A 288,358-nucleotide genomic window follows, 5' to 3' on the forward strand; every position below is an offset into this window, starting at 1 on the left:
AAAAGATGGCTGAGGAAGGGAATCACCATTTATTGAGGACCAACCACATGTTCAGCTTTACAAAGGGTCTCATTTGTTTCCTATCTTAGCTTTATAATAATAGTTAATATTCATTGAGTACTTACTCTGTGTTAGGTACTTTACTTGGATTAACTCAATAATTCCTCACACCAACTCAAGGAGGTAAGTATTTTGTCACCTCCAATTGACAGTAGAGGACATTCAGGCACAGAAAAGTTATATATTCTTAGTCACACAATTTGTAAGTGGTGGAGCCAGTATTCAAACCCAAGTGGTGTGGATTCCAGTGTCCATTTTTAAAAACTTCCTCCCTAGAGGAAAATTATTACCTTTATTATTACAGAGGAGCTACAGCTTTATAAATGAAGTGACTTCCCAAGGTCATATTAACAGAGCTGTCTGACTCCAAAGCTGAGGGCACTTTTCTTTTCCTTGTATTGTTTTTGCTTTAATCTCACCTCGGTAAAAATAATAAATCTAGCATCTCACCTTTATTGAATACTTACTGTATGGCAGGCACTATCTTCAGTGTTTCACATGGACTATCTCATTGAATCTTCATAATAACACTTTAGATGGTACTTTTACTAGCCCCGTTTTACAGCAAAAGTTGAGAGGGTCAAGTAATTCATAAAGGTGACATAGTAAGTTGATGGAATCAGGATTTAAAACCTGGTTTATTTGCCTAAAGACATGAAGTTTTTAACCACTCTACCTGCCTAGAAAGATTGTTTCTCTTTTCCAGTAGGGCCTATCCATCTTATTCTTGCTAAAGTCATGAGACAGAGCTAAGATTACTCTTACTCTTTGTCTTGCTTGGTCTGCCGGGCCTGAAAGGGAAGGATATGATGAAAAATTCCCTCCCAAAATTCAAATGGTGTGAATATTGTACCCTTTGGGCTCAGGCATGAACTACATACTTACCATCAATTCAGACTTTGTCAAGAAGAATGAGACTGAAAAATAAGCAAAAGTTATTTTTAACACCTTTATTGAGAAATCATATATCATACAGCTCACCCATTTAAAGTATACAGTTCAGTGGTTTATGGTACAATTACAGAGTTGGGCAACGATGATTACAATCTAATTTTAGAATATGTCTATCACTCCAAAAAGAAACCCCATGCCCATTAGCAACCACTGCTCATTCTCCCCTGCTCTCAAGCCCTTGGCAAGCATTAATCTGCTTTCTGTTTTTATAGATTTGTTTATACTAGGCTTTACCTATCAATGGAATCAAGAATATGTGGTCTTTTGTGACTTATTTCACTCAGCATAATGTTTTCAAGGTTTCATGCAACCATGTTGCAGTATATATCAGTACTTCATCCCTTTTTATGGCTGAATAATAATCTGTTGTATGGCTAGACCAAAGTTAATCCATTCTTCATTGATGGACATTTAGGTTGTTTTCACTTTTTGGCTATTATAAGTAATGACTCTTCGAACATTTGTGTACATGTGGTTTTTTTTTTCATGCTATGCTTTATCTTTTTTTAAGTTTTTATTATAATTCCAGTTAGTTAACATACAGTGTTATATTAGTCTCTGGTGTACAATACAGTGATTCAACATTTCGGTACAATACCCAGTGCTCATCCCAGCAAGTGCATTCCTTAATTCCCATCACCTATTTTACCCAAAACCCCACCCACTTCCCCTCTGGTAACCATCTGTTCTCTATAGTTAAGAGTCTGTTTTTTGGTTTCCCCTCCCTCTCTCTTGTCCCACCCTTTTCTCATTTGTTTTGTTTCTTAAATTCTACATATGAGTGAAATCACATGGCATTTGTCTTTCTCTGACTTATTCACTTAGCATTATACTCTCTGGTTCTAGCAATGTCATTGCAAATGGCAAAATTTCATTCTTTTTATGGCAGAGTAATATTCCATTGTATATAGTAAGCACCACTTTACCCATTCATCGATCAAGGGACACCTGGGACATTTCCGTATCTTGGCTATTATAAATAATGCTGCTATAAACATCAGGGGGCATGTATACCTTTGAATTAATGTTTTTGTATTCTTTGGATAAATACCTAGTAGTTCAATTCCCAGATGGTAGGGTAGTTCTATTTTTAACTTTTTGAGGAATCTCCATATGATTTTCCACAGTGGCTGCACCAGTTTTCCTTCCCACCAACAGTGCAAGAGGGTTCCCCTTTCTCCACATCCTTGCCAGCATCTGCTGTTTCTTGTGTTGTTGATTTTAGCCATTCTGACAGGGGTGAGGTGATGTCTCATTGTAGCTTTGATTTGTATTTCCCTGATGATCAGTGACGTAGAACATCTTTTCATGTGTCTGTTGGCCATCTGTATGTCTTCTTTGGAGAAATGTCTATTCATGCCATTTTTAAATTGGATTATTTGTTTTTTGGGTGTTGAGTTCTATCAAGTCCTTATACATTTTGGATTTTAACTCTTTATCAGATATGTCATGTGCAAATATCTCCTCTCATTCTGTAGGTTGCCTTTTAGTTTTTTGATTGTTTCCTTTGATGAGCAGAAGCTTTTCATTTTGATGTAGTCCCAATAGTTTATTTTTGCTTTTGTTTCCCTTGTTTGAGGAGATATATCTAAAAAAAAGTTGCTATGGCTGGTATCAAAGAGGTTACTGCCTGTGTTGAATGTCTGTTTTTCAATGTGACCACACCATTTTACATTTCACCAGCAATGTATGAGTATTTCAATTTCTCTGTATTCTCACCAACACTTGTTATTGTCTTTTTGATCATTACCCATCATAGTGTATGAAGTCGTATCTCACTGTTGTTTTATATTTCTTTAATATTGAGTATCTTTGCCTGTAATATTATCCATTGCATATATTCTTTGGAGAAATGTCTATTCTGATCTTTTGCCTATTTTTTACTTCTTTTTGTTATTGAGTTGTACCAGTTCTTTATATATTATGGATAAAAGACTAATATTAAATATGTGATATGTGAATAGTTTTCTGATTATGCAGATTATTTTTTCACTTTCTTGGTGATATTGTTTGCAGCACAGAAGTTTTTAACTTTGATAGACTTCAATTTATTCATATTTTCTTTTGCCACTTGTGCTTTTGGAGTTCTGAGTAATCTTGCCTAACACAATTTCAAGATGATTTACTCCTATGCTTTCTTTTAAGCATTCTGTAAGTTTTTTTGTAAATGTAATTCTTACATTTAGGTTTATAGTCCTTTAGTTAACTTTTGTGTGTGGTGAAGGGAAGTAGTCCAACTTCATTTTTTTCTGTGTGGATACCCACTTGTCCCCACATCATTAGTTGAAAAACTATTCTTTTTCTATTTTTTATTGTCTTGGCACCTTTACTGAAAATTATCAGATCCTAAATATGAGGGCCTCTTTCTTTTTTTCTTCCCAATATTTAATTTATTTATTTGACAGAGAGAGAAAGGGCACAAGCAAGGGGAACAGCAGGTAGAGGGTAATGCAGGCTCCCTGTCAAGCAAGGAGCCTGATATGGGACTCAGTCCTGGGACCCTGGTATCACGACCTGAGCTAAAGACAGACGCTTAAAAACCTGAGCCACCCAGGTGCCCCTGAGGTCTTTTTTCTGTACTTTAAATAGTAATCTGTTTATTTACATGTCTGTCTTTGTATGTGTACCACACTGTCTTGATTACTGTAGCTTTGTAATAAGTTTCAAAATTGAGAAGTGTGAACTGTCCATCTTTTTTCTTTTTAAAGACTGTTATGACTATTTTGTGTTCCTTGCAATTTCATATGAATTTTAAGTTTGACTTTTCAATTTCTGCAGAAAAGACAGCCAGTATTCTTATAAAGATTGGGTTGAATGTGTAGATCAATTTGGGGAATACTGTCATCTAACTACTAGATTTAGATTTTAGACTAAATAATCTTTTAGATTTTATTTAATTTCTTTCAACATTTTGTAGTTTCAGTATAAAATTATTATATTTCTTTTGTTAAATGTATTCCTAAGTATTATGTTCTTATTGATGCTATTGTAAATGGAATTGTTTTCTTAATTTTGTTTCCAGATAGTTGATTATTAGTGTGTAGAGATACAAATGATTTTATGTATCAACCTTATATCAGGCAGTTTTGTTGAACGCATTTAGGCAGGTAGTTGTGAGCAATATGAGAAGATCAGTAATATGCCTGGGATTACAAAAGAAATAATTAGATAAATCAGGACTAGAATAATAGGTTACTATGTACTGAGCATGTTTATGATAGGTTAATGCTTCTCAAACTTTAATATGCATATAAATTTTCTGGGAATCTAGTTAAAATGCAGACTGTTGTTAGTGGGTTTGGGGTAGAAGCAGGATCCTGCCTTTCTAACAACTTCTCAGTAGATAGCTGGTAGCTTTCATTTATTAAGCCAAAACTATGCAAGATATACATTATTATTCCCATTTTATACATAAGAAAATAAACTCTAAAATTGAGCATATAACATAGGTTCATAGAGTAAGTGGCAAAACCAGGACTTGCAAACTCTTCATGTTAATGCCAAAGCTGGACACTTCCCATTCTATCACACTGGCAATCTGGAATAGGAAGAGATCACTTGGGATAAAAATGATGTATATACTGAGGGAAAGAGTTCAGGGTCAGAGGTGCTGCCTGGAGTGCATTTGGGTCTAAACCTTGAGGTTATCTTGGAGAGTGGATCAGTGAGAACTGTGCTCTTCAGGTTGCTGAGAGGCGAAGTGTGAGACTGGACTATAAGGTAGAAGATGATGCTAGTAGACAGAACACATAGCTGGAGGTGATCTAGAAAGTGTCCCACCTCTCTGTTCAGGCTAGACTCCAGAACTGGACTCTGTACTGCTGAGGTCTACCTTAAGATTACACCTATCGTTGACTCTTCCTGAATTCTAAATTATTTTACTGGGGTTAATGAATAGTATAGCATCAGTGTTATCCCTCAGGGACCAGGGTAAGAGTAGGGATGTGGGTAATGCTCTGGTCAGATGGTTACATATGAAGGATTATAGATAGGTAACCAAATTCCTTTCCAATATTTTTCAGTAGAATATTAGAGAATTTCCATCACCTCAGTCAAAACACTTGAGATAATCTTATTTTTTTTGTCCTTAGCACCCTTTATTGAAGTATAACCCTTGATGACAATCTGGCAGGCATATCAATGTCAGCCAAGACAGGAGTGGTGGAGGACACAATCGCAGAAACAATTAGATTCAGAAAAATAATAGCTTCACATGGCATAGATGACCCCCAACAGCTGTACAACAAACACTGGTTCTTAATCTATAGAAATTGCCCCCTGCCCCACCCCCCTCTAAAGATCTACTAATCTTCAAAGACTATAATACACTGTTACAGAACTGTTACTGGCATAGACAGCTCCTTTGGCAAAGACAGTGGAGTCACCAAGCTCCAAACAGGAGGAAGTGGCCAGAAATGTGCTCAGCTTCCTCCATCTGGGACTTGCTATGGGCAGAGCAGCACTTTCAGGGAGACTGGGGTTCAGGTTGTGGTTCTGGTGCCCCCAGGGAAGCTTTCTGACACAGGAGGTTAAATGGAAAACAGAGCCTGAACCTGGACTTGAAAAAGTCTTTTTCATCTTTCATCCTCTTAGCTCCTCTGCATCCAGTCTCTTCCTTTCTGGGTTTTGTTTTTAGTGTGTCTGTCTCTCTTGGGTTCCCCTTGAGCATTTACCACTAAGCCTTGGCTGAGTCTGTAGCTGGTGGGACTCAAGGAGACTCAACTACCCAGACAGAGCCTGGGGTTGGGGTAGAGGGGTAAGAAGGGACAAGTGATAGTAACCCTTGCATGGATTCCTCTCTATCAACCTATTACCCACTGGGGCCTGTGTGAGTATTTGAAGAGAGAGGACAGAAGTCAGAACCAATAACTCTCTTTGGGGAAATCCTCTGGCCCACCTTCCACACTGCTACCCACCTCAGACCTTGTGAGAGGGTTGAGCCCAGAAAATGAGAACGGGGGAGAGGCACTGCTTCTCAAATAATACTGGCAGCTCTGAAGCACCATCATTCACATCTGTAGCTTGGGGCATTAGTTCCTGTTTAGTAGCAGACTTTTGTCTGCCAAGCTTTACTGCTCAGTATAGTTTTGGGGTTATTTTATTAAGTGCTTTAGAAACCATCCTTCTGGTGAAAATGAGCATCCTTTTGTTCTGATTCCAACTCTAATCTCAGGTGGGATGAGGGACAAAAATAACATAGTCAATAGTACTTCTAGAGTGATAAATTTAATATACAACCAATCTAATGCTGACTAGGAAAACCCGGAATGTGGTCTTTGTGTCCAGGTACTCTTTTCCCTGTGCCTGTGTTCCCTAAAAGCTGTTTTAGCACCACCCCAAATCTTAGAATGATGGATTATGTTGGCCTCAACCACCCCCCCCCCATACAGGACATCTCAATTTACTCCTTATTTATCCTAGAGCCTGTTTAAGAAAAAAAAAAAAAAGGATGACAACAGCAGCCTCTATTCATAGCACTCCCCCACCTTTCTCAACCTTGGCTTGGGTAAACCTAGCCCTTTACAAGCCATCAGCCTTCCTGAATAGCGTAGACTCCTCCACTTAAGGGAGAATGGCAGGTTGACATTTTAACAGTGGTTCTGATAGCAGCAGTTCACTAAGAGCATACCCAGGGACCCCCTCAGGACACACAGCTGGCCAAGATTCTTCCATTGTTTCCAAATACAATGAAGAGGAAACGGAAGCTAGAGAGCAGTATTTGTAGCAGCAGCAAAGTTCTTTGGCAAATTCTTTGGCTGAATGAGGCATCCCTGCTGCTATAGTTCACCTCCAAGGACCCTGGGGAACTCAGCAGTAACTAGAAGAGATGTCAGGGCTTAACTGGGCAGGGCTGTGCAACAGGAACCAGGGGCTCCAGTGAGCGAGGAAGAGGGTATGGAGCTGGATAATGGGCTGGAGTTTGGTCACAGCTCCTTTCCTGCTGTCGCCCACCTGAGGGATTTTCCAATTTTCTAGGACAGGACCTTGGCAACAATAGCAGCGTTCATTGTGTGTGTGCCTAAGATCCTGGCTGGGTCGTACATTGCTCTGGACAGGGGTGGAGGGGTGGGGTTGTGGGTTGGGGGGTTGTTGGTGAAGGGGTGGCCCTGACTGGAGCTTCTAGCTACCATGAATTTCAGTTCCCTGGGTCAGGCCACAGGCTGGAAAAAGGAAATGTGAGATGGAAGATCTCTTCCTGAGCTCTCTGCTACCCAATTTCTTAGGTGGGAGGTGGTAGAGAAATGGGTAAACCTTTAAAACTTAAACCTGTTGGGGAATGCTAAGCTTATGGTTATCCTGATGTCAAGGAAAGTATAGGGCCAGGCCAAAGTAAGCTGAGTTCAAGGTGAAAACTCCTTTCATAGACCCTTGTAAACTTCAGGCGAAGAATTCAAGACTTTGGCTCTTGTGGGGTTGGCAGGGGCGAAGAATTTGAGGCTTTGGCTTTCGCTCATCTAACCTTGGTGAAATTCAGGCTGATCTATAGAAAACACCTTCCTTCTGGGATTACTTTTCCCTCTCCGATTCCCCTCTTCTCACCTTTTTAGTTAAAAAAAAATGAAAAAAAAAATCAAAACATAAAAATAAATAAAATCAAAAGGTCATTTAAAATACAACAAAGAACCCCTTCCCCAATAATGAAATGTGTATGCAGAAGTCAGCTTTAGTGGAGCTCTTAATGGCCCATAGTGTGAAGACCTTAGGGTAGGCACCTATAACCCCCAGCAATGAAAGGCAGGAAGGGACAGGATGTGGTAGGCCAAAAATCTCAGGACAGGAGGAAGGCCACACTGGCCAGGGCTGAGAGTAGGCCTCTTTCCCCCCTCAATCAGCTGCTGGGGAAGGTGGGGATGGAGCTGATTCGTGTAAGCCTAGCTTCTGCAGGGGCACCTAGGGATGCCCAGTCTTTGCTTACATTCTGTTTCGTGTAATTTCTTCTTCTGTGCTTCCCACTGCAAAGCTTACATGAGGCCCTTAAATTGCTGGTGAGTGATACCTTCGAGATATTCAGATCTCTGTGGGAAATGGCTAGGCAACGAACTTTGGGCAGGATGGAGCTACATAGGCAGATTCTCTCTGAGCCTCGAGAGGCTGATTGTGGTGTGGATGGGTGGTGAGTGCATGATGTCTTTGGAGTCCTGGTACCAAGAAGAATGAAGACATTTTTTGGTTCTGTGTGCAGTGAGTGCTTGCCTATGCAAACCGTGGGAAGGAGAGTGTGGTTGTATAATCACACCTTGCTGCAGGCACCTCCTGCTTCTTGCTTCTCCCTAGGGTAGAAGTTTGGGGCCTCCTCAGGGACTCCTAGCTGGTTGGGGCATTGCTAGGTGAGGGGCAGTGACAGATATCCAAGGTAGAGGCTATGGAACAAACTGCTAACTAACTGCTATCTATTTGCTAACAAACTGCTAACAAAGGTTGAAAGCACTTCCCATTTGTCTGGGCAGGGACAGCATGTCAGTCTACTGGTGGATTAGAAATTGCTGGGCCCCAGGAGTAGGCTCTCCCTGAGACATTTGAGCTGCTCTTCCCCAAGCTTGATCTTCTCCTCCAGCTCTCGCTGTTCGATGATGAGAGCAGATTTCATCTTCACAAAGTGCTGGTAGTCTTGGAGCTGGTCCTGAGGCAGGTAGCGGGAGACCATGCCAAACACCAGCTTCTCCCGGCGGTCCACATGCTCCTTCAGCTCCTTGGCGTCTGCCAACTGCCCTGTCAGCTGCTGCTTCTTCTCTATCAGCACCAACTGAGGAATCAGATAGACCAGTTAAGAGCCATCCCAGTTCCCAGTCGGCTGCCTAACCCATGGCTCCACCAGGAACGCTGCTGCCAACAGCTCTCCACTCTGCGCTAATTAATCATCCCTAGACTTGCTGCCATGAAGTCCACCTTCATGCAAAAGCCCTTCTTTCCTAGAGCAGGGGGGAGGATGAACACAACAGTGATTCTGGACGGGGCGATGTGCATTCACCCCTTTCCATCCCTAAATGGTCTTTCATCCATGGACCACCACCGGGGTTTGGGTGGGGGAAGGCTCTGACAAAGCCAGCTCATGCCCCTTCCATCCGGAGAACAAAGATCACTGTGATGGTGCTTTCAAAATGGTGTGTGTCTCTGTGTTGGTGTACAGGTGTGAGTGTACATATCTGTGTGTGTACACATGTGCATATGTGCCTCTTATTGTGGATTCCAATTGGTATCCCAAACCACTTCTGTGTGGAAAGGTAATGCACTTTTGGGTCAGGGATATATGCAGAGTGGCCCAACCTGTGAAACTGATAGACTCCCAATCTCAGCTACTTGGTGAGACCTTGTCCTCCAACTCAGAGAGAAAACGAGGTAAACTTGCCACTGCTGCTGCTACTACTACTATTACCACCAGCACCACCAATACCACCACAACTATTCCTACTACTACTCTTACTACCACCATCAGTACCAATACTACTATTACTACTGTTATTACCACTAACGCCAATAATACCACCACCACCACCACAACCACTACTACTATTACTACCACTATCACTATCGATACCACTACCACTACTTCTACTACTACTACTACTACTACTACTACTACTACTGCTACTACTATTACTGGCAGGTAGCACTCATTCAGCTTTTACCCTGTTCCAGGCCCTGTTTTAAGTAATTAATATGTATTATGTTATATATTTATTTAAGATTTTATTTCTTTGAGAGAGGGAGAGCACTGAGGGAGAGTGAGAGGGAAAAGCAGACTCCCCACAGAGCAGGGAGCCCAATGCAGGACTCGATCCCAGGACCCTGGGATCATGACTTGGGCCAAAGGCAGATGCTTAAATGATTGAGCCACCCACATACTCTGGATTATCTAATTTAATTTTTAGAACCCCATGAGGTATAGGTAGTGTGTTTTTGAAGAGACTGAGACAGAATACAGTTAAGTTGCCCACAGTCACACAGTTAATTGTTGGTAGAGCCAGAATTTCCAAGCACTTAAAAGCCAGTGCCCATACTATGCTTTATTGTGTCCCAGATAAGCCAAACTTGAAAGAGGGAGCCCCGAGGAGGAACAGATAGCATATCCCCCATCTAACCCCCCAGAGACCCCAACTCTACCTTCTCCTGGTTGGCCTCTGAATCGATGCTGTTGAGAGCATTCTCCACCCGGGCCAGTCGTCCAGAGAGGGACAGCAACAGGTTGACCACTTTGTCCAGGTCCCCAATAAACAAACGGTATTTTTCAAACTCATTGGATTTACAGACTGCTTTTAGGTTGGCTTCCACCTCCTCCCCAAGGGCAGAATTGGCACCAATGTCCTCTAGCAGTCCTCGCTGGGCCTCCCGCAGGACAGAAAGCTTTCTACTGATGCTCTCAATAAGCTGTATCTAGGAGAAATCAATAGGAGAAGGCAAAGGATGAGAATGGGGACTCACAGAAACTGATCTGTGCCTGTAACCTCTGTTTTGGGATCCCTGAAAAAGATGGTAGACTCTATGCGTCCTCAGAAACAAAGGAAACCCGAGCAAGTCATGAGAAATTCCAGTTTTCTGGACAGGTGTCCTCTCTCCCACCTATTTCTTCAGATCTTGTAGGACTCTGCCACCACCAAATTTCTTGGCATCAGGTAAGTGGTACCCATGGACTAATTCTCATTTGCCAAATGTAACTTAATAAATACTTGCTGAGACCACTTAATAAATAGGAATTGGAATGCTTGTGAGAGCATGGGTTGGAAAAGCATTGTCATCAAGTGTTTGCCTTTGGCTTCATGGATTGTCCTTCAATCCACTCAAGTACCCCTTCTGTGCATGGCACTGTGCTGGCTCTTTACCCCCTCTCCGTTTGGCTTTTGAGGCCTTTTGGATAAGACTGTGGGTTCTGAAGTCCCCATAACTAGGTCTGACTTCTAGTTCTGCCCCTTCCTGGCTGTGTGACCTTGGGCAAATTTCTTCATGGACTTTTACACTCTTGATTGGCAGAATGGGCATAACTGCAGTACCCACCTCGTTGAATGAGATAATATGTGCAACGGGCTTAGCAGGGACTAAGTGTTTAATAAAGGCTGGCTGCTATTGCTGTCATTCAGCCTGGCCCCACCCTACCATTCCAATCTCAAGATTCAAACTTTCAGGATTTGCCCCTTTCCATCTGCATTTACAACACTCATCCATGCGTTCTTGATTTGTTTTATGCAGTTTTACCTGCTCTCCATCTCTTCCTTCACTTTGACTAATCCCCTTCTTTCTTCAGAGCCCAGCTTTGCTCCCACCCTCCCTACAGGAAGCTTCTGCCTCCATAGCCCTTCCTTTCAATGATCTCTTTTTCTGAACTCTCCTGTCTTTCAGAAATAGAACACTAGAGTGTAATTTGAAGTTGTTCATTCCCTGTTTTACGTGGGTGCATCTGATCCCTCTTCTACTGATGATAAGTTTCTTTTTTTTAAAGATATTATTTATTCATTTGAGAGAGAGGAAGAGCATGCATGAGTGCACGACAGCACAAGCACGGGTAGCAGAAGGCAGAGGCAGAGGGAGAGAGAGAAGCAGGCTCCCCACTGAGCAGGGAACCTGATGCTGGGCTCAATCCCAGGACCCTGGGATCATGACCTGAGCCGAAGGCAGACCCTTAAACCGACTGAGCCATCCAGGTGCCCTGATGGTAAGTTTCTTAAGAGAAGCACTTCCTGTGTCTTCTGATCTGTCTTGCCTCTGGGTGTAACCAGTTCTGGAACTCCACTAACAGGAAGGTAGTGTAGTAGAGCAGCCATTTGGAGTCAGAGATGCCTAGATTCCAATTCCACCCCCTCCAAAGTGTGTGACCTTGGGCAAGATACCCAATCTCATGGAGTCCTCCGTTTCCTCATCTGTAAACTGGGGAAGCTTCTCTTCTCCTACCCCTCCCCACCACCATTGTGAGGGTTAAATAAGATCATAGAAGTAAAATGCTTCATATTTTGCCTGGCACCGTAAGTGCTCAATACCTGTTTAGTATTGCTGCTGCTGCTGCTGCTGCTGTTGTTGTTATTATTATTATTTATTATTATTATTATCAATCACACACTCTGAGCTAGTAGATACTTTCCTGGTGCACAGTCCTAACAAGAACTGAGCTGCCCCAGGTTGCTCACAGTCTCTGCTCAGCATCGCACTATGGTTAAGGGCATGGACGCTAGTGCCAAACTACTTGGGTTTGAACCCCAGTTCTGCCACAAAGCACCAGTGTAACCTTGAGCAAATCACTCAACCTTTCTGTGCTTCAATTTTCCCATCTAAAAAATGGGATAACAATAGTACTTACCTCATAGTACTGTTCTGAGAATAAAATGAGTTAATACAGGTTACACACTTAGAACAGTATCTTGTATCTTGTGTATATATATTGAAGTACTCTTCAGTGTTTGTTTGTTCTTTTCATATATATATATATTTTTTTATTTTATTTTTTTTTAGGAAGAGCGAGGGAGAGAGAGTGCACACGAGCAGGTGGGGAGGGGCAGAGAGAGAATCTTAAGCAGACTCCACACCCAGCATGTAGCCCAACACAGGGCTCTACCTTATTATGACTCTGAGCTCATGACCTGAGCTGAAATCAACAGCTGAATGCTTGACTGACTGAGCCACCCACACACCCTGCTTCAGGGTTTGTTTTATTATTACTCACACCCGGGCACTGTGGGACCACAGGCTTGTTGTTTTCTAGCATGTGTTCCTTTCTAGTAGTTTATTTAGAAATGTCCAAGGAGAAGTGTCCAGGAAATGTCCCAAGAGAGTCTGCTCTGGGTCCAGGGCCTGGTATCTATTTCAGAACTGGTCAGAAGTCAGGAGATCACCATGATCTTAAGACTGAAGCATCATAGGTTTACATGTAGGGAAAATTCTAAAACCCACTGGGAATTAGGAATCAATGCTACAAATGACACGACACAATTAATTAGATGCCAAGAGGGTCCCAGTTATACCTCTCCCCTTTGCTTTCCCAAACAAAACTCAATGCCAGGGACAAGGGAGGGCTGGGGGCCAAACGATTAACTTGGAAAATCACCTACCCACCATAGCTCTTGGGTTCCATCGTTCCATAGATCTGGAAGGATGCAAATGAAGACAGCCCTTTGTTCTTGGCACCTACCTTTGCAACCTGAACTTCAGTCCTGGGGAAAGTGTACTGGATAGAGCTGAGGAATCATCACAGACCCAGCTACAGCAGGAGTTGCTTTTCTAGGATATTGCAAATTGGTGACCTTCTTCACCTGTCTTCCTCAGACAAAAGCTGTCCTAGCTTCCCCACAATCACTTCAAATCACTACCTGCTATTCCGTGCTTTGCCATTTCTGGTAATTTTTCTCTTTTCCTGGTCAGACTCTTATTAGCTTTGCTCCTAATAAAGAGGTCCCGAGTAAGCGGGAAGCAGCCTTGCCATGCTCAGGGAACACAGAAGCCAAGGAGGCAGGCATCTGAATCAATACAACTCTGATACCACCATGCTTCCAACTCTTTCCCTGACATTTTGCTTCAGATTTGAAAGTGGTGGGGGGTCTCCTGCAAATGGCGTTGAGCTTTCCTACAGGTCATGTCCTGAATGAGAAGCATGGGCAGAGGAGCAATTTACATTGAGTTCAGATGTTCACAAACTGGTAAATTAGGCCTTTGTGGTTACCATGGAAACCCTATTTGCTTACGAAATAAAATGGGTAAGTGCAGGGAGGGCAAAGTGATTCCAGGAATTTGATTAGAAAACTAGCCTAGTGATGCTTACAGGAAGAACAGGGAGGCTTTGCAGCAAAAAGATCATTTCTATCACTTGTTCTACTATTTTTGAGAGATTATGGATTATTCTTGCAAATAAATACTAACATTTACCAGCCTCTATTTTCTCCTTTTTTTTTTTTTTTTGGCTTAGTCAGTCTATTCCCTCTCCCAGAAAGTGATACAGAGAATACAATCAATGCCTGCTATTGGTTTGAGCTTGCTGGCAAAACCTGATGTGCCATGGGCAGCAAGTTACTTACAAGGCTGGCTAATTTCAGAGGGACTGCGTGGTAAAGTAGAAAGTGTGACAGTCTTGACTTCAAGTCCTGGATATACCAGTAGGTCTATAACCCTGGGCAACCTAGTCTTCTTAACTGGAAAAAAGGGGATCACTGTCTAGTTGTTTTAGGGACTCGAGAGACACAGTGACGATGATGATGATGACTTCTATTACTATCATTACTCTTATTGGCTGGATCAAAAAGAGACCGGAGTTGCATTTGTGAGGAACCCAAAGAGGCTAATTTGATGTCCATAGTGAATGGGGACAACTTGGTACGGGGATGTACCAAGTTGTTCTGGAGAGTGTAGAGGGCAGGTCAACCTCCAACCACACAAATTAAATGCTAAAAATCTAAGACATATTGGAAAACTTCACCTTTTTTTGAGCCAGTTCATGGTCAACTTCTTCCTCTCCCAGGCCAATCTCTGCCATTTCGGGTTGGTCTTTCAACTTGTTCAACAGTTCTGCCTTGGCCACAGAAATATTGTAATAGGCTGAGTAAGAGGTAGGCATGCCTGGGGCCCCCAGAGGAGGTGGGAAGTGCTGAAATTCTTGTCTGTGGAAACAAAGAATGACCATTTGAACACCTCTGTTGAGAGGCTCCTAAACTTTCTGCTTCTTAATTTCCCCATTTGTGAAAACAGGACCCTGCTTCACCAAGGAGCTATGGAATAAGGAAATGATGGACCAGGAATCACTGTTGAAATGTCAACCAGCCACATGAAGATTACCCAAAAGCCAAGGCAAGGCCAACTTTGAGAACTTAGAAGGCTATTTCTATGCCCCTGACTTCAATAGGTAGGGGAAATTCTTTAGGGATGATTTGGTTTGGTCAGCGCCCCACTAAGATCCAGAAAGACTAGGAGGCTACACAGTTCTGAGCTTCTGATTTTCCATGATTCCCTTCAGTTCATGGCCCCGGCATATAAATCCCCAGGGAGGGAGGAGGTAGCAGGGATATATCTGAGACCTTAGCTATTCATCCTCCAAGACTGTTGGCTTCCCTCCTGCCCAGGCTGCATTGCTGCTCTCTCCAGCTCTATCTAGTCTACTTGCTTACAGAGGCACCCCACAGCTTTCCTGGACACTCTCATAATTTATTCTTTCCCAGTGGTGCCACTCCTGATTGACGTGGCCCGTCCGCAGCAGATCACCCATAGCAAAGAGGACACCCGTGACTTCAGCAGTGGTCACCATGCCGGAGGCTGGGGTTAACACCCCTGCCAGGGACTGGTCACAGCCTACCACATGTCTCATGAGCTCTTCTGAGACTGCCTGTGAGGCAGGCCTTCAGTCTGGGAAGGGATAGCATCTCTCCACTTTGGGCATATCCCCAATGGCCCCAGCCTCCTCCCTGGTTGCAGAATGAAATGGGGAAAAATTGTAACCCGTGGCACCCAGGGGCTTGACAAGTGTAGCGGCAGACCCTGTTGTCTTGGGTTCACTGAAGCCCGTGGGGCTGAGGTGCTGCTTCTCAGAGCCCCAGCCCACGAAAGAGAACTGCTCCTCAGGGAAGAAGTAGCTCTGGCTCCACGCTGGCTTGGGTTTGGACTCTTCTGCCATCGATGCTTCTGGTCTGGTGTGAGGAAGGAAATAAAGAGAAATGCTTTAATGTCAGGTTTCAGTGACAGAAGGGCAAATAATTCTACCCATGGCTTATGCAACAGGGAGGCCCACCCCCACTATATTCTTGGAGCTTACCAGCCACCCCAACCCTCCACCTGTCTGTGTCACTGACCCTTTGCTAACCTCTAGCTATTTGAAAGGAAAAATAGGAGAAACTCATTAGTCATTTTTGCAGCTACTTGCAGCTCTTAGATAAAGGTCAAAAATAATGGTTAAAAGGCTCCACAGCTATTTACTGATTCATGCTATGCTGCCTCCTAATTCATCACACAAAAGAAACTTGGGCATGCCAATATTCCTCATCCAAGGTATTCATTTTACCTGTGGGTTTTTAAGATAATAACACTAATAAACGAACAACACTAGCTAATATTCAGACATGGCTTACTATGTCTTAGAAGCTGTCCTATGATGTGTTTTTCTGTATGTGAGGGGTGTATGTGTGTGTGTGTATACATAGAGATTAAAAATGTAATGCTCACGACAACCATTTTACAGATAAGGAACATGAGGCACTGAGAAAGTGGAAGAGGAAAAGTGACTTCCTCAAGGTCACCAAATAGTAAATGACAGACCCAAGATTTAGACCGAGGCACCTAACTCCACTATGTCACTATGCCATCCTGCCAAAGTGACAACCTGACATCATATAAAACCTTGCATGTAAGGAATTTTCTGGCTGGACTAGATCTTTGTTAGCAGACAAGAGAGAATATTCTGGAAGGAATATGAATATATGAACTTAGGGAATTCTTACCTATAAGAAAAAATATATAGGACATGTGTGAGAGAGTTCAGAGTCAGAAAATGCTGAGAGAAAGTACAGAATTAAGGGGAAAAAAGGGATATGGCTGCATGTCACTTATATTTCAATAAAACTGGAAATATTTTTTAAGGGATATGCTAATTATAGACTCAGATCACAGCAGACACAGCCCTGTACCATGTCACAGTGTATCATATTAGGCATTATGTCTTAGTGCTACTGTCCTCATAACCTCCACGGACAAGGCAGAAGTTACAGGAAATCTAAGAAACATAATCTGCATTTGATAAGGAACACTGAAGCAAAAATCAGATTCCTTCTGCAGAGCACTGAGAGGAAATGTATAGAGCTCAGAGAGTAAACTATACCTGTACTCAAGCCAGAGTTAGGAGACTTAACACTTGAAAATTCCACTAACCTGCTTTCCTATGTATCCTAGCATTTTGTAACTGAATAGTATGTGGGTTATGGAGATGCTCTGGTTTGACCTGGCTGAAATTAGCATGTCTTTTTTTTTTGCATTTTAGATTCAAAATACAATACATCTACCTATCCCTAAGACTCATCCCTTAAAAAATCTTAAAGCAACTTCCTTCCGGTTAGAACCCTATGCTCTCCCAGGGTCTGGAATATGATCTGGAGGAGTCCAGAGATCCTGGGAGGATGTAATGGGCACAGTGAGCCACACGACCTGGGTTCCGACACCCTGTGATCTTTAGTTCCCCTGTGCCACACATTTCTCACCTACAAGATGTAGGACACTAATGGTATCTATTTCATAGGCTGGTTGTGAAGATTAAATCCATCAACACACAAAAGTGCTTAGAACAATGCTTGGCACATAGGAAGTAGGCAAAAAAATATATTATAACAAGACAGGAAACAACGTGTTGTTGGAGAGGATGTGGAGAAAGGGGAACCCTCTTCCATTGTTGGGGAATGCAAGTTGGTGCAGCCACTTTGGAAAACAGTGTGGAGATTCCTTAAGAAATTAAAAATAGACCTTCCCTATGACCCTGCAATTGCACTACTGGGTATTTACCCCAAAGATACAGATGTAGTGAAAAGAAGGGCCATCTGTACCCCAATGTTCATAGCAGCAATGGCCACAGTCGCCAAACTGTGGAAAGAACCAAGATGCCCTTCAATGGACGAATGCATAAGGAAGATGTGCTCCATATACACTATGGAGTATTATGCCTCCATCAGAAAGGATGAATACCCAACTTTTGTAGCAACATGGACGGGACTGGAAGAGATTATGCTGAGTGAAATAAGTCAAGCAGAGAGAGTCAAGTATCATATGGTTTTGCTTATTTGTGGAGCATAAGAAATAACACGGAGGACATGGGGAGATGGAGAGGAGAAGGGAATTGAGGGAAATTGGAGGGGGAGATGAACCATGAGAGACTATGGACTCTGAAAAACAATCTGAGGGTTTTGAAGAGGTGGGGGGTGGGAAGTTGGGCCAGCCTGGTGGTGGGTATTGTGGAGGGCACGTATTGCATGGAGCACTGGGTGTGGTGCATAAACAATGAATTCTAGTACACTGAAAAAAAAATAAAAAAATTTTAAAAATATTAGCTTTGTTGGGAATAATGCTGCTCCTTAAATCCACACCATTCAAAGAGGCATCTATAACTGATTCTCTGCAACCACAGCTAGCTAGGGCTGTGTGCAAACAGATGTTTCCCCTTGCATCCTATAGTCATTAAACAAAATAAATCTCTGGAACGGATTACAAGATCTCTAGTAATAGCAATTTCCTTCTCTCTGGCCAAGGCACCAAGGTGAATGGAGGTACATAAAAGGAGGAAGGAGTAGGAGGCTGAAAGGGGCAAGTCTGGGGCCTGTAACTATGACCACTGGGACCCTCTGCCCTACAGGGGCCCAAAGGCCTCGTAAAGGCCCGGCTGGTTGCAAGAACAGGATCTTTCTGAGAGAGGCTGCCTAGGATGGCAAATGAAGCATAGGTTTTAGAGCACGCAGGTCTAGCTTTGGGATCGGAGTCTGTTAGTCCCTTATTTTCCTCAGCTGTAATTTCTTCATCTGTCAAATGGGAATCATCTGTCAAATGGCCCGCAAGGCTATTGGGGGTTAAAGGAAATCAGGGGGATAAAACGACTAGCGGTGTGTGGCCCACAACAAATGCTTAATACCCGTTCAGCTATTCGTTTATCTGTTCTGTCTTCTTAAATGTTAAGTGTCTACTCTCTACTAGGTCACCTTCCCTTCTCCCTGCCGGGACAGGAAGCGACCACAGTCACTTTCCACTAAGCATGTTCTCATCACAGTAAGAACACTCTCCAGCTAGATGGACAGCTCGAGAAGCAGCCATGAGGGCTCCAATGAGAGATTCTCATGGTGTCTAGGAGCTAGCTGGGCCCTGTTGCGCTGTGCTTGTTGACCTGGTGCTGGAAAACTCAACTAGGTCCAGGCTGCCGGGTAAAGGAGCTGTGGGTGGGTAAGAGACAGGAAAACAAGGTACTTCTAATAGCAACAGTGTCTCAGGCCTGTTCCATCTGTAAGGGGATTTGAAGAAAGCACTTACAGTATAGACACTTGCCCCCCAGCCGCTCCCCCAGCAGAGTGTGGGCTGAGCTCTCTGCAGGACGCCCGGCAGAGCTGAAGCCAGAGCTCTTCTGCTTTGGAGCTAAGACGACAACCACCAGGCACTGTATGCCATGCTGATGAGCACAGGCACAGGGAGACAAACAGATACCAGCAGCCCCATGGCCAGACTACCCTCCTGCTTGGCCTCCCTGTCCACCCCATCAACTGCTGTCTATGGCCCACCAAAGCAAATGCAAAGAGGCAGGGTAACAGGGCTGGGGGTGTTGGAGAAAGTGGAAGAGGCAGCTAAGAGTGACCTTAACTGTTGTAAGGAATGGTGAGGGCATAAAGCGCCCAGCCCCAGGAACAACTGCGGGAGGAGTTTCAAAGCCCAGACAGGTCCTGGAGCAGAGGCTGGTCAGGCTGTGAGAAGGCCTTTCCTTCTAGAGAGTGAACAAAAGAAAAGGCAGGAAAGAGCCTGAGCCAGGCTTTGGGGAAATGCCAGGAGGCAACGACGGGTTTAATGTGTTCTGGCTCAGGGGCCTGACACTGATGCATATCTTAAAGGCAAACTGAGAAATAAGATAGTATTTGGATAGTGATATTTAAGAACCTCAACAACTACCATTTACCAAGCACCTACTATGAGCTACACACAGGGCTCTCTACTTTATAGAGCTTGTCTTCATCTTAATGACAACCATGTGGAATGGGTATCATCATGCTCGTTTTCCTGGTGAGAAAAATGTGAGGCTGGAACAGTTTAATTACTCGGTTAATCCAATGTCACACAGGTGGTAAACGGTGGAGGTGAAGTTCAAACTCATGCTGCAGCCGTGTTGGGGACCTGTTTTTCATAAGCACTTACTTGGGGGAGTTGGCGATTTCCTTCTCTGATGTCCTCCAAAGCCCACCCGTACTGTAACAGCAAGGGGGCTGAGTCTTCTCAGGTTGAGATCCCAAGTGGCCCCTCACTGGAGGCAGGAAATCGCTGGGTTGGAGACCAGAGGACTCTTGTTCTCCTGGGTGGCTCTGTGAGCTCTGCTTCGAAGCCTCCGAGTGGCCAAAGCCCAGGGGTTGTGGCTGCTCCAGGACCTCTTCAGGATGGAGGGCACTGCTACCAGTGGTTTCTGAACTGAAATACTGGGGGGGCAGCTCCTCCTCCTCCCCTTCCTCCTCTCCCCCTTCCTCCTCTTCCTCCTCTTCTCCCTCTTCTTCCTCCTCTTCCTCCTCCTCTTGTTGCTGCTTCTGTTGCTGCTGCTGCTGTTGCTGGGTTGCCCGGAAAAGCCTGTACTTCTCCCAGTTGGGAGGAGGAGGGCGAGGAGGAGGAAAGGCCTTCTTTCGGGCTCCCAGAGGATCCCGTTGGGTCTCATCAACTTTGGTAAAGAGCTCCCTCCTATGCTGCCCCCAGGCCCCAGAGCTCTGTGGCTCCAAGCTGATGTGACTCTCTGAGAAGGCACGACTCCGCAGCGGGCGGGGCATGGAGGCCATGGAGCTACCCTCCTCATAAGTGGAAGTTTCCTCTGTTTCTTTCGAGGAGTGCTTGAAGTCTCCGAGAAGGTCAAGGGAAGAGATCGCTCGGTAGCTTGACAAGTCCAGTGCTGGGTTCTCAAGGCAAGGATGGAACGGTGTTGCCCAAGACAAGCTAGCCTTGGAATGAGCCATTTCCCTGCAAAACAGTAAGATGGAGAGTGTGTAAAACAAGCAAGATTCAGATGGCCCAATGTTTTGGATAACATCATTTCTGCAAACTTCAAGATGGCCATAGAACAATGCAAATATACATAGTAAATGCAATCATAAGAGTAGTAATACTAGCACTCAGTATTGATAGCTAACACTTAATCAAGTATGTACTAAATGCCAGGCACTATTTTAAGTGCTTTGTGTCCTAGTAAATATTCACAAATGACCCCAGAAGCTAGCTATTATTAGCATCTCAATTTTATAGCCAGGAAAACTGAGGCACGGACAGGTTAAGTAACTTGCTCCGGGTCATAAAGCTGGTAAGTGGTAGAGCTAGGATTTGAACCTGGACAGTCTAGCTCTAAAGACTGGAAACACACAGTACCCCATGCTGTAGCACTCCGATTGAATGTGCTGTTAACTGGGGCTTACAAGTCTGGTTATTCTGTTATATTGTTTTTGTTTGCTTTGGTTTTAATCATGAAAAATGTTAAATATTTAGAAACATACAGAGATTGCTATAATAAATATTCATGTTCCCACCTACTGCCCAGGATTAGCACATTTTAATACTCTGCCATCTATACTTGGTGTTTTTTTTTTAAACAAATACATAATACCCTTTGTTTTCACTCCCCACTTCTATTCACCTGCTAGTTCTCCTGATGCACGCTGTATTGTGAATTTGACATGCTTTCTGTCCATGTTTTTATACTTGTACCAAAAAATATCAAGTAGGCAATTCACAAATATCTACAATTTTGGGTTTAAAATAGCTCCTTCTAATGCAATTCTAGTCAGAATTCTCAACAGCAATTTTTAACGATAACCTTTATTAACTTGAAACTTAAAGTAAGATATAATATTGAGAAGTATTTTGCTACAGAAGAAGTGGGGGTGAGGGATTAGGCATATTATAAAGCAATTATAATTAAAACAGTGTGTTACTGATTAATAGAACAGAATGAAAACCCCAGAAACACATCGATCTATAAAAACATCGTATTTAATTCACCTTCTATAAGAAGGAGATAAAGAATGATTTTTTAAGAAAATATTTTTGGAGGGGTGCTTGTGTGGCTCAGTCAGTTGAGCATCTACCTTCGGGTCAGGTCATGATCTCAGAGTCCGAGGATCGAGCCCTGCATCGAACTCCCTGCTCAGTGGAGAGCCTGCTTCTCCCTCTGCCTGCTGTTCCGCCTGCTTGTGCTCTCTCTCTCACTCTTGCTCTATCTTAAATAAATAAATAAAACCTTTAAAAGAAATACTGTCTTAAAAATTTTTTTTGAGATAACTGCAGAACAGCAATATTTGCAGCTGCACCCTCTATTATGTACCCAAATAAATTCCAGATTCAAGAATTAAGGGTGTGTGTGTGTGTGTGTGTGTGTGTGTGTATTTTAATGTATGTGTTATATGTGTATATATGTATATATATTCTATGTTTATAAGAAAAAAAAAGTATAAACAGATTAAAAGGACTGTCACTTGTGAGGCAAAATGAGATTCTCATAAGCAATTGAAAAAATATCCAAAGAAAGAAGTCCAGGCTAATTTAAATAAGTGTAAAAATGTGCATAAAAAGTCAAGTTTCTGTATAATAAAGAGTGACCAAAGTCAAAGGAAAGCTCTTTAGTCTCAGAGTATAAAGAGTTAAGCCTCTAAACCAGAAGATCTGGTTTCCTGCTGTAGCCTGTGAGCAATCAGCATCATGCTAAGTACTGCCTAGTGACAGGAAATTCCAGAAGTTCAATTAAATCATCAGACAGAATACCCATTCAATAGTCATACTGAAGACTGAGAATATTTCTTTTAAAAATAATCATATACATAATGGTAGCCAAGCTCAGAGAGAATGAAGAACCAAATCTCCTTCAGTGAACTCATCTCCAGTCCCCATCATGGCTAGCTCATCACTCACATGGATCAGAAATTCACCTTCACACGTCCATCCACTATCCCTTCTTATTTGGGTCTTTGCCCACCTATAGTTCCTTAAGAGTTTAAGTTCCTCCTTGTGTGCAAAGTGTTCCACCTGGCATTTTCTCCAGCAGGGAACAAACAAGGTGGTGAGTAGAGAGTAAAAGGTTGACAAATGCTATCAGGCAGAGGACTTTCCTGACCTCCTTATCTAAAATAGAGATGGCTTATCCTTCTTTCTTTTGTGTTCTATCCTTTTTCTTTTGTGTTCTTTCTCAGAACACACATCCCCTCTTAACATTATATCACATACCTACTTTTACCTGTTTATTTCATGCTCCACTCTCTAACTAAAATGTAAGCCCCATGAAGGCAAGGATCTTATGTGTCTCATTTATTTAGTACCTAGTGCCTAGCAACACAGTAGGCATTTAATAAATTTTAATAAATGAATTAATGAATAGAAATATCGTACGATCCATAAATTCCATTGGGTACTTACCCAAAGAAAACAAAGACACTAATTTGAAAAGATATCTGCATCCCCATGTTCACTGCAGCTTTATTTAAAATAGCCAAGATATGGAAGCAACCCAAGTGTTGTCAACAGATGAATGGATAAAGAAGATGGTATACACACACACACACACACACACACACACACAGGGATATTACTCATCCATAAAAGAGGGTGAGATCTTGTCATTTGCAACAATACAGATGGACCTAGAGGGTATTATGCTAAGTGAAATAAGTCAGATAGAGAAAGATAAATACCTTATAATCTCACTCATATGTGGAATCTAAAAAACAAAATGAACAAATAAATAAAAAAGCGGGTATGGACCCATAAGTGCAGAAAACAGTCTGATGGTAGCCAGATAGGTACATGTTGGGAGAGAGGGGATGGGCAAAATGGGCGAAGGGGAGTGGGAGATACAAGGCTCCAGTTACACTTGTGAGCACAGCATAATGTATAGACTTCTCAAATCACTATGTTGTATACCTGAAGCTAATGTAACTGTGTATCAAGTGTACTTCCATAAAATAAATGGATTCATGCCAAAAATGAAAAAAACCCAACAACCATGATATTCATATCATAACAGAGTAGAATTATTTTTTTAAAGATTTTGTCAGAGAGAGAGAGAGCACAAGTAGGGTGGAGGGAGAGGATCCCCACTGAGCAAGAGGCTGGATGTGCGATTCGATCCCAAGACCCCAAGATTATGACCTGAGCTGAAGGCAGACACTTAACCAACTGAGCCACCTACAAAGTAGAATTAAAGGCAAAAATCAAATAAGAAGACAAAGAGGGGCACTATAAATTAATGGTTAGAACACATGATTAAGATCTAACTACCCTAAATCTTTATGTGTCAAATAACATAGCATCAAAATTCATAAAGCAAAGCCATAGGAAATGCAAAGGTAGAAAAAGGGAGCAATGAACTATGAGGCTGTTTCAGCTGATGACAGATATGACAGTAAAAACTAAGATAATGGGAACACTTAAATTTCTCTCTTCTCAAGGGTCCATTGAACTGTTCATTCTTAAATTGACTCCATATTAAGCCAAAAATGAAAGAAGTACAAATAATGATACCTAATAACAACATAACAACACAAGAAATTAATAACAAAAATGAAAGACAAAAGCTTCTAGTACATAGAAAATAAAAGGGAAGAAAATATCCCCCAATATAGTCAAAAGAAGGGATCTGATCTGAAATTGAAGAATACCTAAAAAATAACAATGAAATATCAGAAGCTAGAAAATTTGACTGAATAAAGCAGTGGTCACAGGAAAATCTGTAGCCTTCAATGCTTACATTAATACATAAGAACAAATTAAGATCAATGAATTAAGCATTGAACAAAAGATGTCAAGAAAAGAGCCACAAAAATAGACCTAAGCAAAGCAGAAAGAAAACTAATGGCAGAAATTACTACACTGGAAAACAAATGATAGAATTAATAATTAAATCCAAAAGCTACTACTTTAAAAGAAAATATAAAACAATAAAAAAGATAAACCACTTGCTAATCTAATTAAAAACCCCAAATGCACAAAATTAGAAATGGAGAAATAACCACAGTTGCAGAGTAAGTGAAAAGAGTAAGAGAATACTTTGTTCTACTCTATGAAAACAAGTTAGAAAGCTTAGGATGTTTTTCTAGGAAAATAAAAGTTACCAAAACCGATTGCAGAAGAGTGGAAATATTTAAATGCACCTGTTATCATAGGAAACAATGTTGATAAATTTGACAAAAAAAAAAAAAGATAGCACACTCACATGATCTTGTGTTAATTCTACCAACCTTTAAGGAACAGACAACCTCAATGCTATTTACACTTCCTAGACTCTGGAATCTATTGAGGGAAAAGAAAAGAATCCTGCATAATGTCAATACCAAAACCCAACAACTAGAATATACATAAAGACAAACGAGAAACCAGTCTCATCTAAGAACACTATTGCAAAAATGTCACCATTTTTGTTTTGCATTTAAAAATATAAATATTGGGAAATTAGTACATATAAGGGATTTATTAATAAACTACCAGCATATACTGAAAGTGCATGCTCCAAATTCTTTCTGAAGAGGGTGCATGATCCAAAAGAGTTGGAAAACACTGGTCTGGGACAGTTGTTTCTAATCAAAATGGCTCTTGAGTGAAATTACCCAGAGTGGTTGTTGAAAATGCAAATTGGTGAGCCTCCCCCACCCCAGAAATTGGGATTTAGTACCTCTGTGGTGATGCCTGGGAATCTGCATTTTTAACAACTGCCCCCAAGGGATTCTAATACAAGTGGTTCTGAGACCCTACTATGGAAACAAGCGTCCAGGGTGAAAACGATGGGAGGGCTACAATTTGGGATGGAGACTGGGGGACAGAGTTCTTTGTTCCAGTTAGGTTTGCTTTCCCATCTATTTAGCCTGTCTTTCCCCCATCACCACACAGCTTCCCACCTTCTTTCCCTGCCTCTCTCCCTTCTCTGCCTTCATCTCCAGTCTAGCTGCATTACGAAATGCAGGTGGTGACAGCAAGGTCTCCAGAGGCCCTCACTGGGCTGATGTCCTGCAACTGGGGTGACAAGAGTACTCAAATTTACCACCCTTTCCTCTTCCCTCACCAGAGCACAGGAAAGGCAAGGCAAGAGAGTAGAGTGGAAAGAACCCAGTGTCAGAAAGACTTGAGTCTCCATTCGAGTAAAAATGTAAAATCAGGCTCCAAAACCCAAAAGCTGCATGACCTTGCAGGCAGCATTTAATTTATCTCAGTTTCAGGAAAATATTTATCTTTCAACACTGTTGTGAGGATTACCTGTATAAAAAGGACCTAGCAGCAATGCTGGGTACATGGAAAGGTGATTAATAATGACAGATGACAGAATTATGTTTATTGTTAGAACAGAGTCCCTTACTCAGAGCCACTGCGTATGGTTGTGCCAGTTGTGCAGTGTACAACCTTCACTGCTGTATGCTTCGGCCTTGCTCCTTGTTCTTACCAAAGGAGTTGGACTGTACTGTCCCCTAGTTAATATTCAGCTCTGCTCAACAACCAAGAAACCGGGAGATCTCGGGTCTCAGCTCAGCCACATGGGTACCTAGCTAGGAAGCCCAAGCTAACCAAGGATTTTAACTCTGGGCTCATTTACTCACTCTGCTCATCTCCTTAAAGGGACAGATAATTAAAAAAAAAAACACAAAAAACAAACCAAGTTGAGGTTTTAGAGCAGTGTGAAAATCAAAAGGATTCGATATTCTAAGTTGTCTTGTTCAGGTACTAACCACTTATGCCAGCCTTACAGGATTTACCTATAGGTGGACAACTCCAGAATCAGTTGGAAGAAACAAACATGCCCTTCTAGATATTTGATGTCCTAATTCATGGCACTGTAACCTTACCTGAGGGCATTGGGCTCTGACAAGGCAACCTGGAAATTGCTATTCTCTGCAACACTCCTAATTTTATTTTAGTTTTTATGATTTTTTAAAGAAACATTCTTTTTTTTTTAGATTTTATTTATTTGACAGAGAGAAAAAGCACGAGCAGGGGGAGAGGCAGGCAGAGGGAGAAGAAGCTGGCTCCCCGCTGAGCAAGGAGTTTGATGTGGGGTTCGATCCCAGGACCCTGGGATCATGACCTGAGCCTAAGGCAGATGCTTAACTGACTGAGCCACTCAGGCCCCCCATCAATCCCAATTTTAAAGTACTACCCCTCCCCACTTACATGGCCTGTGTAGGCAGAATCATTTGTATCAGGGGAGAAGAAGTGGGCATGACCCCGCAAAGAGAAAGGAGAAACTTCAATGGGATCAGCTGGGTCAGTGCGTGTACAAGTCCTTCCACACGGCAATTGAATATTCTACTGTGCAAGGTGGCCAGATCAAAGGGGGAGCAAAACTGACATAGTCCCTTCCTTGAGGCACTACAGCTGAAGCAACCTGAGGAATGGAAGGCTTCCACTGAAGTGTGTCAGGCTCAAATGAAGGTTACTGGCTTCCTAACAGTCCTGTTTTCCAAGGGCTCAAGCTGTCTATATGCACAGAAATCTACAACTCTACTTTGGGACAAGGATAAGGAGTTTCATTAAGGGAAATGAGCTATGATTTCTTACTTCCTAGTGTGTATTAGGCACTGCTTTATGCACTTTCGCGTATGTATTTCTATTAATCTTCACATCAACCCATCAAAGTTGGTGCCATCATTGCCAGTGGACATGTAAGAATCCTGAAACTTAAAAGGGGTAATTCAGGGGCGCCTGGGTGGCTCAGTCGGTAAAGTGTCTGCCTTCAGTTCAGGTCATGATTCTGGAGTCCTGGGAATCCAGCCCCATGTCATTGGGCTCCCTGCTGAGCGAGAAGTCTGCTTCTCTCTCCCTCTGCTCCTCCCCACCGCTTGCTCTCTCTCTCTCTCTCTCTCAAATAAATAAATAACATCTTTTAGAAAGGTGGGGGTGGTAAATCATTTTCCCAGCTAGTAAGAAGCCCTTGTATGTAGGCTGGAACTTGCCTTATCTGACCCCAATGGGCAATCCCACTAGAGCAAGGGCTCCTAGGGTGAGGCAAAAGGTATTCACACTGCAGTCATCCCCAGGTGTCCATGGAGACATTAGCTCTTTGCATGGAAGCATGAAAGCTAAGTGTAAGAAAGGGCTTTGTTGACACCAGTAAGAAGACTACATCTCAAAAACAAAAGCGAATTGCCTGCCAAGTCCTGGGCTGTTCTTCTCTTTTCCTCTTGGCACAGGTTACATTTTCTTCTGATGAATAGATTTTCCCCTTTTGTTAAAATATATATATTTTTGGTCTAATAGTGATTGAAAATGAAAACTAATATTTGCAGAGAATGGAAAAAAAATCTTCTCCTGCCTCTTCCTCCACTCTTCTGAAGTTTTCTTCTTTGGAAATTTTACTTTTAAACTCACCACAATAGCTTAGTATTCCAGGATCTCAGCAGCAAGGGTGCACATGTCCAGCCCCTCTCCCCTTTCCCTTTTCTCGGCAGCCAAAAGATAAGACTGCTCCAAGAGAAACAGCCACTCCCAAGTTATTGCTGAAGGAAATATTTGCAAGATCCAGGAAGTGAGACACAAGGAGGCTTACATTGGGAGGGGACAAGGGCCGAGAAGGATTGTTGTTGCCACCCTTCCCTGCCTCTGGGTCTACAGAACTTCAAGTAAGGAACAATTAGTCTGGCAATGAAAAATGCAAGTGGCAGGACTTGCCCCAGCAGGCTGGTGCCAAGTGTCCTTTGAAGAGATCAGAGAAATCCTTGCTTTATTGGGGCTGTCCTGGGTAAAGCCTTGCTTCCCCTCTCCAAAGGCCCCAACTTGGAATTTCCAAGAAGCTCTTCCCATTACTCCTCTGGATTTTACATAGTGTCATGGACATGGCAGTAAGGGATGGTAACAATCGGTCCTATGTTTACTCAGAGTCCATCAGGCACAGGGCTGGACAGTTGACAGACCTGCTTTAACTCTTGAGAGAATGTTCTGGAGTGGGTATTCTCTCAGCTGTATTAGAAATGAGGCTCAGGGAGGTTAAACAACTGGAGAACACAAAGGGAATAGTGGCCAGAAGTTCCATCTGACTCCAACGCCCACACTTTTGCCCGTGCAACATGCTGCCTCTTCAGTGTTTGAATACCCTTCTCAAGAGGCTTAATAGAAGACATTTTAGGAGTAAATAACACACTGTTGGGGGACCTGGAGGGTCTGACACAAGAATAATTCAGCTGAGAATCGGGCTGGCCAAGGTTATTAAGGCTCTACTTGCAGCTATCCAGAGGTAATGAAACCTGGGCATGCATCAGAACCATATGGAGGGCTTATTAATACACAGGTTGCTGAGTCCTGTCCTCAGAATTTCTGATTTAGTAGGTCTGGAACAGGGTGGAGAATTTTTATTTCTAACAATTTCCCAGATGATGATGGTACTACTCGTCCAGGATCACACTTTGGGCTCTACTGCTCTAATCAGTTGTTACCTACCAGATTCCCAACTTATCAGGGTGTCTTAAGAGGTATAAAGCCATTAAAAAAATTCTCAAAACAAAATTCATTTAATTAACTATATACATACCATCCATGTGACAACTGGGATGAAGATTTACAAAATAAAATTATGGGAATACTGGAGTTCCAAAAATTTCTGGGAATCCTGATGTTATTCAAGTTATTAACCCACCATGGTTAAGCAATGGACGGGTCAGGGAAAGAGAGGACGTGTTGTCTATTTGAGTCCTCATGTATACCAGATATTAATGTACTGACTTTCAAAGACCTAGCATACAATGGAAAGACTTAATACCAAAGTTATAAAGAACATGATTCTGTCTCAGATGGTTTAAAAGTCATTCTTGTTGCTCAATTATCATTGTAGAGTAGTTCTCCTGGCCGAATGTATTTAACATTTAAGCTTTTAAACTTTTGAGAGTAACTCTAAAGATCCACGAAGTGTAGTAACTGGTCGTTTTGCAAGGGGTATGTATTTGACTTCCAAAGCATCACAATACTGGCTGATAGGACGAGGCGCCCAGCAAAGGAGGAAGCCTCGTGAAATGCTTGGTACTGCCTGCCATCTCTCAACATGGTTTGACAGGTCTCTGGTTGCTGACAAGGTACACAGATGCAGTCACCATGGCAGAGAGAAAATATGCTTCTTTATGAATAATGGCATCAAAGCGCCAACTATCTATAAGCTAGTGTTGGTGATCGAAGTGATGGAACCGTCTTAAGAAAGTGATGATTCTGAGCTAGGTAATACAGTGTTTATTGGTGGGGGTGGGGAGGTGCTATGTTGCAGTGGTAGCGACAGATTTGGAAATTTGAAAAGGTCTAGTGATGTACACCCCTAGGAATGTCAAAGTTCTCACAGACTTAAATATGTAGATGTGCTGGTTGACTGAGAGTTCTAGCAAATAAATTCTAGTTAACAGTGAGATCAAGCATGCCTGGTAAGTAACACTGTCTTACCGGTATGTAGATTTTTCCAAAGTCCTTGATCTCTAACTTCCTGGGCCTAAATCAAACCAATCAATCCTCTTCCCTAGATTGTCTTTTTTTTTATTATCAATTCCTGCAACTTGACATGTGCCCCCAAAACACCTTGTGTATTCAACTCCAGCTATTTACAGCTTACTAGCTGCCTTTCTGAGTTTTCTTTGTATATGGCTACTATCAGATTCAACATTCAACATGTGATTTAGGATTTAGCCTTTCTGGGGTTAATATTATTACAAATACTCGTTTCTGTGCAAGACCCAATATTTTAATACCTGTCATTGTTAATAGCTGTGTTCTGTTTCCATTATGATGATCTATCTATTTGATGGGTAAATCTTTTCCATGATCATAAATAGCACTACTAAGAACATCTTTAAACAAATCATTTTTTTTCCTTTTGTAGGTTATTTCCTTCGGGGTCTTCTGGGTCAAAGGGTATGAACAGTTTTATAACTCTTGTCACGTATTTCTAGGTTGTCCTCCAAGAAAACTGAGCCAATTTTATGTTGCTCCCAGGAACAGCTTCCTCACAGCCTTGTCAAGATAGGGTTTTATAATTTGTTGATCATTTCCATTAATTGTTGATAGTTTAAAAAGCAGGTCATGATATGTGGGAGTTGTTTCTGCTTACATTTCTTTAATTGCTAGTGAGACTGTACTTTTCCATGCAGTGATTTTACCACCTTGAGTTTCTCACCTGTACATTGCCTGCTCAGTTTCCTTGCCTTTTTTGAAGCCAAATCTGAAAGCTGACCTTCTATATCTATATCCATTCTTTATATCTTTTGGACAGTCAACTGTTACCAGTGATGCTGAGCCCAAACATTTGCCTCATTCTGTTGTTTAGCTTTTTATTATATTTTGTTGTACAAAGGTTTTCCTCCCAACTTTTATATATTTAAAACCATCCATCTTGTCTCTGATGATATCTTCCATTTAACAGACACAAATTTATCTTCTATTTGTAGTTGGAACAAATCTGCTATTCCACTATCTGCTTTCTGGAATTTACTACAGAGTATTCAATGTGCTATGGATCTAAGTTAATTATTCTCCATATTGATACCTAAGATTCCAACATTTATTAAAGAAAGAATGATTGCTTTCCCCAGTTCAGAGATGTTTCCAGTATACTCTATATTCTTAGAATAGCTTAAATCTATTCCTAGAATCTCTTTAAAAAAAAAAATTCACTGTTTGCCTTTTTTCAACCCCCTATCATACGGTTTTGATAATTGTCACCTTATAACAGGCTTTAAATCTGATAGGGTAAGTCTGCCACCATTGCCTTTTTAAACAAATGTATTATTTGGTATTCTTGCCCACTTATTCTTCCAGATAAATTTCACTAGGATTTTTACAAGTTCTATAAAGCATCCCACCATGACTCTAACCAGTAGTACATTACATCTATACATTAACTTAGGGAGTACTGTAATCATTGTTATACTTAGTCTCTCCAAGTTGAAGCAGAGTAGAGCTATGCATTTATTCAGGCCTTTATTTCTCCCATTAGAGTTTCATAATTTTCCGGGAATAAGTTTTGTGAGCCCAGGATTACATTAATACCTAAGTATTTGAATTCACTTTGTCACACTTTTGAAAAATCCTTCCATGCCTCAGAAGACTGCATTCTTCTTGGGTGGCAAAGCCTTCCTGAAAAGTGTACTCTTCCTAATACAATGAAATTCAATTCTGAATTATCTATTTTCTTTCACTCAGTCAGTAAATAAGAAATGTGTACTGGATATTCCACACTCTGCTCATGGTGTGGTTTGATAAAAGGAAACAAGAAAGCCCGAGACAGAGATCTGAAAAACCTGGGTAGTAGTCTAGTTTTGTCACATACTTGCTTTATAATCCCAGAAGCAAAGGGCTCTGGAATCCAGGGCCTCTCGGACCTTGGGCAAATGACTTTCATCTATCTGTAGGTTCCCTCATCTGTAAAATTGGGTCAATAAATGATAACTGTTTTGTGGGGTCATGATAAATCATAAATAATTCATCTGAAATGCTTATAGCAGTGCCTGACACATAATAAACACTTCATAAATGTTGGGTATTATACCTTTTGTTGTTGTTGTTAATAATAGTACAGCACTGCCTCTCCTGAGTCTCATCTTCCTTATCAGTGAAATGGGAAAAATAAAGCTCAACTGCATAGGGTTGTTGTGAGGATTAACTGTAGCCATGTATATAAAAGTACTCTACACATTCTAAAGCTCTGTGCCAAGTAGAGAAATGGAAAGGATCACAGGACGCAATCACAGGTACAGAAAACCAAAAGAGATAATCTAGAAAATACTTTCTTTCGGCTTTTAAATACATCACTTATGCATATAGATTTTCCTCCTGGCAGATCTACTCACCACTTTTTTTCCCTCCTGTTAATATTATAATGCATTTTGCATTCTCTGCACACAAACCAAATAACAGTGGAGGAGACAACCAAGAGTGTAACTACCTGAAATTAAAATTCATTGCAGGCTTCCAGGCAAAAAGAGTGGCTCAAGAATGTACATTTGATTCTCCCACCTACACCCATCATTCCAGCTGTGACAGAAATGACATAAGAAATGTTAAAAATGTGGGGGAGGATTGGAGGAGAAGGTGAGCAGAAACTCGTCAAGATTTCTCCTTTTAGGGACACCTCGGTGGCTTGGTGGGTTAAGCCTCAGCCTTCAGCTCAGGTCATGATCTCAGGGTCCTGGGATTGAGCCCCACATAGGGCGCTCTACTCAGTGGGGGGCCTGCTTCCCCCTCTCTCTCTGCCTGCCTCTCTGTTCACTTCTGATCTCTCCATCAAATAAATAAAACCTTAAAAAAAAGATTTCTCCTCTTAAATGTAATCTCTGCCCTTGACCTTTTCATCTTCCCTGAGGTCATAAAACTGTCATCCATCTTAAGCATCAACACTCTTTTTCTTTCCATTGACCTCTCTTTTCCGGTTTTATTTTTAATTTTATTTATTTATTTGACAGAGATCCCAAGTAGGCAGAGAGGCAGGCAGAGAGAGAGAGAGGAAGGGAAGCAGGCTCCTTGCCAAGTAGAGAGCCCGATGCGGGGCTCGATCCCAGGACCCTGGGATCATGAACTGAGCTGAAAGCAGAGGCTTTAACTCACTGAGCCACCCAGGCGCCCCTCTTTTCTGTTTTTAAATTTAAACTGGTTTCCCGAATCCTGACCAAACCTGCACTTAAACCCGTGGTTCTCAAAATTAGTTTGCATCGGAATCACTTGGAGGGCTTGTTAAAAACACAGATTGTGAGCCCCATCCCAGGTTTCTGATTCAGTAGGTCTGAGTGGGGCCTGAGGATTTGCATCCCCAACAAGTTCAGGGGTGATACTGAGGTTGCAGGTCCTGGGACCACATTTGGAGAACCATCAACTTAAACATTACTGCTCCCTCTAATTACCACTCCATTTCTCTCCCTCTTGCCAGCCAATTTCTTCTTTTAAGATATTTTTTAAATGTTCAACTATGTTTTTAAAGTTCTTCTTTTAAAATATTTTCCTAATGACACAGTAACACTAACACATAATCATTGTATTAAAATTAATGAAAGGAGGAATGCCTGGGTGGCTCAGTTGGTTAAGTGTCTGCCTTTGGCTCAGGTCATGACCACAGGATCCTGAATCCAAGCCCCACATTGGGTTCCTCACTCGGTGGGGAGCCCATTTCTCCCTCTCCCTCTGCTTGCTCCCCCTGCTTGTGCTCTCTCCCTCTCCCAACTCTCTCTCTCTCTCTCACAAATAAATAAATAAATCTTAAAAAATAAAATTAAACTAATAAAAGGAAACTGAAACCTTCCTATGTTGCTTGTGGAAATGTGAAATGGTACAGCCACTTTGAGAAACAGGCTGTTCCTCAGAAAGTTAATAGAATTTCCATATGTCCCCCAAATTCCACCTTTTAAGTATATACCCGAGAGAACTGAAAACATATCCACACAGAAACTGTATACAAATGGTCAAAACAGCATTATTCACAATAGTTAAAAAGTGAAAACAACCCAAATGTCCGCCAATAGATGAATGGATAAATAGAAAGTGGTATATCCATACAGTAGAATATTATTTGGCAAAGAAAAGACATGAAGTACTGATACATGCTACAACACAATGGACCACTAAAGCATGAGAAATGAAAGAGGCCAGACACAAAAGCCTTCATATTGTCTCATTCTACTTGTAGGAAATGTACCAAATGGGCAAATCCACAGGAACCAAAATATGGTTGGGTTGCTTGAGGTTGTGGGTGGGAATGGGGAGTGACTGCAAATGGGCACAAGGGATCTTTGTAGGGAGATGGATAGGTCTTAAGATTGGATTATGGTGATGATTGTACAGCGCTGTAAATTTACCAAAACTTGTTGAATTCCACACTTTAAAACAGGTGAATTCATGATGTGTAAAGCTCTGTGTATTTCTTTTCTAGGAATCCCCCTTACAGACCATCATGCTATCTACTTTCCAGGCCCACCATTTTACTACATTTGTTTTCCCGAGGGTCACTTGCAATTCTAAATTGTCAAAGCCAATAGCGGTCTTTTCCTTATCCTCTGTCATGGTGTACTGGCCACATTGGCTGCTTGCCCCTTCATTTTCCTTTGCTAGGTTTTCTTGCTCATCCTACCCCCTGACTGGCTGATCGACAAACCTCCTCCAAAGAATCCACTTGTCTTCCTCACTAACTTCAAATTCAGCATGTCCCAACTCAAATTTATCATCTGCACCAAGCTAGCTACCCTTTCTCACCTGCCCCAGCTCTGTCAACAATTTTCTCTGGGTCATCTGGAGCTCAGAATTATTTTTGACTTATTTCCTTTCTGTCCCAAATTCCAGTCATCAGTTCTCTGTACTTTTCCCTCAGAAGGTGTCACTTACTTGTAAGCAAATCATTTGAACAGACAATTCATGTGAGAAGCAATGCAAATATTAAACACATGAAGACATTTCAAACTAGAATAATCAAAGGAAGCCAGTGAAAATTATCCTAGGTGCCATTTGTACCTATTGCATTAGAAATATTTTCCACAGATGGAAAGATTTTGGGGAAACTAGTACCCTAGTACCCTTAGATATTGTTAATGTTGGTGTAAAACGGGTCCTGGGAAAACAGTTTGGTGAAATCTATCACGAACAAAAAGAATGCTCATATTGTTTCAACTAGTAATCCCAACTCTGGATAATTGTTTTTAATGAGATAATTCAAAATGAGAAAAAGATTATAACTACTCAAAATTTTTCTGCAGCATTACTTTATAATAGCAAGAAATTGGAAACAACCTAATTATCCAACAATTTGAGAATGATTAAGTAAATTACAGCACATTAAGCTGGTGAAATATGCAGCCATTAAAATTTATAACTATTGAACAAGACTGTATATCAACATGAAAAATTGTTTACCAAGTGATGCTTAGTGGTGGAAAAAAAGAAGCAGGACACATAATCACATCTACATAGTTATTATAACTCTGCCAGGAAAAGTCTCTATACCTATAGATAAAAGCTAGTAGGGAAATGAAAACAATCAGGGTGTTAGGGTGGTAGGACTAAGGCTACTTTTTCTTCTGTCTTTAATTTCCTGTAATATAGTTCTCATAATAAACATTTTCTCCCCAAAATATCACACATATTTATCTAGCTCTTCTGCTTTGTTCCTGTTGCACCTCCACCTTCCCAGTCCAGAGCCATACTCATTCATGCCTGGATCACTGACCCTAGCTGTTCTTCTTCAACCTATCTAGGCTGCAAAGGCAGCCCAGTTGCCTCAAGTGCCACATTTATCACATCACTTACCTGGTTGATAACCTTCAATAGTTTCTGTATTTGTGATACTATATAGTTTTCGAGGCCTACCTATCCTGGTCCAAACCTCACTCTTCACTCCTTTTCTCTGCTGTTGCTCCTGCTGCTGCTCCCCCTTCTTCATCTATATTGTCACAACTACCATTTACTGAAGGTTTACTGCACTGGGTTTTATTCCAAATGCTTTATGCATATTTGTCATTTAATTCTAGCAACAATCAGAGGAGGTAGGTACTCTAACCCCATTTTACAAATAAGGAAACTGGGGTGCCTGGGTTGCTCAGTCAGTTAAGCATCTGTCTTCAGCTCAGGTCATGATCCCGGGGTCCTAGGATTGAGCCCGGCATCAGGCCCCTTGCTCGGTGGAGAGCCTTCTCCCTCTCCCTCTGCCTGCCACTCCCCCTCCTGTGCTCTCTCTCTCGTTATCTATGTCAAATAAATAAATAAAAATTAAAAAAAAAATAAGGAAGCTGATGGGGCAGAGACAGAGCACATATGTGTGAGAGACAGGGAGAGTAAAGGAGGACCAGCCACTTGCCAAGTTCGTACAGCTAGAGAAAATAAGAATCTGGATTTGAACCCAGGCAGACTAATTCCAAGGCAAGAACTCTTAAGTGTATTTCTTCAACATACTCTGCTTAGCCCCTCTGGGCCTTTCCTCCCATAGGTCCCAGTCTTCAGTTTTCTTACCCTCCAAAAAACTTAGAGAACAATTTATCATGTATTGGCCCCATACCACGTGCCGGATGCTTCTTGTTTGAACCATGTATTTGACATTTTTCATCTTATGGCAACTCATCTGAGTTAAGCAAGAGCTGGGTTTCAATCCTGGTTTGTCCCTTTAGTAGCTGTGAGACCTTCACTAAATTACTATAACTTCTCCTAACCTCATGTCCTTTATCCGAGTCAGTGGTTCTCAGGGTGTGACCCCAGGACCAGCAGTCAGCATCACCTGGTGGAGCTTGTTAGAAATGTAATTTTTTTTTTTTGGTTCCTTTCAGAGTTTGGCCATGTGGACATTGCTGCTATGAACACTGGGGTGCATGTGCCCCCCGCCTTTTTTTTTTTACTTCATCTCTATCATTGGGGTGGGGAGCTGAGATGCCCTTCAACAGATGAATGGATAAAGATGTGGTTCCTATATACAAAGCAGTATTACTCAGCCATCAGAAAGGATGAATACCCACCATTTACATCAACATGGATGGAACTGGAGGGATTATGCTAAGTGAAATAAGCCAAGCAGAGAAAGGCAATTATCATATGGTTTCACTCATATGTGGAAAGTAAGGAATAGCATGGAGGACATTAGGAGACGGAAGCGAAAAATGAAAGGGGTGATATCAGAGGGGGAGATGAACCATGAGAGACTACGGACTCCGGGAATCAAACTGAGGGTTTTAGAGGGGAGGGGGTTGGGGGGATGGGTGAGCCTGGTGGTGGGTATTAAGGATGGCATGTACTGCATGGAGCACTGGGTGTTATATGCAAACAATGAATCACAGAACAGTACCTCCAAAACTAATGATGTACTGTGTGGTGACTAACATAACAGAGTAAAATGTAAAAATGAAAATGAAAATGAAAAATGAAAAAAAAAAAAGCAAATTTTGAGCTTTACTCCATACCTACTGGCAGGGGTTGGGAGGGTAGGGGTGGAATCTACCTGTCTGTGTTTTAACAAGCCCTCCAGGTGTTTCCAAAGCACATTCAAGTTTGAAAACCACTGCTGTAGTTAGAATAATACCAACCTGACAGAGTTGGGGGGGCATATAAAACATAACATAATATGTATAACTTAGCTGGCAGCACATAGGTCGTTTTGTAAGTGGTAATTTATTATTACTGCTACTTAACTTTGTGTGGGTTAGTCTTCCTTTGCTCAAGCTGTAGGTGGACAGGCATTGTGCTTCCTGATGCTCTTTCTCTAACATTCCCCCTGCTTTCCTAGAAAAAGGCAGTACATACACTAGATTTTGAATAAAGTCCTCTTCCATCACCGGCTGATTGGTAAGAGAACCAGTCTGGAGAGGCACTGTAGGTTAGTCTAGCATCTCTATAAGTAGGCTACCTGGGTCTAGTCAACTTACCAGACATGTGGAAATTCAGGCAAATGAATTTACCTGTGTATGCTTCAGTCTCTTCTCTCCGTCAAACAGAGAGTCTAATAATAACTATACCTTAGGGTTATGATGATAGATACAGTTGACTTTTGAACAATGGGGGGCGGGGTAGGGACACCACCCCTCCTCTCCTATGCAGTTGAAAATCCATGGGTAAATTTTGACTTGGCAAAAACTTAACTGTTAATAGCTTACTGTGGATTGGAAGCCTTACTGATAACATGGTTTATTAGCCCATATTTTGTATGCTCTAGGTATTATATGCTATATTCTTATGATAACATAAGCTAGGGAAAAGAAGATGTTATTAAGAAAATCATAACAAAAATATATTCATAGTACCGTATTGTATTCATTGAAAAAAAAACCCATGATAATTGGCCTCTTGGGATTCAAACCTGTGTCATTCAAGGGTCAGCTGTAAATATTTGTGAAGTGCTTTGAATGGTGCCTACAACAGAGCACTGTGCTCAAGAAATGCTAGTTAGCATTATCATTTTTGTGTCATTTCACCCATTCAGTGGTGGAGGAGGCTGTTTCTTCAGTTGGTAAGCCAATGACAAATACCTCTTGACCAAATTCTCTGGGTCAGGCACTATATTAAGCACAGAGGAGAAGTCTGAGGAGAAGTCTACAGCCAAGACCAGCTCTCCTCTCTCGAAGGTTTCAGTCTAATATGGGAAACTCAGCAGACCTACCAGACTGAAATGGTCTCTCCAAGGATATGTTACAAGTCAGATCAGATCAGGGGATCTGATCAGCCACAGATCTCATAATGTCCCCGCACAGGCCTCAGACTTCTGAGACATGATGCTGAGGGATCCCTTTGAAAAGTTTCCTTAGGGCTCCTACTTGATGTAGATTTAAGGGGAAAAGCATAAACTTTGGGGCCAGACAAACCTGGGTCCCAATCCTGGCTCCATTGCTAACTAGATGTGGGACATCAGCTAAATTACATAATCTCTCTGGACCTCATCTATGAAATAGGTAATACAATGAATTGTTGTGGAGAATAAATGAGACTGTGAGTTAAAAAGGGTCCAGCCCAGTGACCGACACATTATTCATAAATGTTGGGTTCTTCCCTTTTTTTTTTATCGCCAGCCAGAAAACTGACAGGTTTCTCAGTCTTTGGAGTCAACAGAGAGCCCAAATTATTCCTGAATATTCCACCAAATCACAGGGGATAATGCAGACCCCCTCAGAAAGAACCCTGGGCTCTTCAGGGGTCAAGAGACCCATATTCTAGTCCTCTCCCTTAGTGCCCCCACATAGACACAGCTAAGGGCCTTCTTCCCTATTCCCCCTTCATTTCTAGAGTTTCACTTAAAGAATCAATATTATTTAGGGGTGTCTCGAATAATTTGGCCTGGAGAAGAACTGGCTAAATGAATATATTAAGGAGTTTCACAAAAAAGAGGGTCCTGCCAGGCTGATGGGGAGCAGCCCAGAGAAAATAACTGTCCACTCCTTATAGCCACCTATGGCAGGCAGGCTCATCTCTGGGGAACATGAGTTTCAGGTGCCAGGTTCCCCACATTATAGGAGCAGACTCTACTCTGGGCATTTTTTTTTTATCTTAAAGGCTTTGCCCAAGAAACTCTTTTCCTTCTAGTCCAAGCCATATGTGCCGTTTGCAAAAATGTCCCTACCTTCTTCCAGGAATTTTAATCTATCATTAGCACTACCTGCCCCTGGACTCTCAGGAGCAGATCTTAATTAAGTTCCCAGCGAGTACTAGAAAAAGATGATAGCTGAGCCCAAGAAATAAGCGCCTCCCACAACTGAGGCAAAGGCACAGTGGTAGCTGGACAGTCTTACCTTCTCTCTGTTCTCTCCAATTGCCCAATGGCTGCTGGGAAGGTGGGCATCGTTTATGCCTTCTTATCTATATTTCAGCATGATCTGCTCCCACACGTCCTTGTGCCTGGGCAGGCCTGCCGCAGGCCTCTGTGCTTGTGGGCCCAATGTCCTACAATAATGCCTGACTACTCCATGTTCCAAAGTGTCCTAGTGGTCCGTAGCCCAGCTGCCTGGGGGGCAGGCTAGATTACATCTATGGTACCAAGTTCTTGGTATGGACACCAGGCCGGGTTCCTCAAAGGAAACTAAGCAAACACAAGATCTTAGCAATTTCTACAGAAGCCTCAGAGACACCAACTCCCTGAGTGATCACTTACCTCCCTAACTGGCTGGTCTTCCTGTTTCCTGTTATTGGTTTCCATTTGTCCCCAGGAAATTCCTGCAAGGCAAAATTCCGGTAAATGAGGGAGCTCTGAGCAGACAGGTATCCAGATGGCCTCAAAAATGTGAAGAGGGCAGGAGCCCGTCCCTGGACATGCCCCACACCCAACTGGTTTCTTCTACTCTGGCACAGGGGCTAGAGAAACATGTACCTGGAGGGCTGCCTTTCTTGTAAGGAGACCCAGTGAAGTGCTGGGGGCATGCAGAGACTAAAGAGAGCACTCGGGGACCTGGACCGTGTGCTCTAGAAACTCTGCATTTCCCTCTCTTTCTCCACTCCCCTCCCAAACCACCTTATAAACCAGTTTAGCACGTTTGCTGTTTGTTCTGGCCCTTGTGAAGGAGGTCTTTTTGTTTGTTCTGCCGGGTGAACCTGCTCACTCCTCTTGCCTCTTCTAACATAGAAAGCATCTTCTTGGAAGCCCTGGCCCTTGAGGGAGCTTTGAGGCCCAAGGCTCCTGCTGCAACCTTCTCCCAGGGTGAGGCAGATGGAGAGGACACACGTACCCCCTGCATTGCACGGGCCCTTCCTCCCCCTCCTCCTCCTCCCAGCACCGCTGGCAGGGGCTTAGGCGGGTTCATCTCTGGGGAGCATAATTGCCACGTGCCACATTCTCCACATTATGGGAGTACACACTCTACCCTGGGCATTCTATCCTTAAGGGCTTTGCCAAAGCAATCCTTTACCCTGTAGCCAACCTACGGGTGCCATTTGTAAAAATGTCCTTTCCTTCCTACTCTAGCTCCAAACCTGATGCAAATTTGCCTCTGACATTCTCCCCAATTTTGCATTCAGCATCCCTCTATCTAGCAACTCAGAGCTTAGCTCATCAGGAATGCACAATCCTTCCTAAACCTCACTGATCTTCCAAATTCCCTCTTTTTCCAATGCTGTTACCGGTCCTGTTCAAAGTTGTATTACCTTTGCCCCAGTAAAACAATAACAAAAATAAAAATTTACTCCCTTTTTGGGGTAAGATAATTGGTGTCAGTCATACTGGCCGAGACACTTACTAGCTGTGTTATATGAGGGAAGTTATGTCACTTCTCTGAATCTCAGCTTTCTATCTGGCAAAGACTGTGCTATCAAGCTTTGCCAGCTTCCCAGGAGTGAGAACAAAGTGGGATGTGCACAGAGGATGCTTAACAGCACTCAGCACATAGGAGGCTGTAGATGTTAGAAGCCATGGAAAAGATGAGGTTTACAGCTTTCCCAAGACCAGAGTGGTCCCTGCCTGTACCTGTCATGTTAGAGCAGCTCTGACAACTTGTTAGACTTCAGGCTCTGCCTCGATGCCCTTCTGAGATGTCCCTGCCCTCAAAGACACTATTACTCATTCAGTCACAGTGGGAGCCAGGATTTCCTGTCCATGCCCTGTGGAAAATGCTCAGTAAATAGCAGTGGCCAAACCAAACAAAGTCCTGTCCCAATTCACAGCCTCCTTCTCAGCTCCTCAGCATATCACCTTCCTTTTTTTCCCTTGAGCCACTTAGGTTGCCATAAATTGCCTGCCCTCTTTGAACCAACAAGGGAGTTATCCCCGTGGCTTGTTGCAGATGGGGATGGCCTGCCGCCCCGTTTGGAAGCCATACGGCCTGAAGGCATCCCGCCATGCTGGAGAAGGCCTGGGCTTTTTCCGTCAGCTTATGGAGAGGCAGTATAGCCCAACGAGGAGCTTGGTTTCTGAAGCTAGAGGACGTGGATTCAAATCCCACACCTGCCCTTCACCAGCTGGGTGACGCCAAGTACCCAGCTGCTCTTTAGCCGACTTCCCCCAGCTGTTTCACAGACAGATCATCATAATAACAGGACCTATTTCCTGACTGCTTTGAGGACCAACTTAGTACCTGGTGCACTGTGGCTACTCAAATGTTAGTTACTATGATGCTGTCCAAGTTTGGGCTTTGCCACTTGCTAGATGGGTGACCTCTCTGAGCCTCAGCTTCCCTGGCTATCAAGTAGGGATCCTATTATAGCTTATCTCATACAACTGGTCATTTGAACTGGGGTGTCCTATCCCATACTGTCAGTTTTCCCTCTGTCTGGGGTTTGTATGTATTTGTGGTCAGGTGGCAGGGGTAGAAATGGGCAGGAAGTGGCTCCATGCATCTGAAAGCCTAGTGTCTAAGCAGACCTGCTGAGCTGGTCTAACCGGCACTGGGAGCCCAACGTGTCCCCCCTCCTTCAGAGTACAGAATGAGAGGCATGGTGTGGGCACACCTGCTGCTGCCAACCGCTGTAACCTGCAGCTTTCACCTCCTTCCCTTATGGAGTTACTAGCTCTGGGCTGCCACTTCCGCAAGCCATCTCTCCTCTCTCCCAGCTTCAGCCCCCTTTCTCCACTGTCTACCTGCAGAACCTTCTTTCAGCAAGCATTTCAAGCTAAGCAAAAATCTCCCTTGATTTTAGGAGAAAATAACTCACACTTCAAAGATGATTATTATCCAGTAGTCATTGTTCTAAGGGTTTTACACATGTTTCATCATTTAATCCTCATAACCAACTTATGAAGTAGGTATTGTTACCTGTGTTTTTTTTTTTTTTCAGATGGAAAGCTGGGGGATTTGAACACAGGCAGTCTGATTCCCGCATCAGTGCCCTTTAACCATTATTTTATATTTCCTCTCCTCTTTGCTTCAACATTTCATTATAAATATTTTCAGGCATACAAAAAAGTTGATCAAGTTTATACAATTACCCATAAATCTACCACTTAGATTTAACAATTAATACTTCACTAAAACTACCTCATCCCATCCCTATTCACTCCTCTATGAATCCACCAATCCATCTTACCTTCTTGATGTATTTTAAAGAAAGTGACAACTTTATCCCTGAAAATTTGAAAACATGAAGGAAATAGAAAGATTTCTTGATGAATTAGCAATGCTCACTCAAGAAGAAACAGGTGACCGAAATGACCTCTATCTAGTAAAGAAATGGAATTTGTAGTTTAAAATCTTTCCACAAAGAAAACTCCAGGTCCTGATGGCTTTGATGATACATTCTATTAAACACTTAAGGGAGAAATAATACCAATTGTATGCAAACTCTTCTTGAAGATGGAAGAGGAGGGGCCACCTCCCAATGTATTTGGTAAGGCTGGCATATTGACATGAAAACCAGACAAGGGCAATATAAGAAAACTCCAGACTAAAATCTCTGATTAACATAAACACGAAAATCCTTAACAAAATATTTGCAAATCAAATCTAGTAACATATAAAAAAGGATACTATGTCATGACCAAGTAGGATTTAATCTGGCAATGCTATCTGGTTCTTAGTTCAAAAATCAATCAATTATCATTTACCATATCAGTTGAGTAAAACAGAAAACTATAGGAACATTTCAGTAGATATAGACAAAGTTTTTTTTTTAAAGATTTTATTTATTTATTTGACAGAGAGAGAGATCACAAGTAGGCAGAGAGGCAGGCAGAGAGAGAAAGGAAAGTAGTGGGGCTCAATCCCAGGACCCTGGGATCATGACCTGAGCCGAAGGCAGAGGCTTTAAACCACTGAGCCACCCAGGCGCCCTAGATGAAGTGTTTAAAAAAAATGCAGGATCCACTCCTGATAAAGGTTCTCAGCAAACTATATATGAAAAGGAACTTCCTCAACCTGCCAAAGGGCATCTACGAAAAATGTATAGCTCACATCAAACTTAATAGAGCAAGATTAGGAACAAAGCAACACTAGCCACACTTACCACTTCTACGAAACAGTGTATTGGAGGTCCTAGATGGTGCAGTAAGGCCCCCCTCCCCTAGAAAAGGCATACACAATGGAAATGAAGGTAAAAACCACCTTCATTTGCAGATGACATGATTGTCTATGTAGAAAATCTTTTAAAACCTACCACAAAGCTACCAGAACTAATAAGTGAGTTTTGCAAGGTTGCAGGGTATAAGGCCAACATACAGAATTAAATTGTATTTCCATATAGTATTAACAGTAAATTTGAACTTGCTATTAAGAAAACAATACTATTTGCAATAGCATCAAAAACATGAAGTCCTAAGGATAAATAACAAAATACGTGCAACATTTGTATGCTGAACACTGTAAGTTGTGTACATCAATATAGCTCAAAAATGTCAGCATACGTGTCATTAAATAAAGTTTGCTATTTGTTTATAATATTTTTAGGCAAAATTTACCTCCAGTGAAATGCACAAGAATGCATACACCTGTGTAACTCAAACGCTTACCAAAATACAGAACGTAATCACCATGTGACAAAGTTCCCTCAGGCCTTTTCCCACTCAGTCTCTGTGGCACTTTCTGTAGGCAGCCACTGTTTTGAACTTGTTTCCCACCGAAGAGTTGTTGTAGAATGTTACATAAAAGGAATAGTATATGCTCTTTTGGTAAGGCTTCTTTCACCCCTAAGGTTCCCTTTTTCAATTAACATGTCTATAGAAATTTCATACACTGAGTTATTCATAAGTGTCTGCCTATGCAATAGCAGTTCAACACAGGGAAGCCACAGGGCAGGAATGTGGTAGGGAGTCAGCAAGGACATAGGGGATCCTCTCAGAAATACCCTGGGGGATGGTGGTGGCCTGTGTTGGGGTGGTAGGCTGTAACCAGGGTATAGCAACAACTAGTCTAGCCCTGGGTTTCTGACAAAGATAGGCTGAAGAAGGGAATAAGATTTATTCTTTAGGAAACCAGAGCGATCAAATCTCTAAAAGCAGAACCCGGGGGACATGTGCAAAGTTTGCAGCTCCAAGGAGTTTGTGAGCAGGAAATGGAAGGGAGTAAGTGCTACTTTCTGTCAGGCACTGGGCCTGTTTTGATCCTTACAACTGATCTATGAGGCAGCCATTATGTCTCCCCTCTTTAGAGATGAGGTAATAAGACTTTTCTCGGGATTGGCCATTTTGTGAGGCAAAAATTCCCCTTTATGCCCTTTCAAAATCATGCGATTGCAAGTTTGGGTGGTTGCACAACTTGCTCAAGGTCATTCAGATAGCCATTTTTACAGTCCGGATATAAATCCCGGTTTTGTCCATTTTGTAAAGGAAAAAAAGTTTATTTTCACCTAACTCTCAAGATGGGTTCACTGCAGTTGTGGTGGCTGAGTGGCTTGCCCAGGGTTATGAAGCCACTCTCTGGCAAAGCCAGGGTCTGTACGGTTTCCAGGGATAGTAAGTGTGGTATTTTCCAAAGGTCTCCCTCGCTTTCTCCTCACCAAGAGAGTAAGGAAGCAAACCCATCCAAGAACCAAGGCCTCACCTGCACTGTGGGCTTCCTGGGTTTCCAGGTGGTGCCAGGCGCCAGGCTGCTGTCCTCAGGGCCACCATGCTGGGGGTTATGATAGCATGCTGTACACCGGATGCACTGGTGGTGGTGGCATCGACAGCTGTAGCAGTTGGGCATCATGTTTCTCTTCCTCAGAGCCGGGCAGAGCTCTCCAGGACAATAAATGCAAGGGTCATGGACTACGGCGCCCTGGATGCCACAGGAGTAAGAGCAGGTCCTGCGGTACTCAAAATCACTGCAGTGCAGTGGCTTGCAGCACATGGATTGTTCTAGACCTTTGCTTGCAAAACATTCGGAGTAGGTGGGAGTTTCTGACTGAAGGGGTGACAGGGAATGATACGATTGGTCTGGAGCATGATATGGCTGGTCTGTGGAGTGGTAGGACTGGTCCCTCGGATGGCGCCTCAGTTCCCTGTAGCTGGAGCTCATTGGCTGGAAGTTTTGGTCTATAGGTTTTGGTCTCTGGGTAAAAGTCTTACTGCTGTGAGTGGTTAAACCTGGCAAATGAGATGCAGAGAAGGATTTGCTGCTCTCTTCAAAGAACTTTCTTCTGTCTGCAAAGGGCAAGAGGATGGCTTCCTCCCCAGCTTGGGTAGCAGAAGCCTTCAATTCCTTGCTGTCACCTGGGTTAGGAGGGCCTTCCATGGCTAGTGCCACATGTGGCTGCAGGTTGTGCTCTGGAGACCACCGCCAGTGACCTCCACGGACTCTGTGGTGAACACTAGTTTTCTCAGAGTCTGATGAGGAGGGCTCAGATGCTTTCCACCAGGTGTTCAGGCCCACAGAGGGATGGCCAGGCCTCTGGGCAGGGCTTATTTTTCCCTCCAAGCCTGTCGATTCATGGCTCTCCGGGGCTTGGCTGAGGCACTCTGAAGACTGAGCCCTGAGGATCATGCTCTTGTTGAACAGCTTATCTCTGGGGCTAGGTGGTTTTTTACATGAGGACAGAAGAGATGAGTTAGAGGCAGGAAGTGGAGTACTTTCTAGGGGCTCCTCAGTCTCCTCTACAGGCTCCTTAGTGTCAAACAACTGCGACAAGGGGTTCTTGCTTTTCTGGAGCTGGGCCTTCCTCCTCTGGATTTCATTACGCAGATTGGTAGCAAAACGCTCACTCTTCCGCCGGTTTTGGATTGAGCGGCCCCGGGGCCCTCCATTCCGTCTACCACCCACCCGGCCACACTCCCCTTCTTCAGTGGCCTCTGTGCTGCCAGCTCCTTTAGTGGTTGAAGAACAGTCCCTGGCTTGTTGAACAAGGGAGCCAGAGGCAGAGGGCTGCTGGCTGGCTAGGTCAATGTCTGCTCGGCACGCTCTGTTTGGGTCCTGGAAACCTTTCTCTGGAGGATGTCCATCAGCCTCTCTCTGTGGTGAACTGCTTGGGCTCTGATGCCCTGAACCCAAGGGCCTATCATCCAGTTGTCTGGCCTTTCTTTCTTTGCTGGGCTGGTCCTGGGCTCCTCCGGGAGGGGGACATGGACTTATCTTCCCTGTGTGGCTGCTATGCAAAGGTGACAGAGTCCACTCATGGCCATCTTGCCCAGCTGGGAGCTCTGTGCCCTTGCTGCCCCTGGCATCAAGGTGCACGTGCTGTAAGTGGGATGCCAGCAGCTGTTCTGGGGCACTGTGGCGATGCCTGGTGAGTCCTGTGAGGTGTGGGGGACTGCCAAAAGATGAAGTCTTAGCTAGCTCTGCCGAAGGCTTGTTGAGCTGTCTGGAATCTACGCTGGAAGCTTTATCATACACTTTTGGGAATCCGACAGCTTTGGCTGAGGCCTCCATCAGTAGATGCTCAGAGTCCTGCTGGCTGGATTCAGAAACTTGGCTGAGTTCACAGTTCTGCTGGCCCTCATTTGCCACTTGGTCTTGCCCACTGAAGCAGCAGAACCTGCTCGGGTTCCTTGGGGATAGCATGGTGTCTAAGCTCACTTTCTCCTTCTGCTGCGAGGAGTCCCCAGGCTCAGATGCCCTGTGCTGCTCTCCATTGAGGAGCTGGGCTCTGGAGGCCTGCAGACTATCTCGCCTCACTGGAGGCTGTGGTGGGCCTCTGGTAGCCTTGGCAGGCCCTGAGTGATGGGCCTCCTGCGGGCGGGATGACAGCTGGGAGCTGGGAGTCAGGGGGCCCCCGGTGGTACGCCGGCTACCTCCTGAGGTCTCGGCCATGCTGGGCCGGCCATTAGGGGCTTTTGTTGGCCCGGGGCCTTGCGTGAGGCAATCTGCAGAGCCCGGCTCCTCTGGCCTGAGGGAAAGGGCGCAGTCAGAGGCATTCGAGCTGGCCGAGAAGGAGCTATAAGCTGAGTCGCGCTGGTTGGGGTACATGTTCTGATCTATGGGCAAGAGTTGGCCCTCGTAGGTAGCTTGGCCTGGTTGCTCCAGGCTCTCCATGCTGCCGATGGAGCTACTTTTCTCAGTGCTGCAGTGGCGGGAGAGTGGGCACCACTGCACACACACGTCACTGCAAGACACAGGGCACACTAGTTAGTCAGGCAAATGACCAGATCCCTTTTCCACCTTGGCCAGCCCTGCCAGGGGAAAAGGCAGAACAACCCAGAGGCACCAGGCCACAAATAAGAAGAGGATCAGGCCGGAAAGGAAGGAAGGGAAACAGTGAAAGATATGAACACGGGAGCACCACAGAGATGTGGTAGAAATGGGAGAAAAGACAGCATAAGGGAGCAAGAGAGGGCAAGATCCCGAAGACTAAAAGTGTAAGAACTCCACTGGGGCTTATGTTCCGTTTCCCTGCCGCCAGTGAGTCTAGAATTGCTTTTGGCCTCTCACTATCCTTAGGGAGTCAGCACGTGGCTCTCTGCCAGGACAGACAATCATAGAATATTAGTATCAGAGAGCGGGCTCTAAAGGGTTGATTCAATTTCAGCCAGCCCATTTTGTAAATCAGTGGCTGCTGAGTTTGGGTGCATGTCAGGGAGTACAGGGAGGGCTTGTCCAAACACAGGTTCCTAGGCCCCATCCCCCCCGCCCAGTGCTACAACTGGGTGCATCCTGAGAATTTGTCCTTCTAACAAGTTCCCAGGTGAGGCTGGTACTCTTTGCTGGTCCAGAGACTATACTACTGAGAACCGCTGGAGTGAAGCAAGCCCCGCAAAAGGAAGTGATTTCGAGGAGATGATTTTTCTCATGATCACCCAGCTGTGGCTCATGACCCAGACAGGGCCAGAATTTTGGCAACCCCCTGTTCTCTGCTCGATACTAATAATAAGTCTGACCATTTACCAAGGGCCTACATTGTGCCAGGCACTTTACAATGTCTCATATCAAAATGAAGGTGAGACATTATCATCCCCACCTTACAGTCAAGAAAATAAGCTTAGTGAGGTAAACTGACTGGCTCATGAAAGTGCTAAAGAGGCAGAGCTGGAATCTGAACCCAAGCCTCTGTGAGTCCAATGTCTTAGCTCTTCTGCTATACTATTTGTTAAATGGGACAAACAAGGGGCGCCTGGGTGGCTTAGTTAAGCGTCTGCCTTTGGCCCAGGTCATGATCGCAGGGTCCTGGGATCAAGCCCTGTTTTGGGTTCCCTGCTCAGTGGGGAGTCTGCTTCTCCCTCTGCCCTTCTCCCTGCTCGTGTTCTCTCTCTTTCTCTCAAATAAATAAAGTCTTAAAAAATGGGACTAATAATAATGTCTGTATCAGAAGATTGTTTTGTGGGTGAAATCAGTTAATAAATGTAAAGCTCTTGTCACAGCCCGGGCACCTAGAAAAGGTTCAGTACGAGGTAGCTGCTGTTCTTTTGCTTTTTGTTTTAACTGCTATTGTTATCAGTGCCCTCTTCACCACTAGTGTTAACATGAGATTTGCCACCTACCCATCCCTTCCTCATCCCCACAGCAAAGCCAAACCAGGGAGACCTAGGAAGGGACTGGGAGCAGACACAATCTTGAATTTTAAGTACCATTTCCCATAAACAAAGCCAAAGTGAGCCAAGTCATGCCAGTAACTCCCTATGACTAGAACCCCAGAGGTCACAGACTGTTCTCAGAAAGGCCACAGCTCAGAAAGCAAGAACTGAGCAGTGGCAGGGGCCCACAAGACCCTCAGATCAGCCTTCCTTAATCCTTGCTCCCTGCTCACCCCCTTAGCCACTCTGCTCACTTGACCTCTGGGCTAAGAATCCATCGATTCCTTGTTGGCAAGGGAACCTGCCACCCACCCTATCGCCTTTCCTGCTGCAAATAACCACACCCCTACTCAAACAGGAGTCAAGCTCAGAATATGCTTCAGTGTATTCTTCCAGAACAAAACTGCCTCCACCTCTAAACGGAGCCCTTGTCTTCTGATGCCAAATAAAGTCATTGACTGGGGGCAAACTCGGTGCATGGCTTCTCTGAGCCTCAACACCAGAAATTCCTCCTGAGAGGGAAGATCTTGCTGTGGAAGGGAAAGGTCAGCTTTGCTTGCTCTGAGTTTTTGCAGAAAGAGTACTCTGTCTCTTCTGGGCCGTTGTTTTCACAACAGGCAATACCAGGCCACTAAATTGAGAGATCCTCATGGCAAGTAGACCCTGTCATTCAGGGAGGTGCCCAGTCTGAAGGCTTTGGCTCTGTGACAGAGCTGATGAACTCTGGATGAGATCACCAGTGAGTCATTGTAGCTAGAGAAGAGGACCAGAACTGAGCTCCGGTTCCCTCCTGCATTAAGAGACTGGGGTGGGGGTGGGCGGAATGTGGAAAAATCAAGGGAAAATACATCAAAGGAGCAGCCACTGAAGTAGGATGAGAAGCAGGAGAGTGTGGTGTTTTGCAAGCCACATGAAGTAAGTATTTCAAGGAAATATTTTCTAGAAGGAAAGGGACTGTCCCAAAGTCAAAGAGATTTAGCAGTAAGTAGCCAAGGCCTAGAACCCGGGGGACTACAGAATGCCACTCCATTTTCCATTATAGCGCTCTGGACTCTGCAACATCCAACAGGCGCTAGAGCAGAAAAGGGGGCATGGCCAGGTTGTCTACCCTCCAGCCCATCTTGAGGGGTAGGGTTCTAGACTCACCTCGTGTTGCAGCCGGAATGCCAGGACAAGCTGAAGGCTTCAGAAGGGAAATGCATGGTGGTGGCCGCTTCAGGGCATCCCTCCAGCAGCTTGGCCACATGCCATGAGTGCGGCCTACTGACAGGGGCGTTTCTCCTACAGCAAGAAAGGGACAGGAAGTCAGCTTAGGGAACCAGAGCTGAAATCACTTCCCATGCAGCTTCCGCCCCCACCCCCTCTTTCCCTTAAATGAAGTAGAACATCTTGCAAGGAGCTGATATAGGAATCTTAGTGGCCCTCCTCAGCTCCCAGCTTTCAAATTCCCTTCATCCTCAGGGCGAGGTGTGGCTATACAGAATGTTGGCTTCCCTGGGCTGTTTTGCTTGTGGGTGTATCCCAAGCACAAACAACAGTGCTAGACACCACAGTAGATGCTCAGTAAGTGTCTGTGGAGGAAATGAGTATTGCTGCCCAGTAAACACTGAGCTACCCCAAGTTTTCTTGGGGAAAAAATCAGTCTGGTCAGTCTTCCCATTTTTCTCTAAGAAAAGAAGAGGCAAGTGATTAGGAAGTTCAAACAAGTCAACAAGAGGCTGCAAATCCTCCAATTTTCCCTTGTTCATTTGATAAGCATTTGTTGTATGTACCAACTGTGCACAGCTCTGGGGACACCAAGATGAATGATACATGGTCTCTGCCCTTGAGAGCTTACAGATGAGTGAGAGTGAGAGAGCTAATACAAATAAAACCTGACGAAGGCCCTGAAAGAGAAGGATAAGATGGGGACAGAGGTGAAATGCCTGCATTTGTAGGCAAAGGGGGGGGGGCAAGGAACCCCAACTCCTGCCAGGGAATATAGCACAGAGTGGTGAAGGTGCAATGCGAGGCTGACAGAGGAGACTGGCCGCTCAGCCCAGCAAGGTACCTAAAGTGAAACAGGTTTGAGGCCAAGGCCCTGGATGTAATCACAGGGTCTGTCTGGTGCTGGAGGCTGCTGCCATACTCTTGCACTGACCATCTTAGACAAGACCCATTCCTCTCCTCTGGTATATTCCCCATGAAGAGACGTCGCCCTTGCAAGTGGGGGCAGAATGACATGGGGGAAGAGCAGAGCACATGCAGGACATGGGTCGTGCCAGAAGATGAGGAGAAGACTGATGAGGTGGAGGAGGGAGGGGCAGAAAGCAAGGAAGCAAGCAAGCAAGAGACAGATGTCAGAAGGACCAGGTGGATGGATGATAGAGATAAGAGTGAGAGAGGATTGGGGCGCCTGGCTGTCTCACTCGGTTAAGAGTCTGCCTTTGGCTCAGGTCATGATTCTAGGGTCCTGGGATCGAGTGCCACATAGGGCTCCCTGATCAGCAGTGAGTCTGTCTCTCCCTCTTCATTTGCCCTTCTGCCTGCTTGTGCTCTCTCTCTCGAAAAAATAAATAAAAATCTAATAAAAAAAAAAGAGTGAGAGAGGATACCAAGAAAAACAAATGACAGAAAGGGAGAAAACTGAGATTATAGAGAAATCTGAGATTATAGAGAAATACATACTACAGGGAAATGGGTGATAGATGAATGACAGAGTAAGAGGAAAGAATGACAAATAAGGAGATGAGAGAGGAGGAGAGAGAGCAGATAGCTTCTTTACTGATTTATGCAGCCATTTACTGTGGCTCCATACTAGACACTGAGGGTATAGAGTTGACTAGGATAAGGGGCCCTGTTTTGAACAATCTTGTTATCTAGTGAGATAAATCAGTTCTCTACCTCCCAGGAGCAGTAGTGGATAGACTTAAACTAGATTCCATCCTAGCTGGGAATGCCCCTCCCCGCTGTGGAACCACAGAAAATCCCAGCAGTGAAAGGCTTTAGAGGCCCAAGGCCTAAAAAAGTAGTCCTGAGGAGAACGGCCTTGCTGGGGAAAATGTGGGTTGAGTGGTAACAGGCCAGACACAGACAAGGAGGTGTGAGAGGAAGGGCAAAGGAAGCTGCTTGTCAAAGGTCAGGAACCAGAGCCACAGGTCAGCAGCACTGGCTAAGATTTATGGGCAGGAAAGTCAAGCAAGGCCTCCACTATTAACTATAGTGTTCTATTATGGGTTTCAGAGTACTCAGCAGGGAGGATCGAGGCACAAGAAGACCTTGGCGGAGGAGGAGGTGGGGTGCCTGTTCCAGAGTCTCATGCACAAAGCCATGACACTATCAGTCTTTCCAGCTACTATCACCTGGTAGTCACTCATTAACAACTGTGTATAAAGCAGATCATAGAAGTAATATGAGCCATGTGTGTGAGTACTATGTACTATGCTTCTAGGCACCGAGGGAGGATACAGTAGAGAACAGGGTACCTTTCCTATTCGGGGCCCTTCTTCTACATCCAGGATTCCTAAAGTTTTTCTGAGTCCAGGGTTTAACATTTGGGTGGTTAGCCTTGATACCACCTTCTCCCCAACCATCCAATCCCTCCCTGAGTTCTACTGAGTTTTCTTTTATATCTTTCTGGCTTCTCTCTCTCTCTCTCTCTCTCTCTCTTTCTCTCTCTCATTTTCACTGAGACTATTTCACATAATCACACTTCTCCTCCACAGAACCTGCCACCAACCCCTTCTGGTCTAGTCCAGGCCCTTAACACTTTATATCCATAATAGTGTGTCAGTCTGCCAGCCAGTCTCCCCTTATTCCACCTCCAGTCATTGCTTTTACTTTTTAAAGATTTTATTTATTTATTTGAGAGGGAGAAAGAGAGAAAGCATGAGTGGGGGGGGCAGAGGGAAGGGGGACAGATTCCCAGCTGAGCAGGGAGCCCAGTGTAGATCTCAATCCCAGGACCCCGGGATCATGACCTGAGCTGAAGGCAGACACTTAACCGACTGAGCCACCCAGGTGCCCCTCCAGTAATTGCTTTTAAGATTACACTGTGTCAAACACCAATTGAATTGTGGCATTCATCTATTCAAGAATCTTTACTGGCTCCCTATTTCTTACCCTGATCCACAGCAAATAGAAACTGGATCTGACTTTCAAGGTCATCTATAAGATAGCTTTACCCATCCAGCCCACTCTCCCATGGCTGTGCTCCAATCATGGCCTGCAACCAATTTTGTGTCTTTGCTGTTGGTTTCCCAACAGAATCTAGCACAGGCTCTGGAGATGGAGCACCTTGGTTTGAATTCCAGCTCCGCCATTTGGGAGCTCTGTTGGTTACATAGGTGACTTCAGTTCTCAAAAGCTCTAGTTTCTATTGCAGTTAAATGGGGGATAAAATACCTAATTTGTGCAGTTGTAAAGAACAAATGAGACAATGCATGTCAGTTGCTTAGAACACAGTCTGGTAAGCCCTCAACCAATTGTAGATATTATTCTAACTGTCTCCTTTTCCTGGGATCCCCCTCTCATTTTGTCAGTCTGAATCCCACCTGTTCTTCCAGGTGCTGCTCAAGTACTGTGTCCTCCCGGGTGCTTGTCCTTAGTAATTGAGTCCTCACAATTATGATGCTTTTATATTGCTTATCATCATTTCATCCCACCAACTGTATTATGTCAGTAAGCAAGAAGACAGACACAAGTAGACAGATCTTTGTTCATACCCTAACTCTATCACTTTGGATGTGTGATTCTACACAAGTCACTTAAGCCATTTGAGCTTCGATCTTCTTATCTGAGAAAGGGAACAATAGTCCTTACCTGGCTAGGTTATTGTGAGGATTAAGGATAATATTCTCAAAGCATCTGAGACACAACCTGATGCATAACAAGCAGTCAACAAATAATACATAGTCTCTAACTAGGGTTATCAGCTCAGACTTGTCCTTCTCGATGGTTCAAGAGTACTCCCACTGGGTTTGTCTACCCAATGTCAAGGTTCTGCTACACCACTCCCTTGCCACACTTTGAAACATAGCTTGCAAAGGTCCCTACTCTCTAGAGTTTCTCCAAGAGTAGGAAACAATCCAAAAGGAGACAGAAGCAAGGCAGTAGGGACTTTGGGACCATGGGAAGAAAACCCCAAACAGGGGGAAGAAAAATCCTAGCAGAGGAACTACAGCTGGAGCTGGGGCCTTTTAGTGCTAGTTTGGGAAAGGAGAGGAAACTATCTACAGGGTCTGATACTTGGTCTAGTATTATTCCTAAACATCCCTATACTTGGAGACAGTCCGTACTTACATTCCACTGCTAGCCGTGTGACCTTGGGCAAGTCACTTCCCTGAGCTGTAGATTCTTTATCTGTAAAATGAGGAAGATAACTATTCTTTACTCATGAGTTGTAGCCTGGGTTAAATGTGATCACATGTGTGAAATCACTTGGCAGAGTGCCTGACATACCATGAACTAAAAAACAAAACAAAACAAAACAAAAAACAAAAAAACAATGGGTACCATTTATTGAATACTTAAGCTATGTCAGGCACTAAGCACTTTGTATCCATTAGTTGATTCTGTCCTCACTCCAACCTTATCAGTAAGAGCTATAATTATCCCCACTTTGCAGATGAGGAAACAGAGACACAGAAAGCTGAACTGCTTTGCCAGCTTCAGAAAACTGAAATTGCTTTGGCATGAGGATGAGGCTTAGAACCTCCAGTCCTTTCTAGGATACACATGACTCCTCCTCCCCAAAGAGGGTCCTGTCTCAACAAGCTGGTATATCTGAGGCTCCTCTTGGCTCTTTCCACAAGAAGCAGTCAGAAAAGGAAAGTCCCAGTGGTCCTAGATTTAAACCATACCCCCTTTAGGCAGTGGGGAAGATTGATGAAGAGAAATAAGCAGAGAGGCAAGAAAATGCCAACCACCAACCATGCAGCTCCAGGCCAGGCATGGAAGGAATGACACCAGTGGCCTGCCCTTTCTCCCATGCTTGGCTCAGACACTGTCATTAGTACATACCCGACCATTCATTGTCCCAAAGTTCCTTCCTTAGGAAACAAAGAAAGGGATATTGAAGAAAGAAAGCTGAAGGGGGGAGAGGGGCAGCAGCCATGACTACCCGCAGTACCTACCATGGAACTTGTCCCTCGTGGGGAGATGGATTAGGAGAAAGCTGGGTATCCAATCAGCTCAGGTGCCCACGGACCCCTCCAGCCAGACCCCAGGGTTCCTTCCTGCAGGCTGGATCTTCCCTTAGCTGGGACCCATCTGCCTTCCTTTTAAGACCTCCTGAGATCATGGGCCATCAGCCCCAGCTCCTGAGTGTGATCCAAGGGCCTCAGGCACAGTCAGGTCCCAGTTCCAAGAACAGAGAGGAGTAGCATTGAAGGCAAGGTATGGTCACTAACCGTTGGACCTAGATGTGGCCACAGCTGTAGGGACTGAAAGCCAGTGTCAGAGAGCAGGACTGAAGGAGTGAAGACGCTGCTCCAGAAACCAGCCAGCACCCTGGTGGCAAAGGGAAGGATGAAAGGCAGTTCCAGCAGCATAAACAGCCCCCCTGTTCCCTACTCCAGCCTCCTCTGGGCCCTGACCCACCCCCTTCCACAGCTCAGGGGCCAATAAGGAAGCTGGGCCCCCAGCCACTGCTAGAACTCAGGAAAGGAGCAAGGAAATGATGTTTGGGAAAGATAAAGCGAGTGTCTAAAAAGAATTTTTAAAAATACACGTAAGTGAGAGAGAAAAATACCCCAGACACATACACTTAAAAGAATTCCTGTGCTTCCTGAACCAAGCTGACCCCACCCAGCCATCTCCGTAGGTCTGCTGGGCCCCAGAAAAGGGAAGCCCAGATCAGCCAAGGCTAGCAGCCTCCAGGTCCACAAGAGCAAGTAGGAAGGACTACCGCTTATTTTACATAGCTGGGAGCAAGTGACCTAGAGATTTTCCAAGGGTAAGGTTCTGTTGAGGCAGAAAGACTTATAAACCAGTCTGGGTCATATTTTACAGGGTCTGCACTTCCTATGGGCACCTGAGCCAATCCAGGGAAAACCTCATTTTGCAGCAGAGACCCCAACTCCAGAATAGTGGTGTTTGGAGTCAGCATCTCTTGCTCTGCTGTGAATTTGCTTGGACTTCTGACAACTTACTCCTCCTCTCTGAGCTTCTGTTTCCTCTCTGCAAAATAAAATGTTGACTCCATTGCCTTCCAGCTAAACATGCTCTGATGTAATAGTCCTGGGCCCCAGGCTGGGGCTTCAGATGACGTCCTCACAGACATGTGTGATAGCCAGAAACCAGAGCAGCCCCACGTGAGTTTCTTGTATATCCCAAGCCCCAAATCAGGCATCAGAGTTTAATTTCTCTCAGGGATTTAGAATTGGGGGTTGCCTTTTGTAATATTCCTGATCCCCATTCCAGTTTCCCTTGGCCTCTGGTCCAAAGTCCAGCAATTTCTGGCCCAAGAGGGCTTATATGGGTTCCCTCAGGACAAGAAGCATGCCCAGGCTATTCCTCTCTGGGGAAATCATTCCTGGAGCCTCTTCCCCTCTCTTCCGTCTGTACCATCTGGGGAAGTCTGGGTTGACTTTTGTCTACTCCCCAAAAGGCTGGTGCCGTCCAAAGAAGCCCACAGGCCACCCTTTGGTAGTTAGTACTGTATAGGGAAAGGCTGGGGATTTTATGGGCATATCAATCTGGCTTGGAGTCTCAGCTTCACCCCTCACTCCTGGTTTGGCCTTGGGCATGTCACAGGGCTTCAATTTTCTTACCCACCGGCATTCAATAATTGGCACCTGCTGTTAATGTTATCTTCTATCCCAAATAATAACGGGCAAAAGTACTGTTAATAGCAAGAAAAATAACTTTTTCAATCCAAAGGAAGATGAAAGAGAAAGGACTAGTTAAAAGAAGGTCCAAAACCAATGGTTACCAGAGGGGAGGTGGGTGAAATAGGAGATCGGGATTCAGGAGTGCACTTGTTGGGATGAGCATCAGGAGTTATATGGAAGCACTGAATGGCTATATAGTACACCTGCAACTAATTTAACACTGTATCTACATTGGAATACAAAACTTAATAAAAAAATTTTGAAAACAAAAAAGATTAAAAAGCCAAACCTTGTACTTGGGTACTCAGAGCTTCTCAAACTTTAGTGGGCATACTAATAGCCTAGCCATCCTGTTAAAATGCAGATTCTGAGTCTAGGTCTAGAGTAGGCTCCAGATTTGATTTTCTCACAAGCTCTACAGTAATGCTGCTGCCAGTGGTGTGATCACCATTCTTTGACAATGCACAATATGGTACCATTAACGGTACACTACAGGATAACCTCTGGTCTGAAAAAGCAGCAGGATAAACAGTCTCTTCTCCTGTCATTACTCAGGCCTCAGTGCCAGGCCTCCCCAATCTTCTGGTCATCAAGTGCCTTCCTCCTTCCACTCAGCAACCCAGCACAAAACAGTGTGATTCCCTGATGAGGCCTGCCGATCCTCACTTCCTAACAAAATAAAGAAGAGTTTGATGGCAGTCTGGCCTTTTCAGTACCGAGGTGAGGTTGAGGAAATTATAACGAGAGGTGCAATCATGTTTGTGGGACTTCCTGAGGTAGGGGAGGTGGGGAGGGCAGATGAGCTAGGGAGTGACCAGATGAGGTGAGAGGATGGGCAGGTAGGCACAGATAGCTTATACTTGAAAAATCCATAGGCAAAGGAAGATAAAAGAGGAACACAAGCCATTTGGCCAATTTGGGATTTGGGAAAGAAGCTGGGGGAGGGGTTGGGGGTGAAAGGGGATCCTCTCCCTTAGCAGGGCTGAGTTCCAGATTACATGACCAAGTATAACCTCCTACGTTTGGGGGAAGGTAAAGATGACTGCTTCCTTCTTTTTTTTTTTAAGATTTCATTTATTTATGTGTCAGAGAGAGAGAGAAACAGAGAGAGAGGCAGAGGAAGAGGCAGACTCCCTGCTGAGCAAGGAACCTGATGTGGGACTTGATCCCAGGACTCTGGGATCATGACCTGAGCTGAAGGCGGATGCTTAACCAACTGAGCCACTGAGCCATCCCAAGATGACTGCTTCTTTTCCAAGCACTCAGAAAATAAGAACTTGGCATGGCTGCAAGAGGAGGATGGGCACATGAAGGTGAAAGTGGCAGATAAGCCAGAAGCTAGCTCCCAGAAGAGCCCTCTGATAAAAACTTCTGAGAGATGAGGAGATGGAGGCAGAAGAATTCTGGAATGAGTGCCCTAGTGGGCTGTCACCCAAGTATCTTCTGACAGCACTACCTGTCTCAGAGCCTGGCTTCCAGCAGACCTGTCAAGCAATATGTAGAGGCAAACAGAGAAAGAGAACAATGGCTCTGCCCCAACCCAGGGCAAGAAGGAAAATATGGTCTGTGTTGCTGGGGATTATGCTTAATCCAAGGTCTGGGCCATAACCTGTTGCAGGCTCTTTCCTCTTTTGAAAGTATTTAGATAAGGAGAAGTACAGAAGAGAGTCCTTGATTAGCTCTGTTTACTTTCTGCGGTTCTTCCAGCGTCCCCCTGAATATCACATTCCACCTGCCCCACACGAAGGAGGCCAAACCCATTCTGGCCAGCTCAGCAGGAAGGGAAGCCTGTACATGGACCGGCGGACAGAACAATGCACAGCTTGTTTATCTGACAAAATAGGGGAAAAGCTGCTTGATTGTCATGGAGGGATACAGAGCTATGAAGGTCCACTCACATCCCACTGTTAGTGGCAGGGGGTGGGGGCTTGCAGCCTGGTGATCCAGAGACTCTTTCTTATTCCAGACCAAACCAACAGGAAACATGTATACGTGTGTGTGTATAATTGTAATGACAACTTTGACAACAGTGGCTTTCTTGTCAGTCTGGGGAAGTTATAATTTGGATCACCTGAAATGTGGGTATTTTATGTAGAAGGGGCTTTGGTATTGGTCTGCCTCCCCACCTTCCCCCACCTCCTCCAACTTCCCCTCACTTCTCTGAATATTCAGGTCAAGTTCTTTCATATAAATCCACTGGATCCCCCTCTCCACCCTTCATGCTGGTGTCCATCCATAGGTAAAAGGAAACCCAGGGTAGTGAATAAGAAAGGGGATGTTGTGGTGGAGAGACTCCCTCAAATGCTGTGGTGTGTGTCAGGGGGTGCCTTTTGGCTCTTCATGTAGACAGTGATATTTCATCTGATTTGACCTTTTGTCTTCATGTATCCATTTTTCACATTGAAATCTTTAAAACATGGGGACACCTCTTTTTCTAAAGGCTGGAAAGAGGCAAACTGTGAATGATGCAGGAGAGCCTTCCAAATAATAAGGGGCTAAAAAATGCTTAGTACTTTAGAAACATAGTACTTAGAATTCTCTTTCAGAGTGGGCTGGAGAGCATATTTTAGTTTTTCTATGTATAGTCTAATAAGACATACCCATCATAGACTGCTTATTGTCAGTGATCCTAAAGGCAAGGTGGTTAACAGTGCATATTACACAGCTTCTAAAAGCAAGGGAAGCAAGTCAAGAATCTGAATAATGAAAGAGAGTTTTTCTCACTTTCCTGTTACAAAAGCTAAGAGTGCCCCACCAGAGACCTGAAGGAGACTTCTGGAGAGCACACAGAGAAAATGACAACAGGTTCATAGAGCACCATCTTCTGAGTCAGCTTCTGCTATGATGCCCAATTTCCTAAACCAACACCCACAGTGATAAAGAAGGTAGAGGATGTTTGTCCTTCAGCTCTGGTTTCTATTAGTAGTATTTGTAGTATCCCATGGGAAGGAGGTTATGGGAATAATACAAAATTTCCTTTCTTCTCCCTTTAAGCCAAATATCTTCTTCCACTCAAACTCAGTATTAGAGATACCACTTTTCAGGGAGATGGTGGAACCCACAGAGGTTTCCCCCAAAGTCAAGTCTCAAAGCCCTCAGAATTACTTCTGGCCACTCTTCAACTCACCCCCACTAGTAAGGCCATGAAGCCTTAGGACGATAGCCAACAATAGTGAATACCCCAGTAGAACAAAGAACACCCACTCACTCTGCTTTGAGCAAACATGACAATGAGGAAGGGTCAATGTGCAGTGGACCCAGACTACAGTGAGCTAGGTGGACAGTAGTGGGAGATAAGGTTGCAAAAGTGCCAAGGCCAGGTCATTTCCAAAGGCCAAGGTAAGAAGCATACATTTAAATCTCAGTGCAGTGGGAAGCGAGTGGACATTGCTAATGTCCAAATGATCAAAGTTTTATAAAGATCTCACCTGGCTGATGGATTTAGGTAGGACAAGAGTAGAAGCCAGGGAACCAGTTAAAAAGGCTCTTGTAGGTAAGAGATCATGGTGGTTTTTTCTGGGGAGGAAGCAGTAGGGTAGAGAAAAGAAGCTTGATTAGAGATGTCTCAAAGAGGTAGAGCTGGCAGGATTTGTTGATGGATTGAATGCGGAGAGTGAGGGAAAAGGAAGCCATGACATTCGGGTCATCTGGCATCTGTACCTTCTTAGCACAGAATTCATTCCCGAAACTAAGTCATTAGTAGTGCTAAAAAAAAAAAAAAAGTTGGCAGTCCTCACCATTCTTTTATTCAAACATTGATGGAGTTTCCATCTACATTTAAGGTGCATGGAAGGGTACTATGGCACATGCCAAAATGAAGACTCAGTTTAAACTGGAGGAGACTGGAGAAGTCGTGCCAAGTTTTGCATAAACAAGAGGGGAGAAAGCAGGAATATGCTGAATGAAGAACGTACAGTTTCTATAAGGTGCATGGGAAGTAAAATTAAAATGACGGTGGGAATATGGCAGCCCATAAGTGTTAGGGTAAAGCATTTACTTTATATAACCCAAGAGGCAAGAGAGAGGCTTTGGAGGCTCCAGGATAGGACGGCAACATGGTAAAAATCAGTGTGTGGGGAGGGTTATTCTGGTAGCCACGTGTAGGACAAATTATGTGGATAAATAGTGAAAGCATAGAGAAGTAAGCAGGCTGGCACCACACATACGATAAAAGGTAGAACTAGAGCAGGACAGTGGGGGGGCAACGGAAGGGAAGGCTGGGAGGGAGGACATGAGAATCAGAATCAACAAGGTTGGACTACTGATTAAATATGAAGGAGAGAACGGGGTTAATGTGACCATGAAACATGTGGGAGAGCAGTGGTATTGTTCATCTAAATAGGGAAGTTGGAGCAGGAGCTGGCTTTGGGAGAAATGTTTGATTTTTGACAGCAGTTTGTTACATAGGCTGTCAAAATATGTAGACAGGCATGCCCAGCAAGAAGCTTAATGTCTGGGCTGCAGGGCTAGAAAGAGATTAGGGCAGGCTATGGACATGCGGTCATTATCCCGAGAGGAGGCAGCTGATGCTGCTGCATTGGATGTAACTGTCCGTGGTAAATGTGTGCAAAGAGTGTAGGGTGACAGGTCTCTACAGAACAGCTAGAGTTCAGGTGGGAGAAGAAAAGCTGATCAAAGAGACACAACAATAAAGTCATTTTCCAATGATATTAGCAATATGTATTTTTAAACTAAGTGTCCACCAAGTGGCAGGACACAGGCGTTCTTATGCATTGCTAGGTAGGAAGGGATATGGGTACACGCTTGCTGGAGGGAAATGTAGTGTAGCAAGAGACATCAAAATGTTCCCCGTGTGCTTGCTTCAGCCAACATACACTAAAATTGGAATGATATGGAGATTAGCATGGCCCCTGCAAAGGATGACATGTAAATTTATGAAGTACTTCATTTTTCTCCCCTGGAATTAGAGAACATTGCTGGTTGCATAACTCTGTGAATACACTGACAATCACTGAATGACACACTTGAAAGTAATGAATTTTATGGTATGTGAATTACATCTGTTTTAAAATGTTCCTACCCTTTGATCCAGTCTTTCCACTCCTGGGATTCTATCCTAAGAGAGCAATTAGAGATGCACACATTGATTTATGTACATTAAGTGTCATCTACTGCAGGGATATTTATGATGCTAAAAACAGGAATATTCTAAGTGTCTGACATTTAGGAAGAGTTAAGTGAAGTATCGTACATCTACACGAAGGAAAAATAATCTACCATTAAAAACCATGTTTCTCCAGACTACTTTATGATCCTGGAAAAGGCTCACAATATAATTGTAAGCCAAAGAAAAAGTATATAAACCTGTATGTAGTACCAGCCCAATTCAAAAAATATATATGCATGTACCTATATATTCATGTACAATCATACACATATTAAAAGTCTGAAAACAAATACACTAATATCTTCCCAGTAGGCATTTATCTCTATGTGGTGGAATTAAGGGTCATTCTTAATATTTCTTACACCTTCACAAAATTGCAAAGTTGTCTCTACACATGCATTATAGCTGAATGAGAAAGGTTTTCAAAGAAAAAAGACACCATTCTACATGGAGATATCATTTACCCTGACAGTTGTCTGATATAACTGTCTGATACATTTAAGTTAGGAATCTGCAATTATACTTGTCATTTCACTTAACTATTTCAAACATCTAGATTTCGCCCTCAGGTAAATCAGCCTAGAGCCCACCAACTAGCAAAATACTTCCCCAACAAATGCTTTGCTGCTTGGTAGTGCATTCCTCTGTTTATTTTACTACTAAAACAAAAACAAAAACAAAACCCAACCCTCCCCCAAACTAAAACGCCCCCAAACTAAAAAAATCCCCAAACCCCTATATTTGACAGTTTTTTACCCCAATATTAACACTGGAAACTGTTCTTTGCTGTGAGAGGTGGCCAGGGCTGGAAAAATAAGGAGCAAGTTGAAGGGAGACCAGGCAAAGGAAAGGGGTCAAGTCAAGGTCAGCATCATGGCTGTGCCCAGTGGGTTGAAAAATATTACTACTCAAGGTCTTCTTCTTTTTTTTTTAAAGATTTTATTTATTCTTTTCATGAGAGATGGAGAGAGAAAGAGAAGGAGGCAGAGGCTGAGGGAGAAGCAGACTCCCTGTGAAGCAGGGAGCCCAATGTGGGACTTGATCCCAGGACTCTGGGATCATGACCTGAACTGAAGGCAGATGCTTAACTGACTGAGCCACCCAGGAGCCCTACTCAAGGCCTCCTTGGCTATAGTTTCTTCCCAGGTGCCTGATGAACTTGGTTGGACAAAATTTCATGGAGAGGGAACAAGGCACAGGGAAATCTGGTGTGGGGTGCGGCAGCAAGTACCATTTGTGAAGACATCTAATTTCTAATATTTGTATACAGTTCACAAGGAAATTTCATACACACCATTCCATTTAATCCTTTCAACCACCTTATAAACTCTACTGCAGGAAAGATGAAACTCAGGTTCAGAAGCGAAATAAATCACACAAGGCTTGAACCCAAGTTCTTCACTTTCAAATTCCTTCGCTTTTTCCCTAAACAGTGGTTCTCAAAGTTTTTCTATAGATCAGCATCAGCATCACTGAGAACTTGTTTAGAAATGAAATTCTGGGGTCCCACTCTAGACCTTCTGGATTCGAAACTCTGGGAATCGGGCCCAGAAATCTGAATTTTAACAACCTCTCCAAGTGATTCTACCGCACACCCACATTTGAGAGCCATCACTCTAAAGAATGCTACCATGCATTTTAAAACAGATTTTCGAAGGAGGGCATGTATTGCATGGAACACTGGGTGTTATACGTAAACAACGAATCTTGGAACACTACATTAAAAACTAATGATGTATTGTATGGTGATTAACATAACGCAATTAAAAAAAACAGATTTTCAAGCAGCTTCTTTTATATACTGTCTGCTGGGCACCTGGGTGGCTCAGTCATTTAAGCATCTGCCGTCAGCTCAGGTCATGATTCCAGGGTTTAGGGACTGAGTTCCACATTGGGCTCCCAGATCAGCAGGGAGTCTGCTTCTCCCTCTATCCTTCCCCACTCCCTGTGATCTCTCTTTCTCTCAGTCAAATAAATAAATAAATAAATAAAATCTTTAAAAATAAACAAACAAACAAATAAAATACTGGCTGCTGGTGCTTTGACTTATGTGGGGTCTTGTCTTCCAAGGAAGCCTGGGAGCCTTTCTTCAACTGCCAGTGGCTGTGTATATAGTCGAGAGGGTTGCCTGAATAGAATTTGGGCTCCAGGGGCAGGAGGGAACACATTACTTCATGGTGAGGAAGGTCTCAGAACCAAGAGGGCAATTCCCTGCTCACATCATCTCTGTTTGAAGGAGATATGAGCTGGTGAGCCACTGCTATATATCTACCTCCCTTTCTGAAATTTCTCTCCGTGAAGGCTTTCCTATGGTTCCACAATGTCCTGCATGAGCCCCTGGGAAATTTTGTGATCTGATGTATTTACATTTATAAACCTCTAGTTGCTCAAGATTTTCATTTCTTTGGTTTTCATTTTTTTAATAGAGGCTTTTCCAAACAGCAATTTAGAAAAAAATGCAAGAATTGAAATAAAATTATTTTCCTTCTGGGGAATATGAATTCCCCTACTCATGCCTCTCAACTTACTCCCTACCCAGTTTCCTCACTGCAGGTAACTGCTTGCTCTCTCTCTCTCATGCATGCACTCCTGCACTCAATCATACACATTCCTTCCTCTTGGGATGGAGAATGAACAAATCAGTTATTTTTTTAAAAATTGGACTTGACTTAAATTGGATTTTAAATTTTGTCAAGGTAATGTTTGTAAAATTGAAACAAAACTCATACATAAATATAGATTTAATTCGAAAATACTAAAGCTAAAAGACAGAATCACAGAATGAAAATTTTAAAGTATTGTTCTTTGTTCTTTGTCCCCAGCATCTTGAATAGTGCTTGCTTGGCTCTCAATAATTGAATGAGTGAATGAATTCGATGCTAGTACCAATGTAAACAGGAAATATGAAAATACAAAAAAAATATTTCCCTTCCCACCTAGGCATTGAAAAATGTTGGGAGTCCACATGTTGGAATCCATGTTGGGAGTCCACAAGGATTATGAATTCAGAGCATTCAAGCAAGAAGGCTTTGACACTGGAGATATATCCTGTGGAACACTGAGAGACAACAGAACTTTAGGGAATCTTGACCTGCCTAGTACAGAATACATAATGTCTACTAACCTGCAGGTAAAAAATATGCATAAAGGAGGTCATGCTTGAGGTCTGATCTTGAAAGAAGGGTAGGGATTGACTGAGATGAAATGTACTCCTATGGAAGGAATAGCATGTGAAAATCATGGAAATGGGAGTTAAAAATGGTGTCCTGAGAGTAGGATGTAAGAGGAGGGGTGGTGAGAGGTAAGGCTAGAGAAGCAGGCTGGGCCAGAATATGGAAGAACTAAGTCGCCATGTTAATGAGTTTGGATGTTCCCACAGGCACTTGGTAGTAAGTGCAAGATTTTAAGTATGACAGTGGCAGAACCAGATTTTCATTTTGGAAAGATGTTTCAGTTGACATTTTGTAGGGAAAAAAGAGGCAGGTGGACCACTTGGAAATAAAAGTTATAGTCCAAGTGATCTCTGATTCAGGGACAGAGTGGAGAGGTATATTTGAGAATTATCTTGTCTGGGAGGTAGGACCAATAAATCTTGGTGTCTGAATGGACAGATGTGAGGAGTAAAGAAGAGGAGGGAGTCCAGAATATCTGCCAGATTTCTCACTTCAGCAAATGATTCAGCCTGTCACCAATACAAGCAAAAGAATAGGGAGGAAATCAATCCAATTTTGGACAAGTTGATTTTTAAGTATTTTTTTAAAGCAACACTTGCAGAAGGCAAACCATTCAAAGAGTACAAACAGTACAAAAAAAAATGAGTCCCCCACACTACTAGGGAAACCACTGTTAACATTTTCTTATTTATCCCCCAGTAGCAGTACGGTATAGTATTAAAAGCATAAGCTCTAGAACCAGACTGGATCTGAATTCATCACTGCTAGCTGTATGGCCTTGAGCTAGTTATTTAACATCTCTGCCTCACTTATATCATCCGTAAAATGGAAATATAAAAATAGAACACCAAAAAAGCATACAAGAATACTGTTCAGAAACTTGATGTTTGTGCTTAAACAGATAATTTCATATCTGTGTGTACTTTTTCACAACTTTTTAAGAACTGGATAGTATTACACCATGCAAATTTTGTTCAGTTTATTTAACCTTTATCCAGTTAATGAATACTGAGGTTGTGTCTATTTTTCTGTTATTACAAATAATGATGCAGTGAATATCTCTGTAATCTTTACATACAGATGATTATATCTATTAGATAAAGTGGAATTGTGGTTCACAGGATATGTAAATGTTTGTAATAAAGTCTCCTGAAATCCAAAGAGGTTATGGTAATTTGCACTTCCACCAACAATGTATTACAGCAATGCTTTTCAAACTTTAATGTGCAAACAAATCACCCGGGGATCTCATTAAAATGCAGGTTCTGATTTAGTAGTTCTGGGTTGGAACTGCATTTCTGACAATCTCTGGGTTGATACAGATACTGCTGGCCCAAGTATCACATTTTGAGTAGAAGGTATATAGCAAGGTGTAAGAGTGCGTTTCTCTGCATTCTTGACAAAAAATAACAAATACTGAATCCTCTGATTTTTGCCATTCTCATAGGTTCATTCATAAGTTGTATCTTAAGGTATGAGTTGTTGCTTGAATAAATCTGTATTTCTTTAATTATGAGTTTTGGTGAGCATCTTGTCATTTGTTTTTATAGACCAACTTTTTTTTTTTTTTCTCAGTTGCCTCTTTAGGTCCTTTTTTCTCTTTTACAATGATTTGTTGGTATTTTCTTTAGTGATTCTCAGTCTCAAGAGCTCTTTATATATAAAGAGAACAAACTACCATATCAGATGCAAAATCTCCTTCCCAGGCTTCTATCTTTAGATTTTGTTTATACACTTATGTTCTGCTGTACATTTTAACTTTGGTGTAGTTGAACTTAACAGTTTTCTCCTTGATGGCTTCCTTTGTGTCTTGTTTAGAAAGACCTTTAATATTTCATGAAAAAATCATATATTAAAGATCATATACTAAACTATGTCTTTGGATCAATTTCTAGACCTAATTATGGTCCATTGATCTGGCACATGAATATGTGCCAGTTTTAATTAAGCTGTTTTATTTATTGTAGTTTTATAATGTGTTAGAAAGCGACTGGTCCCTTTCTCCCTTATTACTCTTCTTTTTCAGACATTTCCTGACTAATCTTACAGATTTATATTTCCATATGTACTTTAGAATCACCTTGGGCACGCTAGTGTAATATGCAGTTGAATCCAGAATCTTGGAGTGTGGTCTTCCCTTCATACAGAAATCTGGGAGTTATCAGCAGTACCTGAAGCCTCTCAAGAAAAGTTCATAGAATGAGAAAGAGGGTCTGAGACCAAACTTTAGATTAGTAGTTCTCAAAGTTCAGTACTTAGACCAGCAGCACCAGCACTATCTGAGAACTCCTTGGCCCCTGATTAGATCAGAAACTGTGGGGAGGAGGAGCCAATATGTTCCTTAACAAATCCTCCAGAGAATTCTAGTGCACACTCAAGTTTGAGGACCACTGTTTTAGGGTATACCAGTAGTTAGGAGACAAATTACAGAAAAAGAACTGGAAATAAACAGTAGGAAGAAAACTAGGAGAAAGAGATGTTTAATAATCAAAGAAATTTCTAGAAAGAAGTATTCAACAGGGCTAGTATTTATTAAGCAACACTACTTCTAAAGCGCTTTATACATATCATCTCACTTACTCATGTGACTCCATAAGGTTATAGAAATATGTGTACAGATCAGGAAATTGTGATTAAGTAACTTGCTAAAGGTTGGCCAGTTGGTAAATGGTTTAACACCAATGTTATTATATGTCAGTGGCTACCTTCCTTCCTCTGTAGTATACTGCTGAAAAACTCTATTAAAATTGCTCATTGGAAAAGGAGAAGGAAGATGCTCCTTCCCTGTTTTTTCAACCTGGAGGATACTAATGCACATTGGAACTATACAGAGAAGAGTATTGTGACAGTGGAAGAAGACAGACTGCAGGGGAAATGGGAAGGAAGAAAGGGAGACAAGGAATATAAGAATACTTTTCAAGAGCCTGAGGAGCTGGGCTGTGAAGGGAAAGAGAATCATTGTTAGAGGAGGATGATGGTCAAAGGCAGATGATGTTTTTAGGAGAAAGTGACTACCTAAAGATACTTATGTGTAATTGAGACTAGTTTATTTTTTTAAAGATTTTGTTTATTTATTTGACACAGAGAGAAAGAGAGCACAAGCGAGGGAAGCAGCAGGCAAAGGGAGAAGCAGACTCCCCATTAAGCAAGGAGTCCGATGTGGGACTCCATCCCAGGACCCCAGGATCATGACCTTAACCAAAGACAAGACACTTAACTGACTGAGCCACCCAGGCATCCCTTGAGACTAGTTTAGATTAGGAATAGCATTCTATGGGTCTAGAGCAATCTTTGGTACTGATCTCTCCCCTAAGCACCACACCAGTTCTTCCTACGCCCTACAACTGCAGTTGAATCTCTACATATCTTATCAGTCAACTCAAACTGAAGAGAAAACCAAGGAAAAGCCAAACAAACATTAACATCAAGCCTAACTCTTCCTACTTTAGGTTTAAAAAAATCTTATTTGTTTGCTTTACATCTTTAAAAGTTTGACTGGCTCAAACCTTGTAACTACCATTTACTTCTCCTTTTCTTTAGCCTGTGTACTGAATCAGTCACAAAGTTCTGGCTTTGATATATCTCTCCCATTAACTCTTCCAGTCTACTCTACATAAACAATCACACCACGTGGCCACCTTACATTCAGTCCAACCCACACCAATTTCCCACAAACACTAATTTCATCCTTATTCACCTACTCACAATCCTGCAGCAGCTCCCCACTGCCTACTGGATAAAGTTTGCTTTTTCTGGACTTTCCATAGATTATTCAAATTTTCCTCTTACTGATTAAGTTGGATGGGCTTCCTTAATAGTCTCCAAACCTATGTTTCTCTCCATCCTCTTTTTATGCCTTCCCGCATATCATTCAGGAATTCAACCAACCTCCTCCTCTTTTTATTTCTTATTTTATTAAATTTTGTTTTATTTTTTTTTCAGTGTTCCAAAATTCATTGTTTATGCACCACACCCAGTGCTCCGTGCAATACGTGCCCTCCTTAACACCCACCACCAGGCTCACCTAACCCCCAACCCCTCCCCTCCAAAACCCTCAGTTTGTTTCTCAGAGTCCACAGTCACTCCTGGTTTGTCTCCCCCTCCGATTTCCCCCTACTCACTTTTCCTCTCCATCTCCCAATGTCTTCCGTGTTATTCCTTATGCTCCACAAGTAAGTGAGACCATATGATAATTGACTCTCTCTGCTTGACTTATTTCACTCAGCATAATCTCCTCCAGTCACGTCCATTTTGATACTAAAGAAGGGCCATCTGTACCCCAATGTTCATAGCAGTAATGGCCACAGTTGCCAAACTGTGGAAAGAACCAAGATGCCCTTCAATGGATGAATGGATAAAGAAGATATGGTCCATATATACAATGGAGTATTATGCCTCCATCAGAAAGGATAAATACCCTCCCCTTCTTTTTAAAATTTTTTGGCAAGCTTTTTGTGTTATTCTTCCAATTTTCATAATCACTTGCTCCTGGTGTCACTCATTTTGACAATCATATATTTCCTTGATCAACCATTTTACCTATGTATGTCTCATCTCCCTTCACTAGAGTTCAGAGCTAGAGCATACATCTGCTATGACTGCCACCACATTGTTTGACATATTGCTACGTACATGCTAAGCACTCACACTCAAAAATATTTATTAAATCAATGACATTGTATTATAGGAACTTGCTATTTAGAGATATTTGGTGAATTAATGTTTAGAAAATGCCTATTACTTTTTAAATTTTCAAATGTCATATTAAAAACTGTACATTCACTGGTGATATACCTGGTATCACGTATTGTTCTAGGCATGTTCTCATGAGGTATCTATTTAATCTTTACCAGATCCCTGTCAGGTGGGAAGTACAGCCCTGAATCACCCATAATGAGATGGTTAGAGCCTTACCTAGTATTTCCACAATTTCCACTGACTACTGAGTTTACACTTAAAACCCCCAATACCATTGCTCTATTCTTCATAACAGATTCCTTTCTTTCCATTTTTATTTTTAAAACAGGGTCCCATCGTTCTTAATTGAATTATAAACACTATTCTTCTAGAGTCTTGGTGTAAGAAAAATTCTAATTAAGAAAATAGGTAAATAATGAGTATATTTATATCTTACATTTATATCTCAAGTTTAGTGTCTAATTACAGTTACTATGAATAATAAGAGAAAGTACCATTGTGTCTCTAAAGTAAATCCATGCCATAATGCAAAGGGGGATGAGAAGCAGCAGGGTGCTGTATTAACATTCATAATTATGCATCTTATGTACCAAAAATGAATTGTTGTTTGACAGCAAGGGAAAATTACAATCATAAGAATTATGACAAAAACACATAAGGTTAATCAACATATAATTGACTCACAAATATGGACATTTTAGATGTTTTCTTTTATTGGTGTTTATGATTTATTATTTAGAAACACTGCAAACTAATCTACCAGAATATATTTCCCTATTAAAGATGCCTGAAATGAAAACACGCACACATAAAGTGAATTAATTTTTTATGACACACAGTAGCTATATCACTTAAGGGAGATTTTGTTCCACAAATGCAATAACCTACACATAATGAGGTGTTGACTTCTTCAGTGATATTTAGTCTAAAACACACATATACACATACAAACACACATTTTGGGGGCAACTTAAACCTATTGGGAGAAAAACACTAGATTAAAAACTCTTTTCTTAGTATCTCCTAATGCATGTTTTATTAAACATAGCACATCCCAAAGAAACAGGAGGAATGCGGAATACAAATGACAGTATTTTCCCAGTGACTGAGACTGACCCAGCTTCAGGTCAGAAAAGAAGATGCCTTCACCCACCAGATAGGTATTGGATGACATAATGTAAGAAGCCAACAATCATCAGTTCAGTTGCACAGACCCACACCTAGAAACTTAAGTCTCACCCTAAGAGCTGATTAACTCACTTTATTCTTCCATTGAGACTAGCAAGCATCCCAGGTCAAGGCAAAGCTAAACCCCGGGTGACTAAGACTCAATTATCCTCTTAGACCAATTTACACTTGATTTTGCTCTGGGCTCTATTGGGATGCAAGGTTACAACTGAGGATACTACAGGGTGAGGAAAGGGAGAAAGCATGCATGGCCTAAAGGTTTTTCAAGTAATACAAGGATTTCTTGATGATCTCAATAGATATACTCAGTTTAAAGCCTCTGAAGATAGTACTGAGACAGAAGCAAAGAAAGTAGGTAGGCAGGAACCAACTGAGGTTTTTAGAGAGCAAACAATATACAGTCAGACAGACCTCGTTATAAGATGGTAGATGTGCCAGTTACCTCATTTCTTTGTACTTCAATCTCTTCATCTGGAATATGGGGATATATTCATGCCAATACCTTATAAGAGAGCTGTCATGATTAGATAACATGATGTACTTGAGAGCTGCTAGCACTGCATCTGACCCATAGTAAGTGCTGAGATAGAGGGACAGAACTGACATTTACAGAGTGTCTATTACATCTGAAAGGAATCATGGTTCTGACTGAACCTCTTCAAATTTAGGTGCGAAGGTACTTTGGTGGAGCCTTTTCACCTGACTCCAAATTCCTAAGGAGAACTCAGTTCATTCCTTACTGGTATTAATATTTTCAAACTAACTATTGGGTAGAGGACTGATATAGCACTATCTCAGTAAACTATTGAACCATGCAAGTCCCAGTGAGTGGAATTCACCAAAACTCAGCAAAAATGTTGATACCGGGATAATGGGTGGGTTCTGGAGTCACACACAGAGACAGGATTTGAGTTCCAGCTCTGATGTTTGTTAGCTATTTGGCTTTAGACAACTGGCATGTTCATTCTAAGCCTTGGTTTCTTCAAATGATATCTACTTTATAGAACTGTGGTGAGAATGTAAGGTGTTTTCACCATTATATTCTCATGATCACATAAGATCTCAGGCCAAGAAAGCTGTTCAGATCCTGAGATAGAATACACAAGCAACACAGAGCAAATTTCCCTGTCCAGCTGTGGCAAACCAATGGCCACTGCAAGTGATTACATTGATAAGAAATTGGGAGGGGAGAAGAAATTCTTTTTACTGTGTCATGAAAAGGACTTTCTAGCAATTCTTCCTTTTTTTGGGTATTCATCATAATAGTGACCCTGAATCACATATAAGAGATCAGCCATACTCTCCACTCATCTTTAAATTTCCTTTATTAAACACCATGCTTCTCCGAAGAAGTACAGAGTAGGAAAGAATCACACACACACACACACACACACACACACACACACAGAGAGAGAGAGAGAGAGAGAGAGAGAGAGAGGAGGAAGGATACCATAAGAGAAAAGTTTCCTAATCTCATATAAAACTCATGCACCAAAACTAGTTTTTAATTTTTACTCAAAATGTTCCATTCTGTTGGAAGGGCCATGGGTACTTTAAGAAATCAATTCCTGAAGTGCAAAGAGGGACAACTTCAGGTAAGTAACTTCAACTGTGTGTAAATTTAAGTCAAACAAACTTTATGACTGGGAAAAGGAGAACAACAGGTGATGTTCTGTTCTTCCCTTAGGGAGAAAACCAGCACTGTATAACTTCTCAAAGACTATTCAAAGGCATACATTAACTTTATACTTAACAAAATTGAAGGATATTCTGCACCCTCATTACAGGGGAAAAAAAGGAAGAATATATCTTTGCATGAGCCAAAGACATAATCATTTTTAGCTGAACAAGGATGCTAGAATGGCCAACCAATGCTTTCCCTTTGATTAGTTGGAAAGAAATCAATGCACTCTTGCTAGATTGGAACTTTCACTCAAAATAGAAACTGGCCTGAAGTCCAGAAAGCTGGCAGTTCAGAGACAAATCCCCAGAAGGGATCCTGATACTTGCACTAAGATCCAGGTTTGGCATACTCATCAGGACCTAAGTTTAAGACTAGATCTTGAAGAAGCTGTTAAGAAATAAGAACTGGTAAAACATACTGACCATCTTTAGGATTCATACGTTTCTTTCATCAGCTAAAAGAAACACCTTTGGTGCTTAAGGTTTACTTAGTTTAGCTGTTTTTAATAAAGACATTAGATTTTTAAGAATATTCTGGCAAGGCACAGTTTTAGGTTTTCAGCAAAATTAGAAGGAAATTACAGAGATTTCCCATATATCCCCTGACCCCACACATACATAAGCCCCCATTATCTACATCCCCCACCAGAGTACATTATTTACAACTGATGAACTTACATAGATACATCATAATCAACCAAAGCCCACAGTTTACATTAGAGTTCACTCTTGGTCTTGTACTTCCTATGGGTTTGGACAAATGTGTAATGCCATTTATCCACCATCAGAGTATCATACAGAATAGTTTCTCTTCCCTAAAAATCCTCCGTGCTCTGCCTTTTCATCCCTCCCTCCTTCCTCCCTAATGCCTGGCAACCATTGCTCTTTTCACTATCTCCATAGTTTTGCCTTTTCCAGAAAGTCAATATAGTTGAAATCATTGAGTATGTAGACTTTTAAGATCAGCTTCTTTCATTTAGTAATACACGTTTACGGTTCATGGCTTGATAGCTCATTTCTATTTAACGCTGAATAATATTCTATTATCAGGATGCACCATGGTTTATATACTCATTTACTTACTGAAGAACATCTTGGTTGCTTCCAAGTTTGGGAAAATACAAATAAAGCTGCTATAAACATCTCTGTGCATGTTTTTGTATGGAAACAAGTTTTTACCTCCTTTGGGTAAATACCAAGGAGTGCAATTGCTGGATCACATAGCAAGAGTATATTTAATTTTATAAGAAACCACCAAACTGTCTTGCAAAATGGCTGTACTGTTTTGAATTCCCACCAGCAATGTATGAGTTCCTGTTGCTCCACATCTTTGCCAGCATTTGGTATTGTCAGTGTTCCAGATTTTGGCTGTTCTAATAAGTGTGTAGCTATATCTCATTGTTTTAATTTGCATTTCCCTGATGACATATGACATGAAGTAACTTTTTTATTTTTAATTTCTAGATCTTTTCTTTTAAAAATTTTATTTATTTATTTGACAGAAAGAGATCACAAGTAGGCAGAAAGGCAGGCAGAGAGGAGGAAGCAGGCTCCCTGCTGAGCAGAGAGCCTGATGAGGGGCTCGATCCCAGGACCCTGAGATCATGACCTGAGTCAAAGGCAGAGGCTTAACCCACTGAGCCACCCAGGTGCCCCTGAAGTATCTTTTCATATGCTTATTTGTCATCTGTATATTTTCTTTGGTGAGTTGTCTGTTCAGGTCTTTGGCTCATTTTTTTACTCAGGTTTTTTTTTAATTGTTGTGCTTTAAGAATTCTTTGTATATATAGTTTTAAATTCTTTATTTAAATTCAATTTAGTTAACACATAGTGTATTATTAGTTTCAGGGGCAGAATTCAGTGATTTATTGCTTACATATAACATCCAGTATATTTTGAATCACAGTCCCTTATCAGACATATCTTTCAGAAATATTTTCTTCTAGTCTGTGTCTTGTCTTCTCATTGTTCTGACAATGTCTTTTACAGAGCAGAAGTTTTTCATTTAAATTAAGTCTAGCTTATCAATAATTTCTTTCGTGGATCATGACTTTAGTCCTGTATCTCAAAAATTATCACCATACCCAAGGTCATCTAAGATTACTCTTATGTTATCTTTTAGGAGTTATATAGTTTCACATTTTACATTTAGGTCTGCAATCCATTCTGAGTTAATTTTTATGTAAGTGTAAGTTTTGTGTCTAGATTCATTTTTTGCAAGACATTTGATTTTTAGTAAAGATATTTGTTTAAGTTAAGCATTTAATTTTGAATTTATTAAATATATAAGGAGGTAAGGCTTATGAATCTCAAGATGAGGGATTATAACATAATTGAGACTTATGCTTCTGTGGAAATGAAGTAGATAAACTTTTCCTTATTCCTTTCACTAAGTACAACTAAAAACCTTGGATATTACCTGTAAAACAAGCATAAGAAGACTTTCATATGGTTGCCTTTAATACCACTCATTAGGAGAAAATATCTGCAAAACACATGTATGACAAAGGACTAATATCTAGAATATAAAGAAGATTTAAAACTCAAGAGTGAAAAATGAACAATCCAATTAGAAGAGTCTTAATGTAGTAAAGAAGATTTCTATTACATTAAGAAGGTAGAATTGCTAGGGATACAGTGATAAGGTCCTCCCCTCACTGTTTTTTTTTTCTTTTTGCTTACATAGCACAGGTTTGGAGTTGAGAAGCAACAACCTGGAAATGCTAATGTACACAGACAAAATAAGTCCCAATGGAAGCTTTCTCTCTCTATCCCAAGAACCAGGAAAGGGGTGGCCTAGCAAGACAGAAAAATTTTAGGCAATAACTGCTTCACTCCAGTCAAACACCATAGAGGAACTATGAACCCATCTCCATTCATGTCAACAAAGGCTGAGGGGAGAGCCTAGACTTCTACCCTGGCCAGGCTACAATGAGGTCTTTTCTGACATCACCATGGCCAAGATGATGGCAGAAAAGGCTGAATATGGAGACAAGACTTTCATCCATGATGGGTGGTAACAAGACCTCCCCTATTAACAATGTCGATAGAGGCCATGTGGGGAGCATGGTCAAATACCCCCACCTCGTGGTAACAAAGAACCACTCCCTCTCCATACTGAGGTGTTGCCAGAGAAAGCCTATGGAGAGTCAGAACTTTCACCACTGCCCAGAAATAGAGGCACAGGGTGTACAGCAAGGAGGCATCCTACCTCTCCCAGCAAGGGAAGTATCAGTGGTGATTGACAGGACAAAGGAGTCTCCCTCCTCAGATATTAATAAATGCCAAATAGGGAACCTGGACTTCTACCTCCATGTGGCAGTACTGAGGCAATAACCCCTTTCCCCTGCCAGAGTGGTGTTAGAGGAAGGTGGAAAATAGAAATTTTTAATATGATTCCAAGTTTCATAACACAATACTCAAAATTTCTATATTTCAATTGAAAATGACTTGTCATATTAAGAAAAAGGAAGATCTCAAACTATAAGGAAAATAGATAATGAATGGAGACCAATATCAAGATGATAGAAATGTTAGAATTAGATGACAAATGAGTCATCATAAAAAAACATTTCAATGAGCAAGAGCAGACATATATGAAACAAATGAAAAAATACAAATTCTAAGAAAAGAAATAGCAAGCCTTGACAAAGAAATAGAAGATATAAAGAAGAATAAAATGGAATTTTAGAACTTAAAAATGCAATATAAAAAACCTAAATGAATAATATCAACAGCAAAATGGAAGGGACATAAGAATCAGTGAACTTAAAGGTAGAACAATAAAAATACTTACAGTTACCACTAAAAAATCAATATGAAGAGATATACCTAAAAACTATAGATAAATAAAAATTGAATTCTAATCAATATTTAACTCAAGGCACACAAAAAAGAAAACAGAGAAATGAAACATAAAAAAGTACATAGAGAGGGGCGCCTGGGTGGCTCAGTGGGTTAAAGCCTCTGCCTTCGGCTCAGGTCATGATCTCAGCATCCTGGGATCGAGCCCCGCATCAGGCTCTCTGCTAGGCAGGGAGCCTGCTTCCCTTCCTCTCTCTCTGCCTGCCTCTCTGCCTACTTGTGATCTCTTTCTGTCAAATAAATAAATAAACTCTTTAAAAAAAAGTACATAGAGAAAACAAAATAAAATGTTAGATTTAAGTCCTACCATATCTATAATTACATTAAATATAAATGGTCTAGATACATCAATTGAAAGAGACTGGCAAAATGCATAAAAACATATGACCCAACTATATACTGTGGAAAGAAATTCACTTCAAATAAAACAATAAAGGCAAGTTGAAAGTAAAAGGATGGGAAAACATACTATGTAAATACTAATCAAAACAAGGAAGGAATGGCTATTTAATAGCAGATAATGCTGGTTCCAGAATGAGGAAAACTACTGGAGAAAGAGAGCAACACTGCAAAAATGACAAAAGGGTCAATCCACCAACATGATATAACAATCCTAAATTTGTAAGTATCAAGCAACAGAATTGCAAAATACATGAACAAAATCTGATAGAACTGGAAGGAGAAATACATACATCCACAATTATACTTGGAGACTTCAGCACTCCTCTCTTAACAGTTAATAGAATAACTAGACAGAAAATAAACACAGATATAGAAGAATTCAACATTACCATCAACCACAAGATCTAATCTACAATTACAGAATACCTCCCCAACTACAGTAAGATACATATTATTTTCAAGTTCTCATGGAACATATACCATGATAGACTGTATCCTGGTCCATAAAAAAACCTGAACAGATTCTAAAAGAACTGAAATCATGCAAAGTATATTCTCTGAACACAATGAAATCAAACTAGAATAATAGAAAACAAATGGAAACTAAACAACATAGTTCTAATTAATCTATGGATCAAAGAGGCACTCTAGAGAAATTACAAACTACATTAATTAAATGAAAATGGAAACACAACATATCAAAATCTGTCAGACAGAACTAAAATGGTGTTGAGGAAAATTTATAGCACTAAGTGCTTCTATTTGAAAAGAAGAAAAGGCTCAAATCAATAACCTAAGTTCCCATGGCAAAAAGCAAGAAAAAGAAGTATGAAAGAAACCCAAAGCAAGAATGTGGCAGGATACAGTAAAAATAAAAGCAAAAATTGTAAAATTGAAAAAAAAATAGAAAACACCAATGGGAAAAAAGCTGATTCTTAGAAAAAGCTAATAAAATTGAAAAACCTCTAGCAAGATGGACAAAGGAAAAAAGAGAGAAGGTATAAATTACCAACACCGGGAATGAAACAGGGGCTATCACTATAGAATTTTTGGATATCAAAAAGACAATAAAGGAATCTTATGAATGATTTTATATACATAAATTTGACAATTTAGATGATTTGGACCTACTCCTTGAAAACTACAAACTACCACGGCTTACTCAATATAAAATAGATCATTTGAATACTCCTGGAATTATTAGGGAAATTTAATTCATAAATTGAAAATTATCACAAAAGAAACCCCAAGGCCAGATGGTTTTGCTGGAGAAATCTACCAAATACTTAAAGAATTAGCACCCATTCTACACAATATCCCCCAGAAAATAAAAAAGGAACACTTCTCAATTAATTTTATGAAGCTAGTGTTACCTTGATGTAGAAACCAGACAAAGAGGGTATAAACTACAGACCTCATTAATAATGATACTTTTTTTTAAATTTATTTATTTATTTATTTGTCAGAGAGAGAGAGAGAGACCACAAGTAGGCCGAGAGGCAGGCAGAGGCAGAGGGAGAAGCAGGTTCCCTGCCTAGCAAGGAGCCCGATGTGGGACTTGATCCCAGGACGCTGGGATCATGACCTGAGCCGAAGGCAGCCGCTTAAACAACTGAGCCACCCAGGCGTCCCATAATGATACTTTCAATTTAAAAATCTTTAACAAAATATTAGAAAATAGAATTCGGCAATATATAAAAAGGGTTATATAACGTGGCCAAGTGAGGTTTATTCCTGTGATGCAAAGCTGGTTCCTTCAAAAATTAGTCAATGTAATATCATATCAACAGGCTAAAGAAGAAAACTCATACAATCATACAGTGATACAGGAAAAGAATTTAATAAGATCCAACATCTGTCATGATAACAACTCTCAGCATACATGGAATAAAGGGGAATTCCATCAACTTGATAAAGAGCATCTACAAAAATCCTACTACTAACATCATACTTAATGAAAAACTGAATGCTTTTCCCCTAAGATCAGAAACAAGTAAATGGTATCTCCTCTCATGCTCTTATTCAACATAGCACTGGAATTTATAGCCAGCATTATAAGTAAGTAAGAGCAATAAAAACCATTCAGATTGGAAAGGAAGATATAAAATTGTCCCTATTTGCAGATGACATATGTAGAAAATCCGAAGGAATCTAAAACCAAAAACAAACAAAAGAAACTCCAGGAGCTCATAAATTCAGCAAATTTGAAGCATGCAAGATCAAGACACAAAAAGCAATCACATTTCTATACACTAACAATGAACATATGGAAACAAATTTTTAAAAAAATAACATTTACAATTGTTACAAAGTAGATTAAGTACTTAGGTGTAAATCTTACAGAACATGTATTGTATGTGTATGCCGAAAACTACAAAACTGATGAAATAAATCAAAGATCTAAATAGAGAGACACACAGTGTTCACGGATTGGAAAACTCAACATAATAAAGATGTCAATTCTCCCCAAATTCATATTCAGATTTAATGCAATTCCTATTAAAATCTCATCAAGATTTTTTTGCATGTATTGACACAATTATTCTAGAAAGGTGGAGGAGGAACTAGGAACAAAATAGAAAGTCCATAAATAGACCCAAACAGATATGCTCAATTTACTTCTGATAAAGGTGCAAAACCAATTCAATGGAGGAAAGATAGCCTTTTCAACAAATGGTGCTATAACAATTGGATAACTACTGGCCTAAAATTGAACCTCAATGAAGGTCTCATACACAAAAAAACTCAAAATGTATCATAGATCTATGTAAACATAAAACTACACGTCTTAGAAAAAAAATAGGAGAAAATCTTTAGATTCTAGGATTAGGCAAATAACTCTTAAACTTGGTGCCAGAACATGATCCATTAAAAGAAAGATTGATAAATTGGATTTAGGGTATATCATTCATTCTTTATTAACTGTTACCACAGACTATTACATACTAGGTGCTGTAACTTTTAAGATGATTACAATGCTGTCCCAGCCTTCAACAAGTTCAAAGTTTAGCAGGAAAATAAAAGATACCTAAACTGATAGTTATGATGAAATATGGTAAGTTCACAGAGGAGAGACCCATGAGCTGTCATAGGGGAATGAAGAATTGCTTGTAATATATAGTAAGACTCTTTATCACTGAGTAGGGGCTTACCAGGTAAAGGAGAAGAGGGAAACAATTCAAACAAACAAGTATAGAGATTGGTGTGTGTAAGGCAAAGAATTGTGAAAGGATACTGTGTGTTCAGGAAATGGTTAAGATGTTCAAGGAGGCTAAAAGTTCAAGGAAGCTAAAAGAAGACATATATTGAAGTAGATTCAAAAGGATTTGCTAACTGCTTAGATAAAAATGAAATGGGTAGCTAAGATAAAGGAGGGATCAGGTGCTTCTCTAAGTTCTACTTTAGGGAACTAGGACTACTCAGTGAGATTGGGAACAAGAAAGAAAGGGAATTCTAATTTTTGGAATGAGGGGACATATCAAGACATGCTGAGGTTGAGAAGTTGTGTTTCTAGACAAAGATGTCCTTCAAAAAACTGGAAATATGAGGTTGGTATTCAGAAAATAGCTCTGGGCTAGAGATTAATTGTGAGAGGCATCAATATTCAGGTAGTTGAAGCCATGGCAATAAATTATGTTGCATATTGAAAGGACAGACTGAGAAGCTGGATGTGTGTGTACGTGTAAGGGACAAAAAGAAATTGATGGAGCAAAGTCCAATGTTCCTTTTTTTGACTGCTTGCCATTCAGCCTTCACAAAAGTAGTTTAGATTCCCCTCAATGCATTAACATTTAGAGAACTCTGGCTTGAATAAAATAAAGGGATGAAAAGGTTGTAGGTTCATCCATTTCTCAGTGATTGTTGCCAACTCACTTCTCCTCTTCAGTCTCAGCATGGCACCTCTGGGGAGGTAAGGATCTGCTGAGGTCAGTAAAGAAAATTCCGTAGCATTCTTTGGTAAATTATCACTGACTACAGAAAGTGATTTGGAGGTCTCTAGAAGACCTCACTAAAATACCCCCTGCTACAAGTGATGCCATTTCTTTTTGTGCTGTCCTTAATGGGGAGGGGGGGGAACAACAGACATCCTGAATGTGTTTAATACCACAGAATGTGTTTTTTGGTATGGACAACATAGGAATATAGATTTTTCAAAAAAATTAAAAATGAAGTAGCTGATAAGAAGTCTTAGGGTTGACAGTGAAAAAGGGATGGATAGGGATGACCATAGGACTCAATTATGGTACTGCAGAAAAGCAAATCTTTTTTTCTAGAAAATTATTTCAGTACTTAAAAGCAGTTATTAAGTCATTACTTCCTGTCTTATAAAACAAATATATGAAGAATCCAACACACAGCTTATTTACTTTGCAAGACGAAATTCCTCCATGAACATTACATTTATTGTTAAATAAATTAAGTTGGCATTTTTGTTTTTATTTTTTAAACTATCCAGGGCAAGTGGCTATTTCTAAGGGGCTGAAAACTTTCTTCTCTGATTGAATAATCTTGATTCTTTTGAAAAACCTTCACTTGGATGACTTTTCTATCCATTAATCATTTTATAACACTTTCTGGATTGCTCACCAAACTCTCTGTACCCATCTTTAGCCGTTATGATACGATCACTTCAACTCTCTGATAAAAAACTGTGTTTAAATATTGTTTTAAAAAAGCCCTTGAAGAAAACATTTCAGAGAAAAAAAGTGTCAGACAGTGTTGCTAAAGGAGGTAAACCACCTTGGGATATTAATTAAGTCCAGTTATTGTGTTCAAATTAAACTGGTGTCTCCTAACTAGAGTTTAAAAAGCAGCAAAGTGGAAGGAAGAAAAGAAATACAAAAAAGAGAAAAATAGAAACTATCTCCTGCTTAAAGAAAGAGAGAAAAGAGATTTTTATTTCTTTAATGAATCTAATCTTTTCCCTGTAAATTCTGTCTGGTGTGGAGGGACAAAAAAATGATAGAAGGAAATCTGGAAGCAAGGAGGTTGAAAAAGTAAATTTGGAGTTTCTCACTGGTTAGCTCCAATGGCTGAGGCTGGGGAAACAGCTTATCTGTAGCCAACATAGTGTGAATTACAGTTAATCTCTTAGAGAGGCAGACTGGGTGTTTTGGAAACTGAGTGAATCCCCAGGATGAGAACATGTTGCCAAAGAGCTTTTTTATTTTGTTTGCATTAAGATTTGGGGTGAGTTGATAAAAAGCCAAGTGAAAGTGTATCATACCTGGTAACATCTTAGCTGTTTGTTGTTTTTTAAAAATTGCTCTAAAATTGGCCTGCGGTGTTAGTTACTGTTAACCTCAGCTGTTTTAACATTAATAGGTATTGGTATTTTAAGAGAAAAGGCATAATTTTTCTCTTCTCCCAATGTTGTTAAACATAAACAGAAAGTCTGACTTGTCTGTAGAGATTAAGTCTAGAAAAATAAAGGGGAAAGACAGGTAATACTTCTTAAAATGTTAAATTTCAAGTATCTTATCTATATTCTCTCATTTCATCCCCAGAAGAACCTATGGAAAAGGTGAGAAAACTGACTCAGAGGTATTAAGGAACATGTTTAATCTGTCAGTCCACTGCTTGGCTTATATTGGTATTCTAAGTTTTCTTCCCAAGGTGTCATTCGTTCATTAATCAGCTGTTTGTTCATCAAGTGCTATATTCCAGGCTCTTGAGTCATGTCCTGAAATCAGTGGTGAACCACACAAGGTCCTATCTATAGGGAGCTTTACTTGTTTCTGACCAATCCTTCAACTTTCAGGTTAGTTTGAGTCTTCTCCAATCTGTTGGATTCCCAGTCCACATTCTGCCATCTGCCTAATCAATGGCATTCTGAAATTTATATCCTTGTGGTCAATGTAAGTATGATTCACCCAACAGGAGGAAAACAAAATGTTCAACCAGACTTTTCTCTGACATAATCAACCAAATTAGTGTAGGAAAAAGCTATTAGGTCATATCCAGTCCAACCCTTTGGGAACTGAGCAAAACTGCCCCTTGTGTAATGCCACATTATTTCTCAACTACATTGTCCTGCCTAATTGTAAATAATTATAAATGACTCAGTGTCAGGGTTTCCACTATTTCCTCTCAAAGTTTAGCCCACACTTCAGTAATTTTCAGTGTCAAGATGGTTTCTCTGATAGTCAGCCTTAAAAGCCCTTGTCTTGATTTCTTCTAATTATGTTCTCATCTACCTTAATTCCCAGTCTAGGAAATCTTCATTTGTTGTTGTATTTATACCCTTCTAATATAGCTACATGGGCATCATACCCAATTCCCTTCTATCTCTAAGAGTCAGTTGGGTGACTCAAGATAAATTTGGCAGAGGAAACTGCAACCCCACCACAACATGAAGCCACCTCAGTGTTTCCTTCTCTATGCAGAGAATGCCATCTACAGATGGTTCCCAACTTACAATGGTTCAACTTATGATTTTTTGAATTTATGATGGCATGAACACAATACATACTCTGTATACTTTGAATTTTGAGTTCTCATCTTTTCCTGGGTTCGCGATATACAGTACGATACTCTTCATGATTCTGGGCAATGACAGTGAACAGCAGTTCCCAGTCAGCCATGAAATTATGATGGTATCAAACCAATACACTTACAACCATTCTGTACCCATACAACTATTTTGTTTTTTCCACTTTTAGTACAGTATTCAATAAATTGTAAGCCATTCAATACTTTATTGTAAAATGGGCTTTGTGTTAGAAAATTTTGCCCACCTGTAGGCTAATGCAAGTGTTCTGAGCATGTTTAAGGTAGGCTGGGCTAAACTATGATGTTTGGTAGGTTAGGTTTATTAAATGCATTTTCAACTTAGAATACTTTCAAGTTATGATGGGTTTATCAAGACATAGCTCCATCATAGGCTGAGGAAGGTCAGTAATTTCTTACAGTTCTGGGGTCAGATCTTCCAGGTTTCTACCTATGCACTGGGCAGTGGTGTGAGTGTCCACAGACCACAGATTACATTTGAACTACCTTCCTTGTCATTTCCATTCTTTTATTCCTCTAGGGTACAGAAGAACCTCTTCAACTATTTTTTTCTCCAACTATATGTTTTGAGGATAGAACAGATCCAATTTCTCAAAAGAACATCTTGTTGACTCTGAGTGAAGAATTCATTTATTTACTCATATACCCAACTTTTATTAAAAACTAGCAGTGTCATACCCTGGACAAGTCGCTAGGTAAACCATGTGAATCCGACATGTTCTTTCTCAAGGAATTTGCAGTCTAATAAAGGAGACGAATAAATCCTCTTCAACTTATACCCCACCTCCTTTTCTAAAGATTATTGTGTTCATATGCAGTTCCTTACCTCCCATTTAACTTTCACTGAAAGTGTTTTAATGAAGCCTCTCTGCCAACAGCAACCAAAAACGTAATTAGCAAACTGAATAGACTCTTTTCAATATTCATACAACTTGAATGCAGGAACATTTAACAGTATTGATCAATGTCCTGCTCCTTCTTGACATCTTGCCCCTGCCCTTGGTTTTCATGACACCACTCTCTCATATGGCCCCTCCTACATCTCTTACTGTCTTTTTTCCCCTCTTTTATACCCTCTTTCTCCTCTCACTCTCGGCTAATGGCTTCCCTTACATTTGGTTAAAAAAGATAAGCACTGAGAACACCCTCATCTTTCCATTGTACATCATAAAAATACTTTGTCTTACCTCTTCTTAATATATATAAAATATCCTTTTTAAAAAAAAATCAAAGTTCAATCTCCCACATTTGCTCTAACCTCCCCAAGGAAAGTGCTGGTAAAATTATCCCTTCTTTTCTAAACCATCAATTTCTCCCTCACTACTGGGTTATCCTATTAGCATTCAGATAATTAATATATATTATTTAAAAGAAAATATCCCTTTCTTGATCCCAATTACCTTCCAGCTAATACTCCACTTTTCTTTATCCATTCACAGCTAAATGCCTAAAAAGATTTACTATCTTCACTTCTTCACTTCCCATTCTTTCACGAAACAATCCATTCAGGCTTTTGTCTCCAACATTTTATTGTCAGTTACCAATGACTTCTATGTTGATAAAATCAATAGTCAATTCTCAGAATTACTGTCTCATCAACATTTGACACTGTTGACTACTCCCTTTTTCTTGAATCAGTTTCTTCACTTGGGCTATGGGACACCACTCTCTTTTCATTTTCCTCCTGCTACACTGGTTACATCTCAGTTTATTTTTCTGGCTGCTCTTTATCTGAGTATATACACTGAGTATGGCCCTAGTAAATATTTGTAGAAGGAAGGAAGGGAGGAAGGGAGGGAGGAAGGAAGGAAGGAAGGAAGGAAGGAAGGAAGATTTCTTCTCCCTGTGCTTAGCTCTTAAATATATGTTCCCCAGGATCTTGTTTTTGTCCTCTTTCCTTTCTTCTATACTAACCTTTTTGAAAGATCCTCCCCCAGACTCTGCTTCATGGCTGCAATTACCATCTATCCAAATAACTCCAAGTCTAATTATTTAGTTCTTGTTTCTTCCTTGTACCCAAGAATTACAGTTAAAATTGCCTGTGGACATTTCTATTCAGAGGTCTTACAGACATGTAAAACTCCACATGTCTAAAATGAAACTCATTATTTTCCTTCCTTCTGATATAACATATATAAAATACTGAGTCAAATGCTCAGTACCTAGTAGGCACTCAGTAAGTGATAGTTCTTATAACTCCATCTAGTCTATTAAGCAAGAAATTTTGGACTCATCTTTGACTCATACTTATTTCCTTTATTGAAACCAATACCCCCGGTATTCTCAGCTTTTAATCCTCACTACAGTAACACTGATTGCCCTTGCCTGGCACACATTCATTCAATTCAATTAGCTATTCAATGAGTTTTGAGCTTGTAACCCTGTTAGGCACAATGATGGCTATGCAAGAGATATAAGGATAAATAACACATGGACACTGACCAAAATTTACAGGGGGAAACAGACAGATAACAGGCTGTTACAATAGCATAGTCAGTTCTAGATAGAAGAAATTAGATGATGTTGTTTAGGAGAGGAAAATTTAATGCAGTCCAAGGATGAAAGAACTAAAGAAAAGTCTTTGAAGTGGTAAATTCTTGGTCAACTCTTGAGTGTTGAGTAAGAGCTAAATAAAGAAGAGGGAGCAGTAGTCATTCCAGGAATAAGGAGTGGAATGTGAAAAGACACAGAGATATGAAAGATGATGTTACTGTTGGTGGGAAAGCAAGCTGGTGTAGCCATTCTGGAAAGCAGTATGGAGGTTTCTCAAAAAGTTAAAAATAGAACTACCCTATGGCCCAGCAATTGTGCTACTAAGTATTTATCCAAAAGATACAAAAATAACTATTTGAAGGGGCACACACATCCCAATGTTCAATACAGCAAGGTTCACAATAGCCAAAATAGGGAAAGAGCCCAGATGTCCATGAATGGATAAAGAAGATGTGATATGTATATGTATATGTACATATACACATACATACATATAATTATATATAATATTCCTATGTATACATAGGAATATTAGTAAGCCATCAAAAAGAATGAAATCTTGCCATTTGCAACAACATGGATGGACCTAAAGAATATTAGGCTAAACGAAATAAGTCACTTAGAGAAAAACAAATAGCATATGATTTCACTCATATGTGGAATTTAAGAAATGAATAGATGAACATAAGGGAAAGGCAGGAAAAATAAAATAAGATAAAAACAGAGAGAGCGGCAAACCATAAGAGACTATAGTTAAGAGAAGAAACTGAGGGTTGCTGGAGGTGGATGGGAGAATGGGGAAATTTGGTGAGGCAACTGATGAATCACTAAATTCTACCTCTGATAATACAGTGTGTGTTACCCAAATTGAGTTTAAATTAAAAAAAAATTTAAAAAGAAACATGATGTTATAGTTAGGAAAGTACATGGAGTTGAATATGACTGTAGTGTACAGTGGGAGCTTGTGTGGTGATAAATAAGAATTATATTCTAAAGGGCCTTTTGTTCAACCAAATTAAAGAGTTTGGATTTTTATCCTGAACCCAATAGGGAAACTTGAAGGTTTTGGTGAGTAAGGGTTTCATGACCAGATTTACATTTAAAAAAAGGACTCCAGGGGCGCTTGGGTGGCTCAATGGGTTAAAGCCTCTGGGGGCACCTGGGTGGCTCAGTGGGTTAAGCATCTGCCTTCAGCTTAGGTCATGGTCTCAGGGACCTGGGATTGAGCCCCGCATCAGGCTCTCTGCTCAGTGGGGAGCCTGCTTTCCCCTCTTTCTCTCTCTGCCTGCCTCTCTGCCTACTAGTGAACTCTGTCTGTCAAATAAATAAGTAAATCTTTTTAAAAAATTCTTAAAAGCCTCTGCCTTCGGCTCAGGTCATGATCCCAGGGTCCAAGGATCAAGCCCCACATCAGGCTCTCTGCTCAACAGGGAGACTGCTTCCCCCTCTATCTCTACCTGCCTCTCTGCCTACTTGTGATCTCTGTCTGTCAAATAAATAAACAAAATCTTTAAAAAAAATAAAAAAAAATTAAAAGGATTCTGTTTGCAGAGTGGAGAAAAAATTCAAGAAGTAGGGAACATGGCAAGACTGGAGGTAGATAAACTAGTTGGGAGGCTACTCTAGTGAACAAACAAGAGAGAAGAAATTTGAGAAATGGTCAGTAGGTAAAAATTGCTAAGACTTGATCAATAGAGACAGAAGTGAGTAGTTTAAAAAACTGAGTTCATTGTGAACTATTTACTTATACAGATGTACCCAGGAGGAGAATCAGGTGTTGGAGGTAGAGGTTAATGAATTTAATATATATGTGTGGAGATCGTGAGATAACTATAGGGGCATTTAAATGGGGAAGTTCAAACAGAAGTGGGATATATGGGAAAATAGTGTGGGATGACATGAGATTTAGAAATCTTACTTGCTAAATAAAATCATGATAATAAAATTACTCAGACTGTGTAGTGTGAAAAGAGTAGAGAACATTCTGCTGAACTTTGGGACATCTAATGAAGAGATAAACTCTTTTAATAGATAACACCTCAGGGGGCGCCTGGGTGGCTCAGTGGGTTAAGCCTCTGCCTTCGGCCCAGGTCATGATCTCAGGGTCCTGAGATGGAGCCCCACATCAGGCTCTCTGCTTGGCAGGGAGCCTGCTTCTCCCTCTCTCTCTGCCTGCCTCTCTGCCTACTTGTGATCTCTCTCTGTCAAATAAATAAATAAAATCTTTTAAAATAAAAGATAACACCTCACTTTTCAGAAAGATAAGGATTTAAAAAAAGTCATTTAGACCCATCTATACAGGGTCTTCAATGTTGGAATGAAGTTTTTGGACTTAATTCTAGAGGCCATTGGGCCTTTTTTTTTTTTTTTTAAATAAAGGGAATGATATGACCCAGGCTAAGTACAATCAAGATCTCGTAACTCATGAAGTTTACCCAGAGCACAATTACTGCTGATTGAAATGAATACAGAGATGTGCTTTAAGGAGATTCATTTGGCAGAATTGCAGAGAATGGAGTGGAGGGCTTCCAGACAAGAGGTAATGAGTCCCTGGCAATAGCAGGAAGAAGGCAAAGGAGCCAGATGAGATGGATAATAGAAACACTGCAGAAGGAGCTCAGAATGGTTTTGAAGACTGGGATATAAGAGGGAATTGAAGAGGATTCTACATTTGTGAACTTGACTTATAGGGATGGGAAATATACCATGGGAAGAAACAGAGATATCAGGGAGGGCGTTTGGTTGAGGGGTGATGCGCAGTTTGGAATGAAAGTTCGCTGCTTAGGAAGAAAATAAAGCTAGACAGAGCGATCTTGCATTCTCCGGTATACAGGAGAGGTGAAACCCTTGGAAGTGGATCAATTCATAAAGGAAGAGTTGGCAGAAGAAAAAGATAAGGTAAAGGATAGAATCATGAATGTACTTTGGGGTATAAGAAGAAGAAATTTCCCTAAAGTGCAGGAAGGCTTCCTAGAGGAGGTAGCAAATGTGAGACACCCCAGAAACAGAGGAAAGAATCCTTGACTGGTAAACAGAAGCTGCTGGTTTAGTCCTACCTCTATCACTTCCAAGCTGTGTGGGCTTAGAAAAGTCCATTTTTGTCCTGGCCCTGAAGATTTTTCCACCTATAAAGTGGGGTCTCTGAGTACAATGATTATAGAGACCCCTTTAGTTTTGACATTACATTTTCTTTTGCAACTTGACTTCAATGTATGGCCAGTCTTTGGTTTGGCAGAGAGTGATGGAAAACTTTCTACACCAAGGAAAACATAGAAAAGGCAAAGAGGCACATTTAAGAAATGAGAAGTAAACTAATTTGGAACTAGTTGTTTTTCACACCTTGAGATATCCAACCTAACAATTATTCTGATTACAATTATTAAGGTGCTAAATGATTGATAATAATATCTAATCTATGTTGTCAAAAGTACTAGCCATTAAAAGGAAATTTGTGTAATTAAGTTTTAGCCAGTATTGTACTCCCTGATAAACTAAGTACTGAAGAGTAAGTATTGCCTTTCTTTTATTTATTCAGGAAAATAAAAAGAAGAGTTACCAAATGCCTACTTTTTATTTTGGGTACTTTCATATATTGGACTAAAAAGCAATTTCCATGAAGGCAAGATCTTCTTTTTTAAATCTGTTGTATTAACTGCTGTATCACCAATACCTGGAATAGTGCTTAACACGTAGTTGGAACTCGAATATTCTTTATATGACTTGGAAAAAATATATAAAATCTTACTTAATTCTTACAACAATCTTACAAAAGGGCATTAGTATTCTCATTATAAAGTTGGGAAATTCTGCCTAGATGGAAAAGAATGTCTAAAAGAGTTTCTATAAACTCAAAGTCTCATAGCTAGTAGGGTAGTACCGGGTTAAATAAAATACACTATAAGCTTTATATGGGCAGGGAATAGGCCAGTCTTATTCTCCACGGTATTCCCAGCAGCCAGTTAATTCAGTTATATAGTTTACAGTAGCACTCAACAAATATCTTTTAATGGAAAGAAGCAAGTAAGCAAGCAAGCAAGGACATACTGATGTGAACACAACTACCACTCATTTTGCCTATACAAACCACACTGTCACCTGAATTCAAAAGAAAAGTACAGCATAGGGAATATAGTCAATAATATTGTAATAACATTGTATGGTGGCAGATGGTAACTACATTTATTGTAATGATAAGCATATTCTATACGAGATAATGTACAGAAGTGTTAATTCACTGTGTTGTACACTCCAAACTACCATTGTATGTCAATTACATTTCAATAAAGAAAACAATACTACAATCTCAAAAATTCACCAGTCTTCCTTGTGTGTTTGTTGGTTTAAACATTCTGTGATTTTTTATTCTTTCTCACTTATAGATTGTGATGGTTTTCTTTCAGTCTTTTTAGACTTTATATACAGTCTCAAGGTCTTCTTTTTGGAGGATGTTTATATCAGGAGCCAGCAAACTTTCTGTAAAGGGCCAGGTAGTAAATATTTTAAGGTTTGAGGGCCATATTGTCTGTGTTGCAACAACTCAACCTTGTTATAGTGGTATAAAAGCAGAAACAGACAACATGTACAAGGATGAGCATGCCTGTGTTTCAATAAAACTTTATTTACAAAAACAGATAGAAGGCTGGATCTTGCTTTAGAATATTACTTTGATTCCTCCATCTCTTGCTTTTCCAGGACTTCTCTAAAACTTCAACTAAATCACACACACACACACACACACACACACAAGAATATGTCTCTCTCACAATGAACACAGAAATTAATTTTTTATAGAACATAAAACTGTGTCAACTATGAAACTCCTCCTATCCCTGAAATATACATATATTTTTAAATTTTTAATTTAATTTTTTTATTATTTCAGTATTTTAATGATTTTAAATTTATAATAATTTCACTTGCACCACACATTTTTATTTGAACACAGAGAATTGATCATCACAATAACTCTAGTTACCATTTATCACCATACAAATTTACAAAGGTTTTTTCTTCTTGTGATGAGAACATTTAAGATTTATTCTCTTAGCAACTTTCAAATATGCAACACAATATTATTGACTGTGGTCACCATGCAAAACATTATATCCTCATGACTTAGTGATTTTATAACTAGAATATTGTACCTCTTGACCCTCTTTACTTATTTTGCCCAACCCCCAGGCACCACGATTTTGTTCTCTGTACCTATTAGTTGTTGTTTATTCATTTATTTTGTTTTTTAGATTCCACATATAAGTAAAATCATACGGTATTTGTCTTTCTCTAACTTATTTAACTTAGCAAAATACCCTCAGGGTCTCTCCATGTTGTTGCAGAAGGCAAGATTTCATTATTTTTTATGGATGAGTAGTATTCTATTATATATGCAGGTTATATATGTATATAAACATGCCATATATATATATATATACATATATATATATAAAACATCTTCTTTTCCACTCATTCATTGATGGACACTTAAGTTGTTTCTGTATGTTGACTATTATAAATAGTGCTGCAATAAGCAAAGGGGTGAATGTATATTTTCAAATTAGTGTTTTTGTTTTCCTTAGGTAAGTACCCAGAAGTAGAATTCCTGAAACATATGGTAGTTATATTTTAAATTTTTTGAGAACCTCTATGCTGTTTTCCATAGTGACTGTACCAATTTACATTTTCATTAAAAGTGAACTGGAGTTCCTTTTCTCCACATCCTCACCAACACTTGCTATTTCTTGCCTCTTGATAATAGTCATTCTAACAGGTGTGAGGTGATACCTATTTGTGGCTTTCATTTGTATTTTCCTAATGATTAGTGACGTTGAGCAAATTGTCATATGCCTGTCAGCCATCTGTATGTCTTCTTTGGAAAAATGTCTATTCAGATCCTCAGTCCATTTTTTAAAAATCAGAATCGTTTTTTGCTATTTAGTTGTATGAGTTATTTGTAGGTGTTAGATATAAATCCCTTATCGGATATATAACTTGCAAATATTTTCTCCCATTCGGTAAGTTACCTTTTCATTTTGTTGATGGTTTCCTTTGCTGTGCAAAATAGTTTTAGTTTGATGTTATCACACTTATTTATATTTGCTTTTGGATTTAAACCTAAAAGATCAAGGCAAAGACTGATGTCAAGGAGATTACCCCCTATATTTTCTTCTAGGACTTTTATGGTTTACATTTGAGTCTTTAATCCATTTTGAGTTAATTTTTGCATATGGTGCAAGATAGTAGTCTAGTTTCATTCTTTTGCGTGTGGCTGTCCAATTTTCCCAGCATCATTTATTAAAGAGACTGTCTTTTCCCCATTGTATATTCTTGGCTCCTTTGTCAAAAGTTGATTTACCATATATATGTGGGTTTATTTCTGGGCTCTCTGTTCTATTCTATTGATCCATGTCTCTGTTTCTATGGTAGGACCATACTGTTTTGATTACTATAGCTTTGTAATATATTTTAAAATTGAGGCCTGTGATGCCTTCAGCTATGTTCTTGTTTCTCACTATTGTTTTGGCTATTCAGGGTCTTTTGTGTTTCCATGGACTTTTAGGATTTTTTTTTTTTCTATTCATGGGAAAAATCATTGGAATTTTGATAGGATTACACTGCATTTATATACTTCCTTGGGTAAAGGACATCTTAACAATGTTAATTATTCCAATCTACAAACATGGAATTTCTTTCCATTCATTTGGGTCTTCTTAGATTTCTTTCATCAATGTATTATCATTTTTAGTATATAGTTCATTCACCTTCTAGGTAAACTTTATTCCTAGGTATTTTTTTCTTTCTGGTGCAATTGTAAATGAGATGTTTTCTTTCTTCTTCTGATAGTTCAATGTCAGTGTATAGAAATGCAACCACTTTTTAAAAAGATTTTTATTTATTTATTTGACAGACAGAGATCACAAGTAGACAGAGAAGCAGGCAGACAGAGAGCCCCCCCGATGTGGGGCTCGATCCCAGGACCCTGGGATCATGACCTGAGCTGAAGGCAGAGGCTTTAATTCACTGAGCCATCCAGGTGCCCTGCAACCAATTTTTTATATGTTGGTTTTGTACCCTGTAACTTTATTGAATTCATTTATTAGTTACAACAGTTTTTTGGTGTGTCTTTAGGGCTTTCTATATATTATTTTATGTTTTCCACAAATAGTGGCAGTTTTACTTTTTCCTTCCCAATTTAGATGCCTTTTATTTCCTTTTCTTGCCATATTGTTCTAGTTAAGACTTCCAAAACAGGCATGTCTCATTTTATTGTCCTTTGCTTTATTATGCTTCATGGATATTGTTTTTTTGTTTTGTTTTGTTTTTTGTTTATTTATTTTTTTTTTTTACAAATTGAAGGTTTATGGTAACTGTGTTGAGCTGGATTATTGGTGTCATTTTTCCAGTAACACTTGCTCACTTCATGTTTCTGGGTCACAATTTGGTAATTCTTACAATATTTCAAACATTTTTATTATTATTATATTTATTATAGTAATTGTGATCAGTGATCTTTAATGTTACTATTATAATTGTTTTGAGATACCATGAACTGTGCCCATATAAGAGGCAAACTTAATCAGTAAATGTGTGTTCTAATTGCTTCATCAACCAGCTATTCCCCTCTCTCCTTCTCGTTGGAACTCCCTATTCCTTGACACACAACTATATTGAAATGAGGTCAATTAATAACCATACAATGATTTCTAAGTGTTCAAGTGAAAGGAAGAATCATATGTCTCTCACTTTAAATCAAAAGCTAGAAATGGTTAAGCTTAATGAGAAAGCCATATCAAAAGCTGAGATAGGCCAAAATTTAGACCAAGTTTTGAATGCCAAGGAAGTTCTTATAGGAAGTTAAAAATGTTATTTCAGTGAACACACAAATGATAAGAAAGCAAAAGTCTTATTGTTAATATGGAGAAAGTTTTAGTGGTCTAGATAGAAGATCAAACCAGCCACAACATCCTCTCAAGACAAAGCCTAATCTAGAACAAGACCCTTACTCTCTTCAGTTCTGTGAAGGCTGATAAAGGTGAGGAAGCTGAAGAAGAAAAGTTTGAAGCTAACAGAGGTTGGTTCATGAGGTTTAAGGAAAGAAGCCATCTCTATAACATTAAAGTTCAAGGTCAAGCAGCAAATGCTAGTGTAGAAGCTACACCAAACTATCCAGAAGATCTAGCTAATTAATGAAAGTGGCCACAATAAAAAACAGATTTTTGATGTAGATGTAGAGGCCTTATTTTGGAAGAAGATGCCATCTAAGGTTGAGGAGGAGTTAAGATGCAAGAGTAGCAGAGGAGCCCTGAGCTTGTCTCATTTCTCAAACATAGCTAGATCAACATCAAATCACCTTGAACAACTAGGAAATTGATCTGAGGATTGAGAAATCTATCTGCACAATTAGAGGAAGATAACATGGCAGATATGAGGTTTGGAGATACAAATTAGTAGAGAGAAAAGCCATGGTGCCACCAGAGGAAGGGAGTCCTTTCCACAGAGAAGTCAGGGAGAGAAAGAGAGAGTGGGAGAGAGAGCAGTGCATATGGTTTTCAGAAGACACTGTGGTGTGGGATCCCCTGGGTCATACTGGGAGAAAATAGTCCCCTTCCTGGGGTACCTTTGGAAGAGGGTATTTTGTCTTTCCAAGGACACAAGGCCTGCTGGGCACAATTGAGTGGCCAATCAACAACAGGGGACAGAGTGCAGATAACCTGGTTGCAGCTTTTTGCTGTGCTTCATCATAGACTCCAGGCATCTACAAAGGCATGCAACTGCTTTTCTGGGACATAAAAGTACAGCGAGTAGTGCTGTAAGGCCCTCCTCCAGGAAAGGGGAATGGGTAAATGCCTTGCTGGGTCCTTTAAAATTTGCAGTTTTGATTCCAAACTACCAGCCAGAGACAAAACACAGGAGAACTGTGGTGCCAGGTGTGCCAACAGCCTGTGCATAGACAGGTTAAGGGCAGTGATGTGATGAAAGCCCAGGACACAGGAAGAGAGAAAGTTCAGTTTTCTGTGAGGTCCTCCTGAACAGTGGCAGCCAAGAATTCCCCTCCCTGGGGATGAGAGAGTGGGGTAATGCCATTTTCTACCACTGCTACCACCACCACCCCCTCCCATCCACACACCAACACTACCACCACCACCCCACACCACCACTAGCACCACCACCCCACACTCCCATCCACACACCAACAGAGAGAAACTGAGCACCTCTAGTGGAAGCTGGAGTCGCTTTTACCAAACCCAGCCCCCCTGCACCAGTCAGGGGCAACTTTACCATGGCAGGACTGACTGTGAGCCAGTGCAATGGGCCTCGCCCTCAGAAGACCAACACAGGTCCCCTGCATGTATTAACTCTATTGATCATAGAGTGTTCCAAAGCATCAGCTTCAGTTCTGGTGGAAATAGGACCAGGCTCTTTTAATATTTTTTAATTTTATATTTTTAAAATTATTTTTTATTTTATTTTATTTTATTTTATTTTATTTTTTTTTTTTTGTGAAGGGAGAGGAAGAAAGATAATATTAATCTCAAGCAGGCTCCATACACAGCATGGAGCCTGACATGGAGCTTGTTCTCACAACCCTGAGATCATAACCTAAGCCAAAATCAAGAATCAGATGCTTAATTGACTGAACCATCCAGGCACCCCTTTTGTTTTATGTGTGTGTGTGTGTGTGTGTGTGTGTGTGTGTGTGTGTATCTGAATCAGGCATATAGTTTTTTGTTGGTTTGTTGGTTTGTTTCCTTTTCTCATTTTTTGGATGAGCTTTCTTTCCTTCTTTTCTCTTTTATTCTTTGGAATCAGGCTTTTATTTTTTTGTCAGTTTATTTGCTTTTTTTGCTCTTTTTCCTTTTTTTATTTCTTGGATCAGACATTTTTTTGATCTGGTTTATCTTAAAAAATGAATTAAAACACATCTAGTTAAAGGTCCAAACACCCCACTGCAAGCAAGGAGGAACTCTGCAGAGGACTGACCTGTGGGAAAAAACAGCCAGAACACAACAGCAGAGTGCACACAACACACACCAGAAACACTACCTGATGTGCCAGGCCCTGGACAGTTTATGGCCCTTTCTTAATATAGTACTACTCTCAGGAGCAGAAAACATAATAAACTTTTATAATACACAAAAGACAGAAATGTAGACATAATGACAAGCTGGAGGAATTCTCAACAAAAGAAAGCTCAAGAAGAAATTACAGCCAGGTATTTTCTCAAAACAGATAAACAATATATCTGAACCACAGTTTAGAACAGCATTCATAAGAATATAAGCTGGGCTTGAAAGAACCATAAAAAACACCAGAGAAACCCAGGCTGCAGAGATAAAAGACCCCAAAACTAATCAGACCAAAATAAAAAATGTTGTAACTCAGATGTAAAACCTGTTGGATGTAATCACAACAAGGATGGAAGAAACAGAGGATCAAATAAATGATACAGAAGATTAAATTATGGAAAATGATGAAGCTGAAAAGAAGAGGGAAAGAAAATTATTAGATCATGAATATAGACTTAGGGAACTCAGCAATTTCCCAAAGTGCAATAATATCCATACCACAGGAGTCCCAGAAGAAGAGATGGAAAAAGGGGTAGATGGTTTATTTGAACAAATTAGAGCTGAGAACTTCTCTAATCTGGGGAGGAAACAGGCATTCAAGTCCAAGAGACACAGGGAACTCCCTTCAAAATCAACAGAAACAGGTCAACACCAAGACATATCATAGTGAAACTTGCAAAATACAAAGTCAGGAGAGAATTCTGAAAGCAGCTACAGACAAAATATCCTTAACCTACAAGGATAGACACTTATGGTTAGCAGCAGACCTGTCCACAGAGACTTATCAGGCCAGAAAGCTGTGGCATGACATATTCAACATGCTGAACAGGAAAAATATGCATCCAAGAATACTTTATCCATCTACTCTGTCATTCAGAGTAGAAGAGGAGATAAAGTTTCCAAGACAAGCAAAAACTAAAGGAGCTCGTGAAAACTAAACCATATCTGTAAGAAATATTAAGGAGGACACTAGAGCAGGAAGAGCCCAAAAAAGCAACAGGCTAGAAAGGAACAGAAGCAATCCATAGGAACAGCAACTTTACAGGTAATACAATGGCACTAAATTCATATCTACAAATAATTACTCTGAATGTAAATGGACTCAATGCTCCAGTCAAAATACATAGGGTATCAGAATGAATTAAAAAACAAACAAGAACCATTGATATGCTACTTACAGGAGAATCATTGTAGACCCAAACATACCACCAGATTGAAAGTGAGGGCATGAAGAACCATCTAACATATTAATTGACATCAAAAGACAGCTGGAGTAGCCATACTTACATCAGGCAAACTGATTTTAAACCAAAAACTGTAATAAGAGTTGAAGATAGACACCATATCATAATAAAGGGGTCTATCCAACAAGAAGACCTAGCGATTGTAAATATTTATGTTCCCAGCTTGGGAGCAGCCAAATATATAAACCAATTAATAACAATCTTAAAGAAGCTCATTGATATTCATCTAAGAATAGTAGGGGACTATAATACCCTGCTCACAGCAATGGACAGATCATCAAAGCAGAAGATCAGCAAGGAAAGAAGAGCTTTGAATGACATACTGGACCAGAAAGACTTAACAGATCTATTCAGAGTATTTTATTCTAAAGCAGCAGAATACACATTTTTTTGAATACATATGGAAAACTCACATAGTTTGTTTAGAATACATCACATACTGGGTCACAAATCAGCCCTCGAAGTACAAAAAGATTGAGATCATACCATGCATATTTTCAGACCAGAAGGCTATGAAACCTGAAGTCAACCACAAGGAAAAATTTGGAAATACCACAAATATAAGAAGGTAAAAGAACATCCTACTAAAGAATGAATGGGTTAACCAGGAGATTAAAGAAGAAATTTAAAAAATACATGGAAGGAAATGAAAATGAAAGCACAACAGTCTAAAACCTTTGGGATGCAGCAAAGGTGGTTATAAGAGGGAAGTATATAGCAATACAGGCTTTTCTCAAGAAACAAGGAAAGTCTCAAAAATACAAACTAACCATACACCTAAAGGAGTGGAAAAAGAACCATAAATAAGGCATAAAGCCAGAAAAGAAGGGAAATAATAAAGATTAGAGCAGAAATAAATGACACATAAATTTAAAAAACCCAGTAGAATGAAATTAGGAGCTCGTTCTTCAAAAGAATTAACAAAATTGATAAATGCCTAGCCAGACTTATCAAAAAGAAAAGAAAAAGGACCCAAATAAATATAAATCATGAATGAAAGAGAAGAGATCACAACCAATACCAAGGAAATACATTTATAAGAGAATATTATGAGCAATCTTGCGCCCACAGATTCGTCAATCTGGAAGAAATTGGTAAATTCCTAGAAACACATAAACTATCAAAACTGAAACAGGAAGAAAGAGAGAGTGTGAACAGAACATGGTTGCAAAAATTCTCAACAAGATACTAGTTAATTGTATCCAACAGTACATTAAAAAGATTTTTCATCATGATCAAGTGGGATTTATTCCTGGGCTGCAGGTGTGGTTCAATATCCACAAATCAACCAATGTGATACACCACATTAATAAAAAAAGGATAAGAACCATATAATCCTCTGAACGGCTGTAGAAAAAGCATATGACAAAATACAGCATCCTTTCTTTATAAAGACCCTCAAGAACAAAGGGATAGAAGGAACATACCTCAACATCATAAAGGCCACATATGAAAGACATATAGCAAGTATCATCCTCAATGGGGAAAACTGAGAGCATTTCCCCTAAGGTTAGGAACACAACAGTGATGTCCACTTTCACCACTATTGTTCACCATAGTACTGGAAGTCCTTGCCTCAGCAATCAGACAACAAAAAGCAATAAAAGGCATCCAAATCGGCAAGGAAGAAGTCAAACTTTCACTCTTTGCAGACAACATTTCTACGTAGAAAACCCGGAAAAGTCCACCAAAAAGTTGCTGGAAATGATACATGAATTCAGCAAAGTGACAGGATATAAAATCAATGTATAGAAATCTGTTGCATTTCCATACACTAATAATGAAGCACCAGAAAAAGAAATCAAGGTATCAGTCCCATTTATAATTGAACCCTCCTAAAAAAGATACATAGGAATAAACCTAACAAAAGAGGTAAAAGATCTGTATGCTGAAAAATATAGAACACTTATGAAAGAAATAGAAGACACAAAAGATTGGAAAAACATTCCATGCTCATAGATTAGAAGAACAAACATTGTTCAAATGTCTATACTAACCAAAGCACATTCAATGCAATCCCTATCAAAATACCACCAACATTTTTCACAGAGCTAGAAAAAACAATCTTAAAATTTGTATGGAACTAGAAAAGACTTCAAATAGCCAAAGTAATATTGAAAAAGAAAAGCAAAGTGGGAGACATCACAATTCCAGATTCCAAGCTTTATTAACAAAGCTGTAGTAATCAAGACAGTATGGTATTGGCACAAAAATAGACACATAGATCAATGGAACAGAATAGAGAACCCAGAAATAGACCTACAACTATATGGTCAACTAATCTTAAAACAGGAAACAATATCCAAAGGAAAACAGTCTTTTCAACAAATGATGTTGGGAAAACTGGACAGTAACATGCACAAAAATGAAACTGGACTGCTTTCTTACACCATACACAAAAGTAAATTCAAATTGGGTGAAAGAACTAAATGTGAGACACGAAACCATCAAAATCCTAGAGGAGAAAACAGGCAACAAACTCTTTGTCCTTGGCTGCAGCAACTTCTTACTAGACACATCTCTGGAGGCAAGGGAAAGAAAAGCAAAAATGAAATATTAGGGTTTCATCAAGATAAAAAGTTCTGCACAGTGAAGGAATTAATCAATAAAACTAAAAGGCAACTGATGGAATGAAAGATGATATTTGCAAATGACACATCAGATAAAGGGCTAGTATCCAGAATCCATAAAGAACTCAACAAAATCAACACCCCAAAAATAAATAATCCAGTTAAGAATTGAGCAGAAGACATGGATAGACACTTTTCCAAAGAAGACATCCAAATGGCTAACAGACACATGAAAAGATGCTCAATGTCACTCATCATCAGGGAAATACCAATTAAAACCATAATGAGATACCACCTCATAGCTCAGAATAACTAAAATTAACAACTCAGAAAACAGCAGATGTTGGTGAGGATGCGTAGAAAGGGGAGAACTCCTGCACTGATGGTGGGAATGCAAACTTGTGCAGATACTCTGGAAAACAGTATGGAGTTTCCTCCAAAAGTTAAAAATTGAATTACCCTATGACCCAGCAATTGCACTACTAGTATTTACCCAAAGTATACATAAATGCTGATTTGAAGGGGCATATGTACCCCGATGTTTGTAGCAGCAGTAACAACAATACCAAATTATGAAAAGAGACCAAATGTCCAGCAATGGATGAATGGATAAAGAGGATGTGGTGTACATATAAAAGGGAATATTACTCAGCCATCAAAAATGAAATTTTGCCATTTGCAGTGATGTAGATGGAACTAGTATATTAGGTTAAATGAAATAAGTCAGTCAGAGAAAGATAAATACCATATGATTTCACTCATATGTGGAATTTAAGAAACAAAACAGATGAACATAGGTGAAGGAATAGAAAAATAAAATAAGATAAAAACAGAGAGGGAAGCAAACCATAAGAGACTCTTAGTTACAGAGAACAAAGTAGGGGTTGCTAGAGGAGAGAAGGGTGGAAGGATATGCTAAATGGGTGGTGGCCATTAAGGAGGGCACTTGTTGGGATGAACACTTGGGTGTTATATGTAAGTGATGAACTACTAAATTTTATTTCTGAAACCAATACTTCACTGTATGTTAACTAGCTTGAATTTAAACAACAACAAAAAGAAAGATGACATCTAGGACTTTCATGGCTAGATAGATGTCACTGTCTGGCTTCACAGGTTCAAAGGACAGGCTAACTCTCTTGCTAGGCATTGCTGGCGACTTTATGTTAAAGCCAATGTTCATTTACCTTTCTGAAAATCCTAGGGCCCCTAAGAATTATGTTATATCTAGGCTGCCTGTGATCTATAAATGGAAAAATAAAGCCTGGATGACAGTACATCTGTTTACAACATGACTTAATGAATATTTTAAGCCCACTGTTTAGATGAGATGAGAAAAAAGAAGAAAAGATTCCTTTTAAAAATATTACTGCTTATTGACAATGCACCTGGTCACCAAAGAGCTCTGATAAACATGCACGATGAGACTGTTATCTTCATGCTTGCTCAAACAATATCCGTTTTATAGCCCATGAATTAAGGAGTGATTTCAACTTTCAAGTTTTACTATTTAAGAGATACATTTTGTAAGACTATAGCTGTCATAGATAGTGATTCCTCTAATGGATATGGGCAAATAAATTGAAAGCTCTCTGGAAAATATTCACCATTTTAGATATTATTAAGGACATTCATGATTGATGGGAAGAGGTCAGAATGTCAACATGAACAGGAGTTTGGAAAGTGTTGATTCCAACCCTCATGGATGACTTTGAGGGGGTCAAGACTTACGTGGAGGAAGTAACAGCAGATGTGGTACAAATAACAAAAGAGCTAGAATTTGAAGTGGAGCTTGGAGATGTTGAGTGAATTGGTATGATCTCATGATAAAACTTGAATGGATAAGGATTTGCTTTTTATGGATGAACAAATAAAGTGGTTTCTTGAGATGAAATCTACTCCTGGTGAAGATACTATGAAGATTGTTGAAAGGACAAAAAATGTTTAGAATATTACATAAATCTAATTGATAATGCAGCAGCAGTTTGAGAGGATTGGTTCCAATTCTGAAAGAAATTTTGTGGGTAAAATGTCATCAAACCCAATTCGTGCTACATATAGATCATTTCTGAGAAGAAGAGTCAATAGATATGGTATACTTCACTGTTATTTTATTTTAAAAAACTGTCACAGCCACCCCAGCCTTCAGCAACCAACACCCTAATCAGTCAGCAGGCATCAACATTGAGGCAAGACTCTACCAGCAAAAATATTTCAACTCATTGAAAGCTCAGATGATAATTAGCATTTTTAGCAATAATGTATTTTTAATTAAGGTATGTACATCATTTTAGATATAATGCTGTTGTACACCCCAGATAGACTATAGTTTAGCATAAACATAATTTTTATATGCACTGGAAAACCAAAAAAAAAATTCATTTGACTTGACTTATTTGCATTGTTGTAGTGTCCTCAAAACTGCAATATTTCTGAGGGATACCTGTATTATGTTGAATATACTTTTCACCATTAAGTATGATGTTAGCTGTGGGCTTGTAGGATATAGTTTTCATTATGTTGAGGTATGTTCCCTTTAAACCCACTTTGTTGAGAGTTTTGATTATAAATGGATGTCAAATCTTATCAAATGCTTTTTCCGCATCTATTGAGATGATCATATAATTTTTACCCTTCACTTTGTTAATGTGGTTTATTACATTGATTGATTTTCAGATTTGCTGAACTATCCTTGCATCCCTAGAATAAATCCCACTTGATCATGGTGTATGATCATTTTAATGTATTGTTGAATTTGGTTTGCTAATATTTTGTTGTGAATTGAGGCATTGATCTTTATCAGGAATATTAGCCTGTAATCTTTATGTGTGTGTGTGTGCTGTCCTTGTCTGGTTTGGGTATCAGGGTAATGCTGCCTCTTAAAATGAGTTTGAATGCATTCCCTCTTTTTAAAATTTTTGGAAGAGTCTGAGTAAGATAGGTATTAAATCTTCTTTAAATGTTTGGTATAATTCACCACCGAAGCCATCTGGTCCTGGAGTTTGTTTGTTGGGAGGATTTTTATAACTGTTTCAATCTCCTTAACCAGTCTCTTCAGATTTTGTATTTCTTCATGATTCAATCTTGGTAGATTGTGTTTCTAGGGACTTACCCATTTCTTCTAGTTTGTTCAATTTGTTGATGTTCATTGTAGTCTCTCATGAACCTTTGTATTTCTGTGGTATAAATTATAACTTAACCCTTTTTATTTCTGATTTTATTTATGTGAATCCTCCTTTTTTTCTTAGTCTAGCTAAAGGTTTGTCAATTTTGTTTGCCTTTTAAAGAATGAACTCTGTTTCATTGATCTTCCTTAGTGTATTTTTAGTCTTTATTTCCCCTCTGATCTTTATTATTCCCTTCCTTCTCCTAACTTTAGCTTTTATTGTTCTTCTTTTTTCTAGTTGCTTTATGTGTAATATTAGATTATCTGAGATTTTTCTTGTTTCTTGAGGTAGGCCTATATCTCTATGAATTTCCCTTATAACTGCTTTTGTTGCATCCCATAGATTTTTCTATGTTGCATTTCCATTTCATTTGTCTCAAGATTTTTTTTTTTAATTTCTCCTTTGATTCTTTCGTTGACCCATTGGTTGTTCAATAACACATTAATATACATATGCTTATGATTTTTCTAGTTTTCTTCTTGTAATTGATTTCTGGTTTCATACCATTGTTATTAGAAGAGATGCTTGATAGGATTTCAATCTTAAATTTATTGAGACTTTTTAAAAAAGGTTTATTTATTTATTTTAGAGAGAGAGAGCACACAAATGGGGGAGGGGCAGAGGGAAAGAGAGAATCTCAAGCAGCACCCCTGATCCAGCCCAGAGCCTGACGTGGGTTTTAAACTTACAACCCTAAGATCATGACCTGAGCCAAAATCAAGGACTGGACACTTAACTGACTGAGCCACCCAGGTACCCCAGACTTATCTTGTTTAATGATTTTAGTTATTTATTTATTTTGAGAGAGAGAGAGAACAAATGTGCAAGCTAGGGGGGAGGTGGAAGGGCTAAAGGTAGAGAGAGAATCTTGAGCAAGTATATTTATCAATGAGATTTTTACTTGCATACATTTTCTTGTTAATAATTATTAGTACCCTCTTTTTCAGCTCAAAGAAGTCCCTTTAACCTTTCTTATAAGGCCAGTTTAGTGGTAATGAACTCCCTTAGCTTTTACTTGTCTGGAAAACTCTTTACCTCTCCTTCAATTCTCTATGATAAACTTACTGGATAGAATATTGGTGGTTGGAAGTTTTGTTATTTTTTTTTTCCTTTTAACACTTTGAATATATCATGCAAATTTTCTGCTGAAATATCTGTTGATGGTATTATAGGGGTTCCATCGTGTGTTAAAGTTTTGTTTTTTTCTTGCTGCTTTTAAGATTCTCTTTAACTTTTGAAATTTTCATTATAATGTGTCTTGGTGTGGATATTTTTGAGTTCATTTTATTTGAAACTCTCTGGGCTCTCTGTTTCTGGATGTTTACTTCCTTCTGAGTTGAGGTCTTCAGTCATTATTTGTTCAAATAAGTTTTCTGCCCTTTTTTCTCTCTCTTCTCCTTCCAGAACTCCTATAATGTAAATGTTATTCTGTTTGATGTTGCCCTGTAAGTCCTTTAAACAGTCTTCGCTTTCTAAAATTCTTTTTCTTTTCACTGTTCTGTCTGGGTGAGTTCCACTGCCCTCATTTCCAGATCACTGATACTTTCTTCTGCTCCATCTAGTCTGCCATTTAACTCCTCTAGCATACTTTTCAATTCAGTTATTGTATTCTTCAGCTCTTTTCATATATTTTCTATCTCTTTGTTGAAGTTCTCCCTGTATGCATCCATTCTTCTCCCAAGCTTGGTGAACATTTTTATGACCATTACTTTAAGTTCTTTATCAAGTAAATTACTTATCTCTGTTTTATTAAGGTTTCTTTTCAAGGTTTTTATCTTATTCTTTTATTGGGAACATATTTTCCTATTTCTTAATTTGTTCAACTCTCTGTTTATTTCAATGTATTAGGTGAGAAAGCTACATCTCTCAGCTTTAGAAGAGTGGCCAGTATAGATGATGAACCTTATCATTTAACTTTGCCATTGGTTTTGGTTGTCTCTGGAATATTTGTGATTATCTAAGTAGCCTGATTTATTTTTTTATAGTTCCCAGATGTTGAGGGTATACCAAGACCTGTCATCTTAATCAGCACCTAGTTTTGGGCTGATTGGAGGCTAGCCCCTCAGGCAGCAGGTTTTAAAGTATGCAAATATATACAGTCATGTGGGACTGTGGTCATAATCCCTGCTGACCTCCTGTCCCAGCACTGTGGAGGTCTTCCCTAGGTAAAAGATGCAAAAATCAAGGCTCTGAACAAGGTGTAAGTGCCTTTCTGGAGGGTACCAGCAAACTGGTACTGCCAAGCTTAGCCTGCCAAGAACTATGTCTCTGATTACTTCAGTCCTGTTGGGCCTACAGATGCAAGGCTCCTGCATAAGATCCAGGAGATCAAGTAGTATCTCCTGTGTGGACTACAAGTGCCCACAGTTTAGCAAAGCAGAGCAAGATTGCAGGGCCAGTCCATGCTCACTGGCTTTAGTGGAACAGTGGGAAATCACAGAACTGTATCATGCCCACTGGCTTTTGTGAGGCAGCATATCCCTGGTATATTAATACATGACAGAATACTTACAGTTTTATTGAGTTTTAACAGTTTTAACCCCTTCTTTGTCCACCCTCATGCAAAGTCTCTTCACTTTTGAAATACAATTTAATTGTAGATGGCATGTGTATAACGGCAACAACAGAGTGAAGTCAACTAGGGAAGCTGGCAGATAGCCAAAATATGGTAGTTCCTTTTCATATTCATGTTGGTCTAAGATCTGTACATCAGGTTTGCAGGATAAAAATTAATTTTTTTTCTGATCAGTGTGCTTAGAGTTGATCAGTTACTGAAAAACAGAGTCACAAATGAGTTTACTCATAAAAGACTGAATGCAATCTCATCTGCCAATCTAGGTTACCTGGAGTAATGTAACTACCAAGTGAACCAGTTACTCATATTCTCTACTTTCCTGTATCAGATGTGTAAATAAAAAATTCTGAATCTTTCCAATAGGCCAAACATCTAGTAGGTGCTAGGGATATCATGATGAACACAAAGCAACCCCTTCCCTTATGCTTCTGGTCTAAGAGCTGGAAAAATAACTTTTGGGATTTTCAGGTCATACAGTTTCTGTCAGAACTATTAAATTGTACTGTTGTGTGAAAGCAGCCATAGACAGTACATGAATAGGCATAATTTCGTTCCAATAGAACTTTATGGACCCTGAAATTTAACTTGAATATAATTTTCACATGTCATGAAGTACTATTTTTCTTTTGCTTTTTCCCTTCCCAACCACTCAAAATATATATTTTTAAAAACATACATAGCTTGCAGGCCATTCATAAACCAGTGGTGGGCTAGATTTAGCCCATGAGCTAAAGTTTTCCAACCACTGTCTAGTCTAATGCAGAAGATAAATACAGAAACAAATTATTTCTATACAGTGTGATAAAAGCTAGAGTTCTATGGTTCTGTGGGAACCAGAGGAAGGCCATCTAACTTAACCCAAGGCATCAAAGAAAGTATCTTTATAAACATCAATCCCAGAGCTGAGTCTTAAAGAATGTTAATATGAAGGCATTAACTAAGCAAAGAAAGGGAAAACTATGCTCCAAGTAAAAAGCATAGAATGAACAGTCACAGAATTGATAAACAGCATGAAATTCTTGGGCAATGGTATTATTCTAGCACAAAATATAAGGAATGCCAGATGAAGTTGTAGGTAAGGGTAGGGATGAAGCTATAATTATGTCTTATTTACCATGCCTCTGGGCAATGAAGGCCACTGACAAGTTTTCAGCAGGGGAGTGGTATAATTGAATCTGTATTTTAGATTTATCTCTGTGGCAACACTTTGGCAGATAGATCTGAGAAAGCTGAAAGGCTACTGAAATAGTCCAGAGGTGAGATGATGAGGGCCTGAACCAGGCAAAAGCAGTGGAAATGGAGAGAAGAGGATAAATTCTAGAAGTGTCTAAAAGGTAAAATTAACATGGCTTAACAAGGAGATCAAGAAGTAAAAAATGACTGAGGTTTCTCACTTGAATGGCTAGGTGGATGAAAGTACCACCCAGTGCTACTGGAAAGTGAGAGAGTTTTATAAGCTAGATAATGAATTCAGATTTATATACATCGCTTGCATTTACTGTTGAGTTTTCCTGTGGAGGTTTTTACCAGGCCACTGTACATACGAATTTTGGGGACAGATTAGAACTAGAGATAAAGTTAAGAGCACAGATGTGGTAATTAAAACTATGAATGAGTGTAGTTGCTCAGATTCAGCACATAGAATAAGGAGAATCATAGGCCATGGTGATTAAAGGAGACTGAAAGAATAGGAGAAAATATTTAAGGCCTTGATGATATTAAACAGTAGCTGTAAAGAGAATGGAGTATGAGAAAGTTAAAAGAAGAAGAGGTTGCCGTAAGAGAGGTGGATTTAGTCTTTCACAACGGATTCCTGAAAATTAATCCGTAATGCCTCGAGGAACAGTCTGTCGGATATGGGTATCAGAATGATGCTAGTTTTAAAATCAATGTGAATAATTCTGCAGGATTTTCAATTCTATAACATTTCTAATATTCCTAGAAAATTTGAAGGAATTCACTGATAAAAAACATCTGGCCCTAAAGTATTTTTGGAAGTTCTCTTTGATAATTGTTTTCAATGTTTCTACGGTTACAGGCCCATTTTGTTTTAAACTTCCTACTAATGCACGGTGTTTAACATTTTATTAGATATTTCAAATTTGCTGAGGTTTTCAAATTTATTAAGGTACAATTATAGTAGTTTCCCATAGTTTAAAAAAGTTCTTTGTATTTCTTGTTCTATTCTATTTATCATTTAAATTTTATTTATAATTTATCTTTGTTTTCTTAATTAAATTTGCTAGAGGCTTATCTACTTAATTTATCTCCCTATAAAAACAACATACCCCTTGGCTTCATATTATATTGGATTCTTAATCATGTAATTTCATTCTTCATTTTTAATAATGAAATATTTAAGGTTATGAATTTACTTCTGAATATTGCTTTCAAAGTTTTGAGAAATTGTGATCTCATTTTTGTTTTGTTTTTATTAGTCTGCTAGTGTTTCTTTTGGTTAATACTTGCATACAAATGTGTTTTGAAATATTAAAGCAGTGGAAGACTTTTGTTCAAATTTGTTTCTAATTTGTAGAAGTTTTACATTATCATCAGAGAACAGGGCAAGCCTGATTTCTACTTCTAACAGTATGCAAAGATTTTCTTTGTGGCATACCATATGATCATTTAAAAAATGTTCTCTGAATATTTGAAAGAGGGTGTATTCACTGTCATCAAATATAATTTTGTTATTAATTAAATCTGATGAATTGTGTTTTTTAAATATTCTAAGTACTTATTTTCTTGGTCTACTTTATCTGTCATATTTAAATTGTATGAGCCTTCCATATAGACATTTCTATAGTTGTTCTTCTTTGAATTACAGTCTTTTCTTCAAATATTTGCATGTAAAAAATGTTTCATGAATATAATATCCTTAAAATAATTTGTATGTTCTATCAATATAAAATAAATCTTGTGGGACCAACAAGACTGTATGGTTATTGTTCCTGTTTCATTTTGTTTCCAAATAGATAAGTGACATGACCAGATGTCTTATCTAGAGAATAGATTGATCAGAAGGAGGATTGACAAGAAGATGAGAATCCAGTGAAAAGACTCTTCCAATAGTCCAGGTAAGAAATCATGAGCGATTGGATGAAGACAAAGGCTGCAGAGAGGTGTATAGCAAGTAGAATGACTAAGACTTGGAATTACTTAGATTGAAGAGGGTTGGGGCAAGTGAGATGAATTGAGAGTTAACACCTAGATTTCTGACTTGGTTGATCATGATCTAAAGGGCAATATAGGAGAAAGAGCTGGCGTGGCTTTTCAGACAAGGGCATTTTCTAAAGTTCTTCTTTCTCATTATATTCATCCCGAAGGACTGGAGTCCAGACCTAAACCTCAGTGCTGAAACCAAAGTCTAACTTAGTATAAAACACTATTAAATTTCAGGGGATCACATTTCATTTATGTGCTAAGAGCTCCTTCATAAATTTGAGGAACCATTTGGACTAAGAAAGAGGCTATAAATGCCTGATAATACCATTCCTGGGGTAATCCATACACGAAGGTTAACTTTTCCACAAGAGGGCAGCATCACCTAATAAATTATGTCATTGAGGGCCTCCGCCAATAGGCGCTGGGGGGAGGTTGAAAGGGTAGACAGGGAGCCATAGGACCTGCCACACCATGAAAACCAAAGGGCCCTACTATCTCCAAAGCCATAATTACAGATACTCCTAAGTGACTGCTAAGGGCAGATGTTGCTACAGCAGGAACAAAGAGAACATGGTGCTTACCAAGGGAGGATGAGTAGGTGACAGCCTGATGATACTCATTCTTAAGACTGGCTCAGAAGCCACCAGAGATGGTGTCTACATTCCCTCCAAGTGTTGCTATCTCTGTATAACCGGTATCTCCCAGGGAACTTTATTTCATGTTGAGAGCCCTAATGGTTTCCCTGCAAATCCGGTGCTGTGAAGATTAGGCTGGAAAGTACACTACAGTTCTGATGTTCTCCTTGTTTAATAATGTTTGGTTACTCCAATTGTGCTTCTCTTATACCCCAGGGAAAGGAATAGGAATGAAATTCCTTGAGACCTCATAAGTGAAAGGCATTTTAGATACATTGCCTCATTTAATCATCCCAACAATGCCATTATATCTGAATAGAACTAGGCAGTGCCATAAATGGGTCTATCTGAATCTAAAGCAAAAACTACTAAGCCACCTCTCCAAGAAGCCTTATTTAAAACCTAAATTACGATGATTCGAGATTGAGTCAGTGGCAATGCATCTATTGTATAAGGAATTACTTAACATGTTACTTCCTATTCAGGTTCATGAGCAGGGATGGCTTAATCTTAGGTGCCAGCAGGTAATCCAATAAATTAATGGGATCCTATGTAACTTCACCCTTACTAACTTAAAACTCTTTCCCCCTTATATATGCTCTCAAGATAAATCATTTGGATATAGAGCATGAGAATGGCAGAAGAATTAAAGATGGCTTCTATATTTTTGGTTTGGTTGACTGAATGCATGGTGATCCCAGGCACTGAGATGAGGAGCTTGGGAGAAAAAGCTGACATGTTAGGTTTTGAGCATATTGTGCTTGAAATGGTTCTGAGACATCTAAGTATAAATGCCCAGTGGGAAGGTGACTATAGGAGACTGGGGCTCAAGAGATATAGTCATAGATACATGTAAATGATAACTGAAACTCTGGAACTGAATGAGGTTTTCCATGGTATATTAATGAAATTAGAAAGAGTGGAACTAGGGAAAACACCAACACATAAGGGATGATCAGAGAAAGAGCAGGTAGTAAAGGAACATGGTTTTAAAAAATGAACAGAGAGGTAGGAAAGTAACAAGAAAATGGGGTATCTTGGAAGCAAGAAAGGAGAGTTTCACAAAGGAGAACATAATCCAGAGCAACAATGGCAAATGCCATATACTAGTCACACATGATGAAGACTGAAAACAACCCACTGACTTCAACAATTAAGAAGTAATAGTAGCTTTTGACAGAATAGTTTCAGTGGGGCTCTGAAGGTCAAATTCAGACTGTAGTGGGTAGAAAGCTAAATTGAGGATGAAGACAATGATTATAGACTCTCCTTTTGAGAGACTGAGTATGAACAAAAGGAGAAAGATGGGGCAGTAGCCAGAAGGGGAGGGAAGTAGGATTATGGGAAGATGCTTTAAAAATTTTTTTTTCTAGTAAAAATTAATTAAGATGGTGAAGCTCAGGTTCAAGTATAGGATAAAGGGAACAAATAAAAGGGAGAAGTACAAGCTCCAGTAACACGGAGCAAAGATACAGCAGCAAAATGGAAGAAGCCATATGGAAAGCTCACCACAATAAGCAAATGTGTAATGGCAGCAGAGCAACTGTGCCCAAATATGTCCTTACCTTCCTTCTGCTTTGACCACTCCTCTTATCTGGAATGCCTTTCTCCTCCTGATGGCTTATTTGTCCAATTCTACCCACCCTTTAGCTCAAATTCCACTTCCTCTATGAACTCTTACCATACCAATCTCTTCTGATGTACTCTCTCTTTCTCTTGAATTCTAATAGCAATTTCTGTCTGAACAATCCATTGAGCAAGCCTTCAGCCTATGAAATCCCCTATATTGTTTTTTTTTTTTCAAAAAGGTATTGCTAATTTGTCACACGTGTGTCTTTTCTCCCCCATTTGGCTGTATTCTCCTCAAGGGCAGGGTTTCTATCTTAGAGTTTTCCAGTTTCCAGAATGCCTACTATGGCTGGTAGTAAGGTTTCTTTAAATCTTGTGGTTGATTTAAATAAAAACTTGAAAAAATATAAATCTGTGGTGGAACAGAAGCAGCCTGTTATGAAGGAGACAGAAAAACACCAGGTTAAGTATGCCCTTGGTGTATATGGAATCATTTACTTCTCTCGGTAGCAAATAAGGAGACTGAGTCTTGCAGACATAAAATAAATTTAACCAGGGTGCAGAGGTACTATGTAGCAGTGTCAGGATTTGAACCAAGGACCTTTTCTCTTATGTCATTCTGCTTCAGTTGTCTGCAAAATTCTGTTCATGACACCTCTTTCTTTGATGATGTTTAGATAGAGACATACCTCTACTGAGGTTTTAGTACCAACCAAGCAGTTTCAGTGGCCACTATTCCTTATAGCAGCAAATCTCCCTGTACCTTACCTCCTGACAATCAGCTTGAGGATCCGGAAGGAGCCTTTGATGAGGATGAGGGCCTCTTGGCGGGACCCATACAATGGAGTGCCATTGATATTCACCAGCTCATCACCAGTCCTCATCTTCTGGGACAAGGCTGCCTTGCCCCCATCTTCAATCTGTGTTGCAGAAAACAAAACAGGAAGCAGGTGGTGAGATTACTCCTTACCCAAAATTCTACTTCCTGGTTCCTCCCAACGTCAGAGCCATAAGTAGTACTGGGGAATGGCTCCAGGAGGCTCCAGGAAACAGCTAAGAAGCTGATCACAGGCTAGTATTTACCTTGGGCAAACCCTTAAGGAAGGAAGCAATACCAAAATAATGGAATCTCTGCTCTGGAGAAATCCACATCCATCTGGGGAGACAAGAACTTCTAAATGAGAATGATGTTTGGAAGGAACATGAGAGTGTCAGTTGAAGTAGCAGCATAGCATAGCAAACTGTGAACACAAATTACAGCCAGAAGAGCTAGGCTCCAGCAAAATGACCTTTAGCAAGTCCTTTCCCATCTTTGGGCAGCCTTTGAAGCCTGGTAAAGTTGAGTTTGAATCTTCCTAGCTGAGTGACCTTGAGCAAGTTACCTAATATTTTTGTGTCTCAGTTACCTGATGGGGAAGAGTATGTACCTCACAGGGTTGTCAGCATAGGGAATATCTGAGAACATTTAAGTCCTCAATTAATGTAAGCTCTGATGATTATAGCAAGGGAGGGGACTCTGAAGACCTTGAGCATCCAACTCAATATTCTGTAAGTGGAATTGCAAATTCAAAAGATACAAAGGATGTACAACAATGTAACTGATCACATATCTATGTCTCTTCAACAAGTGCCTAGTACAGTGCTTCTAGGATATGGAACACAGAGGGCATTCACCAAATCTGGAAACATAGGTGTTCATGGTACCATCACAGCCTACAGAATTTCCATTGACCAGGGCAATCTTGGCAAGAAGGTAGTCAGGCTGGAGGGCATAGAAAGCAAAGGCAGAAATAATAGCAGAAATAAAAGCAAAGCAGAATGTCCCCCATGGGTCCTTGATTATGGCTACTTTTATATATAACATTCATTGTACCACAAAGGTGAGTTCTACCTAATAGGACATCAACTCCATCCATGGTGGCAGGAGTCATCTCATTAATCTCATTAATCTCATCTCATCTCATCTCATCTCCATTAATCATTCCTCAAATTTTTAGTGAATTTCTAGTATGCACAGGACAGCATGCTAAAAGCTAGAGATGAAGAAATGAACAAAGCATGCATAGCTCTCAGCCTCAAGGTTAGGTTACTGTCTGAAGTTCATATGTCCACACAGATGGTTATATTTAAAAAAAGGTCCAACCCACTGGTGGAATCAGGAAGAGATGTTTGTTTTTCTCCTAGGGGCAAGGAAGGTGAGGATGATTAAACCATAGAATCTTTAGGGAAAGATAGACTCTAAGTGATGCAACCAAAGGCTGGTCTTTGCTGTGGGTGTTTTTATATTTCTACTCTTCTTCTAATTTTTTTCTCAGTCTTTCATAGAATCCCTCCAATCTATCCCTCACCATGAAAGTTAGAATATTGCTGAGCTTTAGGTTGGCTAGTTCATATGCAATTTGGCAATTGAGACCTCCTAAGTGCAGAGAAAAATGTTAATTCAGGATTTTAAAAATCCCATCAAATAAATTGAAATTCTAAGTTAAATCACAGACTATTATTAAATTTATTGCTGCTAACCCAACAGTTTTTTTTTTAAATTAACCTTTGTCTGACAAATCATAGGTTAGCCAAGTGACATTGAATATATATATACCTTCGTTCCAGTACCTGGGCCACCACTCAAGATAAAACAAGCCAATATTGGTAAATGGGGAAAAACTCTCAGCAAATAAATTAAGATCACATTCTAATTTCCATTGTTATTATCATTATTACTTCACAGTCACTGCTGCCTGCTGCCAAAAAAAAGGCAAAGTGCTGTGCTTGAATTTCAGAAGTTCTATTTGAATGACTCATTGCTTTGGCAGCCACAGAGGGCCCTCAGCATCAGGCAGGACTTTCAACAGGGATCAGCCATCTAAAAGGGCTTCCTTAGACTAACAAAGAGCCACAAATAGGAGCCCAACTAATGAATGCTAATAGATTTTTCCTGTTGATGTACATTAGTCTTAATTCACTCTACCCATTTTTTATTCATGCAACTCAATTATCCATATTACTGTTACCAGTAGCAAATCTCCCCTTGAATATGTGTTTATATTAAGTATCATCTCAAGTTAATTAAGCACTTTGTTACATCGACTAGATCTCTGTTTATTCTAGGCCAGAAAATGAAAGAGGGGAACCTTTAAAAAAAAAATGATTATTGCTGCCGCAAAAGCTTACGCATTTTGCATTCCGAACTGCCATCTGGGCTGTCACGGAGTCCTTGCAGGGACTCTTTCCTGGACTACAGCCTCAGGCTGACTATGAATGCCCCTTTTCTTTCTTTCTTCCTTTTTTTTAAAAAAAGATTTTATTTATTTATTGAGAGAGAGAGAGCACATGTGCACGGCGAAGGGCAGAGGTGGAGGGAGACTCTCCAACAGACTCCCGGCTGATATGGAGCTGGATACTGGGAGTCTGATCCCACAACCATGAGATCATGACCTGAGCCAAAACCAAGAGTCAGACGCTTAACTGACTGAGCCACCCAGGCACCCCACATGCCCATTTTCTGTTTCCTGCCCCCTCTCAGTCATTAGCAGCCTCGTCCTCAGGACAGATGTGTTGAGTGTAATAATACCATTTTAGCACAAGTACAAGAATTTGCAGACAACAAAGAAGTAAATTATGGGCACCTGGCACAGTCCCACAGTCCAGATGGGTCCAGATCAGGAAATGAAACTCCATTTGATTGAAGGTCCCTTGGACTATACTCCAAACTAGTCCTTTCCCAGACCCAGGGCATTTACTGAGCTATGCAACTGATTCCTTCTCCCTTCTCCTGACTTTTTTAATGTTTTTAAAAATTACTGTTTACTAGTCTTTCCAGCACTCCAACTCTAGATTCCAGCATGTCTTCAATTATTGTTTTGTTTCCTGATTGCCAGTTCTCCAGGTCAGTGGCTCAACCACACATTTGTTTATATAGAAGATATCCTATCAAGGCAAAGGAATGGAAAAGAAAGGAAGGAAGAAAGGAAGGGAAGGAGAGAGGGAGGGAGGGAGGGAGGGAAGATGTATGTATTCTTTTATAAAATGTTTTCTTTCCCCTTTCCACTGCCCCATGTACAAGTCTGGCTGAGGCCCAGGAAAGGTGTCAGTCAACAAACTTGTTGAGAATAACCTGCCCTGCTTGATGGGCTGTGTATCATCATTTGATACTGTCCATTCAGAAAGGCTGATCAACTTCCCAGCTCTTCCTGAATCAGACTTTTAGGGTGGCTTTCTTGTTTCATTTCAAGTGTTGTGAATTCTCAGATTGTACCCAGACACACAGGAATGTCAGTATAAACACACATCCCAAAGCCCAATGTAAACAATGGTTAACTTATGTGTCATTTTATTTTATCCAAGTGATTGCTGAGCTTAGCAGTGAGTGGCCCAAGTAATTGAAAATGGATTGCATAAAGGTCATATAATCAAAAGCCAGCTGGTTTCTGGAAAATTGGGAAGAGCTGATTGACCTTGGAAAAGTCCCTTTCCCCTCTTGTGGCTTCTTTCACCCTTACTGGTTAAAGGCAGGGGGTCAGACTAGATGATCTCTGAGGGCCTCGGAGCTCTGACATTCAGTGACCTGTGAACAGTTAACAAAATCATGCATTATCCTTCTGCTGACACAGGTAATCCTGGCTTTTTGCCCCATTATACTTTGTCTTCACCCATTTTTCACTCCTTGAAAACTGACTAATTAACATCCATCTCTCATTTCCCTGTGGTCTTTATCCATTGTTTTGGAGTGGTCCATCAAGCCTGGAACACTTAAAAAAGCACAGTTGGGACACACACAGAGAGAGAGATTCCTGAAGCCCCATTTTGTGCTAATGAGCTAGCAATTTGGAAATTTTTGATGGATCTCCAATGAAGCATGAAGTACTCTGATAGCTGTCAACAAAGTAACAAGCTGGCCCCTTGAGAGTAAAGGCAAAGAAAAATGGACTTAACAACACTTACTGGCTTTTTAGTAGTAGCTTTTATTTAGTCCAGTATTAGCAGATACTTGCTTGGGGCTTTTGAATAAACTTGGAAGATATGAGAGAGAGAGGGAAAGAAAAGTTAAATAAGGTTTAGCCTGAAAAAAAAAAAATGTAGTCAGCAGGAGAAACATCATCTGCAGCAATAACCAACAGGTATTAAAAGCTTATTATAATAGTGTAAGAGCTGCATTAAAAATCAATGGCATGATTGTGAATACCTCAGCTTGCTACAAGACATTTATTGGAAAAACAGGCATTGACTGAAACTTTCCTGGCCGGTTCTAAGAGCCTCTGGCCAAATTACCAGCTCAAACGCCTACCTTGACCAGCTTGTCTACAGACTAAGAAGGCAAACAACAGTGTTAATAGTTTAAATTGATTTATTTTTTGCAAATATATAGACAAGGCCCACCTGGAATAGTAGTTGTATTGCTTAGAAAACAGAACATCCTCTGAATGTCTTCTTAACACCCTTTAAAAGATTTTCAAGTTTCAGGGCACCTGGGCGGCTCAGTGGGTTAAGCCTTGCCTTCGGCTCAGGTCATGATCCCAGGGTCCTGGGATCGAGCCCTGTACTGGGCTTTCTGCTCAGCAGGGAGCCTGCTTCCCCCCTCTCTCTGCCTGCCTGCTTGTGATCTTTCACTTTCCCTCTGTCAAATAAATAAATACAATCTAAAAAAAAAAGATTTTCAAGTTTTTAGTAACATTCTAGATACCTCTTCAGCAATTTGGTCTTTCTGGGGAATCAACTGAGAGAACATGCAGAGAGGGAGATAAACTGGATTTAAGAAGTCTAACTATGAGGAAGGAGGATCACCAAATAGTAGATAAAGTCTCTGCTTATTCTGAAACTTAGTTTGAAATCTTCAGCAGACCACAGGTTGGGGACTGTCAGTTTCTGACCTGCCCTCGCTCTCATATTGGTATGCCTTAGAATCTGATGCTAGAAGAGATTAATCAGAGTGCCCTGGACAGGGAAGACTGGGGCTTTGAAATTTCTACAGTCTCTTCACTGTGGCCCTGAACAGTCTGATGCTAGGCTGCAGACACACTGCCTGCCCTAACTTCTCTGTCTGAGCAACTCTCTCCCTTCAAAATCCCTCTCAAATTTCCAAAGTCATCTAGATTAGAAAAACAAGAAACTCTGCTATTCCTCATCTTCCTTACATTACCCAAAGCAAATCAGAAAACAAAACCTGACTCTTAAACAAGACTCCAAAAACAGCCGCCAGTTAAAAAGATGTAAGTGGGCCTGGTTCTATGTGCTAATCCCTGTATGTAGATAGTTTGAGGAGGTGGACACCAAGGGAAGAGGTACTCTTTCCTCTACCAGCTAAGAAACAGATGCCCTGATCCTACATAGGGCTGCCCCAGAGTGTCAAGTTCTATGGATCAGGCCCATGGTTTCCCCTGATCTTGGACCAGTGGAACTATATTATGCTCTAAAGCATGACCTATCCCTACAGGCAGCGCCTTCCTCCTTAATCACCTATCCCTATAGACAGCTGCTTAATCACCATGTAATTAACTAATCCTCACAACAAAGGTCCTCTAAGCACCAAATCATTAAATTTCCCTACGGATTAGCCCAAGTCAAATGCTAAGCATCTTTGCCAAAAACTCAGTCCAGAGTCAAGCTCAGTTCTAGGAATTTGGTGACAAGTAAAGGGGTAGAGTCAAAAGCACTATATCTTACATCAGCAACCGAAAGCAAGTTAGCATCAGTGACCCCTACCAAGTCAGATCATCCTGTTTTCTCCTTATATCAGGTAACGGGGAACAAACATCACTATGCAAGAGTAAGCTCAGGCTTACTGTGGTCTTATTCACACTTTCTCAACTCTAGCCATTTATTTACACTGAAGTCTTTTGCCGATATGATCAGTGTTCATCAAAAATGTCAGCTTTTGGTGGTTTAGAACAATGGTCTCCAGAGAAGGATGTATATATATCCCAGGCTATGCACAAGATGATCCACTGGAAGGGGAGATATTTGAACTTCTGTTTATATTTACATTTATCTAAAATAATTTAAAAGTCAAGCATTATTAATAATTAATATTGGTAGTAGAAATTTATAGCATTCAGAAATAAAATTATGTGTACTGGGGACACATACTCAGAACATTTTTGCTGGTGTAAATTTTTACTAAAACATTTATCCAAATCATAGACTTAATTGGGAGGGCTAAAACCAAAAGACCTTTGAGGAAAACATGAGAATATCTTTGTGACCTTGAAGTGGGCAAAGATTTCTTTTTTAAAATCTTTAATTTTTTATTTAAATTCAATTAATTAATATATAATGTATTACTAGTTTCAGAAGTAGAGGTCAGTGATTCGTCAGTCTTATAACTGGTGTTAACCACTACCCATCACATTATATGCCCTCCTTAATGTCCAGTTACCCCATCCTCTGATCCCCTCCCCTCCAGCAACCCCCAGTTTGTTTCCTATGATGAAGAGTCTCTTACGGTTTGTCTCCCTCTCTGATTTTGTCTTTTATTTTTTCTTCTCTTCCCCTATGATCCTCTGTTTTGTTTCTTTTTTTTTCTATCATTTTTTAAATTTATTTTCAGCATAACAGTATTCATTGTTTTTGTACCATACCCAGTGCTCCATGCAGTCCGTGCCCTCTCTAATACCCACCACCTGGTTCCCCCAACCTCCCATCCCCCCACCTCTTCAAACCCTTCAGATTGTTTTTCAGTCCATAGTCTCTCATTGTTCACCTCCCCTTCCAATTTCCCCCAAATGCCTTCTCCTAACTCCCCATGTCCTCCATGCTATTTGTTATGCTCCACAAATAAGTGAAACCATATGATAATTGACTCTCTCTGCTTGACTTATTTCACTCAACATAATCTCTTCCAGCCCCATCCATGTTGCTACAAAAGTTGGGTATTCCTCCTTTCTGATGGAGGCATAATACTCCATAGTGTATATGGACCACATCTTCCTTATCCATTCATCCGTTGAAGGGCATCTTGGTTCTTTCCACAGTTTGGTGACCGTGGCCATTGCTGCTATAAACATTGGGGTACAGATAGCCCTTCTTTTCACTACATCTGTATCTTTGGGGTAAATACCCAGTAGTACAATCGCAGCGTCATAGGGAAGCTCTATTTTTAATTTCTTGAATCTCCACACTGTTCTCCAAAGAGGCTGCATCAACTTGCATTCCCACCAACAGTGTAAGAGGGTTCCCCTTTCTCCACATCCCCTCCAACACATGTTGTTTCTTGTCTTGCTAATTTTGGCCATTCTAACTGGTGTAAGGTGATATCTCAATGTGGTTTTAATTTGAATCTCCCTGATGGCTAGTGATGATGAACATTTTTTCATGTGTCTGATAGCCATTTGTATGTCTTCATTGGAGAAGTGTCTGTTCATATCTTCTGCCCATTTTTTGATATGATTATCTGTTTTGTGTGTGTTGAGTTTGACGAGTTCTTTATAGATCCTGGATATCAATCTTTTGTCTGTACTGTCATTTGCAAATATCTTCTCCCATTCTGTGGGTTGCCTCTTTGTTTTCTTGACTGTTTCCTTTGCTGTGCAGAAGCTTTTGATTTTGATGAAGTCCCAAAAGTTTATTTTGGCTTTTGTTTCCTTTGCCTTTGGAGACATATCTTGAAAGAAGTTGTACTCGAGGAACTACAGAACACTCATGAAAGAAATTGAAGAAGACACAAAAAGATGGAAGACCATTCCATGCTCTTGGATCGGAAGAATAAACATTGTTAAAATGTCTATACTGCCTAGAGCAATCTATACTTTTAATGCCATTCCAATCAAAATTCCACCAGTATTCTTCAAAGAGCTAGAGCAAATAATCCAAAAATTTGTATGGAACCAGAAGAGACCCCGAATTGCTAAGGAAATGTTGAAAAACAAAAATAAAACTGGGGGCATCACGTTACCTAATTTCAAGCTTTACTACAAAGCTGTGATCACCAAGACAGCATGGTACTGGCATAAAAACAGACACATAGACCAGTGGAACAGAGTAGAGAGCCCAGATATTGACCCTCAACTCTATGGGCAAATAATCTTCGACAAAACAGGAAAAAATATACAGTGGGAAAAAGACAGTCTCTTCAATAAATGGTGCTGGGAAAACTGGATAGCTATATGTAGAAGAATGAAACTCGACCATTCTCTTACACCGTACACAAAGATAAACTCAAAATGGATAAAAGACCTGAACGTGAGACAGGAATCCATCAGAATCCTAGAGGAGAACATAGGCAGTAATCTCTTCGATTATCAGCCACAGCAACTTCTTTCAAGATATGTCTCTGTTTTGTTTCTTAAATTCCACACACAAGTGAGATCATATGATAATTGTCTTTCTGTGATTGACTTATTTTGCATAGCATAATACCCTCTAGTTCCAACCACATTGTTGCAAATGGCAAGATTTCAGGTTTTTGATGGCTGAGTAGTATTCCATTGTGCGTGCGTGTGTGTGTGTGTGTGTGTGTGTATAGACACACACATGTTTTATATATGTGTGTATACACACACACACACACACTATATTACCACATAGAACCAGGCATATATATATATATATATATATATATATATGCCACATCTTCTTTATCCATTCATCTGTCAATGGACATCTGGGCTCTTTCCATAGTTTGGCTATTTGGCTATTGTGGACATTGCTGCTATAAACACTGGGGTGCAGTTGCCCATGCAGATCACTACATTTTGTCTTTGGGGTAAATACCTAGTAGTGCAATTGTTGAGTTATAGGGTAGCTCTATTTTCAACTTCTTGAGGAACTTCCGCACTGTTTTCCAGAGTGGCTATATCAGCTTGCATTCCCTCCAATGGTGTAAGAGGGGTCCCCTTTCTACATATCCTTGCCAAATTCTGTCATTTCCTAACTTGTTAATTTTAGCCATTCTGACCAGTGTGAGGTGGTATCTCATTGTATGGGTAAAGATTTCTCGGACAGGATGCAAAAAAGCAATAACCATAAAAGAAAGAGTGCTATATTGGAGTTCATCAAAATAAAGAATTTATTATATTCATCAAATGTCACTGGAAGTGAAAAGGCAAGTCACAGACTAGGAAAAAATATTCATTATACATACATCTGACAAAGGATTTGTATTGAGAATATGAAAAGAACTACAAATCAATAAGAAAAACACAACCAACTAACAATTAGCAAAAGACTTGAACAGGCACTTCACTACAGATAGCCAAATGCCCAGTAGATACATGAAAAGGTGCTCAATATCATTTTTCATCAGAAAAATGGAATTTAAAATCACAGTAAAATATCTGTACCCATCCACTAGAATACCTAAAAAGACTGAAAATACCATGTTACTGGCAGGAACATATAACATTTGAACTCTACATTGCTGGTGGGAGTATAAAATTGTACAGCTACTGTAGAACTCTGCATAGCCTCTGTCAAACCCAGAAATTCCACATTTAGGAGAAAGAAGTGTAGCTGTCCACAAGAAGATGTGATAGGATATTTTTTGGATTTATTTTTTATATTGTTTATATATGTATATTCTTGTTTTTTTTTATTTTTAGCTTTCTTCATTATAGGCAAAAAAAAAAAATAGGAATAACCCCAATGTCCATCAAAACACACAGATTACAAAAGCTTGGGAAGATGGTGGAGTAGGAAGACCCCAGGCTGATCTCATCTAACATTTACAACAAGATATCATATGCATCCAAGTCAATAATCAGGAGAGTGAGCTGAAGACTAGCAGAAAAAACTCCACAATGAAATATAGAGAAGCAGCAGCATCTGAAAAATTAGGAAGGTCAGAAAGGCAGAGGAGGCTGTCTGCAGGAAGGAGGGAGCTGTGTGAAAGGAGAAGGAGAGAAATGGGCACCTGCACCAGGGAGCTCACATGGGGAAGACTAATCCCCATAACATTTGGCTTTAAAAAACAGAGGGGCTGAATTCTGTGAGTTTGCAAAACCAGGGGAACTTGGAGCCTGGAGCTTTAATGGTCAACTGACTCAGCACTGGGCTAGCCAGGAGGACCAATGATAGCTGGGTTGCCAACCTAAAGACACAGCAGCCTATGTGGAAATGCAACAGAAAAACAGCAGTTTACAAAAGTGTTGGGGGCAAATGGGAGACAGATCTCTTCCTATTGATTTTAGGGCATGTTGGGAATTTCTTTGAAAATGGGTAAGTTGGCAGGTGGGATTTTCTTCCCCCACTCCCCAACCTAAACACAGAGCCAGATGTAGGAGGGAGGGCTGCACAGACACTTGTAGCCTGGGCTTATGGCAATTTTTTTTAAAAGCTGTGCACATGCCACACCCAGCTGCTGGGTATACAGTGGCCACTGCATGCCCTGCCAAGCCCTTGCACCATGCCCAGCCATGTGCCCCCAGCCACTATCACACACTGCACCCACCTTCAGTCTCCAGGCACAACAGTACTTCAAGGGATCTGGCATAGGACTAGAGGACCAACATAAATTTTACTAACAAGGCTGCCCCACTCCTGAGTTCCCTGGACCACATGCTCCCCCCACCAAGAGCTGGCCTGCCTGGATCCCACTAACATCAAGGAGAGCAAGCAAAGCCCACAATAGGCAGAGAGTTAGTGCAACAGATTGCACTGAAATGAAAAATGACTCAGACACAAGAGCAGGGTGTAAGCAACATACATAAGATATTCTCCTGAAGTGCCAGGTTCTGGTAGACAAGGGACACTGCAACGCATGGCACTCCAGGACCCTTCTTCATAAAGTCACCACTTTCAAAAGCAGGAGAGTGGGCTGATGTTCTTAACACAGAGAAAGAGACATAGAGAGGCAGACAAAATGAGAAGACAGAAAAATTTATCCCAAATGAAAGAACAGAAAAGGGCAACAGCCAGAGATCTGTGCAAAACAAATATAAGTAACATGCCTGCCTGATAGAGACTTTAAAATAACAATCATAAGGATACACACTGCACTTGAGAAGGGAGTGGAAGATGTGAGAGAAACCCTTAACACAGAGATAAGGAATAATATAGCAGAGATAAAGGGCTCAAAAAGCAAAATGAGAAACAGGCTTGATAGAATGAATAGCAAGATGGAAGAAGCAGAAGAAGGAACTGGTGACCTAGAATATAGTAATGGAAAAGAAATCAAGTTGAACAAAAGTGAGAAAAAGAGAACAGCACAAAATAAGAATAGACTCAGGGAACTCAATGACTCCATCAAACATAATAGCATCCATATTATAGGAGTAGAAGAAAGAAGAAAGAAGAAGAAGAAGGGGAAGAAGAGAGAAGGCAGCAGAAAATTTATTTGAAGAAATAATAGCTGAAAACTTCTGTAATCTGGGGAAGGAAACAGATATCCAGATCCAGGAGGCACAAAAAACTCCCTTCAAAATCATCTAAGCAGAGGATCAACAAGGAAACAAGGCTTTGAATGACACATGGGAACAGATGAACTTAACAGATATATTCAGAACATTTCATCCTAAAGCAGCAGAATACATATTCTTTTTAAACGTACATGCAATACTCTCCAGAAGACATCATATATTAGCCCAAAATCCAGCCTCAACAAATTCAAGAAGACTGAAGTCATACCATGTACCTTTTCTGACCACAATGCTATAAAACTAGAAGTCAACCACAAGAAAAAATCTGGAAAGACCACAAATACATGGAGGTTAAATAATATGCTACAAAACAATGACTGGATCAACCAGGAAATCAGAAAAAATAAAAAAGTACGTAGAAAATAATGAAAATGAAAACACACAGTCTAAAACCTCTGGGATAAAGCAAAAGCAGTTCTAAAATGGAAGTTTATAGCAATACAGGCTTATCTCAAGAAGCAAGAAAAATCTCAAACAACAACCTAGCCTTACACCTAAAGGATCTAGAAAAAGAACAACAAAAAAAAAACCTAAAACCAGCAGAATGTAGGAAATAACAAAGATTAGAGCAGCAATAAATGGTACAGAATCTAAAAGAACCTCAATAGAGCAGATCAATGAAACCAGGGGCTGATTCTTTGAAAAAAATTGATAAAATTGATAAACCCTTATCCAGACTTACCAAGAAATAAACAGAAAGACTCAAATAGATAAAATCACAAATGAGAAAGGAGAAATAACAACGCAAACCATGGAAATATAGTTAATCATAAGAGAATGTTATGAAAAACGTATGCCAACAAATTGGACAACCTAAAGAAAATTTATAAATACCAAGAAACATATAAACTACCAAAATGAATCAGAAAGAAATAGAAAATTTGAACAGACTGATAACCAGCAAAGAAATTGAATCAGTTATCAAAAATCTCCCGAAAAAAACAGAAATCCTGGACCAGATGGCAAATTCTACCAAACATTTAAAAAAGATTTAATACCTATTCTTCTCAAACTATTCAAAAAAATAGAAAAGGAAAGGTAAACTTCCAAATTCATTCTATGAGATCAAGCAGTACCCTGATACCAACACCAGATAAAGACCCCACTACCAAAGAAAACTACAGGCCAATATCCCTGATAAATACAGATGCAAAAATTCCCAACAAAATAGTAGCAAACCAAATTAAACAATATACTACAAAAATCACTCATCAAAATCAAGTGGGTTTTGTTTCTCGGATGCAAGTGTAGTTCAATATTCACAAATCACTCAACATGATAAATCACACTAAAAAGAGAAATGATGAAGACCCCATATGATTATTTCAATAGACACAGAAAAAGCATTTGACAAAGTACAACATCCATTCATGATAAAAACCCTCAAAAAAAGTAGATTTAGAGGGAACATATCTCAACATAATGAAGGTCATATACGAAAACCCCACAGCTAACATTATCCTCAATGGGGAAATACTGAGAACTTTTCCCTTAATGTTAGGAATAAGGCAAGGATGTCCACTCTAACCACTTTTATTCAACATAGTTCTGGAAGTCCTAGCCACAGCAATCAGACAACAAAAAGAAATAAAAGGAATCCAAATTGGTAAGATTATAGAAACCCCAAAAGATTCCACCAAAAAACTGCTAGAACTGATAAATTAATTCAGTAAAGTAACAGGATATAAAATGAATATATAGAAATCTATTGTGTTTCTAAACACTACTAGTAAATAAGTAGATAGACAAATTAAGAAAGCAATCCCATTGACAACTGTGCCAAAAATAATAAGACACCTAGGAATAAACCTAACCAAAGAAGTGAAACTCTAAAAACTATAAAACACTAATGAAAGAAATTGAAGAAGACACAAAGAAATGGAAAGACATTCCATGTTCACGGATTAGAAGAACAAATATTGTTCGGATGTCTATACTACTGAAAGCAATCTACACATTCAATGTAATCCCAATCAAAATACTAACAGCATTTTTCACAGAACTAGAACAAACAATCCTAAAATTTGTGTGGAACCATACAGAACCTGAAAAGTCAAAAAACCTTGAAAAAGAAAAGCAAACTTGGAGGCATCACAATTCCAGACTCTAAGTTATATTACAAAGCTGTATTAATCAAAACAGTGTGGTATTGGCACAAAAACAGACACATATATCAATGGAACAAAATAGCCCAGAAAAGAACCCACAACTACATGGCCAATTAATCTTCAACAAAGCAGGAAGTAATATCCAGTGGGAAAAACAGTCTTTTCAACAAATGGTCTTAGGAAAACTGGATAGCAACATGCAAAAGAATGAAACTGAACCCCTTTCTTACACCATCCACAAAAATAAATTCAAAATGAACTAAAGACCTTCATGTGAGACCTGAAAACAAAAAAATCCTAAAAGAGAACAGAAGCAGTAACTTCTTTCACATTGGCCCCAGCAACTTCTTTTTAGATAGGTCTCCTGAGGCAAGGGAAACAAAAGCAAAAATAAATTATTGTGACTCATCAATATAAAAAGCTTCTTCACAGTGAAGGAAACAATCAACAAAACTAAAAGACAACCTAGAGAATGGGAGCAGATATTTGCAAATGACATATCTGTATCCAAAGTATACAAAGTACTTATGAAACTCGACACCCAAAAAACAAAAAATCCATTTGTAAAATAGGCAGAAGAAATGAACAGACATTTTTCCAAAGAAGACATACATATGACTAACAGAAACATGTAAAGTTGTTCTTTGTCACTTATCATGAGGGAAATAGAAATCAAAACTACAATGAGATAACACTTTACACCTGTCATAGTAGCTAAAATCAATAATGCAAGAAACAACGGGTGTTGGCAAGGATGTGGCAAGAAAAGAATATTCATGCACTGTTGGTTGGAATGCAAACTGGTGCAGCCACTCTGGAAAGCAGTGTGGAGTTTCCTGAAAACATTAAAATTAGAACTACCCTATGCTTCAGCAATTGCACTACTGGGCATTTACCCAAAGACTACAAGAACACTAATTCAGAGGGATATGTGCACCCCTACATTTACAGCCATATTATTTATAACAGCCAAGAAATGGAAGTAGCTCCTGTGTGCATTGATGGATGAATGGATAACGAAGATGTGATATATATATATATATATATATACACACACACCCATATACATATATATATATGAATATTACTCAGCCATGAAAAAGAATGAAATCTTGCCACTTGCAATGACATGGTTGGAGCTAGAGAGTATAATGCTACATGAAGTAAATCAGTCAAAGACAAATGCCATGTGATTTCACTCATACATGGAATTTAAGAAACAAAACAAATGAGAAAAGGGAAAAACAGAAGTGATAGAGAGACAAGTCAAGAAACAGACTCTTAATTACAGAAAATAAACTGATGTTACTTGAGGAGAAGGGGGTGGAGTGATGGGTGAAATAGGTGGTGGAGATTAAGGGCACACCTGTATTAATAAACCCAAGGTGATGTATGGGACTGTTGAATCACTATATTGTACACCTGAAACTAATATAACACTCTGTTAATTACCTGGAATGAAAATAAAAACTTAAAAAAACATATATACACACATATACAGAATGGCACACTACACAGCAATTAAGAAGAACAAGGTATTCATATATACAGGAGATTGGATGAATCTCAGAAATATGCTGAGTGAAAGAGAGCAGACTACAATACATACTGTGTGATTCCATTTTACATGTAGGTCAAGAACAGATAAAGCTAATCTATGTTGATAAAACTCAACATATTGGTGCTCTCTGGAGTGGGTGTACTAAATGTGAAGGCATATGAGTGTTATTGTCAGCGGTGCTGGAAATGTTTTACATATTGATCTCGGTGCTGATTACCTGAAACTACACGTATCTAAAAATTCATTGAGATTTGTGCATTTTACTGTGTGTGTGTGTGTGTGTGTGTGTGTGTGTATGTGCACATGTGTAAGTCCTTAAGACTTTCAAAGATAAGGACCACTAGATTACAGATTATATTTCTGAGGTACAGACAAACAACCAGGCACTGTTTTCACATACTCATAGCTTTAATCAAGGCAGAGCATTTTACTTCAAAGGGTAATCCTTCACAATAGGGATATAATTTATGAATGTCCCCATCATTCCTCTCTGCTTTGAGACACTGTTCATCAAGTGGATGATTTCAGTAGGAAATGAAAATGAAGACAAAGATTTCACTCTTTTTATCTGCCAACTGGTTAAGGTGAAGAGTTGTTTTTTTTTTTTAAAATCACCAACTAATTTCTATCTTGACATATCATAAAAAAGGAATCAATATCTTATCTAAGCTTGGAGCCATCTACTTCTGCTCTGCCTGTGTATCCCTGATATGCCTCTTGCTTGTGCTCCTCGGAGTTCCTAATACCCACTCTGAGAAGCAGAACTTCTGATCAGGCCACGGCCACACCAGGTATTTCCTCTTCTGGCATCAATCATTACTGCCTCCTACTGGATTGCCTATGCTTCTTGGCTGTCTACTAAACTATGAATTCCAGTGGCACAAGTGAGCAAAGAACCTTGCAAAGCTGATGTAGTTGAGAGTTTAGGGAGGACTGGGTGCAAGAAAGTAGAGGAAAGGGTATGGTAGTACATTGAAGATTTTGTTCCTGACTTCTGGAAGCAGTTGCCAGTGATGGGATTCACTGTATACTACCATGATATAAGCTTCCTTGTATAGGGTTAAAACAGTCTGAGACAAACCAGAAAGCCCAGAAGATGCCCCCAGCATTAAGACAGCATGGCGTGCAAATCTAGTGTGTGAGCTTACATGGCTGGAAAGACCAAGAGTCTTTTTCATACCACCTAATATAAAACTGCTGGAAATAGGATATATGAACTTATTGGCATTTATGAACTGTGCTTGAATGCCTGTAAGAAATGCCCCAATTAAAAGAAAAATGGGCATTAAACTCCACCAGATTACTAGAGAGAGATGGAAATAATTCTACTTGGATTAACATAATCTTTATTTCTCCAGCATCAACCATTGTTGATGTTAAAACTATTCAAGTTGATCCAAAGCATCTTTTTCACTTTACAGCTGAATGTGAATAAGTTAGATACAGCCTTTCAGCCCAAGAGGATGTGATTAACTATCCAGAATCTGAACCATCCCAAAGCCAGGTTCACTCAATAACTCATTGCTGGTTCCCTGAAGCCATTTATTTATAACCCATTATGCAAAAAGCCAAAGACAGTTTCTAAAGAGTGCACATATCCAACATTAGTCATTTCTGACTGGAAAAAGACCAAAGGACTAACACCCTTCAGGAATGGGACAAAAGGCTGCCTCTGGAAAATACTCAGCCTGCTCTACTGTCTGGAAACCCCTTGTCCAGCTTACCCACGTGCCCTCTACCAGATGTGGACAAAGGGAAACGGAACTTGCTTTCTATTTTTCACTGCCCCTGCATTCTGCTCCCAGACATTGTTTGCCTCTGCCCAGGCCTCATTTCTCCAGCAGTGATTTTAATCTTTGGTCTTTGCTTAGCCCTCTGAACAGTGTTAGATGAAGAAGGGGGAAGAGGGGCATTTAATTTCCTCCCATGCTTCTGCATAACTGCTATTAAAGCAACCTATTCCCACAGAAAGAATCTACCAAGGTATATATGTATGTTGCAAAGGCAATAACAATAATATGCTTTACTGACCCTAGGACAGATCCAATTTTAAATTAAACTGGCACACTTGCTGCTGCTTTCACATAGTGCTGCAAATCTGGGAACAAATAAGTCATCACACTGTTCTGTTCCAAGCTACTGTCCTGTTCACATGGTGACTGAGAAGTGACACATACCTATCTCTTTCCCGCTCAGCAAGATGTGTCAAATAACACAGAGCAAAACCATGTTTCCACTGTTGGGAAAAAAAAGGGGGGGTGGGGGAGAGAAAATACATTCAATTGTTTGTGTGCTCCTGTTGGGTAGAGACTTTCCCATCAGAGTGTGTTTCCCTTTGCAACAGCAGGATTAGTTGGAGAAGCAAATGAAGCAGGAAATGGTGGGCATTTGGGTTCAAGATCTGGGAAATCAATAAGGGTAGAGCAGTATAGAAGCTCTTCTCCTGGTAGCAGCCTTGCTTTTCAGGTTGAGGCTAGACGAAAAGAAAGAACCTGAGTTTTAAATTATTATTTGAGCACATCTGACATCCACTGTTACATTAGTTTTGGGTGTACAACATGGTGTATTTGACAACTCTGTATTGTGTGCTGTGCTCACAAGTGTAGCTACCACCTGTCACCATACAATGCTATTAAAATAGCACTATGTTCCCTGTGCTGGGCCTTTTATTCCTGTCACTTATTCATTCCATAGCTAGAAGACTATACCTCCCATTCCCCTTCACCCATTTTGCCCAACCCCCCACCCCCTCCTCTCTGGCAGATCTTTGGCTCCTGTCCCTGCTCATTCCCACTTCCTAATCTTAAACACAAGGATAGAGCCCTGCACCTTCTCCTGTGATGGTTGACACCTTCTGACAGCAGACTCCACAAACCTTGGCACTGAGAACTTTCCTCATAGCCAAGGTCATTCTGGTGCCTTCCCTCCTCCCTCCAGACTTCCTGCCTCTCTCTCTAACTGCCTTTCCTGTGTACACGCTCTCTTCCATCCACACTTCTTTCTCCCCCAGGCATCTGAGCTTGTTTTGTCTGTCTTAGCCTCTCCTCCACCCCCCATCAGTGCCTCTTCCTGGGTTTCTTATGGGCAAACCTCAAGCACCCCTATCATTAACATCTGGCACTTATGTTCACTAATTAAATCAGACAAGGAGACCAAGGAATGATTCTTACAACGTAAATAGCAGAAGATTAGAAGCGCTACACAATTTGGCCATGTCTGCCTTTTTGGCCTCATTTCCTACACACTGCAGTAATACTGAACTTTCTGTTCTTCAGAGAGGTCAAACCCATCCTCATCTAGGACCTTTGCCCTTGCTGTTCTCTCTGCTGAGAACATTTTTTGTCTAGGTCCCTATGTAGCTCCTTTCATCATGCAAGTGTCAGCTCAAATGCTACCTCCTCAGAGACACTTTCCCTGAGATAAAGTAGACTCCCATCTTTCCCCAACCCTGATCCCCATCATTCTGCACCACATTATTTTATTTTCTTCATAGAAGTTATCATTTTGTATTATCACATTTGTTTCTGTATATATTTACTTTCTGTCAGGATGCTTACATTATAGTAGTAAAGACAATCACACTATCTTTTTAAAATATTCTTCTTTTTAAATTATTTTTATACACATATAATGTATTATTTGCCCCAGGGGTACAGGTCTGTGAATCACCAGGCTTACACACTTCACAGCACTCACCATATCTTTTTATAGCTCTGTTGCTGATACCTTAGAAAACAAATGTCTGTATTGAACACATAGTAGCTGCTCAAGAAATATTTGTTAAAAGGAGAATTAAAAGACTTTTAGGCTATCATCCTACTCATTTGCTGGATGCTGGACAAGGAACATTTTCACTTCACTGATCATACAGCTTTGGTTCATGGATGGTATGTGACTCGCCCAAGATAAAGAATGTATTAGGTTTAAGATATTTTCTTCTGTGTGGATGTGACAAAACATTTTTGTTTTCCATGGGTATACTGCTACTCATTAACCTTAAGTAGCAATGCAGAGTTCTGGTTAAAGAGGCACTTTTTTTTTTTTTTTTAAGGGAGAGAGAGAGAGAGAGAGAGCATGAGAGTACAAGTGAGCTGGGTGGGAGGATAGGCAGAGGGAGAGGGAGAGAATCTTAAGCAAAATCCACACCTAGCACAGAGCCTGACACAGGGCTTGATCTCATGACCATGAGATCATGACGTGAGCCGAAATCAAAAGTCTGACGCTTAATCAACTGAGCCACTCAGGCACCCCAACTCTCCAAGCTTTTTAAAAAACATTATTATTATTGGCTCAGAATATTCCAAATTAATTATGCTTTGTGCTAACTATCTCCTGTTTGTGGTGAATGCCCAGAGGTGATTGTTAGACTCTTAATGCAGTGGGAGGAATGAAGCTTTTAATAAGTAAACTTAAGTGCATGGTAACAATACGTTGTATCCATCCATATATGATTCTCCTTCTTTTTAACATTCTCAGCCTGAGGACGTTAATTTAAAACACGCACACAAGCCCTCACAAACAGACCATGAACACTGGGAGATTTAACTGCTCCTAGCATCTGGGAATTCAAAGTAACATCTACTCCACCTTCCTGTGTACAGACATTACAACAGGCCCTTTCAGTCCACCATCCCCGAAAATTTTAAGAGCAAATCCAGACGATGGGTTTAAACCAGATTCTAATTTGATTTAGTGCTTAGTTAACCAATTCCCTCAGACCCCTAAAAAGGTGTATGGTGGCAGGGGGTGAGGGGCGCTCAACAACGTCTGAATGAGAGTTTGCCCTAACACGACTTCATGTGACTATAGTTCCTTAAAGGCCATTTGTTCAGTGTAGTTTAGTGTTTATCCCTTCGCAAGGCTTTTCATATAAACAAATTCACAAGTCAGGAAAGAAAAAACCCTTTGTCAAGGCACGTTTTCAAAGATTTGGGGCTTGGAAAATACGGCCACCATGATATGACTAAAAAAGTTTAAGTAACTGTAGAGTATGCATTTGGCACTAATGGACAATAAGTGATAGGGAAGTTTTGTCAGGTTTGATTCAGATTACGTGTGGCTGCTGTGAATTATATGGAATTACACAGAGTTTAATGGTTCTCTGGCAATTTGCCTTGGCTCAGTACCAAGGCAGCTAATGCTTCAATCAAACTGCTTTCCCCACCCCCACCCCAAGACAATTTCTGTTCCTATGTCTTGAGTGTATTTGTGATGAAGCCTTCAATGACATCCTCACACAAATGCCAACTTTTTTTTTCTTCTTCTCTGTCACTTTCTCTTCCTTCTTTATGGCCGGGTACATTAACTGCTCCTGTAGCTTTGCTGAGACAAGCTGCCTGGCTAGACTTTGTGAAGAGCTTTTATGGTTTGATTAAAAAGGAGGAGCCAACAGTAAGAAGATGAGGACAAGACAAATAGAAGTTGGCCCTATCCCTTTCCTCTGCAGTGCCATTAGCTAGATCTATTTCACCCTGATTGGACTGGATCTTAGACCCACCCAGCAGCATGATGTAAGATAGCAGCTCTCCCACGCCATGCAAACGGTTCAGGAATACATCCCACCAAAGGCAGGTAACCCACCTGACGAAGAGAATCCCATCACATGGCAAGTGACCTCCTCTCTTTAGGAACCCAAATGGCACCAAGCCTGGGATTCTGCCACAGATCGCTGGCATCCCGTTCACAGAGTTGGTACAGTGCACAAAGGCCGAGTGCACAAACAAAAGCCAGACAAGTCATCGGCAAACTTGCAAAACTGGCATGTACAATTCCAAGGTGCAATCATCCTGTAGATGCAAACATTCTGGGTCCAGTTCCTCTCATGGATCCCTGATCACCCCTATACCCCGCCCTCTAAAGTTCACCAGGAGCTTCAGCCCTGGCACCTCCTGCTTTTCAGCTAAGGTGATTCCTCGCCTCCGTGTCCAGCTGATTTTAAAGTCACATTTACCAGCCTTACTAAGGAGAAAGCTCATTTTAAAGAGACTAGCTGCCATAGAACCAGCAGGAGGGAAGGGCAGAAACCACAGGATTCCTACTCTGCACTGATTGCCGCTAACTCATTTCAGCTGCTAAGGGGAGGCCCTGTTGGGGGAGCCGGGAGAGGAAATGGGTTCCATGTACAGTCCACTTTAAATTGTTCACAATAGTGTGCTCAAAAATAGTCTCTACTAAACATCTAGCACGTCCATTAGCACAAGTCATAAAGCTTTAGGCTTTGCTGCACTGTTGGCCCAAACTGCCTAAGTTGCTTCCCTATGGCAAAGATCATTAAATGGTTGGCAAGTCAGATACACGCAGGAAGGAAAAAGGAGCTCCAAGGATGGTTAAACCTGGGCCCAGGAAGGATGGTTTAATAGGACTTTTATGCACATAAAGAACATAGAGGGTAAGGACCAGCTGTTCTTAATTTTGATTGAAAGCAGAGCAAGAGGGAAAGAAACTGAAATTGCAATGTGAGAGACTGATGTTAGCAAGAAGGAAGAACTTCCTGCCAGAGAAGGTAGGTAAATACTAGACTGAGTAGCTGGTCAGTAATGGTTGTGGAATTTCCTTCTTTGGAGTGGCTCTTCTGTCTGGGCTATTTCTGTGTGGTCCTTCCAGAGCATGAGAGTGGGGGTAGGGAGGGGGAGGAAGAAAGAAAGGCAGCCAGAGGTCCAATTCAGTCCTTCCCAGCACTCAGACTCTCATATTTGTAATGTTCAAGGATCTATAGCTGGCATCACTAAGGCTTTAGAAAAAGAAGAAGAAAAGGTACAGGCAGCTTGTTGCTCATCTCAAATGTTTAGATTTACCCCAACTCTCAAGCCCTCTCCAAGAGCCAAGCTTTTGCCCTGGTCCCCACAATCTCAAGAAAGAAAGTGAAGACTTGTGTTTGGCTCCCTAGGGCCATGCATATGGGAACAATATTTTCTGAATCCAAATGCAGGACATGGTCTGACAATTCTATTTATGGGGACAAAAGGACAGAATATGTGAAATTAGAGCTGTCCCAGGAAATATGGGACGTATGGTCTCCATAGCTACATATTATCTCTTTCTAAGGGTCCTGACACAGGAGGGAGTTAATTAAAACTGTGTCATGTGGTTTGGGGCCTGGGTTCTTTCCTTGTCTGTGGTAAGATCAGTTAGAACTATGAGAAAACCAGGGTCATAATAAACCCAGCACAAATTCTTGCTGTGCAGGCTGGAGAAAAAGGTAGTGTATTTAGCCTCCCTAGTATCCCCCAACTCTAACACTTCGCAGCAGCAGGCACATGTTACACAGGGGGTGTCTATTCTCACTCACTCAACTATAAATAATGCCATAGGGTTATAGAGGGGAAGCAATGTGGTCTTGGGCAAGGGATCCTATTCATTCATTCATTTGTTCATTTGTTCAAGCAGTGGTTCTCAAAAGTGTGGTCCCTAAACCAGCAACATCTCCAGGGAGCTTGTTAGAAATGCAAATTTCCAGGACCCACTCTAGGTCTAATGAGTCACAAACTCTGGGGGTGCGCCCCAGCGATCTGTGTTTTAATCCACTGGGAGTGGTTGTGATAAATTTTATTTTTTTTAAATATTTATTTATTTATTTATGTGAGAGAGAGAGAGAGAAAGACAGAGATAGCAAGAGAGAGCACAAACAGGGAGGAGAGGAAGAAGCAGACTCCATGCTGAGCAGGGAGACTGATGCAGGGCTCCATCTCAAGACCCTGAGATCATGACCTGAGTCGAAGACAGACATTTAACCGACTGAGTCACCCAGGCGCCCCGTGATAAACTTTAAATTGGGAAAATCCCTAGATAAGAAGTCCAAGTGGCAATGCTCACACTGCGAACCAGCAGAGGTACCATCAACCAAAAGGACCAAGGCCTCAGGCATTTTTGGTAGGCCCATCAGTATCTCTGCCAATTCAACCTATAATGCCTCTCACATTACCCAAATCATAGAATAGCCAAATTCTTACTACATATCAAATTACTCGAAACCTGGGTTTCCAGAAGGTAACATAGTTTATCTGGTCCAATACGTCTTTTTCAAATAGGCCGAAGGCCCTTTGGGTTATATCCTACTCAAGCACACATACACACTCCTTTGAATGTTCTGTGTATATTTTAGCTCTTAGCCCCAATCTGGGTTTCAATGAACTGACTGGAGCTCACTTTGAGGACCAAGCTGGAAACATTTTATGTTTAGCAACAATACTTTTAATTTTTAGGCAAACACAGATGAAAGAGTCCCTGCTGAAAAGAGCAGCCATTAATGCTAGCATTTATTCATTTACTGACATTAAATTACAATAAAAACAAATTCATGGTTTCACCTCAGTTTAAACTGATAAAGTTAATTGCTATAATCCACAGGCAGCCCTTCACAAATGTTTGCCTGAAAGGAGAAGAAATGTTTCCAGGTGAAATCGATCAAAGTGAAGGGCCCTAAAGACCAGATCTTAAGTGTCACCTGGTTCTCCTCCGCCCCCCTACCCCCGACCCAGAGCATCAGTCTATGAAGGAAAAGCTATCTCAACACAGCTTCCCAGTTAGAATCATTGACATCTAGCTGACGAAAGAACTGCTGGTTAAATTAGGGAAGTGGCACAGCATTTAAGGACAACATAAATGAGCGAAATTTCTGGGTTGATGGTCATGTTCTATATATTGATAGCGGCTTCGAATATAAGGTGCAGGGTGTGTCAGAATTCACCCTAAGAAATACACTGAAGATCTGTACACTTCATTATATGTACATTTTACCTCAACAGAAAAGAATCGTAAAACACAGTAGTGGTATACATGCTGGGATATTTATAGGGACCTGTATTGATGTCAGTTTGCTTTGAAATATATTAGAAAACAATAGGGATTGATGGATAGAGGGAATCAGTAAAGGAATAGATAATGTGATAAAGCAAATATAGTAAAATGTTAATAGTAGCGTCTAAATGATAGGTATATGAGTGTTTAATGCAAAATTCTTTAAATGTTCTTGTATGTTTGAAAACTTTTGTTACAAAATATCAGAAACACAAACAGGCAAGAAAAATGCTACTGGATTTAACTGTCTGAAAGATCTCTCATTAATTTATTCATTCCATAGACAATATACATGAACTGAGACTCTTATGTGCTAGGCACTAGTTCAAATCCTGACTCTGCCATTTAGTGGTATTAACCTTGGGCATGTCATTCCGCAGCTTGAAAACTTGCTTCCTTATCTGTTAAATGGGGAGAATAATAACACCTTCCTCAGAGTGGTGAATTGTTGGAATTACCTTTAAATTGCTGAGCTCTTAATGAGAGCTATATTGAGGAGGGAGCTCTCAATGAAGTGTGTCTTATTCCTCACTCCCTTGGAAATCCTTTCATGGCAACTTCAACTTAATTGCTGAGCACTTTTTTTTCTTGGAAATTGTTTGCAGCTTGGGCCAAGACCATAGATTATGGTGTTTGTATAGGACTCAAATGTTTTTAACTGATTTGCCTGACATTCAACCATGTTTTGGTTTGTAAACTCCCTCCATGTTTTGGTTTGTAAACTCCCTTTTGCAAACAAATAAACAAAAAAAGCTGGAAAGCAACTTTTTCCTTTGAAGGGAGTATAAAGCAAAATTTAAGAAAAAAATAGTGAAGCTGGAATGTGGTCTAAGGTAGTTCTGCCACACCCATTTGAACCCGTGGTCAAAATGCCTGATCGTTAGCTCACTTGTTCATCATCTCCCACAGTTCTGGCATCTTTTGCAGTTCCTGGATGAGTTCCAAAAGAAAAGAAGCCCTCCCATTTTGGAGAATATGCACACCCCTTGTTGGTTTCCATTTATTTTCTGGGAGGATTCTCTCAGCAATCTTCCAATTAATGCAGATCACATCATTCACTAATTGGTATGCAAGAGGGGAAGCATTCCATTTTTCAAGGCCAGGCCCATGCAAGTGGTTGCCTCTGGCCTTTTTAAGTCCCCTAGCTGGTTTGGGGCAACGGGGGGGGATGGCTGTGTCTCCCAGGAAAACACTGTCAAACTTTGGACCCGGGGATGCAACCTGAAAACAGGCAGGTGGTTGGGTACCTCTGGAGGTAATAAAGCCCAGAGTCTGCCAAAGAGCAGAAATTTGGGCCTGAGAAGCTGTCCAGGAGGGTGCTTTATAAGGCTGCTGAACAGCAATGCTCTTCACAGCCCAGGAAACCATGCACCAAAAGTGCAGCAGACTTTCTAGTGGTCAAATCCAATCAGACTCTAATTAAGACATTTTAAGAGGCAGCTGTGGGCAGCAAAGATCTCCACAGAAGAGTGATCAGAAAGCCCTTTCATTAATTCATTCATTCCACCAACAATATACGTGAGCTGTGACTCCACTACATGCTAGGCACTAGTTCAAATTCTAGTTATACCACGTAGTAGCAGTATGACTTTGGGCAAAGCACTGTCACTGGGACTCAACATCTAACCCTGAGGTTTGGTTCAAGGGTCAGATCCTACAGACTTCATGTACCCCATCGTCACAGCGCCACCAGCAGGGATTACACAGTTCAGGGAATTGATGAGGTCAATGAAAACAGCACTTGAAGAAACTACAAGGTTGCTTTATATTTGAAGTATATTTTATTGTTTTAAAAATTCACACAAACCCTTTATAAATATAGATTTAAAGTATGTTCAGATGGCCGGGTATGATGGGGGGCCGTAATTTTTAATTGTAGGATACATGAAACTCTACAGTCCTAAGTAATCTTTTTTTTTTAAAGATTTTATTTATTTATTTGACAGAGAGAGAGATGACAAGTAGACACAGAGGCAGGCAGAGAGAGAGGGGGAAGCAGGCTCCCCACTGAGCAAGGAGCCTATGTAGGGGCTCAATCTCAGGACCCTGAGATCATGACCTGAGCTGAAGGCAGAGGCTTAACCCACTGAGCCACCCAGGTGTCCCATGGTCCTAAGTAATCTTTTCTGTAAAAGTGATAAACATGCCCCAACCAGTTATCAGGAGCTTAGTCTTCTGCAGTTGCTAGAGGATGTGCTAAGGAAGATCATGAAGGCCCTAGAGGATACTGTTCTGCTAGCAAGGGTCAATGTTCAGTGACCATTTGAGACCCAATTATGCATGGAGATGCTCAGATTTCAGACTGTAGATGTGGACTGGAAGCTCTGGGGAGTGTGTGTGTGGGTTAACCACAACATATAGAGAGGAAGGAGAAAAGAATTCATCACCCCATTGTTTACTCATTGTGTTTTACAGACTCTACTCCATCATTTTTTTCTAAAGTACAAGGTGAGAAGGTTGTTTGGAGGTCCTGCTATCCATGTATCTATGGCATATGGTACACTTCTTATCTTCTTATTGCTTTATAAGTTCCTGACACTATCCCGTCCCTTCCTAATATAGCCTGGATAGGTAAGTAACTCCTGTGTACTCCCAAAGTACTCTGTACACACCTCTACTGTTCCATGTACTTACCACATTGTATTGAAGCTGTGTGTTCACAGGCCTGTCTCCTGCTCTCCTGGTGGCTCCCTGAGGGCAGAGACTAGGTCTTTTCTCATATCTGTATCTCTGGCACCTATGGGTGCATAATAGATGTTTGTTGAACTGTTTAGTGGAACTTGAGGTTATTTTTAAATTTTAATTCCAGTTAGATTACAGTATTATATCAGTTTTAGGTGTACAAGACAGTGATTCAACAATTCCACATATCACTGAGTGCTCATAATGACAAGTGCCTTCCTCAATCCCCATCACCTAGCTCACCCATCCCCCCACCACCTCCCCTCTGGTAACCATGACTGTGTTCTCTGTGGTTAAGAGTGCATTTCTTGGTTTGTCCCTCTCTTTCCCCCCTCCCTTTGTTCATTTGTTTTGTCTCTTAAATTCTATGTATGAATGAAATCATATGGTATTTGTATTTCTTTGACTGACATATTTCACTTAGCATTTTACTCTCCAGCTCCATCCATATCATTCCAAATGGCAAGATTTCATTCTTTTTAATGACTAATATTCTAATATATACATATAGATATATATATATCTATATATATCTATATATATAATCTTCCTTATCCATTCATCCATTGATGGATACTTGAGCTGCTTCCATATGTTCGCTGTTGTAAATAACGCTACTATAAGCACAGGGGTATGTATGTATCCCTTTGAATTGGTGTTTTTGTATTTTGGGGGTACATGTCAATAGTACAATTGCTGGATCATAGGGTTGTTCTGTTTTTAACTTTTTGAGAAACCTTCATACTGTTTTCCAGAGTGCCTGCCCCAGTTTGTATTCCCACCCATATGTAATAGGAGGAACTTGAGGTCATTAACTAGGTTTGATTTTAACCACGTAATCTAAGTGCCTTGCATACGGTAGGTGTTCCATGTACATCTTCTTTGATGATAGTAATTTTAAAAGGTCTCAAAGGTATATGGCACTTTATACGGCTTACCAAATGCTTTCTCATTGAGTCATATGATCCCCACTGCAAGCCTGTTAGGAAGCAAGTCAGATACTATAACAATTGTCATTTGACACATGAGGGAACTGACTCAAAGCAGTTAATGGAGTTGTATAAGGCCACACTGTTAATAAGAACTCAGTGGGTACTATGAATCTACCCTATTGTTCTTCAGTGCTCATGTTTCTCTATTATCTATAGAGACAGAACTGGGCATATTTGACACCAATGTGGTTTCCTGGACTTATTAGTTATTAGATTCTTCTCCCTCCTGCTAGATGAGAACAAGGTAACTATTTGTCCTTGTATCTGCTGACAGTCATGAGCAGCTGAATCTATCAACCTCTCCCTGGACTGCCTTTTATGTGAGATAATTTCCGTTTAGAGTCAGACTTTCATTTACTTGCAGCCTAAGTCATGCCTGATGTATGAGGCCTGCTTCCCAAGGAAGACTGAGTTCTTTGAAGCCAGAGCTTAGCCACTCTTCCAGTCTGGCCTTCTTGACAGAACTCACAACTTGGCTGGCTATTGTTGACTCTTCTCATGAGGATAGGAAAGATGGAAAGGTTGTCAGAGAGGTTCCTGAAACAAAAGTTGGCTTGTTGCTCAAGGGACCACCAGTTATGAGCCATGTTAATGAGGCAGAAGCTGGCAACCAAATCAAGAGAGATGTAACATATATTCCCCACCCCAGCTCCACAAGCCAGAGTCTCTCCTGGCAGTTCTGGAGAAGAAGGGGCAAGAACATTTACATTACTTCCAACAGATAGATAGCCCTTATGTCCCCTTAGAGAGACACTAAGCCAACATCTACCCAGAAGGCAGCTGTCTACAATTACTCACATCAGGGCAACAGTTTTCACCCCAAATCCCAAAGGGTTTTATAGCACTGTGGGTAAGGAAAAGTTCCAGAGACATGACTTTATGTCTCAGTTCTATTAAGCATTCATTGTGTGGTTGAGACACACTCTTGAAATATTTCCATCTCCCCAGTAATATAATGGAAATAGTACTTTCTCTCTCTTTTAAGGATACTGGAAATGTGACTGGCATTCATGGGGTATGTATGAAGACCAGCAAAGTGCCTTGAACCAGCTTCAGGTCTGGACCCTAGAATAGTTTATAAGATTACAAACAGAATGGTCCCATCTACTAGTATTCTCTGTGTTAAGAAACAAACATTGAGATTTTTGTTCACTTACATATTGGGTCCTGAGCTGGGCTTTGGGACTACAATGATAAGGGAGCCACAGTCTCTGCCCTCAAGGAGTTTCCAGTATAGTGAGAGAGACAGGTGTATACATTCAGACATGAAATATGAGAATTTCAGTGTTCTTGACATCTGTAGGGAGAACTTGTTAAGGATGAGACCAGAATGGTGAGCTGGGATGAGATGAACAATGAATGCAGAGGTAATCCTCAAAATATCTACAAAACCCAAACAGCAGGAGCACTGACCAAGCAGAATGGATGGAGGTCAACCCATGGAATAGTGTCCTCCAGGTTTCCTGCTGTGCTGGGCACTATTGCTTTAGTTTCTGGGTCCTGAGAAGATCAAAAGAGGTCTAGAAGTGGGGAACAGGGCAGCAGAAGGGGTCTTGAAGGGACTCAGAGGAGCAGCTGGTATCAAAGTATTTTGCAATTTTAACAAGATGTGTGGCTGCTTCAATGTCATGTGAATGAGCATGAATATTACCCTTGGCGTCCAGGAGCTCAGGAATCCCATGTGTGTTGGAAAGAACACGTTAGCAGCAGTGTGGTAGATGGACTGGATGGGAATAGCATGAAGTCAGGGAGATAAGTAGAAAGGATTGCAGTACACCAAGGAAGATAGATAATAGACCTTAATGCAGTGGCAACAGGGTATGTCATTTGTATAAGAGGCCCAAAGATGCTTACACAAATCCCCATCTCTACTTACCACCTTTGTTCCTAATACTCCTCTAGTCTTCTTGCTGTCATGGTTCCACTATCCTAGCCCCATACAACCTTACACACACACACACACACACGTGTGTACTTGTGTGACTGATCCTATTTTAAGTATTCCCACTGAACTAGTGGCTGGCAGGCTATAATCATGGCAGGCAAGAGTCCTGCCAAGAAAAATTCATTCAAATACTGAGGTCATCCTATTTCCAGCTGCAGGAGAGTGGCTACAGTATAAACACCTGCCTTCAGAATAACAACCTATGTTGTGGATAGTTCTCCCTACTTTTCCAAGCAGTCACACAATTATCTCATTTGCTTTCTTAACAATGGTCCTAGGAGGTGGGTAAGATTGCTATTATTTAGTTACAATGTATAGCTGGGGAAACTGAGGTTCAGAGAGAAGGACTTGCCCAACGTCACTCTCAATTAGTCAGTGGCAGCACTAGAACTAAGATGCTTTCTGCCTCTTAGTCTCGTGTTCCTCTCAAACTTCCATATGGTCTCCTTCAGAATAATTCCAGATCATTCTTATTTCTACCTCCTGCACATGAATACTCATTCAATCCATTCTTTTAAAAGCAGCTTTTAGTTTTAAATGATCTCTACACCTGATGTGGGACTCGAACTCACAACCCTGAGATCAAGAGTTGCATGTCCACTGACTGAGCCAGCCAAGCACCCCTCATTCAATCCATTCTAATGGACATTTCTAAGAAAATACTGCAGATGACTCCAATCCTATCCTTCAAAGCCTTGCTCTGGTCTCAGCATCCCCTTCAGGAAATTTACCTTGGGACTCCAGTTCAGTTACCTCAACCACTTCTCCTTTAATATTTAGTCTGTATTATTGCCTTAGTACTTTCTTTATTCTCTCCTGTTGTGTTCTGATTACTCCATCTGTGACTTCTGCTTCCCTGGCTTCTTTTCTTCTTTCTGCCTAGCACAACACTTGGCACACAAGGGAACACTCAGCAAAGTGTTGTTAATGGTCGACTTGATCCAAAAAAGCCTTACTCTGGCATCAGAATGCCTAAAATTCCCAGCTCACAAGAAAGCACTCTCAATGCATGTGTGTGTTTGTGTGTGTGTGTCCATGTACAGCTCATCCAGTGACCCTGAGGTTAACTAAATCAATGCTGTCAAAGTGCAGCATCAGCACATAGTTATTTTACATTCCAGTAGGAACTGAAGCAAGGAAACTTTTTCCCTTAATTTTTAAGAAATAAATACTGCTCTGGTTCCAAATAGTGTATTTTTGACATCTTGTGTACATTTCTGAAATAGAGTCCAGATGAGAAACCAGCTCATGTGCATGTCCATCCCATTCTGAGAATGGTAGATTCCTACTCACGGATATTTTCATTTCTGAAATCCCAATTGCAGGAAAAAAAAGACTAGGGAGCCTGTTGTAGGAAAGATCGAGGCCAACATGAGAGTGACTTACTAGACAATCTCTCTGAGGCTGGGGGCAAGACTAGGGCATGAGGAAGAGAAGAGGTGCTAAAATTTCATCCCACTTCCCTCCTACCTGCCCATACAGATTTCTAAGGAATATGAATGGGAAGGCAGGATACTTGCAGAAGACCCTTTAGACATGGGTGTGGCCAAAGGCAGGGGAAGCCCAAGAACACAGATAGATAAAGCATGTCCCAGAGAACACCACCCACTGGATTTCTAGGTGAGAAAAGCCTCCTTAGAGTCCCAACTAGGGATAAAGGAATCATTTTTCTATTTCTTTTACAACATGCAACATGACCTAAGTACCTAACATGTACCAGGCACTGTGCTTGGCGCTTATCAACGTGACCTCTTTTGCCCTGTTGCAAATCATATTCCCATTTTACAGATGAGGAAACTGAAGCTCAGAGAGAGATTAAGTCATTTACCCGTTATCACATAGTCTGGCTGACTCCCTAATCTGGGCTCTTTCCATTGTGCCACTCTGCCTTTCGGAGGTATGTTCATAGAACTCTGGCAATAAGAAGTCAGCAGCCTAAGTCATGAAAACCCTCCCCAGCAAGCCTAAGGTTTCAAAGAAGCACTTGCTCTTAAATGATACGTGGGACATATCTTAATGGAGAAAAAGAGGAACTATTATTCATTACTGGCTGAAGGAATAGCAGATCCAAAGGGGCTGATGCAGACAAGAAAAAAGCAGTTCAGGATTATGGTAAGTAGTTTGGGGGAGGTTACCTTAGGATGAAGACAGGTGATGGAACATGAGGCCAGTTTATATGGGGTCTCATATATCATATTAAGAATTGTGGGTTTTCTCCTGAAGAAGATGAGAGACTAGATGGGAGCAGATATTGGATCTCTGGTTTGGAAAGAGCACTGTGGCAGCCACATGGGCAGACAGTTCAGGAAAGGCACTCCTGGCTGCAGGGAGACTGAGTTGGACAAGTATGGCAATAGTGGAGGCCAGGGTCAGGGTGGTGAAGCAAATGAAGGCCCAGCTCAGGAAATGTTGCCTCCAGAGCAGTCACGGCAAGTCAGCCTCAGTTTAACTTCAAAGCTGAGATTCCAGGCTTCACCACATCTACCCCCACAGCCCTTAAACACTGCCTGTGTTGCTCTGGCCTCAAGGCTAGTAACAAGTCTTGCTTTGTCCTTTGGGGTCTCCCCATTTGTCTCCATCTTCTAAGCTAGCAGCTTTGTAGCTCCCCTGGGCCCAGCCTAGCCCAGCTGGCTGGGGAGGGGGGAGAGAAGTCAGGTAGGCTCCAAGCAGAAAGGACACTGATTAGCACATGTTTCACATTCCCCACATTGCATGGCAATTCAAAGCCAAATCCTATAGGATTGTTTTCTTAAAGACTGGGGATGGGTTTGGGGCTTCTTCTCTCTTTTTCTTCTTCCTCTTCCTTTTTTCCCCCCTTATTAAGTGTGTTTCTGGACTGCAGCTATTTCCTCTGTCCTTGAGTTAAGCAATAGCAGAGGGGGAGAGAAAATGAAGGTTTACAGCAATGCAGAAAAGATGTTTCTATAATAGGCCAGAGGAGGAAGGGAAATCCAGGGTGGGGGCCCACAGCAGTGTTCCAGGAAGGCCAGGGAATGTGGCTGTTCTGGAGGCAGGGCTACAGCTGGGGCAAATGTATAGAAGTCAGGCAGAAGCCTACTTAAATGAAGTGGCCCCTGACACCCTGGCCAGCTCCAGCCCTTGGCTCCACTGCAATCAGCACTCAGATTGACTTTGCTCTGGTCATCAGCAGGGGCCATAGTGTCAGCAAAACCCTAAGGTATGGGCTCTCCCCAGTGACTGAGGAAATTAAAGGCCTGAAATATACCAAAAGCACTTCACAGGTAAAGGCAGCCAGCAATGCACTCCTGGGAAGCCCAGACTCCCAATGAACATGAAGGTCTTACAACCACCCCCACCCAGGGTTCCCTCATTATATATCTGTACAATTCTGGAATAGAGCCCAAATGAGAAACCTGGTCATGTGTATGTCTATCCTGGTCTGAGAACAGGCGATTCCTACTCACAGTTTCAGTTCTGAAATTCCGATTATAGAAAAAAGACTAAGGGAGCAGGTCTATTTCCTATCTTGCTCCCTTTCCATCATTTCCTATGTATATATACATATAGGTACACACATATAAGTCTTGTGACAATGTGTAGCATTTAGGGAAACATTTATAATCTTTTAATTAGCAGCTTTATTGAGATATAATTTACACACCATACAATTATACCATAAAATTCATCAACTTTAAGTGCAATTCCATGTTTTTTGGTGCATTTATAGAATTGTGCAGCCATCACCACATCTAATTTTAGAACATGTCCGTCACTCTCCCAAAACTTTGTGCTCATATACCGTCTGTGTTCCCACTCCCAGCCCTAGGCAACCACTAATCACTTTCTGTTGGTATAGATTTGCCTTTCTTATAAATGGAATCATAAAACATATGGTCTTTTATGTCTGGTTTCTTTCCCTTGGCATAATGTTTTCAAGGTTTATCCACGTTGTGGCATGTATCAGCACTTAAATATGCTTTATGGACAAATAGTTCACCATTTTATGGATATATCATATTGTGTTTATCCATTCACTAGCTGATGGATAATTGGGACATTTCTGCATTTGCGCTATTAGGAATCATACTGCTATGAACATTCATGTATAAGTTTTTGTGTGGACAGTGTTTTCATTTCTTTTTGGGTAGATATCTAACAGTAGAACTGCTGGATCATATGGTAATGAACCACAGATGTAGGGGTTTATTGCTGGACTCTCAGTTCTACTGCATTTATCTATAGATGCCTTTCCTTATGCCAATACTACATTGTCTTGATTATTGTGGCTTTGTATTAAATTTGAATTTAAGAGGAGTGAGTCTTCCAACTTTGTTCTTTTTCAAGATTGTTTTGGTTAAAGAAAGTACATGTAAGTTAGTATGGATTTCAGAATTAACATTAAAGGCATATGAATGAATGAAATGAATTTTTTTCATATCTATCTATCTATCCATCTATCAATCATCTATTTAAAGTAAGTTATACACCCAGTGTGGGGCTTGAACTCATAACCCTGAGATCAAGAGTCACATGCTCTACTGACCAAGCCGGCCAGGTGCCCACATTCATTGATATTTGAATGCTAAACCAGCCTTGCATTCCTGTTTATTTATATATTAAAACATAATTTTTTAATGTTACAAACCCAAGAATTTAGTATTATAATGATTGCTTTGTAATCCATTGTCTTTTGAAGAATCTAAGACACAAAGAAGGAGAAAATATATGCAATGATTTCTGTATTAACGTTCTTATTTACCATTTCCATTATTTTTCATTTCTTCCTGTGCATGAAGTTACTCTCTGGTGTCATTTCCTTGCTCTAATCTAACTTCTTTCCCTTTTTCTGCCTTGTGCTATTATTGTCATACTATAGATATATTATGTTATTGCTTTTTAAAAATATTTTAATTTTTAGAGAAACTTTAGGATCACAGCAAAATTGATAGAAAATTGTAACTTCCCATATATTCCTTGCCTGCACATTCATAGCCTCCCCATTATTTGCATTCCCCCAGAGTGGTACATTTGTTACAACTGATGAAACCACACTGATATATCACAATCACCCAAAGTCCATAGTATACATTAGGGTTCAATCTTAGTGTTGAGTTCTATGAGTTGGACAAATGTATAATGGCATTTATCCATCATTATAATATCACAAAGAATATTTTCACTGCCCCCAAATCCTCTATGCTCTGATTATTCATCCCAACCTCACTCACTGCAAGCCCCTGGCAACCACAGATCTTTTTACTGTGTCCGTAGTTTTGCCTTTCATATAGTTGGCCTCATATAGCATGTAGCCTTTTCAGATTGGCTACTTTCACTTATTAATATGCATTTAAGGTTCCTCCATGTCTTTTCATGGATGGATAGCTCCTTTCTTTTTAGTGCTAAATGATAATCCATTATCTGGATATACCACAGTTTATTTATCCATTGACCTACTGAAGGACATCTTGGTTGCTTCCAAGTTTTGGTAATTATGAGTAAGGCTACTATAAAGATCTGTATGCATGCTTTTATGTGGACATAAGTTTTCAGCACCTTTGGGTAGATACCAATGAGTGCAACTGCTGGATCATATGGTTAAGAGTGTATTTACTTTTGTAAGGAAATGCCAAACTATGTTGCAAAATATCTATACCATTTTGCATTCCCACAAACAATAAATAAGAGCTCCTGTTGCTCCACATCCTTGGCAACATTTGGTGTTGTTAGTGTTCTGGATTTGGATCATTCTAATAGGTGTGCTGTGGTATCTCATTGTTGTTTTACTTTGCATTTCTCTGATGACATATGATGTAGAGCATCTTTTCATATGTTTCTATGTCATCTGTATACCTTCTTTGGTGAGATGTCAAGATCCTTGGCCCATTTTTAAGCTGAGTTGTTTTCTTATTGTTGAGTTTTAAGATTCTTTGTGTATTTTGGATAACAGTCCTTTATCAGATATATCCTTGCAAGTATTTTCTCCTAGTCTGTGGCTTGTCTTCTCATTGTCTTGATAATGTCTCACAGAGCAGAAGTTTTTAACTTTAAAGGAGTCCAGCTTATCAACTCTTTCATGAATCATGCCTTTGGTGCTATATCTAAAAACTCACTCTCTTACCGAAAATCATCTAGGTTTTCTCCTATGTTATTTCTCAGAAGTTTTATAGCTTTACATCTTACATTTAGGTTTATGATATATTTTGAGTCAATTTTTGCGGAATTTAAATTCTGTTTAAGGTCTAGATTCATATTATTATTATTATTATTATTATTATTATTTTGCATGTGGCTGTCCAGTTGTTCCAACACCATTCGTTGAAAAGATTATCTTTTTTCCATTGTATTGTCTTTACTCCAGTTTCAAAGATCTATTTCTAGGCTCTCCATTTCTGTTTCATTGATCTAATTGTCCACTCTTGTGCCCTTACCACACTGTTTTGATTAGTAGCTTTATAGTAAGTCTTAAAGTTAAATTGTGTCAGACCTCCCAACTTTGTTCTTCCTCAACATTGTATTGGCTATTTCAGGGTCTTTGGCCTCTTCACATAATCTTTTAAATTAGTTTGTCAATATCCACAGAATAACTTCCTGGGATTTTGATTAGGATTGCTCTGAATCTATAAATTAGATAGGAACAAATTGACATCTTCACAATATTGAGTTTTACTATGAACCTGGAATATCTATCCATTTATTTAACTCTTCTTTGATTTCTTTCATCAGAGGTTTTGCAGTTTTCCTCATATGGCTCTTACACATATTTTGTTTTGATCTATACCTAAGTATTTCATTTTGGGAGGTGCTAACATAAGAGGTATTGTGTTTTTAATTTCAAGTCCCATTTGTTCATTACTGGTATTCAGTAAAGTAATTGACTTTTCTATATTCATGTTGTATCCTGCAACTTTGCTATAATCATTTATTAGTTATAATTTTGTCAATTCTTTCAAATTTTCTACATAGATCATGTCCTTTACTGACAAAGATGTTTTTTCTTTCTCCCACCCCAAAATGTATACTTTCATTGTCTTAAGGCATCACCTAGGACTTCCAGTGAAATTTTGAAAAGAAGTGGTGAAAGGGAACATCCTTGCATTTTTCCTGATCTCAGTGAAAAAGTTTTCACTCTTAAATATGTTGTTAGTACTATTGCTTTTTAAATAAAATTTATTTTAGAAATAGTTTTAGATTTATAGACAAATTGAAAACAGAGTACAGAGATTTCCCATATACTCCCACACAATGTCTCCTATTATTAACATATTACATTAATATGACACAATTAACCAATATTGATGCATTATTATTAAGTAAAGTCCATACTATTCAGATTTCTCTAGTTTGTACTAAATGTCATTTTTCTGTCCCAGGATGCCATTCAGGATATGACATTACATTTAACTGGTACACACCTTTAAGCTCTTCTTTCCTTTGAATCCTTTCCCTGTTTCTGATGACCTTGACAGTTTTGAGGAGTACTTTTTAGTCATTTTGTAGAATGTCCCTTTGTCAGTATTTGTCTAATGTTTTTCTCATGATTAGACCAGGGTTATAGGTTTTTGAGGGAAAAATCAAGAAGTGAAATTCCCTTTCATCACATCATATCAGGGGACATACTGTCAACATGACTTATCACTGTTGATGTTTACCTTCATCACCTGGCTAAGGTAGTGTGTGTCAACTTTATTCACTGTAAATTATTATTTTTTCCCCTTTCCAAACTGTATTTTCTCAAAGAAGCCACTATGCACAGATCTTACTTAAAGAGTGGGAGATTATATTCCATGTACCTGAAGGAAGAGTAGCAACATAAATTATTTGGAATTCTTCTGCATGAAAGAATTGTCTATTCTCCCTGTTTATGTTTATCTCAATCATTTATTTCTACCAGTATAAACTCATGGATATTAATTTTATACTTAGGGATACAGTTCATTACTACTTAATTATTACTGTTTTATGCTTAAGTTATTCTAGCTTTGGCCATTGGGACCTCTTTCAGTTGACTACGGTATCCCTCTGACATATCTCCTTCATTGTGAGTGGGGTTTTTTGTTTGGTTGGTTTTTGTTTTAGTTTTTGTGTTTTTTTTTTTAGCCTGTGCTTACTTACTTTCTGGAACTACAAGATTTTCCAGGCTCATCTTACATATTTTTTTGCCATGTTCTAGGATCAGCCATTTCTCCAAGGATTCTCCAGTTCCTTTTATTGGAGAATAGCATAAGCTCTGGGTGATAGGTGTGTACATCACTGTTTCAGTATGCTATTGTTTTTAAAAATCAGCTAAGAGGGAAAAGGAATATGTAATTATACTGCCTTTTATAGTTATTATTACTTTAGCAGGGCTTTTTTTTTGCATGGATTCAAATTACTGCCCAATGTTGGTTGCTTTTAGCCTGAAGGATTTCTTTTACTTTTTCTTATAAAGCAAGTCTGCAATATACAAATTCCCCCTATCTTGGTTAACAAGTAACATCTTTATTTCTCCTACATTTTTGAAAGTTATTTTTTTCCAGAGATAACATTATTGGTTAATTTTTATCAATTTGAATATGTCATCTCCCAGTCTCAGGATATCCATGGTTTCTGATGACATGTCAGTTTTCTTTTTTTTCTTTCTTTTTTTTTAAGATAAGGCTTATTTATTCTGTCTTTTTATTTTGTGTTTTTGCATTTTTTAACAAATAATTAATTTAGGAAAAATATACCATTTGACCCTCGGAAATGAACATTAAATACAAATACTTGCAGGAAAGAGATGATTGCTTCTGTCTTTTTATTTTGTGTTTTTGCATTTTTTAACAAATAATTAATTTAGGAAAAATATACCATTTGACGCTCGGAAATGAACATTAAATACAAATACTTGCAGGAGATAAGGCTTATTTATTGTAAAAACAATTTTCAAACTTACTGGGGTTGCTTTTTATGATGGGTCATTTTTTTCTTGATGCTTACAAGAATTTCTCTTTGGCTTTACATTCAACATTTTGACTATATCTCTAGGTGTGGATCTGTTTAGTTTATCCTACTTGGAGCTCACTGAACTTCTTGGATGTTTAGATAAACATATTTTATAATAATTGGGACTGTTTAAGCCATCATTTCTTTGAATAATGTTTCTGTCTCTTTCTCTGCTCTTCTTCTGATATTTCTATTACACATATGTTGGTCAGCTTGTGTTCCACGTGTGTCTGTTTATTTTTCTTCACTTTTTTTACTTTCTCTTCTAGAATGTATACTTCCTATTGATTTGTCTTCCAGTTCAGTAATTCTATCTTCTACCATATCAAGTATATTGTTCACCCTCTCTTATTAATTTTTCATTTAGGTTATTATACTTTTCAAATCTAGAATTTCCATGTGTTTTTTTAAATATGTTCTATCTTTTCATTTGATATTCTTTATCATTGTCATCATACTTTTCTTTAAATCATAAAACATGATTTTCTTTAGTTCTTTGAATATCTTTATAATAACTGTTTATAAATCCTTATCTGACAAATACAACATCTGGGCTCCCTCAAAAATAATTTCTATTGCCTGATTTATTTCTTTTCCATGGTCACACTTTCCTGTTCTTTGTCTTTTTGTTTGTTTTTTTGTTTGTTTGACAAGGCTCATCATTGTTGCAAACTAGATATTTTAAATATACTGTAGAATATCTGGATTCTGTTTACCCACCTGGAGGTCCTGTTGCTGTTTGTTCTGCTTTATTTTGCTTCATTTGTTTAGGGACTTTCCTGGACTAATTCTCTCTGAAGTCTAGTTTCTCTGTAGTGCAGTCTGACATCATGCTCATTTTCCCCCTAGTTTTATTTTTAAGTTTGGCTTTCTAGGAATCACCTCTGGTTCAGCATAGTTAGTGTTTATCCTGTGATTAAACAGGGGTTTTTCTTAAGCTCCTAGGTATAGTAAGGTTTCTACCCTTTCCCAGTATATCTTAGTATGGCTTGGGGGAATGCCTTCACAAGTTCCAGGAGTTTTTGATTCTACCCTGCATTTAAACAGACTTTAGCAGTTCACAAATAACATTTTTAATGCATGTGTATAGCCTCTCCAATCTACTAGGGATGAATTTGATCTTAGCAGGGCTCCTGCTGATGGTTTCTTTCCCTAGGTCTCTCAGAAATATCTTGCTGGTCTGCTTTTTTCTGTCTGCTATTAATATCAAATTACTTTTATGATTTCCACTACAATGATCTCTATGGCTTTCAACAACACCTTTAGGCATGAGTTCCTTCTTACTCTGTTCTAAAAAAAAAAACAAAAACAACCAAACCCTATAGGCTGTGCCACTATCTTGGAGCTAGATGGGGAGAGGGTGATATGGCAGCCTGCTTCTTCTGGAGTGGCACCACTGTCTTCTGAACCCTTGAAATCCTTGTCTGACAATTACATCTGGGCCCTGGCCCTGGGAGAGAGAAATTGGGAGCCCCCAGTCTTCTCTAAATACCACTCACCTTTCTAGGATATAGACTTCATCTTAGGAGTAGGAGCTTGACAAAGGATGGAAGCCTTCAATCTACTTGGCCACACCTACCCAGAATAAATCTACAACACAAACTAGAGGGTAGAATAAGAGTCACCAGCAGTCTTCCCATCTTGAAATGTAACTATAGCCCTACAACCTGGAGCTAGTAAAAAGGAGAACCTCTGTTGTTTTGGGGTTTTATGGGGGGTTGCACCCATCTGAAATGAATCTGCAGTATAAAGCTAGGTGAGGAGTAGGAGCAAGTCATGGCTTAAATGCCACTGATGCCAATTGTTCTTACCAAGATTCCATAAATTTTCTTGAATGAGTGAGTTTCAATTTGTTGCATGCTCTTAAACCAATTTCCAGATATTTTAAATGGTGGTTTTTGATAACTTTTTTATGATTATTTAATTGATGAGAGGGTCTGGTAAGCTCCTCTCACAACCATTCCAGAAATCAGTCACAATTATCTATCTTAATTCAACACATATTTAGCAAGCACCTACTGTGTATCAGGTGTTATGTGCACTGGGTTTGTTTTAAGTAATACCTTTATTAAAGTACTGTTGGAATACTTTAAACTGTTTATATTTAAAGTGTACAATTTGATGAGCTTTGACACACGTATGTACCAATACCATAATCAAGGTAGTGTACATATACATTAACCCCCAAAGCTTATTTCTGCCCTTTGTACTGCCACCTACCTTTCCCTCTCTCACTTCCTCAGGCAACCATTTGATCATCCTTCTATCACTACAGGTTAGCTTTTGTGCCTACTTTTAATTTACAAGGATAGTTGGTGATAAAGTTTATCCTTCACTAAGGAAACCATCTCAATCAGATTGCTCTTTTCTTGTGAACAGAATATTTTAGGGATTTTCTTTTTGTTTCTAGGTCAAGATTCCTCAACAGGAGACAAATATTCCAGCCACCTCCTTCCCCTCAAAAGGGAGCCTTGGTGACTAGCTCACCAGATTCATGAATATATATTTATAGATATCTTAAAAAGGCAGCATCATTTCACTCTTGTTTGCATTGGTAAGTCCAAGTTTTTGCACGTAAAAAATTGTGGGCCAGAACATAAGAGGTACCCGAACCTAGGGTTCTATTCTCACTCTCTTTGTCCATATACAACCAAGGGTTATTAAGTAATCTAGTGTATATTCATTGTCCTTCAGGAAAATGATTATAAACGTCTAGCAGAATCTGAAGGACCCATAGTGATTCAGTTTCCACATGAACCCAGGAATTAAATCCGCAAATCATGGACATGATATTACTTCTTTCACTCTCTAACGGGTAAATGATACTGTAGCTCCAAGTGCTTAGCTGCTATTAACTGGAATTGACTGTAAGAGCAATGATTTATTGCTTGCCTACCATGTGCCAAGCACTGTGTTAAGTAGTATAGGATTGTTAACCTCATTTATAATAGTAACAATAAGTCCTCAAGATTGATATAATTTTTTCCCATTTTACATAAAAGAAAGCTGGGGTAATGTGAGGTCAGGGGACTTGTCTTAGATCATACAACTAGGGAATGGCAGAAATGACATCCAAACTTAGATCTAACACCAAGATTACCCTCTGTTAATTCTACTGTAATGTCTGATTGCCAAGCTTCAGGTCCTGTCATAGAAGAGAATTCCAGTAACCTGGCCTTTTATCAGTGAGGCACTGAGATCCATTTTGGTCTCTGTATTTTTACTGATTTTATGCAAACCTTCATCATCCTTTCAGAGGATTAAAAACATTAATTCAAATAAATTTTCCTCCTCAGAAAAAGAAAAGAAAAGACAAGAAGAAGACAAGACCAGACCACAGGAATCATATCTAGAAAACCTGTGAAAAAATTCAGATTCAGGCTGTGATTTTGACTGCTTTTCATGACAGTGAACAACACATACTGGATTATATCCTAAGCATCCATGATTAGCACCCTGAGATCTTATGATACTAAAAAGTTCTTAACAGTAACTATCCATGGGATATGAACTCTAACTCAGCTGTGCTGTCAGAAATTGGCAAAGATACTTACCGCAATATTTTTACAAGTCTACTTTACAAAATTGGAGCCAGTCTGCCAGTTTGTGTAATATCTCACGCAAGATTGCCATTCTCTAAAGGGCTAAGAAGAAATTAATTGGAACAGAGCTACTTGGCTAAATCCAGAATTTCATGTTCAAAGCAGTTACTGATTCTTCCAGTAGAGGGCAGTGGTGGGCAAGGCAAGAATGGAAGAAAGTGAAGAAAGGGACATTAAATTCTTTTACACACCCACTAAGTGCTCAGGCCCAGGGCTTAATGCCTTATAGACAGTATCTAATGAATCCTGACAATGATCCTATGATGAAAGGATATGTATCACTATTTTAGTCTCAAAGAGGTTAAATGAATTGAACACAGATCTGGTGCCCTCCAATTCAACCACACCATGCTGTTTCATGAGAAGTACTTTTTCCAGAGTCACAAAACTTGAGAACCTATACTGATGAACTAAAAGAGCAAGTCCACCCAAGACATAGTAGGTCCCACATATGATGGGATACTAAATATACGGACTAGCTGAAACAATGGGAAGCATTTAACAAGGATAACATGTAACACATTATAAACTTTGAAGCCAGTGACAAGATGGGAATTATCTAGAAGTGGTTCAAAGGACTGGAAAACTGACATATGGGAAACTGTTAAGGGACCTGAAGAAGATTAGACCAAGGTGCCTGGCACTAGGAAGGTGCTCATAAATTTAAACAAAAACAAAAACGAAAAACAAAAGAACTACCCTGAATATAAAAAATGCCATTAAGAATCCAAAGGGCCGTTGGCTGTTAAGAAGGTACAGGCTATTTTGTATGGATGGCTCCAAAGGCTAGGCTTTGGACCAGTTGGAGGCAGATTTTAGTTCCTTAAAAGCAATAATCTTCTAAAATACAGAAAAAGTTCTCTAGAAGGCAACAACTCAAAGCTGGCATGAGTCTTTGTGAAATTAGGTTATGAAGATAACCTCCAGGAACCCTTTCAACTCTAGGATGTTCAGATTTTGAGCTGGTTAGGATTCCTAGAATGGCTCTTTGACCCTTGTCAAGTCAAGGCCTTAACGTTTCCCCAGAAGGAACTAGTTGGTTCACAACCCTTAGGAGCCAAAGCATTCAGACTCTTAGAAGAACTCTACTAAGAGAACTTGTCCACGGATCTCCTTAAAAATTAATTACAGGAGAAATTCCGAGAATGCCTCACAAGAGGGAACCAGTGATGTTCCCTTGGAATCTGGGCATTGGACCAATTCACTTTAGCCTACAAATGTGTATTTTTCTCAAAGAAACAAAAAAAGGTCAAAATTTTAATCATTTCAATAAACAAGAGGTTCCCGAAATACATATACAAGGATCTGATACCAAATCAAGCCTAATGATGATGCAATCTACAAAAATGTAACCCCAGCTGAATCTAAATAAATAATTCAATTACTCAGAATTTACCTGGTTCAGCCTGCTGTATGCCAGTCTCCGTTCTGGCTAATGGAGATAATAGGGATAAGATATAATTTCCACCTCTGAAAGGGTCACAGCCTAACAGAAATGTGTCCTCATAGGTAATTTACTCCCTCGTATGAGCAATGCTAGGATGGAGATCTATACAAAAGGCTGTGGGACCACAGAAAGGGTAAGGTGGGAATGTGGGAAAGATATACAGATTATATATCATTTGAGCGGGACCTTGAGGAAGGTTAAAGAAGGGATCTTGAGGAATGGACATTCTAACAAAGGGTACAACATATGCAAAGACAAAAAATGGGAAAGATCTTGGCATATTCCAAGAAGATAGGTTTTCAGAAATGAACTGGTTAGGGTATGGATGTGTAAGGATGTGGTGAATCAACTTCTCGGTATACTTGCTACCAGGAGATTCTCTCTAAAATTAGCCTTTCAGCCAGCTTACTAATTGCTGATACAATGACCTGTCTTCCACTTCTGATCCCAGATTGGCCCACCAGAAATCTGGTTGTTAGAAGACAGACCTCTATCATCTATCTCTTGAAGGTTATCAAAGCCAGTGCATTAATACTGGACAACAGAGATGCTTCTGGAGAACTCTAAGTTGGTCATAAGTTAACAAAGAAAGGACTTGGCAAGCCATTAAAACATCATTTCGTATGATATTCCATGTTTAACAGACTCTTTTTTTGAAAATTGAATTTTTTACTGAAGTATAGTTGACAATGTTACATTAGTTTCAGGTGTGTGACACCGTGATTCAACAACTCTATACATTATGCTATGTTTATCACAAGTGTAGCTGTCTTGCTCAGTAAAACTGGGATGAAATTTTAAGAACTGCCCTCACTATCTTCACCCAAGTTTTCATAAAAACATACATATAGTAGAATGTATTTTTGGAAGCATGATAATTAAACATATCTTTATTCATTTCTAACAAGATGGTTGTTTTTAATAAGACTTATGAGGCGATAGTAGAATCCTGTCACTCCATCTGAAATCAAGGACTCCAGGTAAAACATAGTTGAGGATACATATGGACCCATGTGGTTCCACCACTCTGATCAGCTGTGAAATTGTTGTTCCTAGGGTGATGTGACAATAGAACAAAAGAATAATGGAGCTCTTATATTCTATAACTATCAGGCATTGAATCTTCAGTTATAGCTCCTGAGGGAACAACAGAGAACTACTATTTCTCCACCCACCAGCAGAAATCAGACCTAGTCTTACCCAAAGGTTGTCTATCACTATGGCAAAATAATATCAGCTAAAGAGCTAATGATACTCTGTATATCAAGAAAAGTTGGGATTCATTGTTAGATTCTCATACAGGTTTGTTTCTGCAGTAATTTGAGGGAAAGTTATCATAGTCATTTTCTTTAGCAACACTGGACTACCTTGTTTATAGATCCCTGTCCACTTTTCCTACTACCCAAGATATTAACCAACACCATCAGGGAAATATGAAGTCTTCCCTGACTGACCTAAGCACTGTTCCTAATCATGTCAAGTATATGTTGTTTCTACTTCAGTTAGTGGAGTTCAATTATAATTAACATGGTACCTTCTTTCCTCTGATTGTTTCTTGAAAATAGAAGTCATGTCTCCCTGGCTAAACAGTAAGATTTAAGACAGCAGTGCAGGGCAGTGGGAAGAATGGACCTTGGAATAAGGCATATCTAGGTTTGAGTACTGTCCTTACGAGCTATAAATCATATATGTTCTGTGGGTCTTAGTCCCCTCATCTATAAGGTGTAAAATATCCCATCTACCCCACAAGATGGCCTTAAGAATATATAAAGTGCTTGGCACATCTCTGTAAATGAAAGTTACCTTCTTCTTCCCTCTCTACTATCCCTACATCTGGAAGATAATATAGAATGCTCATTAAATCTTGACTAAACACAGAGGATAAACATTTTATTTCATGCTTTTTTGCACCCAATATTACAAGGATTCCTTGTCCTGATCTCCCTCCAGCTTTAAACCCAGGTTTAGTTACTGCTGGCTGCACATGGTTCTTCAAGAAGCAGACTAAACCCTCTGGGAAATGTGGTTTATAAGCACTTCCTATTCTGATAGAGCAGACAGGGTAAGTCTTACTCACACCTAAATCCTAAGGAATGTGCCTTTTTTCTTCTATTTTGATGTGCTGGCTGAGAGCCACATCTTCTCCCTGGGAAAAGCAGACAACAATCTGTGATTGTGTCTGTTTTAGGGCAACAAGATGGCCACCTGTCTTACTTTTCAGGTGATTAACCCATTAGCCAGAGTGCCTTTACAAGCAGTCTGAGAAAATGCTTAATGTAGCTTAAGGACTGCTGCAAAGAATCCCTCCTAAAAGGTACTGCTTTCCCATCACTCCTTCCCTTTCTACACCAAAGGTTAAAAAAAAAGAAACCTGCTGGGGGCACCTGGGTGCCTCAATGGGCTGAGCATCTGACTCTATTCTAGATCAGGTCTTGATCTCATGGTTGTGAGTTCCAGTCCTGTGCTGGTTTCCATGCTGGGCATAGAGCTTACTTAAAGGAAAAAAGAAAAGAAAGAAAGAAAGAAAAGAAAAAAGGAAAAGAAAAGAGAAAAGAAAAGAAAAGAATAAAAAAGAAATTTGCCTTCTCCAAGAGTCCTCTTTAAAAACCCATTTCTAAATCTCTAATCAAGGAAGTCTTAAGACAACTCTAACAGTCTGTTATATGAGAAAACAGATTTAAAACACTGTCTTTCAAAGAAGAACCCAATTTCAGTTTTGAATCCTCCTTTGTGATAGATAGCCCCTGCAACTAGAGGGAGAGTCCGTCACTGGAAATTGTCAGGTAAGCTCAGGGTCCCAATTCAGGCTCCATTAATTTCTTTCTCCTTAGAGGACACAAACTAGGAAGAATTTTTCTTCCCTTGCTTATTTCTAGATAATATTTTTGGGGCTGTGAACTCATCCATCTATCCGTTACTTAGAAAGTTGAGCCATGATATCACACACATAGCCCCACACATAGTCATACACCCTCAAACAGTCACTGTGTGACTTCTTACCCTCACACATACAGTTACACACCCCTACAGAGCATAGAAGGAAGCCAGGGAGCCTCTGGGGGATGGAATGTCCTGGAAGAAGAGATTCAGCAATGGAAGGGTAGAGAGAAAAAAGAATTCTCAGGCCAGTAGTTAGTTCTTTGTTGGTCTTTTCCCTTGATCACTCAAAAGACTTGAGGGACAGGTACCTTTCCTTTGATGACCCTGAAGTCCCTACCTTAAATTGCTTCCTGCCTCTCAGTTCATGGCCACACTGTAGACGTCTATGACTTCCCTGCCTTGGAAAATGTTTGCAGAGTCAAAACGATGTTCTGACTTAAGAGAATTACTCTCCCAGAAGCAGTGGAAGAGACTTTGAAGGCACTTAAAAGATAGTTAATGTTACATGGTGTTTTAACCTCCTGATTTGCAGCCCATGTAGGTAATAATTGAAAGAACAGATTTCTGCTAAACAAATTATCAAACACATTCCAGCTTATATGCCTTTTCTCATCACTTCACAGAAAGGTCTTAATACATTTCAGTATCCATGAGAGCAAGGCCTAGCACTGAGCTGTCCAGTATAGTAGCTACCCACTTGCCATGTGTGACTATTGAGCACTTACGGTACTAGTTCAAATTGAGATATGTTTGTAAGTTCAGTATATACACCAGATTTCAAACACTTACTATGAAAGAAAAGAGGTAAAATATCACATTAGTAATTTTTTAAATGATTACATGTTGAAAAATGTTAACATTTTTGATATATTGGGTTAAATAAAATATATTATTAAAATTTATCTCACCTGTTTATTTTTACCTTTTTTAAAAATTTCTTCAGCGTAACAGTATTCATTGTTTTTTCACCACACCCAGTGCTCCATGCAATCTGTGCCCTCTCTAATACCCACCACCTGGTTCCCCCAACCTCCCACCCCCCGCCCCTTCAAAACCCTCAGATTGTTTTTCAGAGTCCATAGTCTCTCATGGTTCACCTCCCCTTCCAATTTCCCTCAACTCCCTTCTCCTCTCCATCTCCCCATGTCCTCCATGCTATTTGTTATGCTCCACAAATAAGTGAAACCATATGATAATTGACTCTCTCTGCTTGACTTATTTCACTCAGCATAATCTCTTCCAGTCCCGTCCATGTTGCTACAAAAGTTGGGTATTCATCCTTTCTGATGGAGGTATCATACTCCATAGTGTATATGGACCACATCTTCCTTATCCATTCGTCTGTTGAAGGGCATCTTGGTTCTTTCCACAGTTTGGTGACCGTGGCCATTGCTGCTATAAACATTGGGGTACAGATGGCCCTTCTTTTCACTACATCTGTATCTTTGGGGTAAATACCCAGTAGTGCAATTGTATTTTTATCTTTTTAATATGATTACTTGAACATTTACAATGGCATATATGTAGCTCTCATCATATTTCTTTTGGATAGCACTAGCCTAGCACCTTACCTGCCACACAGTTGACATTCTACAAATGTTTGTTGAAGGTACAAAAGAATAACAACAACAATTAAAGGACAAGAACCTTAACAGAGGTGTCAAGAATGACTGTTTCAGCCCTGGGTTTAACCTGATCCCTTTCCACCTCTTTCTGGGTCTCCAAGCCAAAGATGGGGAATCTGTGCTTCTGGACTCCTTATATGACACTTGAAAGCCCCTTTTACTAGCATTAAGTATATTTGGCATGTTTGAAAGAACATTCTTGAAAGGAAAGGCTGTATTCATGTGGCCTTAACTCACCTGACAGAAGGGAAGCATTTGGCGGGGGGAGGGGGGTGGGTGGTAGCATTTCAAGTACTGAAAGCAAAAAGAAAATCTTTGGTAATTGGGTATAATAAAGTTTATAAAACCATTGCTTGAGATTTCATTCATCTTCTGGGACTAAATTAGACACTATCACCCCAGAGAACTTGCTGGAGCATTTGAGAAGAAGAAGGATGGTTATTTAATGACCCTGGTAGTTCCAAATCACCAGGCATTCATAGTTATGGGGAAGAGGGGAAATGGTGTTAGAAAATAGAAATGTTTTTCAATGCATTTCAACAAAGCAAGATTCCCCTTTCCCTTAAGAAGATCTGAGTATCTGGCATACACTAGAGCTTGGGACTTAATAAATGTTCCCTGAAACAATGAATAAGTAGTAACACAGAAAAGGAAACAATGTAGTATAGTGGAACAAGTGCAAGACTAATAGTTGGGAAAAACTGGGCTTGATTACTGGGTCTTCCTAATACTAGCTGTGCAGCCTTGGGCAACCTACTTAACTCTTCAGATCTCACTTTCCTCATCTGTGAAAGGGACCGAATTCAATGTCTATTTCATAAGGTCATTATGAGGTTGGGTTAATGGATGTGAAGCACTTCTCTCTCTACCTGGCACACAGTAACCCTCAATAATTGGTAGCTATTCCACTCAAAGACAGTGAAGAGGGGAGCCTGCCCCCACCTCTCTCTCTGCCTGCCTCTCTGCCTACTTGTGATCTCTGTCTGTCAAATAAATAAATAAAATCTTTAAAAAAAAAGAGTGAAGAGGGCTTCCCAAAGCAATGCTACACATCTCATCACCCAAATGACATCATTTGTCTTTACATAATTGCTAATGGGATCCTTAGCTGGAAAAAATGTGAGAAGCTTCAGTGTTGGTCTCTTAGGGATCTGTGACAAAACTTGGTTTCACGCAGTAACCAAGTCAGGAAAAGAGCTACAGTCCTGGAGGCAAATCACCTCTTCACCCATCTATTCATCCATCCAACATATTGAGCGTCAAAGCACTAGTCTAGACAACAGGGATATAGCAATAAACAAAACAAAGACTCCTGCCATTATGGAGTTTTATTCCTAGTTAAAAATAGGCATAGACCTCTCTCTCTTCAGAGACTTGCTTCGATCATTTACCCCCCTTGACTTGGTTTGGAAACAACGGCCTCCAAGGACAGCACTGACCTCTCAAACGGACAGTTCTAGGTTTTGCTTGAGGCCCAAAAGGAATGTGCTGCTTCAGCAGCTCTTCCACATCCCCAGAAATGTCTGGAATTCCTAGCCATTCAATTCAGTCCCTCCTTAGACTCAAATCAGTTAAAGAGTCTAGAAGTTCTCTGCCCAACATCATGCATTGGTCTTCACTGCTTTCCTTGTCTGATGCTCACAGAGAGATTACCTCAACATCCTTTAGCAAGCCCAGTGCACTATCAGTGATGTACTTATACTGAATACTCAGAAGGTGAACAATATCCAGAGCACTGCCCTAGGAAATATCATGGTTCAATGAAAGTAGCATCAGATTTGACATCCCAACAATCAGGATTCAAATCCTAGCTCCCGGGAAATGGCTATCTTCCACACGGGTTTATGAAAAAGACTATTTAAAGAGCATGGTGCCTAGCACAGAGTTGTTACTAAAAAAGCATTTGTTCTCTTCTTCCTAAAGTCCCTCCAACCAAGTTGGGTTGTATCTCAGGGATAGTATGAAAGCTATCTGAGGGGGATGAGGACTAAACAATTGCCTCTTAGTAAAGGGTTCAAACTGGCTAGCTTCCCAACTCTGCATTCAGAAATACCACGTTAGTAACTTGAAACTGGCTATGGTGGGAGCATAGCCACTGTGGAAATCACAAATACTACAAATCAGGTTTTATTTATATAATCTTCCATGCAGAGCAAGGGCCTGCATGCCAGTGCCTTAAACCTAAAGACACAAAGACAACTCAGGGACAAAGAGAAGGCAATTATACATTTGTCACTTTTTTTTTTAGACTTATTTATTTGAGAGAGAGAGAGTGCACAGGGAGGGGTGGGGGAGAGGGAGAGAGAGAATCTCAAGCAGATTCCCACTGAATGCATAGACCAATGCGGGGCTTGATCCCAAGTCCCTGAGGTCATGACCTGAGCCAAAATCAAGAATCAGATGCTTAACTGACTGAGCCACCCAGGGGCCCCATTTGTCACTTTTAAATAGAGACCGATTAGTTGAGCAAAAATTACCATGAAATATATAGCTATTGTACTGACTTCTATACAGAATATTTTATGTGACACAGTAAAAATTCTTATTGCTCCCCAAGTGTAAGGATCAGCAACATAAGCTACCACAAGTACCACTATGGGGTCAAGTACACAGCAGGTGCTCAGTAAATGTCTCTCAAATGCACAAACCCAAGAGAAAATATTTGCCACATTTACCAAAGAGATAGTACCAGTAGTTTGAGAAAAACACTCAGGATTTGGAAATGAAATAAATCTCCGGAGAAAAAGGCTTTAGGAAAGAAGTGAGAACACAAACCAGAATGCTGGGGGACAAAAAAGTTTTTGAAGGGTAAATAGATTCAAGGCAAGTGAAAAGATGGAGCACAAAATCCAAAGGAAGAGGTCTATGGTAGGGTATAGAAAGAATACATGGGGGAAATTAACAAATAGAACAAGGTCCTGAAAAGGAAACAGGAATTTGAGATTTATACTTTATCTGGGAATAGACATTATAATTTAATTTGTTTTTGTGATCTTATTCTTTATTTTTTTAAATTTTAAAAAAGATTTTATTTATTTATTTGACAGAGAGAGACACAGTGAGAGAGGGACCACAAGCGGGAGTAGTGGGAGAGGGAGAAGCAGGCTTCCCACCGAGCAGGGAGCCCGATGCAGGACTCGATCCCAGGATCCTGGGATCATGATCTGACCCGAAGGCAGACGCTTAACAACTGAGCCACCCAGGCGCGCCAATCTTATTCTTTATAAAACCATCCAAATTACTATCTTAACCCACTGCATTTTAACAGCTTTGTTGGAATGTAATTTATATATTATAAATTTACCCATTTAAAATGTACAATTTAATGAATGTTAGCATATTCACAGAGTTGTGCACCACTCCAATCTAATTTTAGAACATGTCTATCACCCTAAAAAATCCTTATGGCATTTACAGTCGGTCTCCATTCCCATACCTAGCCCCAGGCAACCGCCATTCACTTTGTCTCTATAGACGTGCTTAAAAAAAAAAATACATTTCATAAAAACAAAATCATCCAGCATGTGGCCTTTTGTCTGGTTTCTCTCATTCAGCATAATGTGTTGGATGTTTATTCTCATAGTAACATATAATGGTGCTTCATTTCTTTCCATTGCTGAACAACATTCCATTGTGTAGATATACCACATTTTATATATCTATTCATCATCGGATGGACATTTGGGATATTTCTGTTTGGGGGCTAGTATGAATAATGATGTATGGTCATTCGTGTACAAGTAAAAATGTTATGATCATTCGTGTACAAGTTTATGATCATTTGGGAGCTAGTATGAATAATGATATTATGATCATTCATGTACAAGGATATATTTTCATTTCTCTTGGGTGGATAGATATGTAGAAGTGGAACTGCTAAGTCACATGGTAATTCCATATTTAACATCTTGTGGAACTGCCAAACTATTTTCCAAAAATTGCACCATTTGTACCCCCAGTATATGAAAGTATTCCAATTCCTCTGCATCCTCACCAAAACTTGTTATTGTCTTCTTAAAAATTAATATAGCCATTCTAGTGAGTGAAAAATGTTATCTCATTGTGGTTTTGATTTTCATTGTCCTAATGACTAATGATGTTGAGTATCCATGTGCTTATTAAGCTATATGTATATATTCTTCAGAAAAATATTTGTTCAAATTCTTATCCTATTTTTTAATGGGTAATTCTTTTTAGTATTGGTTGGGAGAGGTCTTTATATATTCTGAATCCAAATACTTTACAAGATAAATGATTTATAGGTATATTCTCCCAGAGTTGGGGTGACATTTCACTTTCAGGGTAGTATCTTTTAAAGTAAAAAATTTAATTCTGATTAAATCCAGTTTATCATTTCTTTATCACTTCTGCTTTTGGTATCATGTCTAAAAACCTTTGTGTAACCTAGGATCATGAAAATTTACTCCTATGTTTTCTTCAAATAGTTTTATAGTTTAAGCTCTTATACTTAGGCCTATTACACATTTTGAATTAATTTTTTGTGTATGGTATGTCAAGGACCAAATTTATTATTTTTGCATGTGATATCCTATTAGCTAAACACTATTTGGCTCAACACCAATCTTAGTCAATCCGATTGACTAACCCCTATTATTTAAACCCAATTTCTTTCCCTTTGAACTTTCTTGGTAATTTGGTCAAAAATCAATTGATCATAAATGTAAAGGCTTATTTCTGGCATCTCAGCTAGTCTCCATTTATCTATATGTTTACCATTATGCCAGTACAATGTTGAAAAAAAAATGGTGACAGCAAATATCCTTGTCTTGTTCCCACCTTAAAGAAAAAAAAATCAGTATTTCCCTATTAAATATGATGTTACCTATAGGTGTTCATAGATTCCCTTTATTAGCTTGAAGAGTTCCTTTCTTTTCCAAATTTGTTAAGGTTTTTTTTTTTTAAATTACAAATGGGTGTTGGATTTTGTCAAATGCTTTTCCTTCATCTGTTGAGTTGATCGTGCTCTTTTTGTACTTTATTCTACTAACACAATGTTCACATTGATTTTTTTATGTTAATTCAGCCTTTTATTTCTAGGGTAATTCCCACTTGATCGTGATGTGTAATCCTTTTAATGCAGTTAGATTCAGTTCGCAAATATCTTGTCCTGGATTTTTACATCTATGTTCATAAAGAATATTGGTCTCTATTTTCTTTTCTTGTGGTAACTTTGGCTTTGGTATCAATGCAAAACTTGTAGAATACACTGAAATTTTTTCCTTCCTCTATTTTCTAGAAGAGTTCATGAAGGATTGGTACTCTTTTTTAAGTAGAGCTGGTAAAATTGACTGGTAGAATTCACCAGTGAAGCTCTCTAGATTGAGGCTTTTCTTTTTGAAAAGATTTTTAAATACTAATCTAATCTCTTTATTTGTTAAGAATCTTTTCAAATGTTCTATTTCTTCTAAGTTATCTAATTTGTTGGCATACAGCTATTCATAGTTTTCCCTTCTGATTTTTTAGTCAGTTCTTTTCTGTAAGTTCAATAGTGATATTGCCTGTAGTGATATTCCCTCGACAGTTTTGATACAAGTATGTAGGTCTTCTTCTTCACAATCAGTGTATTTAAGGTTTTGTCAATTGTTACTGGGCTGAATTGTGTCCACCCACAATTCATTCACTGGAACTCTAATTTGCCGTACTTCACAATGTGACTGAATTTAGATGTAAGGTCTTTAAAGAGGTGATTAAGTTAAAATAATGTCATTAGAGTGAACTGGTGAGCGAGCTAATCCAATTTGACTAGTGTCCTTATAAGAGTAGGAAATTTGAACACAAAAAGAGACACTAGATACATACATGTGTACCAAGGAAAGACCATGTGAGGACATAGTAAGAAGAAGGCCATCTGAAAGCCAAAGAGAGAAGTCTCAGCGAAAACCAAACCTGTCAACACCTTGATCTTTGACTTCTAGCCTTCAGAACTGTGACATAATAAATTTCTGTTGTTTATGCCACCTAGTGTATGGTATTTCATTATAACAGCCTTAGCAAACTAAAATACCATTTAAAAAAATATTTTCAAAGAACCAACTATTGGTCTTGTTGATTCTCCATGTCATTTTCCTGTTTTCTATTTCACTTTATTTCCACCCTAATCTTTATTATTTCTTTCCTGCTGCTTTCTTTGCATTTACTTTGCTCTTAATTTCCTAATTTCTAAAGATGGAATGTTAGTTTATTGATTTTTAGCTTTTTCTTCTTTTTAATATAGGTATTTATAACTCTAAATTTCCATCTAAGTATGATTTTAGCCACATCCCATAAGTTTTGATATGCTATTTTCATTTTTATTCATTTCATTGTCTTATCTAATTTCCTCTGTGATTTATTCTATGACCTGTTGGTTATATAAAAGTGTGCTGTTTAATTTACACATATTTTTTAATTTCCCAAATTTCATGTGTTGTTGGTTTCTAAATTGTGGTCTGTGAATGTACTTTGTATTATTCCTATTAAGTATTTTGAAACTTTTAAGTGTTTTATGGCCTAGCATATGATCTACTTTCTGGAAATGTTCCATATGCACTTGATAAGAATGTACATTCTGCTCTTGTGTGGAGTGGCCTGCAAATGTCTGTTAGGTCTAGTTGGTTTGCATAGTTATTCAAGTCCTATATTTATTGATTTCTAAGTATTTCATGCATTATTGAAAGTAAGATTTAGAAGTCCACAAATATTATTAACTGGGGGCTATTTTTCTATTTCTGTCTTCAATTCTGTTTTTGCTTCATGTATTTTTGGGCCCTGTCATTAAGTGCATTTGTCTTTTATAGTTGTTACATCTTCATGATGAATTGACCCTTTAATCATTATAAAATATTCTTTTTTATCTGTAGTCATTTTTTTGTTTAATATGTATTTTGTCTGATACTTAGTATAGCAACTCCTGCTGTCTTCTTTTTTTTTCTTCTATCATCTGATTGCAGCTTACATGATTTATATTTTTTCATCATTTTACTCATAACCTATTTGGATTTTGAATATGGGCAGCATACAGTTAGATTTAAGTTTTTTTTTTTTAAATCCAGTCTGTGAACTTCTGCCTTTTCATTGGATTTAGTTCATTCACATCTCAGGACCCTGTGATCATGACCTGAGCCAAAATCAAGAGTTGGATGCTCAACTGACTGAATCACCCAGGCATCCCAGAAATTACATTATTTTATAGTTACTGCATAATTACCTTTATCAGCACTGTTTTTTTTTTCATGTAAATTTGAATTGCTGTGTGGGGACATTTCCTTTCTGCCTGAAGAACGTCCTTTTATATTTTTTGTAAGGCAAGTCTGTTATCAATGAATTATCTTCATCTTTGTTTATCAGAGAATGTCAAATAAAATTTTATCTACATTTTTTCCATTTTATTTTATTTTATTTCTTTTCAGTGTTCTAAAATTCATTGTTTAAAGAAAGCTTTGTTGGATATAGGATTCTTATTTGAGTTTTTTGCCCCTTAAGCATTTTGAATGTCATTCCTCTACCTCTGGTCTCCATTTTTTTTCCGATGAGAAGTCAGCTATTGATCTTATTAGGGTTCACCAGTGAGTCATTTTTTCTCTTGCTGCTCCTATTATTTTCCCTTTGGCTTTCAACATTTTAACTGATATGCCTACATGTAGCTCTTGAAGGTTTTTGTAGGTATAGATTAATGTTTTTCATCATGTTTTGGAAGTTCTCACCCATTATATCTTTTTTCCTGCTCCACTGACTTCTTCTGGTATTTTCATCATGTATATGTTGGTGTGCTTAATGATGTCCATCCCATAGGTTTGGGGGACTCTGTTCATTTTCTTCATTTTTTTTCTTCAGTTCTTCAAAGTGTATAATCTCTAATTATTTACCATCAAATTCACTGACTCTTTCTTTTTCCAGTCTAATTCTGGTGCTGAGCCCTTCTAGAGAATTTTTCATAAGTTATTATACTTTTAAACTCCAGAATTTTCATTTCATTTCTCCTTAAATATAATTTCTATCGTTTCCCGGATAGTCTCTCTTTGATGACTCCTTGTTACGTCTTCCTTTCATCATTTTTTAAATTGGCTCCTTTAGTTCTTTAAAAATATTTGTAATAGCTATTTTGAAGTGTTTGTCTGCTAAGTGTATCATGTGCCCCTCCAAAAGTAGTCTCTATTGCCTGCTTTTTTCCTACACAATGGTCACATTATTTCTTTGCATCTGTTGTAATTTTTTGTTGAAAACTGGATATTTTAGATAATATTTTGTAGGAGCTCCAGACTGATTAGTTCTACTACCACCATGGACCTTGTCTGGTGGCCTGCCTGAATTAAGTTTCTGAAGACCAATTCCTCTGCCTTGTACCTATGATGCTACTACTCAGTTTTTCTGTTAACTATTTCAGAGTGGCTCCTAGGTTAGTATAACAATAATATTCAGCTAGTGATTGGTCAGAGATTCTGCTTATGCCCCTTCAGTTGGTAAAGCCTCAAAACTTGATGCTGAATCTGTGTGGCTTGGGGAATGCTTTGAAGTGAGCTCTATGTTCAAGCAGTGACTAGTCGCTCTGAAATGCCCACTCTGGTTTCTTTTGAGTGAATGCTGTGTAGTACACATTCACAGCCTTCCTGATCTCCAGATATAAGTATGATCTTAACAGGGCTCTTTTTATCTCTCTCTCTCTCTGATTCTGTTAAGCTTCTGACTGGTCTGCCATTTCATTTGTTGCTCCTAGTTTCATGGAACTATTAGCCTTCTACAAGTTGCTCAACATCAAGATCTCTACTGTTTTTGACAATGCCTTCAGGAATGAGATCCTCTGTGCTCTGTTCCAAGTAAGGTCAGCTCCCTCATCGAAGATGCTGAGCTGCCAATCCTCCCATCTTGCCTAACCTCCTAAGCAGAATCTCTGTACTACTTCACTGGAATGAGGGTGTGGTGGTGGCCTGAACTTCCCTGCATGATACCTTCACTCTATAAGCAAGAACTAGAAGGTGAGAATGGTAGCCCCCATCTTCTTGGTAGGTCTCTCTTGGTATGTAACTTTCCCCTACAAACAGGACCTAGGGGAGGCTGGTAACCTGGTCTTCCAACTTGTTTCTTCTGGCGTGGAACCTCTCACCTAACACATGGGAACTGGAAGGGAACCCCAGTCTTCTTGTCCATGTCAGCCCAGCCCAAAATAAAGTTACTACAACCTGAAACTGAGAGTGTGGGAAGAGAGATGCTGACAGACTGTTCCCTCCCCATACCCCCTGGGGTGAAACCACAGCACTGTAACTGGGAGCTAGAGGTAAAGAGAGCTCCATGTTCCTAGCTATACCTGCCCAGAGTAAAGAAAGCATCCATAGCATGGGGCCAGGCAGAAGTGACAACCAGACTCCCATTGTTCTTTCTGAGACTTAGTAGATTTCTTTGAATAAATGCTTTACAATATACTGAATTCCCCTAGGTCAATTTCCAGAGGCTTTGGTTATTTTTGGTAATTATCACAAGTAGTTATTTCACTGGGAAGAGGGTCTGTTAAGCTCCTCACACAGCCTCTCTGGAAGTCCTGCTCTCAAACTATTAATTTTTAAAAAACCTCTGATTAAGATTTTCTTGGCCTCTGAGAGACAATCCATTTTAAAATTTGCAGATGGTATGTGTCCACTTACCAATGTTTTAATTTCTACACTGTAGTCTTCATGCCCACAACAGGAAAGAAAACATTTCGCAAATTCACTAAGTGTATGTTCATGTGAACAAGCCGCATTCAAATTAATTTTGTGTCTCATGCCTCCTGGCCCTTCATTTTTCCAGAAGGTGGGGATGAGCTATTTTCCCATATCTGAATCTTCTTTATAGCTGGATTTTAATTCTTCAACAACTAGAATCATTTTAGCCATTTTGATGTATTCACATGAAAATCTCTCCTAAATAACTTGGGCAAAAGGCAGACACTACCAGAAACTACGCCTGACACAGAATGAAAAATTACAGAAAAAGAACTAGCTGTAATATATGAAAGATATCACAAACCCTGTCAATTATAGAGAGGAATCAGACATACTGGTAGACACTATAAAGAGTAGACTTGATACTGCCAAGGAGCCCAAATATCAAATATGGTACACACAGTGACCTTACTCACATTTTAGAAAATAATCTGGCAAACAAATAACAACCTTCCAGATGAAATGGACTGACCTAGAAAAACACTCTGATTATGGCACTCTCATATTCCTAAACCTTCTCCATACCAAACAGAGGAAGAATCAATACCTCCTCTTGACATTTAAGATCTAACCAAAACTGTCCCCACCTTTCCTTTCCTGCTCTTGCTAGTCTGAGAGCTCCCCGAGGTCAGGATTAGGTCTTGTTATTCTTTATCCCCAGCACACAGGGCAAGGCAGAATAGATATTCAGTAGTTGTTTTTTTCTTTTTTCTTTTTTCTTTTTTCTTTTTTCTTTCTTCTTCTTCTTCTTCTTCTTCTTCTTCTTCTTCTTTCTTCTTCTCCTTCTCCTTCTCCTTCTCCTTCTCCTTCTTCTTCTTCTTCTTTTTGAATGAATGAAATTCTACTATCTGAGCCCTTCTTAAATGTTAACTATCTTGAGGGCCTTTCCTTATCTCAGGTAGAATCTCTCACTCTTTTGAATTCTTACAGCTTCTTCCCTTTTAAAGATTTTATTTATTTATATATTTGAGAGAGAGCAAGGAAGTGTGTGTGTGCAAGCAGTGAGGAGAAGCAGTGGGAAAGAGAAGGAGAAAGAGAATCTTAAGCAGACTCTGTGTTGAGTGCAGAGCCTGATAGAGGACTTGACACCACGACCCTGAGCCAAAATCAAGGGTTAGGCGCTTAACCAAGTGAGCCACCCTTCTTGCTTTTAAACTCTGTAGCAATACCTATCATAGTCTTCCTTGTACTTTTTTTTAAAGATTTTATTTATTTATTTGTCAGAGAGAGTGAGCACAGGCAGATAGAGTGGCAGGCAGAAGCAGAGGGAGAAGCAGGCTCCCCGCTGAGCAAGGAGCCTGATGCAGGACTCTATCCCAGGACGCTGGGATCATGACTTGAGCTGAAGGCAGATGCATAACCAATTGAGCCACCCAGGCGTCCCTGTACTTTGTTATAATTATTTAAATATCTTCTTTATTACTACCACTACCAACCTTCCCATCCTCAGGGAAAGAGGGAAAGCAAGAAACAGACACAGGATCATACACTTGGAGAGCATGGGCTTTGCCTCATTAAAAAAAAAAAAAGAACAACAACTTTCTTGTGGTACTTAGCACAATGTTTAGCACATAGAAGGAGTTCAAAAAATATTTTGCCAAATTGAATTGCTAAAACATTTGGATATCAGTGTGGAGACTGTACTTTAGATCCATACCTCATACCATACACTTCAATAAATTCCAGATGGGTCCAAGAATTAAACACAAAAAAGAAAAAACACCCTGGGGGAGTGGAGAGGACAGAATCACATATTTGTCCCAGCTGTGGAGGAGTGGTAAATTTCTGAATATTGAAAAATGAAAGAAACATCACAGGATAGATGGATCTGAATATATAAATGTGAAAAAGAACAATTTTGCATAGTGAAATGTAATAAAGCACACATAAAAATGAAAGCAATAAAATTAGAAAAATATGTGACAAATACAGAGGACAAAGTTGGACTATCCAAAGTATAAGGAATGGATAAAAATAAAAAGTTCAATGGATTTTACTTGATAAGTGCTCAAAGTGAAGAAGGAAATGGAGAATAAATTAGGACATTAAGAAATGTAAAGCCTCGTCAAATAAAAACTAAAACAAATGACTAGTATACTTACATACCCATTAAACTAGCAAAATACTAGAAATGACAACATTTAGTGCTGCAAGACTGTGAGAAAATAGATGTACTTACACAGTTTAATCTTCTGGGAGTACAATCTGGCAACATATAACAACAGCTATAAATCAGCTCATACATTTTGACCTGGTTATCATACTTTTGGTAAAATACCAGAAAGCAATAACCCTAAACAGGATAAAGGCAATTTGTACAGAAACCATTCACCACATCACTTTTTATAAGAGTGAAAATTTTTAAATAACTTAAATCTCCAATAGTAACGGGACAACTAAGCAAAATCTGGCATAATAATACTACAGAAAACCACAATCATTTATTTTTGTGTGGAAGGCTATCTACCTATTCCATCCTGCCAGGTCTTTCTTTTTGTGGTCTCTCCACCTCAGGTGTATAGTATACAACAGTCACTGTGCCTATTTCTAGGGTAAACTACCTCTTTGAAACCCATGCAACTTGCCACCCCCAATTCTAATTTACCACTTGTATTCTGCTATAATTGAAGGAATACAGGTTTCCTGTTATCTGAAAGTAGACTATTCCTTTGAAACCTTCCATAAGCCAAAATGGTGTAAAGGAAAGAACCACTTATTATTAATTTATAGTTGACCCTTGAACAACATGAGTTTGAACTGTGTGGGTCCCCTTATAGGCAGATTTTTTTCAATAAATATAGCATAGTACTGTAAATATATTTTCTCTTCCTTATGATTTTAACATTTCCTTTCCTCTAGCTTACTTTATTACAAGAATACAATACAGAATACGTGTAACATGAAAAATACGTGTTGATTATTTGTGTTACCAGTTAGGCTTCCACTCAACAGTGGGCTGTTAAAAAGTTTTCAGGCAGTCCAAGTTATACACATATTTTTAACTGTGTGGGGATTGGCGTCCCAAACACCACATTGTTCAAGGGGCAGATGTATACGGAAAACTGTTTTAGTGTTCCTAGACCCAAAATATAACCTCTCTTAGGCTTTTCTGATACCTTAGGACATGTTTTGCTAATGGATGCACAAAACAAGTTGAGATAAAGCACAGATGCTCAGAGACACAGTTCAACACTGTGAAGCTGATGCTGAAATGCTGAGTGTATGTAGTTCCTGGAAGAGGAGCTTAGTTGGGCCACTGTTGCTGCCTCTGTAATAACTTGCTGCAAAACAAACACTGAACACTATTTTCACTTTTCACCTTTTTTGTAAAAGCAAAAAACCTCTTCAGATTTGACTAGTGAAAATGGGTATTAACATAGATCTTTCGTAAAACCATGGTGGCATAGTGTGAGATTTTGAAAAGTGAGGGAATGCTTACAACAGGCTCCCATTATATTAAGGACCAGTAGATCTCTTTAAAGTCAAGCAAAGAGGGCCTCTTCTCCATACCATGGGCTTTGTGGCAGCGGTTTCAAAATCTTAAAGCCCTAGTTTTTAAATTTATTCCTGGAATCCAGGATGTGTTCTGAGTTTCTGAATAAGTGAAGCATTACTGAAAATGATTTTGCCTTAATTATAGGCCCTTAGTAAAACTACATTTCATGAACATTTTTTTTTGAACAAAGCTCTTCTAGCTCAAAGTAGAAGTATTTTCATATGAAAACACCGCTCATCTGCAAAGATAGCCTTAAACTCTGTAGATGAAAAATCACCTGTCAGAATGGCTAACATCAAAAACACAAGAAATAGGAAGTGTTGGAGAGTATGTGCAGAAAAAAGAACCGTCATGCACTGTGGGTGGGAATGCAAAGTGGTGCAGCCACTGTGGAAGACAGTATGGAGTTTCCTCAAAAGGTTAAAAACAGAACCACCCTGTGAGCCTAATTGCACTACTGGGTATTTACCCATAGGATACAAAAACATTAATTCAAAGGGATACATGCACCCCTGTGTTTACTGCAGCATTATTTACAATAGCCAATGTATTAAAGCAGTCCTCATGTCCACTGATAGATGAATGGATAAAGAGAATGTTCATATATATATGTATATATATATATACATATATATATGCATATATATATATGTATTCCATTGTGCATATATATATGCACAATGGACTATTATTCATCTATAAAAAGAAGAAATGTCAATACATCGATATGGTTGGAGCTAGATAGTATAATGCTAAGCAAAATAAGTTAGAGAAAGAAAAATACCATATGATTTCATTCATATGTGGAGTTTAAGAAACAAAACAACTGAGGAAAGGAGAAAAACAGAGAGAAAAAGGCAAACCAAGAAACCGGCTCTTAACTATAGAGAACAAACTGCTAGTTATCAGAGGGGAAGGGGACAAGGGAGATGGGTCAAACAGGTGATAGGGATTAAGGAGTGCACTTGTCATGATGAGTAACAGGTGATGTATGGAAGTGCTGAATCACTATATTGTACACCTGAAACTCACATAATGCTATGTTAACTATACTGGAATGAAAATAAAAAAGTAAGTCTTAAGAATATATATGGTCATGTAATGATTAAAGAGAAACTTGGGGACTAGTATAGCAAATTCAATCATTAGAGTCATGCGTATATGCCCAATATCAACTAAAATACATTTATTTAAGCTTAGGCTTCTTTGGTTTATTACAGCTTACTAACTACCTTGAAATAATAGAAATGAATTTCACAAATATGTAAAACATAGGGGTGCTTGTCAAGCACCTAATCTCAAATATTTCTCATCAGGGACACAATCTCAAACTTATTTTTTTTAAATGTCACTACTCTGTAAGTTATAGGTTTTAGTTAAAGTCATACATGATTAGCCTTCAAATCTGAACTCAAGGCATGGCCCAAATACAGACCCTAACATGAACATATTAGAGCCTTTTTGTGAAAGACGTGGATGCCAGCTTTATCAAAGAAGTCAGTAGACACATTAAAAGCAATTCTACATAAACAGAAATAAGAATACTTTTGAGTGGGAAAAGGGATTGCTGGCAAAGTTAAAAGAGAATGACTTCTTCGTTTTGAGCAGCATAACCAATAAAACAAGACACTTAGAAGAAATTCAAGGTATGAAAACCTGGCTGTGATGATATGAAGATTTAAAAAAGTGAAGTATTTCCCACCTTGGGTCTGTTCCCTGGGTGGGACTAGGGATGTTAATTCTGTGTGTATAATGTTGGAAACAGTAATCCTAATAGTCTGAGAGGAATCCCTGAGTGAGCCATTCTTTGATCTCAGTCATTCTGCAGATTGCTTTATTTCTGTGAAAACAGGGTTAGTGAATGCATAAATCTTTTTCTCTACCTAGGAACATGAACTGCTTAGTACTTTGGTCAGCTGCAAATACTGTGTACACTCTTAATTCAGCTTCAATGGTGTCCAAAGAGTCCCATATGTTGAGCATCTGAAATAAAAACTGTAATTCAGGTTGATGGACAGGAAAGGAAGGAAGAGCTCAAAGAACCGCAATCTCAAAGCCCACTTTCAGAATCCAAATCTACTAATGTCTATCACCAACACTCTCATGCACATTTAGGTGACTTAGGTTGGCAGGTTGATAGATTTCATTATGAAAGTTCAATTTCTTGAACTCTTAGGACACTGGAAGAGAGTATGTGGACAGCAATCATACTGGTAGTAGGCCAGGAAGGTGAGACCTGTAGGAGATATTGGCTGAGCCATTTCCTAAGTGTATCAGAAGGGAATGATTTCAATTATCATCACACAATGAGCCAAATGATCTGTCTTACCCAGGCCTCACTATGCTCCCCCTTCCAAGACAAAGAGGAAGGAAGGAAAGAAGTGAGAGAGGGAAAGGAGGGAGACACAGCGAGGAACATTACAATGAAGTCAAAACGAGGATTAACAATTGTAAGAAATAAAGGTTACTTTTGCATAACATGAAAATATAAAAGGTCAGTGTTCAGGAAATGTTAACACACTAGCTCAGTTACTCTCAGTTCATAGGCCTGAGTCATTAGGCTGAAGCAGGCCCAGGGAATAGCACCACAGTTTTGTCGCTTGCACTTTTATGAGGCATATCTGTGCTGGTGGCAGCTAGCAGACTGGCAGGACTGCAAACTGGCATGCCCTCAGATCATAAACTAATTATGGCACAATTATTCACTTGTTCTAGCCATTCTGCCAATTACTTCATGAGTGCAGAGGGCGGGACCCTTGTCTAAGGCCAGCTCTGGAAACAAGACCTCCCGGGCTTAAGCCTTCCTTCCTAGGGAGTTCTGTGGGACTCTGTAGGGCCATCAATAGACAGTTTCACTAAGCCTAATAGTCTATCCTTCTGCCTTAATAGTCCATTCACTGTTTGTTAGGCATCTGTCTTGTATGAGACCCTGAGAGGAAATGCAAAAATATGAAAGAATGTACCTTCAAAGATCTTAGAGTGTAGAGAGGGTGGGGAACATCAGAAGCATTCAAAACCTTCGTTGTCTTAAACCTACCTGCCCATCTCAAACCCCACATTTTCCTGAACAGAAGAGGTCTTTGGAATCTAGACCCTTCACTTGTCATTTGGGTCCACTCCATATACTCTAGGGGAAAAATAAAGAAGATAGTTTCTTCCAGAATCAGTGTAATCTTCCAACTTCTCCCCAACAATGGGGAATAAGCTTCTCTGTTCTCTAGCCCTGCAATTCAATTAAGGGCTCACCAAGGTCTGCTCATCTAAAGAAGGCCAGTAACTCCCGTCCAGCACAATACCTCTCTTGCATACCCAAAAATGCATGTGAACACATGAAAAGGTATTGTACATCGGTCCGCTTACTGAGTCCGAAGAGAAAGTAAACAGATTAGGGAGGGGTAGTGAAAGTTCACAGCTCAGTGAGCTGGAGACCTGGGGAGAAAGGAAGAGGACGGAGTCCAAAATGCCCACACGATCAGCTTTTTCAAGAGTAGCATCCACAGAGCCAGCAGGGACAAGCGATTAGCTGGGATCGCAGAGCACGGATTTGCAAAGAGAACTCAGGAAACAGTTTGATGATCAATAGGCCCCATCAGTATGCCAGTGATTTAATAGCGCTATAGTCAAGGCCCCAGAATAAATCATTTCCATGCTCATCACTGCTCATGGCAAACATCAACCCAAATCAGACTTAGACATACAAAGAACCCAAGCTCTCTGAAGGGTATCATGGAAAACATTCCTACGAGGAGCACCCTTTATAAGATGGAGCCTGGCCAAGCAAATAGGTGTCTGCTCCCCTCCATGGTCACGTATTCTCCTGCTGCCTTTCACCCTGGTACCAGCCCTCACAGTCTGTGTGCATTCCCACACCTGGCCCCACCTTCTAGCAGGGGCCAAGAGCATCATTCCTGGACGAGTGCCTAGCCTTTGAAGTCAGAGAGAATTCAGGCTGTTGGATGAGGAGATCCAGATTCAAGACTTCTCAACACACACTTCCCCCTACTCAACAATGCTTATAATAAAGTTACACTCAAGAGGTACTCTGGCTGCTTAGAAAAACAGGATGCCACAGGAGTGGGTGGGTAAGTTGGGCTCTCTAGGCTGGTCTGAGCTCTGTGGAATGTCAGGCTCGCTGAACAGTTGAAGGTGTGACCAAGGTACCCTTAGGCTGGGTACTGACATACCAGTTTTGCCATAGAAAAGTATTTCTCCTCAATACCTGCTCCCCAACACCCACACATATACACGAAGTAGCTAGGCTCTCAGGCTTGGTTCTCAAGAGCATAGCAGAACAACTCAGGGCAGAAGCAGCTTTGGAGAACTTATGCTTCTCTAATCAAGTGTTTTCCTAGAATTTGAGGCTGGCTAAGAATAGGTCTTAATATATGGCTGGAAGCATCCATATTTAAAAGCAATGGTTTCACTTCAAGATGACAAGAGCCCTTCTTCATTTTGCCAGTTTGGGGAGGGAGTGAAGACATAGCTCCTTTAGAATAGACAGCAACTACCCACTTATGGGTGCACATTGATACGGGTATATTTCATGTTCATATAGGTATATTTCATGGGGAGAAATCAAGCCTTCTCCCTTCTTCTAGTCTTTAAGTTGGCCATGCCTCTAACAATTAACAACCACAGTGCAATAACTCATACTTACACAGCACTTGACAGTGGCAAAGCTTCTTCCCATTCAATAAAGGTTAATTCAGTGTGTGCTGTCATTAATGAGTGGCATGATTTTAAAATGTATTCCCTAGAGGTGTCTGGGAGGCTCAGTGAAGTGAATGACTCTTGGTTTCAGCTCAGGTCCTGATCTCAGGGTCATGAGATCAAGCCCCACATCAGACTCTGTGCTTAGCACAGAGGGACTCTCTCTCCTTGTCAGTCTGCCCCTTCCTCCTGCTCTCTAATAATCAAATCTTTTAAAAAGTTAAAAAATAAAGTATAATTCCCTTTGACCTAGTAATTCTTTTATAAATAGCTCTTAATAAAATTAGACAAGTGTGTGAAGATGTATGTATATAAATGGCTACTGTAGCACTGTTTATAATAGTAAATCTTTAGAAGCAAATTAAATTAATATGGTACTAGTTAAAATATTTATAGTATTCATATAGTCATAAAGTATGATACTATGAGGACATTAAAATGGTTATGTAGATCTGAAAAGATTTCTACCTTGTATTGCTAGGTATAAAACAGTGGACTGTGAAACAATACATATCATAAGACTGCATTTTTTTATTTTTAAAAATTTATTTTTATGAGCGTGAGTGAGTTTGAATGGGGGGAGGGGCAGAAGGCACAGCAGATCCCCACTGAGCAGGGAGTCCAACGCAGGACTCGAACCCAGGACACTGGGCTCATGACCTGAGCCAAAGGCAGACGCTTAACCAACTGAGCCACCCAGGCACCCCCATATGACCTCATTTTTAATATGTGTGTATAAACATGGGAAAATAAAGTGTGAGGTATGCATGCATCTAATTATTAATGCTGGTTATGTCTAGGTAGTAGGCATGCAGGAAGTTATCATTTCCTTCTCTAAACTTTAAGGTATCGTCTAAGTTGATATTAAAACAACAAACAGTATTGCTTTTGAGGACATGAAAAGCAATAAAACTATGTTCATTTTGAAAAGGAAAGGAGATATGGTATGTAACAACAATAGTAACTAACATTTATTGAGCAATTATTATATACCATGGCTTTAAGCACACTTATCATATTTTAGCCCTCATAACAAAACCAAGAGGTATTCAATATTGTCCCCCATCTTACAGATGAGAGGAGAATGAGGCTCAGAGAGTTTAAGGGACTTCCCAAAGACACATAGCCAGGAGTGACAAAACTAGGGTTTGGACTAAGGTTTCTCTTGACTAAATCTCATGCTCTTATTTGCTGCCCTATCACCTTCCTTCTCAAGGGCCATTCTCCCTTGAAGTGCTCAATGTACCAAAGCCAGCTGTTATACTTACACCAGAGAAACCCCATTAAGAGTACAACTGTTTCCAACTTCGAGCAAAATTTCAAAGGATATGCAGAACCATCAAAACCTAATACCAAAAGCCCAGGGCAAACAGCAACAGCCCAAACTGGAGCCTGGTCCCTAAAATTTCACAAAGGAGAAGAGTCCTTGTTCGATGACAGCCCTTGCTGCCTCCATCCATGTATTCCTTCACAGAGTACCTATCATTTGCCAGGAACTGTTGGGGTACAATGATGAATAAGGCAGACTCCCAGCCTTCAGAATTACTTGAGGACAAGTTCCAGGTTGAAATGCAACCAGTGACCAAGGGGCCACAGCAGGAAACTTGGAAAGACAGGAAGCAGGTGGCCAAATCCTTCTTTATTACACTTTAAAAGAATAGTATGTATATGGATTCAATTACCCAAACCGAGCAAGTGTTACTGAGCAATGACTACATGCCAGGTACTGTGTTAGGTGTTGTCAAATGTCTTATTAGGAGTACTATTATTACTACTAGAAAAATAGCAGCTAACATTTTATTAAGTCCCTACTGGTAAGTGGCAGGAACTGGGCTAAGTGCTTTATTTACAATATAAACTTTCACAGCTATGATTCTATTAACTTGGATTAAGGCAGAAGTTTATATGAAAACAAAATGGAATGAATCCAACAAAGCTTCTAGAATTCTCCACAGATCTTTTATTCATCACTAGAAATTTGTTGGTCATCTTAGAGTGGTTTGAATATCCAGACAACTGAACAAAACACTTTCCATTTATTCCTTTCTTATTTTTAATTTTGGCTGGACACAACACATATTTATTATCTCTCAGTTTCTGTGGGTCAAGAATCCAGACATGGCTTAGCTGAATCTTTGCAAGGCTGTAATCAAGGTTTTGGTCAGGGCTGGAGTCTCATCTCATGCTCCACTGGAGAAGGAGCTGCTTCCAAGCTCACAGGACTGTTGACATTTTTACTTACTCATGTTAAGAAACTAACATCTGACTTGGGGAGAAGTAGAAGTAGATATATTGGTAGCAGCCAAAGTATCTTCAAGGTGCAAGAAATGAGGAGAGTGCCCTGGTCCCGGCTAGGAGAGGCAGTGGAGGATGCGGTATTGCAAAAGCCAGGCAGAAATTCCAGTCAGAAAACAAAGGCACAATAAAGCAATTTGCACTTAACCATGGACCCAATACAATCATATTGGCTTTATTATTTAACGCTTCTTACAATAGCCCTGAGACCTAAATATGATGGTCATTTAACAAAAGAGGGAATGGAGACACAGAGAATTTTTTCACAGAAATTGCTCGGAGAGAAAATGGCTAGGAGAGAAAACTTCCAGGCTTTGAACCCAGATGTCCACAGCTCCACAACTTGTAGTCTTTCAACTCAGACTGCTGCTGACCAGGGCCAGCCCCATACAGCTAAAGGACCAAGCCCGCAAGATCAGTGATGGGAGGAGGGAGAGGCAGCAGCAACTTGCCCTTGGAAGCCTAGTATCAGGAAAAAAAAAGCTTCTTTTCTGAAGTAGGGCCAATAAAAATTGAATTCCTAGGCTGCTTTAAAGTCCTACCTATTCTGTTGTTTCTAAACACAACTATAAATAACATATGTGTGTCTGTGTATGTAACCATGTGTGTAACACATGGTTATCTTTAGAAACAGAATAGGGTAGGGGTATAGAAAGATATATATACACATACATACATATTTAATTACATATGTATATTTTCACATTTTATTTAAATAATGTTCAATAATATTAATAATAATAATAATAGGTAGTACTTATTACCTAGTAATAAGCATTACTGTGTGCCAGGCACAGGATTAAGCACTTAGTGGCTTAGATCATTTCTTTGCATCAGAAAATCTACACATAAATATTGTCATTGATTCACAGGTGAAAAATTAGGCTCAAAGAGATACAGTAACTTGCCTGAAGTCACACAAGAAATGAAAGACAGAATTTCAGTTCATCTCTGCCTCTGAATTCATACTGCATTGCCTTTCTACTTCTTCTCCATAGATACCACAGAAAATACATATCAGCAAAAAGAGTGGGGTGGAATCACTCACAAATCAATAACGTATCTTCCTTCTCTACAGACTTTTAAGCTACATAAGGGGCTGTTTTGATTCACTCGGTTCATTAATTAAGCCACGTGTGTCTGGCCTCTCTTCCCAAAGAGCTGACAAGGCAATTGCAGGCAGGAAGTTGGCCTTCTCTTTTGTTCTCCCCACTGTCTCACCCCAGCTTCCATCCAGAGCCCAATGGATAGTTATACCTGTTGCTGATGAACCAGCATGAGGAGACCCAAGATCAAGGATGATAACAGAATGCTGCAGAATTTTCCAAAACATGACTTCCTGAACCTGGGGGCCCAGCAAGAGTTCACTATGTAATCTAAGACAATTAGAGATACTTGGGTAACATCCTCAAACCCCAGACCAACCTAATCTTTTATCAAGCACTCAATCAACAGGTTGTAAATTTGTAAGCAGATTTCTAAAATAGCTGATACATCTTTAGGTAAATTATCAGATGACTGGACAAAGATGTATGTACAAAGATGCTTTCTACAATGTTATTTACAATAGCAAAAACCTGAAAACCTAAATGGCCAGTTACATGGAAGTAGTAAATTAAATTGCCATGCATCTATATGGGGGCTATTATTATACAGTAATTTAAAATGAACTTTTCAAAACATTTCTAATGAAAAGGACAAAGAAACATAGTAAGTGAAAGAATCTGAGGGAAGGATACAGACAATATGGCCATGTGGTAGGATTTCAAATATGTATTACTTGTATAATCAAAATATATGACTCTGTTAACAAGAAAAAAATCAATTTATAAAAACAAGATAATTGCAACCTTTTTCACAGTGTCTTTTCTCTTGCAATTAGCTTTGCCTTTTCTCAGACATGGTTTAAGCTGCTGCCACATTATCTCAGTTTCAATTGTAAAGTGGGGTGAAAGTAACTACTAATCTCCCAAAGTTGCTGTGTTGATAAAATGAGTTAATGGATGTGGAAGTGATTTTTTTTCAAACATTAGAGTACTATTAACCTCTGAGCTATTATTGAGGAGATCCTAAGTGTGTTGAATTTTTGGTGATTTGCAGAAACCAATCTCTTTCGGAGCCAGGCCTTCCTGTCCATTTCCACTGGCATAATCACACTCCAGGCATTTACCACCTCATTGCCTGAATTTCCACACCAGTCTCAGAGCTGGACCTCCTCCAGTCTCTGCCCCGCTCTACCCACTCTCCACAAGGCAATAGGAATCACCTTTCTGAACACATCAATCCTTTCTTTCCTCAGGCTCCCACAGAGATTCCCAAGTACTCTTCACCTACTACAGTTGTCTTTAAACCAATTCTTCTAGGCCATTCTCCAGCTATCATCCCAGTCCCCATACAGTCAGTCAGCTTTAAAGTCTTCAATATGTCTTTGATTAACTAGCAAGCACTGTATTACATGATAGGTCTTCAAAGGGCCATACCCTTCTACTCAAAGTGTGGTCTCTCGACCAGAATCATCAGACTTTCCTGGGATTTTGTTAGACAGGCAGAACCTCTGGCTCCAGCCAGACCTATTTAATTAAAGTCTGCATTGATTAAAGATATCAAGAGTATTCCCAGGTGATTTGTATCCACAGTAATGTTTGAGAAACCCTGGTCTCAATGGCATTAAATCTATCAAGGTAAATCAAAGTGTTGACAACTGTAACTGACAGATTTCTTTACTTTTTCTAAGCTATTCTTATGTCTAATTTCTTTGTCCATCTCCTCCCCTAGATGGTAAGATCATTAAAAAGTTGTAACTTACATTTTCTCTTCCTTTGCCTCAACTTCTACCATCCAGAAGCCCCGCAGTAAGTGTTCATCAACTAAAAATAGTTTTAAAAGCCATATTTTGAAGTCACCATGATCAAATTTATTTCATGTAACAGAGGGGTTAAGAATATGGACAGCCTGCGATTACAAACCAGGATTTGCCACTTCCCAGCTGAGTAACCTTGGCCACTTTTCTTAACCTCTATATGCCTCAAATTCCTCATCTGTGAAATAGAGATACCAATAGATATTTAAAAGTTTTTTGCAGGGCACCTGGGTGGCTCAGTAGGTTGAGCATCTGACTTGATTTCAGGTCAGGTCATGATCCCAGGGTTGTGAGATGGAGCCCCGCCTTGGGCTCCATGCTGAGCATGGAGCCTACTTAAGATTCTCTCTCTGTACTCATTGGACAGTAGCGCAACCCCAAGAAAAGGAGAGCTGTGAATTGTGTAAGATTGATGAATCATAGACCTGTACACTTGAAGCAAAAAATACATTATATGTTAGTAAAATAAAAAATTCTTCTCTCTGCCTCCCCCACCTCTCTCCCTCTCTCTGAAAAATTAAATAAAGTAAAAGGTTTTCAGAATAATTAAATGAGCAACGTGATAGGAAGCTTTAAACAGCATCTGGCACAGTTACTCCTATATAAATTTTAGGTATTATATATATATTTCCTTAGAAGATCATCATGGTAACTATTTCAAAATTTAGGCCTTTAATAATCATGACTAGTGAATTATTTCCCTGAGGGACTATGTGCTGGGAATTTAACAGACATAGTCTTACTGACTTCTCACAAGACTTCAGTGAGATTGATGGTAGTCTTATTTTAGAGAAGGCAAAGCTTGCACAGCTACACTTGAACTCAGGTCCAAAGGATTTCACACCCCATGTTCTCCAGTGTTTATAAGCAGGAGGCTTCATAGGCAATAGAGAAAAGAAACAGTTGATGGTTTTAAAAAACAATACACTTTGGCTTTCTTTTTCAATATTCCTTTGGCTGTTCGAGGTCTTTTCTGGTTCCATATAAATTTTAGGATTATTTGTTCCATTTCTTTGAAAAAAATGGATGGTACTTTGATAGGAATTGCATTAAATGTGTAGATTGCTTTAGGTAGCATAGACATTCTCACAATATTTATTCTTCCAATCCAGGAGCATGGAACATTTTTCCATTTCTTTGTGTCTTCCTCAATTTCTTTCATGAGTACTGTATAGTTTTCTGAGTATAGATTCTTAGCCTCTTTGGTTAGGTTTATTCCTAGGTATCTTATAGTTTTGGGTGCAATTGTAAATGGGATGGACTCCTTAATTTCTCTTTCTTCTGTCTTGTTGTTGGTGTAGAGAAATGCAACTGATTTCTGTGCATTGATTCTATATCCTGACACTTTACTGAATTCCTGTACAAGTTCTAGCAGTTTTGGAGTGGAGTCTTTTGGGTTTTCCACATAGAGTATCATATCATCTGTGAAGAGTGATAGTTTGACTTCTTCTTTGCCGATTTGGATGCTTTTAATTTCCTTTTGTTGTCTGATTGCTGAGGCTAGGACTTCTAGTACTATGTTGAATAGCAGTGGTGATAATGGACATCCCTGCTGTGTTCCTGACCTTAGCGGAAAAGCTCTCAGTTTTTCTCCATTGAGAATGATATTTGCCGTGGGTTTTTCATAGATGGCTTTGATAATATTGAGGTATGTGCCCTCTATCCCTACACTTTGAAGAGTTTTGATCAGGAAGGGATGCTGTCCTTTGTCAAATGCTTTTTCAGCATCTATTGAGAGTATCATATGGTTCTTGTTCTTTCTTTTTATTAACGTGTTGTATCACATTGATTGATTTGCGGATGTTGAACCAACCTTGCAGCCCTGGAATAAATCCCACTTGGTCGTGGTGAATAATCCTATTAATGTACTGTTGAATCCTATTGGCTAGTATTTTGGTGAGAATTTTTGCATCTGTATTCATCAAGGATATTGGTCTGTAGTTCTCTTTTTTGATGGGATCCTTGTCTGGTTTTGGGATCAAGGTGATGCTGGCCTCATAAAAGTTTGGAAGTTTTCCCTCCATTTCTATTTTTTGGAAAGAACCTAGATGTCCATCAACAGATGAATGGATAAAGAAGATGTGGTATATATACACAATGGAATACTATGCAGCCATCAAAAGAAATGAAATCTTGCCATTTGCGACGGCGTGGATGGAACTGGAGGGTATCATGCTTAGCGAAATAAGTCAGTCGGAGAAAGACAACTATCTTATGATCTCCCTGATATGAGGAAGTGGAGATGCAACATGGGGGGTTAAGGGGATAGGAGAAGAATAAATGAAACAAGATGGGATTGGGAGGGAGACAAACCATAAATGACTCTTAATCTCACAAAACAAACTGAGGGTTGCTGGGGGGAGGGGGGTTGGGAGAAGGGGGGTGGGGTTAAGGACATTGGGGAGGGTATGTGCTATGGTGAGTGCTGCGAAGTGTGTAAACCTGGCGATTCACAGACCTTTACCCCTGGGGATAAAAATATATGTTTATAAAAATTAAAAATTAAAAAAAAAACAATACAGAATGAGGTTAAAGTTGGTGGATTGACTATTTTGGTTACGTGGATTTTGGAAAAGGAGGATCTAGCTTTGTAAGAGTTCATAATCTCACTGATCCAAACAATTAGTGTTGTAGATATTGCATTCAGTGACCTAAACATGAAGCACAGTTTTGTGGAGGATAAGCCAAAGGTAATAATCTGGACCTCTGGGATGTTTCCTTTGGTATTCCAGGCCAAGAAATGGTTAATATGGCAACTTCTCTGCAACGCCCAGCTACCTAGACCGACCCTGGACAGGAATTTGGTATAGACATTTTTATGCTGGAATCAGGGAGTCTGGCACACACAGGAAGAAGAGAGGCCCACAATATACTTCCAGCACTACTCTCCTGCACATTGCTACCCCTGGTTCTTCTTTCTTGCTCTAGGGATTCCCCCAGTCACCATCATCATCACCACTGACAACACCACCCATTAAAGCAAACCACACACTGCTCTTAAGAGATGTCATAGGGAGGGGCGCCTGGAGGACTTAGTCGGTTAAACATCTGCCTTTGGCTCAGGTCAGGATCCCAGGGTCCTGGGACTGAGCCCCACATCATTGGGCTCCCTGATCAGCAGGGAATCTGCTTCTCCCTCTCCTGTGTCCCCCACCAGCTCCTGCTTTTTGTCTCTTATTCAAATAAATAAATAAAATCTTTAAATAAAAAGAGAGAGATGTCCCAGGGAGATAATGTCTGGGATTGGGGGCAGAGCTAGGAAAGGAATATAATATTCCCTCTCTGCTGAGAAGACTGAAAAGGAGATGGGGTGAGTGGTGGCCTTTGCGAATCTTCCAAACTCATAGCAAGCAGTAGCAGCAACACCCTGTGAAGAGAAAAGGCCCCGGAGCCGGAGGCATAGCTCTGGGGCTCCCGGCATGGTGTCCGGCACATGGGGGAGGACCTCTTCGCATGGCTGTTACATAATAAATCCCTTGGATAAGAAAGTATACAAAAGAGTCCTGAGGCAGCCCCATGTATAGCAAGGGCAGGAAAACAGACACTGAATTCTCTGTACATGGAGATGAGAGACTATTTGGCCATCTAAATGAATAAGACAATTTAAAAAAGCCAACCAGAAAGTAGGCAGAGACCCAGAATCAATCATATGGTATACCAAACAAAGGGTAAGACAGGAAGAAGAAACAATGATTAAATTGCAATCTTAAAGAATGCTGCAGTTGAAAATGAGTCGGTGACGGCAATGATAAGATCCATTTGGAAAACTCAAAGGTAAAGAGTCAGAAAAACAAACAAAATTGAGTTCTCTCTGTAAAGGACATTGTGAAAAGAGCTATTAATGAAATCACATAACATCTAAGCACAGCATAAGATCCCCACTCTGAGGGAACAAATGGGAACCTGGGCTCTACTTACCAAGCCTGGTGCCTCTCTGCAGGGCTGGATGCACCTGAAGAAAGGAGAGTCTCTTTGTTAATGGCATAAAGCACCATCTGGGCTAGCGGAAGCTCAGAAGTCTGTGTCCGCAGGGGCTTTCTTATTGATAAATATCATGATTATACAGACATATTAATATGTTAACTCCAAATAGATCCAGCAATTTCACTCTAACTCTCTGATGTCTTTAAAAACATAAAGCCAACAAATGAGCATAGGGGGGAAAAAAGAGAGAGAGGAAAACTGAGAAACAGACTCCTAACCACAGAGAACAAATTGCTGGTTACCAGAGGGAAGGGGGTGGAGGTGGAGTGGGGCTGGGGAGGAATGGGCAAAACAGGTGATGGGGATTAGAAGTGCACTTGTCCTGATGAGCACAGGGTGTGTATGGAGGTGTTGAATCACTATATTGTGTACCCGAAATTAATATCACACTGTGTTAACTAAGTGAAATTTAGGTAAAAACTTTAAAAAATAAAAATCAACAAAAACATAAAGCTGGATAAGAGTTTTACTTAATTGCCTGAAAAGCAAAAGTCCTAACACAGTTAAGATTCACATAGGTAGTTAAAATTATTTTTTAATCTAAAAGGAAACCACCACCATCACAACTTAAAAATAATTTGTCATGCCCCCTATTGTACTCTCAGAAGAAAAAGAAAGGTTGGGATCAGAATTTTGAAGACTGAAAGTGGTCCTTAATGTTCTTAGTGTCTTCACTTTACAGGCGGTGGAAATGAGACCCAGAGAATGATAGCAAATTGTCCAAATTAACGGAGCCTGGAAGGAATAATCTCAACTGTACACTGTAGGGAATCTTGTTTTACATGACCTAAAAATCTGGTGAGGGTGGGGTGGGACGGGATAAAGTTTCCTGAAGTCCTGGACTATGCATTTTCTCCGTTTCCAGTTCTCTACTTGAGATTAATTGAATAAACCTCTCAAATAGTCACTTTGCCAAACCAAGCAGCCCCCAAACAAATAAACAAACAAACTGGCCGAGAAGGAAATAACCTAGATTTCAAAAATGGAAGCCTGACACATAACAGCTGGCAAACCATGTTTAGTGAATGCATATGTAGTTTGGGGGAAAATTAGGAGACAGACAGGGGCATACCTGTGTAGGTGAAAAGCACTGGGGGCAATTTAAATAGCCAGGCTACTTGGATTCCCCTTGTCTCCACACAGTAAATTCTCAAATCAAATCAAACTTATGCCTGGACACATTCCTCCTTCCCTCATTTCCACGCCCACTCTACCCCCTCCAACTCTCGAGTTAATTTGAAATGACCTAGGTACGTTCTCTACTCTGGCACAAGAGTTATCAAACTATACCAAGTTAAGCTGCAAAAATTTCCTTCATTTTACATCTTTAGATTCAAAATCAGACCAGGATTATAAGAGAAGGCAAACTTGAAAGGACAGTTTGATATAGGCGTCTCATCTTCATTTTTCCAAACCAAAATCCTTATTTTGCTCCACCCCTGGCCATGTAAATAGAGCTGAAGCCCGCTGCAGGTTGGGGGTAAGCAGGGAATACTGGCAGGCACCTCTATAAATATGCATATATTTCCAGTGAGTGCTCTTGGTTAGAAGAGCAGAGATGGGAGTGCAATGGGGGATGGGGAGTTTGGACACTCTCAGGAAGGCTTTTGTCTGACACTGGTTACACATACTTGCATGCCAGGAGACCAAGAGACCTCCCAGCTACTCCAGATACAGACTCAACAAGGACAAGATAATTTTTTTTTCTTTAGTATCGGGTTCAGCCTCGGGAATATGCATGCCAAGCTATCATCTCTGAACAAGGAAAGGGAACTGGAAATCACTGTAGACTGTCTCCTAAAGACACCAGTTTAGTTTACAGTTTTAGTGAAAATAATAATTGATGTAGGTCTGTCAGGAGCAGAATAAAAAAGAAGATGCTCTCTTCCCTCACTCCCTCACCTCACCTCACCCTGTCCCCAATTCATTCTTCTTTGTTTGCCTTTGCGTGGAATACTGTGTGCGGGTCTGGTCACTACATCTCAGGGACAATAGCATCAAGCTAGAGTAGGTCCAGAAAAATGCTTAACAATGGTAAATTTACAACAAATAAAATGAGGTCTTATTCATACATCATACAATTCAAACTTCATACAATTAATATACCGATAAAGCATATCGCTCCTCAAAATTTAGAACAGCTGACAATATAAATGTGGGGTTTTTTTTAGGTTTGGATAAATTCATTGATGACAGATATTAAAAAGGAAATTAGTATTTGGAGGGTGTCCCTTACTATGGATGTTGACTTTGTGAAATAGGAGGAGGACCCAAAAGATGAGCACTTAGGGGCCATGTAAACTATCAAGTCCTATACTAGTAATGTTACTTACATTACCTTATTGAGTCCTCACAATAACCCTATGAGCAGGTACTCCTGTAATCCCCTAATCTATTAGTGATGAGGAAATGCAGGTTTAAGAGAAGTTACATAACACATCTGAACCTACACACTGCTGGTTAAAACCAGGTTTGGATACGAATTGGAAAGGAAGTGAAGTCATCTTTATTCATAGACTGTATGATCAGCTAGGTGAGAAATTCTAAGGAATCTAGATAGAGGCTACTAGAACTACTAAGTGAGATTAGTATGGTTGCAACACCCAAAAACCAATCGACATAAATCAATCATATTTTTATATACTAGTGATCAACAATCAGAAAGTGAAATTTTAAAATATAAACCACTTATGAAAGCATCAAAAATATGAAATGCTTAGGGATAAAGTTGACCAGAGATGACTAAGAAGCTGTAGAGTGAAAGTACAAAACATGGCTGAGATAAACTAAAGAAGATCTAAATAAATAGAGATATATACCTTCTTCCTCTTCTATAGAGAAGATCTAAATAAATAGAGATATATACTCTAGATATATATATATTTAGAAGATCTAAATAAATAGAGATAAATACTCTTCTTCTTCCCGATAAGAAGAGTCAGTACTGTTAAGGTGTTAACGCTCCCCAAATTGATCTACAGACACAGCATAACCTCAATCAAAATCCCAGCAGGCTTTTTAAATAGAAATTGACAAGTTGATTCTAGACTTTATACGAAAATTCAGACAACTAAGAATAGCCAAAACGCTTTAGAAAAAGAACAAAGTTGGAGGCCTCACACTACTTGATCTCAAGACATTATAAAGATACAGTAATCACAACAATGAGCTTTTGGCATAAAGATCAACATATAGGTCAATGATACATAACAGATTGTTCAAAAATAGACCCATGTGTATAGGGTCAATTGAATTTTGACAAAGGTGTCAAAGCAATTAAATGAAAACAGGATAGTCTTTTCAACAAACAGTGCTGGGACAATTGAATGTTCATATGCAAAACAGACAAATAAGAAAAAAATAAAGGTAAACAAACAAAAAAACCCTTGGCCCTTACCTCACACAACATACAAAAATTGACCCAAAATGGATCCTAGACCCAAATGCAAGGGTTAAAACTATATAACTTCCAGAAGAATAAATAGGTGAAAAATCATAGGCAAATATTTCTTTAAAAGGACCCCAAAAGATGAAACTATAAAATCAAAGAAATCATTACATTGGGTTTCATAAAAATTAAAAGCTTTTACTTTTCAAAAGAGATTGCTAAGAAATGGAAAGACAAGCCCAGACTGGGAGAAAATATTTGCAAATCACATATCCAACAAGGGACTTGTATCTAGAATATACAAAGAACTCTTATACCTCAATATTAAAAGAGAAAAATAAATAAAAATGGACAAAATATTTAAGTATACACTTCACTAAAGAAGATAATATGTATGGCAAATAAGCACATGAAAAGGTACTCTACATCACTAGTCATCAGAAAAATATAAACTAAATAGCACAAAAATTACCAATACAGACCTACTAGAATGGCTGAAATTTCAAAAAAACTGACCATACTAAGTTTTGGTGAGGACAGGGAGGAAAGAAATCTGTTATACTGCTGGTGTAAGATATTTACAACCACTTTAGAAAATAATTTGGCAGCTTTTAAAAATGATCAAGATATACCTACCATAGGACCCAGTCATTTCACTTGTATATTTAACCAAGAAAAATGAAAGTACATGTTCACACACAGACTTATACATGAATGTTTATAGCAGTTTTATTCATAATAGCCAAGACTGTTCATAATAACCAGAAACAATCCAAATGTTAAACAATAACTGAATAGATAAGCAAACCTGGTACATCCATGCAATGGAATATCATTCAGCAATAAAAAGGAACAAACTGTTGGTACATGAAGAGCATGAACAAATGTAAAAATATATATGTTGAATGAAAGGTATAATGATACTATATTGTTATATATGTAATATCATGTTATTCTGTTGATATAAAATTCTAGAAAATGCAAACTAATCTATAGCAATAGAAAAGCAGATATATCAGTGGTTTACCTGGGGATGGTAGGAGTGAATTATAAAGAGGTACAAAGAAGCTTTTGGGAGTGATGTATATATTTATTATCTTTATTGTGATGATGGTTTCACAGGCATCATCAAAACTCATCAAATTGCATTTGCAGCTATATGTGTATAATTTGTGTATAATTTATTATATACATCAATTATACTTCAGTAAAGCTATAAAATATCAGATTCATTCAACTTTGCCTCAACACCATAGTGAATATGCCTGTAAAACAGGGACTGTTTCCCAAGCAAATAAAAATCAGTATTCCTATTTTGTAGTCAAACTTTACACCATATGCTCAGTTCATTCTGGAAAAAGAGACTAAATAATGACTCCCAGACCCTTCTAATCCAAAAGATTTTTAGTAAAAACAATAAGGGGTCATGAAGGCTGCACACTAATGTATATTGCAGTAACTGGTATCCCCTCCTGTAGAACAGATTTCAGGTGTTAGCTGAAAGAAAAAAGAGGGGCTATTAACTCTGCCTTTATGAGATGATGAAATTAAGGCAGGGCTACTTGGTAATGAGATTTTCAATAGTTAAAAACTAGCCTACTAGGCTTGGTTTTTAAAAAATTCATTTAAGAAGACATAACCATTATTCAAGAACATAGAAGAAGAAAAAATAGGACGTGTGGTTCCCATATGGTTCAGTAATAATCACAACCAGTCTATAACTCCCTTAGAGTCTGATGAAATATATGAAGGGAGAAAAAAGGGGGCCCAGTGAAAGGTATATGGGATGGAGGGGGGGTTGACAAAGATATTATGGGGCCAGAGAGAGATCAAGAGTACATTACTCCACAAAACCAACTTAGAGACCCTTAGGCTTAAACTCATGTAAAATACCAGCCAATCCATCAACAGATTTTTTTAAAGTACCCACTAGTGATTTATAGTTAATGCTTAGTGAACTGGAACACTGCAACTGGAACTACTTAAATTTTTCTGACTTCTGAAATGTAATTAAATTGGTACACACAGGGAATTAGCAACAGTATCATGATCCTTTGGAGAACAATGTGTTACCCATTGAATTAGTCTGTCTGGGTAGTAAATCATGTTCTTGTCTAACATGCTAAGATAAGCATATCTCACTCAACCAGAGAGCTTGGAAACTTCAGATGGAAATCATTTACAAAATACAAATGGGAAACCACAGTCACTACCAAAAGAAGGAGGAAATAGAGGAGAGAAAAGATAGAGAAAGAAAGGGGACAATTTCTGTAGGGTGTAGCATTTTAAAAGGTCTTTCTTAGCACAGAAGACTAGGAATACTTCTACTCCAAAAGAACCACCTTCAACCACCCAAGCACCACCACCACCACCTGTCTTTCTCTCTCTCTCTCTCTCTCACACACACATACACACGCACACACACACATTCACAATCTCTAGGTCAAGTGGTGAGGTATTTATCCATCTATCTATGTAAGTAAGCAACATTCATATTCATAAAATCTATAAATATTAAGGGCAAGGGAGAGGCAAAATGAGAAGTAATAAGCATTAAGCTAAAAGCTTTTCCTCTAAGATCAGAAACATGATGAGGAAGCCTACTCTTGAGAATTTTATTCAACATACCACTGGAACTCCTAGCCAGAGTTAGTGGACAAGAAAAAGAAATAAAAGGCATCCAAATTGGAAATGAAGTAAAATTGTCTCTATTGCAGATGACATGATCATATATACATGATCATATATTGTCATATATGAAATCATATATATATACACACACACATATATATATATGGAGAGAGAGCTATCACAGATATAATATGTGATATATATACCACACAGATTTTATACATACACACACACACAGGAATATTATTAAGCCATAAAAAGAAGGAAATCTTGCCATTTGTGACAACATGGATGACCCTGGAGGACAGTATGTTAAATGAAATAAACCAGACACAGAAAGACAAATACTGTGTGGTATTAATTATATGTGGAATCTAAAAAAATTAAAAAAGGAAAGAAAGTTGAATTCATAAAAACAAAGAATAGAATGATGGTCATTGATGGAGCAGGGAAAATGGGGAGATGGTAGTCAAAGGTTCAAATTTTTCAGTCACACAATGACTAAATTCTGAGGAGCTAATATATAGCATAGTGACTATAGTTAGTAATACTGTATTATACAGTTGAAATTTGCCAAGTAGATCTTAAGGTTTCTCACCAGAAAAGTATACATATATCAAATCAACACACTGTACAAGGTAAATATGTACAATTTTACTTGTCAATCATATCTCAATAAAGCTAGGGGAAAGCATAAAGGGGTTTTTCTTAGCATAGAATATGAGGAATCTTTCCATTCTCAAAGAACCACCTAGCGCCAAATATCCAATCACCCCCTCAACCTCTACCACCAACTTCCCCCACTCTCACACACACCCTCAGACACACATACAAATTCACAATCTTTAAATCAAATGGTGAAATATCTATCCATCCATCCATCCATTGATATAAGAAAACAAAATTTATACCAGTTTTTAGAGAGCATAGCAATACATGCTAAGGGCAAGAGAAAGGGAAGATGAGAAGTAATAAATATTAAGGCAGTCAGACTGGGAATAGAGGCTCTAATAAAATTTCTCCTTCATTTTTTTTGTTGTTTCTCATTCAGCTCCTGATTTAAGTATATACATATATTTGTATATTTAAAAATATATTTATACATGCATAAATATTATTTATTATAAATATAATTACACTTAAATACATAACTATACATAATTATAATATATAATAAATATAAAAGTAATAAGTATATAATGCTTATATAATGTATACAATATATAAATTATATTGTATGGATAGCAATGGTTGAACTGTTTGGTTTTTGTCCCTGTCAACAGATGGTACCCAGATACACAACGGAAAACCACAGGGCAATGATAGAAATGAATTTTAGAGCCTAGGAGAGAAGCCAGATTCAGAAAGAAAAGATTCATGCAAACTCAAAATATGAAAAGAAATCTACTTTGTGAGAGGTCTAAAAACAAGTTCACAGTAGTCATTAGAAAGAACATGACAAGGTCTAAAGGAGAGGTGGAGAAAGCTGTCAGGATTCTGTAAAGTAAGGGGAAAAAGGAAGGACAGAAGACAGGGTAGAATGGAAGCAGAAAGAAGTACAATTTGTGATGGGCCTCAATGAATAGGCAGGATTTAGTCAGGTAGATAGGACTATAAGGTGTTAAGGGAAGATGATAAAGCTAGGAAACTGAGTTGTCATATTTGGGGCTGATAGTATATGGCAGGGATCATGGACATAGGCCCTTGAGACATCTTTTCTGGATTAAAATCCTAGCAGTACCCTGTACCAGCTATAAGACTCTGGATAAATCATTTGGATTTCCATATGCCTCATTTTCTTCCTCTATAGAATGGGGAAGAACAATAGAAACTTATACGGTTCCTGTGTGGATTAAATAAGGGAATATCAATGTCCACAACAGCCAAACTATTGAAAGAGCCTAGATGTCCATCAACAGATGAATGGATAAAGAATATGTAATACACACACACACACACACACACACACACACACACACACACACACGAATACTATGCAGCCATCAAAAAGATGAAATAGTGCTATTAGCAACAACATGGATGGAACTAGAGGGTATTATACTAAGCAAAATAAGTCTATCAGGGAAAGACAATTATCATATGATCTCTCCGATATGAAGAATTTGAGAGGCAGGGAGGGGGTTCATGGGTGGAAGGGAGGGAAAAAATGAAACAAGATGAAACTAGAGAGGGAAACAAACCATAAGAGACTCTTAATCTCAGGAAACAAACTAAGGGTTGCTGGGTGGTGGGTGAGAGGGATAGAGAGGCTAGGTAATGGATGTTGGGGAGGGTATGTGCTATGGGGAGTGCTGTGAATTGTGTAAGACTGATGATTCACAGACCTGTACCCCTGAAACAAATAATACATTATATGTTAATAAAAATAAATTTTTAAAATATGGGAATACCATATAAAATGCCTTAGAACAGTGTCTGACAGCCAGTAAGTGCTCAATAAATGTTAGACATTTTTTATTTGGATGACATGCAAAGGAAATATCCAGGATTTAAGGCTGGAAGAGAAAATAGGAGCCATATTAGGAACTTGAGGGCTTGGTACTTAAATCGACATGAAGTTTTGAATAACAGAGTGTCACAAAGACAGACAAATTGGTGTTTGTCTACCTGGCAAGGCAAAGGGCTGGCTTGTGAGAGAGTTACTACCATCGATGGAAGGGTCCAAGCACAGCTTGGACAACCAAATTCAAGGGTGTCATAAATGGCAGTCAGGTAGTAGGTCAGTGTTGACCAAACTTAATGGCCTCTGAGATTCCTTTCACCTATAAGTTGATTTAGGAGAAAGGAACTAGGGAAGACTTGTGAAAGGCACTACTAGGAGCATGGAGCCATAGCAACTATTCAAATAAGGGAGGGCAGTGCAGAGGTAGCAATGGCAGGAGGCGGGAAAACACTATTTAGGAAGATTGCTGGTCTAGAATGTCAGAGCTGGAAAGGACTGCAGAAATCAACTAGTTGGTCCAGCTTCCTCATTGTACAGACAGGGAAACTGAAATTCTCAGAGTGGGGAAATGACTTATAGGGTAAATTTTAAAAGGGTTAGCCCGGAGGCAGAGAAGCTAGACAGGAATCCAAAATTATAGAAATAAAGTAATATGAGATTCGAGAAGGGTGGAAGTAGCAGGAATTGAAAGGAAGGGGGTGGACACTAGAGCTATTCTGAAGAAACGCTACAGAGGTGGTAACTGATTGGATATAGGGGATGAATAAGCAGTGACTCCAAGATTTCAATGCTAGTTTAGTGAGAGGCAGAAGGCTAAGAGCAGAGCCTGTTTGTCAGAGGGAAGATAACAAGTTCCATTTTAGATATATTGGGGTTTGAGATTTAAAAGTAAGGAAAAATAATTCAAGTAGACACTGTCCATCAGATGGTTGAAGAGCCTAGAGCTCTGATGGAAAGGTTAAGGCAATAGATTTAGTAGTGATGAGATCTCATCAGTGCTCTTTTTTGAGGGAAACAGAAGAGAGAGGCAGAGAGCAGGAGACTGGAGAAAGGCAAAGAGAGCAAACAGGGGGCTGTCCTCTCAGCCTTGAGGGATACCCACAAGATGGGGATGGGAGAGGCAGTTAAGTCACAAAGAAGAACGGAGTAACAGTGACAGAGGGTAGAGAAACAAGAAAGTTCAGCACCACAAAAGACATGCTGGCCACAGGGCTTGGAGAACACCAGGATGGTACCTTGGAAAAAGTGCTGATGACTAGCAATACTAAAGATTGGTTAAATAAATCACAGTATCACTGTTAAAAAATGAAGCAGCCTTGTACATAATGACAAAGAAAGATCTCCAGTATATGTAAGCAAAAAAAAGTGACGATTGTTTTAATATGTGCCAAACCAAGATAAAGAATCCATATCAGATTTGTTTGTGTGTATTAGAGATACTCTGTAAAGATGCATTTAAAAAATAAACTAAGCACAGTAGGGGGTGGTGAATCCTGGGCCTATGAAGGACAATGAAGAGCAGGGCACCGTTCTCCACCTTTTCACACTAACTGGCTTTTGAATCATAGGACTAGGCTATCTATTTAACATACAATGCGAAATATAGAACGACTGTGTAAAGAAGACAAGGAGGATGACAAAAATGAAGAGGCCAGTAAATGTGGCCCTCACAAAGACCTCAGTGGAAGCCAGATTGGAGAGGATCAAGGAATACACAGCCTGTGAGGAAACAGAAACACTGAGTGTACGTGTATACAAGCATATGCTACACACTTCTATATATAATGCACGAGCTAACCTTGGGAGGGTAAACAAGGAGTTGGTATCAGTGGTTGCCCCCAGGGGAGAGAAATTAGGGATTAAAAAACACTTGCCCAGCTATGTAATTTTAATTTTGTTCCATGAACATTTATCACCTATCCCCCAAAATAACAATTTAAACAAATAAACTGTGTCAGGAAGAGGGAAGGAGGGAAGGCAGGGAGGGAAGAAGGAAGGAAAGAAAGAAAGGCCCGCCACTCCTCACTTCACAAAATTTAGTGACAATGAGGGCAGGTTAAGACAGAGAGGTTTTGTAGGGGCCAAGAGGATCAAGTTGGATTTTTTGTTTATCACTTCCCCCCATTCCAGTGTAAGAGTCAACAGGGACATTGGGAAGAACAAGCACTCTAAAATGTGATAAACCAGGGGTGCCTGGGTGGCTCAGTTGGTTTAGTGTCTGCCTTCAGCTCAGGTCATGATGCCAGGGTCCTGGGATTGAGCCCTACAGGGGTCCTTGCTCAGCAGAGAGCCTGCTTCACCCTCTGCCTGCTGCTCTCCCTGCTTGTGCTCTCTCTGTCAAATAAATAAAATCTTCAAAAAATAATAAAATGGATAAACTGAACTTTGAATACCAGCTCTACTACCTACTGGTCCCATGAATTTTATAAAGTTATTGAACCCTCAGCATCGATTTCTGCATCTTAGAATAGGGACACTACTAAGTACAGCTCATACATTAAATTATGTAATCCTGAGTCTAATCCAACGTGCGGATTAGGGGCACTGAACCCCTGTACAATCAAAAATCTATGTATAACTTTTGACACCCTCAAAACTACTAACAGCCTACTGTTGACTGGAAGCCTTCCAATAACATAAACAGAAAAGGAACGTATATTTTGCACATTATGTATATTATATATTGTATTCTTATAATAAAGTAAGCTAGAGAAAAGAATACATCATTAAGAAAATCATAAGTAAGAGAAAAATACATTTACAGTACTACATATATATTTATTGAAAAAAAATCCTCGTATAAGTGGTCCAACACAGTTCAAGCCCATTTTGTTCAAGGGTCAGCTATATCTAACAAGCTTCCTAGGAAAGCTTGGGAATGAGTGGGATTTTCTGTAACGCTCTGGCACAAAGAACATGGTCACAGGAACAGTCAATATTGGTATAAAAAAGAGAACATGAGAGGTGCCTGGGTGGCTCAGTCAGTTGAACGTCTGACTCTTGATTTTAGCTCAGGTCATGATCTCAGGGTGGTGAGATCAAACCCCGTGTTTTAGCTCAGGTCATGATCTCAGGGTGGTGAGATCAAACCCTGTGTTGGGCTCTGTGCTCAGCATGGAGTCTGCTTGAGATTCTCTCTCTCCCTCTCCTTCTGCAACTCCCGCCCTGTGCTCTCTGCTCTCTCTCTCTCTCTCTCTCAAAAATAATAAGTAAGTCTTTAAAAGAAAAAAGAAAGAAACATGAGGCACAAAAAGAGGATTTTGAAATAAAATTCCAAAGTATAATGAGACAAGCTTGGGATCTGGGGTCATGTAGAACTGGCTTCAAATCACAGCTCTACCATTTACTAGCTCTGTTACTTTGAGAATGTTTTTTGGCCCTTCAGAGACTCTTTTTCTTTTTTAGTCTCCTGTAAAATAGGAATACTATCACATTAGTGATGAAAAGATTAGAGATTATGCCTCTAAAACTCCCAGAACATAATTGGCACTTAGTTATGGTGACTTTGATGGTCCCCAGTCCAGAGTTGAGTCTCCCAAGCACACAAAAACAGCAATGCCAATTTCCTACTGTGCACTTCCATTCCCTTGTCCCTTCCAACCAGCACTCAAAAAAATAAAAGCACTTCAGTTATCCCTTTGACTTTTCAAGCACCTATGAGGTCCCCCAAAGAATTCCCTCCTGCCCTTTGAACTTTTAATTCATTCTCAAATGATTTACTGGCTGCCTGGCCTCCAAATGACCATACTAGCAGTCATGTCCTTCCTCTCTGAAACTCTGGCCCCTTGATAACAACAGTGCCCCTGATGGGGTTTACTATTCCCACACTCTAGGAGCATGCTTCCAAAACAAAACTTTCAGCTGTGGAAGGATCTTAATGGAAAGAGCAGTAAGGAGCGAGCTAACATTCTCTGCTTCTTCCACCCATGCCTGTGAAGGCTGAATCATCGCCTCTAAGACTTTCTCAGACTGTGTGTATTCCCTTCAGGCTTACTATGTTCCTGATAAGGACAAACACTTCCTGGGGTCCCCTTGAGCACTGTTCCTCGAGTTGGTTCCAGTGATTCAAACTCTGCAGCGGTAGTCTGGGCTGGAACGAACTAAGAGAAGGCCCCATAGTGCGTATTATAAACTGTCACAGTATTGCCACTATGAGTTTCAGTCTGTTCCCTTTAGTGCCCTGACATGACCTAATTGACTTCCACAGAGACAGTTAGCCACCAATTAGATTAGACCCCATTAAGAAGGAGAACAGAGATGGTTCTTCTGGGCCCTTTTCAGCATTCTCAGCTTTGAATAAAATAGTGAGAAAAGGAATGTCATGGTCAAATAATGAGGACACTTAAGGCACTGGGTATAAATACCAGACGATGACTCACATCCAAGGCCAGTCAGACAGAACACGTTAGGGCTTGCTTAAGCAAAAGTGGAAAGACACACACACACACACACACACACACACACACATACACACACACAGAGTATGTTCACATAAAGCTACCTCCTTTGGGATGAAGCAGTGAAACATTTGAGACAGACAGAAGACTCACACTCTGCTTTCCCCAAACACATAGCAACAGGAGGGGTGGCTGCTGTTCTCAGAGTTTCAAAACAACACTTCCCAACAGCAAGGGGAATGCTGAGATCATCAGTCAGCAGGCCTCTCTCACATGCAAGCCTCAGGAACATAGCTCACACACAAGACCTGCAGCAGCAAGAAATCCAACTGTTGCAAACCAAACTCTAAGTAGCTCAGAGACCAGCAGGTAACCACCCCCAACCCCCACTGCCATCAGCATCCCTCACATCCAATGCTGCATCAGGGATCTCTCTCAACTCCCACCTGTACTACCACTTCCTTCTGTGCATTCCATCTATCCCTAACTCACATACAATGTGTGTGTGTGTCATTCAAGGCTCACCCTGTTTACTAGGTGTCACCGAAATCCTCTCCTCTTTTGAATTTGGAATTGGAAGGGGAAAGGTGAAAATGACCAATTATTGAATACAAAATTCTTGCTTGACTCTTCCAGCGAAACCATTATAGAAAGACTATTTTGTGCTCTGTGCTGAGGATGATGATGAAGATACAGAAGATATAACCTTTGTCCTCTAGAAGATTTTGGTCCAGCAAGCCAGACACAGGGCAGCCAAAGTACCCATAGATTTCTACCGGAAAATCAGAACTCCAGCATTCCAAAGAGGGAGAGATGACTTCCACCAGGAGCAGACTGAGATGATGCCCTTGCAGCTGAGAGCTAGGGCTTGAAGGTTAAGCCCAACTGGAAGGGGCAGAGATGGGGAGAGAAAAGCCAAGGCACTCAAGAAACATCAAGATGTGGAATTTGGAAGCCAGAGTTTCCCCAGTGTGTCGGGGGACAGAGAGGAAACTATCCTGCCTGAAAACCTGGGTCCCAGAAGGAATGCTACAAGTAAGACGAGAGCCAGATGGAGAATGGTCCATACACGAAGCTAAAGCAGTTCAGGCTCTATTTTACAGGTAGCAGGGAACCATTAAATAACTTTAAGTTGGGGAGGGGAATGATCAAAGGGAGGGAAACCACTAGGGAGGCCACTACAGTAACATAGTTGTTCCAGAAGGAGGATTCTTCCTGCCTGTCCCAGCTCTTGCAAGATCCTCCTTCAAAGCTGCCCTCTGTCTGAGCTCACTGTTTCAGAGCTCATTACTATGCATCTCTTTCAAGCTGGGTGAGATATGAATGACATTTCTTATTCTGAATGAGATTCCTAATGTTGTACTGAAGTTGGGTCAGGGATTGGAGTAGAAGTAAAAAGTCGAAGCTCCATTCATCCAGATCTTCCAGTTTAGAAGAAAGGGACTATGATACATCATTTCCATTCCTGTAATAGTATTGGGTGGCTTGGCCCCTGGGGTCACTGGTCTCTTGTAAAATCCCAACAGCAAAGTGGGGGCAGGGAGAGAGGGAAAGGGAGACAGAGAGAGAGGCAGGAGAGAACTGCCAACATAGGGCAAAACCTGATTGTCAAGTGCTTTTCTGGGGCCTGTTCCAGATCACTGTCACTTATAGGCTTAGACTAGAGCTCAGCCCTAAATTAGGACTCCAGCCTAGAAGCAAGGATGGGAGGTGGAAGGGCCCCACCTGGGTCTTAGCAGTGGGAATTAACTCTCCCTGATCCTTAATTCTTTTGGCTTTTATTAGTGGCTGGAAGGGGAGAGGGATGTAACCTGAACCCTAATGCAGCTGAGAAGGGCTAAGAGCCAAAAATCCCTCCTTAAGCAGATACAGTATGTGCAGGGCCTGGGCAGGTTTCAGAACACTGCACATTTCTCCAGCCAAAGGCACAGGAAAATATGAAAATTACATATTTAACCCTTTACATCCAGAGGGGGAGAGTATCATCTTCCTGCTAGGACTCACGCCACAGAAAGAAGTTAGCAAGCTGGCTCTTGTAAAAGCCAGAGCACTCAGATAGCCTTTTTCAGAAAAATACCCCCAGCAGCTAGATACTCAAGTCAACTTCAAATATAAATTATAAGCTATTTCACCTAGACAGAAGAGTTAGGTAAAGGAACCCAGGTGCCCATTGGCCCTTAGCAGGAAGTGAGTTCCTTCTACAAGAAGGGAGGGAGGGAGGGAGTGAACAGACCAGGTTCTGCAGCACAGGCATCTTTACAACACTCTGACTTTTAGTTCTTCACCATGCAGAAGAGTAGGTAACACTACACAAAAGTAGTGGGTCTAGAAAGAACATCTCAGAAGGATGGGGGCAGAAGACAGATGGGTAGGCCCATCTGCACACAAAATTAACCTTTCCTGATAACTTCATTAAAGTATAACATGGCATCAGGGCTAAGGTTTGGATCAGATAATCACTCCAAATTTGCAGAAGTCTCTTAATAATAAAGTGGCATTTTCCATCCAGATTTGCAGTAAATGAGTTTTTGAAGTAACACTCCATTTCCTCCTTATTTTTAAAAAGATTTTATTTATTTATTTGTCAGAGAGAGAGAGAGAGAGAGCCAGCAAACACATAATCAGGGGGAGCGGCAGGCAGAGGGAGAAACAGACTCCCTGCAGAGCAGGGAGCCCGATGAGGGACTCAGTCTGAGGACCCTGGGATCACAAACTGAGCCAAAGGCAGACCCTTAACCAACTGAGCCACTCAGGTATCCCTGTCTTCCTTATTTTAACATAAGAATCAGGATGAAATATGGTAAGGATGCCACTGAAGGCAGTCTAATCATACTTGCAAGCTTAACAATGCTTTTTCAAAGGTCACATTTAAAGATCAATACACTGTAGAGATATTAAGAATGATAATATTCATAGGTTAATAATACTACTCTATGCAGAATATAAAACTGCTAACAACAAAAATGCAATCCAGACTTGAAACTCCAGCGGTTTGAGGTTTGCTTTACTCTGCCTCCACATTCTGTTTTTCATATAGAGAAAACAATCCTTAAACATCTTGGCAAAAGTCAACTGATGTTTTTTAACTGCCTCGAACCTTTTAACATTTCAAGCTTCATGTCTGAAGTTTGGCGTTTTGACAGTTTCATCTATTTTTTGTCTGTTTGATTTGTGGGCATGCCCATCACTTGAAAGTCCAAAGTTAGACAGAACGAACTTCGGCCAGTAACACCTCAGGTGACCAGGCATCCCGCAGATTGGAGGAGATAAGACAAAGCCATGACCAGAAAAACCCATTAAATAACAATGCAGGCCTGTTCCAATGTCTGTTGGAGCATGGGCTTGTCTGTCAATTAACTAATTTCCAGAACAATCAGCAGATTGGTAAATTGTCTATGTTAACCATCATGTTCCTAAAATAATGATTTGCTGTTTCAAATGATCAGGGGCCTTAAATAAACAAATCCTTTTTTTTTTTTCTCCAAACAGTCCATGGAACTTCTTAACTGGCCAGGCCTACAGATGCCTGAGTTTCAGAAGACCCAAAACTGAATGAAAACTGGTTGGCCTTCCTAATCCCCATCACCACTTTGAAACTTTTAGCTTAGTTATACTGGATTCATCTCTGACCCCCACCTCTCTTTCATTTCTTCAGATCCAAGTGGTGTGTATTACCACTAACCTCTGGCAACTTGCTAGTATATAACAACAGCACATTACTAAGACGGCTGATGGCCTTGAAATGCCCCATCCGTATCGTTCAGTTTTGGTTTCTTCAAGTGAGTGCTTGGGTGGCTGGTCCTCTGCCAGGTGCTTTACCTTTAAGACATTAACTCTGATCCTCCAAAAACAACAACAAAAAAAAATCTATTCTATAACCCGGTTTTCTGGGTTCTTCAGAAGAGTTGGCTCAAGTCCATTCATCTTTACATTCCACCAATCTGCAACAGTCAAGCAGATCCCCATTGACTCATTTATCTCACCACGCAAACAGTATGACATTGGGCAAGTTAACTAACCTGACTATGCCTCATTTTTATCATCTCTAGAATGGTATTGATAAGAGTTCCTAGGTGTTAAATTGGAAAGCCACTGTCTGGCCCGGAGTATGCACCATGAAATTATTTGTTAGAAAACAAATAAAAATGACCTTTATGGAGCTCTGTGCTGGTTTCATAGGCTGCAGGAAGACTAGTCTAGTTCTTAGAACAAACACTCAATAAATTTAATGAATGAGTGAACAGGCGAGTAAATTACCAAACACACACCCTGTACTTGGGTAGCTCACGCTGTTAGTTCACCGTGGGGTGAGAACACTGACCTCAGTCTCCTGTGTCTTTAGGACATGCAGCAGTGTCTTTAGCATACTAACTGGGATGAATGCCTTTCTTTCTTCCTAACCTACCTAAATTCTATCTATCTCTCAAGGCCTAGCCCCAATTCTTCTTCCTTCTTCCATAAAGCTCTCTGACCACATCAGTTCCCAGTGAAATCTCTTTCCACTGGATAAATTTTGTTCTTAGATCCTATCCCATTCACCACTTAAAGGTTTTTGTTTCCTGAGCTTGCAACAGTGGTTCTCCTCAACAAAACTGTCACTTCCAGGGAACAGGTCTTCTGTGGTGGCTATCTCTTGTATTCTCTAGTTTAGAGTTAGGCACTTTACAAAGTACTAACAAATATGTGTTGATTGGTTGGCTGATTGATTGATTGATTGACTGGAGGCTTAGCTGAGAACTCTTAGGTAGGAGCCAAACAAGGTTTAGCATAGACTTTCAAATTGTTGGCTGTTTAGACATTAGCCAGAAATCAGGTCTGGTCTTCCAACTTCTGGCAGCAGAAGACATCCCATTAAAGGTGTCCTGCCACTTTGCATCTTCCCAAAGATTCCACAGCTGCATACAATTCTTTTTTTAAGTTCAAAATTCTCTTAAGAGAATTTTTGTTTAATAAGAGACAACTGTGGAATGCTTTGTCTTTCTTAAATCACATACACATCTAGTATTTATATGAGATAAAGGATAAAATCCATCTCCCTCCCTCTTGGAAAGAAAAAGTGTGTGTATTATCATTTTCATTTTGCAAAAGAGGAAACTGAGACGCAGGGGGAAATGACTCACCCAAGAACACAACAACTGAGTGACAAAGCGAAGGCTGAACTCCAGGCCTTCTGAATACAAGACCGTACCCCTCACCCTGATTTGAGATTTAAAACAAAACAAAACAAAACAGAATCCTTCCTTTCAGACTGATCCCTGAGGGGCATGTACTGGTAATGTTGGTTTTGGCACAAAATTATATTTCTCTCATTTCTTTCTCTCTCCCTTTCTGTCTACCTCTCTCCTCCACCCCTGCTCATTTTTCTCTTTCTTTTATATTTAATTTCTCTATTTCATTTCTTTCCCTAACCCCCAGCCTCATATTCTTATCCAGTTCTTTTTTTTTTTCTTTCTCTTTCATTCATTCATCTATGTAAACATGGTATTATGGCAAGAATCTGGGATTTGGAGTCAGACAGATATAAATTTCAATGCCAGCTTTTCCACTTCTGGTATGTCTTAGACTCTATTATTTCACTTCCCCGAGCCTCAGTCCCCTCATCTGCACAGTGGAGACATCACTATCTACTCTAAAGAGTTACTGCAGAAATTAAATGGGAAAACATGTAAAACACCTAGAAGCAGCAGGATTTGTGACACAGCGCATCTATTACCTCTCCCAGTACACCATGTCTAGGCCTTGACTCCCCTTTGGGTTCAAGAGGTTGCTGAGATCCTACCAAACTACAGGGCCTTCACCCAGTGAGGCACATGCATGCCAGTGGAGTTTCCAGGGCCTCGCCTGGTCCACTTTGCAGCCTGTTGTCTTGATACTCCTTGATTGCAAACTCAAACTCACACAGAGCTCCAAACTCTTAGTCAAGCCCTCCAAAGAACATGAGAATCAAGACCTTGTTATTCAGCCCTGAGGCTCCAACATGTCATCACTCACCCTCTCAGTCAGAGAAGATGCCATGAAATGCTGCCTACCTGCAGTAGTTTTCACGGGAGCTTTTACTTAACATCAAACACAAGCAAAAAGAAATGGAAAACAGTAAGGCAGCTCAACAAAGACAAAGCTTTAGCTTGTCATCTTCTCATAAGCAAAGATGGGGCAGCAGCCATGAGATTCTAACCCCTTTCTAGAATAACTAGTTGAACCAGCTTTACTCCCAGGTCTACCTTGTATCACCCCCAACCCCCAACCTCAAAAGAAAAAAAAATCCATTTCTGATGGACCGTGAAAGGCAGTATAGGAGAACCATTCAAAAGTTCCCTGCTAGAGGCTCAGGAAGAGAGCCGGGCATACAGCTGGGATTCTGCTGAGTGGCACGAGGGTGGGGGCCAGAAGACAACACAAAGGGTCTGTCCATCACTGGGCTTAACCCTTGATCTTGTCAAATGAGTCCCACTTCTCACATTCCTCACAGATGTAACATTAAAAGACTTGAGTGAAAGTTAACAGACCATGCCTCATGCCATCCCTAAGAACATACCAGGAAATAGCCACTTCTGGGAAGATAGGAAGTAGTAGTGTGGAGAAATGCCCTGCACTGTAACGATTGCCTTCTGTCGGTTGCCATGCACACTTCCACAGCCCAGACCAGGCAAGGATCCTGGAGCCCTTCACGACCCTTCAACAAAGCAGAGGCTTCCCCCACAGAGAGTCTGAGAAGAAACAGGAGGGTACAGAGAGGTGAAACAGCATAGCAAGATTACTCTGCAAGTGGATAAAAAAGTATCAGGAAGGCAGCAAAGGGCCCGTCCTCTTCTGCAACAGGATAGAGAGAGACACAGGGTGAGAATCTATCCCTCTGATCCAGCTATCAATTTGCTAAGTGTCTTCAAACTTTCTCAACCTTAACTCTATGAGCTTCTCTTACCCCCATTCCCCCCACACTGGAAGCATGGCTGAGCCAAGAGGGACAAAGTTGGTGCAGCAGACTAGAAGGGCCCTCTGTGACCAAAGGAGAAAAAAGGTTGGGTTTTGGAGAGAGGGCAGAGCAGCCAATGAATGAACAAAGAGGCAATGGCACTTGAATGAGCCAGTCCAAAATGTAGGCCTTAAGCAACTGGTGCTGATGGGCGGGGGCTAGGAAGCAAAGACTGGACAGGAAAGAAGGGCAGCCTGGATGCCCGGAAAATGTGTCTGCTGCTACTAGGCAGTGCTCATTCTGTGACCCAGTACAGTCATAGACTTGTGCTGAATGAGGAGGGAGTGGAGGTGAAGTCAAAGGGGAGGGGCTAGTCACTTTGAGAAACCAAGTCATCTTGATCTTTGCAAGTTTGGTGCCCAACCAGTATGGCTATGAGCCCAAGTAAACATGCCAGTGTGATTTGAGGAAGAACGGATCATCCCTTGCAGAACTAATGCCTAAGACAATCTTTCCACTTGGCCTGTTTACACTGGATGTGGCAAAGGGGTGTAAGGAGACGAAACTCTACCCCATCCCAGTCCCTGGAACACAATATTTAGCCAGGAAAGGGAAAGATCTCAACTTATTTATTAGTGACTTAGTTGAAGTCTGTCTGAAGAGAATTTTTCAGGAGAGCACCAGGAGACAAAAATACTGGCTGCATGGAAATTGAGTGAAAGTGATCTAGATATCAACATAAGCAATCGCTGTTTGAAAGGTAACCGGTAAGCCTGGGGCTCAATTTTGGAGAAAAATTGAACCACATATACACTGTGCACACACACCGCATCTCAGCATCAGGAATTTGGAACACACTGATAGGAGTAGAAACCCCAAACCCACCCAGGTCTGTGTAACAGAGACTGTGGAGCACTTGCCCCTAACTTATGAATAAATTGTTCTCTAAGAACCCTTTTTGTGAATAAACAGCTTGGAGCTTTGGATAGTTTCCTATAGGCAGAATATTGGAATAGAGCTTAATCCTCATTATTATGGAAGGATGAGAGGCCTGGAGAAGAGACAGTGGAAGGCTAGGAAACATGCCTTTCTGAGACACTGTTTTTGACAGTGGCTAAATTCACAGCAGTTCTGGAGAGGTCAATTTAAAGATTTTATTTATTTATTTGTCAGAGGACAGAGAGAGAGAAAGAGAGAGAGAGAGAGAGAAGGGAGAAGCAAGGGGAATGGCAGGCAGAGGGGGAAGCAGGCTCCCCACTGAGCAAGGATCCCAATGTGGGGCTCGATCCCAGGACCCTAGGATCATGACCTGAGCTGAAGGTGGAGGCTTAACCCACTGAGCCACCCAGGTGCCCCTGGAGAGGCTTGTTTAATCCATGGGGTATGACTGATGAAATTACATTGATAATACAGTCCCAGATCAGGGCTTTAGGAGCAAGAAAAAAATATTTGCCCGACTTAGGTGACAAACTGGTAGATGTGAGGGGCCTGCAGAGACAAGGCTGTGGGTGCAAGGCCTCCAGCAGCAGTGACTCTTATGGGTATTCCAGGTATAGACAGAAGACCTCAGAATCCAGGGATGGCAGCAACAGCAGGAGTTTTGCACTCCATGCTAGTGGTGAGGTGCAGGGAGATGAATATCTGTCAAGGGGTTGGGACACAGACCACTGTATCTAAATTCCTCCATAAGGGCTCTGTAAGTTGGAGACTATGTCACACAGTCAGCATCTTCAATCTTGGAGACACCGATTTTTCTCAGAAGGAGAAAATTCAGGACAGAGAGGTTACTCTTACAAATTCCAAGCCAAAAGCTGATAAAAAATAAAATAAATCTGATCTTCTAAAGTTCTGATTTTGACACTCTTCATTTAACTCTACTTCTTCTATGATACAACTTTCTTCTCTGTAACTTTTTATATAAACATGTATGTTCCTTGAGGTCAGAGCTTGTATCTTCTCTCATCTTGCTTAGAACACTTCTCTCAACACTATCTTGGGCTAGGCATGGGGCTGGGGCAACTCTAAAGAAACAGTAAGAGATGAAATATGTCCCTCCCAAATCTATTACATGGCTGTCTCAGATGTCTAGGTAGAGGTCTTTGGCAGGTAAGGCTTAGCAGCAACAAAGTACTCCCACTAAAAGGTTCTGCTTGACACAGGGTCTTTGTATGGGATGGATATACCAGAAAGAGCCAAAGTGATCTTCAGCTCTATTGTTTTTTGTTTTTTTTTTAAGGATCCAACTCGACCTTGGTCAGACTCTTCTAACTTACTGTATTCAGCTGTGGGCTCCATAACTCAAGAGGAACAGGGACAGGCTGGAGTGCATCCAGAGTGGGAGGAGGAAACGGGAGAGGCGGCTGGATCTCAGATGCCAGTAAGGAATAGGTGAAAATGCTAGGGCTCCTCAGCCTAAAAAAGTGAGACAAGCAGACATAGTCTGTGTCTTTGGACCCGAGACAAAGAGAAAGCATTCTTGTTTTGTGTGGTCCCAGAAGGTAGGGCTAGGACCCCTGGATAGAAGGTAGAGGGATGATGATTGCCACTCAACATATGAAAAATTGTCTACAGTTAACTGGCTAAGAAGAGAGTGAACTCCCCACATGAGCACAAGACAACAAACTCAGAGCTACTAGACTAAAGGCTAATGGACTGGTTAAGATTAAGTCCTGGGAACCCCCCCCAAAGGCCCTCTTGACTCTGAGAATCTGTGATTCTAGACCTCCTCCAAGAATAGCATTGGATTAGCAGCCCTGAGTCAAGGCTGTCCTTCAGTGCTTGATGGGGGTGGGAAAATGATTCACTTTCCTCAGATGGGTTAGCATCTTTTCCACCCTGGTTATGAAGAAGCCTAACTATAAAAACTGTGATGGTCCTCTAGATAAACCACTCCACAAACTCCAGTCTCAAGCCTGAGTCTCTCTTTTCTCTTAAAAAAGAAATTCCCAGGAGGGGGTTGGGGAGAGCAAAAGGGGAAATCATTTAAAAAAAAAATTTCAAGGGACAACGCTCAAGTGTCTTCCAGCTGGAGTTGAATTATTTTCTTTGTCTGAGGTTTTGGAATGGGAAAATCCTCTAACAGGCTTGGCCTTTTTCACTTTAGGGAGCACATGTGTGGATCTAAATAGGGTACCAGGTGTATTATGACAGCCCAGCAGGCCCCGAAATAGTGTGTACTCAAAGCTCAGCCAAGGGTTACCAGACATACCACCTGTCCTTCTTGCTCTACCTCCCTCCAAACTTCTTTGTATCTTCCTGGAGGGATTCCTCCTCCAGGTCTCCAAATGCCTTCTACTCTCTGGGACAGTTGGGGTAATGAGACCCTAGATACCTTTGCTGATTCTAGAGGCAGATGAGGGGGGCACTAATGTAAGTACCTAGGCTGGACTAAGCTCCCAAGAAGCACACCCCATGAAGGTCCCTTTGTGAACGTCAAGCTCTGGTCTGGGGCCTTGCCTGTAACACAACTATGAAGGCTTCATAGGAACTACTGGTTCTCATATACCATTACCTCTGCAGCCAGCAAGAACTCTAACTCGCAAATTTACTGCCAGCCACAAGACGGCCTCAATCTGACTTAACCCACGTCCTCTTGAAATTTCAACTGCCTCTTTGTGTGCTTCTTCTAGAAATAAGGTCACGGTGGGGATGGGGAGGGGGGTGGGAGGGAACTAAAAACAATGTAAAGAGTGTGTCCTGCCATCTTCCTAGGCTAAAGATGGCAAACAGTATGGGAGTTTTCCCAATTCATTCTCACGTCATCTTTAATAATAAAGATGGGACAGGTATGCCCACACCCATTTAGCAAATAGGCATTTAGGTCTAGAGAGGGTAAAATGATATAGCAACAGCAATGGACAGCAAGTGGAGGAGGTGAAGTTTCCTTCTTCTCCACGCTACTCTCCCATCCCACTCTACTTTGTTCTGGAGCAGTCCGGAACAAAGCCCCCACTTGCTTCACTGTGCCTGAGAGAGAATGCTGCTGAAAAATGGGCCAGGAATAAGGCAAATATGTAGGATAAGCCTGTCTTCTCCTCCCCAATTTTTCTCCTTCTCCTGGATCCCCACTGATCTCCACCCCCATTTTTCCCCCACCCTCAGCCAACCTGAGACACATTTCCAAGGACTCAAAATGAGTATAGAAACTTCATGCTATGGTCAGTAACTCTCTCTGTCTCTGGCCGTCTGTCCATTTGTCTCTCTTTCTCTCTACCTCTCTCTTTCTCTCTCTCTCTCTCTCACACACACACACACACACACACACACACACACATGCATCACAGGAGGATAAAATTTGAATATCTGAGTCCTCTGAGAAGCTCTATTTGATGCAGAATCATTGCTGCCAGAACCTTGGAAAGGTCACCCATCCCCATAGAATATCTTTTCCAGTACAGGGAGCCAACTTCATGGATGACTATCTACACTGTAGAGGTGGACCCCTAGGTAACAAACCAGATAAATATGATTAGAAGAGATTCTCTACTTTATCCAAACAGGATTCCTGGGCCAATGAGGTAGTATAAGATGCTAACCTAAAGAATGAATAACACCAAGTTCATGGGCCCAAGTCCCTTGTAGGTTATGTTTCTTTGGAAACATCACAATGTACAGGGAAATCATAAGCCATCCCTTAACACTTTGGATAATCAATAGCAGGTTTATTTTTTTAAACGTTTCCTCTTTCTTTCTCACTGAATTGTGAGAAGACTACACCAGTCTCCTAAAACTTGGGCAGCTGAATTTCCTACATTCGAGGAACTCACAGGAGCCAGTAGGAATCAACCATTTCCCAACCTGATCATTTCCTGGTCCAAAGGTTCTCCCATGACAAATACGAGGTAGCCTTTTACATTCTCTGTGATCTTTCCCCACTAATCACCCTTTCTCAAATCCATCCACTCCTGAGATGTCTCCACAAGCTATCTCTAAGCATGTACTCCACACCAGACCCCAGCTGTTTTTTTCCATGACACCAAAGGAGGTCCTCCAGCATTTCCCACCATGATTCTTGCACCTTACCTCTTTCTCTGCCTGACCTGAGATCCTCACAGTGATTTGGAAGCACTAAAATAGTCCACTCCTCCTCCCTGACTTCAGCAAGAGTCTGTAATCCAGTTCCTCACCTACTGTGGAACCACAGTCTGGTGTGGAAAGAGTCACTGGGAGAGCTGTCAAGACTAGATACACCCCTGAATGGTACTGCCCCATGGCCCTTCACAAACTGCAGTACTACCAGAAGAATCAAGAAACTCTCCAAGTGGTAGAAAATATGATGGACTTTGACCCTACCCCTGATTCACTGTATGGCAGACCGAGACAAGCCACTCAGTGCATCACAGCCTCAGTTTTTCCATCCATTTCTCCACAACCTTCCCTGACTCTCTCCCAGGGTGACTGGAAGAGGCTTATGAAATAAGGGATATGGAAGCACCGTATAAATAGTAACACTGTATACAAATGGAACAAAGCCTCATCTTCATTCCACAAAGGGCCAGAGCTAGCATCAAAGATTGCCAGCTGGGCTGTCAGTCTTATTTAAAGACCACCCACTTGAACCTTATAATAGACATGAGGACACCTAAGCCCATGGAAGGCAAGTGATGCACTCAGGATCCCAAAGCTAATGAGTGGCAGAGCAGGGGCTAGAACCCAAGGTTCCAATCTGCCAATATAATTCTCTTTCTACGGCCTTCCTTTCCATCTGCATGTGTGTGCAGACTGATGTTATTTCCAAGAAGAAAACTGTATTGTTCTGAAGCAAGAGGAAACAAAACTAAGTCAGAAAAATGAAAAAGGGACTAATGAACTATGCCACACAGTGTCTTAGCAAGGAAAAAATACAGGCAATCACTGCACTTAAAAAAAAATACTACGGCCCCTTTACACAATGTTGGGGCTAACTAGGTTATATACAACTGGCTTTTACTGCAAGGTGCCAGGCTGTTTGGGAGGAATAGGATAAATGATGTTACCCCCTGCATACCTAAATGTGTGTAATAATGAGTTTTCATATAATAGGGGTCAACTGTATGTTCAGCGGAAAGGGAATCATTAAAAGGCACCCTACCTCTCAACACACGAGTCACTTCCTCAACAGCTTGGCCAAGGAAACCCTCATCTACCCTCAAATAATCCCCCAGCCAGACCACAAATTGCTGGCTGCCCCATACTTAGTAACACCCCCTGCTATGCTCAGCACGGGCTCACAAAACAATCCAGGGCCATAGCAGTAAGCACTCTCTGGGGCACTTCTCAGGATGGCTCAGCCCTGGGGAGAGGTGAAAAATTACCTCTCCCAGATAGGCTGTCTAAGCAGACTGGAAATTCTGTGGGTGGTGTAAGGAGAAAAAGAAAGGGAGGAACTGCCAGACCATGGACGAGTGCATAGCCCATTCTGACCTTGGTGGAAAGAGGGAAGAGAGGAGACTGATTAGAAGAAATTCCTGAAGGTCAGGATTCTCGCCTCCCCAAAATGGTTGTTTGAGAGTGTTGCTGTTTTCTTTGTTTTTTCAAAAAAAAAAAAAAAAAAGCTTATTAACTCTCTCCAGAGAATATTGGAGGGAGAGTGCCTTAAGAGGGGACATAACAATGGGTGACAAAGGCATCTCAAGGTGCTTCCAAATACATGACCACTGTGGGGAAGGGAGAGCCGGATGAAGATAGGGGTTGGTTATTGGTGTTTCCGGAGGCCAAAGACCCCAGGTTTCCCCGACAGCTCCTCAAAGTTTTCCCTCAGGTACCTGAGACTGCTCAAGCTGACTGGTACACCCCGTGGCAATACTCCAGGGTTCCTAAGAGTGTGGGCCCCAAGGCCTGAAGGACCTCTCCACTACAAGTTAACTAGTAAGTCCAGTACAAGGGGAGATGGCAGCACAGGTTACTGGGGCGTGTGGTAGGGCACTGGCCACCCCCTGCTGAGATGTGACCTCCCTTACAAAGCCCCCAAAATAGTGACATTTGTTCCCTGCTGAGATGCCACATATTTCTATCTCCAGCCCAAACCCACGTTTACAACCTCAACTGCAATTTGAGTGGGTTGGAAGGGGAAGAGTTTTTCAGATTTGAGCACTTATGAGAAACAAAAACAAAACACACACACAAAAATCGGGATGAAGTTCGTCAAGTTCCTTTCCTTGGCAATCTGGCGTCTCAAGGTGAATGGCCCTACAAATCTCTCTTCCCGGTAACAGCCCCCGCGGCCCCCACAGCCCCACACCCCTACCGGGGATGGCTTCTTTGCGGGGAGGTGGGGGGGGGGGTTCCTGGAGCACTCAGGAGAGCTCCTCTCCCCTGTCCTCCGCTGCAACTTGGCTTCCAGCAGATCACAACCTCCTAAAACAAACAAACCCTGGCGGCGGCGGCGGCAGCTCCAGCACAGCTGCGCTCCATGGCGCAAAAGTTTCCTCCACACTTCTCAACGTGCAGGAAATCTCGCCGGCGCTGAGGCAGGACTCCGGCGGGAGGGAAAGGCCGAGCCGAACCGGCAGGAGCAACGTCCGGCTGCTGAATGGATGTGCGCGCGTCCGGCCGTGGGAAGTGAGGCTGACGAAAGCCACCAGTGCCTCATCTCCGTTCCCACACCAGACCCTCGCCCTGCAACCTGCCCCGGCGGGATGACCCGCTGGTTGGTGGAGGGGCCAACGCTGCTAAGAGAGCTGCCAAGTGGCGCTGCCCGTCCCCCAGGGGCGCGGGAACTTCCAAGGAGAAACCCCCACCAGCCACCACTTCCTCCAGCTCAAACTGAGGGGAGCAACCGCCCCGACGTGGAGGAGCAAAAAACTGCCCCCAGAGCCTCCCGAGTGTGTGCGCACAGGGCTCTTAGCCCCGGGCCAGCAATGCTCCCATCCCGTGCTCCCGCCACCCGTCAGGGGTGTCTGCGCCCGGGCTGGCGGCAAGACCTCTCTGTTCCGCTAATGCTCCACAGGAGGGCTTTCACTCCCAGCCCCACCAAGTTTCGAAGTTGATTTGAGGGCCGCGTCCCGCGGCAGCCTGCGCACCCGCTAGTCCATTCAAAGTTGGGCACCGCTGGGACAGAGGCGCCAGTTCTTACCTTAGACACCGTGAGCGGTTCGCAGTGTTCCAGACCCCCCTTAAGGGTGAAGCCCCAGGGCGCCCCCCCTTGCAGCTGCACAGGGACGTATTGGAAGGACCCAGGCCGGTTCTCCATCCTCCGCTCGACTCAGGCGCCGCGGGGCTCCTTTTCCGCGGGGGCTACGTTGCCTCCGCCCCCAGCAGCTCCGCCACCATCGCCCTCCAGCGCTACGCCACCCCGCACCGCCCTGCTCCGCCTACTCTGCCGGCTGGAGACGCTCGGGCAGCGGGTGAGCGCGAGGAGGAAATGACACGGAGCTGGAGAAAGGGGGAGAGAGGGAGGGGGGAAAGGAGAAGGGGAAAAAAAGAAAAGAAAAGAAAGAAGGAGAGGCGGAGGGATAGCGCGTAATGGACATGAAAACGGAGCAATGGGGAGGGGCAGTCAGTGGGACCTCGCCTATAGGATCGCTGGGGAGCGGGCGCGAGGCAAGGCCTCACATCAATTGTTACATTGTTTCATTCAAGCTGCTCCCCCCACTTTGGTCCTCCTCCTTACGGCCGGGTTCTCCGCCCCTCCAGCCAGCCGAGGAGGGAGGTGAAAGTCGTTAGTGTGGATAGCCCGCGTGGCCGAGTGGGCTGAAACGCTGGCTTCCCGATTAGCGCGTTCATGTTTCTCTGACTGCCTTTTTCTTCTGAAGGTCCCCAAACCGGGTCCTGGGAGGGTTATAAGGCTGATAATTTGTGGACTTTGCCTAGAGGGATGGATGGAAAGTGGAGTAAGCAGGCCAGCGAACACAGTGGGGCTGTGTGTGTAGGCTGCTCAGTGTGTATGCACTAGGTGTGTGGGGTCATTATGAAACATTGCCCCGAGCATAGTTTAAATAAAGAAGCACTTTGAGGATGCCCCCTGCCCGGGCTTAGCCGCACCCTGGCTCAGCGCTGGCGTCTGTGGGTAGCACTGTGCTTGTGTATGTTCCAATCTGGAGTTTCTGGCACGGCCTTGCACTTGCCCCACTGAGATGACCAAGCCAGAAATCCGCAAACTGCTAGCAGACTAGTAGTATTGTTTCCACTCCTAAACAAACCTACAGGAAAGAACATCCATTGATAAGCTGGCCAATTAACAGTGTTGTGCCTTTTGGAAGAATCAGCTTTTAGACAGGATCCAGAACATCTCTGCTCATCTGTTCATGCTCCAGGCTGTAGTTTTTGAGCTGGACATTTAGAACAGACCAAACACACACACACACACACACACACACACACACACACACAGTAATAGTCTCAAAAAGTGAATCTGTTATTAAATCTCATGCTGATTTCTCAGTCTTGACCCAGACAAGTTCCCTACTCTCCCTGAGGTATTGTCTCTAAAGCCACGTGCAGGCAGTATGTTTTTCAAAGGGCCTCACTCTAGCAGGGAAAGTTTTGACAACTCCGTTGTGACTCAAGGGACTCTTCTACTGCCTCTTTCCTGTTCTGTCTCTTGCCCTCTTCCTGTAGAGCTTGTTCCTCATCACCAAAGGACACACTGTGGCTCCCTGACTTCTACAGTCAGCTTTCTGTGGACAAGGTTTCCACTCTTTACTACTCTTCCCTCACCTGTCAGACTCTTCCCCTTGCCTGCTGTGTACCCTGGCAGGCCAATGAAACTTCTCTCATAGGCCTCCCTCCCTGCCTCCCCCAATCTTTTCGTCTCAGCCTTCTAAACTGTCTGCATGATATGATGCTGACCTGACTTTTCTTTAATAAAACTGCAATTTGGGTGTTTATAGCCTCCCTTTTTAAAGTTCTTAGAGATGATTCACAGAGGAAACCTTTTAGACTTCTAGCCTACAAAAACCATTTCGATCATGGTCACTGTTTTGCATTTCCCCTCCTAGAAAGCAGAAAACTTGAGAAAATGGCATCTTAATTTCTTGACTCTTAGTTTTGTGTCAAACTATGACATTCATTTACTCAGGCCCATCTTGAAACTGAATTGAAACTGATTTTTTTTTCCTTTTTGTGATAAGACTCTAATCTTCATGATTATTGCTTGGTGGAACTCAGCATGTTTCAGTCTTAACATATTGAAATCTGCAAAGCTCAGTTCACAGAATAGGTAGTCATCCCTCAAGGTCTACTAGAATTATGTGTCTAGACTAGAGGAAGAAGTGTGGAAGCAGGAGACACATATATGAGTCCTGGCCTTGTCACTAGCTAGATGGGTGACCTTGGGCAAATCACTGAACTATTTTTAGTCTCATTTTCTTCTTTTGTAAACTTCAGCTAGTAAACCCTGACCTATCCACCTCTGGGGTCTGTTGAAGGTTAAAATGAAATAATACATATGAAAACACCATGTCTTCTTGCACTCTTCATTTTATCCTTTTTATTATTACTGCAGAAGAACATAAATTACCTAGCCCCTGGTGCAAAGAGCACATAAACAGACATTTTGAACATCAGATGGCTAGATAATGTTGCTTCTTTACTGATAAAAATCACTGCTAGTAGCAGGGATCTTATTATTCCTTCCAGTTAGTGGGAGCATGATTATGTGGTAGAAAGGGTACTGGGTAGAATTTGAGATGCCTAGTTTCTAAGCTGGTTCTGCTGTTAAATTGCTGTGTGAAATTAAAAGGATCACACCCCATCTCTGTAAATTGAAGGGATTGAGCTACTTGATTTCTTAAGTTTCTCTATAGTTGGCAAATTCCGTGACTACGTCCCAGCTAAGGGTTAAAAAGAGCATATGTGCAAACAAAGACTTGATGGTGGAGATGAAACAAGTGAAAATAAGTCTATGGAGAAGAATCCAGGGATGTTTTTCTGTGTGTGGGCGTGTGTGCACACATGGTGTGTCCAACCAACAGATAATGAATGCACTCTAACGTATGTTCAATTGCCTGTGGAAAAAAAGGTGGAAAGTCCAGTAGGCAGGCAAAAATAGGAAACTGCATTATAAGAGAAGGGTGGTGATTGATAATACACATTTGGATTATAGTTGAAGCCATTTGGAGTGGATAATCTCACCCAGGGGTAGCACAGTGGTAAGAAAAGGGAGATTTAGATGGAATCTTGGATTATGCTAATATTTAAAAGTCAAGAAGGATCACAAAGGATCTATAAAGGAGCAGACAGAAGAGGTGGGCAAAAGGCCAATCAGCAGAAACAGGGAGAGAAATTAAAAACAAGTTGTTTACTTCCCCCTTATTAAAAAAATCCTCACAAGTCTTTTCTTCATTAGAAATCTATTGACCAGTTTATCTTTTTGGAAGGAAAAAGACTAAAATAGCAGTCCTTCCCTGAACTTTTTTTTTTTTAATTTCCTTAGCTCCATCTTTTGTAAACTCAAATTTGAATACAATTTCCCTCATAAGAAGTGCCTCTAAATCCTTTCTGAACTAAGGATTCTTTTGAGCTTCTAGTGAAATCTATGCATTCCCTCCCTTAGAGAGCTACACATCATCATGCAATATTATATTCAGTTTGGGCTGAGACTTATAGACCAGAGCTTCAGAATCCTTGCTCTAATAAAATATAATTTTTTTATTGTGGTAAAAAACACACACATAACATGAAATCTACCCTCTTAACAAATTTTATTTATTTATTTATTTTCTCTTAACAAATTTGTTAAGTGTTCAGTATGGTATTGCTAAGTAAACTGCACAGTGTTGTACAGTGAATCTCTAGAACATTTTCATCTTGCATGACTGAAACTTTATACCCACTGATCAGCAACACCCATTTCCACCTCTCCCCAGCCCCTGGCAACCACCATTCCACTTTCTTTTTCTTTCTTTCTTTCTTTCTTTCTTTTTCTTTTTTTTTTTTTTTACTTTTACAAACTGTTTATTTTCTGTCAAGCTTGTTTCCATTTTGTTTGCCTTTGTGGAAGAGCAGCTTAAGACCACTCAGTGGTTGTTCCAACCCATTCAGTGGCCGGAGCAGTGGGGGCTGCAAAGCAGTCTTCAGTGGCCGGCTGGGCACTCCAGTCTTCAGAGGGGACTGCTGAACAGGCACAGAGGGCACCTGTGCGACTTCAGACCAGTCCGCAACTTCAGGCTGAGTAGCCGTGAACTCAGGAGCTGGAGCCGCCCATTCACCCTGGAGTTCTTCCTTGGTCACAGCCTTTTCAGCCTCAGCCTGCTCTTCCTCTTCAGTCTCTTCGGGATCTCTGTAGCAGTAGAGATCAGGCATGACCTCCCACGGGTGTTCAATGGAAATGGTGCCACGCAGGCGCAGAACTTCCCTGGCCAGCATCCGCCACATCAGACCCACTAAGTGAGCTCCCTTGTTGTTGCAAGGGACGGCAATATCCACATAGCACCGAGGAGAGTCTGTGTTACACAGAGCAATGGTCGGCAGGTTAACATAAGACGCCTCTGTGAGAGGCTGGCGGTCAGCCCTGGGATCAGTGACCACCAGAAGTCTGGGCTCTCGGAAGGCTGCATGGATCTGGTTAGTGAATGTTCCAGGAGTGAAGCGGCCGGCAACAGGAGCGGCTCCAGTAGCAGCAGCAAATTTCAGCATAGCTCGCCGGCCAGTATTCCTGGACGATACGACACTAACATCAGCTGGGTTTTTCAATGGCAACAATGGCACGGGCTGCCAGCAGAAGCTTCTCCCAGGTTCTCCTCAGATATATGGTGTAGATACCATCACTTTTCCTTCTGTAGATGTACTCTTCCATCTGGAAGTCAAGGTTGGTGCCACCTAAATGGGTTCCTGCTGCAAGGAATTTGAGGACATCCTCCTTCTTTATTTGCAGGACTTCAAGGGCTCCGGACATTGTGAAAGTTTCCTGTTAAGTTACGATGGGAATGCAAAACAACGCTGTATGGACCCTTCCCTGGGTAGCGTGGAAAGCCCATTCTACTTTCTACTTCTATGAATTTGACTACTTTAGATACCTCATATAAATGGAATCTTGCAGTATTTGTCCTTTTGTGACTAGCTTATTTCACTTAGCCTAATGTCCTCAAGGTTCCTCCATATTGTAGCTTATGACAGTATCTCCTTTCCTTTAAAAGGTTGAGTAATATTCTATTGTATGTACAAATCACATTTTCTTTAGGCATTTATCAGTCAGTGGGCATTTAGGTTGTTTCCACCTTTTGGCTATTATGACTCATGATTCAGTGAACACAGTAGTGCAAATATCTCAACATCCTCTCTTAAATTCTTTTGAATAAATACCCACATGTGGGATTGCTGGCTCATTTGGTAGTTCTGTTATTAATTTTTTCAAGAAACTTCATACTGTTTTCCATAGTGGCTACCCATTTTTACATTCTCACCAGCAGTACACAAAGATTACAATTTCGTCACTTCTTTACCAACACTCGTTGATATAGATTTCTTTTTTTTAATAGTGTCCATCGTAACAGGTGTGATGTGATATGCATTTCATTTCCCTGATGATTAGTGATATTGAACTTCTTTTCATATACTTGTTAGATATTTGTATCTGTTCTTTGGATAACCATCTATTCAAATCCTTTTCCCATTTTTTAGTCAAGTTATTTTTATTTATTTATTTATTTATTTTTCTCTTGAGTTGTAGAAGTTCTTTATATATTTGGGATATTAAGCCCTTATAAGACATATGCATTGCAAATATTTTCTCTCATTCTGTAGGATGCTTATCGTTTTGTTCTTTTTATTTGTTTATTTTGCAGTGCAGAAGCTTTTTATTTGATGCAGTCTCAATTGTTTACTTTTGCTTTCCTTGCCTATGTTTTTGGTGTCATATCCAAGAAATCATTACCAAGACCAATGTCATGAAGATTTTCCCCATGTTTTCTTCTAGGAATGTTTTGGTTTCAAGTCATACATTTAAGTCTTTCATCCATTTTGAGGTCATTTTTGTGGGTGGTATAAGATAGGAGTCCAAGTTTCATCCTTTTGCATGTGGATATCCAATTTTCCCAACAGCATTTATTAAAGAGACTATCTTTTCCCCATTGTGTATTCTTGGTGCCCTTGTTAAAGATTAGTTGACCACATACACTTGGATTTATTTTCTGGGGTTTCTATTCTATTCCGTTGATTTATGTGTCTATTTTTATGCCAGTATGATACTGTTTTGATTACTATAGCTTTGTAATACAGTTTGAAATTAGGAAATGTAATGCCTCCAGCTTTGCCCTTCTTTCTTAAGATTGTGTGAGCTATTCAAGGTCTTTTGTAGTTCCATACAAATTTTAGGGTTGTTTTTTTCTCTTTCTGTGAAAAAAATGTCATTGGAATTTTGATAGAGATTGTATTGAATCTATAGATTGGGTTATATAGACATAACATGTATTTATTTAAAGAGCTCACATATATAATTGAAATAATGTTTCAACAGGAAATGTAACAATATTCAGTCAGTGAGTTTAATTTGCCCTAGATTGGGAGAACAACTGTTAAATGCTAGGCATTCTACAAGGCACTTTCCATACAGTATTGGCAATGATTACAAAGACCCTACAAAGTAGGTATTTTTAACTGTCCTCCAATTGAGAGTTGAATGAGTTTCCAGCTAAGCCAGGAAGTGGTAACACCAGGATTACAAGGCAAGGAGGCCAGAGAAGCATCCTGTGATAAGTTGATTAATCTGTCTCTGTTGTATTTTCCTCTTTTGCAAGGGAGGCAAGTGATTGAAGTCCTCCATGCTGCTCTCTTCATGTTCCTACTTGGGAGTACTTCAGCTGGAATAACTCATTTGGTCTGTTTCTTCGCCCCTGGGGGAGTTAGAAATTCTGTGTAGCCAAGTGAGAAGAGTATGAGGAAGTTTATTATTACTGCCTATATATTCCCTGTCCACCAATCCAGCTTTTAACAGTAAAAAACAGATATTTTTCATCTGTGCCTCTCTGTTTCCTGTGTTTCTGTTTGTTCTGAATTTATTCTGAGTAGATGAAATAGGTGTTACTTCTACATAGTTTGTGTGTCCTCTGTCCACTTATATATTCCATACTGTCTCTTGAATATCTATATGGGCCTATTTCTGTCTTTTTAAAGAATTTATTTATTTATTTATTTAGATGGAGCAGGAGTGGGGGGAGGGGCAAGCAGACTCCCCACTGAGTGGGGTTCCCTGCTGACATGAGGCTCAATCCCAGGAAACTAAGATCATGACCTGAGGTGGAATCAGTTGCTTAACCAACTAAGCCACACAGGCACCCCTATATGGACCTATTAACACAGGACTGATTGAATAGGAATCTCTCTGTGTGCACATCTGTCTCCAGAGAAGACATCCAGCTGGTCAACAGACAGATAAAAAGTCATTCGACATCACTCATCATCAGAGAAATGCAAATTAAAACCACAATGTAATAACACCTCACACTTGTCAGATTGGCTAAAAAAAAAAAAAAAAAAACTCAAGAAACAAGTATTGGCAAGGTTGTTGAGAAAAAGGAACTCTCCTCATAGTTGGTGGGAGTGCAAACCGGTGCAGCCACTGTGGAAAACAGTATGGAGTTTTCTCAAGAAGTTAAAAATAGAACTACCATATGTTCCAGTAATTCCACTAGTGGGTTTTAACTCAAAAAATATATGCACTCCTATGTTATTGCAGCATTATTTACAACAGCCAACTTACGGAAGCAGTCCGAGTGGTGTCCACTGATAGATGAGTGGATAAAGAAGATGTGATGCATAGACACACACAGACTGGAATATAACTCAGCCATAAAAAGAATGAAATCTTGCCATTTGTAACAACATGGATGGAGCTAAAAAGTATAATGTTAAGTGAAATAAGTCAGAGAAAGAGAACTACCACATGATTTCACTCATATGTGGAATTTAAGGGGAAAAAATAAACAAAAGAAAAAAAGAGAGAGAGAAACCAAGAAACAAACTCTTAACTCTAAAGAACAAACAGATGGTTACCAGAGGGGAGATGGGTGAGGGGGATTGGTAAAATAGGTGATGGGCATTAAGGAGTGCACTGGTCATGATGAGCACTGGATAAAGTGGATAAAGTATAGAATTGTTGAAGCACTATCTTGTACACCTGAAACTAATATAACATTTTATGTTAACTAAATTGAATTAAAATAAGAAAAATAAAATAAAACAAGGTGGGAAAAAATTTTTAAAGGAAGTATGTGTGAGTATTAGGCCCAAGCTTTGTATGATCTTGAAGGGAGTTTGACCTGAGCTTCTTCAGGAAAGAGAGGGAGAGCGAATGAAGAACACTGCTTGAATTTGGCTTTGAGGCCATCTTTCCATAGTTATCACAATGATTGTTGCCCTTATCCCCTTGAAGCAGGTTCTACCTGGAAAGGCTGCTATAATCCCATTTCTTTACCTTTTCTTCCATCTGGGGCCACAGACTTCCCTCTTCCTGTATGTATATTAGAAGTCGCCATTTAAGAAACCATTTCTGTTCTGGCTCAAGATTGTTTACAGATTATTTACTGACTAGGGAAGTTCTCATTTGTCATAGGCAAATTATCACATTAGAGAAGTCTAACCTGTGTTTTGTAATTGTTACCTAGTGTTTCATGACATGTACTCAATCAGTTTTTATCAAGTCATCTTCTTTATTTCATGACAGCTTTGAGAAGAATAAGGTAAGAGAATAAAAGTCATCATTTTATAGGCGAAACCAAAGACAAAATAGATTCATTGCTTTACTAATCATTCATCCATGCTTCCCTGGAAAATCAAATGTTGGTGGGCCCTGGATCAGGTGACCCACAGGCAAAAGGGGACCCAGAGCATTTTTTTTAATGAAACAGATTTTGTCATAAATAATATCAAGAGTTGTCCATTTTTCATCTCATCAATTACATCTGCTAGACTATTCTTGGATTTCTATGGCTCCTCTCCCTTTCTTCCTCCATTTATCTCCACCCTGAACAAAAATTACCATGGCTTTTCTGAATGTTTCTCACAGAGGAGAGATCTGGGGCAATGGTAATTATCAGTGGAGAGGGAAACAAAGTCTAATGTTTCAGGTATTATTCATATACAGATTACATGAAAACAACAGCAAGCTCCTCCCTCCAGCTTAGCTATATATCTAAGGGTATGTTGTGGGAGTACAACAAAGGATGATTTTAAGTAGACTATCTTACTAAAGAGTCTGATTCCTGCAGAATTTTGCCTAGGGCTAGGGAAAGACTTTATGGCTAAGGCCTGCTTCTTTTGTGTTAAAGCCACTATAGCATTCATATACAAAATGCTATAGCTGTAAACTATTTTAGTTAAACATATCCTTCTAAGTACATGATACTAAAGAAATATGGGATTTTAGTTTCTCCTTGGGTAACTTTATAAAGATTCCTCCTTATTGCCAAGGTATCCCAATTGGATCATGCTATGCTTTTATCCACTAAGAAAAAATATCAGTTGTCTCATGGAATCTCAGAATCCTGGCTTGGTCTTTTGTTTGAGCATATAGAGTAGAACCTCTTCATCCTCAAGCTGACAAATCTGGACAGCTTCTTTGTGTGTGTGTGTTTGTGTGTGTGTGTGTGTGCAAAACAGGCTGCCATCTGTGGTGGTTGGTGCTCTCTGGGAAGACTTGTTGGAGCAGGAGTTGGTTTGTTTGTGTTCTAAGTTCACATTAATGTCAGCCTAATTGGAAAACCTCAATTTGCCATTGGCAAAATCAGTCATGTGGTACAGGTTCAGCTGGGCTGTAATGAATGTTTGCCATTGCTCTAGAGGAGTTTCAGCTAGGGACTGATTCCTTCATATCAAAAATGTGAAAATCAGGGGAACTACTGAGACCTAATATGTGGGCTTGAATGTGGCCCTTTCTTGGGAACTAACTTGGACAGGAGCCACTCTTTGCTTTGAGTTGTGAGTTAGCCAATCTGTTCTACTTCTTGAATGCTGTTTTCTGTGAGCCACATTGCTCCTTGGTCTTTAATAAAATAATATTTTTGGTACATATTAAGCTCTTACCTCACTCCTCCATCTGTGGAAGGAAAAAAATCATATGCCAGCCTTTTTGCTTTCAGAAAGTTTCCATCATTTTGCTCTCCTATAGAGGCAGAGGCAGTACATCAATTCAGTGTGCATTTGAGCAAAACAAAGGTCTCACTACACTTTTGATTAAGCTCTGGAGAAGTACACAGCAGACACTGAAAATACAGATTTAAATATGTTTATTTTCTTTCTTTAATATTTTATTTTTATTTCAGAATAAGTAGCAATGAGCCCCATTTATGAAATATTAGCTAAAGAGGAAACCATCTTGCTTTGGCTTGAATCTAAAATGATCTAGCCCAAAGAGGAAAGAACCACCTTTGTCCAGGAGTATCAGATGGGCTTTGGAAAAGGATTCATTTCTACAGCTACTTTGTTTGGGGGAGATAGTCTCAGGTAGGTGTACAGGTGCCTAGATGTATACACACACAACCCTCCACTCATATAGATACATGAACAAAGCCACACAAAAGAACCAATGTTCAAATTTGGGAATGCTCAGCTCCTTTCTCTGAGGGTCTGGCAGCTCAGATTGCTGAAGAAAGAGTATTCTGGAACAACTCTTAGGAACCTGACAGTTACTTGATGTTCTAATGCATAGGGCACTTAGTGTTTTGTCTTTCACTGGTTTAGATTAAACTCCGGAAACCTAGGCATCAAACTTAACTCCCTCTTTCTTCTCACATCACTGACATCCACTCAGTCACGAAGACCTGTCATTTCTACTCCTAAAATAGCTCTCTAATCCATCCACTCTCTCCATGTTTACTGCCACTCCACCATCATCCCACACCTAGACCACTAGAGCAGCTTCGTAACTGCGCTCTCTGGTGCCTGCAGTTCTGCCCAGATGCCTCCAATTCATTCTCTGCTTTGCAGCACTTTGCAGCCAGGGCACTCTTTCTAAAGCCCAAACTCAACGTCACTCCTCTAATTTAATTGTCAATAGTTTACTGAATAAAATCTAAGTCCCTTGACTAAGATCCTTATGTGGCTCTGGCCTACATAGCTGGCTCTCTTCTCCTATGCCACCCCAACCCTGTCCCAACCTCCCCCCACAACACACACTTGCATCTCTAGAGATACCAAATCGTGGACAGTTATTCCAAGTGAAACCTATCCTCTTGTACTTCTACGCTTTTCCACAAACTTTTCTTCCTACCTGGGAGACCCTCCATTTCATCCTTGTCCATTTGGCAAATCCCTGCTCCTTATTCAAGTCAGTTCAAAAGTTTTACTTATAGAAGAAATGTTCCTTGATACCCCAAGCTATTATTTCTTGATGTTCCCACAGCCCCCTTTACATCACACCATTGTGGCCCTGATCATATGTGATCATGATTATCTCCTCCCTTGGGCTAGATGTTCCTCAAAGTCTGATTCTTCAATTTTCTCCCCAGTGTTTAGCATGGGGCATGGACAAAGTTGATGTTCAGTCATCACTGACATGTAACCCTGGGCCTGAAGGACCAAAGATATTTTTGGTCCTATGAGAAGGAATTTTCTGGTTGGTCCCTTGATATCTCTCCTTTTTAATTGAGGCATAACTGACATGTAACATTGTATTCGTTTCAGGTGTACAAAATAATGATTGAGACTCTTTATATCAGTGAGAAATGATTGCCACAATAAATCCAGTTACCATCCACCGCCATACATAGTTACAGAATTTTTTTTCTTATAATAAGAACTTTAAGGATTTTACTCTTAGTATATATGCAATACAATATTAACAGCTATAGTCACCTTGCTGTACATTACATCCTCATGACTTATTTATTTTATAACTAGAGATTTGTATCTTTGATTTCTTCCACCCATTTCATTCAACCCACCTCACTTTTTCTCTAGAAAGCACCTGGATATATCTTTCAGTCATGGAATGGATGATAAGGATTGCCTTCCCTAGAGCAGCCAGCAAATAGGACACCACGAAGAGGCTCCTTGAGTAATTCAGAACCAAAAGGAACACTGAGACTGACCAAATTCCAAGCTCAGAAAGCTTTACATTGATGCTGTTTATTGGTACATGTTACTGAAGAACTAATAACAAGAAGAGGAAAAAAATGTAAAAATGTGGCTGCGCTATAGAAAAGGAATATATGGAATACCAATTGCCATCTTCTTAACATAGCATTCCAGATGTACCAAAACTGACCCCTGTCCTGCTCTCCAACTTTGCTTCTCCCACCTCTCTTACTCTACCCTCTGGCCATACCAAACCCTATCTCCACGACCCTCATTTTGTGGTGTATCCCACTTCCTCCATAATTTTACTCATACCATCTCTCTACCTAGCTTATATTTGCCTTTGCTTTAGGCAACTTCTACCAACACTTTAAGACTTAGCAGAGGACTAACTTCTTCCAGGAAGCCTTCCTCAACTAACCAACATGCACTTATACAACACACACACACACACACACACACACATATCTAGATATATGTCTGTATAAATCAGGACTCTTGCTTGCAAGTAACAGAAATACAACCAAAATAAACTTAAGCTAAAAAAAGGTTATTGATACTAATTGAAAAGCACAGCAGTAAATTTAGGCATAGCTAGATCAGGTGCTCAAATAATTTCATCAGCAATCTGTTTCTGTCTCTTTGTTCTGATCTGTTCTTTCCCTACACAGTGGCCAAGATAGCCGTAAAGAGCTACAGATTTGCATTTTGCCACTTAGCAACTCCAGTGGAAACACAGACCCACTTTGTCAATAGTCCCAGCAAAACCTAGAGAATTAAGTCCATTCCTGAATGAGTAACAATGACCAGAGAAAGAGAATTTTCCAGTTAGGCAGGTGTATTAGTGTTCCCCAGAGAAACAGAGAGGTGAGAAGTCCCATGTTCTATCCGCTGCCTGCAAGCTGGAGAACCAGGAAACCGGTGGTATAATTCAGTCTAAGCCAGAAGGACTGAGAACCAGGAGCACTGATGTCTAAAGACAGGAGTAAATAGTGATATCCCAGCTCAAATCAAAAGCAAATTTGCCCTTCCTCTGCCTTTTTGTTTTATTCAAACCCTCAACAGGTTGGTTGATAACCACAGGCACTGGTGAGGGTGATCTTTTTTATTCAGCCTATTGATAAAAATGCTAATCTCTCCCAGCGACACCCTCACAGACACACACAGATATAATGTTTTACCAGGTATTTGGGCATCAAGTTGACATATAAAATGTGTGATGTACCCATCTAGGTGGGATAAGATCTGTTACCCGAAGAAGACATTTGGGGCAGCAAAAGCACTATATGTTCACACTTAGTTTTCCTCTTATGTTCTTCCATGTTTTCTCCCTTTCAATGCTTCTGGTCAGATAGTATCATTTGTATTTGTTTATATGTATCTCTTCCTCTAGACTATGAGTTCTCATGTCTATCTTTGTATTGCTAAAGATTTTATGGGGGCTTAGTTTCTAGGAAGTATTCTCAATCAATGAAGGATAAATGAATGGCCTTGCTGTGCATTTTGAAAAGATGATTAAATTACATGGAGCTATACTGAAGGCTAATCCAGGCAAATAGTTTAATTTGATAATTAGACAAATTAATAACAAAAGTCTAATTTATTTGATTAAATGCACAATTATTACTGGGTTGTGGTAAAGAGGCATAGGGAACAGTTCATTCACCATTCCAAAATTATATAATAAATGCTTTTCTAAGGCACTGTGCTAGAGGCTAAGATTAGCCTCTCCCTATTAATTAGCCCTTAACATTAATGAGAGTCAGTAGTGATCATATATGTGGGCTCTAGGGCCCTGGATTAAATAAAATCCTAGTGCTCGCATTTACTAGTTAAGTGCTCTTAGCTAGTTAGTTAACCATTGTGCCTAGTTTCTTCTTCTATCAAATAGGAATAGAACCTACCATAGAGGGTTATTGTGAAGATTAAATGTAGACATGAATGTAGAGAGTTGAGAAGAGTACCTAGAACATTTTTAAGTGCTTAATAAGTGTTAGTTCATAATTAGGTATTAACAGAATCTTCTCTCCACCTAAATATTGCTTTACTCATTATGCTTGACCTGAGGTAAGACTCTAGGTTAGGGATTTAAAATTGAGCCTAAATACAACTTCTGGGCTTCACGAAAGGAAAATAGGACAGAATAGAAGCTTCTCTCAGCCCTGGCAGAATTATATTTAGACATAGAAAATAGGACGTTGGCTTTCTTAGTGTGAAATTACCATTTCCCAGTGAGCCACTAGTCCAAGCTTAATGGATATAGAGAAGGAAGAAGTGGTGTTTTCTGTTGGGGAAAAGGTGGTGTTCCACCAGGTGGTTTCTGGTGTACCACAAGGGTTAGGAGATAAGTCTTAAATCCCAACATTGCCACTGTATGTGGCTCACTAGGAGAAATCAGAGTATAAGCAAACAGTTTGGGTGGCTCAACAGGGTTTGCTAGCAACATATACAAGTTCTAAGTGGGCTCTTTGATTTAATGAAGAGAGAATGTTTTGTGGCCAGCAAACCTGGGTTAAAAATCCAAGTTCTCCTCTTTATTGACTATGGCATGTTGGGAAATAATAATGATCACACCTCAGACTTTTGAGGGCTCACTATGTGTCAGTAACTATGCAAAGCACCTTGTATATATTGTTTTCTTCAATCCTTGCAAACAACCTTATGAGGTAGATTCTTCTATTACTTTCTTCTTCTTTTTGACTATTTTGGAAATACTTATTTTTAATTAAAAGAATAATAGAAAATCCTTGAAGAAATATAAACTGTACAGAAATCTATATCCCCACACAACCCCCCCAAAGTAAACGTGAAAACTTTTTGTTCTGTATCATTTCCAGACCTGTTTCTATGAATACATAGATATATAGATATATATCTTGAGAAAAAAAAGAAACAGTCCATAAATACTCTTCTACAATTTGCTTTTTTGATTTTGTGATATATCACGGACATCTCATGTCAGTACATTTGGATCTATCTTATACTTTTTAATAGGTATGGAGTATTCCATTATTTGGCTGTACAATAATTTAATAACTATCCCAATATTGATGGACATTTAGGTATCCAATTATTTATATGGCAAACTATGCTGCAACACTTTTAAACTTACATTTTAGGATAATTTTATACATATTGCTTCAAGATAGAATAAATTTATAAAGATATAATAATGCTGGGTCACAAATACACACACTTAATATTTTGATCAAGGCTGTCAAATTGCTTTCCAAAAGTCCACCATTCTTTTTATGTTTTTTGAGTAACATATAGTTAAAATATAATGAATTGCTGAAGAGCTATTTAAATATTACAATTTTCCTATGTTGTTCAGGATAGCTACCTAGTTTTCCAGTGGACCTTAAATAATTATTAATAAAGTAACATTACTATCACCTTGATTAAGCTTTCAAAGGAATGAATGGATAAGTAAAGTTTTGAATTTTTAAGGTTATTTTATTTTTATTTTTAATGATTCAACAATTCTTTACATTACTCATAGTTCATCATGATAAGGATACTATTAATCCCCTTTTTATATTTTACCTGTTCCCCCTACCGATCTGCCCTCTAGTAACCAGTACTACTTCTTGATTTTAATTAATCTGACTACCAATTAGTTTCTTTATGAGGGAGGTACCACCGGGTTAATTACAGAATAAAGGAAACTCTGGTGCCAGTGGTCTTTTCAGTTCAGCCTCAAACTGTGATTCTGTCTTCTATGTCCTGATTACATGTGCCATGTACCAGGTCTCCCAACACTGCTGATGTTTCTCCCCACTCTCCATTTTATCTTCCCAACTGGACCTGCTAGGCTGGCCATATTTCCACTTATCATCTCATTATGGAAAAATGGATCTGAAATGAACTGAAAAGCCAGCCTGTTGGGAAATCTTCATGTACACGAATACCCCTAAAGAGGTTTTATTTTATTTTTTGTTATTATAAGTGCTATTTTTATTGAGGTTCAGTTGACATACAATGTTATATTAGTTTCAGATGTACAACATTGTGATTTGACATTCATATACATTGTGAAATGATCATTGCAATAAATCTAGTTATTATCTGTCAACATAAAAAGTTAATACAATATTATTGAGTGTATTCCCCATGTTGTACATTACATCCCCATGACATTTATTTTGTAACTGGAGGTTTGTATTTCTTGATTCCTTTCACTCAACCCCCCTCCTCTCTGGCAATCACCAACCTGTTCTCTATATTTGTGAGTCTGGATTTTGTTTTGTTTTGTTTGTTTGTTTCATTTTCTGGATTTCACATATAAGTGAAATCACATGGTATTTGTCTTTCTTTGTCTGACATTTCACTTAGCATAATGCTGTGAAGGTCCATCCATGTTGTTGCAAATGACAACATTTTATTCTCTTTTTTGGACGTGTAGTATTCCATTGTGTATGTGTGTGTATATATATATCTTTATTGTGTATATGTGTGTGTATATATATATATATATATATATAAAATTTCTTTAATAATTTATCCACTGATGGATACTGAGGTTGCTTCCATATCTTGGCTATTGTAAATAATGGCACAATGAACACAGGGGAGCATATATCTTTCAAATTAGTGTTTTCCTTTTCTTCAGATAGATATTGAGTAGTGGAGTCAGTGGATCATATGGTAGTTCTATTTTTTTCATTTTTTAGATTGAAGTATAATTGACATACAATGTTATATTAGTTTCGGGTGTATAGCATATTGATTTGACAATTCTATACACTATTTTTAAAAGATTTTATTTATTTGAGAGAGAGAGTGCACACACAAGTTGGGGGGAAGGGTAGAGGGAGAGGGAGAATCAGACTCCCCACTGAGTAGGGATTCCCCAGTGTGGGGCTCAATCCCAGGATCCTGGAATTATGACCTGAGCTGAAGAAATATGTTTAACTGACTGAGCCGCCCAGGCACTCCTATAAATTATTTTTAATTTTTTGAAGAACTTCCATACTTTTATATATTTTATTTATAAATATAAATATATTCACCAATTTACATTCCCTCAAATAGTGTGCATGAAGATTCCTTTTCCCCCACATCCTCACCCAATATTTGTTATTTCTTGTGTTTTTATTTTAGCCATTCTCCAGGTGTAAAGTGATACCTCATTGTGGTTTTCACCTACATTTATCTGATGATGAGTGATGTTGAGCATCTTTTCATATACTTGCTGGCCATCTGTTCCTCTTCTTTGGAAAAATGTCTATTCAGATCGTCTGCCCACTTTTTAATCAAATAGTTTTTTAATTTTTTCTATTGTTATTGAGTTACATGAGATCCTTGTATATTTTGGATACTAAGCCCTGAAAGGGATTTTAAACTGTGGCCAGTAATTTCGTTCCTTATTTGTAACTTTTATTTTACTGCTATCTTCACAAAATCTTGAGTATGTATCTAATCATAGAAACAATAAAGATTAAGACTAAATTTAAAACATGGAAAGAAAAATAACAACGAAAAAAATCTGTCTGCTAGTGATGAGCTTGCACTCTTACAACTGCAATGCAAATAGGTCTGATCCCTTAAGAAAACAGTTTGGTAACTTGCATCAAGAGCCATAATTATGTTCCTGCCCTTTGACACTACAATGCCTCTCCGGGAATTCTATCCTAAAGACAGACTTCAGCAGAAGGAAAACAAAAGTCTATAGACACAGAGATTGTCAGTTCAGTATTACTTTAACTAATGAGAAACTGGAAATAATTTTAATGCTGAACAACTTGATGTATGCTAGGGTCTACCAATAAATGAAACAGGAATGATAAAAGGTTCAATTCTTCATGTTAAATGAGCAAAGCAAAATACAAAATAGTTACAAACAGGTAAAATTGTCTTGATATGGACACAACCTAAAAAGGACTATAGAAAATGAAAATTCTTGCATTAGCATAGTAGGCCATATTATAGTTTCTTCCTTCCCACTTCAATGTGATTATTGATTTCAGAAGTTTTAACATGTGTTTGGTCTGGGGGTGAGAAGTGGGAAGGAGTTGAGGAAAGAATTTTAAATGCCAGCCCTCTTAACTGTATTTCCTAGTCATTACCTTACAAGTAAAGCCAACCAAGAAAACTAATTTTGTCTTTAAATAAAAAGATATAGAGCACCCACACCTACTCATCCTATCCAATATGTGTACTCATATGCTTCCACTCCTCAGCCTTTCCTTTCCTTGTCTACTATGGCATACAGCAGGGCATAAAAGCAAACACATTCAAAAAAGAAAGAAAAAAACAGCAAACACACTCGTATTTCCATCCCAAATTGGCCACTATCAGCTGTGTGACCTTAAGCATCTTACTTTAACTTGTCCAGAGCTTGGTTTGTTCATTTGAATAATGGGGCTAAGAATGATATTTAAATTTTCAGATGGTATGAGAATTAAATAAATTAAGGTATACAAAGTGCTTAACACAATACCTGGTATGATGTAAATGCTCAATAAACACTAGCTTCTGGCAACAAAATTGGGACAATACTAGCACCTACCTCATAAGGTTTATAGCGACGAAATGGAAAGATAAATCTCAAGCCCCGGGCCTAACAGATGCTAAATGTCATCATCAAAAATTGTTGGACTGGGCAGTTTCCTCCAGTAACGAATTACTAGATGATAGAGAGGGTATTTAATGCTCATTGTGATCCCAAGTAGACTTTTACCTGGAGAGAAATACCTGTTAAAATTCCTTCTAAGCAAGCAGTATGCATCTTGGTAATCTGAAGGTCAAGGGGAGCCTGAGATGGTGACTCAGCAGGAAAACATGAGCAGAATAAAGATGAAGCTTTTTTCAAAACCATGAAGAAACCAGAAAGTAAACAGGATGATTAATGCAGATTGTACAAATTCATGGGGGAGTTCTCAAAAGAGTATGCCAAGAGATCAGAAACAAGTCAGATAGAAAACCTTTAAGGTTTTCTTTCTTAAGGTTTGCTTTTAAAGCAAACTTAGGGGAGTTGAGTAGAAGTGGGGGGTGTGATATGAGCTGAGATAAAAGGCTAATAATAATAGCTAATCTATACTTAGAATTTACAGTGTTTGGGATTGTGCTAAGCAATTCATGTGCATTAGATTCTTTTTATCTTCCTTATCATCTTATGAGATAAATTTTTATTATTACCTCCATGATATAGTCTGGACCCAGGTATGCCTGACTAAAAACTTTTAAGTATACCAAACCTCAAAAAAGTATCTTCTGGAAGTAAGCCATTGAATCATGTTTAGAGTGTCCAAAATTTAATTCATGATCTTTTACCAGGGAATCCATTCTTTGATCTATACTTCTCATTATAGCACTACCATTAACCCAAGACAGAAACTTGGAGGCCACTCTTGAGTTTTCATTCTTGACTGAATTAGCCATTAAAGCCTTCTAGTTTTACTTTTTAAATACTTTGTTTTGTTTTGTTTGTTTGTTTTTACTTTCTAAACACTTTTAAATCCATCTTTTCCTCTCTACTTCCTACAATCCATACTTTCATCTCCTCTCCTACATGGACTTTTCTAGTATTGTCCTATCTGGATTCCCTGCATCTAGGTTTGACTTCCTTGTAATCAATCCTACAAACTGCAGCCAGCATGATCTCTTTTCTTTTACTTTCTCTTTTGTACAAAGTAATCCTTCAAAAAATGCAAATCTGACCATGTAATTTCCCTACCCCAAACTTCCAGTTGTTCCATTGTCTTCCTCAGTTGTCCTCTGAGTGATATTCATGACCTGACTCTCCATGTCCTCCTTAATCATGCCTACTTCCCTGGCTTCCTCTCCTGCCACTCTATACTCACTGAACTTCATATAGTTCCTTCTTAATTCACCTCACTAGACAATGGCCTCATGACTTTGCTTCGATAATTCCTTCTGTCAAGTTAACCCTTTTCAACTCCTTTCCTCTGAGACTTTGAGTCTCAGGTTAGGCATCAGTACCTCCATAAAGGCTTTTCTGACCATTAACTGTACAAAGTCTTGTCTACCCTCTGCCTGCTCACCCTATGTCTGACCACTTACTACAAATACTGAAATGATCCTTGTGGCTATGGATTATGCCCTATTCACCATTATACCCCCCAAACCTAGTGCATCCCTAATCCATAATTTGGTTTCCATATATGCCTTTGAACTGTTGTAAGCACTTGAATTCTGTAACAAAGTAATATGCTTGAAGTATAGAAACCAGAGACACCTAACAGAAATAACTACCATTTATGAAGCATTTATTGTGTTGTGATCTCCAACCCTGGTACTTACTAGCGCCCATCCTGTCTTATTTTTCTCCATAGCTCTTATCACCATCTGTCATATTATATATTTTATTTCTTTTGTTGTTTCTCTTTTTTTTAGTTTTTAAATTTTTTTTTATTATTCCCTCACTATAGTATCAATTCCATACAGGTAGAAATATTTGTCTTTTTCATTGTTGTATCCTCAATGCATATAGCAGTGTCTGGCACATAGAAGGTTCTTAGTAAATGTATTTTTAATGAATGAGGAGGGTAGGCACTTTCAATGTATAATCTCATTTAGTTCTCACAACAACCCTGTAAGATTAGTATTAATGTTTCTGTTTTACAGGTGAGGAAATTGAAACTCCTTATCACCCACATAGAGAATGGCAGTAATTTTGAGGAAATCATGAATTTGTTGATCCCATAGAGTCAAAGATGATTGATTCAGAGATCAGGGTCACAAAGTCTAAGGATGCAACAAAAATATAAGCCCAACAAAATACCAGTTAATAAGTGAATCTCTGACAATTTAAACTAAATAGAAAGACTATATACTCTCTCCCCAGGAAAGACTATGTACTCCTACTTTCTACAAATAAAGTCAGTTTTGCAACTTGAATAGCTAATTTTACATCTGCGGTTCTAAAAGAATCTGGGGGCTTGTGAGGACTTCCAGAGGAAAATTATGAGTCGAGGCCATTAAAACAATGGCACAATTTTTGCAGACAAGCCCCTAAGGATTTGCAGGGAAAAGTTTGTGGTACAGAGAATTAGGGTGCCTGCTATATGACCTGGGTTCCGACACCCTGTGATCTTTAGTTCCCCTGTGCCACACTTTTCTCACCTACGAGATGTAGGACACTAATGGTATCTATTTCATAGGCTGGTTGTGAAGATTAAATCCATCAACACACGAAAGTGCATAGAACAATGCTTGGCACATAGGAAGTAGGCAAAAAAAATATTATAACAAGACAGGAAACAACGTGTGTTGGAGAGGATGTGGAGAAAGGGGAACCCTCTTACACTGTTGGTGGGAATGCAAGTTGGTGCAGCCACTTTGGAAAACAGTGTGGAGATTCCTTAAGAAATTAAAAATAGAGCCACCCTATGACCCTGCAATTGCACTACTGGGTATTTATCCCAAAGATACAGATGTAGTGAAAAGAAGGTCCATCTCTATCCCAATGTTCAGCAGCAATGGCCACAGTCACCAAACTGTAGAAAGAGCCAAGATGCCCTTCAACCGATGAATGGATAAAGAAGATATGGTCCATATATACAATGGAGTATTATGCCTCCCTCAGAAAGGATGAATACCCAACTTTTGTATCAACATGGACAAGACTGGAAGAGATTATGCTGAGTGAAATAAATTAAGCAGAGAGAGTCAATTATCATACAGTTTCACTTACTTGTGGAGCATAAGGAATAACACGGAGGACATTGGGAGACGGAGAGGAGAAGTGAGTTGGGGGAAATTGGCGGGGGAGAAAAACCATGAGAGACTGTGGACTCTGAGAAACAAACTGAGGGTTTTGGAGGGGAGTGGGGTAGGAGGATGGGTGAGCCTAGTGGTGGGTATTAAGGAGGGCACATATTGCATGCAGCACTGGGTGAGGTGCATAAGCAACAAATTTTGGAACACTGAAAAAAATTAAATTAAAAAAAAAGGGGTGGGCAGAGATGAGAACCAAGCACTTTGCAAAAGGTCTTGCAAGGCTACCTCTAGCCAGGGCCTGAGATTTAACCATTGTGTCAGAAATTGCCCAGATCTCAATACAGAGGACATACCTCTAGAATTTTTAAATTCTACCTCAAATTTTGGTTTCTGTAGTCCAAGCTTAAGCTTCAGCTCCCTCCAGCCCGTTGAAAACTTACTTTCAAGTTTCTTACCTATTTTTAGTCTAGATAAATTAGGAAGAGAGAAAAACACATTTAGGACAGGCAGCATTGTTCCTATGTATTCTTGAAACTCTTTTTATTGCCTCAGAGGGGAAGAGTTTCCTGAAGTTTATCAAGAGATGATCTAAAAGTAAGATTTTTGTGTCAGCCCTCCCCAGAAGAAAAATACCTGACATTAGTAACATACTTTATACCTTATTGAGTGATATTCACTTATACTAGGGCATTTTAACTATTACAATCAACTTATACAAGGAAATGGTGGCTCAGCAAAGACATGTAGACAGTTGAAGGTCACACAGGTATAAAATGGTAGAATTTGCTTTGTGAGTCTTAATAGCAAATCCCAACCTTCTACATCCTATGTTTTTTTAAATTCTTTTTAATTTTTAAATTATTTTAAAGATTTCTATTTATTTCTTTGGGGCAGGACAGAGGGATAGTGGAAACAGACTCCCTGCTGAGTGCAGAGCCCCACGTGGTGCTCAATCTCACAACCCTGAAATCATGACCTGAGCAAATACCAAGAGTCAGAAGCTTAACTAACAGAGTCACCCAGGCATCCTTACATCCTATCTTTTATTAGACATCTCCACTTGGATGTCCTACAGGCTCTTCAAACTCACCACGGTGAAAACTCAACTCATCATTTCCATCCCCTACCACCTAAATCTTGCTCTTTTTTCATTCCTTATCTCAGAGGCTGGAGCCTTTATCCATTTTGGTGTTCAGTTCAGGCATCTCGGAGTTAACCTCAACTTCTACTCCCATGATGACTCTTGAATATGTTCCCTCCTCAATAACACTCTGCCTCACTACCCTATCCCAGATTCTAATCTCCTCTCATCTGAACTGATGCAATGAACTCTTCATTGGTTTTCTCACATCTATTCTTACCCTGCTTCATTCTCCAAGCCAGAAAGACCTTTCTAAAACAAACAAACAAATCAAGTCATTAAAACTTCTTAATAACTTCCCATTATCTTTAGGTTAAAGTATGAATCCCTTAGCTTGGCATCACATCCTCTCTCCTTTCTCCCTATATTCCTTGACATAAACCCTGTATTCTATTGACAGAAACTTTTAATTTCCTGAAAGGTATATGAACTGGGCTCATATTTATTTGACACCAATTATGTGTCAGGTCATAGCTAGCCTAAACTTACCATCTCTTACAATTTAATCATCAGTAACTAACCTATGTGGTAGATAATGTCATCATTCCCATGTAACAGATGAAGAAACTGATACAGGGAGAGACTAATGAACTTACACAAGGTCATGCAATTAATAAGTGGCAGATTTGAGATTTGAGCCTATGAAGTCTGGTTCCAGAGTCTGTGTTCTTGACTATTATCTCACCTCTTTTATTTCTTTCTGTCTGCCAAGAATATCCTTACCCCCTTCTTATTGTCCATCAGGCTAACCGCTTTAAGGCTTAACTCAAGAATCTTCCCTTGGAAATGTTCCCTGACCTCTCCACATTCCTTTGCTACCTCCTATCCCTACTCCTGGCTGAATAAGATATGTCTCTTCTGGCTTCTCCTAGAACCTGTGCATTTCCGTAATTATAGCATTTGGCACATACTTTACATGTCTATTCATGAGCTTTTTGAGGGCAAAAGCTTGCTTTAGTCACCTTTTATCACCTTTTATACATCCCAGCATGTATGTAACACAGTGCTTGGCACACAGTAAATATTTGTTGAGAAGTTATTCTCCTCTTGGAAGATCTCCCACAAATAATTTGTATGAGTTCACATTTGCCAAAACATGCAAATCCACAGGTGACATCCTTCACTATTCTGAAGCCCAGAGAACCTCCACAAAACTAAGCAAGGAAGGCTTCTTAAGGATGGGATAGATCATAAGCTATATGTTAATTTAATTTAATTTTTTTTCAGTGTTCCAAAATTCATTGTTTATGCACTACAACCAGTGCTCCATGCAATACATGCTCTCCTTAACACCCACCACCAGGCTCACCCAACCCCCCACCTGCCTCCCCTCCAAAACCCTCAAGTTTGTTTCTCAGAGTCCACAGTCTCTCATGGTTCGTCTCCACCTCCAATTTCCCCCAACTCACTTCTCCTCTCCATCTCCTAATGTCCTCCATGTTATTCCTTATGTTATATTTTTAAAAAAATGTTTTATTTGGATATATTTTTGAAATTATAGAAAAGTTGTAGGAATAAGAACAGTACAAAGAATACTCATTTACCCTTTACTCAGATTCATCTATTGCTGTTTTTACCATTTGCTCTATCATTTGCTTACTTCTTACTTCATTCTATCTCTATGTATTATGTATGTGTATGTCTGTCTATCTACCATCTATTTAACTATCTATACAGTTGACCTTTGAACAACCTGGGTTTGAACTGCATGGGTCCACTTACATATGGATTTTTTTAAGGTAAATACAGTACAATACTGTAAATGTAGTTTCTCTTCCTTACTATTTTCTTAATAATGTTTTCTTCTCACTAGCCTACTTTATTGTAATAAAGGAATTCATTATGTAATATGTATAACATATTAAATAAGGGTTAATTCACTATGTTATTGGTGAGACTTCCAGTCAACTGTAGGCTACAAGTAATTAAGCTTTGGGGGAGTCAAAAGTTGTACTCGGACTTTCGACTGTGCAGAGGGTTGGGGGTTGATGCTCCTAGCCCTGTGTTGTTCAAATGTCAACTGTACATATATCATAGTTGACTTTCCTGAACCATTTGAGAATATGTATATATCATGGTCCCTTTCCTCATAAATACTTCAGTATTCTCTTACATATCCACAGTACAGTTATCAACATCATTAAATTTAGCATATCCTCTACTTTCCATATTTTATATATGGAACATTCCATATTTCAACTATGGCAATTGACCATCCTTTTTAGCATATTTGTTTGTTTCTGCCAGTAGAGAATCCAGTCCAGGATCAGGTATTGAATTTAGTTGATATGTGTTTTTATTCTCTTTTGCTCTAGAACATTTCCATGGCATTTTTTTTTTTTTGGTATTTTTTGACATTGGCATTTTTGAAGAATACAGTCTTCTCTTCTCCATTTTATGCTTTAAAAAAAGTATAATGTCTCTCCCTGTATTTGCCTGATTTTCCCTCATGGATATTCAGGATATATATATTCCAGGTTAGAACACCACAGAGATGATACTATGTCCTTCTTAGGGAATCACATATGAAGGCAGATAATATCCATCTGCCCCTTCATTGGTCATATCAATTTTAATCACCCAGTTAAGATGTTGCCCAATATTTTCACTGTACAGTTACTATTTTTTCTCTTGAAATCTGTGGAAAGACACACTAAAAGCCTGCAAATAACCTGCTTCTCATTAAAAATGTCCATAGATTTAGTATCCATTGATCCCTGCCTGAACCAATCTTTACCATGATAATTGCAAAATGATGATTTTCCAACTCTAGTACATTCTCCACATATACCATTCAGTCCTCAGTATTCTACTATAAACATAAGCTCTCCCTTCTCCTCCTTTATTTATATATCTGTTATTACTATTAGCTCATGGATTCCTACTTTTTAATATATTTTTAATTTAAATTAATTAATTAACATGTAACATATTATTGGTTTCAGAGGTACAGGTCAGTGATTCATCAGCCTTATATAATACCCAGTGTTCATTACAACCCATGCTCTCCTAAATGTCAATCACCCAGTTACCCCACCCTGCTAACTCTCTTCCCCTCCAGCAACCTTCAATTTGTTTCCTATGATTGCAGTCTCTTATGGTTTGTCTTCCTCTCTGGTTTCATCTTGTTTTATTTTTCCCTCTCTTGTCCTATAATCCTGTTTTGTTTCTTAAAATCCCCATATCAGTGAGATCATATGATAATATTCTTTTTCCGAGTTATTTTGCTTAGCATAATACCCTCTATTTCCATTCATGTTGCTATGAATGGCAAGATTTCATTTTTTGTGGCTGTGTAATATTTCTCTCTCTCTCTCTCTCTCTCTCTGTGTGTGTATCTATTTCTTTATCTTCTTTATCAATTCTTCTGTCTATGGACATCTGGGCTCTTTCCATAGTTTGGCTGTTGTGGACGTTGATGCTATAAACATTGGGATGCAGGATGCAGGTGCCCCTTCAGATCACTACATTTGTATCTTTGGGGTAAATGCCTAGTAGTATAATTGCTGGGTCATAGCATAGGTCTATTTTCAATTTTTTGAGGAACCTCCATACTGTTTTCCAGAGTGGCTGCATTGCATTACCACCAACAGTGTAGGAGGGGTCCCCTTTCTCCACACCCTCACCAACATCTGTAATTTTCTGACTTGTTAATTTTAGCCATTCTGACCAGTGTGAGGTGGTATCTCATTGTGGTTTTGATTTGTAGTTCCCTGATGCCGAGTTATGCTGAGCATTTTTTCATGTGTCTATTGGTCATTTAGATGTCTTCCTTGGAGAAATGTCTGTTCATGTTTCTTGCCCATTTCTTGATTGGATTATTTGTTCTTTGAGTGTTGAGTTTGATACATTTTTTAAATAGATTTTGGATACTAGCCCTTTGTTATGTAATTTGCAAGTATCCTCTCCCATTCTGTCAGTTGTCTTTTGGTTTTGTTGCTATTTCCTTTGCTGTGCAAAAGCTTTTGATCTTGATAAAGTCCCAATATTTCATTTTTGCCTTTGTTTCCCTTGCCTTTGGAGATGTTTCTAGGGAGAAGTTGTTATGGTCGAATTTGAAGAGGCTGCTGCCTGTGTTCTTCTCTAGGATTTTGGTGGATTCCTGTACAACATTTAGGTCTTTCATCCATGTTAAGTTTATCTTTCTGTATGCTGTAAGGAAATGGTCCAATTTAATTGTTCTACATGTGGCTGTCCAATTTTCTCAACACTATTTGTTGAAAAAACTGTCCTTTTTCCATTAGATATTCTTTCCTGCTTTGTCAAAGATTAGTTGACCATAGAGTTGAGGTCCATTTCTGGGTTGTCTGTTTTTGTGCCAGTTACATACTGTCTTGATGACTCTAGCTTTGTTTTTGTGGGTTTTTTTTTAATTTTTTTTCTGTGTTCCAAAATTCATTGCAATGACTATAGCTTTGTAATAGAGCTTGAAGTCTGGAATTGTGATGTCCCCAGTTTTGGTTTTCTTTTTCAACATTCCTTTGGCTATTTGGGGTCTTTCTTGGTTCCATAAAAATTTTAGGATTATTTGTTCCAGGTCTGTGAAAAAAAAAGTTGATGGTATTTTGATAGGTATTACATTAAATGTGTAGATTGCTCTAGGTAGCACAGACATTTTAACAATATTTTTTCTTCCAATCTGTGAGCATGGAATGTTTTTACATTTCTTTGTGTCTTCCTCAGTTTCTCACATAAGTATTTTATATTTTTTTGAACACAGATCTTTGCCTCTTTGGTTAGATTTACTCCTAGGTATCTTATGGTTTGGGGTGCAATTGTAAATGGGATCAACCCCTTAATATCTCTTTCTACTGTCTCATTGTTAATGTATAAAAATGCAACTGATTTTTTTGTGCATTGCTTTTATATCCTGTGACTCTTGAATTCTTGTGTATGAGTTCTAGCAATTGTGGGGTGGAGTCTTTTGGGTTTTTCACATTGAGTATCATGTCATCTGCAAAGAGTGAGAGTTTGACGTCTTTGCTGATTTGGAGGCCTTTTGTTTTCTGGCAATGTTACAGACCTTAGGGGAAAAGCTCTCAGCTTTTCTCCATTGAGAATGATATTCACTGTTGACTTTTCATATATGACTTTTATGATATTGAGGTATGCTCCCTCTATCCCTACACTATAAAGAGTTTTAATCAAGAAAGAATGCTGTACTTTGTCAAGTGCTTTTTCTGCATCTAATTAGAGGATCAAATGGTTCTTGTCCATTCTTTTATTTATGTAGTGTACCACATTGATAGATTTGTGGATGTTGAACCACCCTTGCAGTCCACGAATATATCCCAATTGGTCATGGTAAATAATCTTTTTAATGCACTGTTGGATCCTGTTGGCTAGTATTTTGGTGAGAATTTGTGCATCTGTGTTCCTCAGGGATATTGGCCTGTAATTCTCCTTTTTGGTGGGGTCTTTGGTTTTGTAATCAAGGTAATGCTGGCCTCATAAAAAGAGTTTGGAAGTTTTCCCTCCATTTCAATTTTGTGAAACAGCTTCAGAAGAATAGATATTAGTTCTTCTTTAAATGTTTGGTAGAATTCCCCTGGGAAGCCATCTAGCCATGGGCTCTTGTATGTTGGGAGATTTTTGATTACTGTTTCAATTTCCTTGCTGGTTATGGGTCTGTTCAGGTTTTCTATTTCTTCCTGGTTCAGTTTGGTAGTTTATAAGTCTCTAGGAATGCATCTATTTCTTCCAGATTGCCCAATTTGTTGGCACACTGCTGCTTATAATATGTTTTTATTTTTTCAGTGTTGGTTGTGAGGTCTCCTCTTTCATTCATGATTTTATTTATTTAGGTCCTTTCTCTTTTCTTTTTGATAAGTATGGCCATGGTTTTATCAACTTATTAATTATTTCAAAGAACCAATTCTTAGTTTTGTTGATTCTTTCTACTGTTCTTTTGGTTTCTATGTCATTGATTTCTGCTCTAATCTTTATTATTTCTCTTCTCCCCATAGGTTTAGGCTTTATTTGCCGTTCTTTCTCCAGCTCCTTTAGATGTAAGGTTAAGTTGTTTATTTGAGAACTTTCTTGTTTCTCGAGAAAGGCTTGTATTGCTATATACTTCCCTCTTAGGACCACCTTTGCTGCATCCTATAGATTTTGAACAGTTGTATTTTCATTTGTTTCCATGAGCTTTTTAAATTCTTCTTTAATTTCCTGTTTGACTTTAATGAATGTAAATGGGCTAAATGCTCCAATCAAAAGACACATGTTATCAGATGGATAAAAAGCAAGACACATTGATATGCTGTCTGCAAGAGATTCATTTTAGACCCAAAGACACCCTAGACTTAAAGTGAGGGGTGGAGACCCATTTACCATGTTAATGGACATCAAAAGAAAGCTGGGGTGGCAATCATTGTAACAGACAAATTAGATTTTATTTTTTTATATTTTTTTAAATTTATTTTTATTTATTTGACAAACAGAGATCACAAGCAGGCAGAGAGGCAGGCAGAAAGAGAGGCAGAGAGAGGAGAGGGGAAGCAGGCTCCCTGACAAGCAGAGAGCCTGACGTGGGGCTCAATCCCAGGACCCTGGGATCAGGACCCGAGCCGAAGGCAGAGGCTTTAACCCACTGAGCCACCCAGGCACCCCGACAAATTAGATTTTAAACCAAAGACTGTAAAATGAGACGAGGAAGGACATTTTAAGTCTGGAGGTGTCTTTGGGTCTAAAATGAATCTCTTGCAGACAGCATATCAATGTGTCTTGCTTTTTGTCCAATCTGATACTGTGTGTCTTTTGATTGGAGCATTTAGCCCATTTACATTCACTTCTTCTGGTATCACAATTATTCTAATATTGTTCTACTTTATGGTATCACTTATTTCTCAAAATCTCCCCTCATGATCCAGTAGTTGTTTATTTCTCTTTTTCTCAGCTTTTTTATTCTCCATCATTTGGTCCTCTATATCACTAATTCTCTCTTCTGCCTCATTTGTCTTAGCAATTAGGGCCTCCATTTTTTTATTGCATCTCATTAAGTCACCTTTTTGAGTTTGACTTGGTTAGATTTTAGTTATTTTATTTCTCCAGAAAAGGATTCTCTAGCATCTTCTATGCTTTTTTCAAGTGCAGCTAGTACCTTTATAATCGTTATTCTGAACTCTGGTTCTGACATCTTACTTATATCTATACTGATTAGGTCCATGGCCATCAGTACTGCCTCTTGTTCTTTTTTCAGGTGAGTTTTTCTGTCTTTTCTGTCCAGAAAAGAATATATGAATATGAGAACAAAATACTAAGATGGCAACAATGACACCAGAGAAATATACCTTAAGTAAATCAGAAGAGACCTGAAACCAGGAAACAAAAAGAAGAGAATATAATCAAACAGGTGAGCAGAATAGAGCAATACACTGGATTCTGTGTGTATTTTGGTCTGTTTTTTTAGAGAACTAGATCCCAAAATGGTAAAGAAAGAAAAACTTATATATGTATAAAAATAAAATTAAATGGAAGGTGAGATGAACCATGAGAGACTATAGACTCTGAAAAGCAATCTGAGGGTTTTGAAGGGGTGGGAGGTGGGAGGTTGGGGGAGCCAGGTGGTGGGTATTATGGAGGACATGGATTGCATGGAGCACTGGGTGTGGTGCATAAACAGTGAATTCTGTTACGCTGAAAATAAATAAATAAATAAATAAGAATAATAAATAAATAAATAAAAATTAAATTAAATTAAATGCAATGAAAGGGTAGAATATAACTGTAGAAATGGAAATGAAAAGACAAGAAAAGAACAAAAAAGGGAAAAAACAACATCAACAATAATAAAAAGGAAGAGATAGAAACAGACAGGTGAACAGAATAGAGCAATACACTCTCTCCTGAGTGTATTTTGTTCTGTTTGTTAGAAGAAAATATATCTGAAAATTGCAATGAAAGAAATACTTATATATACAAAAATAAAAGTAAATACATTGAAAGGATAGAATGGAACTGTAGAGATGAAAATTTAAAAAGCTTTTAACAAAACAAACAAAACAAAAAAAGGAAGAAGAAGAAGAAAACCCAAACCAACAAAAAAGAGAATATGTTCAGACAGGTGAATGGGACATAGCCATACACTGGATTTTGGGTGTATTTTGGTCTGTTAAAAGAAACTGCATCTCAAAATTGTAAGGAAAGAAAACATATATATATATATATATATATACAAAGATAAGATTAAATACAATGAAGGGATAAAATAAAACAGTGAAAATGATAATGAAAAAAGATTGAAAAAGAGAGTTGATAAAATAAGAAATTGACAGGACCCCTGGGTGGCTCAGTGGGTTAAGCCTCTGCCTTCAGTGCAGGTCATGATCTCAAGGTCCTGAGATTGAGCCCCATATCAGGATCTCTGCTCAACAGGCAGCCTGCTTTCCCCTCTCTGCCTGCCTCTCTGCCTGCTTGTGATTTCTCTCTCTCTGCCAAATAAATAAAATATTTTAAGAAGATAAGAAATTGGCTGAAAAAAAGAAAGAAAGATTTTAAAAAATCTCAGGTCTCTGTCCTGAGCCAAAAGCTCAGGGCCCCATTCCTCAGTGAGCCCTCAGAGAGAAGCAGTCAATCACTCCTGTCTCCCTGGTCTCAGCTGCACTCCATGCTCATCCAGCCTGTGACCTAGCATTTCTAGTTCAGGCACATGATCCCTTTCGAGTCACCAAACCTTGCAGACTCCTGTGATGCTTTCCCACACCACTCCTCCCAGGGGAGGAAGGGGCAAGTGTCTCGTGTTTCTTGCTTTTGGGCCCTTGCTAGAAGAGCAGTTGCCTGCCTGTAGTGTATTGCAACCCTGAGATGAGAACCTACTTCTGGGTTCACTCTTTGCAGCCAGCTTCCCTGCTCCAATGCCTGGGACCTCTGTCACACTGAAGCACCCCCAGTCTTCCTGTGACCCCAAGGATCCTGAGACCACACTGTCCCAGCTAGGGTTCTGCTCCTGATTAGCCATCTGTGTGATGTCCCTTACCAGAGCAGACTTTTAAAAGTTCTGATTTTGTGCTTCACTGCTATATCACTTGCTGGTAGCTGGTAGCTGGTAGCTGGCTTATGGAGACTCCCTCTCCCTGAGGTTTATCTTCCCACATATCACCTTGTCATATTCATTCACCATTCCCATATGTCACCTATATCATATTCACTTCTCCACACCTCGTACCTTGCAGAAAGTGGTCGCTTTTCTTTTTCTTTTTTTTTCTATAAGATTTTATTTTTATTTATTTGACACAGAGCTAGAGAAAGAGAGAAAACACACACAAACAGGGAGAGTGGCAGGCAGAGGGAGAGGGAGAATAGACACTCCGCTGAGCTGGGAGCCTGATGTGGGGCTCAACTGAAGGCAGAAGATTAACCAACTGAGTCAGCCAAGCACCCTAGTGGCTGCTTCTATTTATAGAGTTGCAGCTATTCTTTTCTTAGATCTCTGGTTGAGTTCGCAGGTGTTCAGAATGATTTGATAGTTATCTAGCTGAATTCCTGGAATCAGATGAAAGTATAGTCTCCTATTCCTCCATCTTGGACTTTGAAGCCCTCATGGATTCCTAGTTTTCATCAATGGTTTATAATTCATTACTGTCCTTAATTATATAGATGCTTAAATTGTTTTATATTTGGACAATGGGACCCCCCTCGATCTAGTTCCTGTGTTCCCGTGATACTTTCTAACATTTTTTAAGCATTTCCTTACTTTCTGGAATAATAAGATGTTTCAGGCTCATCTTGTACTTATATTCTTCTATCTGTATAATTGTCCATTTCCCCCAAAGAGCTCTGACTACTTTTAGTGGGAAATGATATTAGAGATGAAGTTTTGGGCACTAGGTTGAGTTGAATAAAAGAAAGAACCATGGAAGCTGGCCAGATGGACAAGGGCTTTCCTAGCCATGAGGAAAAGAGGATAACAGGGGTTAGAAAATGTTCTCAAGGGTATGTTAGGCTACCATGGCAAACATTGTAGGTTGCTCACATGACAGCCCCATATGCTCACCCTTTATGTTAAAGAAAAATTAGAGTTGTTCTTTGCCTGACCTTGGGAGATGAATCTTTATTGGTTTAAGCTAGTCATGGCAGTCCCATTCTCATTTGCCTAGTGAGGCTAATTGGTGAGTATGTGACCAGTTCTGGTTAATGAGACCTTAGGGAAAATCTGTTATGGTATTTCTGAAAAAGATCACACATTCTGATAAAAGCTGCAGGCCTGGAGAGAAAACAGCCTCTTTGTCCCATTCCTCTTTTTTGCTGCCTAGAATGTCATTGTTTGTGGATGTGATGTTTAGTGCAGTAGCAGTCATTAGTTCAATAAATATTTATGGAGTGCATTCTATGTGCCAGGCAATGTCCTAGATATTGGGTATACAAGAGTAAACAAAACAGATTAAAGTCTCTGCCTTCATGGAGTTTACATTCTAATGTGAGAGAGAGGAAACAAAAGTATATCATACGCCAGATGGTGATAAATGATAGGGAAAAAAATGAAATAGAGAAAGAAGAGAGGGAATGCCAGAGGTGAGTTTGTAATTTTTAATAGGGTTATCAGGGACAGTCCAATTAAAAAAGAGCTATTTGAGAAAAATGGCATGCTTCATGAATTCAATTATTTTTATACAAGGGCAATGGTAATTTTCTCTATTTTGTTTCAGTTTTAAGGAATATGTGCTGTTGAAGAAAAGAGAGACATTAGTAAACACCTAGGATGATAGAGTATAAAGATGGAGAGAGCTTGGGTCTTTGATGACATCACTGAACTGATGAATTAAGCAACTTTGGAACTGACTTGCTTCCATACTTCTTATTATTTGAGATCATGAAATCTCTTTATTGTCTAAGTGACAATTGATGAGACATCTGTAGTCACAGCCTAAAGCACTGTAACCAATACAGTGGTCATTAAGTAAGTTTGCTTGACTGGCTCAGAAAGCAGATAAAGGGCAAGTTTTGTGATTTCAGGTATGCAAGATTTGGAAGATAGCAATACTAGAGTTGTAAAAAAATAATCATTTTGCAACCATCATGGTTAAGATTTATTCAGACAAAGATCAATGGACACAAATCTGGGGGACATTTTAATGAGGAAAAGGTTATAGGTTGGTTAGAAGGTCGATGTTAAAGACTGAATGTTACCAGGGGTCCCAGGATGGGACTTACCAATCTGGAAAGTTGAAGATGACCATAAGAACATAAAATTGGGAAGAATAATGGTACTAGAAGAAGGAAAATTATTTGGGAGGTGGGGAAAGCACATTAAGCAAGAAAGAACAGCCTTTGGCATAAAATTCCTGGGTTGCAGCTCTAGTTCTGATGGTTGTTGACTGGGGGACCTATGATGAGTGGCTTCATCTCTGAGCTTCAGTCCGCTTGTCTATAAAATGTGGGTAATGATGCCTGCCTTAAGGTAAATGTTGGAGGATTAAATCAGGTAATTTATATGAAAGTTTCCTGGCATATATCAGGTTTTTAATAAGTATTAGGGCTTGGTAAACCATATCAGTATAGCATAGTGGGTATACATGTGGGCTCTGATGTTGGTCTGCCTCAGTTCAAAACTGTGTTCAGCCACTTCCCAGCCAGGTGGCTTGGACAAGTTAAAGAATCCCTGGGTTTCAGTTTCTTCAACATTAAATAGTAATCATAGTGATGTATGCCTTAGTAGTTACATTAAGTTAGATTCTACACCTAAATGTGAGACCTGAAACCATAAAACAGAAGTAGAAAACGTAGATAGTAATTTCTTTGACATCAGCTGTAGAAACATTTTTCTAGCTATCTCCTCAGGAAAGGGAAACTAAACCAAAATTAAACTATTGGGTCTACACCAAAATAAAAAGCTTTTAGGGGCACCTGGGTGGCTCAGTGGGCTAAAGCCTCTACCTTCAGCTCAGGCCCTGATCTCAGAGTCCTGGGATCGAGCTCCACATCGGGCTCTCTGCTCAGAGGGGAGCCTGCATCCTTCTCTCTCTCTGCCTGCCTCTCTGCCTACTTGTGATCACTCTCTGTCAAATAAATAAATAAAATCTTTAAAAAAAAGCTTTTACACACCAAAGGAAACCACCAACAAAAGAAAAAGGCAGCCTACTGTCAGGAAGAAGATATATACAAATGATAGATCCAACAAGAGATTAATATCCCAAATATATAAAGAACTTATGTAACTCAACACCAAAACAAAAAGAAAAACAAGAACAAAACAACAAATAGTCCAATTATAAAATGAGCAGAAAACCTGAATAGACATTTTTCCAAAGAGGACATGCAGATGGCCAACAGACACATGAAAAGATGCTCAACATCACTAATCATCAGGGAAATGCAAATTAAAACCACAATGAGATATGACTTTACACCTGCAAAGCAGCTGAAATCAGAAACACAAGGTGTAACATGTGCTGGTGATGATGTGGAGAGAAAGGAACACTTATGCATTGTTGGTGGGAATTCAAGCTGGAGCAGCTACTATGGAAAATAGTATGGCAATTCCTCAAAAAAGTTAAAAATAGAATTACCATATAGTCCAGTAATTCCACTACTGAACATTTATCCAAAAAACCATGAATTCAAAAAAATATATATATCCTTATGTTATTTGCAACAACCAAGATGGGGAAGCAACCTAAGTGTCCATCCACAGATGAATAAATAATGAAGATGTGAAATATATATACAATGAAATATTATTCAGCCATAAAAAGAATGAGATCTTGCCATTTGCAACAACATGGATGGACCTAGAGGGTATAGTGCAAAGAGAAATAAGTCAGTCAGAAAAGGAAAAATACCACATGATTTCAAATATATGTGGAATTTAAGAAACAAACAAACAGTGGGGGGGAGACAAACAAACAAAAAAAGACCATTAAATACAGAGAACAAAATGTTGGCTGCCAGAAGGTAGGTCAGTGGAGCAATGAGTGAAATAGATAAAGGGGATTAAGATTTCACTTATCTTGATAAGCACTGAGAAATGTATAGAATTGTTGAATTGTATACCTGAAACTAATGTAACACTGTATTTTTATAACACTTGGATAAAATATACTTCTTTTAATTTTAAAATAAATAAATACTTCCAGTACTACGTTGAATAAAAATGATGACTGGACACCCTTGTCTTGTTCCTGACCTTAGGGGAAAAGCTCTCTTTTCCCATATCCAATAAAGGGTTAGTGTTCAAAATATACAAATAAATTATTAAATCTCAACACCCCAAAAACAAATAATCAAATTAAAAATGGGCAGAAGTTATGAATAGACATTTCTCCAAAGAAGACATCCAGATGGCCAACAGACACATGAAAAGATGCTCATCATCACTTATCAGGGAAATGCAAATCAAAAGTATAATGGGATATCACCTCACACCTGTCAGAATAGCTAAAATCAACATCACAAGAAACAACCTGTGTTGGCAAGGATGCAAAGGAGGAGGAAACCTCTCACACTGTGGGTAGGAATGCAAACTGGTGCAAACTCCACTTTGGAAACAATATAGAATTTCCTCAGAAGTTAGAAATAGAAATACCCTAAGATCCAGTAATCACCCTCTGAGTATTTACCCAAAGAATACAGGAACACTAATTCAAAGGATCACATTTACTCCTATGTTTATAGTAGCATTGTTTATGATAGCTAAAATATGCAAGCAGCCCAAGCAGCCATCCACTGATGAATAGATAAAGAAAAGTGGTATATAAATAGAATACTATGCACCCGTGAAAAACGAAATATTTCCATTTGCAACAACGTGGATGGAACTAGAGGGTATCATGTTAAGCAAAATAAGTGAACCAGAGAAAGACAATTATCATATGGTCTCTCTGATATGAGGAATTTGAGAGGCAGAGTAGGGGGAAGGGAGGAAAAAATGAAACAAGATGGGACTGGGGAGGGAGAAAAACCACAAGAGACTCTTAATCTCAGGAAACAAGCTGAGGGATGCTGGGGGTGGGAGGGAGTGATAGGGTTAGCAGGGTTATAGACATTGGGAAGGGTATGTGCTATGGTGAGTGCTGTGAATTGTGTAAGACTGATGATTCACAGATCTATACCCCTGAAGCAAATAATACATTATATGTTAATAAGAAATAAAAAGAAAAGTGGCATATACACGATGGAATATTGTTCAACCATAAAAAGAATGAAATCTTCCCATTTGCATTGACATGGATAGAGCCAGAGTATAATGCTAAGTGAAATAAGTCAGTCAGAGAAAGAGAAACACCATATGATTTCACTCATATGTGGAATTTAAGAAAAAAACTAAATGAGCAAAGGAATGAGAGAGAGAGATCAAGAAATAGACTCTTGGGGCACCTGGGTGGCTCAGTCATTAAGTGTCTGCCTGAGGCTCAGGTCATGATCCCAGAGGCCTGGCATCGATCCCTGCATCATTCTCTCTGGTCAGCAGGAAGCCTGCTTCTCCCTCTCCCACTTCCCCTGCCTGTGTTCCCTCCTTTGCTGTCTCTCTCTCTCTGTCAAATAAATAAATAAAATATTTTTAAAAAAAGATTAGAAAAAAAGAAATAGACTCTTAATAATAGAGAACAAACTGATGGCTACCAGAGGGGAGGTGGGTGGGGGTGATATAGGTGATGGGGATTAAGGAGGGCACTTGTGATGAGCACTGGGTGTTGTATGGAAGTGTTGAATCAATATATTGTACACCTAAAACTAATATAACACTGTATGTTAACTAATTAAAATTAAAATAAAAAAAGAAAGAAATTTTAAAAAGTAAGATAAATAAGACTACATGTAAAGTGCTTAGAATAGTGTCAGGTTGAGTAAGTGCTCAGAAAATGTTAACTGGTATTATTAAATGTGACAGATATTTCAAGGAGGATTACTGCTTTATGAAAAAAGGTAATCTACTGTACTAAGAACTGTCAGAGGAACAATAACAGTAATTAACAAATCCCAATTTATATATTTTTTAAAAATCTTTTCTGTCCTTCATCAGGAGCTCTTAGAATATATTATTAATCTTTATGACACTAAATCCACTTTGTTACAAAAAGCTTAAGTGTCTACTTCAGGTTATGATGTTGAGAATTAGAACCAGCCCTTCACCAACTCTTCTTCCTGATCTAAAATTCTCTGTATTTCTTCTTTACATATAGAGCACTAAAATTCTTCCAAATATGGCTTCTCACCATATAAGTGCTTTACCACAGGTCTCATTTCCCCTCTCTCAAACAAAAGACTTGAGATTTAATTAAGGGTAATATTAAAAAATATTTAACCATCTTTTGTCTCAGCAGGAAGTAGGTCTGGAATATTCCTTGAATGCTGGATCATAAGGAGGTGTGGCAGGAGTCTTGCGGAGAGGGAGGTTGGAGTGGCCAGGACCAAAGCTGTACTTGAGAGGCTTTGGGGAAGTGGCTCTTTACAAACCAGTACAAAGGTATGTTAATATTTTAACTGCAGAATTGTAATCACAGTGCATACCAGCTGTATATCAGTCCTGGGCTTAGAAGAGCTCTTAGCCAACTACTTGGTGTTTACCCCTACACTGCCATAGAGAATTCTTAAATTCCTTGAGATCTTCCTGTCAACTGTAACTAGGCCTAGAGCCAATACTGTAGCATTGCAAAGAGGTGATTTAAATAAGTCTTTAAAATCTTCCACCATCAACCTTGAAGATGTGTACTGATAACACCAGCAATATTGGAATCTTTACCAAATTGCAAATCAGTCTTGTTGATTTTGTCCTGAGACATGCTCTTCCTTTGCTACTGTATTTATACTTAAAACCAAGATGGGGTTTAGTGGAAAAAGGAATACAACTTACTAGCGTGGTGGTGTTAAGCTAGAGGCTCTTCAACTATATTTTTCAAGTGGTATGTACCCTGTAGTTTGAGAATGGCCAAAGAGTAAGGTGAATCCTCTCAGCTGCTCACTTTTCTCCAGTGTTGGCTGCCAAGGGCAGACAGTGCCGAGTCCCCACTGTTCTTCCGCTTTAAAGGTTACACTTTAGATTCAGGGAGCTAGGCAGGGAACCCAGTGTGAACTTGGGATCTTGACAACTGCAGGAGAAACAGCCCATGTGTCCTCGGGAAGCAGAGGTTCCAGTCTCCCATCCTGAACTTCTAAGGTTCCCCTTTGCCACCCAGGAAACAGGTGGGGCTAAAGTTCAGCTGCCCAAGGTGCCTGGAGTCCACCTGTCCTACTTCACTAGCCTTTCTCCATCCAGGCTCTCACCAGACTCAGGCTAGGAAAGCTTTCAGATCACCTGCTCCCACCTTCTCTACCTGGTGCAAGACTCCCCTCCTCAGCCTTCCTGCCAAGGGCTCCTCACCCAACCTCCCAGTAAACTGGGAGAGACCTGGAAGCTCTCTGCCTCAGCAGGCTCAGGATTCCACTTGGCAACATGTTCTTCCTGCTAGTGAGCCAGACCTGCTCCTCTGTAACTTCCTCCCGCACACCCACGTTCTGCCCTCAGGACAACCAGCCAGACAAAACTCCTCCTTATTTTTGGGAATGTCCTGCACATATTTGAACACAGCTATCTCTGCCATTCTGGCTAGAAGCCTAGGCAGGCTTCTCTTTCCCAAGATACTCTCATTTATTTCAGTCACTCTTCACCAATGCCAAAGGAGACCATACACACACTCATGCACACACACACACACACACACGTGTGTGTGTATGTAGATAGTTTCTACTTGTTTTTTATTTCAATTCTCTCTCTCTCTCACCCAGAGCCCAGTTACAATCAAGTCCTTTCCCTGAGTCTGCCACACTAAAAGCTAGAAGTGGCAATTCAAACTGTAAAGGTTTTTGTTTGTTTGTTTGCTTTTTAATGCTTATCTTGGTGCCTGAGTGAGGCAGCTAATTATCTAGCTTGGGCAACTTGGATGTGATTTACACTTGTGAAATTTTGGCCAAATCACTGTGCCTCTCTAAGTCTCAGTTTCCCCATGTGTATAATGGTTTTCTTTCTGGTACTGGAATATTTTACATTCTATGCCAGAGCTTGTAGAACATGACAGAGTTAAACCTTACTAATCATGATTTTTTTCTAGAAATCTCAATGTGATGTTAATAGGTAAGGCTGTGCATATACCACAAGGAATGCAGTCATTGGTTCATCCTTGATAACACTTAGCTAACAAGATGTTTGTGGCATGTTATGTCATTTGCCTTTGTCATTATATTTATTCTTAATTTTGCACATTTCATGGTTATCATTTTTTGCATTTTAACTCTAATTCCCCAAAATGTATTAATGGCTCAAATTGGTTTGTTCAAGTACAAAAGCAATGGTGAAAAATCATAGCAACTCAAGGTAACATTAAAAACGTAGTGAACTTGGGGCACCTGAGTGGCTCAGAGGGTTAAGCCTCTGCCTTCAGCTCAGGTCATGGTCCCAGGGTCCTGGGATCGAGTCCCACATCGGGCTCTCTGCTCAACAGGAGTCTGCTTCTTTCTCTCCCTCTGCCTGTCATTTCCTCTGTTTGTGCTCTCTCTCTCTCTCTCTGGCAAATAAATAAATAAAATCTTTAAAAAAAAAACATAGTGAAATTGACTTTAGAATAAACTTAGAATGTGAAGATATATGCATTAGGACAAGTAAATCTGGAAAATATGATGATTTAATGTAACAGATAAAATGTCTTTTAATTTACAATGCTACTTTCTCATGATTAGAAGGATTATGTGGCTTTTTAAAAAATTTAAAAAAATATATATATTTTTTAGAATTTATGTATTTATTTGACAGAGAGATCACAAGTAGGCAGAGAGGCAGGCAGAGAGAGAGAGAGGAGGAAGCAGGCTCCCTGCTGAACAGAGAGAGCCTGATGCGGGGCTTGATCCCAGGCTTTAACCCACTGAGTCACCCAGGCACCCCCCATATGTGGCTTTTTTAAAAAAATATTTAATTTATTTATTTGACAGAGAAAGATGCAGTGAGAGAGGTAACACAAGCAGGGGGAGTGGGAGAGGGAGAAGCAGGCTTCCCACTGAGCGGGGAGCCTGATGTGGGGCTTGATCCCAGGACCCTAGGATCATGATCTGAGCTGAAGGCAGCCACTTAATGACTGAGCCACCCAGGTGGCTCAATATGTGGCTTTTTTATGACCCAAAATATTTTCTGCTAATGTAGCAGCAGGAATTAGTAAAGAGTACTTAAAATGATGAATACTTGAACAGTGACTTTTATTGTGTGGATATCATAACCTGTTATGAAACTTTATCCAATGATGCTACCATAGCTTTCATGTCAATTTAAGGAAAACACAGCCCCCCCCCAGCAACCAGTCAGATGTGTTCAGAAAAAGCAGAAAATAATGTTTTCCAATACTAAATCGATGAGTATTATTACTAATAAGAGATAGGAAGGTGAATGAGAGACTATGGACTCTGAAAAACAATCTGAGGATTTTGAAGGGGCGGGGGGTGGGAGGTTGGGGGAATCAGGTGGTGGGTATTGGAGAGGGCACGGATTGCATGGAGCACTGGGTGTGGTGCAAAAACAATGAATACTGTTATGCTGAAAATTAAAAAAATTTAGAAAAATAGTAAAAAAAAAAGAGAGATAGGAAACTCAAACCACAATGGCATTAACAAAATCGCATGTATTCTAACATATGCACCACTTCTGACACTATTTCTAAAAACTTATAATGCTAAGCACAAAGTTTATGGTGACTGTTATATTCATAAAACTTTAGAATGAATGTTTGGCACTATTCCTTTATCCCTATCATATGTTCATTGTATCATTGGATTGCACAGTGTAAGAACATTCTAATATGTGAACATGCTGTGGGATATTTTCATTGGCATTACTGATAAGTATATTCAAGAAAACTGCTAGTGAAATTCTGTTTCATTTATCACTGAGAAACCAGCCTTCAAGAGATGATAATATTCATTTACTTAAAGATCAGTTTCTGATGTGTGATAAAGACTGAAAAGAATAAGGCTTAAATTAGTGTTAACAAAGCAGAAGCTATGCATGCAACAAGAAAGGATGCTGCAACCACATGAATGAAAGAAGCTGTACCTGAATGTCAAGATATATTAAAAGGAACATTAGTGGTCAAAAATCTGCCTCTTGATTTTGATTCAGTGTTGAAGAGTTAAGATTGGGAGTATGATAACATATCTTCCATTGAGTGTTCATCTTTTCATGATGTTAAAGAAATGGGCAGTAAGTACAAGCCTATTTTTCCATACTGGTTTATGAAGCCTCTCAACAGGAAATATATTTTCCCAGGTTTTTTGAGGGATGAAGTATAAAGCATCTCTTCATGACTGGGGTAACAGCAAAGACTGAATTATTTCAACTGAATTGTTCAAGTGGTATATCTCAGCAATGTATTTCATATTTTGAAAAGGCTGAACATATCAATTCAGGGCTTAAATATTACCATTTTATGATATCAGGATCTCTTTATATGACTTAAATGTGATACAAATGGTTCAGTCACTGAGTTTGATGTAGTGATTTTCTTCACTCATCAGAGAAAATCATCTGGCATAATTTAAAAGCACATTCAAATGCTGTAATGAAATGTGAAAAAATACCTTTCAGAACTGAAAGCAACAAAGAAAGGATTTAATCCATTTGCTAGTATCTTCCAAGTTGAAATAGTCACGCTTTCAGCTTGCAAGTGTGAAATGCTTATCATCTTCATCCATCATGTCTGATGGATGAAGTTTAATGTAGTTTTTAGTGAGAAAAAATTTCATGATTTTTAGGTTAATATTTATTCTAATATGAATATTCAAAACTATCTGCTAGAGCCACCAAATACTTGCTGTCATTCCCAACAAATTTAATTTGTGAATCAGATTTTTTTCTTTTGGTAAAAATAGAAGCATGAAAAGAAAGCAAGGGGATATCAGACCTGACCTACAAATCCAGCATTATTTAGCTAGATATAAGTATCTTGGTGAAATACTGCAAATAAATTATTGTTGTTCTCACTATAATGAAATGATTATTACTGATTTTTGAGATCTGGTTTCCCTGTTTTAGTTAAAGTTTGTAATGGATGTGTGTGTGTGTATGTGTGTGTGTGTGTGTGTGTATAAAGCACTAACCTATATGAATTGGAAGCTGGGAAAATTTTCCAACCTAAACATCCCTCCTACGCATGAATTTCTATCATAGAGTTTTCATTTTTTCATCAAGTGAAAAATCCCATTGACGGCTAGCACATTAAGCATCTATCAGTTATCAATGCCTATGGCAGATGAATATACTAGATCTTTTCCATGTAATTGATAGATGAGAACAAATTTTGATAAAAACGTGGGGTGGGGAAGACAGACCCCTGAGAATAGAATTAGAACCATCATCTAAGAAGCTGTGAAAAAATACTAATACTTAGACAACAGATTGGGGAAAAAAACCTCCCCACATAATTCCGTCATTCAACCAGGGTTGAGAACCACTGGTTTATAGACCTCTGGCCAATTTTTTTAAATTGGTGGTTGTGGGGGAGGGAGCTGATCCTGGGCTCCTGACAAGGTTGTAAAGGGGAGGGACACTGAGCAGCAGAGAAGGAGGATGTTGGAAAAAGAAGATGGCACTAATAAAAGAGAATAAGAAAAGACTCCACTCCAAATCTGCTAGAACTTGTACAGGAATTCAGTAAAGTGGCAGGATATAAAATCAATGCACAGAAATCAGTTACATTTCTATACACCAACAACAAGACAGAAGAAAGAGAAATTAAGGAGTCCATCCCATTTACAATTGCACCCAAAACTATAAGATACCTAGGAATAAACCTAACCAAAGAGACTAAGAATCTATACACAGAAAACTATAAAGTACTCATGAAAGAAATTGAGGAAGACACAAAGAAATGGAAAAATGTTCCATGCTCCTGGATTGGAAGAACAAATATTGTGAAAATGTCTATGCTACCTAAAGCAATCTACACTTTTAATGCAATTCCTATCAAAATCCCATCCATTTTTTTCAAATAAATGTAACAAATAATCCTAAAATTTGTATGGAACCAGAAAAGACCTCGAATAGCCAGAGGAATGTTGAAAAAGAAAGCCAAAGTTGGTGGCATCACAATTCCGGACTTCAAGCTCTATTACAAAGCTGTCATCATCAAGACAGCATGGTACTGGCACAAAAACAGACACATAGATCAATGGAACAGAATGGAGAGCCTCAACTCTATGGTCAGCTTCTTTGACAAAGCAGGAAAGAATGTCCAATGGAAAAAAGACAGCCTCTTCAACAAATGGTGTTGGGAAAATTGGACAGCCAGATGCAGAAAAATGAAATTGGACCATTTCCTTACACCACACACAAAAATAGACTCAAAATGGATGAAGGACCTCAAAGTGAGAAAGGAATCCATCAAAATCCTTGAGGAGAACACAGGCAGCAACCTCTTCGACCTCAGCCATAGCAACTTGTTCCTAGAAAGATTGCCAAAGACAAGGGAAGCAAGGGCAAAAATGAACTATTGGGACTTCATCAAGATCAAAAGCTTTTGCACAGCAAAGAAAACAGTTAACAAAACCAAAAGACAATGGACAGAATGGGAGAAGATATTTGCAAACGACATATCAGATAAAGGGCTAGTATCCAAAATCTATGAAGAACTTACCAAACTCAACCCCCAAAGAACAAATAATCCAATCAAGAAATGGGCAGAGGACATGAACAGACATTTCTGCAAAGAAGACATCCAGATGGCCAACAGACACATGAAAAAGTGCTCACATCACTTGGCATCGGGGAAATACAAATCAAAACCACAATGAGAAATCACCTCACACCAGTCAGAATGGCTAAAATTTGCAAGTCAGGAAATGACAGATGCTGGTGAGGATGTAGAGAAAGGGGAACCCTCCTACACTGTTAGTGGGAATGCAAGCTGGTGCAACCACTCTGGAAAACAGCATGGAGGTTCCTCAAAAAGTTGAAAATAGAGCTATCCTATGACCCAGCAATCACAATACTGGGTATTTACCCTAAAGATACAAATGTAGTGATCCGAAGGGGCACATGCACCCGAATGTTTATAGCAGCAATGTCCACAATAGCCAAACTATGGACAGAACGTAGATGTCCATCAACAGATGAATGGATAAAGAAGAAGTGGTATATATATACAATGGAATACTATGCAGCTCAAAAGAAATGAAATCTTGCCATTTGCGATGACGTGGATGGAACTAGAGGGTATTATGCTTAGCGAAATAAGTCAATCAGAGAAAGACAACTGTCATATGATCTCCCTGATATGAGGAAGTTTAGAGGCAACATGGGGGGTTTGGGGGGTAGGAAAAGAATAAATGAAACAAGATGGGATCGGGAGGGAGACAAACCGTAGGAGACTCTTAATCTCACAAAACAAACTGAGGGTTGCCCGGGGGGAGGGGGTAGAGAGAGGGTGGTTGGGTTATGGACATTGGGGAGGGTATGTGCTATGGTGAGTGCTGTGAAGTGTGTAAACCTGCTGATTCACAGACCTGTACCCCTGGGGCTAAAAATACTTTATATGTTAATTAAAAAATTAAAAAAAGAGAGAATAGGAAAGGCCTTGTAATATAACTAATTTAATTATCAGTTCAAATTTTATTCAAATTAGTTAAGATGGAACACATATGGTCTCTTTCCATTTTCTGGAGCACTTTGTATGTTTGTCCATTGTTAAGGGGTTTCTAGGAGGAATTAGCTAAGAATCTTAGTACTAACTTTAGCAATGTATGTAAGCAATTCTTCTAGAGGCACTCCTGTGGAAGGGTGGAATGTAGAATGAATTCTAATAAGGAAGAAGGGAAAAATGACAAACCAGAAAAAAACTGCTCAGGCAAAATAGCTATAAAACTGTATAACTGGGCTAAGCCTAGCAAGTAGGGCATTTGATCTTGCTCAAGGAATGGAAGAAAGAAGAAATGTTAGGGGACAGAGATCACCACTAGTCTTTCTCCTGCCCCCTTGCCTCCACTTAACGTGTTTTTTCAGGCTGAGAGAGGGACAGATGAAATAGGAAGACAAGTTGACCTGACTGGTGAAATGAAGGCTGAAAAGACTTTTATCTTGAATAAGAGGTACAGGCCAAACTGCCAGGAAAAGCTTTCCGTTCCAAAGTATCGTAAGGAAAAGGAATTAAGAACAAGAGAAAGGGGAGCATCAGGGTGGCTCAGTTGGTTAAAAGGCTGTCTTTGGCTCAGGTCATGATCTCAGTGTCCTAGGATCCAGGGTCCTGGGATCGAGCCCTGCATTGAGCTCCCTGCCTTGGCGGGGAGGCTGCTTCTCCCTCTCCTGCTCCCCCTGCTTGTGCACTCTCTCTCCCTCTCTTTTTCTCTCCCTCAAATAAATAAATAAAATCTCTCAAAAAAAAAAAACAGAACAAGAGAAAGGGAGCATATATGTCTAATTTTATCTAATAATTTTGTTTAAAAACAACCCTAAATCATTAGCTCTTGAAAGGAAATATTTATTTGAAGTTCTTTTAAGATTGGTCATATGTTTGATATAAGGTGGTGGGGGTGGGGTAGTTAATTGTGCTTTGAAATCTTAAGAACCTGAGACATGCCTTTCTACTTATCCTTTGATAGTGTATATAGACCACCCTCTCTCCCAGACTAGCCTCTCCAGGTGGAGAGACAGTTTTTAAAGCAGCATGGTGTAGCAGAAAGCCTATGAGACATGGGCATCACACATACCTGGCTTCAAACTCCAGGTCTACTATCGTGATCTTGGACAAGGAACTTTGCTTTTTATTGATTCACAATTTCCTCATTTGTAAAATGGGAAAATAACTGTGTCCATTTGTCAGGTTTTTTTGGAGGATTACATGAAATGATTTATGTAGGATGTTAAGCATATTGTAGATGCACATATAATTACAACACCAGGTTGAGCTGTATTGCCTCTTTTTTTTTAAAGATTGTATTTATTTATGTCAGAGAGAGAAAGCACAATCAAGGAGAGCGGCAGGCAGAGCAGACAGAGGTGGCAGAGCAGGCAGAGCAGGCAGAGGGAGAAACAGTCTCCCTGCTGAGCAAGGAGTCCAAAGTGGAACTCAATCCCAGGACCCTGAGATTATGACCTGAGCTGAAGGTAGACTCCCAACCGACTGAGCCACCCAGGTGTCCCTGTATTGCCTCTTTTGTTCTCAGTACTGAAAATGACCTGTGAAGGTGGAACCCAAGATTAAGGAAGACCAAGAATATTATGTTAAAATGGGGAACCACAAATATGTCCAATTCACTGCAGAGACATCTTGAGTTTGCAAAGGTGAAACTTTCTTGGCAGACTATAATTGATACCACTCTTTTCTTGCATGCATAAAATCTGAATCAGTGTCTAGGCACTCCAAATACATTTTCCATATTTGAGTAAAAGGAGAGTCTTTATGGACGGAAACTTTACAAAGAAGGCCAAACTGTTGATAGACCAAATTTCTGAAAGCCCAAATTTCTCAGCATGGTTCTATAAGTATTACCTCAGTCCAGAGATATTCAGTGGATGGTCTCAATGGAATGAGGTGTTTTGCTCATAGGCTCAGTGTCAATTATAAAGACATTTTTTGTGGCTGAATAATACTCCTACACACACACACACACATATATATAGATAGATATATCACATCTGCTCACATCTTCTTTATTATTCAGCCTAAAAAAGAGTCAAACCTTGCCATTTGCAATGTGGTTGGAGCTATAGAGTATAATGCTAAGTGAAATAAGTCAGTCTGAGAAAGACAAATACCATATGATTTCACTCATGTGGAATTTAAGAAATAAAACAAATAAGCAAAGGAAAAAAATGAGACAGAGAGAGACAAAGCAAGAAAGCCTTTTAATTATAGAGAATAATCTGATAGTTACCAGAAGGGTTGTGGGTAGGGGTGAAGAGTGAAATGGGTGATAGGGATTAAGCATTGCACTTGTGATAAGCACCAGGTGTTGTATGGAAGTGTTGAATCACTATAGTGTACACCTGAAACTAATATAACACTGTATGTCAACTAACTAGAATTTAAATAAAAAATAAAATAATTTTCAGCAAGAAGGAGATTTATGCAATTAATTGGAGATATTCTGTTTTGAAGCTATCCAGTATTTAAAACTACAAAGTGTAGGGGCACCTGGGTGGCTCAGTCAAACATCTGCCTTCAGCTCACGTCATGATCCCAAGGGTCTAGGATCCAGTCTCACATCAGGCTCCTTGCTTATTGGAGACCCTGCTTCTCCCTCTGCCTCTACCTGCCACTCCCCCCTGCTTGTGTGTGCTAACTCTTGGTTTCCCTCTCTGATAAATAAATAAAATCTTAAATAAAATAAAACTACCAAGTATAGTTTCTTCTCTGGGTACCCCAGGAAACCACAGTGTTTATTTACCGTCCTAGTGTCCAGCACTCATCCTTTTAGACCTAAAAGACTAGATTCTCTTGTTCACACTACGACAGTTGGCCAACAATCCTCATCTCACTTTGGACTGTCTCTGGCTATTCAGGTTTCTCTGATTCCTCAAGCAGCTCAGGGTTACCTACAGTGGTGTGCTACTGACTGGTAGCTGCCCATGAGAGCTGATAGTTAAATTTTCAAGAAGTTTTCAAGGAATTTGTTAAACACAACTTTCATTAAAAATTAAATCTATAAACCTACATTTAAATAAAGGTAATAGATACTCATCATTTATTATTTTATTATATTTTGCTATTATCTGTGATTTTGATGTTAATTATATCTGTTGTATCTACGTAATGAAAATACTATATAATGGTGTGCTATAGAGCATTTTTCTCTCAACTCTGCATTCAATGATACCACACTGATAGCTTGAAATTGGCCATGATAGGAGTATTTACAAGAAGAAAATTGGCAAATGTCACAAATTAAGATCTCCCACCACCCAGAGAGCAAGTTATTAGATACTTAGCAGCATACCATTGGACTTACCTTCCTTAAGTCTCTAGGGAATCTAATGGTCATGGTCTCAAGTGGAACGCCAAGACCTCTCTCAATATCTCTGAGCCCTAAACAGTATTTCCTTGTACAGATGTGTAATTGCCTGTTACTCCTCATCACCATCTTCTTATTCACATTCATTCATTCATTCATTTTCTCCCCTCTCCCCACCTTTCTCTCTCTCTCTCCTTATTGGGAACAAATACTGGATAAATCTCTCCCTTTTAAGTCCTTAAAGGCATGAGCTATAAACCCTTCTAAATGAAAAAAGGAAAAGACTCTTGTTTCCACTCTAACCAAGGAGATCTATGCTGGTACTTTTATTCATTCACTTATTCATACACTCAGGAAGCTTTTATCAAGCGTATACACTGTGCCAGGCGGCTAGGTGCTGAGAATCCTGAGATAAAATAAGATGTGGCTCTGCCCTCAAAAGCCTCACAATCTAGAAGGGAGACAGACAAGTAAACACAAAAGAATCAGACAGGATAGTAAGTGCTGAAACAGAGGTATGTATGAAGTGTTTAAGGGAAACTGGGAGAGTAAGCAAATAAAGTTTTCTAGAGGGAGTGGGGACTGGAGAAGTTTTCACAGAAGTAGCATTTGGATTGGATATTAAAGGATGAGTAGACATTCTTTTTTAAAAAATTTTAATTTAAATTCAATTTAGTTAACATGTAGTGTATTATTAATTTCAATGGAAGAATTTAGTGATTCATCACTTACATAGAACACCCAGTGCTAGTTATATCAGGTGCCCTCCTTAATGCCCATCACCCAATTACCCCATCCACCTCCCCTCCAGCAACCCTCAGTTTGTTTCCCAAGGTTAAGAATCTCTTATGGTTTGTCTCCCTCTCTGATTTCATCTTTTTTTATTTTTCCTCTGGCTGCAGCTGGTTCTTCTACATTCTGGTTTCTGCTAAGGGGCCTTCCCTCAAATTGTTAAAGCTTCTACCTGGAAACCTCTATAATAAATGAGGCACCTGGGCCATAGGAATACTACTTTCCTGTATTCTTGCAGTCCTAGGGATTGTAGGCAGGTTTCTACTATTTCTAATCTTTAGGTTGCCTCACTTTCTTCTGTTTGGTCTCTCAGCTCTCCTAATTTGCTACCCCTATCACATTTCATCTATTAGACACTTAATGCAAGCTCTGCTTTCCTGACTAGATTCTAGCTGATGGATTCCCTACTCCTTTTTCTAGGGTAAAACAAACAAAAATCAACACAGGGAGCTGCTGGGCTCAGAAGAACCCACATATCAAAGCTGCAAATAGAGCTATTTTACTCACATACCTGGACTTTAATCTTTGAATCACTAGTGCTGAGCAAGATTGGCAAAGGAAGCTGAAAAACCACAGCAGTGTATCAAGGGCAAAGAAATAGCTATAAACTGTAACCAAACATTCACTAAGCTGTTGTTTTGTCCTAAACCTCCATGGGGGGTATTTAAAAAATGAGTTTTCCATTGACTTAGTTAATTATTATAGGCTTTTTCTTGTGACCTTGTCCCTTTTGTGGAAATAAATGCTTTGCTGTTGTTGTTTTAGAGTAGAATCATGCTGTGTCTCGGATCATAGCATGTGTGTGGGGTGTGGTATGTGGACTCTTAGGGGAACACGTGAGTGCAGGGGACCCAGTGTGCATGCCTTTAAGTCTGGTGACCAGTTTAGCATTTTTATCTCTAATCTTATGTAGAAGGACCCTGACCCTGGACAGTCAAGCTGGAGATTTCTGCTATATCACCTGACTGGTCTTTTCCTCTACTCTTTCAAGTCCATTTCTGCAGATGATTAGTCATTACTTGTCAGGAGAACTTAGGGCCATCCAGGGGAAAGACATATGGCTTGGCAACAAGACAAAGGTAGAACTTTAGACTCCTTATAATCTCCACTAGTCACTCCTAAAACCCCCAGAAAAATATACAGTCTAATTCAAAATAGTATGCAAATGTAGTTTCAAAACAAATTCCCTAGTTTGCCCTCACTATGATCATTCACAAACAGAACAATTATTCAAGCTTCTCCTTCACTGAAATTTAGAAAGCCTCCACTGCCCCCATAGCATCAATTATTTGAGATTCACTTGAATTTCCTTCAGTCTCTGGATTTGCGGTGTATGATTTTTTTGTATGGCTATTAAGAACAATAATAACCCTGCTTCTGTAGAGTGGAAGTAAGCCAAGATCAAGTCCTCGATCTCATGTGTCCAGTCATAGCTGGTCCGGTTTTACTCAGACTTTGATTCACCTAGATAAAACTCACTAGTATAAGGGCTGTAGAGCTAATGTTGAACAGCCATGACTGTCTGCCTTGTTTAGGAGCAGTAGGAAAGGGAGACTTGAGTACAACTCACCACTGGACTCCCATTCTGGATTTCTCAAAGAATTCTGACATAGAGATGACAGAGAGTGTCACAAGCCTCCAGTTTTGCCCCCAGGAAATTAAGTCACAATTTGACAATAAATTGTCAAATTTGAGTTTGCATCAGAATCACCTACAAGGCTTGTAGGAGCTCTGAGCTCCCACAAAAGCATCAAAAAGCAGGGGGAAAAAGTCAGAACCAACTTTGCCAGAACTGTGGAAAATAGACAATGATTTATAGCAACCAACTGAATGCTTCATCAAGAAAAATGCAGCTTCAAAATGGCAGGAAATCCTTGTGGCACTTTAACTTGCTTTTCTCATATCTCCTTCCCAGAGCAGAAATAAACAGTTTTAGCCCATATTCCCAGTGTGGGATGCTGGTCCCTGGTTCCAGGGGAAGAGGAGACCTTATTTATACATTATTTGCTATGTCTATGCTAACCTGTCTGGGGCAACCTGAAGAACTGACACACGATTCTCATTTCTGTTTCACCTAACTTGGAACTCAGGCTAGAAAAGCATCAGGCATTGCTTGAAAACACTGCAAGCTGAACTAACAACCCACAGATGCCTGGGGCAAAACATTACTTTCAAAATATACAATAGTCTGGTCTAAAGCCTGGGAACTTAAGCTGGGAAGAGTTTCTTTGGGAAATTAGGACATTCAAAAGCACCACGCATACAGGAGAATTTAGAAGACCACATGCATGCCTAGGGCAAGACATGCTAAGAAAATATTTGAGAGAACCCTAAGTTTTCACCTCAGGCTGATCTCTAGGCTCTGAGCAAGCTTGGCTAAGAGACAATATGCACAGACTGAAAGAGGTGTTTGTTTGTTTTAAGCTTTGGGCATTTGAGAAAATGTGCCAAAATACTAGCTGAACACAAGCTAAGGAACAGGTACTTCAGTGAACACACACAATATACCAAAACTTTTGGAATACAGCAAAGGCAGTGCTCAGTGGGAAATGTATAGGTATAAATGCCTATATTTTAAAAAGAAGAGGGGCATCTGGCTAGCTTAGTCAGTAGAGAATGTGATTCTTGATTTTGGGGTTGTGAGTTTGAGCCCTACATCGGATGTAGAGATTATTTTAAAATAATACCTTTAAAAATAATAAAATAAATTTTAAAAACAACTATTTTAAATCAATACCCCAGCCTTACACCTTGAGGAACGAGAAAAAAAAAAAAGAGCAAACTAAGCACAAAACTAACAGAATGAAGGAACTAATAAATACGAGAGTAGAGAAAAATAAAACAGATAACAGAAGAACAATAGAATCTACAAAACCAAAAGCTGGTTCTTTAAAAAGATCAACAAAAGTAACAAATCTTTAGCCATTATGTCAATGAAAAAAACAGAAATCACTAAAATAAAAACTGAAAGTGGGGACATTACTACCAAAACTACAGAAATTAAAAAGAATCATAAAAGAATACTATATATAATTGTATGCCAGAATATTTGATAACCTAAATGAAATTAGAAATTCCTCAAAATACACAAACTATGTAAATTGACTCAAGAAGTGGAAAATCTCAACAGACCTATAAAAAGTAAAGAGATTGAATCAGTAATCAAAAACCTCCCAAGAAAGAAAAGTCCAGGAACAGATGGCTTCAATTGTGAATTCTAGCAAATATTTAAAGGAGAATAAACATCAATCTTTCTCAAACTTTTCATAAATAGAAGAGGAGGAAATACTTTATAACTCATTCTATGAGGCCAGTATTACCCTGATACCAAAGTCAGAAAAGACATCACAAGAAAATAAAAGATAAATATCCCTTATGAATATAGACAAAAATTCTCAGCAAATTTTAACAAACGAACTCCAACAGTATAATGAAAGGATTATACACTATGACTAAGTCAGAATACAAGAGTGGTTCAGCATAAGAAAATCAATCAATGTAATATGCTACATAAATAGATGGAAGGAAAAATCCAAATGATTATCTCCATTGATGCAGAAAAGGCATTTTCCAAAAATCCAACACCATTTCATGATAAAATGACTCAGAAAACCAGCGATAGAAGAAAACTTCCTCAACATGATTCAGGGCATTTATGAAAAACCCACAACAAATACTCAATGGTGAAAAACTGAAAGCTTTCCCCTTCAGATCAGGGACAAGACAAGGATGTCCACTCTTACCACTGCTATCCAACATTATACTGAAAGTTCTCATCAGAGAAATTAGATAAGAAAAAAGCTAAAAGTCACCAAATTTAAAAGTCAAACTGTCTCAACTTACAGATGACATGATCCTACACTACAGCATGCCAAAGAATCCACAAAAAACCTACTAGAACTAATAAAAGAATTCAGTATGTTTTTTGGGTACAAGAGCAACACAAAAATAAGTTGTGTTTCTATATAACTGCAATAAACATTTGAAAAAGAAATTAAGAAAGCAATCCCATTTACAATAGCATCTAAAAGAATAAAATACTTAGGAGTGCATTTAACAAAGAAATGAAAGACTTGTACTCTGAAAACTACAAAACATAGCTGAAGGAAATTAAAGAAGACCTAAATAAATAGAAAGTCATCCTATATTCATGGACTGGAAGACAACATTGTTAAGGTGTGACTATTACTCAAAATGATTTAACACAATGCCTATCAAAATTCCAAAAGCCTTTTTTTTCTTTCAGAAATGGAAAAGCAGATCATTAAATTTGTATGGAATTTCCAGGGACCCAAATAGCTAAAACAATCTTTAAAAAGAAGAGACTATAGTTGAAGGACTTGCACTTACAGATTTCAATCTTACTAGAGGCTACAGTAATCAAAATAGTGTGGTAGTGGCATAGGGGTAGACATACAGACCAATGGAATAGAACTGAAAGTTCACAAATAAACCCATAATCAATGCCTAATTAATTTTTGACAGCAGTGCCAAGCCCATTCAGTCGTGAAAGAATAATCTCTTCAATAAATAATGCTAGGACAACTGGATTTCTACATGTAAAATAATGAATTTGAACCCCTACCTCATACCATACACAAACATTAACTCAAAATTCATCAATGATTGGGGTGCCTGGGTGTCTCAGTCAGTTAAGCATCTGACTCTTGAATGGCTCAGGTCATGATCTCAGAGTCATAAGATCAAGTCCCACATCAGGCTCTGTGCTGGGTGCAGAGCCTGCTTAAGATTCTCTCTCTCCTTCTACCCAGGCCCTGTTCTCGCTCTCACTCTCTCAAAAAAAAAAAAAATCATCAATATAAAAGTTATATATATGTACATAGGGGTACATCTTCATGACATTGAATTTGGGAATAGATTCTTAGTATAAGTAATAATGGAAAAATAGCTAAATTGGACTTTACAAAAATTTAATTTTTGTGCATTAAAGGATATCACTTAAAAAATTAGAGAATCTACAGAATGGGAGAAAATATTTAAAAATAGTATACACAATAATGGTTTAATATCTAGAATATATTAAAAACTCTTAACAACTCAACAACATATAAAGACAAAAAGACCCAACTGAAAAATTTGAAAAGGATTTGTGTAGACGTTTCTTCAAAGAAGATATAAAAATGGCAATCAAGGGAGGAGTCAAGATGGCGGAGAAGTAGCAGACTGAGACTACTTCAGGTAGCAGGAGATCAGCTAGATAGCTTATCTAAAGATTGCAAACATCTACAAATCCAACAGGAAATGGAAGAGAAGAACAGCAATTCTAGAAACAGAAAATCAACCACTTTCTGAAAGGTAGGACTGGCGGAGAAGTGAATCCAAAGCGAGGGGAAGATAGACCACGGGGGGGAGGGCCGGCTCCCAGCAAGCGGCGGAGCAATGGAGCACAAAATCAGGACTTTTAAAAGTCTGTTCCACTGAGGGACATCGCTCCAGAGGCTATACCGGGGTGAAGCCCATGCGGGGTCAGTGTGGCCGCAGATCCCGCATGGTCACAGAAGGATCGGGGGTGTCTGAGTGTCGCAGAGCTTGCAGATATTAGAACGGGGAAGCCAACTACAGAGACAGAGCAGAGGAGTGAGCTCTCAGCTCAGGGTTACCTTGAACATGTTGCAAGCTGGGTGAGCTCAGAGTGCGGCTGGAGGCCAGGGAGACGGGAGTAAATGGGCGCTGTTCTCTGAGGGCGCACTGAGGAGTGGGGCCCCGGGCTCTCGGCTCCTCCGGGCTGGAGACTGGGAGGCCGCCATCTTAATTCCCGTCCTCCAGAACTCTACAGAAAGTGCTCAGGGAACAAAAGCTCCTGAAAGCAAACCTGAGCTGAGTACTCAGCCCGGCCCTGGGTAAGGGCGGTGCAATTCCGCCTGGGGCAAAGACACTTGAGAATCACTACAACAGGCCCCTCCCCCAGAAGATCAACAAGAAATCCAGCCAGGACCAAGTTCACCTACCAAGGAGTGCAGTTTCAATACCAAGGAGAGCAGCGGAATTCCAGAGGAGGAGAAAGCAAAGCACAGAACTCATGGCTTTCTCCCCATGATTCTTTGGTCTTGCAGTTAATTTAATTTTTTTTTCAATTTTTTTTCTTCTGCTAAATTTTTTTTTAACTTTTACCCATTTCTTTTTTAACGTTTTGTAACTAGTTTATCTAATATATATATTTTTTTCTTTTTTATATTTTTTCTTTATTCGTTTTCTTTTTTTAAATTGTTTCTTTTTTTTTTTCTGAACCTCTTTTTACCCCCTTTCTCCCCCCCACGATTTGGGATCTCTTCTGATTTGGTTAAAGCATATTTTCCTGGGGTCTTTACCACCCTTTTAGAATTTTACTTGCTCCTTCATATACTCTTATCTGGACAAAATGACAAGGTGGAAAAATTCTCCACAAAAAAAAGAACAAGAGGCAGTACCGAAGGCTAGGAACCTAATCAATGCAGACATTGGTAATATGTCAGATCTAGAGTTCAGAATGACGATTCTCAAGGTTCTAGCCAGGCTCAAGAAAAGCATGGAAGATATTAGAGAAACCCTCTCCGGAGAGATAAAAGTCCTTTCTGGAGAAATAGAAGAACTAAAATCTAACCAAGTTGAAATCAAAAAAGCTATTAATGAGGTGCAATAAAAAATGGAGGCTCTCACTGCTAGGATAAATGAGGCAGAAGGAAGAATTAGTGATAAAGAAGACCAAATGACAGAGAATAAAGAAGCTGAGCAAAAGAGGGACAAACAGCTACTGGACTACGAGGGGAGAATTCGAGAGATAAGTGACACCATAAGACGAAACAACATTAGAATAATTGGGATTCCAGAAGAAGAAGAAAGAGAGAGGGGAGCAGAAGGTATATTGGAGAGAATTATTGGAGAGAATTTCCCCAATATGGCAAAAGGAACAAGCATCAAAATCCAGGAGGTGCAGAGAACCCCCCTCAAAATCAATAAGAGTAGGTCCACACCCCAGCACCTAATAGTAAAATTTACAAGTTTTAGTGACAACGAGAAAATCCTGAAAGCAGCCCGGGAAAAGAAGTCTGTAACATACAATGGTAAAAATATTAGATTGGCAGCAGACTTATCCACAGAGACCTGGCAGGCCAGAAAGAGCTGGCATGATATATTCAGAGCACTAAACGAGAAAAACATGCAGCCAAGAATATTATATCCAGCTAGACTATCATTGAAAATAGAAGGAGAGATAAAAAACTTCCAGGACAAAAAAAACTGAAAGAATTTGTAAACACCAAACCAGTTCTACAGGAAATATTGAAAGGGGTCCTCTAAGCAAAGAGAGACCCTAAAAGTAGTAGATCAGAAAGGAACAGAGACAATATACAGTAACAGTCACCTTACAGGCAATACAATGGCACTAAATTCATATCTCTCAATAGTTACCCTGAATGTTAATGGGCTAAATGCCCCAATCAAAAGACACAGGGTATCAGAATGCATAAAAAAACAAAACCCATCTATATGTTGCCTACGAGAAACTCATTTTAGAACCGAAGACACCTCCAGATTTAAAGTGAGGGGGTGGAAAACAATTGACCATGCTAATGGACATCAGAAGAAAGCAGGAGTGGCAATCCTTATATCAGATCAATTAGATTTTAAGCCAAAGACTATAATAAGAGATGAGGAAGGACACTATATCATACTCAAAGGATCTGTCCAACAAGAAGATCTAACAATTTTAAATATCTATGCCCCTAACGTGGGAGCAGCCAACTATATAAACCAATTAGTAACAAAATCAAAGAAACACATCGACAATAATACAATAATCGTAGGGGACTTTAACACTCCCCTCACTGAAAAGGACAGATCATCCAAGCAAAAGATCAACAAGGAAATAAAGGCCTTAAATGACACGCTGGACCAGATGGACATCACAGATATATTCAGAACATTTCATCCCAAAGCAACATTCTTCTCTAGTGCACATGGAACATTCTCCAGAATAGATCACATCCTCGGTCATAAATCAGGTCTCAACTGGTATTAAAAGATTGGGATCATTCCATGCATATTTTCAGACCACAATGCTCTGAAGCTAGAACTCAATCACAAGAGGAAATTTGGAAAGAACCCAAATACATGGAGACTAAACAGCATCCTTCTAAAGAATGAATGGGTCAACCAGGAAATTAAAGAAGAATTGAAAAAATTCATGGAAACAAATGATAATGAAAACACAATGGTTCAAAATCTGTGGGACACAACAAAGGCAGTCCTGAGAGGAAAATATATAGCGGTGCAAGCCTTTCAAGAAACAAGAAAGGTCTCAAGTACACAACCTAACCCTACACCTAAAGGAGCTGGAGAAAGAACAACAAAGAAACCCTAAGCCCAGCAGGAGAAGAGAAACCATAAAGATCAGAGCAGAAATCAATGAAATAGAAACCAAAAAAACAATAGAACAAATCAATGAAACTAGGAGCTGGTTCTTTGAAAGAATTAATAAGATTGATAAACCCCTGGTCAGACTTACCAAAAGAAAAGAGAAAGGACCCAAATAAATAAAATCATGAATGAAAGAGGAGAGATCACAACTAACACCCAAGAAATACAGACAATTATAAGAACATACTATGAGCAACTCTACGCCAACAAATTTGACAATCTGGAAGAAATGGATGCATTCCTAGAGACATATAAACTACCAAAACTGAACCAGGAAGAAATAGAAAACCTGAACAGACCCACAACCAGTAAGGAGATTGAAACAGTCATCAAAAATCTCCAAACAAACAAAAGCCCAGGGCCAGATGGCCTCCCAGGGGAATTCTACAAAACATTTAAAGAAGAACTAATTCCTATTCTCCTGAAACTGTTGCAAAAAATAGAAATGGAAGGAAAACTTCCAAACTCATTTTATGAGGCCAGCATCACCTTGATCCCCAAACCAGACAAGGATCCCATCAAAAAAGAGAACTACAGACCAATATCCTTGATGAACACAGATGTAAAAATTCTCACCAAAATACTAGCCAATAGGATTCAACAGTACATTAAAAGGATTATTCACCACGACCAAGTGGGATTTATTCCAGGGCTGCAAGTTTGGTTCTACATCTGCAAATCAATCAATGTGATACAACACATTCATAAAAGAAGGAACAAGAACCATATGATACTCTCAATAGATGCTGAAAAAGCATTTGACAAAGCACAGCATCCCTTCCTGATCAAAACTCTTCAAAGTGTAGGGATAGAGGGCACATACCTCAATATTATCAAAGCCATCTATGAAAAACCTACCGCAAATATCATTCTGAATGGAGAAAAACCGAAAGCTTTTCTGCTAAGGTCAAGAACACGGCAGGGATGTCCATTATCACCACTGCTATTCAATATAGTACTAGAGGTCTTAGCCTCAGCAATCAGACAAAAAAAGGAAATTAAAGGCATCCAAATCGGCAAAGAAGAAGTCAAACTATCACTCTTAGCAGATGATATGATACTCTATGTGGAAAACCCAAAAGACTCCACTCCAAAACTGCTAGAACTTGTACAGGAATTCAGTAAAGTGTCAGGATATAAAATCAACGCACAGAAATCAGTTGCATTTCTCTACACCAACAAGACAGAAGAAAGAGAAATTAAGGAGTCCATCCCATTTACAATTGCACCCAAAACTATAAGATACCTAGGAATAAACCTAACCAAAGAGGCTAAGAATCTATACTCAGAAAACTATACAGTACTCATGAAAGAAATTGAGGAAGACACAAAGAAATGGGAAAATGTTCCATGCTCCTGTTTTGGAGGAATAAATATTGTGAAAATGTCTATGCTACCTAAAGCAATCTACACATTTAATGCAATTCCTATCAAAGTACCATCCATTTTTTTTTCAAAGAAATGGAACAAATAATCCTAAAATTTATATGGAACCAGAAAAGACCTCGAATAGCCAGAGGAATGTTGAAAAAGAAAGCCAAAGTTGGTGACATCACAATTCCGGACTTCAAGCTCTATTCCAAAGCTGTCATCATCAAGACAGCATGGTACTGGCACCAAAACAGACACATAGATCAATGGAACAGAATAGAGAGCCCAGAAATAGACCCTCAACTCTGTGGTCAACTAATCTTTGACAAAGCAGGAAAGCATGTCCAATGGAAAAAAGACAGCCTCTTCAATAAATGGTGTTTGGAAAACTGGACAGCCACATGCAGAAAAATGAAATTGGACCATTTCCTTACACCACAAATGAAAATAGACTCAAAATGGATGAAGGACCTCAATGTGAGAAAGGAATCCATCAAAATCCTTGAGGAGAACAGAGGCAGCAACCTCTTCGACTTCAGCTGTGGCAACATCTTCCTAGGAACATTTCCAAAGGCAAAGGAAGCAAGGGCAAAAATGAACTATTGGGATTTTATCAAGATCAAAAGCTTTTGCACAGCAAATGAAACAGTCAACAAAACCAAAAGACAACGGACAGAATGGGAGAAGATATTTGCAAACGACGTATCAGATAAAGTGCTAGTGTCCAAAATCTTTAAAGAACATAGCAAACTCAACCCCCAAAGAACAAATAATCCAATCAAGTAATGGGCAGAGGACATGAACAGACATTTCTGCAAAGAAGACATCCAGATGGCCAACAGACACATGAAAAAGTGCTCCACATCACTTGGCATCAGGGAAATACAAATCAAAACCACAATGAGATACCACCTCACATCAGTCAGAATGGCTAAAATTCGCAAGTCAGGAAATGACAGATGCTGGCGAGGATGTAGAGAAAGGGGAACCCTCCTACACTGTTGGTGGGAATGCAAGCTGGTGCAACCACTCTGGAAAACAGCATGGAGGTTCCTCAAAAAGTTGAAAATAGAGCTATCCTATGACCCAGCAATCACAATACTGGGTATTTACCCTAAAGATACAAATGTAGTGATCCGAAGGGGCACGTGCACCCGAATGTTTATAGCAGCAATGTCCACAATAGCCAAACAATGGACAGAACGTAGATGTCCATCAACAGATGAATGGATAAAGAAGAAGTGGTATATATATACAATGGAATACTATGCAGCCATCAAAAGAAATGAATTCTTGCCCTTTCCAATGACATGGATGGAACTAGAGGGTATCATGCTTAGCGAAATAAGTCAATTGGAGAAAGACAACTATCGTATGATCTTCCTGATATGAGGAAGTGGAGATGCAACATGGGGGGTGTTGAGGGGGTAGGAGAAGAATAAATGAAACAAGATGGGATTGGGAGGGAGACAAACCATAAGTGACTCTTAATCTCACAAAACAAACTGAGGGTTGCTGGGGGGAGGGGTGTTGGGAGAAGGGGGGTGGGGTTATGGATATTGCGGAGGGTATGTGCTATGGTGAGTGCTGTGAAGTTTGCAAACCTGGCGATTCACAGACCTGTACCCCTGGGGATAAAAATATATTATCTGTTTATAAAAAATAAAAATTAAAAAAAATTAAAAAATGGCAATCAACACATGAACTAACACTCAACATCATCAGTTGTTAGGGAAATATAAAAGCAAACAACAATGAGATACCTCTTCATACTTACTATGATAAGTATAACCTTTAAAAGTAAAAAACATCAAGCATTGACAAAGATGGTGAAACTGGAGCCCACATACTTTGCTGGTGGGAATGTAAAAACAGTTTAGATGCTGTGAAAAACAGTTTGGTGGTTCCTTAAAAAGTTAAGCATTAAATTATTATATGATTCAGTAATTTTATTCCTAGATATATAACCAAAAAAATCGAAACATGTTTCAAACAGATACTTGTATGCCAATGTTTATTGCAGCATCATTCACAATGATTAAAAGGTGGAAACAAGGGGCATCTGGGTGGCTCAGTGGGTTAAGCCTCTGCCTTCGGCTCAGGTCATGATCTCAGGGTCCTGGAATCGAGCCCCGCATCGGGCTCTCTGCTCAGCGGGGAGCCTGCTTTCCCCTCCCTCTCTTCCTGCCTACCTCTCTGCCTACTTGTGATCTCTCTGTCAAATAAATAAATAAGAATCTTAAAAAAAAAGGTGGAAGCAACCCTAATGTCCATCAATAGGCTAAGGTATAAACTAAATTGGTGTATCCATCCAACAGAATATTATTTGGCTGTGGAAAGAGATGAAGTTCTGATGTATGCTACAACATGGATACACATTGAAAACATTATGCTAAATGAAATAAACCAGACACAAAGGACAAATATTTTATGATTCCACTTATGCAAAATATCTAGAACAGGGAAATTAATAGGGACAGAAAATAGATTGGCAGTTATCAGAGTCAGGGGAGAAGAGGAAGTGTGGGTTATTGCTTAATGTTTATAGAATCTCTAGACTGATGAAAAATTTTGGAAATAGATGGTAATGATGGTTGTATAACATTATGAATATAATTAATGCCACTGAATTGTACACTTAGCAATGATAAAAATGGCAATTTTATGTTATATGTATTTTTTTTACATTTTTATTTTCAGCATAACAATATTCATTGTTTTTGCACCACACCCAGTGCTCCATGCAATCCGTGCCCTCTCCAATACCCATCACCTGGTTCCCCCAACCTCCCACCACCCCCTTCAAAACCCTCAGATTGTTTTTCAGAGTCCATAGTCTCCCATGGTTCACCTCCCCTTCCAATTTCCCTCAACTCCCTTCTCCTCTCTAACTCCCCTTGTCCTCCATGCTATTTGTTATGCTCCACAAATAAGTGAAACCATATGATAATTGACTCTCTCTGCTTGACTTATTTCACTCAGCATAATCTCTTCCAGTCCCGTCCATGTTGCTACAAAAGTTGGGTATTCATCCTTTCTGATGGAGGCATAATACTCCATAGTGTATATGGACCACATCTTCCTTATCCATTCGTCCATTGAAGGGCATCTTGGTTCTTTCCACAGTTTGGCGACTGTGGCCATTGCTGCCATAAACATTGGGGTACAGATGGCCCTTCTTTTTACTACAATAATAAAGAGGGGAAAAGAGATGAGAAAAAATGACAACTGTAAACATAACTTTGCAGTTGCAAAAAATTAAAAAAAATTGAAAATGCAAAACAATCTCTTGTGTCAGAAATCGGGTCATTGATCACCTGGGGAGAAAAGAGATTACAAAGGGACAGGAGGAAATTTTGGAGGTGGTAAATATAAGTATTATATTAATTGCAGTGATGGCTTCATGATATATACATACATCAGGATTCATCAGTTTTACATTTTTAATATGTTCAGGTTATCATATGTCATGCATACCTCAACAAAGTAGTTTTTAAAAAAATGAACACTTGTTAAGTAAGCAATTGTATTAAAGACAGTGTCTGCAATATTGACAAGACGTGGCTAGTCCCTGCTCCATGGAGTTTACACCCTAGTTAGGGGACTAGGCTTTAATTAAATAGGCCCAGAAACCATTGCTTAGTTCAAAACAGGTATATGTTCTAGGAAGGAATATTATGGGGAGTCCTGAAAGCATTTTTTTTCATTTTCTTTTATTTTAATTCCAGTATAGTTAATGTACAGTGTTATACTGGTTTCAGATGTAAAATAAAGTGATTCAACACTTCCATACAACACCCAGTTCTCATCACAAAAAGTACACTCCTTACCCCCCATCACCTGTTTAACCCATCCTCCCACCCACTTCTCCTCTGGTAACCATCAGTTTGTTCTCCATAGCTGAATCTGTTTCTTGGTTTTCCTCGCTCCTCCTGCCCCATTCATTTGTTTTGTTTTTTAAATTCCACATATGAACAAAATCATATGGTATTTGTCTTTCTCTAACTAGCTTAATTCACTTAGCATAACACTCTCTAGCTCCATCTACATCACTGCAAATGGCAAGATTTCATCCTTTTTTATGACTGAATGATATTCCATTGTGTGCATGTGCGTGTGTGTGTGTCTGTGTGTGTGTGTGAGAGAGAGAGAGAGAGAGTCGCATTTTTTAAAATCCATTCATCTATCAGTGAACACTTGGGCTACTTCCATAATTTGTCTATTGTAAATAATGCTGCTATAAGCATAGCATTTAAGTGTGGGGTCTATTCTAGTCAGGGAATGATTAGGTAAAGAATTCCAAAACAAATAACCTTAGAGTCGAGGGTTAGGGATGAAGAAGCATTATTTATGCATGTTCTAATGGATATGGAAGGATGGGAAGGAGGCAGATTTTTGGTATAGGGAAAAGCTTACGCGAAGGCCCTGAGGTATAAAGGAGCTTGGCATGTTTGAAGAAATAAAAGAAGGCCAGTATGCCTAAGGCATGGTGACTAGGGAGAGATTGTTAGGGAAAAACCTGAAAAGATAGAGTCAAATCATGTAGCATGTTATAAGCCATATTAAGGATTTGGATCTTTATCTTAAGAAAAGTGTTAAACCATTGAATGATTTTAAATAGAAGGATAACATGGTCAGATGTGAATTTTGAAAGGAATGCTCTGGCTACTATGTGAGAAATGAACTGTAGGAGGACAAGAGTAGAATCAGGAAACCAATCAGGTATTTCTTATAATGAATGGTTTGGGCAAGAAATGATAGTGGTTTGGCCCAGGGTGAAGGTAGCAGAGATGGCAAGAAGCAAACAGATTTTAGATATTTTTATGAACTGGATAAGAGTTCATGGGTTTTGAGGAAAAAGGCATGCTCTACAATAATTTTTATTGAAATACAGCTTTCAGGCCAAATCCGGCCCGCTGCCTGTGTTTGTAAATAAAATTTTATTGGAACACAGCCATGGCTTATGTATTGTTTATGACTGTTTTTATATTCAATGACAGAGTTGAATAGCTGTTACAGATCTATATTAGGCACGCAAATCCTAAAATGTTATCTTTTTTTTTTATAGAAAAAGTTTGCTGATTCATGATCTAGTATGATGAGTTTTAGGTATCTGCTTGTGTGACTAGATGGATGGATGGTCAGTGCAGGTAGAGGGACAAGAAGGCAGAGAGGAAGGAAGGAAAGATAGAAGGAGCAACATCCTTGAGATGGAAGCTTGTGGCAATATGGGGAATAGAAGATGTGGGGTGTGGTCGAGAATGGTGCGGCAGGGTGGGGTGAGGGACCACAGTAATTATAGTATGTATACATGTACATACCAGAAATGTCCACATAGATCAGAGAATGAAATGGGAGGATGGTAGGAAGGGAAGAGGATATTCTTTTTTTTTCTTTTTTTTTTTTTTTTGGTGCCATCTTCATTTTTTCAGTGGCTTAATTAGGGACATTTACATAAGACACAAAGCAGGAAAGACAATGCCTAATTGGAAAATGTGTCAGAATCCAAATCCTAACATTTATTGAGTTATTACTACCTACTAAGCTCCGTGCAAGTGCTCACCAATAAGCAAGTGACCCACAATGTGATTCCTCACAATAACTCTATGATGCAGATTCTCTTATTATAATCATTCTACAGATGAGGAACCTGAATCAGAGAGGGGTGAAGTTAACAGTAAGTGGTCAGTAAGTGGTCAGGCTAGACTTTGAGACCAGATGAAATGGAAGAGACAGCTGGCCTTGCCTTCTGGAGAAATGATCCAATTTACATTTGGGGTTTCATTCCAAAAGACACCCTTGCCTTGCTAGACAGTTTGGAGTTTTCATTAGTAAATAATCATAACATAATATTCAAGAGAGATTTGGTAAGTAGGAATCAGTAGCATTAACTCTAAGGTCTGTACAGGGCACCTTATGGTATCTTGAATAATTGTTCCCCACCCCACAATACTCAGCCACCAAGGCTGAGCAAGCAGTGAAGCTGGAATTCTACCCTCTCCTTCCCCCTTCTAAGCTGCTTTTACTGCCTTCTGAGGAGGTATGTTTTTGTTTTTGTTTTTCTTTTTCCTCCAAGTCCCCAGATGCCAGCTGTCCTCCTCAGCACATCAGTTGCCTACCTTGAAAAAGCCTATGCCTTCCTCATTAGGTAGGTTGCCCTCATCACCATATTGGCTCCTCAGATTACCTGCTCTCAGCCCAGATAGAGCCTTGTGTCAGCCGCTTGCACTGGCTGCCCTCCTCCCGACCCCCACCACTTTCAGCATGAATGAGAAGCCAGTCAGACAAACAGCAAAAAGCCCAACTTTCCAAATAACAAGTCTTTTTCGTCTGAGTCTTGGGGAAAATGTTCTAGATACCACCCTCACCCCATTTACCCATCCCGGCCCCCACTACCTCACACACTGAGGACCAGAAACTCACTTGCTGTCCTTATTCCAGGGTAATGTTTCTACTCATCTTCCCCTTCTCAGATTTCCTGGACTGTCTCTAACTTGGCCTGAGATTTTTTTCTCCCTGCACTTCTGAAGCCTCCTTCCTGGCTGTTCTTCCTAGATCAGCCTTCACCTGGAGAACTGCCTGGAACTAGAAGTGGTCTGGCTTTGCTACATCTCTGTTCAGATTGGAGGTTTGTCCCCTTTTAAAGTCTATTTCCTTCTTCTTCTTGAGGCCATCTCATTTTCTCTCAATGTGTAGCCTATTCTAATTTCGTGATTGATGGGAAAGCTGAATACAGCCCCTTCCAATTCTGAGGAGCCAAAGAATAAATATGGGGTCTAGGTGTCATTGTTGCCATTGCCAAACCTGCCTGCTAGGTAGCCTCAAAGCCCTTTTAGAAAGTCTAGTATGAAGCACACATCCTAATTCAAGGAACTTAACAATTAACATGAATCACCTTTGTAAATGTAGGATTGTAAACATAGGTCTAGGTCCCTAACACGACCTAGTGTAGCTTATTAAGAGAGGATGGAGCTGAACAACAGTAAATAGAAAAGGCTTAAGTGTTCATTCTCAGTTCTCAGTGCAGTGTCATGTGGTTACCAAAACCACTGAAAATATAGTCTGCATAACCAGAAATGTGTTGTCTATATCAAGGAAGATTATATTCCTTCTCGGGCCCAACCTCTAGCCAGTATAAAATGATATAGTTAGAGTGGTTATTAAAATATTGAAATTCTTTTATGTTTAAGTTTTTATTTTAATTCCAGTCAATTAATATACAATATTATAAGGTTTCAGGTGTGCAATATAGTGTTTCAAGAATTTCATACACAACCCTGTGCTCATCACAAGTGCCCTCCTTAATCCCCATCACATACTTCACCCATCCCCTCACCCCTCTCCCTTCTGGTAACTATCAGTTTGTTCTCTATAGTTAAGAGTCTGTTTATTTTTGCCTATGTTTTTAAGTTTTTATTTTAATTCCAGTTAGTTAACATGCAATGATATATTAGCTTCATGTGCATAATATAGTAATTCAACAATTCCATACATCGCTGGTTCTCATCATAAAGAAGTGCTTTGCTTAATCCCCATCACTTATTTAACCCATCCCCACCCTTGCCCTCTTCTGGTAACCATCATTTTGTTCTTTATAGTTAAGAATCTGTTTCCTGGTTTGTTTCTTTCTTCTTTTTCCCCTTTCCCCATTTGTTTTGTTTCTTAAATTCCACGTATGAATGAAATCATATGGTATTTCTATTTCTCTGTCTTATTTTGCTTACATTATAATACTCCCTAGCTCCATCCATGTCATTGCAATGGCAAGATTTCTTTCATTCTTTTTTAAATTTTTTATTTTTTATTAACATATAATGTATTATTAGCCCCAGGGGTACAGGTCTGTGAATCGCCAGGTTTACACACTTCACAGCACTCACCATAGCACATACCCTCCCCAATGTCAATAACCCAACCACCCTCTCCCGACCCCCCTCCCCCCAGCAACCCTCAGTTTGTTTTGTGAGATTAAGTCACTTATGGTTTGTCTCCCTCCCAATCCCATCTTGTTTCATTTATTCTTCTCCTACCCCCTCAACCCCCCCCCCATGTTGCATCTCCACTTCCTCATATCAGGGAGATCATACGATAGTTGTCTTTCTCCGATTGACTTATTTCGCTAAGCATGATACCCTCTAGTTCCATCCATGTCATTGGAAAGGGCAAGAATTCATTTCTTTTGATGGCTGCATAGTATTCCATTGTATATATATACCACTTCTTCTTTATCCATTCATCTGTTGATGGACATCTAGGTTCTTTCCATTGTTTGGCTATTGTGGACATTGCTGCTATAAACATTCGGGTGCACGTGACCCGACGGATCACTACATTTGTATCTTTAGGGTAAATATCCAGTATTGTGATTGCTGGGTTGTACTGTGCTGGGTCAACTTTTTGAGGAACCTCCATGCTGTTTTCCAGAGTGGCTGCACCAGCTTGCATTCCCACTAACAGTGTAGGAGGGTTCCCCTTTCTCCGCATCCTCGCCAGCATCTGTCATTTCCTGACTTGTGAATTTTAGCCATTCTGACTGGTGTGAGGTGGTATCTCATTGTGGTTTTGATCTGTATTTCCCTGATGCCAAGTGATGTGGAGCACTTTTTCATGTGTCTGTTGATTTCATTCTTTCTTATAGCTGAATGACATTCCATTATATATATATATATATATATATATATATATATATATATATACACACCATATCTTCTATACCCATTCATCAGTCAATGGACACTTGGGCTGCTTCCATACATAGACTATTATAAATAATGCTGCTATAAAAACAAAGATGCATATATTTCTTTGAATTAGTGTTTTTGCATTCTTTGGGTAAATACCTAGGAGTGTGATTGCTGGATCCTAGCTAGGATACTTCTACTTTTAACTTTTTAAGGAAACTCCATACTGTTTTCCCCAGTGGCTGCATCAATTTGCATTCCCACCAACAGTGCATGGGAGTTCCTTTTTCACCACATCCTTGCCAACACCTCTTGTTTCTTGTGTTGCTTTTAACCATTCTGACAGGTGTGAGGTGATAACTCATTGTACTTTTGATATGCACTTCTCTAATGATGAGTGATGATGAGTGTCTTTTCATGCATCTGTTGGCCATTTAGATGTCTTCTTTGGAGAAATGTCTGTTCATGTCTTCTGCTATTTTCAAGTGGATTACTTGTTTTTTGGGTGTTGGGTTTTATAAGTTGTTTATATATTTTGGATACTAACCCCTTATTGGATATGTCATTTGCAAATATCTTCTCCCATTCAGAAAATTGCCTTTTAGTTTTGTTGATTGTTTCCTTTGCTATGTGGAAGACTTTTATTTTGATGTCATCCCAATAATTTCTTTTTGCTTTTGTTTCCCTTGCCTCAGAAGACATAATTAGAAACAAAAGTTGCTATAGACAGTGTCAGAGACATTACTGTCTGTGTTCTCTTCTAGGATTTTTATCTTTTCAGTCTCACATTTAGGTCTTTTGTCCATTTTGAATTTATTTTTGTGTATGGCCTAAGAAAGTGGTCCAATTTTTTTCTTTTACATAATGCTGTTCAATTTTCACAACATTTGTTGAAGACACTGTCCTTTTCCACTTGGATATACTTTCTTGCTTTGTTGAAGATTAATATACCATAAATTTGTGTGTTTGATTGTGTATTTTTTATTCTGTTCTGTTTATCTATGTGTCTATTTTTGTGCCAGTACCATACTGTTTTGATCTCTATACCTTTGTAATATAACTTGAAGTCTGGAATTGTGATGGCTCCAGCTTTGCTTTTTTTTTTCAAGATTGCTTTGGATATTCAGGGTCTTTTGTGGTTCCACATACATTTTGAAATGGTTTGTTCTAGTTCCATGAAAAATGTTGTTGGTATTTTGATAAGGATTGCATTAAATATGTACATTTCTTTGGGTAGTATAGACATTTCAACATTATTTTTTCTTCCAATCCATGAGCATGGAATGTCTTTCCATTTCTTTGTGTCATTATCAATCTCTTTCTTCAGTGTTTTATATTTTTCAGAGTACAGGTCTTTCACCTCTCAGATTAGGTTTATAACTAGGTATATTATTACTTTTAGTTCAATTGTAAATAGGATTATTTTTCTTAATTTCTCTTTCTTCTGCATCATTATTGGTGTATAGAAATGCAACACATTTCTCTACATTGATTTTGTATCCTGAGACTTTACTGAATTTGGTTATCAGTTCTAGAAGTTTTTGGTGGAGTTTTTTAGGTTTTCTACATATAATGTCATGTCATCTGCAAATAGTGAAAGTTTTACTTCTTCCTTACGGATTTGGATTCTTTTAATTTATTTTTGTTGTCTGATTGCTTTGGGTAGGACTTCTAGTACTATGTTGAATAAAAGTCGTGAGAGTGGACATACCTGTTTTGTTCCTGACCTTAGGGGAAAAGCTCTTAGTTTCCCCCCCATTAAGGATGATGTCACCTATGGGTTTTTCATATAGGGCTTTTATGTTGAGGTATGCTCCCCCTTAACTTTGTTTGAGGGTTGTTTTTTTTTAATCATGAATTGGTGTTGAACTTCATCAAATGCTTTTTCTGCATCTGTTGAAATGATCATATGGTCCTTATCCTTTCTCTTATTGAGGTGATGTATCACACTGACTGATTTGCTAATATCAAACCACCCTTGCAACCTGGGAATAAATCCTACTTGATCATGGTGAATGATTTTTTAATGTATAGTTGAATTCAATTTGCTATTATTTTATTAAGGATATTTGCATCTATGTTCATTAGGTATATTGGCCTGTAGTTATCCTGTTAGTGGAGTCTTTTTTTTTTAAGATTTTATTTATTTATTTGTTGTGGGGGGAGAGAGAGCATGCACACAAGCAGGGGGAGCAGCAGGCAGAGGAGCTGCCTTGCTGAGCAAGGAGCCTGATGTGGGACTCGATCCCAGGCCCCTGGGATTATGACCTGAGCCAAAGGCAGACACTGAACCTAATGAGCCACCAGGTGTCCCTTTAGTGGGGTCTTCATCTGGTTTTGGTATCAGGATAATGCTGGGCTCCTAGACTGAATTTGGAAGTTATCCTTCCTTTCCTATTTCTCCAAATAGTTTGAGAAGAATAGGTACTAACTCTTCTTTAAATGTTTGGTAGACTTCACCTGTGAAGCCACCTGGTCCTAGACTTTTGTTTTTTGATTACCAATTTAATTACTTTGCAGGTTATCAGTCTGTTCAAATGTTCTATTTCTTCTTAATTTAATTTTGGTAGCTTATATATTTCTAAGAATTTATATATTTCTTTTAGGTTGTCTAAGTTTTTGGCATATAGGTTTTCATAATATTCTCTTATAATTGTATTTCTGTGTCATTGATTGTTATTTTCCTTCTCTTGTTTGTGATTTTATTTGAGTCCTTTCTCTTTCTTTCTTGATTAGTCTGGTTAGAGGTTTATCAAATTTAATTTTTTGAAAGACCATCTCCTGGTTTCATTGATCAGTTCTGCTTTTTTTTTAAATTTTATTTATTTATTTGACAGACAGAGATCACAAGCAGACAGAGAGGCAGGCAGAGAGAGAGAGGAGGAGAAGCAGGCTCCCCACTGAGCAGAGAGCCTGACATGGGGCTCGATCCCAGGACCCTGGAATCATGACCCGAGCCGAAGTCAGAGGCTTTAACCCACTGAGCCACCCAGCACCTATTTCTATTGTGTTTTAAGTTTCTATGTCATTTATTTCTGCTCTGCTCTTTGTTATTTCCTATCTCCTGCTGGTTTTAGGTTTTGTTTGTTGTTCTTTTTTTAGACCCTTTAGGTGTAAGGCTAAGTTTTCTATTTGATATTTTTCTTGCTTATTGAGGTAGGCCTGTTTTGCTACAGACTTCCCTCTTAGAGTGGTTTTTACTGCATCCCAAAGGTTTTGGACTATTGTATTTTCATTTTCATTTGTTTCCATGTACTGTTTTTATTTCTTCTTTCATTTACTGGTAGACCCTTTCATTGTTTAGTAGCATGTTATTTAACCTCCATATATTTGAGGTCTTTCCAGATTTTTTCTTGTAGTTGACTTCTAGTTTCATAGTATTGTGGTCAGAAAAGATGTATGGTATGATCTCTCTCTTTTTTTTAATTGTTTAGGCCTGATTTGTGACCTAATATGTAATCTGTTCTGGAGAATGTCTCATGTGTACTGGAATAGAATATGTATTCTGCTGTTTTAGGATGGAATGTTCTGAATATATGTTAAGTCCATCTGGTCCAGTGTGTTATTCAAAGCCATTGTTTCCTTGTTGATTTTCTGTTTGGATGATCTCTCTATTGATGTAAGTGGGGTGATAAAGTCCCCTAGTATTATTGTATTATTATCAGTTAGTTCCTTTATGTTTGTTATTAACTGTTTTATGTATTTGGGTGCTCCTATGTTGGGTGCATTTAAATTTCAAGTTGTCATACCTCCTTTTTGATTGTCCTCCTTATTATTATATAGTTCCCTTCATTGTCTCTTGTTCCAGTCTTTGTTTTAAAGTCTATTTTGTCTGAGGGCGCCTGGGCGGCTCAGTGGGTTAAGCCTCTGCCTTCAGCTCAGGTCATGATCTCGGAGTCCTGGGATCAAGTCCCGAGTCGGGCTCTCTGTTCAGTGGGGAGCCTGCTTCCCCCCTCTCTCTCTGCCTGCCTCTCTGCCTACTTGTGATTTCTCTCTCTGTGTGTCAGATAAATAAAATAAAATAAAAATCTTTAAGCAATAAAGTCTATTTTGTCTGATATAAATATTGCTACTCCAGCTTTTCTTTGACATCCATTTTCATGAGATATTTCTTCTTTATCCCCTCACTTTCAATCTGTAGGTGTCTTTAGGTCTAAAATGAGTCTCTTGTAGGCAGTGTATAGACGGTTCTTGTTTTTATATCCATTCTGTCACCCAATGTCTTTTGATTTGAGTGTTTAGTCCATTTACATCCAAAGTAATTATTGATAGATATGTACTTATTGTCATTTTATTATTGTTTTGTGGTTGTTTCTGAAGATTTTCTGTGATGCTATCTTGTCTTTCTCTTTCATGGTTTGCTGATTTTCTTTATTGATATATTTGGGTTTGTTTCTCTTCATTCTTTACATATTTATTAGAGGTTTTTCATATATGGCTACCATTAGGTTTGTACATAACTAGAAATTTTGCATACTGATTAATAAATATCAGCAGGCCAGGAGCCAGCAAGTGCCTCTACTAGTACATCAATGAAACCCTGAACCCTTGTCCTCTCCACTTCAGAAATTAATGAGTTAATGTCCAGTCCAACAGAGAGCCTATAGGACTTGCTTCTTTGCTGAGGCCATTCTGATAGGTCATGTCTATGCTCTAACAGGCTGCTAAATTTGTTGACTCTCACCTAATACATTATCACCCCAGATCCTTCTCTGTTCCATTCCAATGAGAACACATCAGTTGAAGATGAGCACAATAATCTGGAAATTCACTTTGTAAAAAGCAACAATAAAATAAAATCCTCTACTAAATGTTTTATAATGTATTAGCTCATGTAAGCATCATTTTACTTTATGAAGTAAAAACCAGTATTACTTTTTTTTATGTCAGGGACACCTCGTCATAGAGAGGTCAAGTGACTTAGCCAAAGTTCCACAGAGTGTGAATTAAGCCCATGTTGTTAATCTCATTTATTTGAAATTTCCAGAATAGACAAATCAATAGAAATATGTAGTAGATAAGTGGCTACCAAAGGCCTAAGGTGCTGGGGAGGAGTTAGTTGATAGCAGGTATAAGATTTCTTTTTGAGGTGATAATAATTTTCTTGATTGTGGTGATGGCTGCCCAACTCTGTGAATAAACTAAAACATATTGAATTGTACACTTTAAATGGATGAATAATTTTATGGTATGTGAATTATATAACAATAACACTGAGGGGTGGGAAGTGGCTGGTTAGGGAGCCAGAATGGCAGAGATAGCTGTGTTCAAATATGTGCAGGACATTCCCAAAAATAAGGAGGAGTTTTGTCTGGCTGGTTGTCCTGAGGGCAGAACGTGGGTGTGCAGGAGGAAGTTACAGAGGAGC

The 288,358-nt window shown here is 39.7% G+C and overlaps 1 protein-coding gene and 2 pseudogenes across 4 annotated transcripts; 1 reads left to right on the plus strand and 2 right to left on the minus strand.

Moving 5' to 3' along the window:
• Positions 1-5,949: 5,949 nt before the first annotated feature.
• On the minus strand, positions 5,950-215,815 carry SHROOM4 (shroom family member 4). 4 transcript variants are annotated; one of them, XM_032843052.1, is made up of 11 exons: positions 215,135-215,815; positions 112,110-112,261; positions 50,549-50,683; positions 45,522-47,997; positions 43,990-44,046; positions 40,214-40,275; positions 19,843-20,643; positions 15,456-15,605; positions 14,405-14,585; positions 10,117-10,386; positions 5,950-8,758 (listed from the first exon to the last, which is right to left on the minus strand). In XM_032843052.1, the coding sequence occupies exons 1-11, from the start codon at positions 215,249-215,251 to the stop codon at positions 8,489-8,491; spliced, it is 4,671 nt and encodes a 1,556-aa protein (XP_032698943.1). In that variant the 5' UTR covers positions 215,252-215,815; the 3' UTR covers positions 5,950-8,488. The 4 variants fall into 4 exon arrangements, with proteins under 4 accessions (XP_032698943.1, XP_032698944.1, XP_032698947.1 ...); XM_032843053.1 differs by lacking the exon at positions 43,990-44,046; XM_032843056.1 differs by lacking the exons at positions 112,110-112,261; positions 215,135-215,815 and adding an exon at positions 55,516-55,909.
• Positions 62,029-62,128, plus strand: LOC116858332 (annotated as a pseudogene).
• A 3,159-nt stretch (positions 215,816-218,974) lies between the features above and the next one.
• On the minus strand, positions 218,975-219,959 carry LOC116858239 (annotated as a pseudogene).
• Positions 219,960-288,358: the final 68,399 nt, after the last annotated feature.

Source organism: Lontra canadensis, unplaced genomic scaffold (assembly GCF_010015895.1).
Source record: "Lontra canadensis isolate GAN:19392208 unplaced genomic scaffold, GSC_riverotter_1.0 scaffold134, whole genome shotgun sequence".
In the NCBI taxonomy this organism is placed as follows: Eukaryota; Metazoa; Chordata; class Mammalia; order Carnivora; family Mustelidae; genus Lontra; species Lontra canadensis.

Bases quoted from the DNA above. Each gene is read 5' to 3' on its own strand.
- SHROOM4 (XM_032843052.1), bottom strand. From the start codon at position 215,251: ATGGAGAACCGGCCTGGGTCCTTCCAATACGTCCCTGTGCAGCTGCAA. The intron at 112,262-215,134 runs GTAAGAACTGGC...TCTGCAACACAG, and splicing joins AACCGCTCACGGTGTCTAAG to ATTGAAGATGGGGGCAAGGC. The intron at 50,684-112,109 runs GTAAGGTACAGG...TTCTTGCTGTAG, and splicing joins CTCAAGCTGATTGTCAGGAG to GAGAAACGCCCCTGTCAGTA.